The sequence below is a fragment of the Cnephaeus nilssonii genome (genome assembly GCF_951640355.1).
Source record: "Cnephaeus nilssonii genome assembly, chromosome: 21".
In the NCBI taxonomy this organism is placed as follows: Eukaryota; Metazoa; Chordata; class Mammalia; order Chiroptera; family Vespertilionidae; genus Cnephaeus; species Cnephaeus nilssonii.
The window spans coordinates 31,020,808-31,265,514 of NC_137092.1; the positions used below are offsets into that span (position 1 = coordinate 31,020,808).

General features: G+C 40.8%; 4 protein-coding genes across 5 annotated transcripts; 1 reads left to right on the forward strand and 3 right to left on the reverse strand.

The window, feature by feature from the left end:
* Positions 1-5,286: 5,286 nt before the first annotated feature.
* SYT14 (synaptotagmin 14) lies at positions 5,287-149,030 on the reverse strand. 2 transcript variants are annotated; one of them, XM_079761946.1, is made up of 8 exons: positions 146,958-149,030; positions 131,330-131,377; positions 93,561-93,725; positions 85,897-86,112; positions 45,543-45,814; positions 41,323-41,772; positions 9,942-10,131; positions 5,287-5,894 (listed from the first exon to the last, which is right to left on the reverse strand). In XM_079761946.1, exons 1-8 carry the CDS (start codon positions 146,983-146,985, stop codon positions 5,581-5,583), a joined length of 1,683 nt encoding a protein of 560 aa, XP_079618072.1. In that variant the 5' UTR covers positions 146,986-149,030; the 3' UTR covers positions 5,287-5,580. The 2 variants fall into 2 exon arrangements, with proteins under 2 accessions (XP_079618072.1, XP_079618073.1); XM_079761947.1 differs by lacking the exon at positions 146,958-149,030 and adding an exon at positions 146,613-146,665.
* On the forward strand, positions 10,917-11,840 carry LOC307093713 (large ribosomal subunit protein uL23-like; the record flags this gene model as incomplete). The annotated part of the gene is made up of 2 exons (XM_079762007.1): positions 10,917-10,932; positions 11,314-11,840. 2 exons carry the CDS (start codon positions 10,917-10,919, stop codon positions 11,796-11,798), a joined length of 501 nt encoding a protein of 166 aa, XP_079618133.1. The 3' UTR covers positions 11,799-11,840.
* Positions 90,491-91,611, reverse strand: LOC307093714 (uncharacterized protein; the record flags this gene model as incomplete). The annotated part of the gene is made up of 1 exon (XM_079762008.1): positions 90,491-91,611. Exon 1 carries the CDS (start codon positions 91,442-91,444, stop codon positions 90,491-90,493), a length of 954 nt encoding a protein of 317 aa, XP_079618134.1. The 5' UTR covers positions 91,445-91,611.
* A 53,285-nt stretch (positions 149,031-202,315) lies between the features above and the next one.
* Positions 202,316-224,365, reverse strand: UTP25 (UTP25 small subunit processome component). The gene is made up of 12 exons (XM_079761137.1): positions 224,212-224,365; positions 223,438-223,477; positions 222,215-222,464; positions 220,465-220,641; positions 219,615-219,703; positions 218,354-218,764; positions 216,037-216,256; positions 213,993-214,195; positions 212,216-212,398; positions 211,979-212,091; positions 211,027-211,272; positions 202,316-203,113 (listed from the first exon to the last, which is right to left on the reverse strand). Exons 1-12 carry the CDS (start codon positions 224,316-224,318, stop codon positions 202,870-202,872), a joined length of 2,283 nt encoding a protein of 760 aa, XP_079617263.1. The 5' UTR covers positions 224,319-224,365; the 3' UTR covers positions 202,316-202,869.
* Between the last annotated feature and the right edge of the window lie 20,342 nt (positions 224,366-244,707).

Consider the following 244,707-nt stretch of genomic DNA (forward strand, 5'->3'; position numbering starts at 1 on the left):
TGAGACCCTCCCCTGAGGGTATAAGAAGTTTGGTTGTTACTGAAAACACCACCTGGAGATGAGCACACTCAGACACTGACAAAGGAAGTGTTGGGAAGAGGTTCATAGCCAGATGTGAAAGGCAAGAGAAACAGATCTCAGGGATAAGGGAAGATTCCTATTTTCTCATTACACAAAATAGTCATATTCAATATTAACTGCTTAGATTTAGGGAAATAGGCATTCTAGCAATATCTGCATATATAAACAAATTTCAGAAAGTTACATTTTTTTCAGTGTATAATGGAGTATTATATTTCATCCATTGGGTATTCATTTTAAACAGTAAATGTCAGGTGAGCAATCACATGTTAAAGGAATAAACAGGAAGGGATTTCCCCTCCCTTTTAGAGTAGTCCTGAATATTTAAAGGACAAACCCAAATATCAAACAGTAATCAGAATAATAAAGAAAAGGGTGAGCCCTTTTTCCCCCTTTGCGCTCCATGGCCCTAGCCTGTTTCTTCTATAGGGAATTTAGTTCAACTCAATATTTACCATGTGCCTATGTGAGTAAGGGCCACATAAAGATAGCAAGACAAGGCACTAACTACTATCAAGGGGAAAAGAGAAACATGTGCCATAAAATTAACTGTGATCCAGTTAAACCATAATGAAGGGTACAGGAGAAACACAAGTAAATTGCAATGAGAGCACCAGAGTCTCTCCTCTCACCATTGACATTGAGAGACGAATACAGGCTATCCCTCTATCCACTTCATAGGGTAGAAAGGTGCTCAGACATAATTCAACTGTCTTGGATTTCCAAAAGTATGCAATGAGTAGAATACATTGATTAATACATTTTCAGAATATAAGTATAGGCTAAACTGGCAACGTAAATTAAACCCCCAAGTCTTTGAAAATCAACTACAAATAGGACACACAAGTACCATTTGTGTCCTGAGAGGAGAAACGATCTAATTTTCTTTGTTTTGCATTTCCTTTCCCAAGCTCTGTTTCTTTTCTTCTTTTTTTTTTTTCTAGTTCTGCCATTCAACTGAGGTGGGTAGGGTTATTGATGAACATAATGTTGTCCTATTTTTTCTTGTAGCTAGTAAAGGGGGCTGCAGCTGCAAGATGCATAGTATGGGTTTAGAGCAATTTATGCCGGGGTTCTAACTCCAGTTCTGCTTATTGAATGACTTTGGGAAAGTCTGTTTAACCTCTATGCTGCAGTTTCTTCATCTATAAAAGGTTAATATTACTTACCTCATACTGTTGTGAGAATCAAACAAAATAACTTATTGTGCTAGATCTTAGTAAATTATAGCCATTACCATTATGATTATTATGTGTTTTGATGGACATAGATGATGATTTAAAGACAAATTTTTAAAAATGCTTCATAGCATGTTCAACTTTGTGCTCAATATTGAGTTTGGTCGGTGATGAGTGATACTGATGGCTCCCTCCAGTGTTGGCCATGGATGAACTGGGGACAGCGAATGGGAAAAAAAAGTCTGAATAATAATTATCAATGTGAAATAATGTAACTATCAATGAGAAAAATCTCTATGAATTGACTAGTTTATGTAGGAAAGTGGCAATTTTATGCGAGTGGATTTGTGTCATTTCTTCCTATCTGGATAAAGATCTTCAACAAAATTTGTTGGTGACTAGTATTCTTAATTCACCTAAAATTTACACCTTCAAATAGCCTGTCTCTCAGTTCACTGGAAAAACTATTATATCATTTGGTCTCCAACTTCATCTTGAAGAATACCCACAATTCTATGACCTCTTCCCCTACTGGTGCTATCTTACTTTGCAATCCCTGATTACGCTTTTTATTAGACTGAAAAGTGAAATGAAAATGATGATGGTATCAAGAAAATGATTTAACATATGGATGACACTGCCTTACCAGGCCCTACACTTCGACATATGTATATTAATCAGGGCAGTTTAGATATTTTCTCATTGGTTTTTCTTTTTTAAAATTACAGTCCAAATTATTATTTTTTTCACTAAATATCCTATTATTGAGAATTCACTGGATGCAAAGTAAGAAAATATACAAATGGATTTCACACAAAATGTGGATAGTGCAGAAGATACAAGACTCCAGAAGGAAGTTTCTGAAAGGTACAATGATAATATACTAAAATTCTTTACTGATTTGAAATACACTTTGTTTCCCGGGCAGTAATAAATAACTATGTTTTGCAGCTCATTTGGGAGACAAAAAGTCTGTAATTCCAGGCTCAGGAAATTATATGAGTGCCAGTCAATTGCCATATTTGGATTATCTCATGTTATTATAAAACTTGGGGGATTTTAAGAGAACAATAAGAAAGTGTGTTGCCTTTCTTGAGTTTCTGAGACAACACCTGCTGCCCACCAGTGGGCCCCTATTTGCTATAATTGCTGAGATATAAGATTTCGCCTTTAAGCCTTCATGCAAATTCAAGCACACAAAAGAGCAGTCGGACTGCCTGGTGCAGCAGATTCAGTAGAGTGAAGGGGGTCTCCTGAGCCATATGTAATCCTTTTTTAAAAGAATAGACCAACTTTTGGAAGTAATTACTCTAATTTGTGTCAGTCCACAGGAAAGAAGATACATACACTGAATGACCAGATTGTGATCTCTGAACACATAATAATCTGGCCACTCCGTGTGATATATATATATATATCACACACACACACACACACATATATATATATATATATATATTAGAGGCCTGGTGCATGAATTCGTGCATGGGTGGGGTCCGGCCAGCCTGGCCAGGGGGAGGGTACGTGGGCGGTTGGCCAGCCTGCCTGCTGGTTGAACTCCTGGTCGAGGGGACAATTTGCATATTAGCCTTTTATTATATAGGATATACACTGAGTGGCCAGATTATTATGCGTTCAGAGATCATAATAATCTGGCCACTCAGTGTATTTTGATGTGTGTGGAGGAGAATGGCAGCAAATAGCACCCAGAAACAAATATAATTTCTCGTAAATATATAGAGGAGAAAAAGAATGCATCAACTTGATAAATGTTTTTCTATTTCATTTTCTGAAAAAGCCAGGGCACCTTCACCTTTACATACATACATACATGCATGTGTGTGTGTGTGTGTGTGTGTGTGTGTGTGTATAAATGTGTGTATGTATACACACATATACATAGTGTGTATGTGTGCAGGTGTGTTTATACAGATACACATACACATAATCCATAATCTTTGAGGACTTGGCAGCTGGGATGGAGACAGGGTCCTTGTTGAAAGTTTTTAAAATGGTTAATTACTTTTTAGGCCACATTGGATTTGATACTTATCCCAGGCAAATCCCTAAGGATACATCAGAGCACACACGCAATTCTAGGCATAGGCTGAAGGACAGATTTACCAAGTAACAGCTAGTGAGGTCTTTCCTCACTGGAGGAAAAAGCACCGAGCTGGTTTTATAACGTGTGTGATTAGGCTTTGTTACAGCTACACATAAGACTGAATCGCTTTTTATTAGGAAGATCCCAGGTGTTAGCAATGCAGGCAGCTGTCTCAAAGCCAGGACAGATACCTCTGGCATCAAATGCCTAAATCTAATTTCTCAGGAAAATCTACCTCCCCTCTCCCCCTTAAAACCCTTTCCATACTGTTACATGATATATTGTGCAGTTTGATTCATGTTCTAACTTTATAACCTAACTCAATTACAAAAAAAACCCTGGGAAAGCTGAATAATATAACAATAAAAGAACGAATTTTTCCCTTTAATGCAACTCTATAATAGTCTTAAAACTCATGTCATATAGCATTTGCATTTTATCTTATAATTCATGTGCATGAATGCATAGAGCTGCCATTTTTATACTAAAATATACCAGGAGTTTATTGTTGTTGGTTGTTTTTGGATTTAAGGCCTTTCAATATAGCCATGTTGAAACAATAATATGTACGCATGGTTTTGTTACTGTGATAATAACAAGCCCTTGCTTAAAATAATATATATAGTGCTTAGTTGGGACTAGGAGCAATGATATACTTGCTTTTTAGTAATTGGCAAATATTTTGCTTTCGTCTAGTTTAACTAAAAATTAGAGAAAAATATTGTTCATATATACAAAACATTCTATTTAATAAAGTGTATGCATAAAATTATATATTGGTTAAGAAGCAAAATTAAAAAGAAAACAGCTTATAGTATTCCTGATTAATCAGTGTTCCTAAATATAAAAACAAACAAAAATGCCTTGCGAGTTAAGAAAAAAAAAAAGCACATTTTACAACTTTCACACACTTCAGGAGGAAACAGAGAGCTTGTGACACTGTTCTGAGGAATCTTCCATTTATAAAAATCGGAGGCCTAACTTTGCAAATACAACTTTCGAGCTGTATGAGCAAATTTAACTTACACAAAAGGCACAGGATGACATCACGTTGAAGAACGTATCTGTAAATTTCATAAAATCTAGTCACAAGTCACTAGGAACTTCATAAGGAATCCCAGAACCTTTTTGAACATGATGTTCTGGTTCAAACCGAGAAGTGGAGAGTCTTTATATCAGAAATACAAATTGAAGTGAGAGAGCAGAAGATTTAGAGAGAGAACAGTTTCTTAGGTGAATGCTACCTTGCTTTATGCAGTGCTTGCTACTAAACACTCAGAGCAGGTCATTAAAATGTTCTTTAGCTTAAGTTGTTTCCAATTTTCAACAGCTCATACCATATTTTTTAGTTTGTAGAAAATGTATTTGCACATTACTACAATTTTAAAGAGTCAATCATTGAAAGGAGCTTTAAAGTAAGGTCCTGTTCTATTAGCTTCCTACACTGGAATACGAGAACACAGGAAGTGCTTTCAACAGAAAGCTACAGAGTCCTACAGTACAGCCTGTCTACAGGACTTGCAGTGACTGGGTCTCTTTGGATCGGGCAAAAGCAGAGGCAAGTGAAGAAGTGAGTTTTGAAAATAACATTAAAAATGCCTTTATGACAATGAAACCTTGCTTGCACTCAGATTTAGTGCTACTGAGAACTGAGGGACCATGAAGCTAAGTGCATACAGGGAAAATATCTGAAAGAAAACAATTTCCAATGTGACTGAAACCCTTCAACATCAGATATGACTTACAATAGAGTTGGAGAACTACTTCCTCTTATCAAAGTACATTTCCAACAGCAGGGGCGAGCCAGTCAAAATATGCTTTATGGGTAGTATGTAGGGTGACCCTAAAATCGTGTTGCAACTAAAAATTGTAACCTAAAAAAAATCACTGACGATTTCGATTTTTCAGGAAATGACTGGCTCTTTTGCTAAAGAAAAATTAACTTCAACCCAAAAGCATGTTCTTAAAGCTCTGGAGGATCGGTAGCTTAACCGTGATGACAGAGTTCTTCATCGTCCCAAACAAGCTCTGCCAGACCTACAGCCGGTCTGCATTCATGTCAGGATGAGATGGTCTTTGCACAGAACTGAAAACGTTTTGGGAGAATGTGGAAGGTGATCCTTCAAAGAATAACTCTTCTAACGATGGCCAGGTAGAAAACGGCAGCGGTGTCGCTGGAAGCATCGCTGCCCGGGGTGCCAATGCCTGCTCTCCTCATCATGACTCCAGTAGCGCGTGCCATCTGCACACTTGCTGTCCTTTCGACTCTTTCATTTCGGTCCAGTGATTGAGTTCCTCCTCTCCAGAGCTGTTCAGACCTAGAGAAATCCAGCCTATCATCTCCTTTCTTTTCATGCTGCGCTTGTTATACACGGACAGGATCAGGGTCACGTCAGAGAGCTGAAACAGGGCCACTTGAAAAACAAAAGTTTCCTTGTACACGGGATTTGGCTGCCCTCTGCGGATGGATGTCTTGCATTTAGACATTTCTTGACCCATGGAATTTAGTAGAGTTAATTTAACATATGTATCTGTAGGAAAAAAAAAAACACACAGAACAACATACCACAAATATCATTGGAAACAAACTCAGAAAAACATCTTTCTTGTAACATTTGCTGAGAAAATTACTTGTGCTTTATAAGGATATGGTGTATACCATGTTTAATGGAAATTCAACTAATTCCATTTTGATGTAGATGCTTATAATATGTGACAGGTACAGAGAATGCTAAGGAGGCAGAAAATCTTTTGGGGACGCTAATATCTTAACCTCACTATTTCTACATTATAGTTAGAATTTAAAGGTATACCTCATAATCCTTCCTCCACCCTCCCAGCCATTCCTTGACCTCCCACGACCTCCCACAACCTCCCACGACCGCCCACCCCCCCGATCCCATCCCCATTTAGCTTCACTAAGCAGGACATCATAGCATTAATAAACACTTAGCAAGCTCAATTAGCCACAACACTGTAAAGCATTCCACTGTGTTTTCAGAGAATAAGAATAAACAAACAAATAAGACATGAAGGCAAATGATAAAGAGGAAAAGAGGAAGACAAGAATGCAAAGATGACATCAAAACAGCTTAGGATGAAATGTCAAAAAAATCTCTGCATGGATGTGGTTTTTAATTATATTTTAAAACTATTTAAGAGCCAAAACGAAGCCAAATGCATTAAGGGCTCATCAGCAAGTCAAGTAAAACGTTCTCCTGGTTTCATGCAAGAGTACATTTAATGTGCTTTCTGGACAGTCAAAATAGATAGATACTACAGGGTTCCTTCTTTGACACAATTCAACGTCCAATTGTAAGAATGAATCTGAACTATGTTCATGAATTAGAAAAAAAAACCTGATGTGATGTTTAGTGTACAAAGTGAAACGTAACAGTCCATTGCCTGATTATTTGGGAGATAAACCCTCTCTTCAAACAACTGTGTTTTCAAGGTCATTTGATTCATGCAGATGACCTTCAGCATGTTGATCCATCATGTGTACTTTTTATCAAAATTTCAATTAATTTTAATGAAAATTGCAGTATTTCTAATGAAGTAACTATTTCTGTTGTATGAGTCAAAATACAATGAATGAAAAAAAAGCCTTTAATTTAAAAAGTTTTGCTTACTTCATACTCTGAATACCATCATCCATAATCAGAGATAAATTCTAAGTTAGTTTTACTTAAAGTACCACAGATAATAAATGTGCATTTTTTGAAACCAACATGGTGGACAGCTTCACTGCTGGCAAGTTTTAGGGTATTTTTTTTTTTTTTGCATGAAAAGACAACATCCAATTAGCCTCTACAGGAACTCACCTCGGATTATATAAACCTGTCCACCTATCAAGTGTTTTAGACAACAGAACAGTCCATCTGACAACAGGGGGTGGAAAGCAGTAAAAGAAATAATGACCAGATGTCAATTGTTGGGTGAAAGAGGGTCAAAGGTTAGAATTAAAGAGGAAACACTGTTCACTGGAGTGGAAGAACACAAAAGTTTAGCATTTTAATTCAGGTAGAGGGTTGAACAAAAGGGTCGTTGGGCAAAACTCATGAAATGAGAATTGTTAAGGTCATTGTGTAATCTGAAACAAAAATTACAGTGTTTTAAAGGGGGACATCTTTATAATGATATCCTCTTGGACTAAAGCACATTGAACATAGAAGCATGCAAATTATCAGGCTATAAAAGACTGAATAAAAGTCATTATAGGATCACTGTTATTATTATCCTAAATTTTTAAGTTTATCCATGCAATACTTAGTATTTCAAATACTTTTATTACTCTCAATGTAATATAAAATTAAGTGATGAAAAATAAAATAGAATTACCAAAAATTTTTCCCTTTAATACTGCTATTGTTTTCTTTGGTTAAAAATTGGATTATTCAGTTTATAACACAGTTCAAAGCTTAGTACCTAGGTATATGTGAAGGGTCACAATCTTATATAATATATACAGAATAAGATGAACCGACAAAACTGTCTTATATTTCACTTTATTATTTTACATTTTACCCTGTATAACTAATTTTAATGTTGACTTATATTCAGTTCAGCTAAACATCCTGATACTGAAGATCTAACTCTAAAATAATGGAAATTGCTTTAACTTACTCTTTAAAACCGGAAAGATCGGCCTTATATTGTGGATTCTAATCTCTTAACCTCTTCTACTCTGCTCCCTTCATTTTGAGTCTGATTAGTGATTTTCTGTTTCTATCAAAGTGGGTAGAACAAGGACAGAAAGGCAAACATCACTTCATTCTGCTACTTTTTAGCATCTCAAGTTAAATATTTGTCAAAAAATGAAACTATTAGCTAAAGCAAGAATGAAGGTCAAACTGACAACTTGTGGCTAAACGGAACCCCAAAAGTATCTTATCTGTTGTGGTGCTAAAACTTCCAATCTGAATGTCTAAGCCAGTGATGGGCAACCTTTTGAGCTTGGTGTGTCAAACTTCGTAAAAAAACTGAGCATAACTCAGGTAGTGTGTCACTTTGAGGAAAAAAAACATTATTTCGCAAATGTTTCATCCTCAGGAGCAGCAAATGTTTCATCCTCGGCATGCAGCCGCCTCAGCGGCCGCGTGTCATCAGAAATGGCTACGCGTGTCAGTGCTGACACGCGTGTCATAGGTTCGCCATCACTGGTCTAAGTGCAGGGTGTGCTCTCCCCCATTTGTCACAGGCCTCACCATGCTCCTTATCTTTCATCCACAACCTTTGCTCATGTAAGTTACTTCCCAGGCCATTAGAGTTTGCATTCTAAGTGTGTATTAATGAAGACAACCAAGTAGCTGTTTATTCTAATAACTGTTTCTTTACACCCTCTGAAATTTTCGTTCTGAAAAGAGAAAGGGGACAATTATAAACCCATCCTTCTTTTATGCACCTTTGTCTGTTTGAGTCTCACAGTTACCCTGTGAGAAACACAACCTTAATTTTATGTATAAGGAAACAGACTTAAGGGGAGTTTGGGCACTTGTCCAAGGGTAGAAATGTGAACATAACTTTGGCCTTCTGACTTTGAATTCAGGGATAGATACAGTTCATGATGTATGTAAGAAGCAAGGTTTCCAAGACTACTTAGAGCAAATCAGATAAGTATTTATGACTTTTCAGTTTGATTGAAAAAAAATGTTAATTCAAGGGTAGAAAAAGTTTCTTCTCCTTCAAGAACTATTTGATAATTGGAGTAAAAGATTGCTTTAAGCAAGTCTGAAAGAAACCTTTAAACAAATTTAAAGTGACCATTATTTAAAATTTCCAAATTTTTAGTTTGGGGCATTAACAGCTTTAATTTGGAGAAGTATAAAAAAGCTGCTATTTCCCAGTTTGCGTCCATAGATTTCAACAAATAGTTTTGGGCATACACTGAGTGACAGTTCCTCTGTTCTCCCATAAACTTACCTTGAGCCGGAAGAGAAATTAGGAGTTGGAAGAGTGAGAGGCATAGAGACAGGGCAGAGGTATACTATCTAGTTTCCCTTCCTAGCACTTGGGGCAAATACAAAAATATTCCTTACTCTGTTGGTCCTGGTAAAGCCAAAGCACATTCCATTTAAGAAAAGACTCTGGTGACAGTACCGACTTATAATGTTAAAGAAGAAAAATGTGAAGAAAAAACCCAACAACACAGTTTCTTCTTAAATTGTTAAGGGAGAAAAGTGTGTAGTTCTGCATGCAGACAGAGAACACAGCATCAGTCTTCAAGTAACAGCAATAACTGCCCATATTCCTGATTCTCTTGGTGGACTATTGGTAACTTAAAACGACCCTGTAACTTTTTCTGGCATTAGAAGGTAATGGCTACCATGGGGAAAATTTATTCCACTGACATTAGAAAAATTAAGTCTCGACACCTTACAATTCATATTTTGAATTTCAAATTTTTCTACTTCCCAAATGACTGGAAATAGAAATCATGAAACAGATTAGCTGATGGTTATTACACCATTTCATTTTGATCAGTTAAGACTAAATGGTAGGACGAAAGCTCCTAACACTGAGATTCCCATAAGTGCAGAAAACATTAGAATTAAAAAAAACAAACATTTTCCACTCACTGGGTGGTCTGTTTGCTGCCAAGTTTTTGAAGTGGCTGCCTTTGATGACTTCTGCTGATAGTCTGCCAGTGGTGGCGTTATAAAGCAGGCCAATGAGAATTTCTGGAACTGAGCCATGCTCAAGAGACTGACAGGAGGATGTACTTCTACTACAGGACACTTCTGACATGCTCATTTGGGAGTCACAGCCCTGTAATCAAAAGTGAAATCTTTATAATACTTTGTAAAAAAAAAATAAAGATATATTGTTAATGCCATGTTTAGTGGAATTAGGCAAGTAAATCACAATAAAGATGAAATTTTAAAGATAAAATTTCCTTATACATTCCTTTGAAATGCAAGATCTAATGCAAACACTAGAGTAGAAATGTTGTTCTGAGCATATTTTAGTCTCTGCATCTTTTTTCATTATATAGCAGTCAAAGAAATGATAGATGAGGTTTTATAAATCCATGCATATTTATATACAAATCAGAGAAGCTAAATTTCTTAAACTCATAGATGTTAATAAACTGTCTATTTTCTGAATGTAAAATATTGTGTTGTTTAGAGACTTATTGACCTTAAAAGACTGACACAGATTTAGATTCAATTACATTAAATGTAAACGTTTTAACAATGTCTTTAAAGACAAAGATTAGCACACTTTCATTAAATAAATAAAACAATCTTCTATTTATAAATCAACATGTAAAACACAGAAATACAGAAAGTTGAAAAAAAAAGGATGGAAAAATTAACTATGCAAATAATAACCAAAGGAAAATTGATATAGCTACATTAGTCAAGGTTGGTTTTAAGGCAATAACCATTATTTAGAGATGAAGAGATACACTCAATAATGATACAGCTTTCAATTTACAAGGAAGATAAAGTAATTCCAAATTTACATGCACTAACAACACAGGGTCAAAACACATAAAGCAAAAACTGCCAGAACTAGAGAAACAAATTCACACCAGTAGAAACTGCAGTATGTACACTTGTTTCAGTAACTGACAGCACGCAGAGAAATAAACATAGTAAAAGAAAGAAGATTTGAGTATCACAATAAGAAAATTGACCTAATGGTAATACATAGAACACCATACCTTACAGAATATACATTTTCTCAAGCTCACAGTGGAATTTTTATAAATATTTACAAAAATAAAAGCAAATTAACAATGAATTTCAAATAATGGAAATCTTCAGAATGTTTTTTTAATCTAGAAATCTAAGCTATCTTCTTGTAAAGAAAAAATTCCTATATCACTGGAAATTAAGGAAACACTTTTAAATAACCCATAGGTAACAAAATGATAATGGAAATAAGTTACTTAAAAACATTAATAAAAATAGATAAATGTTGGAGAGTTTAATTAAGAAAAAGGCTTTTTTACGAAGATCGCGCCGAAAGCTAAGAAGGAAGCCCCTGCCCCTCCCAAAGCCGAAGCCAAAGCAAAGGCTTTGAAGGCAAAGAAAGCAGTGTTGAAAGGCGTCCACAGCCACACAAAAAAGAAGATCCGCACGTCACCCACCTTCCGACGGCCAAAGGCACTAAGGCTCCGGAGGCAGCCTAAATATCCCCGAAAGAGCGCACCCAGGAGGAACAAGCTTGACCACTATGCCATCATCAAGTTCCCCCTGACTACCGAGTCAGCCATGAAGAAGATAGAAGACAATAATACACTTGTGTTCATTGTGGATGTCAAGGCCAACAAGCACCAGATCAAACAGGCTGTGAAGAAGCTCTATGACATTGATGTGGCCAAGGTCAACACCCTGATCAGGCCTGATGGCGAGAAGAAGGCATATGTTCGACTGGCTCCTGACTATGATGCTTTGGATGTTGCCAACAAAATTGGAATCATCTAAACTGAGTCCAGCTGCCTAATTCTAAATATAAAAATTTTACACTGTATAAAAAAAAGAAAAAAGAAAAAGAAAAAAGGAAGGTACAAATGCCAAATATCAGTAACAAGAAAGGAGACATCACTACATAGCCTGTAGACCATAAAAAGGCAAAAGGATAGTATGAAGAGCTCTCTTCCAATAAATTGGAAAATTTTAAAAAATATATATTTTATTGATTTTTTACAGAGAGGAAGGGAGAGGGATAGAGAGTTAGAAACATCGATGAGACGGAAACATCGATCAGCTGCCTCCTGCAAGGTACATGCCCTTGACTGGAACCGAACCTGGGACCCTTGAGTCCACAGGCCGACGCTCCATCCACTGAGCCAAACCGGTTAGGGCTAAATTGGAAATTTTGATAAAATAGACATATTCATAGAAAACGATAAATAAAACAGACACAAGAAGAAACAGAGTAAACAGTGTTACTGAAAAAGTTGAATTTGCAATTAAAAACTTAAAAAAACACACACACACAAAAACTAAAAACTAGCTATATGGCTTCACCAGCGAATTCTAATTAATAATGCTAGTCTTACCCACATTCTTCCAGACAGAAGTAGGAAAGAAGAAACACTCCCTAGCTTCCTTTAAAAATCTAGCAAAAGCACCAAACAAAAATCAGACAAGGACATTATAAAAAAGTTACAGGATTTTCTCATTCATGAACGTAGATTCAAAACCCTAACTAAACAGTTAGCAAACCAAACCTAACAACCTCTAACATCATAGTTAATAGAGAAAAAATTTAACGTTTCCCCTTTGAAACTGGGGATGTGACAATGACGTCAACTATTACCACTTCTAGTAACAGTGCAGTGGAGATCCCAGCCAGTGGAGGCCTAGCCTCACAAAAACAATAAAATGAAATGAAAGGTATAATGATTTGGAAGAGGAGGTTAAACAGTCCTATGGGCAGATTATGTAATTATGTACACACGAAATCTAAACAAGTCCACAGATGAGTTACGGCGGCATACAAAGGTAAAAATTTAAATCTATACATTGCTGAATGCCAGCAACAACTTTGAAAATAAAATTTATCTTAAAATAGGATTTATTAGAGCATGAAATACAAAATACTTAGGAATAAATAAATGATATGCAAGGCCGCTCTATAGAAAACTACAAATATTACTGAGAGAAATTTAAGTGTTTCGTAGGTGTTAATATATGAAAAGGCTCAATTTTATAACATTCTCTCTAAATTGCTTAACGGTAATCACAATAAAAATCTCAACAGATTTCTTTGTGGAACTCATAAGCTAATTCTAAAATATATGTGGAATATACATAAAATGGAATATTATTCAGCCACATATGACAACATGGATGAGCCTGGAGGACATTATATTAAGTGAAACAAGCCAGTCATAGGCATTTACTGCATGATTCCACTTATATGAGGTCTTTAACCCTTTGCACTCGCTTGCTTTTTTCTCGAGCTGCTACCGATGCTAACCGTGTCGAGTCACACTCGACATCCGAGTGCAAAAGGCTAAGACAGTCACACTCAATAGAAGCAGAGAGTAGAATGATGGCTGCCAAGCGCTGGGTGGAGGGAGAAATGAAAGTTGCGTTCAACGGGTACGAAGTTCCAATTATGCAAGATGAGTAAGTTCCAGAGATCTGCTGTACAACATAGTACCTCTAGTTAACAAGACTGTATAATACACTTAAGCATTTGTTAAATGACATATGTTAAAATATTCTTACCACAATAAAAATAATATACAAGACAGGAGGCCCTGCTCTAGTATCAAAATTTATTATCAAGCTATATTATTTAAGACAATGACAAAAAACACAACGTAAAACAGACCAATAGAATAGAAAGCCCACAAATTAATCTGTGCATATAGAGACACTTAATTTACAACAAATATGGAACCACCAAGTAGTGGGGAAAGGATAATCTTTTTAACAAATAGTGGTAGGACAATTGGTTATCCACATAGAAATAAATGAAAATTAACCCCTCCTTCAAAACATACCAAAAATTCAATTCTGGATTTAAATGAAAAAAGGAAAAATAATAAATCTATACATTAACATAGGGGACTATATTTATGATTTCAGGGTAGGGAAAGAATTCCTAAAGAGGACACAAAAGCATTAATCATAAGGAAAAAGTTTGGCCCTAGTTGGTTTGGCTCAGTGGATAGAGCCAAACTGAAAGGTCCCAGGTTTGATTCCAGCCAAGGTCACATGCTCGGGTTGTGGGCTCGCCCATCCCCCCCAGTAAGGGACATGCAGGAGGCAGCCAATCAATGATTCTCTCTCATCATTGGTTTTTCTATCTATCCTCTCCCTTCCCCTCTGAAGTCAATAAAAAATATATTTAAAGAAAAGTTTGGTCAGGCTGTAACATTAAAATTAAGAATTTTTGAGCTTCAACAGAGACTTTTAGGATGGCGAAAAAGCAAACAACCAAGGGGGAGAAGATCTGTAATACATATAGTTCCATAATTAGCTCAAATCCAGGATATGTAAAGAACACCTATAAGTCAGTTAAAAAAGATAGCACAATATAAAAACAGCCAGACACTTGAACCAGCAATTTTATGAAAGAATGGCCAATAGCCTGGCCGGTGTGGCTCAGTGGTTGAGTGCTGACCCAAGAACCAGGAGGTCATGGTTTAAGCCTACCAGACCACTGTACCAATTTTTCAGTAATTTCCGAATCTGCCGCTATACCGCTGTATCTAATTTTCGGTACTTTGCCTAGTACGTGAAAAAAATGCGTTACAAACTAAAAATAACGAACCAATCGTGGTCAAACCTCATGGTTAGCCATTGCAAATGTCTGCCCCCATGTGTTTGAATTGACTTTGTGTGGTTTGACGTGAAAAAATTCTGAAAATTCACAATGAAACGAGCAGCTGATGAACCAAGCACTTCAACAGGAAAGTGAAGTAGGTCTAGGCTTATCACAGTCCAACAGGTGATCGATACTTTGGTTGATTCAGACTCTGAGCTGGAATATTGGCACTAGATGAAAGGTAGACCTATTTTCTACAATGTCTCCAAGTTCCATCTTATTCTAACCACTTGTTTGCATGTAACTAACATTTTTCTATATCATGTTGATTTTTTTCTCTTTAATGCTCAGGAGCCCAGGTATAGGGGACAGTTAGGTTCAGGGCCTCAGGTCTGGTAGGGTTAATTCCCAGTCAGGACACATGCCCAAGTTGCAAGCTCGATCCTCAGTAGGGGGCATGCAGGAGGCAGCTGATGGATGATTCTTATTATTGATGTTTCTCTCTCTCTCCCTCTCCCTTCCTCTCTGAAATCAATAAAAAACATACTAAAAAGTAATAAGCAATAACTAGAGGCCCGGTGCACAAAATTTGTGCACTTGCGGGGGGGTGTGTGTCCCTCAGCCCAGCCTGCGCCCTCTCGCAGTCTGGGAGCCCTTGGGGGATGTCCGACTGATGGCTTAGGCCCGCTTCCCACGGGGAGTGGGCCTAAGCCGGCAGTTAGACATCCTTAGCGCTGCTGCAGAGGCAGGAGAGGTTCTCACCACTGCCACTGCGCTTGCCAGCCATGAGCCCAGCTTCTGGCTGAGCGGCGCTCCCCCTGTGGGAGCGCACTGACCACCAGGGGGCAACTCCTGTGTTGAGCATCTGCCCCCTGGTGGTCAGTGTGCATCATAGTGACCAGTCATTCCACCTTTTGGTCAATTTGCATATTAGCCTTTTATTATATAGGATAGAGGCCTGGTGCACAGGTGGGGGCCGGCTGGCCTGCCCTGATTGGGGCCCCTGATTGGGGTGGGAGTCCCTGCTGGGGTGTGGGGCCTGCAGGGGCAAGGGGCCATGGTCGTTCTGGTCATACTGGTCGTAAAGGTCGTTCCGCCGTTTCGGTCACTGGGCTGTTATTATATAGGATGGCCCCAAACAGTAGAATGGATAACTTGTGGTGAGTTCATACAATAAAGTAACTATACTTTATAATATACACTATACAGCAAAAATAACTACCGTATTTTCTGGCGTATAAGACAACTGGGCGTATAGAAGATTTCCCTGGGTTAAAAAGTCGTCTTATACGCCGGAAAATACGGTAATTATAACTACATCTACAAACATAACTTTGAGTGAAAAATGCTGAATCTAAAAGGATACTTAGCTGTATAATTCAATTTATGTAAATTTCAACAACAGCAACAACGACAAAACCAAACCTTACTTCCCTTAGGCGTGCATCTCCTAACCTCTAAGGTCCCCAGGAGACTTGCAACCAGGGAGCAATGGGCAGCAGCAGGTCCTCTCGGTCTACGCCCCTGAACCTGTCTCCATGGCCCCCTTTTCTCCGACTTACCAGTGAGTCAATAGCAGCCCCACCTAGGCCCATTTCTTCCCTCTACATTTCTAGAGAGCCAGGCAGCCCCGCCTAGGCTCTCCTGTTGCTGCTTCTATCCGAAGCCCGCCCTTGTTCCACTGCCCCGAGCTTTAATAAACGTGCCCTCAAAATAAAAAACAAACACACCAAAACCAAAGGCCAGGCCAAACCAAATCATAGTATTTCAGAGCCATGAATAGGTGGTAAAACTATAAAAAAATCACAAAAGTGATCACTATAAGTCAAAACTGTGGTTAACTCTAGCGGGGGGAAGAGAAGGACTAGTGATTGGGAAGGGCAGGCGGAGGGCTTCTGGGTTACTGACACTTATTTCTTGACCTGGATGTAGTTCCATGGGTAGTAAATTTTTGTTTTCAACATTAATGTGTGTTGGGTTTCATAAGAAAAAAGGTTTCATGAAAGAATTACATGCTATAAGGATATAATATATCAAAACTAACATACATGGATAAAAATACATATTTAGGATTTTCATGGAAGATCCCTAAAGGGATCCACTCCATGAGTTAAATAAAAAGACTATAACATGTTTTTTTGTAACAGATTTTTAAATTTAACAAGCTTTAGATTAAAAAAAAATCTGAAAATGCCTTAAATGAATCTTCAAGTTTGAATCTACTGCTGGCTATGTAAGTGAAGAAGAATTAATACATACTGGGACTGAATGAACTCACTAGACTAATATTCAGAGGGATAAAATCTCGTATTTTCACATTTAACTCTAAACCAGTGGAGAAAGCCAAAGGAATATGCAGCTTACACTTGTAAATCATGGGTCTACAAAGCACATAACTTGGTATGTTTTCATGACAGTTGGAGGAGAAAACAATTTTAGTAAGTTTCAATTAGCCTGTATCATCACTTAGGAAAACAGTGTCAAAAACACGCTCGTGCACATTTGGTGCACTTGCTACATTGGGCTATTATCCTCGCAGCATCTGTTAGATGCTGTGAAATACATTCTTCATAATATAGTATTTTTCACATTAACCTACCGTCAGATAATAAGATGTGACTCTAATATTTTCTTATCAACACAGACGTCATAGTGCCAATTTTGAGCAACAACGTGAGGTCCCAGGAAATCCTGGAAACGGCCTTCCTGGTCTTCAAGCACAAGAAAAGAGCAAGAGTGATGCGATCCTTGGTGACCACATTCTATTTTAGGGAGCCCCGCTGAAGTATAATAGTGTTTAGCAGAAGAAACTAGGGTCTGGATTTACACCTTGGGAAGAGTGCTAATCGCGTGGCCTTCCCACTGCCATCCCTGCACCCGCCTGTCCCAGGAGATCAGCGAGCACCGCCACGCAGTGCAGAGCAGCTACATAAATAAAGTAGCTGCAGCGAAGACAAATTAACTGCAGACACGATATACTCCAGCGGCACCTCTCCAATGACTGTTCCTCAGGGCGGGCTGCTCCATCGGTGTGCACTCGGGAGGCCCCGTCTAGTCTCTCTGCAGACCCCAGCGCTAATTTACCACTGGGGCTCGCCTCGGTGGCAGCAACTGCAGGTGATTAACCCAAAGTCAAACAAATCCCAGCCATAATTAGGTCTACTTCAAGGAACAGTCCCACAGGCTCCCCAAAGTGAAACTTCCTCCCATCTCACATAGTATTTTTTTTTTTTAAATATTTCCTCTCCTTCCCCCTGAGTCCTCTGTCTTAGGGTGAAGGAGTATTGTGTGAAAGTAGAAAAAAAAAAACACTAGTTTTTCAGAGAAATGAATAAGCTCTATGTAATGTTTACCATAAGGAGAATTATTATGGTGCTAATAGGTTAAAATTGGGTGGGAACTTCTAACTATAGAGAGAAAAACAGAAGATTAAAAAGACAGCAGCACTTTTATTAAGTAAATGTCTGGACTTTTATTAATACTAAACTGATTCCATCTTAGACTCCGTATTTTTAAGGTAAAACTGAACTGTACAATGATAATTACTATCCATTTGAATAGTTTCTGTTGACTTTATTTTCACTGTGGCTGGGAGATATTCTCCGTTTTTTTGTTTTGTTTGTTTGTTTAATTTATGCATGAGATGCTTCCATCAGACTTTTCTGAAAATGGGGCGATGAGGACACAGAGGGTGCTGAAGAGTCGCAAGGGGCGGGGGACAGTACTCATGGGAGTTCCGTCTCCATCAGCAGAGCCCCTCCTCGGGGCCTTTCCCAGCCCCAAGGCACTGAACCCTCACCAGCCCAGGTCAGGACAGAGAAAGCAAGAACAGCCGAACTGCTCCAAATCTTGTCCCCCTCCAGCCCACTCCCTCCCCAATCTAGTGTAGTCTGTAAGATAAAAACACCAACAGACTCGACAGGATAACTTAATAGGGTGAGCAGGGGATGGCCAAAGCGTTTAAATTGCAGAGTGCTGCTGGATTCAGGAAACATGTGGCTGCAAACGATAGGATAACCAACTTTACCTGCCACAAGCAACACAGGGGAATTCAATGGCTTATGGAACACGACAGTTGGTACAGAGGTACTACGTCAGGTACTCACTGACCCAGGCCTCAACCTGTGTCCCTAGGAACCAGTTCTCCTGTTCCATTTTCTGAGTTTGTTTCCCAAACGTGGCTTTATTCTCAGGTAGACTTTTCCCTCCTAGTTGCCACCCTGTTTTCAGCAGCTCTGAGTGTGGTGGGAAAGAGGAGGACAGCATCCTGATTGCTCTAACCAAAACCCCAGCAATGGCTAGCTAGGGCTCATGAGATCTCTCATTCCAGGGCTTTGGAATAAAGTCACTTCATCAGAGGTGCACAGGCAGATTGGCTCTCAAGCATAATGTGGATACTGTGGCCACAAGAAGAAATGGATGCTAGGCAGAAAAAAACAGGTGTTCACTACAAAAACTGAGTTGTTTGTTGCTGCATTTTCCCCCTTGGCCTTCAGTGGGACTGTTACCCATGTTACCAAGGAGCCGACAGTGTCACTGCCATTGCTCCCATTGTGACTACTTCCCTCCTGCTCTTGGCGGGTTTGGTCTACAGTCATCAGCCTTGCAAGAGCCAAGGAAGAGGAAAAGGCGGTCCAGGGAACAGAGCTCTGACATTCAGGTCAGGTAACAGAGAGTGGGGAAAAAAGTTTCGTAAGAAAAGCTTTTTTCATATTCACACCGAGAACTTAACATATTAATAAGATTTAAGATATAAAAAATTATAAAACAAATAAAAACAAAATGTTTTATATTACCAGTGTTTGACTACAGCATCATGTAGAAATGGTCATGAGGAAGTCCTGTTCTGATCAAAATTTGCATTGGATATACATAGGTCTATACACTTATGTATATACTAGAGGCCTGGTGCACGAATTTGTGCACCAGTGGGGTCCCTTCGGCCTGGCCTGCAGGATCTTGGCAGAAACCAGCTCTCCAATATCCCCCGAGGGGTCCCGGACTGCAAGAGGGTGCAGGCCAGGCCGAGGGACCCACCAGTGCACAATCGGGGCTGGGGAGGGACGCGGGAGGTTGGCCAGCTGGGGAGGGACCACGGGAAGGCTCCAGAGTGTGTCTGGCCCATCTTGCTCAGTTCTGATTGGCCAGACCCCAGCAGCAAGCTAACCTACCCAGCGGAGCGTCTGCCCCCTGGTGGTCAGTGCACGTCATAGTGACTGGTAGACCATCTGCCCCCTGGTGGTCAGTGCATGTCATAGCAAGCAGCTGAGCGGCATTAGCATATTACGCTTTGATTGGTTGAACAGACAACCAGACACTTAGCATATTAGGCTTTTATTATATAGGATGTGCACAAATGATTTTTTTACTGTATTCAATATGAACATACTTAATGTGTTTCTGCATATATGCTTGTGACATTAGTTTATAAAGTTTATGATTTTTTCCCCACACTCTCAACTCCTATGCTATATAAACTATTTAAGAGGATGAAAAGCAAAAGTAGATAACTTTTAGAATTGTGTAATTTTGATACCAATTAGACAAGAACATAAAAAAATTATAAACCAATCTTACTTATAAGCATATATGCAGAAATTCCAAATTAAGCGCTGTTAAATTGAATTCAGCAAAAATACATACATATATACACATATACTAATACTTATATATATAATCATACATACTTTTTTTTTCATCAAATATGCATTATTCTAGAGAGTTATATGCTCATTGAAGTTGGGTACAACTTTCCCTTGAAACTCAACCATCTTCCTTTTATGAAAATTGTTTGGACTACTGATTGACCTTTAATGGTAATAAGTCTTTTTAAGTTTTCATTATTGCTAAATCACTTTTTAGAAATTTACATTTTAAAAAATGTTCATCTGTTTTCCTAGAGTTATTCTCTTTATGATTTTGAAATTTCCTCTTAATTGGTGGTAACATGTTGTTTCTTTTCCTTTCCTGATCATTATCTCCAGGGGTTTACCTATTTTATTAGTAATTTAAAAAAACAACCAGCTCTTGCTTTTGTTAAACCTTTTGACTATTTTTTTCTTTCATTAACTTCTCTTTATTTTCCTTTTCTAACTTCTTGAGTTGAAGAATGTTTACCTCACCAATTTGCACTCTTTCTTACCTTCCTACAAATATATTTAAGGCTATACATTTCACTATAATACTGTGATACCTGCACCCCACAAATTTAATAGTGCTTTCATTTTGTTTGGTTCTAAATATTTTTAATTTCCATTATGTTTTCTTTTCTGACTGTGGGTTAATTGAGAATGTTTGTTTGTTTGTTTGAGTAGCTAAATGTATAGATTCAGGTGATGGGAGTGGTAGGTGCACTGTCTCTTTTACCTCACCTCCTACTATTCTACTCCCCGGTCATGGAGTTCTAGCTAAAAGGGCCTCCTGGGTATTCCTTGAAGACAACACGTACACACTCTGGGCTCTCAGGCTTGTCTGTTCCATCTGCTTGCAATGTTCTTTCTCCAGATATGCCCATGGCTAACTCCTTGTCTCTTCCAAGTCTTTGTTTGCATGCTACATTCCCAATGAGCTCTTAACTCTTATTTAAAATTACATCTCCTTTCCCCCTAGCATTCTTGATCCTGTTCACCCTGTTTCTCCTCCCACCCTTAATACTCATAACCTTCTCATATACCGTTTACTTATATTTATTATGTGTAAGGTACCTCTCTCCCTCCCCTCTAATGAATTATATTTTATGCAGGTCCAAATCTATTTGTTTTCTATTAATGTACACCAATTAACTAGAACAATGTCTGGTATGCAGTATGTGTGCAACAGGTGTTTGTTGAATGAATTTCTAATTTCATTGCAATGTGGTCAAAGAATGAAATTTACATGATATTGATTCTTTGATATTTGTGGAGACTTCCTTTGTGGCGTAGCATATGGTTGACATTTGTGACAGTTCTACCTGTATTACATGTATTAAATAGAGGTCCCACATATATTCATAAAATAAAACTTAAGTGTTACTTAAATCTTCCATATCCTTACTAGCATTTTCTTTTTTTTTGGCTTGGTCTATCTCTGCTTATTTAGATTTTCTACATGTTTAACAAGCTCTTGGTTCATCATCATGTCTTCTATCTCTCCCTTCTTTTGAATGCAATGTTCTTCTTATAAAAGTATATGCTTTAGTAATTATTCCAGCAATGAACTATGTGTGGTAAACTCTCTTGGTCTTGGCCTGAAAATATCTGGAGTTCACTTTTTCCCTTAAAAGATAATATTCTAAGTTGGTAGTTCATCTGCCTCGACACCTCAGATATTATACCACTGCCTTCTGTTCTCTAAGGCTAAGAAGCCTTCTGCTAGACAAATTGTTGTTCCCTTATATTTTCCCTACGGTTATGTCTATCATTTTCCTTTGGTGCTTCATCCTTATGCTGTAATTTTTATAGGTGTGGATTCATTTTCTATAATCCTGCTTAGGGCTTGTGCTTTCTCAATCTGATGACTTACTATGTATTTCAAATACTACCCCTCATTTTCTCTAGTCTCTCATTCTGGAGTTCTTATAAGAAAATATACTTCGCATTCTCATTCTACCCTCCATTCTCCTTACCCTCTTACTCATATTTTTCATTGATTCTATTTTTAAGAACTCAATTTTTCATTCTTGAAGTTCCATATGGTCATTATTTAAATCTGCCTCTTTCCCCATATTGTCATGTGTTGTTGTTTTTTTTCTGTGTGGTTTCTATTACTTCTTTCAGCTCTTTATTCATTTAAAGCATACTTATTTTATAATCTCTTTCACAATGTGCTATTAATTCATGTCCTAGAGATGCCAATATACTTATCTTTTGGGTCTGCTGATTGTCATTCACAGTGGATCACTTCTTTCTGCTTATACTTTCTTTATTTAATGTGAATTCAGCTTCAAGGGGGAGTCTTTTTTTTTTTCTGTGGGGATTCCTTATACTCTAAGTTTGGCTATCTGAACAAAGCAGGATGTCATTTAAGGTGAAAAGTAATGGGGTTGGTATCCTGGTAGAAAACGAACAGTGTCCATTACACCCTTGGAGCTAATATTTATATTCTCAGTTTCATGATTTTTAGAAACACTCCTATTCTTCTCACAATAGGGTTTTAATTTCATTTCTGACCAGAGTTCAGTGCACTGTAACCTTTACTTGGTCTGTGTTTCCTTCTTGAGGGCAGAACCGTTGGTGTATATATCTTTGTATGTCCCAAAATTAGTACAGTGCCTATCATTTAGCAGGTACTTAGTCAGTATTATTGAATGAAAATCATAAATTGTAAAAGACGTGAAATGTGGTGGTAAGAAAAACTGGACCTACTCTCTAAGCCAGGGGTGGGAATGTCCGGCCCCCAGGCTGTATAAGGTCCACGAAATCATTTGGTCTGGCCCTGCCAAGGCATTAGGGGTGAGTTAATGAAATGTTTGAACACATACAGCAGGCTAATTTTTAAGTTGATAATTTTGTATGGCCCACGAATGATGCTATAGATATCCAAATGGCCCTCGACAGAAAAAAGGTTTCCCACCCCTGCTAAGCAGTGGAAAGCAATGTGGCCCTTTGAACTGGGGGGCCCCATGCTTAGATCTACGCCTGAGAAAAATAACGTAAGGCCAAACATGTGACGTCACCGAGCTTGGGCACAGGCCACAATTACTTTGCTGTGTTCATGATAGATGTGTCTTTCTGAGATATTACTTGTAGTCTGTCTTGGTTGCATATTTTACATTTTACTCAAAAAAATTGCAATTTTTTACCCTGTAGCAAAACACAGACTTTAAAAATATCAGATTTATTCCAATCAATCTTGGAGATCTGGAAACATGTTATAGCAGAAGTAATTGTGTACGGTTTCTGTAACCTAACTGCTTTCACAAATATTAAGAACTATGACTTTTATTTCAAAATTAATGTAGCTGACTTCCCTGTCTTCTCACTGATCACAGTTCTGAAAATTGCAAAAACTTTCCTTCTCTGAAATATCTGAGTCACTGGCAACACATACTCGATTACTAAGGTAGTAAAGACACTGCACCCCAGAAATGCCCTTACATTTACATCTGGGGGAGGTGAGAGCTTTTAAAAATTGGTCATTAAGCTTGTAGAGTGCTGGAATCAGAGTTATCCCTAAGCTTACAGTATCTTAGTAAGTTAGGGTAGTATTCCAAATGTCTTAAAGGTTCCCTTTAATTTGTTTTAAATGAGATGATTGGATTCTGTCTTTTAAAATATATGTATATATATTTTACTATTGGAAAACTAAGTAGAGTGACGATTAGAAAAATCATTGCCCAAATTTATTTTTAAGTGCCTTCTGAGTTTTGGATTATATTTCAGTGTCCACAGGATACTGGTTTTCCACCTGCAGTTAGTAGAACCCATTAAATTCAGTTTTTAAATATACTTTTAACTACCGTATTTTCTGTCGTATAAGACGACTGGGCGTATAAGATTTTCCTGGGTTAAAAAGTCGTCTTACACGCCAGAAAATACGGTATTAAGCTTAACACTGAGGGGGCATTTAGCTTGATTCTTATAGCCCCAATTACCGTATTTTCCGGCATATAAGACAACTTTTTAACCCAGGAAAATCTTACACGCCGAAAAATATGGTATTTAAAAGCTAAAATAATAGATGCAGAGAGATGAGTATTAAAACAGAGGCAGTACAATATGCTGGGAAGGAAAGCCAACTCTGGAGCCAGGTCTGTCAGTCATGGGAATGTGACTTTGGGCAAGATCGTTAGCACCTCTATGCTGTATCTTAAATGTGGAATAACTGTCTGCTGCCTTAGCACTTACACTGCTTGCTAACATGTTAGAGAACACTAGTGAATTTACTATTTGTATGGTAGGTTTAATCCATTACTGTTTACATTTTTTACTAAAGATTCATCTGCCATTTCTATCTAATTGAGAACGATTTGGAGATTGCAGGGCAAGCTGTTTAAAGAAGAGTCACCATTTGTTAACTCCTTATCTGTGTGAACCAGCATTTCCTATGTATTGTATAATTAAAGACATAAATTGAGTTGCATTTCAAAGCTGAAGACTAAAACCTATGATCAGCAATTGTGTAATTGTAGGTACCTGTGCTTTGGAGTAAGACAGTTGGGTTTATATGTAAGCTCTGACAGTTTGCCATCTGTATAACCTTGGACATATTTCAAAATTCCCTTGAGACTCAATTTCCTTATCTGTAAAAGGAAGATAGAAATAGTACTATCTCCAAAATTTTATTCTAAATTTTTTGTTCGTCAAAACAGCTCCATATATTTTCAGTGTTTGACATGATAAGTCAATATTATAAAATTAGATTTCTTAGTAAAATATCACTTTTATTTACTTTACACATTTGGGTTACAAATAATAGTTCATTTGAAATAAAGGGTGTGAATGCTGAAAAACTTGAAAAACCATGTACCATATTCTTTATATACTGTTTCTGAATAGTCCCTTCAAATGACCAAAATTTAAACATTGTAAGGCTGTGCTGCCCCCTGCTGACCTAGTTTCTCCAACATATTTTGAGTCTTCTAAGAAGTCAAAACTTACACTTCAGTATTGCAATTAAGAAACGCTATAGTAGGCTGGAAGACAATAATAATGTAGATGGCAAATACTGCATACACCTCTAAATAATATATGAAATTTGTCAAAATACTGAAGTTCAAAAAAAAATGATGGTGGAACAAATAAACATAATACACTCCCAAATGTGTAATACTTAACAAATTTAGATATCCCATTCCAAATAAGTGCTGCAATTGCTATTATTTAAAGTGCTACTGACACCTTGTGGAAAATTAGCAAAATATATACTTTTTTTTTTCTTAAATTAAATCTTTGGTAATTATTTCCCTGATATTTTTATTTAACTAACAGCCGCTTGATCTTTATTTTCCCACATTAGAATAGCATTTGTATTTTGGCTGGTCACAATGTACTAAAATTATACTTTTAATGCTAGAAATCTTGGGCATCTTCCCCCTCTTAATCTCACACATACAACTGGTGACTTTCCTCCAGAAATCATCTCAAAATTGGCTCATCCTTACTACAAAAACTCCTCAAAAGCATCTCATCAGCTAGTAGTGCAAGGTGTACTTAACAAGAAATAGGAGAGCTCAGAGAAACAGTGCCTATTTCTAGCCCTAAGTCTTTGGGTAACTTACATATTGAGAGGCTCATTGTTCATGTAATGTCCAGTTATAAGAGTACATGAACTAACATATAAGTGCTTTGAAAACATCATTATAAGACAACTTTATTTCTATAATGCAATAGCATGTTAACTTTTCTCTATTCTGATGCTTCCTATATACCACTATCTATGCACTCTGCCACCGATGTATGGAGAGGAAAATGAGGGATGGGACGGGTGGGGAGAGAGCTACACACAAGTCTCCTGTGTTCAATTAGGGCATCCTCCTCATTGTTCACTTGTTACTTAACAAATTATATACTTTTTTTGAACCTTTAGCCTTGTAGCTTTCTTCTGATAATATTCTTAGGTCTTACTTCATTGGATGACCATTTGAATCAGCTTACCACACCTTGTGTGACCAATCTCTATGCTAAAGAAAAGACATGAAGCACTGGTAAACTAGACTTCTATAAAATTGGCTTTGATGGTGACATGCCTCTATTAAAAAATATTTAAGAACAGAATGGTGAAAGAACCGAACTCCAGAAAAATAACTAAATAATATGGAGACAAGCAATCTAATATACCAGATGGCAGAGCTCAAAAAACTGGTTATAAAGATGCTCAATGAACTTAGGAACAGGTAGATGAACTTAGAACATCAATAAAGATATAAGAAACATAAAATCAGAATTAGAAAACATAAAAAAGAACCAGTCAGAAGTGAAGAATACATGAACTGAAATGAAGAATACATTATAAGGAATCAATAGTGAGTAGATGAAGCAGAGGATCAAACCAGAAATTTGAAAGATATGGAAGCAGAAACACCCAATCAGAACAGCAAAAAGAAAAAAGAACCCTAATAAGGATAATATAAGGAGTCTCTGGGACAACTTTAAGTGTACCACATTTATGTCATGGGGGTGCCGGAAGGAGGAGAGAGAGAGAAAGGAATTGAAAACCTATATGAAAAAATGACAGGAAATTCCCTAACCTGGTGAAGGAAATAGACATGTAAGTCCCAGAAGCACAGAGAGTCCCAAACAAGATGAACCCCAAGAGGCCCATATCAAGACACATGATAAAAATGCCAAAGATTAAAGACAAAGAGGAAATCCTAAGCAAGAGAAAAGCAGTTGGTTACTTACATGGGAGCTCCCATAAGACTATCAGCTGATTTCTCAACAGAAACTTTGTAGAGCAGAAGGGACTGACAAATTTTCAAAGTGATAAAAAGCAAGGACCTACAACCAAGATTACTCTATCCAGCAAACAGTCATAGTTTTTAAAATATTTAGAATTCAAGGACATGTAAATAGCTTTCCAGAAAAGAAAAAGCTAAAGGAGTTCATCACCACCAAACCAGTATAACAATAAATGTTAAATGGTCTTCTTTAACATGGGAGGGAGCCTAGGGGATGGGTGAAAAGGTGAAGGAATTAAGAAGTACAAATTGGTAGTTACATAATAGTCACATGGATATAAAGTACAGCATAGGTAATATAGTCAATATTGTAATAACTATGTATGGCATTGATGGGTACTAGATTTATTGGGTGCTAATTTAGTAAGTTAAATAATGTCTAATCACTGGGTTGTATACCTGAAACCAATACAGTATGTCAACTGTAATAAAAAAAATATATTTAAAGTAAAAAAAACACAAAGAGAGCCTCAAAGACCTGTGAGATACCATCAAGCACCATCAGGCACTTGAAATGATGCTCAACATCATTAGACATCAGAGAGATGCAAATCAAAACCACCTTACACTCATTAGGATAGCTAAAAACAAAACAAAAACACCAGACAATAGCAAGCATTGAACAGGATGTGGAGAAATTGGAACTCTCATACATTGCTGCTCGTGGGATAGTAAAATAGTGCAGCCACTTTAAAACACTGTTTGGCGGTTTCTAAAATGATAAGCGTAGAGTTACCATCAATTCCAGAACTAGGTGTACACTCAGGAGAAAAGAAAGCATACGTCCGCACAACAACTTTACACAAATATTCGCAGCACCATTATTCATAATAGTCAAGAATGTAAACAACCCAAATGTCTATCAACAGATGAGTGGATAAACAAAATGCTGTATGTCCATACAATGGAATATCATTAACCCTAAAAAAGCAATGAAGTGTGGATACATGCCAAAACATGGATGAACCTTGAAAACATCACTTTAAGTAAAAGAAGCCAGATACCAAAAAAATACAAATGGTATGACTCCATTCATATAAAATGTCCAGATGAGGCAAAGCCAGAGAGACAGAAAGCACATTAGTGGTTGCCAGGGGCTGAGATTTAATGGGTGTAGGATTTTCTTTTTGGGTGATAAAAATGTTCTGGAATTAGCAGAGATGATGGTTGCACAACTCTGTGAATATTTCAAAAACCATGACTGTACACTTTAAAAGGGTAAAATATTTCATGGTATGGGATGAAATTCTATTTCATTGTATTTCAACTAGAGGCCTGATGCACGAAATTCGTGCAAGGGGCTCGGCCCTCACAGCCCCGGCTGCCTCGGCCAGCCCTTGCAGCCCCTCATAGCCTTGGCCAGCCCTCGCAGCACCGACAACTTCATCTGGAAGGTCGTCCGGACGGTTGTTCTGCTGTTCGGTCTACACTGAGTGGCCAGATTATTATGATCTCTGAACACATAATAATCTGGCCACTCAGTGTATATCCTATATAATAAAAGGCTAATATGAAAATTGTCCCCTCAACCAGGAGTTCGACCAGCAGGCAGGCCGGCCAACCGCCCATGTCCCCTCTCCCTGACCAGGCTGGCTGGACCCCACCCATGCATGAATTCATGCACCGGGCCTACACACACACACACACACACACACACACACACACACACACATATATTGAGTGGCCAGATTATTATGCATTCAGAAATCATAATAATCTGGCCACTCAGTGTAATGAGCATATTAACTCTTTATTATACAGGATAAGTTATCAAAAATTATTTAAGGGCTCCCTATTTCAGAATAATATGATTTTAGAAAGTACCTCAAAGAGAATTCAGCTAGTGGTTTTCACAAAGCTTTAGTAACAGTACCCTTTGAAAAAAATTAAATCTTATTCTAGCTCTGCCAGTGTGGCTTAGTGGTTGACTGTCAACCTATGAACCAGGAGGTCATAGTTTGATTCCCGGTCAGGGCACAGGCCCAGATTGCAGGCTCTGTCCCCAGTGGGGTATGTGCAGGAGGCAGCTGATCAATAATTCTCTCTCATCATGGATGTTTCTATCTCTCTTTCCTCCTCCCTTCCTCTCTGAAATCAATAAAAAAATATTTTTTAAAAATCTTATTGCAAGCTCAAACACATAAAACAGATAAGTGTAGTATTATATTGGTAAATAGTTATTATTGAGTTCTAACTTACCACAGTCTATTTTGATAAAAAGTAAGTTTGATATTAAGGTTGTAGGTGACAGTAGTAGTCAATATTAGTTTGGCATCCAGTGTTAAGTGTTTTGCTTTATGTAAATATTATAAAGTCCTGATAAATTGTGGGTTATCTTGCCTTCCAGTGTCAGAATATTAATCCATTTAACTGACTGAGAAAAGTGAAAGATAAAGTTATGGAAAATAAAAAAAAACTTAAGTTAAATCACTTAAATTTAATTAACAATTATTAGTATTTTTGTATCTAAGTATTACTTACATTTTAAAGACTGTATCACCCTGAATTTACACAAATCATTAAAACGACCTAACTAGCGCCAGCCAGTGTGGCTCAGTGGTTGAGTATCAACCTATGAACCAGAAGGTCTGGGTTTGATTCCTGGTCAGGGCACATGCCGAGATTGTGGGCTTGATCCCCAGTAGGGGGCATGCAGGAGGCAGCCAATCTATGGTTCTCTCTCATCATTGGTGTTTCTATCTCCCTTTCTCTTTGAAATCAATAAAATGTAAAAACAAAACAAAACACACCACTAATTAGTATTGACTGTGATGCATCAACTCAGTAAAATGTTATGGGCAGACATAGATAAGACCTAATTAAGCAATGAATCAACACCAAGTTATACTATGCCTAAGCAAGGACATAATGTAAGAATTTTAAGTATAGAGAGAGAGAGATGGCAGAAGCAGCCTTGTTAGTAACTCTACAGGAAAAAAAAAAAAATATATATATATGTGATGTGAATTAGCATATAGTTTCCAATGAATTAAAATTTTGTACCTCGTATGTGTTTATACTGATGTTTACAATCCTGAATTACACTCTAATTTTGAAAAGAAATTTGAAGCAAACGTTTGCAGAACCCCAGAAGCATTTCTGTAGAACATGGTTCAAGCCCACCTATTGGACCTCATGTGCTTAGAGATGGGAGAAGTCAGGCCTGGAGAGGCTATTTTTCTCCAAGTTCCATATCTAGTTATCACACAGGAAACAGACTGGGCCTCGGACTCTGCTCAGGATTCTCAGTCCCACAGTCGTTTCTTACAAGTCTAAACCTCTTCTGGTTTTCAAGGACCTCTATTATACTGGCTTTATTCAAATACTCAATCTTATACTTTTTTCCTCCATAATTTGGAAGAGTAGTGAGATCCCAAATTTTCTACTGAGAAAGAATGGGGGAAGCAATCGTTGGAAGAGCACTGGTGGGATGATGAGGGGGACGCTGGTGGGGAAGTTTCAACAGCTCATCGGGAAATGAACACAGGAATGGGGGCTGTGCCTTGTGCATTTCCCTCCCAAACGAGGGGGCCACACCCTCTTCCTCTTGAGAGTCCCCATTCTTACTTGGGAGGGCTTTCAGAGGGCTCTGACAAAAATTATGGGTAGGATCAAGTCCCCTCAAACCTGCCTATAATACTGACACAAATCTATTTGTATGAAAGTTTGAAGCATATGCTTCCATAATCCCAAAACATTTCTGCCATCTGACTGTACCACCTCTTTCCCCCAGCAATGTTTCAACTGCTAGTCACCTATAAAGCCCGCTCATTTGCTGAAGATTTCCAGTGGCTCACTGCCTTCCTCTTTTCCCCATCAGTTTTGCCTCTATGAAAAAGTGGTGTAAGCCATAAAGGATATTTAGTATGGTCTATACTGTATTCATGTAAAATTAAGACTTCAAAAATTTACATTTTTTATATTTTATTTTTTTGTAATATATTTTTATTGATTTCAGAGACGGAGAGAGACAGAAATATCAATGATGAGAAAGTATCATTGATTGGGTTCCTCCTATATGCCCCACCCCGGGGATCGAGCCCGTAACCCAGGTATGTGCCCTGACTGGGAATCTTGACCTTCTGGTTCATAGGTCGACACAACCATTGAGCCACACACTGGCCAGGCTTGTTTTATATTTTAGAGTAAGTTCTACCTCTATATTAATAAGACTATCCATATCAAAAGTGAGAAATATTTTTTTGAAAAAATTATCCATCTATAATGTTAATAAGGACAAACGGATTGTGAAGATAATGAATTATCGATTCCCACCAAAAAGAAACCAAATTAGACTATTCTTTTGGAAGAAGTAGGTAAAAGGTGAAAGTAATAATGGTGATGGTAGTAGGAATGTAGTGATGATATTAGTAAAACTGATATTTATTGAGTGCTTACTAAGTCCCAGGTGCTGTAACCACTTTACACTGTTGATAATCTTAAAACACTCTAAGACAGTGGTCGGCAAACTCATTAGTCAACAGAGCCAAATATCAACAGTACAATGATTGAAATTTCTTTTGAGAGCCAAATTTTTTAAACTTCTTCTAACGCCACTTCTTCAAAACAGACTCGCCCAGGCCGTGGCATTTTGTGGAAGAACCACACTCTAGGGGCCAAAGAGCTGCATGTGGCTCGCGAGCCACAGTTTGCCAACCACTGCTCTAAGACATTAGGACAATGATGGTTTTAGTTTAAATTTATGAACACCTTGAGTTTCAAATTTCATTTCTGGAAACTTCAAAATGGCAATTCTCTTATGCCACAAAACACATATTTGAAGATTAGTTCTGAGTCACATTTTTAATGTTATGAATAATTTAATGACAAATGAAACAGCAAAATATGATTTACATGTTCATTAAAATATGAGTATAGAAGGATAATTCTGAGAGTCTTAATGCAACTCGTAGTGAATTCCCTAGCTCTCTGAGTTATTCCACACGATGGTATCACTCCTGTTTTGTACATATCCTCACAGAGCACTCAAAGCATTCCCAGGAAATGAAATGTTAACAGCTAGAGAAACAGCGATGCTTCTTATTTCACTTTATCACGATGTGTACTATTTTGGAACAAATTTTTAGATGCTATTTTCATTCCCTACCTGTCATTTTACAGGAAAGTCCAGGTGGGCCTATATTCTAAAGACGGCCTTGAGGACTGTTAATGGGCCACTTGGCATGTTTCCCCAAATCTGTGTTCCTGATGAGGCCCAGGAAACGCTGAATTTGTCAATTTATGAAAAGTTAGTTCTAATGTCTTGGTGCTATAATAAACTTTGTTCAAATAAACTGAATCCAAAGGAAATCTATAATATTCTAGGTTACATATAATAAATATTTTTTTTGGTAAAACATTTTTCTTATAGCCATAAGGGCTTAAACCCCTTTAAACTGTTATCAGAATATTTCTGTTATCAGAATATTTCAAGTTTCTCATGAATCAAAGAGATAATCTTAATATTTTATAATATATATGAAATATTAAGTTTTGAAAGAAGCCAAGGACAATGAAATGTAACACTAATGCACATAACCATTTCAAAATAACTTATAAAAATTCAATTCTCATTACAATATTTAAATAAAACAATTTGTATTAGAGGTGATTATTATAGTTTACATGGTTGTAATTTGAGCAGATAATTTTGGGGAAAGATTTTATTCTATTAACAAGTCTGAGAGTTGAGTTTTCTGAATGTTATAGTATCATGTTGAATATTGTGGTCAGCTGCAACAGATGTTTAACGTGGCAATTACTCATTTTAGTCCTCTGACTTTCCAGGAAATAGTGGAGATATGATTCCATAGAGCAAACAATCAAGGATGTTCAGTCTTTAGTGGCTCCTGTAAGAGCTTTTTAAAGATAGATACTCTGGTCCAATTCCTTCAAGTTTTTGACTCAGCAGTTCTAACTGGGGGCCTATTCATCTTTACTTTAAAAACTCCCCGAGTCATACTAGTGTGATCAGGACTAAGAAGCACAATTTTCAGGATTTAGCTCATAGCCAATTAAGACACTAATTGCATTGCAGCACAGAATTCAAGATTCCTAAAGTGATGTGCAAAAAAAGTATGTTTGATTCTGAGCTATTTTCAAGTTGATTAAAATAGAATTTCACCCATGGTATGTCCAATCACTAACGTTTCAACGTTTTTTCTTTGTAAGAAATTTAAATAAATAATATATTACTATTAGTTGGTTGTCTCCTTAGCATCCAATCACCACTTCCTCCCAGTAGTAAAGGTACTCCTTTCTGTCTCTTATCTAATGTCCTTTGGGGGGTGACCCTGTTCTAGGGCCGAAGCTCATCAGTACATTAGTTCACTTGAAACTAATAGAATCTTAACTGATGCAAATATTTACTCAGTGTAATCTCTGGCTCTTCATGGATGTGTAATTTTCTTAAAGGAAACTTGTCTTCATATTTTTGCTATCATTTCACTAACACTTCTTTATAATTCTACTCCCCTTTAACTACTTTATGAATGCCCAAAGAACATATAATGCTAAATATTTGAAAAGGAAACCAAGACAATAAAGGATGGAAAGATCAATGAAATACAGAAAATAGACAAAGTTATATTCTCTGAACTTACCCCAAGGTATAGCATCCCGCAGCTCACTCAGATCTGCAATGTTCTTTGGGAAAACACTTTTTATACCAATGGTCTTATAAGTTTAGTGTATTTAATGATCACCTGGGGAATTTATTTAAAAGAAAGATTTCTAGGCTGCTTCCTAGTGATTCTGATTCACTAAATCTGGTTAAAAAAGTATTCTAGATTCTGATGCAATTGGTGGGAGAGTTCACTGAGAAATTCTGCTTTAAGTATCATCTCTTTTTTTTTTTCCTTGATTTGATTACATATGTGTCCTTATCCCCCCATTGCCCCCCGCCCTCACCCCCCTGGTGTCTGCGTCCATTGGTTAGGCTTATATGCATGCATACAAGTCCTTTGGTTGATCTCTCCTCCTTACCCCCACCCTCTCCTACCTTCCCTCTGAGAAATTCTGCTTTTAAACTGCAGGAGAGAAGAGGGTTGGGTAGTAGGTCTGTTTAGCTTTTAACTTTACATTTTAAATATTCACTTTTTTGATGGGTATTTCTAATATGTATGTAAAAGTAGAATACAAATAAACCCATAGGTAACAAAAAGTTCTTACTAGTTCTTAGAAACGTAGATAAAGTCCAAAAATAGCTAACGGCACAGGCTGTGGAGGCAGATGGATTTAAATCCCTACTATGCAACTAAGTGTGTGACCCTGGGCAATTCAGTTAACCTTTCTATGCCTGCTTTCTCAGCTACAAATTAAGGCTAAAAGTAACTATTATTAGAAGTAACTGTGAGGATTAAATGAGTTTATACAACAAATGCTAAAAATTGCACCCAGCATAAGGAAGCACCATCACAACTGAAGAAAGTAACTTTTATCTTTTTCCTTTTACTAATGAAATTATTCTCAGGAATTATGTTAAAAATTATTTGTTAGAATCAAACCCTAGTTATAATTGACAGTGTCCTTGTATAGCATGAACTGCCTTGATATAAATTCAAAAATCTTATTCCAGGGTTAACACTCAACCTTTACTGTGAACTTTTGTCAGTCAGGGTTCAGGAACAGAATCAGAAATCACTTTAGGTAGAAGCAAGAGATCGGATTCACAAACTAGGTGCTTACAAAAGTGTTGGGAGAGTTGGAGGAAGAGTGTTTGGCTGGGCCTGCAGGAATGACTCCTAGAACATTGAAAAACTGACCCACGAAAGGAGCTACTACATTCACCAAGAAGGTGGTAGATATGGGTTAAAAACACAATTATTTTAGTTTGATCAAGGGATCAGGAAGTCATCACTGCCATTGCAATCACCTCTTCGAATCCATGAAGCTGTAAACTAGCTATTAGAACGTTGCTGGAGGGAGAAAAACATCTTTCCTTCAACTTGCCTGCCCTGAAGCAGAAGGAAAGCGGCTTTCCTTTCACTTTGCATATCATGCAGGAACAAATTTAATTGGTGGAACCTAATTAGCATTCGGAACTCTAGGGAGTCTGGGAAATGCACTCTTCAGAGGTAGAGGAAAGAAACTGGAATGGTTTGGGAATACTGATAGATTGCCAATCCATCGAATATTACATAGTGACTTGAGATAGGCACTAGAAGATATTTTTCTCATCTATAAAATGGGGGAAAACAATGAGGATTTAAGGAGGCAATAAATATAAAACACTTACTATAGTGGAAATAACTTTACCCTTGCAATTTTGAGGCCTTCAGCTTCATGGTCTTCCAGCATCGAGCTCTGTAGTGGGGAATTCTGATGCCATTCTAAACTTCGTTCGTTTTTATGTTACTTGGGACCTTTTAGGACTTTCTCTTTACCATGGGATTCTGAAACTTCGCAATGATGTGTCGAAGCCTGGATTTTTTTGTTCAGGTCCTTTATTTGGAGACTCAAGCCCTTTAGCTTTGGCAAATCATTTTTTTTTTCAATTACAGTTTACATTCAATATTATTGTTAGTTTCAGATACGGCAAAGTGGTTAGAAAATCATGTACTTTACAGACTGGTCATCCTGCTGCTTCAAGTACCCACTTGGCCCCATATATTTATTACGATATTGACTAGAGTCCCTATGCTGTAATCTACATCTCTGTTCTCTAACTACCAATTTGTACAGTTTAACCCTTCACCTTTTTCACTCAGCCCCATTTGTCCCTATTCCCTCTGACAACTGTCTGTTCTCTGAATCTATGAGTCTGTTTCTGTTTTCTTTTGTTCATCAGCTTGTTGCATTTTTATAAAAAACATTTTTATTGATTTCAGAGAGGAAGGAAGAGGGAGAGATAGAAACATCAATGATGAGAGAGGTTCATTGATTGGCTGCTTCCTGCACCCTCCCACAACTGGGGATCGAGCCATCAATCTGGACATGTGCCCTTGACGGGACTCAAACCTAGGACCCTTCAGTCCGCAGGCTGACACTCTATCCACTGAGCCAAACTAGCTAGGGCAAGATTGTTGCATTTTAATACAACTTCCTTCCCTCTGTTTTCTTTATGAATCACCTCTGAGGCATATGTTATAAATCCTCCTAGGTTGTCTAAGTCTCTAACATTTATTTATTTATTGTATTTTCATTTTTTTCTACTCTTTTCATTTTCTATTTCTGGAGATTTTTTCATTTCTATCTTGTAACTAAGGGTCAGCAAACTTTTTCTGTAAATATTTTTGGATTCATGAGCCATATGATCTCATCATACCCCACTCTTTTTTGTAGTACAAAAGACAATATGTTAACAAAAGGACATGTCTGTGTTGCAATAAAACTTTATTTAGAAAAACAGGTGGTGAGCTGGATCAGGGCTTTTGTTTGCTGCAAGTTTTTTTTTTTTTTTAAATTACTGCTTCAATTCATCAGTAGTTATTGGCCTATTCATTTTTTTTTATTCTGATTGAATTTTGGAAGATTATATTTTTCTAGGAATGTCCATTTCATCTAGGTTGCCCAGTTTGTTGGAGTAGAGTTGTTTGTGGTATTTTTATATAATCTTTTGTATGTCTATGGGGTCAGTTGTTACTTCATCTCTTTCATTTCTGATTTTATTTGGGTCCTCTCTGTGTTTCTTGGTGAGCCTGGCTAGAGGTTCATCAATCTTGTTTATCCTTTCAAAGAACCAGCTCTTGGTTTTATTGATCTTTTGTATTTTTATTGTCTCTGTCATTTATTTCCACTCTGATCTTTATTATTTCCTTCCTTCTGCTTACTCTGGGTTTTTCTTGTTGCTCTCTAAGTTGTAGGGTTAGATAATTTATTACCATTGTTTATTTTTTGAGGCAGGCCTGTAGAGCTATGAACTTCCCTCTCAGGACTGTTTCACTGTGTCCCATAGATTTTGGAATGTTGTGTTTTCGTTGTCATTTGTTTAGTAATCCAATCATTGTTTAATAGCATGCTATTTAGCCTCCAAGTGTTTGATTTTTTTAATTGTTTTTATTGTAGTTGATTTCTAATTTTATGCCATTGTGAAAATTCTAAGATTTTTAATAGACTAATTAGGATTGGAATTGACATTTGAATACCCACTCTCACCACTATTATTCAATATAGTATTTGAAGTCCTAGCCATAGTAGCAATCAGACAAGAAAAAAAAAATACAAGGCATCCAAATCGAAAAGGAAGAAGTAAAACTGTCGCTATTTGCAGATGACATACTATATAGGAAACCTTAAAAAATCTATAAATATTAATACATTTCAGTACAGTAGCAAAAGAAAAATTAATATAAATAAATCCATCATATTCCTATACACTAGTAATTAATCAGAAGAAGAAATTAAGAATACAATTCCATTTACAATTGCATCAAAACAATAATCTAGTAATAAATTTAAGGAGGTGAAATACCTATACTCTGAAAAGTACAAGACACTGAAAAAAGAAATTGAAGAGGATACACATAAATGGAACAATATATCATGCTCATGGATTGTTAAGGATTAATATAGTTAAAATGCCCATACTACCAAAAGCAATCTGTAGATTCAATGTAATCCCTATCAAACTACCAATGACATTTTGGTATAATGTAAATGAGGGCAAATCCCTGATACTGGCCATCTCTTTTACTTTAATATCCATTCTGTAATTCTCTGTACTTCTTCACTAACACAAACTTCCATTATGCTCCTCTTCTCAGGATGCCTTTTGGTATTTCTGACCTATGATAAAACTCCTCCAGAACTTTAGTATCTTCTCTAAACCCCCACCCAACACCTTGTTTCACTTGAAATCCCATTCTTCCCTGAGGACACATCATCCTCTTCAGACTTTTTATCCTGGTTATTTCCTCATACCCAAAAGGTGTTAGGGTCAGGAAGCAAAGTTCTCTGCTGCTGTGTCAAACATCACTCCTCGAAAATTGTGGAAAAGAATAACTATTTTCCTTTAAGGCTCATGTCATCCTGTCTACATAAACATTCTGTCCTGGACATTTTATCTTCATTCCTTGAGAACAATGACCCTTGATTCAACCTTCTTTTACATTTCAATTTCTACCACCATCTTTTGTGACTTCAATATCCACGTGGATAACCCACTCAAGAACCTGGCCTCTCTTGACCAACTTGTCCATTTCCAGTGATTTTACTTTCTATTTCATCTCTGATGCTCATTTCCACCACCACACTTTGGACCCTTGTTATCCCATCACATTAAATGAAAAAATTCTCCTTTCTAACCACAGTTGCCTAACTTTCTATATTTCTTCCTCAACTATTCCTCTCATATCTGTTCCTTGATATATTTGGGACTTTCAGTCCACTAACTTTCCTTACTCCCCCCTGCCTATCAGTCCCTTTGTAGCTTCACTTCTCTCTTTATTACACTTAGATTTCATGGTCCACAATTTAAATAAATCTCTTGAAAATATTTTTGCTTCTCTCTGTTCATCCCAGACACATCAATTAATATCTTTCTTCAGCCCTAGCTGGTTTGGCTTAATGGATAGAGTGTCAGCCTGCGGACTAAAGGGTCCCGGATCAATTCTGGTCAAGGGCACATGCCCAGTTGCAGGCTTGATCCCCGGGGGGGGGGGGGGGCGTGCAGGAGGCAGCCAATCAATTAATCTCTCTCATCATTGATGTTTCTATCTCTCTCCCTTCCTCTCTGAAATCAATAAAAGTATATTTTTAAAAACATGTTATATTTCTTCAATTAGCTCTCCTATATCTTATACTCCATCTTTTTATTATATCACTTGCAGAGTATTTAAGCATGCCCAAATCTCTTCTAACCTCAAAAACATCTTTCTAACCTCCGCCCCCCCCTTTCCAAATACTGTCCTCTCCCTTTTTTTCACAGCCAAATTTGGTAGACAAGTTGTCTACATGATTGCCAATCTAGTTGGACTCTGGCCCCTGTACCTCACCAAAACTGGTCCTTCTAAGGCAGTGGTTCCCAACCTTTCTAATGCCGCGACCCTTTGACATAGTTCCTCATGTTGTGGTGACCCCCAACCATAAAATTATTTTCGTTGCTACTTCATAACTGTAATTTTGCTACTGTTATGAATCGTAATGTAAATATCTGTGTTTTCCGATGGTCTTAGGCGACTCTGCTCGCGGTTCTCAACCTGTGGGTCACAAGTAAGTTACTTCAAACTTTGTATGTTTAAAAATATCCACTTATTATCTCACTGTTTCTGTAGGTCAGAGTCTGGGTGGGTTCAACTGGGTTCTCTATAAAGGATCTTACAAGGCTTTGATCAAGGTGTTGGCTCAGCTGGGGTCTTATCTGGAGGCTCCGGGGGAAGAACATTCTTCCAAGTTTAATCAGGTGTTGGCCAAATTTAGTTCCTTGCAGTTGTAGAACTGAGGTCCCTACATTCTTGCTGGTGGTTGGCTAGAGGCTGCTCCTCGGTCCTTCTACCATGACCCACTCATCTCAGCAACAGAGAACTTTGTGTTGAATCTCACTAATGCTTTAAATCTAGTTTTTCTGCTACCAATCATAGAAAACTCTTTGCTTTTCAAGGGTTCAAGTAATTGAGTTAGGCACACCCAGATAATACATTATCTTAATGTCAACTAATTAGCAACTTTAATTACATTTTCAAAATAATACCAGGGAATGAAGGTCATGAAGACCATCTTAGAACTATGCCTACCACAGTCTGCCTTCTGGCCTCCATGATTCAAATACATCCCACCTGTAAAATGTATTCCCCCAGTACAAGGTTCCTAAAAGTCTCATCCTATTACATTATCAGTTCAAAGTAATAAGTCCCTATACTTGAATCTAAACCTCATTATCTCAAAGTCCAAAATCTTATCCAAATTACAGCTCTTGATGTAATCCATTATGCACAGCTTCTTCCTATTTATGAACCTATGTAACTAAAGAAGTTATCTGCCACAAACACTTCCAACATTTAAAAACCAAAAGGTGACAATAAATATAGTTGTATCCATATGGGTTTGTAGGATAACACTTAAGTCTTTATAACAAATTATCAATTTAGTTTTAAATTTCAGAATTGATAATTTCAGAAAATGCCTTTTAAAAAATTAAATCAGGAATTTATTAGAGGAGAGAAAAAAATGAAGGTGAAATAAATATTCTCCCACTTTTTTTAAAAAAATATTTTTTATTGATTTCAGAGAGGGAGAGATAGAAACATCAATGATGAGAATCATTGACCGGCTGCCTCCTATACGCCCTCCACTGGGGACCGAGCCCGCAACCCAGGCATGTGCCCTTGACCGGAATCGAACCCGGGACCCTTCAGTCCACAGGCCGATGCTCTATCCACTGAGCCAAACCTGCCAGGGCTATTCTCCCACTCTTAATGAAAAAATTTAAAAATCACATTATTTGGTCTGCATGGCTAGTAGGTAAAATGGTATGGGGTTCTACTGTGAATGACATTCTGATATGATCAAAAGCTGCATGGTACAAATTCAATGAGACTCTAATCTTGGACTTATGCTTTTTCAAAGCTTAACAACAACTCTAAAGTATTATATTTTAAAATAATGTATCTCTTCTGAAATCTATATTATAAAAAGGTTTTTAATTAGTATAACAGATGAGCAAATATCATTCATAATTTAATTTATAGCATATCACAGATTTTCTCATAATCTAAGTAACTATGTGGCATAATGCACCTCCCTGATTTAAATAAACAGTGCAACTCTCTGGTGATCTGCAATGGCTTGTAGGAATTTAGTTTAAAAATATGAAGAGAGGGAGGCTTGTGATTAGAACCTGGAGGAAAATAGAGAAAAGGGAGAACAGATGATGGTACTAAATTTAAGTATTTTTCCAGAAACACTACAAAAATCTTTGTATAAAAAGGTGGAAAACATAATGAGGCCATGCTTTTGAAGCTTTAAAAATTATTTCATAGCAATTCTGTAATTATAATCAGTCCTGACCTAGTCAGCAGTACATATTCTATACGAGCAAATAATATCAAACATATGGAGCTAGATCGTTCTTAACGTATCACATAGTTTTAACCTGGAAAGAAAACAATGTTTTCTATAAGGAGTTCAGATGATGTCGGAATCAACCGTCTAATAAATGTTTAAGACACTGGGCTAGACCCTGTGAAGGATAAAATACATAAGATAAATCATATATAATCTTCAAGGGCAACTTATAGATGAGAAAAAAATTATACCTACCTATTCAGGGCTTAGAAATTTTGTAAAGGTATGGCTACCTTTACATGTGGAAATTAGAATTAAAGGTTGTTGGGCTTATCATATTAAAATTGTGCATATCATAGACCTTGAACTCAAACTGTATTTGGGCTATTTGATCAGATACTCACAGAATGATTGTAAGAAGGTTCCAATATCACAGGTAATGACATTTTCCCTTGAAGATTCAATTTTGTTAAATAAAAAATCTTTTCCCCCACAATCTTTTCTTTTTTCATGCGATGTACACCATACAGTCTAAATCGAACTGCATAATTTCCAATCATCTCAGATTCAACATGGTTAAATTTGAATGTTTCTGTGAAGACAGGGCATGGTCCTCTCTGGATGCTGGTTTTTGCTCTCTGTTTCTTTATAGGTAGAAGAACAAGGTGTACTTGCCATGAGTTGCCACCTGTCCTGTTATATGTTGGGATATCTGTGACAGCTGTCACCGTTACCAGGAGCTTCTGTTCTTGTGAGTCATAGTCAAAAGTCACATCCAGTGTGCCATACTTAGCTTCTGGCTCAGGATCAAAGGGTTTGGGAAGCTGTGAAGATGATCCTTGAGCTGACATGTCCTAAGAAAAGCAAATTTAAATGTTTTCAGTTTTAACTCTGTTATTTAATCTGGCATGTAATTAAATACCTGGTCTGTCTCAGGAAGAGGGTGTGAGAACTGGTTGGTTGGCTACCACAAAGAACGTGATAACAATCAACAGTTTAATACAACCAGAAGCTACTCTACAGGGCCACAGTCGTATAGGTGGTAAGCTAACCTCAAAAACTTATCAAAAAAGAGAATTTTGTATTCACCATTACAATTTTGAGAAAGTTGAGATATGTTTTTATAATGAGAACTGAAAATATATACTTCAATGGGTATCTCTGATCCTGTTGTAGGAACCTATTAAATTTTCTTCCAACATTATAAACAATGCAACTGACAGGTCAACATTAGGCTGGAGAGAAAGAGAACATAAAAAAAAGTATAATGCTATTGGAAAAAATTGGTCCCATTTTCAGAGTTTGTTCTAAAATGCTCCCATTTATGATAGAATGTAAACACATTTAAGCTTGAAAATCACTGGAAATGTGAAATTATAAACACAAGGGCCTCAAAATATTTGTAACCAAATACTTTTCTGTAACATAATTTTAATCAGAATTTAAAACTTATTTCTAATACTAATTACTGTTGAAAATGGCCGAATAATACATACTTCAGAAGTTCAAGAAGGACCAAATCTGTTCATTTTAATTATGTGATTAAAAGAAATTGGAATTGTCTCAAAATTCCTGCCAGTGTTAACTACCTGGAATGTGAACAGAGTTTCAGCTAGTTATTGACTGACCTTTCAACTCTACCACTTGTTCCTTCAAGTATTTTAATAAATGTTAAATGTTTTTCATTTTAAAATGTGGACTAAATTTTTCTGAACTTTTACTTAGTAGTCCCTACTATTGACTGCCAGTCTTCTCTTTTTTGCACTTCTCAAAGGAACTACGTGAGTTTTAGCCAGTGACACACAGTCTAGTAAAAGACCGTAATTCTAAATTTTCCTCATGGCTGATATGTCCATGAGGCTCAGCTTTGACCAATGGGCGGCAAATAGAGGTTATGTATGAAACATCCAGATCAGGTTTATAGAAGAAATGCCTTGCCCTTCACTTCCGTTCTCTCCGCAGACACTGAGATAGGATGTGTGGGTCAGTATGGACCACGGGGACTAAGACAGCACCCTACAGATGACAGTGACAAAAAAGAAGGAACTGGGCCCCTGAGCAAAGCCACCTACTCACCCTGGACATTCGTAAGTGAAAGACAATCTTCTGTGAGTTTTACTCACGGCATTTGACTCTTTGTTATAACAGCTTAATACAGATCCTAACTATTAGACCTACTATGTGCAGATCCTAACTATTAAACCTACTATGTGCCAAGCTCTAGTTTAGGTGGGAGGGATGCAGTAGTGAACCAAATACATACACGTTTTTGACCTTATAAATATTATATGTCCATGTACTATGACACCCTTGGTAACATGTATGGAAAAGAAGATGAAAAATTAAGAACAATACTTGGTGGGGAGGGACAAAGTCTCCTACAACAGTGGTCGGCAAACTGCGGCTTTCGAGCCATATGCGGCTCTTTGGACCCTTGAGTTTTTAGCAAATGCCAGCTTAGGAGTACCCTAATTAAGTTAATAACAATGTACCTACCTATATAGTTTAAGTTTAAAAAATTTGACTCTCAAAGGAATTTCAATCGTTGTACTGTTGATATTTGGCTCTGTTGACTAATGAGTTTGCCGACCACTGGCCTAGAAGAACTGTTTTTTATACAATATAATTCAATCAGAATAAACATATTCTTGCTCTGTAAAAAAAAATTAGAGCAAAATGTTTTAATGCATGCCATTTCATAATGGTAAAGATAATTAACTGCATGGCTTTGAAATTTCAATTATTTTTTAAACCAGTGTCATGACAGCTATTTTCAGGGCAATAAAAAATTTTTTTAAGGTTCTAGATAGCTATTTCTGAATTTTGTTTCTCTTGGTCCATTCTAACAATTCTCATGACCTTAGAGTAAGCTCATAGGTGTATTCAGCAAATCAGAAAATAACCCTCCCTCTCAAGGTATCTTAGAGTTGTGAACAGTGCCCACCAGCAGGAAGTCATCAGCGGAGTCTGAGCTCCTTGCCAGGGCTCTTCTGAACCCTCACTCCTTTCCCAGCTCAGCAGTGTGTGTGGAGAGGCTCTAAGGTAGCCACATCCTGAATTAAGCCAAGAGGAAAGTCAAGATTTTGTATTTCTTACTACGTATGAAAGGGATGGGAAGTAAAATAAACTTAAAAAATACGGGAGTGAGCTTCATATTACCAGAGGTTATTGGCATGTAAATATTTGCTCTACTTGAATATAGTCAATTCTACGAGAGGAGACTGGTCAGAAGTGTTAACACAGATAGTAAGTTAGTAGCTTCTGAAATATGGGCAGAACTCACCAGCTGTATTAACTACAGATATTAAATAATGAAGCAGCTTTAGAGAGACAGGCAGAATTCTGAAGATGTAGTAAATACAGGCACTAAGTAAGTAACGTGTAAGATAGACAGAAAAATAGAAAATAGGATATTCACTTGTTCGATTACTTATTAAAAGGGATGGGAAGCCCAGGCCATGATCATGCCACTTCTGGGCTGGCAGCTCTGTCACCCACGTGTTCTAGTCAAGAAATGCAGGTCAAACCTACGCCTGTTGGGTAGGCTAACGGGCAAGTTTCACTGGTGACCAGGACTACTTGCCCCCGCACTGCTCCCATAAAATAAGGTATGTGTTTCTGGCCCTTGGCACCTCTGCTCCTAGTTCAACTCTTGTCCTTGCTGCCACACCGTAACTGGGGGATACGGATGGAGCAGAGTGAGTGAGACGGGACAAATGGGCATTACATACGCCAGGATTCACATGGTGTGGCCCTGCCACTGTGTCTGCTGGCATCCTGTCCTAAGTGTGGAGCCTACCTCACCTGGATCCTCTTACTTCTTGTCTTATATCTGAACACTTGGCAGTGGAGGCAAATTCAGCTAGTAAGAACAGTGACACACTACAGTTCTACAAAATGTTGTCTAGGACAGAAGTTGTAAAAACTGGCAAATCTAAAAGAAAGAAATTTAAAAGTAAATACTACCTTATAAAACCCTCTAGATGACCTTTATAATTTTTATCTTTACAGAAATATTTTTATAAACTTTCTAGAACATGGAAAGACTTCAAATGTGTAACACCCCTATTTTTGGTGTTAATTTTCACATTTTTGCTCCAAAAGAAGAAATAACTTAAAACACAACCAACTGACACCACGAGTTCAAATTTCGTTAGTGAAACTGAGCATGACTTATCTCTTCCATATTCTATGATAGGAAAATGCAAAACCGTTATTTTTTAAAATATTAATGGGCAGCCTCCCAATATAAAAATATCCCAAATAAAATAAATTTTTAAAAGACACAAACATAAATAGAAACCTCACTCATTATGAAACCGACAACTACTTGCAGAATGTTTTTTAAAAAAGATCTATCTTGAGGTTGAAACTTGGGGGAAGTTAATTTTTCAATATTTTATGTATTGCTCTCATTTTCAGCTATCCATCTTCCTGGGAGGGGGCGCTGCAAAATGGTTGAGACACCCTCAGTAAGTCCGCTGGTTAAAGATTAGATCGAGGACAGAAACTGGCACAATAAGCCACAAAGTGCTAAGACCTTCTCCTTACCAAGAGGAGGAGCACAGGATTGTTAGTCTTCCAGACAACATTCACTCTAAAAACTCTATGTGCTTTTACTTACTTCAGGGCTCAGGACCGCCGTGCTGTCACTGGGAACATCTTCTTCATATCCTTTATTATGGAAACTTTCTATTTCGTGACCCGTGCTTCCTTCACTCGGGCACTTGTTATATGAGCGTCTTGGGCTGTTGCTGCAGTGGGAAAATTCACATTTACTGTCCCCAATTTCTGAGGGTGTACATGAGAGGTGGGGAGACCCGCTGTCATCCTGATACGGCGGGGGCTGCAGTTCGTCCAGTGGGGGTGTTCTTCTCATTCTCTGAATGCAGTTTCCTGATAATGAGTAAGAATCTGGTCACTGTTTCCAAGTAGCCTCAACACGCAGCACAGTCCACAATCATTGCAAATAACTTTTTTAAAAAGACTGATTGAAAATGTTATGCTTCACTAGTTCAGATGCAGAAGTAAGCTAATCGGATTTCCCACTCTCTCCTCCTGCACAGTGGTATTAGGAAAAAATAAAATATACTCTCAAATACTAGAGAGAGCCAGTTATATAGCATAAAAATGGGAATGATAAATATTCGTGAAATAGCTTACCTAGTTCGTTCTTTCAGAACAAACCTGAAGCATCAGACTTCCTTATGATCTGTGTTCTCTCTAGCCATAGTAGGTAAAAATATTGTAGGTAAAACACACATAAAAACTTCATTTATTTTCCTCAATTACTGAAATGAACTTAGTAAACTAGCATTCAGTTCAACAGCATCAGAAACCATTCTTATCACGTCTACCCGAGATCCGAATCCTGACAGAGGTGCCCTGGAGTCAAGGCCCCATCCATCAGCAAAGGCGGACGAAGGCTGCATTCCCTCCCATTCCACCTCCATCGTCAACATCGGAGACCACCCCCTGCCCCATGCAGCCTGGGGCTGTACTCCATCTAACGGTGGCTCCACCTTGTCCTCAGCAGGCATCTCTGCCTCCATCAGTTAATGTGCAACCGCTTTTCCTTCACTCTTAAACGATCCTTTGAGTTTTTACCTCCACGCTGTATCTCAATGACTGAGGACATGCCTGTGAACAGGATATACGTGGGAGCAGGAGGTGGGCATAAGGAGACAGGGTTCAGTTTACAATTTCAGAACAGCTAAGTCTGTGTAGATAAACCCTGAATGCAACATCAGGTATTACATGTAAATACTGCTCAGTTTTTCTCCTAATGGACTATGGATCTCCTCCTCAACAGGGACCCTGAAAAAAAAAGATAGTTTGTACTAGTCTTTTTTCCTCACTAGCTGCTGCACTATAATAATCCTCTGAAATTCCTTTTGATGTGAGCGGCACAACATAATTTCTGTCTGTTAATACTGTTACACCTTACTTCCTTTGGTTTATTTATGTTTGTTTATGTTTGATATCAGGTAGCTCTCTAGCTGCCTGCCAGCCAGGGTATGTCTACAGCTGAGCCCCGTCACCTGGCTCTTGTCTAGATTTAGTGTACCTGTGCTCCAGACAGGTTACCCAAAGGAGGGTCAGTGGTATTTAAAGATGCTAAGTAGGCTCCACGGGTAGACCTCACCACTGTTTGTGGATTTGAGAGAGACGATTTTAAAGCTGTGAACTGGAATATGCAAAATGTTTTGGAATATACAAATGACATACTACATATATTGGAATGTATAAATATAAATTATTATAAAAATCCTCAACGTGTTGAAAATACCTCCCTTTACTCTTTACTTTTCAAGTAAAAAATGCCCAAATGTATGTAGAATAGGAATTTCATTAAAAAAATAGTTATATGAGGATTTCTCCTTTTTTAAAACTTTTGCAGTAAGGCCTTTTTCTCAAATAGACAACCATGTCATATTGTCCACACAGTGTAATATAATATAATAACTAAGAGTTGGCTTAAACTTAATTGGTATTGGAAAACTTTAAAACAATTGTTGGACAAAATAACATAATGTACGTTACAGTTGTTATATCACACTGTGAACATCCAACCTTAAGAAGAAATTCCTGGTGGGACGATGAAACACCAAAATGATGCTGCCCTATATTACTTTATCCCTCGTTTCATACCTAATTTCATGCACTGTTTTGTGGAAATAACATATCCATATAAGGGTTCATGCATGGGTACATGTTAAGCATTTAAATTTGCTACCTACGGATGGTACAGCACCTACGAAATAAGACAAGGTATCCTCCAACCCTCGAGAAAAACACTGCATGCATGTCCACAGTGACCCGTGGTTCCTAACTGCAGCTCTGGGAGAGGGGGGCCATCCAACACCTGGAGAATTCCCTTTGCAAACGTCTCTGGAAACTTGCCAAAGTTGATTACAGATAGTGGGTCATAAATTAAGGCTCAACACATTTCACAGGACTGGAACATAAACAGGATGTTTTCTGACCACAGTAGAATTAAACTAGAAAAAGAAATAGAACTTTAAAAATTGATAGACATGTAGACAAAATAACTACAAGTCAAAACATACTGTTAAATAACCCATGGATCACAGAAATCACAAAAGAAAGTAGAAAAAATGAAGTAATATGCAGCAGAAGTCAAATAGAAAACATGCTTTTGATAGAAAGCATCAGCAAACCACAAAAGAATTCTTTGAGAACACTCATAAAACTGACAAACTACTGGAAGAGCCTGATCAGGAAGAAAAAGAGAGATGGCATAAATTACTAGTATCTAGAATAAAAATAGGACATCATTTCAAATGCCGTGTCAAAGCTCAAATAGGATACAGAGGGCGTGCACACCAAGGTAGTCCTACCCAGTGCAGCACATGGAGCCTGGGCTGGGTGAGGAAGCCCAGCGCAGAAGCCAGACCTCAGCAGGGAAAGAAGGTTCCCCACTGAGGAGGGCAGCCAGCCTGGGGCAACAAGCTCAACCAGGGGGAGGAGTGTGTCTACCCTGAGCGAAGGAAGCAACCCTACGAGTGGAGTCACTGCCCAAGTAGGATCAGAACCCTGGAGAAGAGACTGGTGTGGGTTGTCAAAGCCCAGGAAGAGGCATCTACACAGGCGTACGTCCCTGGGGAAGGAGGCAGGCATCCATGCAGACAGGCGGCCTGATGTGGGAAAACCAGAGGTAAGTGGGAGGAGGAGGGTGTCCGTGTGTGGTGGTGGCCTGGATTGTGGTGTGAGGGCCCAGGTGGGGTGAGGAAGGCAGCTGTGTGAGGAGAAGGGGGAGTCCTGGAGCTTGGTGTCAGACCTCAAACAGGAAGTTAGAGCTTAGGTGGAGTGATGAGAACATCCCCTGTGGGGCAAACCCACCTGGGTGTCAGGACACGTCCCGAGGACATGCACCAAGGACATGCACAAGTGGGGAAGTCTGCACGGGATATCAGAACCCAAATGACGTGAGGGGACGTGCATACAGAGAGGGGAATTAGCCGTATATATTTTGGTTTCCATTATTAGAGAAGGGAGTTACAAATATGGAAAGGGAGAAAAAACTAGAACAAACTCCATGGTGTTGAATTAGAATTGAAGACATCAGTGTGAACTCAGCTTCTAAATAATAGGCAGAAGCAAATATAGTGTAAATATTCACATAATTTGTATGTATACACACACACATTTCAGAGTACCCTAGCTCTGTCCACTGTGGGGATTGAAGAACAGTATTTCAACAGCAGTGAGCATACCTAGTGCCAAGATCTTGGCTTCTAAATCTATTCTTTACTAAAAGGAACCAGAACTCCAGGAAGAAACGGCTAATTCCGGGGCTGAGAAAGGGAAAGCATGAGACAGACTTAGAAAAGCTCATTGTTTAGGGTAGGGGCACACTCAGAGAATGATGGGGACACGTTCACAGGACAAAGAAGCCAGCTTGCAGGGGTTAGCACTGACCAAATCCCACTAACAATCTGAGTTTCAAAATAAATAATTTTAGTAACTACTTACAACCCATTGAGGGAAGGAGGAAAGCCATGAGTCCATCTAGATATAAATATTTGAAAGAACTTTAAGGAACAGGTAATGGACATAGTGTCAAAGTACCTTCTGACCAAGTACTTAATTAATGAGAGCAACTTTACAATGAGAGGCCTAGTAGATACACCTCCCTCACGGAGAAATCAACGTGAACATTATGAGGAATGGGACAAATCAAAATTGTGCATCACCTCGTATGATGCAGTGAGAGGCATACAGCGCCACTCTGTGGCATTCCAGCTCAGGATGCACAACCCGAATCTAACCATGAAAAATGTCAGAGAAACCTAGACATTCTAAAAAGGAAATGCCTGCCATCTTCAAAAACCAGTGACTGAGGAACTGTTCTAGATGAAGGAGGCGTGACGACTAAAGGCAAAGTATGGTTTTGAACAAGACCCTTTTGCTATAATGGACATTATTTGGAGAGCTGTTGACCATGAATGGGTTCTGAGGATAAGATATAATAATACATCAATGTTAGTAACTTAATTTTGATGGTTGTATAGTGGGTATTTAGGAGAATACTCTTGTTTGTAGAAAATATACACTAAAGTACCTGGGGGTGATAAAGCAGCCGGTCAGTGGGCCACTTATTGTCAAATGGTTCAAGGGCATAAAAGGGACTCTAATATTTTTCCAACTTTTGTTAATTTTGTGAATGTTTTTTTAAAATCTCCATAAAAAAGACACCTTCATACTTTCTGAAAATAAATGTGAAAATCAGATGATATAGACAAATTCCTAGGGAAACACAACCTATCAAAACAAACTCATGAAGCAGCAGGAAAATTATATATTATTATATCTCTTACAGAAATTGAATGCATACTTTAAAACCTTTCTAACAAAGACAACTCCAGACCCAGATGGCTTCACTGGTGAATTTACCATTTAAGGAAGTAAAAAACACGAATCTTATACAAAACATTTCAGATAATATGAAAAAGAGAAAATATTTCTGAAATTAACCTTACCACCAGCATAACCTTGATACCAGGGCCTGATAAAGTATCTTATAAAAAACTAGAGGCCCGGTGCACGAAATTCGTACACGGAGGGTGGTTGTACCTCAGCCCAGCCTGTACCCTCTCCAATATGGGATCCCTCTCACAATCCAGGACTGCTGGCTCCCAACTACGTGCCTGCCTGCCTTCCTGATTGCCCCTAACCGCTTCTGCCTGCCAGCCTTATCACCCCCTAACCACTCTGCTGCCAGCCTGTTTGCCCCTAACTGCCCTCCTCTGCCAGCCTGGTCACTACTAACTGCCCTCTCCTGCAGGGTTGATCACCTCCAACTGCCCTCCCTTGCAGGCCTGGTCCTTCTCAACTGCCCTCCCTTGCAGGCTGGGTGCCTCCCAACTGCCCTCTCCTGCTGGCCATCTTGTGGTGGCCATCTTGTGTCCACATGGGGGCAGGATCTTTGACCACATGGGGGCAGCTATATTGTATGTTGCAGTGATGATCAATCTGTATATTACTCTTTTATTAGATAGGATAGAGGCCTGGTACAGGGGTGGGGGCCAGCTGGTTTGCCCTGAAGGGCATCCCGGATCAGGTGGGGATTCCCTTGGGGCATGGGACGGCCTGAGCGAGGGGCCTGTGGTGGTTTGCAGGCTGGCCACACCCCCTGGCAACCCAAGCGGAGGCCCTGGTATCTGGAATTTATTTTCCTTCTAAAATTGAAACTTTGTAGCCTGGAGCGGAGCCAAGCCTGGGGCTCCCTCCGAGGCTGGCAGCCATTTGTGTTGGGGTTATAATTGAAACTTTGTTGCCTTAAGTGGGTGGGCCTGGCCAGGGTGTGCGGAAAGCTTTGCTTCCCCTGTTGCCAGCAGCAACCCTGGCCTGCTCTCTCAAGCTCCATTCTGCCGCCATTTGTTTGAATTTGTTTACCTTCTATAATTGAAACTTTGTAGTTTGAGTGGAGGCTTAGGCCTGGCAAGGGCAGGCAGAAAGCTGGCTTCCTCTGTTACCTAGGAAACCTTGCTCTCTGTGGCTGTAGCCACCTTGGTTTGGGTTAATTTGCATGCTCACTCTGATTGGATGGTGGGCGTGGCTTGTGGGTGTGTCGGAGGTATGGTCAATTTGCGTATTTGTCTACTATTAGGTAGGATAAGCCAATCTATCTTGTAAACACAGATACAAAAATTCTATACAAAGTATTAACAAACTAAACCTAGAGTCATATAAACAGGGTACCACATACCAACCAACTTGGTTTATACTAAGAATGTAGAGTTATTCTATAAATGTAAGGTGGAATTAACATTAGAATATTTAATTAATTGCATTAAAAGAATAAAGGTAAAAATTATTAAATGCTCTTTTAATCGTACTGAATAAAAGAGCACTTGATAAAAGTTATTATCCATTCATGACAAAAATATCTGCACAACTGGGAATAGAAGCCAATTTCCTCTAACTCAGAAAAGGTATCTTTGAAAGTCCTATAGCAAACATCACTTTTAATGCTGAAATAAATGCTGAAAGCTGTACCTCTAAGGTAGGGACTAAGACAACAATGCCTGTTATCAACACTTCAACTTAACAATGTACTGGAGGTGCTAGCCAGTGCACTAAGGTGAGAAAAAGATGATGCAAAAGAATCGGAAAGAAATAAAACCCATTACTCTCAGATGATAATTGTGATATAGAAACACCAAAATAATTTTAGAGATAAATTAGAGTTAGAAGCAAATTGAGCAAGGTCACTAGATATGAGAGCAATATCAAACATACACACACACACACACCATGAGCAATTAGAAAGTGAAATTTAAAAACAATCCCACATATCATCGCATCAGATAACATCCAATACCTAAGAAGAAATCTAAAATATCACCGTGCATTATTTTCCCAGTTCTTGGGTTTACAATTAGAATGTACACTCTTAGCAACTGGCAGAAGCCACACGTTGGTTTTCTACGCAGTGGCTATTTGGTAGAGGAAGGGACAGCTGGAGACCACTGGGGCTTCCTTTCTCTAGCAACAGGACACTCCCAGGGAAGAGCAGAGACTAGTCTACCATCACAGACTTGAGAACTGCTGATCTCATAAATGTCTTCACTAGCTTGGCCACTGCAAAAATTAACAGGCCTGACAAATGATCATAAGCTTCATTAGAAGATGGCTGCAACTGGAGATGTTCAGCGAATTAAGGCGCCTTGGTATTTGATAGGCAGCTTTAATTTAGCAAATGATTTTTCCTTCAGAACAATCCACAGAGAACAAAGGTAACAGGTTTTCATGGGGCAAAGAGAGCAATACGCCTACTGTCCTGCTATGGGGATTCTTGGGATATATTGCCAGAAGTGGGATTGCTGGGTCAAAAAGCAATTCCACTTGCCGAAACCGGTTTGGCTCAGTGGATAGAGCGTCGGTCTGCGGACTGAAAGGTCCCAGGTTCGATTCTGGTCAAGGGAATGTACATTGGTTGCGGGCACATCCCCGGTAGGGGGTGTGCAAGAGGCAGCTGGTCGATGTTTCTCTCTCATCGATGTTTCTAGCTCTCTGTCCCTCTCCTTTCCTCTCTGTAAAAAATCAATAAAATATATTTTTTTTAAAAAAGCAATTCCACTTTTAATTTTTTTGAGGAAATCATGAAGACAGTTGTTTCTTATCATTTTTCCCAGTGTTCTAATTATTTATCAGAAAAGCAAGTCCTACAGTAGTAATTTCCTCATAGGTTGAAGTGGAAATTCCAAGTCTTCTAATTTTAAATACAATTGGAATAAGCTAGATCACATATTCTTAATGAGAGTAATATTATACCCAAGGGGGTTAAAATAAGCGCTGGAGTGGGGGACAAAAATTGTAGGTATTACAAATTTTGACCAATCAAAGCTTAAACCTACCAAACAAAATCTTACTTAGTAATTTTATTTAGAAGTTAAATTCAAATTAAGTTGATTTATATAAATTAAAATGATCTCTGTAGGGAAGCAACAATGGGAAAAGGTTGAGAAACACTGATCTACTTAGTTTGACAAGTCATTCTACTGAGCTCTAAAAAACATCAGTGACTAAAAAATATATAATAATAAAAGCATAATATGCTAATTAGACCCGACAGCTGAACAACCTTCTGGACGAAGCTGGGGCTGTGAGGGCTGAGGCAAGCTGCCGTGGTTGCAAGCCCCTTGCACGATTTTCATGCATCGGGCCTCTAGTATTGTTATAATCCTAGAGCAGTGGTCGGCAAACCGCGGCTTGCGAGCCACATGTGGCTCTTTGGCCCCTTGAGTGTGGCTCTTCCACAAAAGACCATGTGTGGGCACGCACGTACAGTGCCATTGAAGGAGTACCCTAATTAAGTTAATAACAATGTACCTACCTATATAGTTCAAGTTTTAAAAATTTGGCTCTCAAAAGAAATTTCCATCGTTGTACTGTTGATATTTGGCTCTGTTGACTAATGAGTATGCCGACCACTGGGCTAGAGCTTTAAGCATTCACATCTGTGTCTCACACTACACAAATAGTCAATGAAAAGTCTCCTGACATTCTATTCAACTACTTGACAATTCTAGTGTACACACTCTAAAGAAACATTTTCACATCTTTTTGTTTTAAACCACAGGAACTAAGTAATGTTTATCCTTACTATGTACAAAAATTATATTTTATGGTCAACATAATTTCATTTTTTAAAATGTTTTTCAAGATCCATAGAATTGATTTCATGATCTATCTGCAATTTGAAAATCACTGTACCAGCTTTGCCAGACTACTCATATTTTTTAAAATTGATGGGTATTATCATGCCTCACTAATGTTGGACATGGCTCAATACATTGTTCTTTGTTTTCGATGTCAACCTACAGATGTCCTTTGTTTCCAAGATCCAAGACTCCATATTTCTAGCGTAAAACGTTTCCTGTTCTGTTTTAACAATTCCATCCTTTGTGCCAACATTCCATACCTTTGCACTATATGTAATTCTTTAACAACTATTTCCCCAAATCACAGAAAAATACAACATCTAATAAAAGTGTTTACAACATGTGAAGAAACTGGAACCTTCATACACTTCTGATGGGCATGTACAATGGTACGACCACTTTGAAAAGTAATTTGGCAGTTTCTCAAAATGTTATACATGGAGTTATGATATGACCCAGCATATTCCACTCCTACATTGCATGTACCTAAGAAAAATGAAAACATACATTTCATAATGATTTATACATGAATGCTCATGGCAACATTACTCATAATAAAGAACCCAAATATTCATCAAGTGATGAATGAATAAATAAAATGCGTTTATCTATGCAATGAGATACCAAAATAATATAGTTCTGATACATGTTACAATATGGAAAACCAGTGCAATCATTATGCAAAGTGACAGAAATCAGTCACAAATAGCCACATATTACATTATTCCATTTACATGAAAAGTGTGTGGAACAGGCAAACATTACATATAGACAGAAAATAGATTAGTAGTTGCCTTGGCTGGAGAGTGGTATTGAACAATGACTGCTAATGGGGACAGGATTTATTTTTAAAGTGATGAGAATGTTCTAAAATTAGATTATGGTGATGGCTGCACAGCTCTGTAAATACACTAAAAACCACTGAATTGTACACAAGTGGTTTTTATGGTATGTGATTTACATCTCAATAAAGCTCTTAAAAACATGTATTTCTCCTACTTGTTCTGAGATTCTGAGTAGAGAAACTGACTCTTAACATCCCCCAGGTCTGCAATGTAAGGTCTCAATAGATAAATGAATATTTATGATTACCAAAGATATGCTAGTTGTCGGCAACATAAAAGAAAAAAGATGAAGGCCTACTATCAAAATGCTTAATGTTGCTGAAGGAATGAACCTATGGGAAAGAAAGTTACATAAAATATAACATTTGCAATATTTAAAAATAAATATGTCATGTAGGTACTGCTATCCACAAATTAAGTCCCAGGTTAACATCAAAGACATACTGTTGGTGTCATAAAATCTATGCAATAGAAACATTATGGAGAATTAGAAAAGATATATTGCTTTCTGGAGGGCATTTTCTTTTGATAGAAAAGAATTTATAAAATCTGGACCCAAGTCATCTGTAAACAATCTAACAGAAATTTTTGAAAGAGTGTAGCATGCTTCCTCTAACATTATTAATAAACAATGTGAATGATAGAGCCGGGGTTGCAGGCTGACAAAGAGATGCCTATGTTTGTGTCAACGCCTTATGCTCATACACTAATTTATGGTCTATTTGATGCTTTACAATACTTCACTGTGTAAGAGTGTAGGGTTTGGCCTGGCCAGTGTTGCTCAGTGGTTGAGCACTGACCTATGAACTAGGAGGTCACAATTCAATTCCCATTCAGGACACATGCAGGCTTGATCCCCCAGTAGGGGGCATGCAGGAGGCAGCCCATGGATGTTTCTCTCCCCCTCTCCCTTCTCAAAAATCAATTTTAAAAAGCATATTAAAAAAAAAAAAAAGAATGTGGGGTTTGGTATTAGACAGCCTGGTTCTAACTCCACTTCTGCCATTTACTAGATGTGTGACCTCCTGGTTCATAGGTCCATGCTCAATCACTGAGCCACACCAGCCAGGCCAAACCAAATCCTACACTCTCATACAGTGGAACTTAGAAAGAATAAGTGAATTAGAGCCAGATATTTTTCATTATTTAGTGTTCCTGAGAAAAAGCAACAGAATTTCTAAGTTAGTTTATAGATTAATTTTGCAAGAATTCTGCCCTGTTAAAACTGTACAGAATGCTATGTCACCTTGTTCCAACTGTACAAGAGGCCACAACAAAAAGTAATCAAACAAGGATTTTTCAAAAAGCAAAGTACAGGATTACTTCCCATATCAGAGTCATTTAGCAATATGCTCCATGCCATCTACATTAGCATGAGCATCTTAATTTACAACTTTTACTTTGGTTCTGTCTAGTAGTCAATATTAATCATGACCCTAAATTGTTACTAAAGATCTAATTAAGCTAAGCATAAGAAACAAATCAGAAAGATTTCCATTAAAATATTAAAGAATTCTCATGCATAAGGAATAAATTCCTAGTTATCTTTGAGGGATATAGATAACCACGGGTTTATAATACTCAAATTCCATCAGAGATGTAAAGAATCTAATAAAATAGAGCTGATTTATTTACAAGTACAAATTTTAAATAATATGGTACCTTCTCAAGTCCGCAAGATTTTATATGCTCCTAGATTTTCATGCTCCTGTCAATCAGCATATGCTCATCAGTAAATGAAAGTAAAAAATTAACACAGAAATTAAATCATATCTGCTACCTTTCCCATTGTGTTTCATTTCATCTTTATAACAGACAACAAATAGCCTTTTTTACAAGTCTGAGTTATAACTTAAATCAATCAATATGAAATTATAAATTTCAGCTTTTATTGCCTTATTTGATATACCAAATCAGAAAATAAAATTGGTAAGTGCTGTATATGCAATAATATATACTATAACATACCAAAGATTTCATTTTAGAATTAGTTTAGGCCTTCTGGAGTTCATATATTACATTTTTTGCTATTAATAATTTGGTGAGAAGTTTTTATATTTGTTTTATGAAATGGAAAAGAACCCATGCTCTTAGAAAGACAAAATATATAATTCAGTTCTGGCCTGTAATGTAAACATAGATTTACATTAGATGATGCTAACAGTATAGATTGGTAAGGTGGTGGTTATATATTAATAAAGACAAGAATGAGAACTAATTAGCTTTTTCTTATGACATAATCTGGAAATGTGATCTCAATTCCTGGAGGATAAAAGAGGAAGGCTGTTCTCGTTCCCATTTTGTTTTAAAACACTTCAGGCATTCTGAGGACTTTTTATTTTTTCATTTTTATAATACCAGCAACCAGACACTTCAAAAATAGATGGTTGAAATTGTAGCAATTTAGAATTATGAAGCAGTTAAGTGCTTCATAATGTTGATGTAACACAGCAATTATAGACCTTTGTAATTCAGTAAAAAGGCTTTGTTTTGTTGTTCATATTGAAACTATACAATAAGAGCACCTCTCTATTTTCACTGGAAAGGGCTCAAATTTTTAAAAAATCTTTGCATTAATGTTTGACCACTGTTATCGGCTCACCATTGAAATTTATTATTTTGTAACTAAAAATAAAATGAAGCACTAAGGAGGAAAAGGTTGTATAATGTTAGAATTTTGATTAGCAATCACAGCTGCACCAGAATTAGTTTCTATAGCAACAGGAAGAAATAATGAGTTGAATTGCAATGCAATACAAGATTATTCTTTACAGATTGCAATTCAAAAAGAAATCTTTAAAGAATTTTGTCTCAAAAGAGTTATTAATCTTTCATCCATAATAATTCTCTCACAGAAAATACTTAATTATTATAGTCTACTTTCCCTGAATCCTGTTTCAACCCACTCAAAGTTAATATGTTCCCAAAAAGGTGGAAAATTTAATATGAATGAACAATAAGAATTTCGGCTATTGTCTTACTTGCATTTTAAAACAAAAACCCATGGGCTCATTCCTGCACATTGTATAGACAGAGGATGTTTCCTAATAAGTACATTAGACTCAACAAGGAAAAGCCTAAAAGGTGCTGTTAGGAATAAGCGATGTAGAGGGGTAAGAATTAAAAAGGGTAAGCGAATTCTACATTTCTATCAATATGAAACTAAGTGTCCCTTTTATTCTGTGTGCACTCCCTTGTTTAAATTATGATTGAGAAACTACACTACTATGAGTATTCAAAGTGTACATCTCTCGTCCTTTAGTAAAAGATAATCATTAAATTTCAAATGCTGCCCATACCATTTCTAATAGTGAAAAATATTATTTCACTGCATCCTCTCCGATTTCTAGCTATTTTTGGAAACTTAATTAAAAACATATGCCTGAACCTTTTATGTATTTTGCCCTTATAATGAGACCTATTACTGTGGCTTACTCTCTACCCATTTGAGTTCCATATCTTTGGAGTCACCATGGATACCAGTGACAAGCATTCTCCCACAACTGCTTTATGTGTCTCATCAAACACGAGGAAACTGACATGGCAGGAATCAAGCCATCTAGACACCCTGAATTTCTAATTGTTTGTACTACTATTCATGCTTTTTACAAAAAGGTGTGTGTGTGTGTGTGTGTGTGTGTGTGTGTGTGTGTGTGTAGGTGTGTAGGAATTTTTAAATTAAACAAGCCAGGGGAATGGAATGTTATTTTAAAAATCTGAGTAGACATCAAATCACGAGGTAAGAAATGAAGAGGGATTAAAAAAGAAAGGTATAAGCATTAAAATAAACTAATATGTAACAGTCCATCAGTGAGTACAGGGTCCAAAGTGAAACCTGAAGCCCAAAATAAACTGGTTTTCAGATCTCCAGTAATGAAAACTAATTATATTAAAGACAATATCTCATAGCAACATTCATATCTATATAGTCCATAATAAAAATTTTCAGAACAACTCATTTATGAGAACATATAGACTGTCCAAGGTTAACTGCTGGCTTATAACAAAAACATTGCAAAATGGAACAGCATTTTAAAAAATTATCAGGCAAAATTACCAATAAAAATTATTTGGACTATGTCAGAAATCCTCTCATTTTATCTTTACCTTTTTTTCCCTTACTGTAGCATATTTTCTTAATAAAACCTTCTACTACAACACATTTTTTTAAAAATCAGAATTGAATATCAGATGTGACTTCTAACAAGAAATATTTTCAGCATCTCCTTTTGTGACTTACAGTTTTAAAAACAGTATAAGTATGTAAATGGTGCTGAGGTCACTTCCTATCAGAGATATAGTTTTACTTTTTAAGACAAATATGCATATAAATCTTAAGTTTCAGTCTCTTCACATGACATAACAATTCACAAGACATCTATTAAATGTGGTATGTCCCTTTAATCAATGTTTAATTATTCTAATTTTTCTAATGAAGAAACATCAACCTAGTAATATTATTATTCCTACAAGGACTTGTGACCTAAAGATCATATTGGCTGGGTAAACACAAATATTTTTATTACCTAAAATGCAAAAGCTGATTTACTAAAAGAAAGCTCTTGAATTTATAAGCAGCACATACAATGTACAAAAATTCAGTTTGATAAAGTAAGTTCCATGAAGAGGTTCTAGGTCAGTGATGGGCAACCTTTTGAGCTTGGTGTGTCAAACTTCGCCAAGAAACTGAGCATAACTCGGGTAGTGTGTCACTTTGAGGAAAAAACTAACTCCAAGACTCTAGTCGCAAATGTTTCATCCTCAGGAGCAGCAAATGTTTCATCCTCGGCATGTGGCCGCTTCAGCGGCTGCGTGTCATCAGAAATGGCAACGCGTGTCAGTGCTGACATGCGTGTCATAGGTTCGCCATCACTGTTCTAGGTTAAACCTCATAATGCCTCAATTTCTTCATTTGTAGAGAAGGAAAGCATCTTTTGTAGCCATTAAAAGACTGAAAATTTTCTAAGTAGAAAATATAAAAACTGTTCAAGGAAATGGGAATACTCTGTTTAAATAAGAGTTAGCTGAGGGGAAAATAATACATCTCTGAAAGTCTAAACGTTTAGTATCTGTTTTCCTTACCATTAAGAACTATAGCGAAAGTCGGTAGAAATTACATTCAAAACTATCCTTGCTGAATGGAGTTGAACAGCAGGGAAATTTATCCACCTAAACCAGCTTCTCTCATGAGTGCCACAGAGGCCCAATGCCATGTTCTGTTAAAAATGGTTTGGGAAAATAGCGTGTGGGTGGACCTACACTAAAAGCACCCACCTGACTTCAACGTGCCTCTTCTGTGCCCCCCCTATAACAAAGCGCAAACCACTTGACACAGAGCAATTCCAAGTTTAACTGTCTTTTTCTCCCAGGAATTGTTAAACAAGATGCATCTGCTTTAGTACCTATTTTGCTAGGCACAGAATTTGTGAAGGTTACATGTCAGGAACAAGGAGACTAAGAAACATCAAACAGGGAGGGAGCAAACTTGGGTTTGAATCTATGGTCTGCTACTAAGAAACTAAATTAGCCTGTCAACTGGTTCTGTGCACAGAAAGTGAAGAAAATGAGCTAGATCACTAAGATCCTTGCAATTGAAAAAACATCTTTGCAATTCTAACTACTATAATTCCATAACATTTAACAGTTCCATTTGGGGCTGGTTTAAAATAAGAGATTAATTTTCTTAAAGTGGAAATTGCTAATGATGCATTGGTTTATAAAAGGAAACTAGAGAATCTCCTTTCTTGAACAAAAAACCCCAAAACTTGATTCGCTTAAGCCAAGTTTTATGTTTTGATATTTGAGGTGTAGACTTTTCTGCATAATGACATGTAACTTTCAAGAGCCCATCTAGCTTTGTGATTCTACAACTAAATGACTGTACAATGCAAAAGGAGATAGAAAGCTGGCCAAAAAGATTGCATATAAAGGTTAAAGGAGGAAAGGAAAAAACACACATTTCCCTTCTGAGAACAAGAGGTTTATATCACGTAATGGAAGTGACCACTACATTATGCAGACATTTTATAAATAGTTATCATTAATAATATTAATATGTAATTAATATTATGCTAAATCTTATAAGTAATTTCAACTTGAATGCAAACAATGTTTTCTCTCAGTGTTTCTAAATTTCTAAAGCTGTTTAGAATCATCCCCTTTTCTATGGCTATTTCTAGATACAAATACCATCAAATTTGGAGACCATCAAAAATTTTTGCACACTACATTATGGCCCTAAAAATTACATCAGGCCAATATGGTATTAAAAAAGACCCCGAATACCGCAGCAATCCTGAGAAAGAAGAACAAAGTTGGAGGGAATCACAATACCAGATATCAAGCTATATTACAAAGCCACTGTTCTCAAAACTGCCTGGTACTGCCATAAGAAAAGACATATAGACCAATGGAACAGAACAGAGAACCCAGAAATAGACCCAAGCCATTATGCTCAATTAATATTTGACAAAGGAGGCAAGAGCATACAATGGAGTCAAGACAGTCTCTTCAATAAATGGTGCTGGGAAATTTGGTCAGATACATGAAAAAAAAAAAAAAAAGAAACTAGAACACTAACTTACACCATACACAAAAATAAACTCCAAGTGGATAAAGGATTTAAACGTAAGATGGGAAACCATAAAAATCCTAGAAGAATCCATAGGCAGCAAAATATCAGACATACGTCGTAGTAATATATTTACCGATACAGCTCCTAGGGCAATGGAAACTAAGGAGAAAATAAACAAATGGGACATCAAAATAAAAAGCTTCTGCACAGCAAAAGAAACCATTAGCAAAACAACAAGAAAGCCCACTTCATGGGAGAACATATTTGCCAACGCTATCTCCGATAAGGGTCTATTCTCCAAAATTTATAGGGAACTCATACATCGTAACAAAAGGAAAATAAACAATCCAATAAAAAAATGGGCAAAAGACTTAAATAGACACTTTTCGAAAGTGGATATACAGAAGGCCAAAGAGACATAGGAAAACATGCTCAAAGTCACTAATCATCCGAGAGATGCAAATCAAAACAATAATGAGGTAGCATCTCACACCTGTCAGAATGGCTATCATCAACAAATCGACAAAAGACAACTGCTGGCGAGGATGTGGAGAAAAAGGAACCCTTGTGCACTGCTGGTGGGCATGCAGACTGGTGCAGCCACTGTGGAGAACAGTATAGAGTTTCTTCAAAAAACTAAAAATGGAACTCCCATTTGACCCAGTAATCCCACTTCTAGGAATATATCCCAAGAAACCAGAAACACCAATCAGAAAGGACATATGTTCATAGCAGCACAATTTACAATAGCCAAGATTTGAAAAAAACCTAAGTCAGTGGTCGGCAAACTCATTAGTCAACAGAGCCAAATATCAACAGTACAACGATTGAAATTTCTTTTGAGAGCCAAATTTTTTAAACTTAAACTTCTTCTAACGCCACTTCTTCAAAATAGACTTGCCCAGGCTGTGGTATTTGTGGAAGAGCCACACTCAAGGAGCCAAAGAGCCGAATGTGGCTCGCAAGCTGCAGTTTGCCGACCACGGACCTAAGTGACCATCAGCAGATGAGTGGATTAAAAACCTGTGGTACATCTGCACAATGGAATACTACACTGCTGTAAAAAAGAAAGAACTCTCACCATTTGCAACAGCGTGGATGGACATGGAGAGCATTATGCTAAGCGAAATAAGCCAGTCAGAGAAAGAAAAATATCACATGGTCTCACTCAATTGTGGAATATAATGAACAACATAAACTGATGAACAAAAATAGATCCAGAGACATAGAAGCATCAAACAGTCCGTCAATCATCAGAGGGAAGGCAGGGGAAGGTGGGGGTGGGGGTAAGAGATCAAGCAAAGGATTTGTATGCATGCATATAAGCGTAACCAATGGACACAGACAGTAAGGGGATAGGGGCATGTGCTGGGGGGTAGGGATGGCCAATGGGGAAAAAATAAGACATATGTAATACTTTAAACAATAAAGAATTTTAAAAAATTTTACTCAGGCCAAAGACAAAAATGGGAAGAAAAAGCAGCATGGAAAAAGTGGAGTGAATAAAATAAAATAATATGGCAGAAATAAATTCAAACACATGATTATAATATGTTGCAATAAACATAGGGGAGCTAAAGTATTAAGAGCTATACTTAGAATTAAGAATATAGAAAGGTTGAATGTTACAGCATTAAAAAATATATGTATACTTGATAAATATCAATAGGAAAAAGCTGTATTGGTATAATATGTCAAATGAAATAGAAATTTTGGTCCCTCCTACAAAAGGCATAAAAGTAAAAGAATAAAGAGGGTTATTACCATGTAATTATAAATGGGATGATTTAACAGAAATATATAAGCCTTAAACATGTTGAGTCCTTAAAACATAACTTTAAAATATTTAAAGAAAAGTCAACGAAATTCCAAAAGTCTTGCAAATCCACAATCATACTGAAAGACTTAAATCTTGCCTAATAAGGTAAAGCAGAAAAATATTTAGGAAGGATACAGCAGATTTGAACACAATAAGTTTGACTAAAGGACATTCTTAGAACCTTGCAATCAAGAATTTAAGAATACATATTCTTTTGATGGACACATTAAGTATTGACAACTTGCCCCTCCCCCCAAACAAATACATTAGCTATAAAAAGCAGGGTTTGTTCGTTTTTTAACAAATGGGAAGAGCTAATATCACATATATTGTTATCTGATCACAGCATAATTACTTAGAACTCAGAAACCAGAAGAGATTTTTTAAAAAACTCAATACATTTAAAATTTTTCTATAGATTTGGAAATTTTCTAAACTTCAAATTAACTTATGATCTAGAAAAAAATTATAGGAATCAGGGAAGACATAAAAGTAGATGTAAGATAAAATATTATAAACTAAAATCTGTGACAGTTAAAAAAAAAGAGAAATACATATCCTTAAGTGTATATGTCAGAAAACAGAAAAACCCTGAAAGATAATAAAGTATTCAGCTCAAGAAATTAAAGGAAGGTTAACTCCAAAGAAAGAAAATATTAAAGAATACAAAATTAATAATATTTTAAAAAATATATTCAATAGAGAGGATTCATATAAACCCAAACCAGGTTCCTTGAAAAAAAGATACCCCCCCCAAAAAAAACCCCACACAAACCATAACAAGGTTAAACAAAGAGTACTATTAATACCTTTTAACCATAATTCTAAAACTTATAGAAAATTCCTGGGAAAATAAAATTCACCAGAAACCAATTATACATACAACATTTAGGTACTGAATAAATAAAAATCTACCCACAAAAAAGAAAAAAAGGTAATGTAAGGTGATTTTACAGATTGATTCTACTGAACATTTCGAGAACAAATACACTTGATTTTATATAATGTTCTAGAAAAATTAGAAAGAGGAAATAATCCAAGACTTATTTATCTCATTTTTATGATTTTGTGAAACTCAATTCTAAAACTCAAACAAGGAGTGTACGAGAAGGGAAAAGTTTACAGTAAGCTCCTTTAGAGCTTAAACGTACAGAAATAAGAGTCAACAAATTTGATTCAGGAAAATCTCAGGAATGTAAAGTTGGTTGAACACAGAAATATCTTTTAATATAATTTAAAACAGATGAAAGTATAAAAATGTGTGATTTCATAGGAAACAGCAATGATAACATTAAACATTAATTAATAAACCAAAACAAAATAATTTTAGTGAGGAACAGAAGGGAATTTCATTACCTCAATAAATATCTTCCAAATACCTAGAGCAAACTTCACAAACAAAAAACATGAGAAGCATTCCCTGTAAAACAGGAACAAGCAGCATTCACTAGTATTCAACACTGTGCAGGAGTTCCTAGCCAGAGCTAGAGGCAAAGTATTACACATATTAGAAATAATGAGCAAAGCTGCTGGATAAAATATTTCCTAATAATTTGCCTATACAGTCTGCTTCCCCTTCTAGGCAGACAATCATAACATTTCCATATAATGCCTAGTTTAGTTCTTCTTTTCAAATCTTCACAAATTTTATTTTTTGTCTTATCTGTTGTACCTAGAAACTCCATCACAATATTTAATACCATTTAGTAGATTGCCAAAAATGCATAAGTCTGGCAACTATAAGTGTTGATGAATATATAAAAGATTAGTAAAAACTGCTTGCACACTGTTAAAGCAGCAGCTTTAAAAATTTGGTTTTTATAAAATATATTTTTATTGATTTCAGAGAGGAAGGGAGAGGGAGATAGAAACATCAATGATGAAGGAGAATCATTGATTGACTGCCTCCTGCACACCCCCTACTGTTGATCAAGCCTGCAACCCAGGCATGTGCCCTTGACCAGAATCGAACTCGAGACCCTTCAACCCGCAGACCGACATTCTATCCACTGAGACAAACCGGCTAGGGCAAAAAATTTTAACACAAAAAATGCATGGGAATGATATACACCTTATGAGAGATCTTCAAGTGTTTCATTTATTAAAATTCTTGGGATACAGTACAAGTTACAATCTTAAAAAGCTAGAGAATACATGCATCATTATGACATTATCCTGCACCTATCTGTACGCTGAAAGCATACAATTTAAAAAACAAATTAATAGAAGACCAACTTCCAGCATGACAGCATGAAGAGCTTTATTGAGCCACTCCCCAGTGAAATTGATGGAAACTATTTTTTAAAAATAAAGACCACTTAGAGTGTCTAGAAATGAACAACAAATGAAGAAAGGATCTATTCAATATTATCCATGAAAATTCACTAAGATGACAGTCTATGGTATTTGACCCAAGACCATTCTCTCCTTCCCAGCTTAGCAATGTGGAGACTACTCCATTCTGCTGCAACCCATAACAAGGGTCTCCATATCTCATCACCCACACAGAGAACTTTTTCCTGGGGGGAAGTAAAATGTCACCATTTTTCATCCTGTCCTCAGCTACCTGTTGCCGAGGCTAAGTCCCAGGCCAGTGTAATTGAGAGACGGGGCTCCCTTCTCCTGCCCAGCCCTCAATGAGGAACAGAGAACTCTAACTTTGGGCTGAGAATAATGCAGCTTTGATTACCTTTACCCAGGTCAATGTGATTCCAATCAAAACAGCACAATAATTACTCTAAAGTTCACCTGGAAGAATTAATGTACAAGAATAATCAGAAAAACATGAACAAAAATAATATAATGCTACAATATATCATTAGACACTGTAAATGAGGAAGTAATTGGAACAGAATAAAGTTCAGAAATAGACAAAAGCCCAAAAAGAAATTTGGTATGTGAGAAAAGTAGTACTTCATATCAGTGATTAAAATACAGTAAATAAAATAGTGATGAATGGTTAATAACTCGGGGAAAAAAGAAAGCTAGAGATCCACATCAGTCCTTGCATCAAAATAAATCCCTGCTGGATCAAAGATTTACATGTAAAATATGAAACCATAAAAATCCTAGAAGAAAACCTCAAAATATGAAAGGTCTTTCTAAATGTAACATAAAATCCAGAAGCCATTAATTGAAAAGGCTGAAAAATCTTAATATAATATTAAATTTCTGAGTTGGAAAATCACTATTAATAATATTAAAAAATCAACTACAAAAATATTTTTAACATACAATAACCAACTCCATGAGCCCTTATGAATCAATAAGAAAAATAACATAAATGCAAAGAAAAAAATGGGTCAAATTTACCAATAGTTACAAATATACATATATGTATCAGATATAATACAAGCACATAAACTTTAGCAACTAAAACACTTCATATCAAATTCTACAACTAGCGATTATTTTCACAATGAAATAACAATCATGGATTTATAGGAAATTTATATTTAGAAATGTAAAGTAAAATAGAGGTGTCAAAGATATGGACTGTGCTTCAGATTGACTTATTTCCCAATTTCTGTGGGAGTGAAAGGTACAGATTTTTATGAGACTAGAATGTCAAATTTCATTTGTGAACTACAATGTTTAGTTGTAGCCATTCGCAATTCTAGAATTCAAAATGGACATGCTGAGGGTAGGGTGCTATAACTAGCAATGAAAAGCTTCCTGCCTATTTATTTTAAAAAATGTATTAGAAATGGCAGGCCTGAACAATTACCTCATAATCTGTGACAGGTGATTCTTATCAGTATTCGCTTGCCCATTACCGTGTTTTTGTTTTCTACTGTCAAAAGTTCAACAAATTAGAAAAAAAATCACTGACTTAGTACACTTATTAAACAGCATCTTTTATATTTGTAAAATACAAGAGAAGTTATTATATTGGCAGTCAACCATTTGCACAGATCATCCCTGTATAGTTTTACACTGTAAAAATCAAATTTCCAACTATGCACTTAGTTATTAGTTCTATTTTTAACCTGCCACTCATCTACTGTCATGTACTTAAAATTCAGAACATGTTTACATTATCCATCCAGCAGGCTAATGCAACTGCACACCAGACAGTCATGCATAATTCAAATCAATATCCTCAGGCTTGCAACTCTAAGTCAAAGCTGCCTTTAAAAAGGCTAGGGTGTGACTTTAACATGAATAAAGTATATCTAATTTTTCTTTTTATGTGACAAATTGATACTTTCTGCAATGAAATGCCAAAAATGCAAAGCCACTGTATAATAGATCTTTGCACTATTGAAAAAAAAAGAGATAATTGAAAAAATAAATAAGGCAACAACCTTCGTCTATGAAAATTAATTATAAATAGTGAAACAGATACAGCTGAACAAGACTCAAAGAGCAAGGCTCACAATATAACAACATATCATATGAAGTTTTCCAATAACCAGAATGTACAAATATTATAAAATCAAGGATCCCACTATGAACTGGGAGCTATTTTTACAATTAAATTCAAATTATGGTTTTAATATCAGTAAAGTCAGTTTCATTTAAATTCCTTAAATAAAAACTCCTTTACTGGCCCTAACTGGTTTGGCTCAGTGGATAGAGCACCGGCCTATGGACTGAAGAGTCCTGGGTTCGATTCTAGTCAAGGGCACATATCTGGGTTGTAGACTCGATCCCCAGTGGGGGGCATGCAGGAAGCAGCCGATCAAAGATTCTCTCTCAACACTGATGTTTCTCTCTCTCTCTCTCCCTCTCCCTTCCTCTCTGAAATCAATAAAAATATATTTTTTAAAAACCAACCCCCCCCCCAAAAAAAAAACACCCCTCCTTTACTGAATTTCTTTAACCAGTAATATGTCTAGAAATGGCCCAGGTCTAGAAAAGCTTGAGTCTATCAAATTTAAATTGAGGTTTACCAGCTAAATATGTCAAGATACAGCCCTGAATAATTACCACACCACATTCTAATCCCTGTCATCTTCCCAGTGGTATTTGCTTTTCAAAAAAAGTAAGATTAAGAAAGATAACTGAGTCCTACTTTACAAAGGTCTATTTTTGAGGCTACTAAAAAATAAACATTTACCAAAAACATGAAATGTGACACATAATTGATTAGCCTGTGGATTAAAATTCTCATAAGCAAGAATAAATGTATATATTTTGATAATTTTTCATCCCAGAAGCTTCAAATTTGGTTCGTCATTTAAAGAAACCTTCCAGATATGGGCGACATCATTGCTCGGGCAACTCAACTCAATTATGAAAATTTCATGTTAGTCCTATTCAATATTACAGACATACCAAACATAATATCCTCTACAATGACAGTCCATTAATGTCAAGGTGCAGTGATATGAAGGATGAAATTAATGGGATAGCGAGAAAGGATTCAATGGTATCTGAGATAATGAAAAAAGATTAAATGGCAGGCCTTTGGGAAATACCGTCAAGGCATGGAAGTCCTTTCAAAGAGGACAGAGAATTTAGTTCAGGTGAATAAAATATTTCTTTTCAGTTTTCTTGTAGAGATGGAAAATTTAAACAAAAGTGCAAATGACAGAGTAGATAAATCAAAGACGTCTTCATTGATTAAGACCTGAATTTAATTAGGAGCTTATAGATAACTGTTAGCCACATCTGTCCAATAACTATTCTGTAAGGAAGTAGCATAAAAAAGTCTTTTAGCAATTCAACTACTGATTGTTTTGATGCACAAAAATTCAAAATTATAATAGCAACAGCAAATTTTAAAAATACCCTAAAAAAAGAAGCTCAATCTCACCTAGCAGTAATAGTGGCATGGACCATAATTTTTTTTTCTTTTCTTTAGAGAATATTTCCCTTTAAATTTCCATATTTCTTGCCCACAATTACAACCAAGTAGTATTTTTAATGATCTCCAAGGATAAGTAAACTATTAGCCCAGAGTTTTACCTTCATTTACAAACCTACTTTGGAGAATATTTGTAGTATAGCTTCAAAGTTCAAAGAGCAGAGTATATCATATTAATTTTAACAAAGACTAATAAAAAGTTTTAGATAAATAGCCAACACAAAAGAACTAACAGAATTATTACAGACTATAAACTGCATACATACATGATTTATTTTTCATAACTAATTTAAATATGACACTGAAAATTATAAAGGCAATAAAATGAAATTTTAGTAGTTGTAGTTTGAAACACAGAAGCTCAGAATGAGAGAACTGGAATGAACTTTATTAGATCACTAGAGGCCTGGTGCACAAAATTTGTGCACTGGGGGTGGGGGGAGTCCCTCAGCCCAGCCTGCATCCTCTCGCAGTCTGGGACCCCTCGGCGGATGTCCCCCCGGGGATCGGGCCTAAGCCAGCAGTCAGACAACCCTCTCGCAGTCCAGGGGTCAGACATCCTTCTCGCAGTCCAGGGGTCAGAAATCCCTCTCGCAGTCCAGGGCTCTCACAGTCTGGGACCCCTCACTCCTTACTGCCCGCTTGCATGGAGGCAGGGGAGGCTCCCGCCACCGCCGCTGCTGTGCTTGCCAGCCATGAGCACGGCTTCTGGCTGGGTTGTGTTCCCCTGTGGGAGCACACTGACCACCAGGGGGCAGCTCCTGCATTGAACGTCTGCCCCCTGGTGGCCAGTGTGCATTACAGCGAACGGTCATTCCACCGTTCAGTTGATTTGCATATTAGGCTTTTATTATATAGGATATTGCCCAACCCCATCATTTCTGCAAGAGAGACTGTGACGTGCCCAAAGTAACAGATTAAAGGAAGGGCAAGATTAGAAGTCAGGTGTGTCACTTATGGGACTGCTGAGCACCAACCTGTCCAACCACATGATGGCTCGAACCTTTTATCTTAAGTTTAATCAAAAGAAATAATGAAATTCCATATAACTTTTTTAAAAATATGTTTTTACTGACTTTTAGAGACAGAGGAAGGGAGAGAGAGAGAGAGAGAGAAACATCTATGAAAGAGAATCACTGATCAGCTGCCTCCTGCCCACAATCCCAGCATGTGCCCTGACCGGGAATCGAACCAGTGACCTCAACCACGAGCCACACCAGCTGAGCTCCATATAAAGATTGAATGGTAATACAGATACAGCAGGGGCCAAAGCTAGACTAGAGCTGAGATTCAGGTACAGCTCATAGGTAGATTGGAGGAACCCTTATCCCCCCAACTTCCAACCTCTCAATCTCTACCCCTTGTGGATCTACCTGCACCCACTGATTTTACAGGGTGAGAAGCCTCCCAGGAAAACACCTTCACTAAGACTATATGGAAACATGTCTGGCTTATTGGAGGGTGGAATGAAGGAGACCATCCCAATTTCTGACAGGAGCACTGACACTCGACAGTCATAACAAGGGAAGGCGACATCTGTCACAGAAAAAAAGCCATTCTAAGTAATAGTGTCTGGAGCCAGAGTAGAGTCTCTCATGCAAGGTGGTGCCTAGTAAACGAACCCACCTTTGTCAAACCGCTGTGGCTATGGATTCACACTCCGTGCAGAAAACATGCTGTGGATGAACTAGAAGAACAGCCTCTCTAAACTCCGTTAATACTTTGGAGCCCACGACTCTGACAGGGGACTAAGCACTGCACAGAAGGAGAATTCCGTTTCTCACTTGCAAAAGAAAGCTGAACTGTCATGTCCCTGGGACAACCGGGAGCCATGCTGGTAGAGGCCAGCTGGACAGCTAAGAGCAGTGCTGACAATGTCTGGGTGCAGACCTGGCCGGAGAAGAACAGTTCAGAGCAACAGGCCCAAAAGGAAGCAGCAGTCTGGGCTAATCTGCGAGCTACCGAATGGCACCCCTTAGGGGCTCCCTACAACAGTTGAAGGAATGGGAAATGCAAGAGATTGAAATCTCCATGTGAATGAGTATGTGAAGATGGTACTAATAAGATTTGAGCATTAATGTTATTGTGATTCTATTCATGTCCATATTCAGAGAAACTTGACAATATTTTTGTTTCATCTATGTATACACACACATACACAAACATGCTCTCATTCAGATTAGCAGGGAATTTATCAAATCTTAACCGCCAAATTCATTCCCAAATTAATAAATATTACATGCTGTATATAACTCTAATGTTGGCCCTAGCCAGTTTGGCTCAGTGTATAACTCTAATGTATTTCATTAACTACAGATTAATATAACTGGTTTTTGTGATATACTATATACATTTATATTTATTACATGTATGTTAAATATACTAAAGCTGAGCTCAATTAATATTAGATAAGTAAGCAGCTTATTAAACAGTCTCAAGTGGAATATAACATGAAGCAGCTTAATTTTCACTCTAATTTCTATGTTTTAATTGTATGATATGGAATTTCCCCATCCTGCCCTTAATTTGACCTTAGGGCAGAGTTCATACATTCCCAGTCACTTTCTGTGAGTCAAGAATCTCCAACTAGTAGAATTTAAAGACTCCATTCCCAAGTCTAACTCAAATCTCATTTCCACACCTAAATTTCTAATGTAAAACAGAGTGAGTAACAGTCCACAGCACACAGACCTGTTAGAAGATTAAATGAAGTAATATACAAGCTTCAAACAGTGCTGGTCACATAGTAAGCACTTTAGGTGTTAGCTTTCATTACTCCCTCCCACGGATGGCAACTAACCTTTTGCTCCTGGAACTCTGAGTGGCTGACAAAGTGAGGTCGGCAGTCCTCCTACTCCAGAACCTTGGCAATTTAGGTTGGAATCCTTTTCCCCTTTCTCTCTTGCTAGTCTAATTACTCTGACGTACAGGGAAAAGAAATGGCAGGAATTGCTAGGATTGCCTTCCTGGCTGCCCGCAGGCAGCAGGAAGGTACCCTCACCTCATTCTAGCTTTAGTCCGCTGGGATAGCTTTTGCTGATGGGATGGTTAAGTCACAAGTGATGCAGGGACTTCATCTCAGCCTCCCCAGGAGAGGGCAGCCAAGCCTTCCTTCCCCTGCCTTCAGCAGTCCATGCTCCCATCCCCTTAAAAGGTCGGGCGTCCCCTGGCCGGCTGGCTGCCCGCTATGCCTGACCCCCACAGCTCCCATTTCCTCCCCTGCTGCCCAGGCTCCTTCTCAGGAAGCCTCAAAACATCCCCATGCCCTCCCGGAATTCCAAGTGCCCACTGCGAAGTGAGATGGGGGAAGAGAGCTGTTAATTTCCCCCAACTTTCAAACTCCGACTCTCTTTTACTTCTCAGTGTATTTATTTGCTAAGGGATAGGACTGGAGATGGGGGGATGGAATGACATTTGGGACTAACAGAACCATTTGGGGCTGTAAATACTTAGGGAAGTGTTTGACTCAGACTGTCAGTGGGTGCTAGTTAGCTATAGATTTGGGATAGGGTGTGGGGAATTCAGTAATATCACCTCTTTATTCCATCTTTGGGCCCCTCGTCACCAATAACAAATGTCCCCAAGAAAAGTCCCACTAAATCATCCTGAAATAGGGATCAACTATCCTCTCCAAACATCACTCTAACCTATTGTAGGTACAGGTCCTGATGCACAAACTAAAACGATCACATGCCTAGGTGAGGGCAGACAGGGACAGAAAGTGGGTGTATTCTATATATTTTGAAGGATGATCCTCTTTGCCCCTAAATACTTATAAGAAATGTATATAGTAAAAGAGGATGCTGTTGTAGCAGGAATATAGCTGCCAAACATGAACGATTTATTTATCCCATTCTGTGGGCAAATCAAGATGAATATAAAAGAAGAAAGAGCATAAAACATGTTAAAGAATCAGACTCAAGAAGTCCAAAATAGCCCTGACTGGTTTGGCTCAGTGGATAGAGCGTCGGCCTGCGGACTGAGAGGTCCCAGGTTCGATTCTGGTCAAGTGCATGTACCTCGGTTGCAGGCATATCCCCAGTAGGAGGTGTGCAGGAGGCAGCTGGTCGATGTTTCTCTCTCATCAATGTTTCTAACTCTCTATCCCTCTCTCTTCCTCTCTGTAAAAAAATCAATAAAATGTATTTTAAAAAAAAGAAGTCCAAAATATAAGTTATTAACAACACTAATCCTTCATGATAATGAGGGAAAGAGCTTGTAACTAAGGAAGTCAGATTCATGACTTCATTTCAATTAAATATAAAAACCGAGTTATTAAGTTTGTAAGGGAACACTATGTGAGAAAGTGAAAATTCACACAGAAGTGAAGTGAAATAAATGATTGAATGCAACAAAAGAACAACCCAAAGCAATTTAATTGAGAGCTACAGAAATTCTGAAAACGGAAAGATCAATGTGTGTGCGTATAAATGAGAACTTTCATGGCACAAGATGGCCCTAACTTTCGCCTTGAAATACAGAGCTAAATAGGCAGAGACTCTGATGTGCCACATTAGGGTACAATATCAAGGAAGGTACAAAGTCAGGAGTAACCATGACGACCATAGGGAACAATGAAGAGACTAGCTAACTGGAGAAGGTGTTAAAACAACAATAGAACAAGGAAAGCTTAACTTAGATATTTATATACTTCATGCTCAAGCTTGTCTTCAATATTTGGATTTCAACTATCAATACTATTAACTAACGGCTTTCAATAAAAAAACTTTCTAGTGACAGGACTTTTTGTTCAAATAAAATCTAAATTATTTAAACCAGTATAAGAATAGATAAGAAGCTACATCTGTATTCTCCTTGTTTGTTTTATTTTTTTATTTAAATTCTTTACTGTTGAAAGTATTACGTAAGTCTCTTCCCCTCATTGACCTCTGCCTGCCTGCTCCCACCCCCCAGCACATGCCCTCATCCCCCTACTGTCTGTGTCCATTGGTTATGCTTATATGCATGCATACAAGTCCTTTGGTTGATCTCTTACCCCCTGTGTTCTCATTCTTATTCCCCAGCCCTCATTTTATCTTATTCCCAGAGCAAACTGCTACCCACAAGCCACAGGATTCGTTCTTGGAGCACAGGTTTAAAAATACTGTGGGATGTTTTTGGGGTCTGAACTAACTTTTAGTTGGTCCCATTCTCATCTAATTTCATACCCTATAGGTTCCTCCACTCATGGTTTCACTGCAAGCTCTAGGGAGGCATATGCTCCACGAGGCTTAATGTTGGGAATGTTTAAGTCAGTACAACGTTTGTAATATAATGTCGTCAAGTGTACTTTAAAGAACATAAACTGCCCTCGCTGGCTTGGCTCAGTGGATAGAGCATCGGCCTATAGACTGAAGGGTCCTGGGTTCGATTCCAATCAAGGGCACATGCCTGGGTTGCGGGCTCCATCCCTAGTGGGGGGCATGCAGGAGGCAGCCGATCGATGATTCCCTCTCTTCACTGGTGTTTCTATAGCTCTCTCACTTCCTCTCTGATATCAATAAAAAATATTTTTAAATAACATAAACTTATGAAAATAAGGCTTTGGTTTAATTTATGTCAATATTTTAAAATAAGCAAGTGTTGTATAATTATAGAACTTTTATCAAAATCCAGCTTAGTCTTAGGCAAAAGAGCAAAATACTTTGTAAGTATAGCATAAAAAAAAACGTATTTATATGGTGTTCATACATGTCCTACAAGAAGAGAGACAACCAGTTTAGAAACAGCTTCTAAAAGGTTTGTCGAGGTGAAGTGACAAGGGTAACTGGGAACTCAATTTAAATTTTTAAGAGTAACATTCTGATAGGGGGGAGGAAAGAGTTACTTTGCCTTCTTGACTAATAAAATTATCAGTAAAAAGACAGATGTTTCCATTTTTTTTAAAGATAATTCCAAGTTTATAAACTCTTTTCTCAATAAATTAGACTCAGAAAAGTTAGTTATGTCACAGATAATAACGATCAAAGATAAATTTGAAATAAATTCGTCCACAGTGTGTTCATTTCCTGACTTGCATGACTAAGTCAGAATATGATGAGAAACAAGCCCATGCACTCCCCGGAGCTCACCTGGGTGGGGTCTGTGCTAAAAACAAGAAAAGGTGAATGAGAGCCTGCACAATCAGCAATGAACAACACCCCTACCCCAACTGTGTCCTCCATACTAAGCACCCCAGCATCCCACTGAGGGACAGCGGACAGGGGAGGAAGAGAGGAGAGGAACTCTACTGACAACAGACCATTAAGTGCAAATCAGTGCGATGAGTGGCGGGATGCTCAGCCACCCTTTATGACCAATTCCAAGGGTACTCGCAGTCAAGCATACACCACACGCCACAAAAAGGAAGGATAATGGAGGATCCTTCTAAAACACAGTATGGCCTCACAGGCTATACTTATAATAAGTTGTGCCCAAGGCACATCATTACAACATTTTATAATATAGGGGAGGAAAATATTCTGAAATTTCCAGGGAAAATAAAACATCTAAAAATGCCGAACTAAAATGAAACAGGCTTCTTCCAGCAACACTCCGGTGAGAAGACAATGGCCAAGTGACTAATCAATTAGGAAGTTAGAATAGGGAGACTTCCGTAAGCGCAGCACTTCACGGAGCTCAATACTTCTCTGGAAACTACTGGAAGATATATTCCACACCAGAAGGAGGAAGTAAGCCTAATAAGGCTGTTGACTTCTTATGTACTTTTATTTACACGAATTACTTTCATAAGAACTAAAAGTTGTTCGTAAGACCAGGGTTAGAAAGATGGTTAAGGGCTTTAGGTTTTAATGAGATTGGTAGAAACTGAACATTTAGGCACTCACTCTACAGACACAATCCACAGAATTGCCGAACGAGTGCTAGGAACTGTTACATTTAGCTACTTAACAAGACTCCTATTATTGCTAAACTAAACTATAACAATTTTTGCCTGAACAGTTAACTTATCTCCTAATTTCTCACATCTCCAATCCATTACAGACTTACAGTGTTACCTTCCTCCAACAAATGTCAGGTCATGTAATGCTCCCATTTAAAAACCTTCTAATGGCTCTTCATTGCCAAAGAGTGCAAACTGCTTATCCCAGCAGCTTAGACCTAAATGATCACCACCAAGTTAACTTTTCCGTCTCATGTTTTACTCTTCCAGCCACACACGACCACCTGCTGCTTCTCAGACTCAGCAGAAAGAAGTTAATTTTCTCTAAAAAGCTAGTCTCCTATCTCTGTGCAGAGCAGGGCAGACATTTCAGAAAATACTAGGGCATGAGTTAGTGATTCACTGTAAAGCGTTCCCTACAATATGCTCATATCTTGTATATATAACCATAAAAAGTTGAAGTTACGTAAAAATATTTTTGTCTATAAGTATAGATATCAAATTTCCATGTTTTGGTGTAATTTGGCCTTCATTAATCAAGGCTATGTATTTACATGTAAATAAATGAAAGTAGAAAATTTGTAGTCATGTAGCAGATATCATATCCTATATAATAAAGAGGTAATATGCAAATTGACCCTCACACCCTCACACAAGATGGCCACCCCCACGTAGTCAAAGATGGCTGCCACAAGATGGCTGGCAGGGGAGAGTAGTTGTGGATGATCAGGCCAGCAGTGGAGGGCAGTTAGGGGCAACTGGGCCTGCAGGGGAGGGAGGGTAGTTGGGGCAACCAGGCCAGCAGGGGAGGGCAGTTAGGGGTGACTGAGCCAGCAGGGGAGGGCAGTTGGGGGCAATCAGGCCGGCAGGGGTGCAGTTAGGCGTTGATCAGGCTAGCAGGGGAGTGGTTAGGGGGTGATCAGGCTGGCAGGCAGGAGAGCAGTTGGAAGCCAGCAGTCCTGGATTGTGAGAGGGATGTCCGACTGCCGGTTTAGGGCCTAAACCAGCAGTCAGACATCTCCTGAGGGGTCCCTGATTGGAGAGGGTGCAGGCTGGGCTGAGGCACCCCCCCCCCCCCGTGCACAAATTTCATGCACCGGGCCTCTAGTAAAACTATAATACTGGAAATCATAAGAAAATGTAGAGAATGACCTTGACATTCAATAACACACCTAAAACTTCAAGAAAACACAATAGGTTAAATTTTATAAAAAGGGAAAAACTTTTGACAGACAAGTGAAATTATTTAATTAATTAACATACCTTGTTAATTTGCCAATAATCTGTTGAATGGATCCCTAACCATTTACAATGCTTCCTGCCTGCCAACTCTATTATTTATTAAATCCCTAAAAATGCCACTGTTTCTGTGCATAGAGAGCTAAAATTGGTCCCAAACAGTTTACCACGGTGGGGGCCCAAATATACTAAAAATTCTGTAATTAAGAGTTTTAAAAAAATTACTCTTTACGAGTAACTTAACAGACAAGAGCTTGAAAAAAATTCAGTAAGTCATCGTTAGTAATTTGTTTGAAAGCAAGATGCTCCAGATGGATTTCGCTTCAGAACACAATCCAAGAAATTTGACTATATATACACAAAAGAGTCCAAAAGTTAACATACAGAGCAGACAACAAGAAAGTTCAATAACCTGCTGAAAACAATGAAGATACAGTTAACAATCTCAATTCTATCTTCTATAATAATAAAAGCACAATATGCTAATTAGACTAGACGTCCTTCCAGACGACCTTACGGATGAAGCCACGGTGGGCAGGGGCCGATGCAGAGACCCACGGTGGCGGGGCGGGAGTGGGGGGAGCAAGCCCCTTGCACGATTTCGTGCATTGGGCCTCTAGTTAAGTATAAAGTAAACAAAATAACAGATATAAGGCTAGTCTTTCAAAGAAATTTGATATTAATATTCTACTGAAAGTAGTCTGAGAGGTATTTCCTCTATATGTAGGAGCTTGGTTGAATAAGCTACGTACTTACTCAAGAGTGTAAACTGAAGATTAAAAAAAGGAAGATTGCTATGACCTCATATGGAGTGATTTCCAAGATACCTAAGTTCAAAAGAAAGATGAAAAAGAATATATATATATATATATATATATATATATATATATATATGTGTGTGTGTGTGTGTGTGTGTATACACATTTATACATAAACACATACATAGTATACTACCTTTTTATATAACAACAAAGGGGAAATAATAAAATGCATTCTTAGTTTTGCAAAACAAAACACAGGAAGGATAAACCAGAAACGAATGAAAGTGGTTACCTACACAGATAAGAGGGAATGAAGTGGAGAAAATAAAAAAGGAAATGGAATTTATCCGACTATACCTTTTACTTAGCTTTTACTTTTAAACGACATTAATGCTTTATAAATTGAAAAGATGGAAAACAAACCCAACACTGGATGAAACAAAAATATGAACTGAACTATATTTATCCCAAATAAATAACTACAATGAAGAAAATAAAAAGAATTAATCAGGTAACTTTTGGACACATTACTTATACACCCTTACTGGGATGTATTCTAAGGCTAATAGAAGCAAACAATTCTTGAAATTTATTTAAGAGGTTTGTGTGGCACTTCCCGAACTGTTTTGTGGTAATGTGGACTGAGCAAATAAATAAGTACGGGAATGTTGTTGGGAGCCACAGCTCTTCCTGCGGGTGAAAGGAGGTATAAACTCAGAACAGCGGAAGGAGAGGAAGAGCCCGGTGAGCCTGGATTCGAAGCAGTGGTTCCAGAATGGACTGTGTCCGCTGAGAGAGCCCAGCAGCAATGACAGCCAGTGGAAACAAGCACTTCCAGAGCTACGTGTCTAAATACCATTCCTCACCTACAGAAAGCAGGGCTACTTTAAAGAATGATCGATTCTGGAATAAGCCAGTCACAGAAAGACACATACCATAGGATTTCACTTATATGTGGAATTTAATGAATGAAATAGACAAAATAGAAACAGACTCATGGATACAGAGAACAGACTGATACTGTCAGAGGGGTGGGGGTTAGGGGCTGGGAAAAAAGGTTGCGGGATTAAGCAAACACACACACACACACACAACAACAATAACTCATAGACACAGACAAGAGTACATTGATTATCAGACACAGACAAGAGTATATTGATTATCAGAGGGAACTGGGGTTGGGAGAGGTAGGAAAGGGTAAAGGGGGTTTAAATGGTGATGGAAGGAAACTTGACTTTGTGTGGTGAACACACAATAAAATATACAGATGATGTATTATAGAATTGTACAGCTGAAACCTATACAATTTTATTAAACAAGGAAGGCCATCCCAATTAATTCAATGAAAAATCCAACTAGGATAACGAGTTAAATTTTAAGACAATTACCAATGTCATTTTATTCAACTGAATATGCACCAATTTTAAATTAGGGTGGTTTTTTTTTTTTAAGGAACACAACAATCTATTCACTCAGGTATTCGACATTTACTCCTACAGAAAAGCAGATTTCTTATTCAAAATGCTATTTCTCACTATTAGCAGTTTTGCATGTATAAATTATGTTTGACATTTGATACTGAAGTTAGCAGAAAACAAAACATAATAGCATAATAACTTTAATGAGTCTGTAAGGGGGGAAATGTATTAAAGTTACTTAGATGGGCATCATCCACACATTTTAAAATATCAAGGAACTCCTTTTCATGTTCGTACAAAGCTTTAGTATTGATCAACCACTTCAATCATGTCAAAAGGAACAAAATGTACCAAAAGAGAGCAACATTTTGATGTAGAGAATAACTACAAACTGTACGTTTTTGATAAGGTATAAAATGTAGCCATTGTAATTTTACTGAACATTTTCTGTTTGCCTTTATTTACTGTAACCACTTAGTAATTAAATTGTAAGGTCAGAAACATTACTAATGTCAACCATCTGTATATGTTCCAGCAGTTTCCAAGGCATTATCAGCAACACAAATGAATGATGTGCTTTCTCACACTTTCTTTCTACATCTCAACAGTCATCACAGCAAACTGCCAAAGAAATGATTCGTGAAATAATCATCACTTTAAATACCTAATTGTTACTTTAATCTTTTCAGAGAAGTCTGTTAGTTACTAGTCAGATGAAATTATCATGCTAGTGATTAAGATTCTTCCTAAGCAATATCTCCAGTGTATCCTATTCTCAAAATGCTAATTTGTAATATTTCATACTGCTGTTATTCATCGTGCTCATTTATAAACACAGCGCAAAAAAAAAAAAAAGGCACCTATCTCTCTTGTTATCTTATCCCTGGGGCTTAGAGATGTACAGAATTTTCCTAAACAATAATTTCTAATCTCCCAGAACCCGTCACATTAGGGAAAAAGTGCTATTTAACATACATGGTGCATGCTGGTATTTTTTTCCTAATTTTTAAATTTTGTCATACATCTCATACAAACATAATCTATATGAAACATAAACATAATGAGATTATGTAGAGATTTTATTTATTTTGTTTAGCTTCTCTGCACTCTTTCATTCCTCTTATTTAAATCTCTCCTCTCTTCCTCATTACTCCCCACATCAATATCTGCACGGTGTATTCCATAATAACAACCCAGTATATTTCTAGGTCTTCTGCCAAGCTCACAGAATCATACACAAACATGAGCAAGAATGCACACACCAGTGTGGGGTTTGGCGGCACACTACCAGTGTCCCCCGATATCTACTTCCCTCTTCCTTCTTTGGGGCCCAACAGCCACCACCAAATATGGGCAGGGCACATGCTGTGGCATAAGGAGGCTGCATGACCATGTGACTAGGTCTGGTCAAGGGGGATGATGAAATAGGAATGATTCAGGCAACGTAGACTGGACATTTTCAAAACGAAAGTGGCTTTCCCCCTGGGCTCCTTTCCTTCTGAAGGATGGCACTGAACGATAAGGTACTGGCGAGCCACCGACACCTCAGACCCAGAGACTGACGCCACCTGCCGAGGACGGTGGGACTTCCCCACTGGCCCGGGTCCCCGATGACATCACTGAGCGCAGGACTCCCTGCACACCCTGGATTGCTCAGGAGAGCTCACAAATTCTCTTCTTCAAAGCACTACACCCTTAGCAACACATAATTTTATTAGGAATGTTTCACATGCAAACAATAATTTTTGCATCTCGCTTTTCTCTCCTCAAACAATACCTGCTATAGTTTTATTCATTCTTTTTTAATGCTACCCATTATTTCTTAGTGAGGAAAAAACAAAATGTGTTCAACCATTCCCCTTAATAATTATTCACTTTATAGTCAGTGCTTTTAAGCCACAAAAAATACTGTCAGAATGCATCCTGCACACTGGGCTTTGATTTCTCCAGGATGGATTCTCAGAAGACCTGCAGGTGAGTCAATGGTGGATATACTACCTTCAGAGAGTTTGCCCTCTATTAACGGTAGGTTCACGTTTCTACCAGAAGAGGATGGAGGCCCCGTTTTATTTTCTCCAGGTAAATGACAGGTTCCACCAGCATCATTTATAGTCTGTTCTCAGTGTATTGATAATAACCTTTGTTACTAAAAAAATTTGGGGGGCTGGGCAGGGAAACATAACCTGCTCTGCCCAAAGCATTTAAAGTAAGGAAGTGTTCAAGATCCGACAGGGACATGTCCAAAAGATACCGGAGCCAGCTTGAATGAGCAACAAAGAGCCAAATCTGGAGCAATTTGAACATCCAAATGGAAAAATGACAGGAATGGATTATAACATTGAATGCAAAAGATGAGTACTAATGCTAAAAGATAGTAATAAGTGATTTAGGCAAGACTCATCAATAAATGCTAAAAACCACTGAGTATGGGGGAATGGGATAGTCACACAGTCTCAATGTACCAGCTCATTAAAAAGTGTGTGGGGGGAAACCTTTCAAATGGAGCAATCTAGTGGAGAGCACACCACTTAAATCAAGCAAATTCAGTAGCAACAATAATGTGACCAATTGAGATCATGTGGTCCCTACTGTGACACTGAGGACACTTCCCGCATGCAAAAAATATCACCCGCAAGAAAGGCAAGCATTTTTATTATTCATATTTTGCATAACATAAAACTTGCATTCCCAAGTCTTGAGCTATAGTCAATCTATGTTTACCAACCTATGTTTGTATTTTAAAACATCTGTAATATTCTCAGGATATTTAATCAGACATCTATTGAAACCATGATCTACATTAAATTCTTCAAATTAGGATATATAGAAAAAAGGTAAATAAGTAATGAAGGTGGAAAAACACTATATGACATTAATTCAATAAACATATACAGGCTACTTTTCTATGTGCTATACTATTTGACAGGTGCTAGGCAAACAAGCATGAATCTGGCAAAGTAAATGCCACCTTTATTCTTTTCATAAAACTTTCTAATCATAATAAATCCAATGGGGAAAAAAAACAGTATTAACCTAAATTCTGGTTTTAAAGGACTCTGTAATGGTGGATCTAAATTAGTTAGAATCCTCATTTAACTATATTAATCAATATAATAGAAATACTGTAATATAAAATAAGTGTTATATTAATTGATTCGTTACAGAAGTAGAAAATATAGTGATTAAAAACAGGGGATTTAGAATCAGACTGGCTGTTTGCATCCTGGGCCCACTGTAATTTTACAGTTCCTCTATCTGTAAAATGGAGCTGATAATATGATGTTATGGAGATTAAATATATCAGTGCACACGAAGATCTTAGCATACTTAGTGGCAACAACACAAACACCATATATGAATGTTCATAGCAGCATTATTTGTAATAGTCAAAAACTGAAAATGCGCTAAATGTTCATCAATGAATGAATGGACAGAGACTATGTGGTACATCTACCACAATGAAATACAGCTCAGTAATAAAAAGGAACAAACTACTGCTCTAGCCAGTTTGGCTCAGTGGACAGAGCATCGGACGCAGACCATAGGGTCCCGAGTTTGATTCCGGTCAAGGACATGTACCTTGGCTACAGGCTCCTCCCTGGCCTGGGCCCTGGTCAGGGCTCGTGCAGAAGGCAACCAATCGATGTGTTTCTCTCACATCTATGTTTCCCCCTGTCTTTTCCTCTCTCTTCCACTCTCTCTAAAAATCAATGGAAAATTATCCTTGGGTGAGGATTAAAAACAAAACAAAACAAAAGAAACAAAGTACTGACACATCTACATCAAGAAATGAACCTGCTAAGAGAAAAGAAACCAGACAAGAGACTACAGATTACATGGTTCCATTTATATGAAATATCTACAATAGGCAGATTTATAGAAAGTAGGTTAGTGACTGCCTGAGACTGAGGGTGAGAATGAAGATTAACGGTAAGTGAGCATTCTTATTAGGAAACGAAAATGTTCTAGAGATAAATTATGGTGATACCTGTACCACTCAGTAAAATTACTAAAAAATCAATGAATCATACACTTGAAATGAGTCAATTTTACATGTAAAATAATCTCAATAAAGTTGTTTTAAAAAAATAGTTACTACATGATCTCACGCATATGTGGAATCTAATGAACAAAATAAACTAATAAAATAGATCCAGAGACATAGCACACTGTCCAGCTTAAAAACCTCCCAGGACTCTCTATTTCCTATGGGACAATGTCCAATCTCCTGAGCATTCAATCCTATTACCTGCCCATTCTCTAAACACAGACCCTAAATTAGACCCCGAAGTGCACTCTCTTCTGCTTTCACTCCATCGCTATTCCCTGGTGCTGAAACAGCTTTCTCTCAAGTCCAGGTCACCTATCCCGTGAAGACTGCATTAGACATCCCCACATGCCCACCTCCCAAATGAAGTCTGAGTCACCTCCTGCTCTGTGTTTCCACCGGTACTTGGTTCATGAAACCAGAAGACCTCTCATCACATTACAGTACACATGTACTCACGGTGTTCCTCCCCCAGTCCCTGGCTCTTTGAAAGAAGCTCGTTTTATTCCTATTTCACCCATAGTCCCTAGAGTGGCACATAAAAAGACTTCAACAAGTGTTTATGAAATAAATAAATCTCATTTCAGAATGCCTAAAATCCATCTACCCTGGATGTTTTATCAAATAATTGAGGGCAGTGGTGGTAGACAAGTACAGATGGGTCCTACATATTGAGGTAGAATATTCGCCAGCTCCAGCGGTTTCGGCAAGAACAGAAGAGCCACTGAGGTTTACGCTCCTCTCCTCACTGCGCTGCCCCAGACACAGAGCCACGCTAGGATAACAGGACAGCAGAGACGTGTAGGGAACGCGGGAGAAGGAGAAATAAATAGGGAAAAATCCCAAACTGAAGCTACAAAAAGAGACGTGTTGAGGGTCACAGGTTACAAACTCGGGGCTCGCTCATGACTACTATCATCTCCATCACTGCTCTCACCACTCCCCCTGACAACAACCATTTACGGATCGCTTCCCTGTTAGCTGTGGACACTCTGCTGACAACGACCACACATGTCATTCAGCGTTCATAACAGCCCTATCACAGAGGTATTATCCACATTTCAGAGACAATAAAACAAACCTATCAACAATGAACTGCACTGCCCAAGGTTTCATAGTTAATATGTTAAGTCATAGAGCCAGGATGTGAAAAAGGGTCAGGCTTCAAACTTCTCTTTCGGCTCTGCTATCCACGTGCCAGGGGTGTGAACAAGTTGAGGACTGGCTTGACTGCTTTGCATTATTTGGTTACCTTTGTGAACACAAGTCTTATTTTCGTCATCGCTAGAAAGGTATCTATGAGGGCACAGTCCATGTCTAATATGCTTTATTTCTTCTCTAGCACCTCAAAATGATCTTTCTATATAGTAATTCCTCAGTACTTGATTAGTTTCTATTAGAAATATTGGTTACTAGTAGAAATAAAAAGAGGTTTCAATCTTTAGTTAGCATTAAGCCAAATACAAAAAAAGATGATGTAGCTCCTTTGACTACAGTATGTGCTGGGGTAAGACTTTAAGCCATCGATTGGAATAGGCCCTAAAACACCAACCACAGCTATAAAATTAAGGATGGTTTGGTATAATAATACACTAAGATATACTGCTCTTTTCTTTAGATCTGGGTATAAAGATCATAATTATATATGAGTAGTCATATATTATAACAAGCACATGAACAACTTACTTAAATGTGGAAATAAATAAGCTTTAATTGTTAAAACCTATTTCTCTTGTAGAAAGATGTAAAAACATGTGAGAGAGGACTTATGACTTCTATATAATTTTAAAGTCAATGTCAGTACATGAGGCAAAAATCAATTAGAGACAAAATAATCTTTGAAAGTCTTTAAATCATCCTTAAAGCACAGTATAATACAGTACCAGCTCTCAATGAGCCCATCTCGACAGTTTTTCCTCCTGCGCGGAACAAACATCACCATTTCCTCTGCTGTGTGCCACATGGAGTATTTGGCTCATGCTCGGAGGCCACATTGAAGGAAAGCGCACACATTTACACTCAGGCACCATAGTCAACACTCTGAGGTACTTAGACCGTATCAGTTCCTGGAACAGGTATTCAGGAGCTGATTCCATCTGAGAGAACAGCATATCCCCGTCTTTCGCGTCATGCTTGCTAGGCATATGCTCATGGTGGAAAAAGAGCTAGAATTACTACTGTATTTAAATTATTTAGTGTTTTGTTTTGGGTGTTTTGGTTTTCAGCTTGAGCCCAAAGATATAAATTTGAATAAGTTATATTCCCAGAAATGTGACTCTCCTGTACCTGCTGTTGTTGATTGTACAGCCACAACACAGATGCCTAGAATTTTCGGCACAAATTATCTAACACTATAGTGTGTCATCTAAAAAAATAAAACTGATCTTACCTTCATCTATTGATGCTTCACTACTATATCCATCATACTCTGCAGACAGAGGACTGTATTTTTGTCTTGTTTCCCAAGTATAGTTCTTTTGTCTAGAATCAGCCAATGGTAGTCTGGAATTGTGTGTTCGGGATAAGGCCTCATGGTATTTACCCAGTGCTTCATCTTCACTTTCAGAGGATGAACCATGCTCATCTCTGTCCATGTAGGAATTATCTATTTGCAACAACAAGGAGAGCAAATCAAAATTTTAATGCAATAAAGAATGATGAATTTGTTATAGTTTTATATATATATATATGTATATATATATATATATACACACACACACGTGTATATGTATATGTATGATATACACATGTATATATGTCATATATATCCATACACACACAAATATATAAATACATATAAACAAATACACAAGCTAAATTTTCAGTTTTAGAGAAGTATAAACTTTTCACTTAAAAAGCCCAAGACTTTTTTTTAAAGCTCAAGATTTAGATTTTATGGGGTTTTTAAAAATATTTTTATTGATTTCAGAGGGGAAGAGAGAGGGAGAGAGAGATAGAAACATCAATGGAGAGACTCATTGATGGGCTGCCTCCTGCATGCCCCGTACTGGGAATCGCGCCCGCAACCCAGGCATGTGCCCTTGACTGGAATCAAACCCCAAGACCTTTCAGTCCGCAGGCCGACACTCTATCCACTGAGCCAAACTGGCTAGGGCTAGATTTTATGTTTTAATAGAAAAAGATTCATTTGTATACTCCAATTACATAAATAATGTTAGTCACAGGGATTTTCCTACAATGTTACACATAAAGAAAATAATAAGGCCCGTCATTTTACACAATTTTTCTAAAGGATCAGTAGTATACAAAGGATGTTATAGGTATTGCCAAAACATACGGACATGATTCAAATAATTCATGTTACAAAAGATATTATGATCTTAGCTGAAATTTTCAAAATTGATAGTTCTTATACTAGAATTGAAACAGACAAATGGGCAAACATATACATGAGTGGGCAAAAGTAGGTTTATAGTTGTGTATACGTGAAACAGACATCTAAAGAAACAGAGTTTATTTATTTTTAGTTCTCACCTGAGAATATGTTTTTTTATTGACTTTAGAGAGTGGGAGGGAAAGAGAGGGAGAGGGAGAGAGAGATAGGGGAGGGGGCAGAGGGGCAGAGTGGCAGAGGGGGAGAGAGATATGCATCGATCAGTTGCCTCCTGTACACTCCCTGATGGGGTTCAAACCCGCAACCTTTTGGTGTATGGGACAACACCCCAACCAACTGAGCCACAAGGGCAGAGTATTACTTATTACTATTGTATTATTTGTATTACAACTGTAAGCCTACTTTTGCCCACACTGTATTATTAGTGAAATTATAGTTGGTAAAACTTTTCTAGAGAGCAATTTGGTAATGCATATTAAGCTTTTAAATCTGTACAGTATTTGATCCATTTCTAAGAATTTATCAATTCCATTTCTAAGAATTCAGCCTAAGAGAGTAATAGGTGAGCAAACATATATATTTAAGACAATTCAGTGCATTGTGTTCAATAGCGGAAAAAAAACAAAAAATAAAGTAAAACCTAAACATCCGTCACTGGGCCTTGGTTAAGCAAATTATGATATATCGATGCAATGATATACTACGCAGTGAATGAAAATGAAGTCAACTTATAAGAACTCACAGGGAAAAAATAACTAAGGTCATAAAATAGAAGGTATATTCATAATCTCATTTTAAGTATATATATATATACACACACACACACACGAACACTCGCCTACATGCAGTAGATACACACATACATGCAGTATATATTTATATACACATACAAAAATGTGTGGAAAGATATACAAAAACTTAACACTTATTATCTGCAAATGGTGAAATTACTAGGAAAAGTTTTTCTTACATATACCTATATTTAATATAAAAATTTTAGGTGTCATAAATTCTTTATTATCTTTAAAAGCACTAGTGGTTACCTTTTAAAAAGGTAAAACTTTTAAAACTGCAGCATGCTAAGATGCATTTAAACTAAGATGCAACCTCCTTAGAATTATAAATCAACTCTAGAAAGATGAAGTGACCACAGAAGGTAGAATTTGTGAGGTCTAGATATTTTTTTCTTTATATTCAGTTGAGATGATCTGTACTAAAGAAATCAAGGTTTGAAATCCAAGTGGGGAGTCGCAGGATAAGTAATTTTACAATATGGGACAGGAATTGAATGTTTAGAGTTAGAGCTTAGGTGTCACCTGGTTTAAGTCCCACCTTTTAATCCAATAAAACCAAATCACAATAGGGTAAAACTATGACCAACATTTCTGCGTTGCCAAACTTTTCACTAGCCACGTGCAGCTATTTAAACAATTAAAAGTAAAATTTTAAATCCAGTTCGACAGTGCTACTAACTACATTTCAATTGTTCAGTAGGCATGTGAGACAGTGGTTCTTATACCAAGTAATATGGATAAGCAAAACTCGTCCATCCTTGCAGGAAGTTCTATTGGGCGGTGACAAGATAATGGCAGATCTGGTCCAGAACCTAGGCGTTGTGACTTCCAGTTCAGAGCTTTCAGACTTTTGGGGATACCATGGGGGTGATCTTAAGGCACTGAGGACAATAACTAGAAATTCCACAGTCACACTTCATATATTATAAAATACTGCCTAAAGTAGCCCTGCATTCAGAAATAGAGAAGGAAACTCTCCCTCTCTTTTTGTACCTGATAAGCTTTATGTCAGAACCAAGTACACGGGAACTAGTAATATCACAGTTTGGCTACATAAAGAGATAATCTATGAGTCAAATAAGTTTTAAAAGGATTTTTAGAATATAACCTGTTTTAGTGCTGATTATAATCTGGAATATTTGAAAGCTATTTGGTTTCTTTAGGTACCAGAATGCTTCTTAATGAAAACAAATCAAGACAAAATTTAAAACTCTGTACTGCTACTTGTCAAGTATTTATTTCCAGAGTGCACCCTACTCATATTTTATGAACAAAATAATATGTAAACTATTCTACTTAATATTTATGTCTTTCTTTATTTCTGCTACTTCATGTAATAATAGGTTACCAAAAACCTCCGAGCCTAACATTCAAAAGGCTACTAGAAGAGTAGATTAAAAATGGACATAAAGTTGACCTTTGGCATTCACAGAGGATTGGTTCTAGTACTTTCTGCAGATAGCAAAATCCAAGGATGCTCAGGTCCCTTATGTACATCCTGCCACATACTTTAAATCATACCTTAATTAATAAAGAAAAAATTAAAAATAAAGGGATAATATGCTCAAAAATAAATAAACCATCTCTAGATTACTTATAATACCCAATACAATATAAATGCTATATAAATACTTGATATACTGTATTGTTTAGGGATTAATAAGAAAAAAAAGTGTATACATGTTCAGTACAGATACAACCATCACAGGCCTAACTACACAGTACATGTCAGCGACAAAGTAACATTTAATATGTGTGTGTGTGTGTGTGTGTGTGTGTGTGTGTATATATATATAATATATATTGAATATATATATTCAATCTTTAGTTGGCTAAATCCACAATTATGGAATCCATAGATGTGGAAGGCTAACAGTATTTCCGAAAACTGGTGTTCCCTTTTTAGTTAGCTCATTCATCCTGAGTCAGCCTCTATTATATCATTTAAAAAAACATTCATATAATTGATAAATAGCAGATCCTTATTCCATATAAATCCATGCAGAACTGAAAAAGTCTTCCTCATTTCTGCTATTACTCATATTTTGTTATTTTATGAGAATCTAAATTTATTGAAAAGTTCTAGGTACATATTTTATAAATAAAAGCCAGTATACTTTTGGCCTTGGGATCAGACCAGCAATAAATGGAAATTATGGTATTAACAGAAATAATTACTAGGATTCTGAAGCAATTCTGCAACCAAAACCAAATAACTATTGGTTGTTTTGAAAATTGTTATACATATTGTGGTGGAAAACTATAAATGTTTAATTGGAATCTTAATTCTGTAGAGAATTCATGAATAATAATAGATTGTTTATGTATATTCACTGTATGAACATGTATGGCTAACTGAACAGACACATATCCTGAAGCATGTTACTCAAAAAATAAAATCTATTGCTCCCAAAGGAAAATATAAAACAATTGATATAGGTACTGACTAGGATGGACTTGAAGAGCAACACTGTACAAAGGACTTTGGCGTTAGTTACAAAAATAAAAATTTAAATGCAACTAAAAATAAACTCCAACTAAAGGATTCACACTACTTAAGAAAGCCATGGAGTTTCTGGTTGTAAAAAAACAACAACAAACCAGACATTTAAAAAATTAAGGTTGTTGAAAATTGGCCAAATAATGCAGGGACCAGAGGCAATACTTAGTGTGTGTATTGCTCTTTGAAATGATTGTGAGAGAAAAAATGATTTTAAATATGTCTCCCAGTAAGAAGAATAAAGAAAGTCTCAAAACAGATATATAGGCATGTATAGGAAAGTTCAGAAATTTGGATGATATTTTCCTAATTTCAAAAATCAAGAGAAATTTTATCACTCAAATCCACAGTAGGAGACCTCACCTTTTCCTGGTATTATCTTAGAATATTTTTCATCTTTACTCTTTGCTTTTCCTTTCTTGGCAGAAATGGCTTCACTTTTCTTTGTTTGTATGTCTCCTTTCACTTTGTAGCCTTTTGTTGCATTTATATGTTCTTTGATTTTTCCATGTAATTTATCTTTAGAGCTAGTTGATGGTGCTAGATGTTTGTCTTCTTTCATAATGGATTTCCTTATCACATGTCTATTGCTCTCCAAAATATCTTTTGGAGAGTTCTCATTTCCTGAACACTCATTTCCTTTCGATCCTTTCCTTTTAATATGGTTTTCAGCTTTCTTTAAATGTTTTTCTCTCGTTTCTTGACACCTTACCTCCTTTAAATCATTCTTACCATTACTAGAAATTCCTAAGCCAATGTTTTTATACCTGTCTGTAGGTCCAAGTTCTTGGCAAATAGATCCAGCCCTTGCATTCTGCTCAACAACTGATATCCCACCGTCACTCACATGGCCTTCCACAGAATTACCAGCTTTATTGGTTTCTTGACATTTTGATAGCATCTGTTGCCTATCATTAATCTGTTTAAACGGTCTTTCTTCATTTGTTCCTTGATCTTGCCTTTGTGGAACTGAAGTAGTATAACAATTCCTTTGATTTGCTGTGTGCTCTAAATCGGATGGTGTTTCCTGACAATCGGTGTTCTTGGAGACTTCTGGTGACACGGCGTCTTCTTGTTTAGAAGTATCCACAGCTCCCGCTGCTGAAGACCTTTCCTCTTCTGTTTGAAAGCCATTCATCATACTTGTCACCTGTTCAGAAACCGCGTCACTTAAAGCATAGCTGACCTCCCCGACAGCAGTGGTCAGGTCTTCCACAGCGTTACTGATCGTGTCCACCAGGGAGGACACGGAGGGCAGACTCCGCTGCAATTTTCTGAAAAATGCCATTTTCTATTTCCTTGTCCCTACAGGGTACAAGAATGAAATTTTCTCTTCTCAAAATATCAACCACTTGGAATTTGAATTTAACATTTGCTTAAATGTTGCTATTTCTGAGCTCGATATTAGTATTTCGCATGGTGGCTTTTTAAATCTTTCTGTAAATGCATTATGCATTTGAAGAAGCATGTCGAAGCAAAGACTCTTCCAGAAAAAGAAAAATCAAACCACTTGCTTTTAAGTATAATATTTTTTCCCACTCCAAAGCTATCATAACAGCAGCAAGACAATTATTTTCCCCTCAAATACTACTGGTTTTTAATTCTATACCTGTAAGAAGAAGTATAAAAAGGATTTTTACTATTTACTTTTTGTTAATTTATTCATAGTCTATGCAGGGGAACTACCCTATCTTATAAACAAACTACCAATATCACTTCAAATTAAGAAAAACAGTAAGGGGAAAATATGTAAGCAATTGTGCACAGAGGTTAGAAAGGGGGGGGGGGGAGCAGAGGGTGAACATTTTCTCAGTAGCTATGACATGCAAAGCATTGTGATTTATAAATTTTACTTTATTTAATCTTATAATAACTCTAGGAGATAAACACTGTTATTCCTATTTAATAAGTGAAAGAAAAACCAGGCTCAGAAAAATTAAGTTCCCTGAGAACTTTCCAATGGATTCTCAAGGTCAAAACTATTTTTATAATAATAGTAAGGAGATATTTATCCTCTCATTTTTATTTGCTCACAAAAGAACACTGGAGTCTTCAGCGACTACATGACAGACTGAATGCAGAAGCAGATGTGAGAACCCAGCTGTCCCTTTCTTCTATGCCAGTCATCAGAGATGTTCCAAAAATGTAAAACAATGTCACTCTTCTCACCAAATTTGTTTTAATAAATATACTTTTTAATTAAAATGTTATTTATATTAACATGTCATAGACTTATTGTTGTTTTAATAAGTAAATTGAGAAATATATTTTAAACTCTCCTCCGCTTTAACTTCTAATATGATGCATATCAATAGATACAACTCATATAAACAAAAGTTCTTTGGGGACCTCAATAATTTTTAAGAAAGTAAGGGGTCATTGGACCAAGAAACATCACAAATGCTGATCCAGAGAATTACTGGAGGCCGCCTAGAGATAGCTTTAGCCAGTTCATTTTATACAAATGATCAAAATGCAGGGTTGAATAACCAGAAACAAATCAAAACCGCATAAAGTACTACAGCTTCCTAATGCAAGTGACAGATGTAATTCAATAGCAAATAGATTTTTACAATGAGGCGATCACTTTTTAAGTTACCAGAAGAGAAAAACATCTCTCCAATACATGCACTTTGACCAGGAAAGCAAAGTTTCTCTGTGTGATGCCTCACAATTCTTCCACACTAACGCCCTGCCATGACAATGGTCAACTTGCTCCTGCTGTCATTTATACAACCCAGTCTTCGGAAACAGCAAATAAGGAACTCAATAACTTTAAAAAATAACTCCAAGGAAAATGTTTCCTTAAGAGAAAGAACAATATTACAGCCCTCCCTCGTCTTTCCTAATATTGAGTAACAGTAAGTGATACAATGCCTATACATGCCAAGGAAGGGAAAGGAACACTAATTTTTCTAACCAGACTTTATACACCAAGTTACTAAAGAAAACCTTCTCCAAACAATCCAATTATCTATCAGCTGAGAACCCAACAGCAGGTAAAGAAAAGAGTGAGTACTTCCAAAAGCTTTCTAGGGACATGGGGGGAAAGCTAATTCAAGAGTTATTTGGATAAGAGATTTAAGCTAGACAAAGCAACAAAAAATTCTCCCTTCTTCTTAAAGCATATCTATTAACTTTATAGTCTCAAAAGTCAACATTTTATCTTAAAAATAAGTTATTGTGTAGTAGTAGCAATTCATCTTTATGCAATAGATTAGCAATTTGTGGACAACAGAAAGATTACTAAACCTAATTTACTTAATAGATCTTTTATTCTCACAGAATAGTGGTTCAAATGTTCATTTATAGTATGTCAAAACCAATCTTTTTAGTATGTATTTTTAAAAATAATAGGATAGCACAGATACAAAGAACAAACGAGAAGCAGTGATGATACTTACAAATTTTATCTTGTGAATTCTTCCTTGTACTGTATCCTGAACCAAGATCTGGAAATGCGCCAACATTTTCAAAACAGAACTTCTTATTAATATAGAGAAAAAGGAGCAGCATCAAGATAATAAACACCCCAACCGCTGACAAAAATCCAACTGCCTCTGGAGATACTAGAGAGAGAAAAGTCACAGCTGTAAGCATTCACTCCTCTTTTAACTACAAATAAGGAAACCCCCATAGAAATGTTAGATTACTATCTTTTTAAAATTATATTTTAAAATTGTCATAGTTCACAAGAGTTTAGTTTATAAGACAAACGGCACAGTTTAACAAGTTATTCAATTCACTCAAGAAAATTTGTTCAACTCTTCTAAAAGTTTCCCTATAAATTACGTTAGAACAATCTTAAAAGACAAAGTCTTCAAACTTGGCAGTTTTACATTTAGTTCATTGAAGAGTATTACAAACATTTTAACACAAGAATTACAAAAAATATTTCCCATGCAAGAGCGTATTATTTAATCAAATTTGTGAGAATGTATATCATTACTCATATCTCTAAAAGCTTCAATGGCCCTTTTTTTATTAAATAAACTCTGGACTTAACCTGACATTCAAAGTTCCAGCCTCTCCCTTCAATATTTTACTCCAATCAAATGGTCCCACTCATTGTCTCAGAATCAGGTCCATAAATTACTATACACCTTGTTTTTGCTCTATCTCTTCCCACTGCTGTAATGAGCAAGTCTCTTCTCTACCATATCCCCCCTCTACCACATCCCACTCATCCATTCAACCAACCAATATTTTTGGAGCATCAGCCATACACCAAGCATGATCATATACACAGTTTCTGTCTTCCATGAACAGTCTGATGAAAGCAGTGACAACATGGCATAATAAAGGCTATGATGTGGGGGAGGGGAGAGAGGTAGGGACTATGAGACCCATAGAAAAACCTGATCCAGTGCTGAAAAATCAAGTAATCTTTTCTGAAAGTTATGACCTCAATGATTACATTTTAAGAATTAGTAAGAATTAGCTGAGTTAACACTATTCCAGGCAAAAGAAACAGCATGTGCAAAAGTGCAGAGACAGGAGATCATTGTATAGTCTAGAAACGCAGTAAAACTTTGTTGTGATGAACCCCCAGATTCTCAAGAAGATCTGATCTCAAAGGAACACATGAAATCATCCATGGAGATCTTGTAGCATAGAAAAACAGACAAAATCTTCTCCAACTTCACCAATCCTCAGCAACCCCTCTTTCCTTTCAACATCTGCATTATTTGTCACTATGCCAATCATTTGGAGGTAACAGGAACTCAAGTTTTGTATCCCCAGTGCCTTAAAGAGAATACTCAAGTATCAACTGAGAATAAATCCTAAGCCTCAAATACCCTCTACAACCTACAACCTGCTTTCTTCCTCCACAACTAAAATGTCATCTCCTCCAAGATTCTTTTCTTAGTCGGAAGAGCCTTGACAATTAGCATCCAACTCACTTGTTTAAAATGAAGTCACCAACCAGCCAATGAGGAGTGCTCTAATCTCCTGTGAAAGCCAGACATCCCAGGTGTAGAACGGATAGGACACTGCACCTGTTCACAGCGGGGCCAACGGTCTTGTGACAGAGGGTGGGAGCAGAGAGTGGTACTGCCAGGGAGGGCACTGAGAGTGAGTGCAGGAGGGGATAGGAATGGGAGGTGCTATGTGAGTATCAGGCTGATGCTGAGGAACAGCTCTTGCTACTAGAACTAAGAAGACAGCTATGTCCTGCCCCCCTCGCTTTCGGGCTGAAGAATAGTCAGGAAAGAAAATAATATTTTAATACAAAGACCTCAGGTAAATGACAAAAGCAGTGGTATGCACCAAGCCAAAAGGGTGCGATAACAATGAAAACAGAAGAATCATCATCAGGGTTTCTAAAAGCTAGGAAGTTCAGAAGCAAGACAGAATCTGGTATGAAAGGGCAAAATGCTTACTAGAGTTCACGAAGAAGCAAAATGCGCAATATCCTTATAGTCACTATTACACTGTAAATAGCAAATATGTATAGGAGCTCCGCTCTACCCCAGGCCCAAAACTCACTCAGAAATTTGATGCCTTAAAAGTGATAATATGTGGCCTGAAAATCTCCCATTTCTTAGAAAACGAAATGAGAGAGAAAACATAGCTCATGTCACTTAAGCTATTGCTAACAAAAACAGCAATAAACACACACAGCATGCACTGTTTTAAACACTTTACTAGTACATATATGAACTCTTTTAATCTTCACAATTATGCCATTATGATTCCCACTATAAACTGTGATACAAAGATATAAACAATGTGCCCAGCCAGTAAAGTCGAAGAGCCAGGATTCAAACCCTGTCTGGCTTCAGAGTCTGTTTTCAACTATTTCTCATCCTGCTTGTCCTGTTTTCCTTCTCTCCTTCCCTTCTTGCCTCAATCCTGATTTCTGTGTTCCTCTTTCATCTCCCTCCTTCCCATATTTAAATTTAACCTAGGGGGAAAGATCAACTATAGACAAGTATAACAGGGTAAGTACTAGAGGTATGAATATCAAGTATTACTGGAGCACAAAGAAGAAATACTACTTGAGGTAGTGACGAACACTTCAGAAAGGAAATGACACTTGAGCAGGGCATGAAAAATTAATAGAATGCTATTAAACACCAGAAGAGCAGATGAAAGAGCATGGTCAGAGACAATGTGCGCACATTCTCTACGCACTAATGGGGCACCCTCATGGCTCTCTTGGTTACCTCTGTCTTCTCAAAGCACCTAGCACAATGCCACGTAGCTGACATTAAATAAACAACTGCAAGTGAATGAATTGTTTGTTCAGGAGAGATAAAATATACCCGCCGAGCTGTGACTGCAGATGAAAGCAAGGTCTGAAACGTCCAAGAACCTTCAATGTCATCCTAAATCTTTGATACTTGTTGAACTGTTCTGCTTAAAACAATTAGAAAACTGAAATGCAGTAGAAAGTGAATGGCAGCAAAATATGAGGTTTTGGGTTCGTTTTTGTTTTTTTTTTTGCTTCCCCCCCCCAAAAAAAAAATGGAAGAGAGAGAGAGATAAAATGTGAGTCCTTACATCAAGTGGTAGCAGTGACACAGAGAAGCAAATTTCAGTCTTTGTTCCAGGAAACGGGTAATAACCCAACGTAGAGAGTGTGGGTGAAGGGGAGGTTAGGATAATTCTAACGTTTCCAGCTTAAGTGGATGGTAACACTATTAACCAAAGGAAAAAATGTAAGGAAGGCATGTGGTTTAGGGAATGGGGCTAAAGAGAGACGTAGACAAAGAAGTCAGTGCTTGACACGTTACATGGGAAAGGCCAGCAGGACGCTTCCGTGTGGATGCCTGGGAAAGAGGTAAGAGCCTAGTGCTCTGGCGAGGCGCAGGCCAGGTACAAACCCTCTGGGAGTGTTCCCTTTGCTCCCCCTGGTCCATGCGAAAGACTCCACTGACTCAACACAGCCCAAGTGGCGCACGACAGGCAACAGGCTTTATTAATGGTAAGTCTCTTACTTTACACATGTTTAGATAAATATATACTGTGACATGGGACAAATTAACAAAAAATCGTTCCCCACGAGGAAAAGAAGAAAGATCCTATCTAATAAAGAGGGAATATGCTAATTGACTGTCATGCCCTCAAAGATGGCAGCACCTATAGCCACAAGATGGTGGCTCTCAGTCCCCTTAGCCCCACCTTCGGGTGGGCCCAGCCACTCTGTGCGCCTACCTCTGGAGTCCCCCAGTCACCTTAGCCCCCAGCCACCAAGGGCTGGCCCCAGGTGCAGGCAAGTCTCGGATGGTGGCTACCCAGCCGCCCAGGGCCGCCTGAGGCTCAGGTAACCAGGGCTGACAGAGGCTTGCACTGCCAGCACTGGCAGCAGCAGAGGTGTGATGGAGTGTCACTTTCCCCTGATCGCTGGGTCACCTCCTGCCCCTGAGGGCTCCTGGACTGTGATAGGGGGCAGGCAGGGCTGAGGGACAACCCCCTCCTGTGCATGAATTTTCATGCCCCGGGCCTCTAGTGTCTAATATAAAGATACTACTCACAGAGCTCCCATTTTATCCATTGTCTGACCAAATGTCCATTTTCTACCTTCACTGAAAAAATCTTACACACTTAAAATTTTTAAATGATAACATGGCTGTAGATAATAAATAACATAGTTTCTAACAGAAAGTATTAAAAAGCTTCAGGCTTCTATTTTCACCCTTATCTCAGGATTAGAATAATATTTATTTCAAATGACATGATGTCACAAGTTGGCCAGTTACAGTTCTAAGTGTGAAAACATTGGATAAATGCCACCTGTGCATAAAACTGCAATAGAGATACACTAAAGTTAAACTAAAGACATAAATGCTATAACCCCATCAAAAAACTGAAATTATACTAACTCAGGTCTCACTAATATAAAATATATTTTCATCCAGAATAAGAGGGAAATTTACTGCCAACATTTTATTTCTATTATGAATCTGCTTCTGAAGCATAAATATTTCTAAGATTCTGGTTAATCTACCTACACATAAACCTACTTGTTTTCAAAACATTCTAGATCATCCACTGCAAACAAGTAAATGATATTTTAAAATGCATACATAATACCTCTTAAGGGGGATCTTCAAAAATCTCTAACAGCACACAGCCACAACCTCAATACAACCCAAGTGTATAGATATGGGCATTGAAGCTCAGAAAAAAAATACAATTTTTGAGTTCTTAAAATTATTATTTAGCGACGGAATCTTGATTTGAATGCAGGCACACTGACTTCTGAACCCCGAACGTTAGATATTAATCCCTATTGCTTCCTATTTGCCAGGCACTGTTATACTCTCTTCCAGTTTAAACTTTAATACTGAAAACTATTTTATGACAGTTAAGTGCCATACATTATCTTAGACTTTAGATTAGCAAACTGAGGCCCAGGGAGTAGTTAGCTCGTCTAAGGTCAGTCACAAATCTAGGAAATGGCAGAACCTGGATTTGACCCCAGTCATTCTGCCTTCAGAGCCCATGGTCCCAAACACCAAGCAACACGGCTTCCTTATCTGCCAACCTGCAATATAAAAAGGGAAAGCTATGTGATCCAAGTAATGTGGCTTACTACATATATTATGGAAACATATTTTGTGTTTTACCTTTTATATATGTTAAAAGATAGCAAATTATTTCAACTTTCTCAAAATAGCTATGTAAGTTATAAAACTGGAATCATAATTTTTATATTCAAGATACTTTTCAAAATTTCTAAAATTAATTTTAGCACTATGCTTAGAAACTAAATCAATGTCACATTAATATGTAATATAGCATGTTTGAAAAGTTTATAAAAGTTTAAAAACTAAAAGTATTCTATAGAACAGTAAGCAGATGTTCATTAGTAATGCTCAACAAAAATATAGATAAGGTTTCTGTGAGCTATATGATCCTGTATATGAAGACAATACTGCAAAGTGAAAAAAGTACAAGAGAGAATAATGTCACCAGAAAATAACAAAAAAGTTTAGCTTATCAAAGATTACTGATTATTTATGTTCTGTATACTTACTGGCTTTAGTTGTTATCTTTACTATATACTCACAAATATATATATACACACACAAATACACACACACACACACACACACACATATATATATATACACAAAAGATAAATTTATAAAAATATAATTTTTGTCAAAAATTCAAGCTTCAATAAAAACAATAAAATTCACTTGACCATGACAAAGAAAAAAAATGACAAAATAATAGTCTTACAAAATAAAAACCAGTGCAAATCCACTTTGACTTGAAAGTATTGCAGAATTCACCCAAATTCTAGTTGGCATTTTATCACGAAAGAACATTTTCTAGTAAAGTTTATTAAAAAAATACTAGGATATACATAAAAATAAGTATAAGGGAAATACTTATTAAGCCAACATATTTTCAATATTAATGTATATGTACAATACTCTTCTCTCAAGAAAACATTTTTATCCAAACAAATCATACATTGTAAAACAAATTTTACCAAACTATTCTGTCCATTATATTTTAAATGCAAATTTAAATAAAAAGTACCTATGCTTCTTATAGTTCTTTTAAAAAGAAGGATAAAAAGAAACAACTTACAATTTGCATTATAAGGTCTGTATTGCTGCTTTGTCCTTCTGGGCATGAAACACTAGTCCTCCAACTACATGTCATGGAGGCTTTAATAATTAATTTAATAGATGCAACTCTAGCTCTTCAACAAAATGTGAACTATGTAAGAAGTCAACTTTCATTTAAAAGAAAACAAAACACTTTCCATTTAACAAGCCCTAAATATTTTTTCTAATCAGAAAAATTCCACAATATGCTTTGCTCCGGTTTGAGCAGAAAATAGAGAAATTATCAGTATTTTTACAAAACAATGTAGAAAGATAAAAGATCAATTTAATGTGTTTAAACTTCCTTTTGTAACACCTCAGCTACTTGCATACATAAAATCTCTCTTGAAATTTTTATATATTATGATAGAAATGATGCAAAGCTGGAAAATGGCATATAATCAAGGAAAGGTATATAATAATATATAACTATTAACTTGATTTTATGTTTAAAAAGTCAGTGGAAAAAAAAGCAATTATTCAGAAGTGATATAATTCCCTGCTGAGTAACTTACAGGGACAACAGAGGGGAAGGCACAGATGGCAGTGAGACCTAGGATGTGAGAAGTAAAACTGGCCTCTGGGGAACGTGACCTGACAACGTTGACAAAATAAATTCTACCCAACTTGTTTGAAATGTCAAACCACATAGAATATTTCTTTTAAGCGCCGTGTAATAAATTAAAACTTCATTCAATATTGTAATAACAAAAAATCCTAAATCAATGTTAAAACTTTTGTTATTCAGTTGTAATATTTTAGATATTAACCACTTAGCAGATATATGGTCTGCAAATATTTTCTCCCCTGACATAGGTTACCTTTGCACTCGGATGATTGTTTCCTTTGCTGTGCAGAAGCTTTTTAGTTTAATGCAATCCCACTTGTTTATTTTTGCTTTCGTTATCTTGCTTTTGATGTCATATAAAAAAAATCCTCCCCCAGACCAATGTCAAGCTTCTTCCCTATGTTTTCTTCTAGTAGTTTTACAGTTTCGTGTCTTACATTTAAGTCTTTAATCCATTTTGAGTTGATTTGTTATATGGTTGTAAAATAAAGGCCCAGTTCATTTTTCTGCATGTAGATATCCAGTTTTCCCAACACCATTACTGAAAAGACTATCCTCCTCTCCCTCCTGTGTTCTTGGCACCCTTGTTGAACAGTTGACTGTAGATACATGGACTTAGTCTGGGCGCTCTATTTTTTCCACTGGTATATTATCTCTTTTTTAATGCCAGTATCATGATGTTTTGATTACTGCAGCTTTGTAATACAGTTTGAAATCAGTATGATGCTTCCAGCTTTGTTCTTCTAGCTCAAAATTTCTTTGGCTATTTGAGGTCTTTTGTGGTTTCATGCAAATTTTAGGATTGTTTTTTCTACTTCTGTAAAAAAATGCCATTGGGCTTTTGATAGGGATTCCACTGAATTTATAGGTCACTTTGGGTAGTATGGGCATTTTACCAATATTAATTCTTCTAATCCATAAACAGGGGATGTCTTTGTCATTTATAAAAAGAGATACTTCTTCCTTTCTAATTTGAATGCCTTTTATATCTTTTTCTTGTCTAATGGCTCTGGCTAGAGCTTCTATGCTAAAAAGGGGAATCCTTTGCTGTACCTTATACTGAATCTTAAAAGAAAAGCTTTCAGTTTTCCCCGTTGATTATGATGTTAACTGTGGACATATATAGACGGCCTTTATTGTAGTGAGGTTAAGTTCCTTCAATATCTTTTGAGAATTTTAATCATGAATGAGGATATTTTTTCCATTGCTTTTTCAGAAAAAGTAAAAGGGAGGGAGGGAGGGAAGGTAAGAGGAAGGGAGAGAAGGAGGGAGGGAGGAAGGGAGAGAAGAAGGGAGGGAGAAATATTGATGCGAGAGAGACACGTCAATCAGTTGCCTCCCACCTGCACCCGGACTGTGGCCAGTGATGGAACATGCAACCCAGGCACATGCCCTTGACTGGGAATCAAACCCATGACCCTTGGGTGCGAGGGCAGATGCTCTAACCACAGAGACACATGAGCCAGAGCTATTCTGTTCCCTTCTAAGGGGAGGTCATAGCCAAGGGAATCCCTTTGGGTGTCAAGCTCTGGAGGACTAGAGGTCAAGGTGATGCCAGTAAAATGCATCCTATGCTTTTCTATGGAGCTGTACTCAGTTGTTTTGTCCCACTGGATTGCAGCAGCTTCCTCACTATAGTGCACAGCTGTCCTGGAACTATTTTCATCTGTAGCTGTTTAGTCGTTTGTGTGGACGGAAAGTGTGGTGACCTCCTAGTCCATCATCTTGCTAATGTCACTCTCTATTTCTCTTCCTGAAGTGATTAAAATATCCTTTGCTCACCTTAAAAAGTCTTTCTCTTTTTTGTTTCTTTTTGCCCTAAACTTGGTCCATTTTGAGAAGACACCATCTTTACTAAAAACACTGCACAGTTCAAGGCATATGGATGTACTGTGTCTGACTACATATGTATGCAATCAAAAGTCCATCTACCTTAAAAGCATTATCATGTGTTCTTATTTCCACTAAACAGGTCCAGCACGTGAGAGTGGTGGTAAGAGCTCCACATCTTATTATGCTCCTACTTTCATACAGGAATTTGAATGTAAAGAACTATTTGCTTGAATTCTCAACGCAGTCTGAATAAAGAATGTGCAGCTCTATTTGCAAAGTGATGCCTTTCTACCTTTTTTGATGATATATATATATATACATACATACCCACGGATATCATGAAAGCAAAAATATTTTTAAAACAGCTGTAACCCACTCCAATTTCAGCTGCAGACAGAGTTTCTGAGCAATCAGTGAGCAAGCGCGGCAGTGCTGGAGCAGAATCAACTAGGAAGCGGCTGGAGGTTGGGTCTTTCAGAGGTTGTAAATACAAATTTTCAACCATTAAAGTAAGGGACTAATTTCAATTTAAATTGCTTTATAAGATAAGGAGTGGTGCTGCAGGTTAACCAAAGCAAATGTAACAAAACCAGCACTACTCCCAGGGCTGAACAGAAGCAGTGGCTGGGTAAGATTCGGTGGTGTCTACTTCAGTTGGAGATTTAGGAAAGTATTACACAGTTTAAGAAGGAAATGTCTTTTTATTTTAAGTTGACTTTAAAAATTCTCTTTTCTTTCAGTGGAAAAGTCTGAAAAGTACCAACTTGACGGTAATTTACTCCCTAAATTGCAAGCAATAGGAGTGAAGTCGGAACAAAACAAGTTGGTCCCTGAACTCACCGACGTAAATACGACAGGGGCACCTAGCCTTGACTTGGGAGACAGGAGAAGACTTCCTGGAGGAAGTGACTCCTACAGGAAAGAGGAAGATTCTAGAATGAGAAAGAGCAAGGTGCAAAGCAAAAAGGTAGGAGAGTATTTATAGCAAAAAGGCCCGGAGGCAAGAGGTAATGGCACGGTGAGGGGATAGAATAAAAGACAAAGTGTGGAGAGAAAAAGCTGGGTAGCAAGCAAGGACAAAACCATCAAAGTCCTTGGAAAAATGGACTTTGAACTTTATCCTGAGGGCAAAGAGGACTCAATAAAGTATTTTAAACATGGAAGTGATAAGTCACTCTAGTAGAAATAAGGTTGGGAATGGAGAACTAGACCTCAGGCTGTCTCCTATATACAGACTAGTAAAGGTATAAACACATATCCTGGATTAATCTTAAAAATGCTTTTTCTGTACTTGCTTCATTGATGCTTCTATTTCCAACAATAGAGACCTTCCAATCCATGGCATCCTATCACAATCACCTAACAACACATGAATGACTTAGTGATTTTGTGAACATATTTTAAAAGTTGCAGATTTAAAAAAAAAAATACCATGGCAGTTATATGAGAAAATATTAGTCCAAGTTATCAAAATACCAACGTTCAATTATCTAGAAAAACACGTGAAACCAAGGAGCAACCTTTACGTCTCAGAAAACTGTCAAGATAACTTAATTTCCTTCCATGAAAGAATGACTAATTATGTAGACAAGGAAAACATATGATGTCTAACTTTCCCAAATAAATACCACAATTTTCTCTAAAATGAAACTTCAGTTTAGTCAACAAATTTACAGATCAGATCTAGATTCTAAATTAAGATCTGAAAGCCCAAGTAAGTCAGGAGGCTTATGGCAGCCCTACCACATGGGATCTGATCTCTCTGAGACACATACTGGTACAGAACCGATTTTGTTGGGGTTTGTTTTTTTTTTTGCTTGTACAAACCTCGCTGCCCAGACCTTGCCCTTACTGGTGACTAGGTCTAATGCTAAAGGGGCCATTCAAGTCACTCCCTCCCCAGCTGAATATTCTTTTTCTGGCCCAGCAACTTGAGTCAGGAAACAGCAAATAGTTGTGTAGGTGACAGGGTGCTGAAATATATACATATATGGGACAGCATAGGAACCTGGGCCTGGGATCCCCAGGACACTGGATAAAAACCCCACAGAGCTGGAGCCACCCAGCACCCAGCAGCCCCTATCCTGATCCCAAGAAAGCCAGGTGGCTAGAAGAAACACTGATAAGTCAGCCACAAGAATGTCATCGCCCCTCTACTTCCTGTTCAAAAAAAAAAAAAAAGCAAAATTTTCTCTCTCTTTTAACTGCCTGCTTCTCCAACGGCACGTGGAAAATTCCACGTGTGAACCGGCTTTGTCCCCAGCTTATAAAAACAGCCCAGCAGAGCCAGCCCCCAAGCCAGTTCAGAGGCCCTTCCTTTCCTCCGTGCTGCCTCCCTTATGCTCGAGCATAAGCTTCATAAAATCTGTCTGGAAATTCCTCTGGGATTTCCTCTCGATTTCTGTCTTGGGGAACCCCAAATCCCCAAACACCAGTAACGGATAGATGATAGGTAGGTAGGTAGATAGAATGAATATATACAAAAGAATGTAGGATTACATCTAAAACGCAATGCCTCATAACCAGCTTAAAGAAAGTCACTCTACGTACTGTTACCTAATACCTTTACCAATGACCTGGATGAAGGAATTGAGAATATGTTATTAATTTTGTAAAAGGTCCTAGGAACACTAGGTTGAGCGTGGTTGCTAATTCATTAAAAGAAAGATGTATCCATGAGGGACCTCGATATATTAAAGGAATAATATATCAAAATAAAATTAAGTTCAATAGGGATAATTTCACGTTACTATCCCTCCAGGGCCCAAAATACTAATAAAGGTTAATGAAAATGTTGGCTTAGTAGAATGCGTCAGGAAAAAATAAAAAATAAATAATGGTATGACAAAAGTCAAGTAGAAATCAGCAGTGTAAAGTTTCTGACAGGTGAAAACTAAGCCTTCTTTTATGCTCTCAGATTCTTATTAAAGCAGTCTGGTCTCCAATTTCCAAATAAAACTGAGAACATTAAAAGACTCAGAGAGAAACAAAAACAAATTCACTAAACATATGTTAAAAGGCCTAATGTAAAGGTTGAAATTAATTTATACTATAGGAGAAATGACAAAAAGGTATTTATCTAAGGTTTAGTGTACACAGTTAGACCACATAATATAGAACTCTCAGATTAGAAATATAGAAAATGACCTGTAATGATATCCAAAATATCAGTTACAGAAATACTGTGGGGATTAAGAATGCAAACAGGCCATCAAGAAAGGCTGTAAGATGCCCTAGCTGGTTTGGCTCAGTGCAGAGAGTATCGGCCTGCGGACTGAAAGGTCCCAGGTTCGATTCTGGTCAAGGGCATGTACCTTGGCTGCAGGCACATCCCCAGTGGAGGGTGTACAGAAGGCAGTTGATGGATGTTTCTCTCTCATCGATGTTTCTAACTCTATTCCTCTCCCTTCCCCTCTGTAAAAAATCAATAAAATATATATTTTTTAAAAGGACAGACTGTAAGAGCATAAAATTTAGAGGACTGAATTAACAATTTGCTTGAGAGAAAGGCTAAGGGGTTCTATTTAAACAAGTCCCAAATGGCTAAAGTTACTGTCATGAAAATATTTAACAAGTTCATATTCATAAAGGAATTTTGAGAATTTTCAAATCAACAAATAAATTAATGGTAATCATTATAATTGCATAAAAACACTAAAGTACATCCAGTAATTCAGAAGGTTTTTTTATTAATTAAATGATGGATTAGGAGATTTCACAATAAGAAATAAAAGAAAAAAGCAAACAAAAAAAATTTGTCAATGAAACTGTATATAAAGGAAAAAAAGCATTAACAACATAAACAGATATTTGTAAAAATTTGGCAATCTATATACACTGAGTGGCCAGATTATTATGATCTCTGAACACATAATAATCTGGCCACTCAGTGTATATCCTATATAATAAAAGGCTAATATGCAAATTGTCCCCTTGACCGGGAGTTCGACCAGCAGGCAGGCCGGCCAACTGCCCATGTACCCTCCCCCTGGCCAGGCTTGCCAGGTCATGGTTCACGAATTCATGCATCAGGCCTCTAATGTATACACACACACACACACACACACACACACACACACACACACACACTCAGTGGCCAGATTATTATGCGTTCAGAGATCATAATAATCTGGCCACTCAGTGTATATAAAAGGCTAAGTGACTGACTGTCCGTCCGACCGGCTGGTACATATGACACGCAACACTGACTCATGCATGCTCTCGCTGGCGCCAATCGCGCGTGACTGACCGGCCCGTACATGTGAAGGGCACTGGCAATTTAAAAATAAATGTTTACTGCATGAATCTTTCTTCTAATTAATTTCCTTTCAATGTGCACAAATCCATGCACCGGGCCACTAGTATTTAATAGGTTTTAGAGGGAAACTGGTTTAGATGCCATAGTAAAACAGAAATAGGGTATAGATACAATATCATCCCCTTTAGAAAAACTTTTAGAATACTATTAAGCTTAATTTTTGTTTTGCAACTTGGAATAGGTGCTACTGGGAGCTTGATATTTTCTAAGTAAAGTTTGTCTTTGCTAGCACAAGCAAGACCTAAAGGCCAGGTCAGTCTATTACAACTCCGACTGCTAATTTATTTAAAGAGAAAATATCAACTCCTCCTGTCTCAGACTTTCTTCTTTAAGTCTCTCCTCCTCAGTTTTCTCTAAATTCAGGTGGTGGCAGCCAAACCTCTGTAAATCTTTTGAAAATTATTTCCATCTTTTTTGCTTCCTCTGGACACCCAGAGACATATATATTCTCCCACTTAGCCTCAACTTCAAAGCACTGCCACATTCCTAAAGGAAGAAAACATTTCTGAGAACTAGAGTTCAATTCATTGTGATGCTTATTAAAGCGACAAGTCACTCTCTTCTGGTTAAAATAGTGACTGAGGTGAAATACTAATGAAGTTTGGAACATTAGCCTTCTAGGTCATTTAGAGTGAAAAGACCAAAAGATGAAGGGATGGGGTGTACCTCTTGATGGGTGTGTGTCGCTTAACAACAGGAATATGTCCTGAGAAACGTCGCTAGGTGATTTCGTTGTTGTACGAACATCATAGAGTGCACTTATCCGAGCCGGGCTACAAGCCTGTACCGCGTGTTACATACAAAACAAGAGACTAAATCAAGCACAAGAGAAAATGGTGCGGTCAAGAGACATAGTAAATACAGGCTGTCTAAGACTGCTACCAGTGCAACATGGCATAGGGTGCTATAACAAACTTTTTTTAAGTACGAACTACTTTTACATAACAATAAAAAGTATAGCATAGTAAATACATATGTTACAGGATAATAAAGAAACTAGGGAAGTTCCAGGGCAAGTGGAATAGGGAAACTAAGACAAGAAAGCTAAAACAAGGCCAAACAGTGTGGGCAATTTGCAGCAGGCGTGTAAGTAACAAGCCATTATCTTCCCCAGCCAAGGACACGGAGCAAATGGCTAAAAGCCTCCCTAAGGAGAGCGTGCAGGAAACTAGGGTGGGGAGGGGAAAGGAAAAAAGGGCAGTTTTATTCCCTATACAGAGAAGCCAGCAGCCTCAAGGCTTGGCAAGATAAAATTGCCAGGTGCTTCCCATGAATTCTGGGAAGGCCACAACAAAGTGAAAGGGGGCCTTGAGAATGCATCGGTACCGAAAGTTTCAGCAGAGGAATTCTGAAACCTACAGGCAAGAGGACGTGTAACGCCTCACCCTCCCACCCAACCTGCTCTTCAGATTAGCCGAGAGCCCGTCTGCCCTGCATAAGCCAGCTGTATAGATTTGCTTGCCTCACTTCTTCAATAAACTCGCTTGCTTTCGTTGCTTTAATAGAATTGGCTTCATCACAATGCAATCCTCTGGAATTTTCTCATTTAAATTCATTTACACGAAAGACAAGAATTTGATCAGGTCAAACAGGGAAGGCAACCAATTAATGTTTCTCTCCCTCTCTCTCAAATCAACAGAAGCATGACCTTAGGTGAGAATTTAAAAAAAAAAAAAAAAAAAGCTTTTACAACTGTCCAAGATAAATTGCTGAGTACTTCCTACGAATTGGGAATGAAAATTTCTAAGACAGAGTTTCTGATTTATAAAAAGTACTAGAGGCCCGGTGCACGAAATTCATGCATGGAGGGGGGGTGTCCCTCAGCCCAATCTGTACCCTCTCCAATCTGGGACCCCTCGAGGGATGTCGAACTGCCCGTTTAGGCCGGATCCCACTGGGATCGGGCCTAAACGGGAAGTTGGTTATCCCTCTCACAATCCAGGACTGCTGGCTCCCAACTGCTCACCTGCCTGCCTTCCTGATTGCCCCTAACTGCTTCTGCCTGCCAGCCTGATCACCCCCTAACCACTCTGCTGCCAGCCTGATTGATGCCTAACTGCTCCCCTGCCAGCCTGTTTGCCCCCAACTTCCCTCCTCTGCCGGCCCGGTCACCCCTACCTGCCCTCCCCTGCAGGGTTGATCACCTCCAACTGCCCTCCCTTGCAGGCCAGGTGTCTCCCAACTGCCCTCCCCTGCTGGCCATTTTGTGGTGGCCATCTTGTGTCCACATGGGGGCAGGATCTTTGACTACATGGGGGTAGCCATATTGTGTGTTGGAGTGATGGTCAATCTGCATATTACTCTTTTATTAGATAGGACAGAGGCCTGGTGCAGGAGTGGGGGCCAGCTGGTTTGCCCTGAAGGGTGTCCCGAATCAGGGTGGGGGTTCCCTTGGGGCATAGGGCGGCCTGAGCAAGGGGCCTATGGTGGTTTGCAGGCCGGCCACGCCCCCTGGCGACCCAAGCGGAGGCCCTGGTTATCTGGAATTTATTTACCTTCTACAATTGAAACTTTGTAGCCTGGAGCGGAGCCAAGCCTCCTGCATGCTCCACGGCTGGCAGCCATTTCTGTTTGGGTTAATTCACCTTCTATAATTGAAACTTTGTAGCCTTAAGCGGAGGCCTGGGCCCGGCCAGGGTATGCGGAAAGCTTTGCTTTCTCCGTTGCCGCGGGCAACCCTGGCCTGGTCTCTCCAGCTCCGTGGCTGCCGCCATTCTGTTCGAATTTGTTTACCTTCTATAATTGAAACTTTGTAGCTTGAGTGGAGGCTTAGGCCTGGCAAGGGCAGGCGGAAAGCTTGGCTTCCTCTGTTGCCTGGGAAACTTTGCTCTCTGTGGCTGTAGCCATCTTGGTTGGGTTAATTTGCATACTCGCTCCTGATTGGCTGGTGGGCGTGGCTTGGGCTGGTGGGCATGGTTTGGGCGTAGCGAAGGTGCGGTCAATTTGCATATTACCATTTTATTAGGTAGGATTATGTTTCCAGTGTGTCCCAGGCTCTTTGCAAAGAAGAAACTCCAGGTTTCCCCATATAGTAACTGAACTGCCCTTCTCTGCCTTCTTTCTCTCGTCACTTGATCTTGCCAATTCGAATCTCTTACCTTTTGGGATCCTGATCAAGTGTAGATTCCTCCAGAAAGCCTTCTCGGACTTGATTGGATGAGTAAGACACCTTAACTGTATTCCCGCATGGTGCCCTGAGCATGCCTCTTTCACAGGACTCATCACAGTGGATCAAAACTGCCAGTGTACTTATCCGTCTCCTTCACAAGACAGCTCCATGAAAGCAAGGCCTCTGGTTCCCTTCCTAATACCTAGCACAGGGCCTAGAATATGCTGATACTCAGTATTTGTTTTAGGGACAGGAATCACTTGTTTCATAAAAAAAATCATAATCTATGCTCAAAAATTTCATATTCAGGCACTTACAAATCCTAACTGCTGAGAAGGATCATGTAATGGTCTAAAGGGAGCTAGTTGTCTGTTTAATTTTTATTGATTGATTGGTTTTAGAGAGGAAGGCAGGGAGAGAGGGAGAATGGGAAGAGGGAGGGAGGGAGGGAGGGGGAGAAAGAGAGAGACATCGATTTGTTGCTCCACTCATTTATGCATTCATTGGTTGGTTCGAAAGTCAAAAACGTATCAAAGTCTACAGGACCTACATGAGAAAATGAATTTAGGCACAGAGGTATTAGTCAGATTCAAATGGGGAGATATTAGGAACAACTTTTTTTAAAACTTACACTGGAGAAATCCCTTAAAATTGCGGAAATGTTAACAGCATGTGAAATCGGGACATTCATCTTCCTGGTATTAGGGCACCTAAAAAGCTAAAACAGTAATTAAAACGTTGCTTGGTGAGCACAAAAATAACAACCTGTCTGGTGATGCTGTATGAGACATCAAGAATTATTTTAAAACTGGAATTAAAAAGAGGGAGTGTTGGCGCAGGATACACAATAGACCAATTGCACAGATTAGAGGTCAGAAACAGACACATGCACATGTGGATTCTGATATGACAACGAGGGCTGCAGAGCACTGGAGAGAAACCATCTTTTCAATAGACTGTGTTGGGAAAATCAGGAAGATGAGGGGGGGAATGAATCTACATACAAATCAACTCCAGGTGTCCAAAAAGTCGTAATGAGGTTTCACTAAACCAAGTATTAAAGAATATATTAACAAATTGTAATTAAGTAGTACAATATTTAAAGGATAGAACAAAGAAACAATATAAAAATAATCAGCTATACAGAGTAAATTGGTATAGGATAAATAAATTTCAAATCTATAGAAAAAATAAAATTTGCTGGCTATTCAATAAATAGTGCTGCCATCCTGGGTAGAAGGATAACACATGCTATTTTTCTTTTCTTTTTTTAAAAAAATATATTTTTATTGATTTCAGAGAGGAAGGAAGAGGGAGAGAGAGATGGAAACATCAATGATGAGAGGATCATTGATTGGCTGCCTGTCACTGGGGATCGAGCCCACAATCCAGGCATGTGCCCTGACTGGAACCTGAACCATGACCTCCTGGCTCATAGGTTGATGCTCAACCACTGAGCCATGCTGCCTGGGCACACATGCTGTTTTTAATGTTTCCCAAATGTTTACTAGTGAATTTATAGTCCTTAAATAATCAGGAAAATATGTATTAACTATTTGAAAAAATTAAGTTCAATAAATTTTTATTTTAGGTAAAATTTATAAGCATGAAATAAAATAAAGAATCCATAAATAAAATTATCATTATATTATCCCTACATACAAACATGAAAATCTTATGTATCAAAATATGCCAAACCAAAATTCAAAGCTAAACAATAAAGAGGAGGGCAAAAATTAACATATAGCCAAAAAAGGGGAAAATGTTATCACTCTAAATACATCCTTAATATTTTAAATAAAAAATTAATAATCTACAAGAGTAATTGCCAAGGTAGTCACCAAAGAATTTTAAGTCATCATCAAACATGAAAAATTACCTTACATTAATCAGAGAAATGTAACATAAAAGATTAATATACCAATTTGACAAAGTTTTAACCAAGAAATTAAAAAAGTTCTTTATGATATTATTATCAATGTAAACTGCTAAAAATTTCATAAATGACTTTAAAATGAGAATATTCTTGGACTTAGTCAAAGGAATTTTTTTGTCAATATAAAAGATTTTTCCCTAAGGAAATAATCAGAGCCATTACAAAATTATAAAATATTGTACTCACTAAAGCAGTATTAGTAACAGTATAAGACTATATACATTCAAAATCCAGAAATAGTAAATTGGTTATTAAATAATAGTATGCCTATATAATAAAATAACATGTGATCATTAAAAGTCAGATAAACAATCCTATCTAATAAAAGAGTAATATGCAAATTGACCGTACCTCCACTACATCCACAAGCCATGCCCACCAGCCAATCAGGAGTGAATATGCAAATAAACCCAACCAAGATGGCTGCGGCCACGGAGAACAGGAGGGAGGCTTGGGTTTCCCCGGCAATGGAGGAAGCCAAGCTTTCCGCCTGCCCTTGCTGGCCTTGGCCAGGGGCGGAGCCGGGCGATCGGAGCCAGCTGGGGGTCCCTGCCCAGGGCCCAAGCCTTGGCCAGAGGCTTGCAGCCTTGGCTGGGGCGGCGCCGGGCGATCAGAGCCAGCTGGGGGTCCCCTGCCCAGGGCCGGAGGCTTTAGGCCTTGGCAGGGGGCGGAGCCAGCGATTGGAGGGAACTGGGGGGGGGGCGGTCCTGCCCAGTCCTCGAGGCTTTAGGCCTTGGCAGGGGTGAAGCCGGAGATTGGAGGAGATAGGTGTGAACTACAGAGGAAACACCTTTTCTGACCGCTCATTGGCTAAGCTCCCTGTATGCCACTGGTAATATTCTTAGTAACTTGGGTATAAGAATCCAAAAAGGTGATCTAGGGCTTTTCCACCACACTCCTGGAGAAAAAAATGAAGGTCCACTGCTGGCGGGCTAAGAAATGTCATACCCTGCCCTAGGCGGTTTGGCTCAGTGGATAATGCCTAGGTTTGCCAACCGCAGGGTCCGGGTTAGATTCTGATCAAGGGCATGTACCTAAGTTGCAGGCTCCTCCCTGGCTGGGGCCCAGGTCAGGGCTCATGCAGGAGGCAACCAATCAAAGTGTTCCTCTCACTTTGATGCTTCTCTCTGTCTTTCCCTTTCTCTTCCACATTCTCTAAAAATCAATGGAAACATATCCTCAAGTGAGGATAAAAAAAAAAAGAAGAAAGAAAGAAAGAAATGTCATATCCTATGAAAGACACATCTTCAAAATGCCTAAAGAAAGTTGCCATTTTTCCATGGTGAAGGGACTGGAGTCAGTGTTGATGAAAACACCTTGGTGGCTGCAGTGACTGGCAGTGGCTGCAGCAGTGGGGTGATGGGGCTGGTGCCTTTCCCTGATCAGCCTGGTCGTCTCCCACAAAGGGAGGCCAGTAGGACATCCCCTGAGGGCTCCCAGTATGTGAGAGGGGACAGGCTGGGCTGAGTGGGGACCCCCCCCCCCAGTGCACGAATTTCGTGCACTGGGCCCCTAGTAAGAAAATAAAATGAAAAATGGCCAATAAGATAGGTAAATACCCATAATATTAGGTAAGTGAAAACTCTGGACACAACAATTTACAGAATATTATATCCATTTTGTTTAAATAGTGTATATAAAAAGGCTATATAGTAACATTTACGATAGTAGTAATCATCGGTGCCATTATCATATGACCAGATAAAAAAACAAAATATTTTATTCCATTAAAACAAATAATATATATATTCTTTTATTCTTTTTTTTTTTTAATCCTCACCCTAGGATATGTTTTTCATTGATTTCAGAGACAGGAAGCAGGGGGAGAGAGGGAGAGCAAGAGAGCGAGAGCGAGAGCGAGAGAGAGAGAGAGAGAGAGAGAGAGAGAATGCACAATTTTGATGTGAGAGAGAGAAACATCAATCCACTGAGTCCTGTACATTGCCCTGACCTGGGATCAAACCCGCAACCTGAGTATGTGCCCTGACTGGGAATCGAACCTGCCACCTTCCAGTATACAGGACGACACTAACTAACCCAGCCACACCAGCCAAGGCTATTCATTTATTCTTAAAAGGGAAATACAGAACACTTCCCAAAGTAAGGCCTAAAGAGCACCAGATCAACAGAATTTTAACGTGTTATTTTTTTAAAACAAAGGTAAACAAGGGTTCCATGATGAGATGCATTTAGGAAACACCAGGCTGAACGGGGTTGAACAGTCTTCTTTTTCACTGCAGGGCTTATAGAGTCTATTTTTAAAAAAATAGGTTTTTATTTATTTCAGAGAGGAAGGGAGAGGTAGAGAGAGACAAAACATCAATGATGAGGGAGAATCATCACTAGGCTTGCCTCCTGCATGCACCCTACTGGGGATCGAGCCCAAAACCTGGGCATGTGCCCTGACCATGACCTCCTGGTTCATGGGTCCATGCTCAACCACTGTGCCACACCAGCCAGGCCTGACAGAGTCTTTAAACTGCCAATTTTTCTAACCTGAGTCACCTCCATGATAGCCTCTGGAATTGCTCCACAGAAATCCAAGAATCTGAAGAACCACTTAAAAACTGCCAGTCTAATCATTATCATGCTCTGGACACATTTTATAAAAAATACAAAGAGGGAGAGGGAGGGGGAGAGGAAAAATAAATTCTCTGTTTACAACAGAAGTGATGTTCCACATACCATTAATTTATAAGTACATACTGGAACCAGGAAGAGGAAACAAGAACTAAAAAGGATAGCCGTTTGCAAGGTTTGCAAACTTGACACGCTTCTTATAACTGGTTTTCCATGCAAAATTTGTTTTGAATATAACTTAAAATATGCTAATTGCATACATATGACTTTATATGTAATGAAAATCAGACACTGATAGAGCATCATATATATGTGTATATATGTATGTATGTGTGTGTGTGTGTGTGTGTATGAAACCTTAGTGTTGGAATAAAATTGTATCTTGGGCATTTAAAGCAAAGATTTCAACATTAAATTTAATCAGCATATAAACAAACTGCTAAGCATTTTGGCACTTACTAAAGAGATTTTTATATTAGCCATTAGATGGCACCATATACCTACTAGTTAAGAAAACTGTGCACTAATTTCCCCAATGTGCTTAGAAAGTATAACATTTAACTTTTAAGTAAATATGATATGCATTATCTGTTATCATTGTTAAAACTTAAGTTTTAAAGTGAAGAAAAAGATATAAGCAACTATATTTGTGTCACATTTCTGGAACATGACAATTTAAAATAAATAATCCCTTTCAGAAATCAAACTGTAATGTTCTAAGCCAACTACTCAGAAGTTGAATGTCAGCTGGCTAAAAAATGTCTTCCCTTAAACTAACTCTGAGCCAAAAACTAATTGTCTACCTTCACAAATTTTTTAAACTTCTTTTCATTCATAAACCTACACTGACCTATCAATTCCTATCAACTTAAAGTGTAATTTCCCCATCTCTATCTTAAAATCCTCTGCTCCAGATTTTTGTATGGGCTCTTTACATACCAAAAATGACCCCATTCTGATAATCACTTTATCCAGTTAAGATAGAGTAACAAGGATAAGATTTACCCTACCACCTGAAAACACTGAGGCAATATATAAAACAATGGCATAAAAAAACTAAGCATCAGGAAAGAAAAAAATGAGATTATTCTTTTCCAAGCTTACTGCCTGGAGGAAGTTTCCAAGCAACGGCACAGAGAGAAGGAGCCACCCAGGCTCCCTGCGCTGAGGATATGAAGACCTGAGCACAGCTAAGTCACATGGCTGAGCACCGGAGGACAAGGAGCTGGAGCTGCACACAGTGAGAACTCTGAACATCGGCACCGAGTAGTCTGAGAGCTGAGGACTGCTTGGGCCATTTATGAGGGAACTCTCAGAGGCTGGGAAAAGAACCCCTCAAAAGAATTAGAGGGAAGAGTGATCTAAACTCACACAGGACAAGAAACAGGGCCTAATCTCAAGATCCAAAATGAAAAAACCTCAAGGCTTATGGGGCACTGAGTACTGAGAAAGATCTTGTTCACAACAGAGAAAAATTTACTCCAGAGTAAATGTAGGTATGGTCCCACCTAACGTTTCAAAAGACCAAAAACAACAACAAAATCTGATCCCAAGTAACAAGCTATTACACAGGTCCCAGTGGGCAATCTTCCCAAGACTGTTGTGGCCTCTGACCTCAGGGGCCTTGCTAATGCCACACCTCTCCCATGGGTTCTATTCTGAGACCTCAGTCCCAGAAGTGGGACTTGGCAACCCTCCGGCATGGCCCCTTCCCACCTGAGCCCCAGGACTGTTTCTGAGGACCTGGAGATTCGACCAGAGAAGCTCTGGACGAGCTCCTCGGCCCTGCTGGAGTTCTGGGCCTTCACTCTGGGCTCTGGAGATGACCCGTCAGTCTAGATCTTTCCAGTCCTGCTATGGAGCTGTCAGCCACAAGAGTGAGGATGCTTGGGTTTCCTGGGGGTCCTGAGGGGAAGCCCATCATGCACACAAGCCCCCCATCCTGACTGCAAGCTGCTGTGCCGTGATCGGACCCCCTGTGCTGTTCCCCCCAAGACTGCAGCCCACACCAGGTTTCTAAATGAGATTCCTGCTGGTTAAGACTTTTGGTTCCACTTGTTTCCTTGGAGATGTTTGTACATTAAAGAGCGTAATGTACATTCAAGTATTTGAGTTGGGACTAAAAATAAAATAAAAATAATTATAACAGTAAATTTTACATTTTGTATATTTTACCACAAAAATGGGGGGGGGGATAATCAATGCTTTAAACCCAAAATAATAATAATGAAAAATTATATGTAGAAATAAAACATATGATAACAACAGCACAAAGGCTGGGATGGGAGGAATAGAAATATATACAGTGTTAAGGTTTTTGTACTACATATGAGGTAGCAAAATTTCACATTAATTTTAAACTGATAAGAATATGTATACCATAAATCATAAAGCCACTAAAATAATACAAAAAATTATAAAAAGCTAAAAGTTAGATACAGTGGAAGAATAAAAAATACTTAACCCACAAGAAGCAAATAAAAACAAAATGGGGAAAAATGAGGCAAACAGAAAACAAATAGCAAGGTGCTAGATCTTTAAAATCAACCATTAAAAAAAGCACATTAAGTATAACTATCACAACATTTCAATTAAAAAGGAGAAACTGTGAGGCAATGAAAATGCCAGACCTAGCGCTGGCCAGGTAGGTCAGTAGGTTAGAGCACAGTCTCAATACACCAAGGATGTAGGTTTGATCCCTGATCAGGGCACATACAAGACTCAACCAATAAATGAATGCATAAGTAAGTGGAACAACAAACTGATATTTCCCTCCTTCCTTCTAAAATCAATTTTTTAAAAAAATTTAAACACCAGATCTAACTACAAGAAATCTAATTTAAATATAAAGTTAACAAATAGGTTAAAAAGTAAAATGACAGAAAAAATATACCATGATAATAAAAGAAAACTGAAACAGCTATACTTTATTGATATCAAATAAAGTACATTTCAAAGCAAAAACATCACCAGAGATAAAAAGGTCATTTTGTTATGATAAAGGGATAAATTAATCAGAAGGACATAACAATTCTAAATGTTTATAACACAGTTCCAATATAGGTGAAACAACATAGTTTCAATATAGGTGAAACAATAAACTTCTAAGAAGCAGACAAATCCACAATTATCATTGGGACATTCAGCACCCCTCTCAATAATTGATAGACCAAAGAGACAATCATTAAGGATACAAAAGAATGGAACACTATTAATCAACTTGACATATTGACATTTATAAAACACTCCACCCAACAGCAGAATAAACTTTCTATTCCAGTGCACACAAATACTTATCAAGACACACCAGATTCTAAGTCATAAAAAATTCTCAATAAATTTAAAAGAATTCAGGTCATTTACGTATATTTTCTAACCATGATGAAATTTAAGTAGACATCAAACTCACAAATATAACTGGAAAATAACCAAGTATTTAGAAAGTAAAAATACATTTCTAAATAACCCACAAGTCAAAGAAGGAAGAAAATGATAACATAAGAGATTTTGTGTGATGCAGCCAAAACAGTGCCTCAAGGAAATTTTATAGCACTGAATATTTAAGAAAACAAGGTTTCAAATGATCCATCTTAAGAAACCAGAAAAAGCATACGCAAACAAAACTCAAAGTAAATAGGAGAGGAAATAAAGATTACAGAAGAAATCATAACCAACAAAGCAGACATATATTAGAGAAAAATCAATGAACCCCTACCTAGCTCTTTGAGAACACCAAGAAAATGGATAAATCTGTAGCTGGAATCATCAGGGGGAAAAGAGAGAAGACAGAAATTACCAATAACAGGAATGAAAAGATTACATTACTACCAATATTAGTAGGATAAGATAAATATTGTGAACAACTTCATGTCAATAAATCCTTAGATGAAATCCCTTTAAAGACAAACAATAAGAGCTCACTCAAGAAGAAATAGATAACCTGAATAGTCCTATTAAAAAACCAAATGTGTGCCCTGGCTGGTGTGGCTCAGTTGTTTGGGTGTGATCCCATGCACTGAGAGATCACTGGTTCAATTCCCAGTCAGGGCACACGCCCAGGTTGTGGGCTTGATTGCCAGTAGGGAATGTGCAGGAGGCAGCTGATTAATGTTTCTCTCTCTCCCTTGCCCTTCTTCTCTCTCTAAAATCAATAAAAACATATATTTTTTTTAAAAAACTAAATGTGGCCCTAACCGGTTTGACTCAGTGGATAGAGCGTCGGCCTGCGGACTCAAGGGTCCCAGGTTGATTCCGGTCAAGGGCATATACCTTGGTTGCAGGCACATCCCCAGTAGGGGGTGTGCAGGAGGCAGCTGATTGATGTTTCTCTCTCATCGATGATTCTAACTCCCTCTCCCTTCCTCTCTGTAAAAAATCAATAAAATATATTTAAATAAATAAATAAAAATAAAAAACTAAATGTGTAAATGTGTACTTCAAAACCTTCCCACCAAGAAAACTCCAGATTTCTGTAACCTGGTGCAGCATACTATGAAAAACAGTATGGAGGTTCCTCAAAAAATTAAAAATAGAACTACCATATGATCCAGCAATTTCACTTCTGGCTATTTATCTGAAGTAAACAAAAACACTAATTTGAAAAGATACATGCACCCCATATTCACTGCATCATTATTTACAATAACCAAAACATGGAAACAACCTAAGTGTCAATCTTAGGATGAATGAATGGATAAAATGTGGTGTAAATACACACACACACACACACACACACACACACACAGAGGAATATTACTCAGCCATAAAAAGAATGAACTCTTGCCATTTGCAACAACATGGATGAACCTTGAGGGCATTATGCTAACTGAAAATTCAGACAGAAAGACAAATATCATATGTTGTCATTCATATACTCATATGTGGAATCTAACAGAGCCAAACTCACAGAAACAGGAAATAGGATGGTGGTTGCCAGGATATGAGGAGCGGTAAAATGGGAAAATGTTAGTCAAAGGGTACAAACTTCCAACCTATAAGATGAATAAGTTCTGGGGATCCAATAAACAACTTGATGACCATATGTAGAAACTCAAAAACAAAACATGAAACCAATCTCATAGATACAGAGAACATATTGGTGGTTTCAGGGGCAGTAATAGGGGTGTGCAAAATGGGTAAAGGTAGTCAACAAACTTCCAGTTATGAAATAAGTACCTCCTAGGGATGTAAAATGCAGCACAGTGACTATAATTAATACTATTTGAAAGTTACTAAGAGAGTAAATCTTAAACGTTCTTATAAAAAAATATGTGTACTATGTGTAGTAATGGACGTTACCTACACATACACACATACACAGGAATATTGTTGTGGTGACCACTTCACAACATATTCACATATTCAATCATAAAGTTGTAACTAATATGATGTCATAATCTCTTATGTCTCAATTTACAATGAGATTGCTGAGAAAGCTACAGTAATCAAAACTGTTTAGTACTGGTAACAAGGGGCAAACAGATCAATGGTGCAGAACGGTGTACAAAAACAGACCCATAAATATATGATCTACTGATTTCCTACAAAGGGGCGAAGACATTCCAATGGAGAAAGAATAACCCTTTCAAAAAACAATGCTGAAAACAACTGGATATCCATATGCAAAAACGGTGATCTTTGATCCATATGTCACATCATATATAAAAATTAATTCAAAAAGGCTGCCTTCAAAACACGGCCTTTGTCATTAACCTTTGGTATAGAAAAGAGTTAGCACAGCAGGCCTAAGATTTACCCTTAGAAAAGCCGGCTTACAAGGTTGGCCCTTGGCTGGCTGGCACCTGGGAACACGGCTCTCAAAGTGTTCCCCAGTCAATAATCCACTAGTAAGAGTGGGTCCCTGTGCCAAGACCTATGGTTTATGCAGAACCTCTGCTGCCCTTCAGAGAGTCTGGAATTTTGTTACAAGCTAGATAGAAGGTGTCTGTGTGATCAGTCCCATAAAATAACCTTAGGCTGAGGCTTTCATGGGGTTCCTAACAGACAAAAAGAACCATTGCCTATGTGTCACTACATTTTTTTTCTTGTTGTTGCTTTGGGAAGTATGTCCTCTGTGTGACCTCATGTGAGGGAGAGAGCATAAGGAAGCTTACATGTGAAGTCCCTCAGATTCTACCCATGTCTTTTTCCCTTATGATCCAACTGTATATCTTTATTACATCACTGTAATAAATCTTGGCCATGAGTAAAAGCATAGTTGAACAATACAGGGGTAAGTGATGCCAACACCCCCATGCAGTCAAAAATCTACATATGACTTTTGAATTGCCCAAAACTTAACTACTGTTATCTCTCAGTATTGGCAGGGGATTGTTTCCAACCCGCCCCCCTCCGCCATATCAAAATCCACAGATGCTCAGTCCCTTACATAAAACTAGAGGCTCGGTGCACAAATTTGTGCATGGGTGGGGTCCGGCCAGCCTGCCTCTGATTGGGGTGGAGGGTCCAGCTGGAGGGAGGGGCCATGGGCGGTTGGCTAACCAACCCCGCCCCCTGGTTGAACTCCCGGTCGAACTCCCGGTAGAGGGAACAATTTGCATATTAGCCTTTTATTATATAGGATGGCATAGAGCAGTGCACACAGTCAGCCCTCCACATCAATGGGTTCTCAACCACAGACTGAAAACAGTGGTTTCAATCCTCAGCTGGTTGAATCTGTGAATGCAAAATCCAGGGGTATGAAGGGCCAACTGTATACTTATTGAAAAAATTTTGCATGTAAGTGAACCTACACAGTTCAAATCCGTGTGGTTCAAGAGTCAACTGTATATACGAAGTCCTAGCAAATCACCAAACACAGGAGTTGCTCCTGGGGACCCTCAACACCTTTGAACACAAAATACATTAAATCAATACTATAGCATGCTGTTTCCCCTAACTAAACCATGCCTTCATTCATAGCCCTGGTTGGTTACGAAATATATATATAAATCAGTAACTTCTTAATATGCAAAAAATAACTAGACATAAATAAAAAGTCCCATTCACAACAAAACAAATAAGATGCAATAAAAATAACAATAAGAAATATGCATGCCTATAAAATTCTACTGGGAGACATAAGAGGAAATGGAGGAAGCTGCATGTTTCTGAATGAAAAAATAAATGTATTTAAGAATTTAAGTTGATCCCATTAGGATTATTTTAGGGAAAGGAAGTGTAACATAAATTGCAGGAGGGGATACTTGACAAGGTGATTCCATAGTTCATCTGGAAAAATAAGCATAAGAGAATAACCAGGAAATTTTTTAAATAAACATTCATCAAGAAGCCCTTTTCTACCAGATAATAAAAGCCACAAATATAAAAGCAATGTGCTGGTGGTGCCAAAAGAGACGATCAGTAAAGAAAAAATACAGAAACTGACCCACATACGCATAACAACTTAGTACATGATACAGTGGCATTTTAAATTATCAAGGAAAGAATGAATTATTCAATAACTGATATTTGTATAACTGTCTAATCAGTTAAGATAAACATAAGGCTGGATCCTTCCTTCACAACGTAGACTGAAATACATTCCAAGTGGATGAAAGACTTAAACGTTTAACGATGCCCACATTTTACAGTAATTAGAGATTCACTGAGCTGAACTACCAGTTCTTTTGGGAAATCATCTGCAAACCTAAGCCACATCAACCAGACACATCGCTTTAACTTTGTGGATATATTTCTTTTCTTTTTTTTTCTCTTTGTGGATAAATTTCTTAAAGGTTTGTTTTGTTATCTAACTTTGGGGGTTGGAAGGTAGAAAAAATGAAGCATATTACAGCTGATACACAGAAACTGTCCTCTGCAAATATTTTCCCTCCTCTTGAAAATGGTCATAGGCCAGCAGAAATAGCCAGAAAATTAAATTTATTTATTTTTTTAAAAAACCCTAGCATATATTTTTATATATGATATTCATTTAAGTAAAAGGCAGTATTAATCAGCATATATTCCACTCTTCTGTTTGGGTCTTAGGATGAAACAGGTCCATAGGAAAGAAATTCTCCCTTCTCCCCTACCCTGCTTCTAATGGAAAAAAAAGTTAGGAGAGAAAAACCAACTAAATTGGTAACAGGAGTGAGTATTCTGTAGAATGCTTAGACTCTTATCATTGAAAGGGGCTGTAGGGATTGGTATGTGAATCATCCATTCTCTCAGGATAGTATCAGGAATCCATCCCTAATACTCTTCTCTCAAGTTTTTTTTTAAAAAAAGAAAGAAAAAGAAAAGAATAGGTAGATACATCCTGGGCATCTCAGCTTCAGATCTATCCTGAGCAAAAGTATGCATGGACACCTCTCTTGGACCAAGGGCTGGGCAGTTAAGAACATTCTGGTCCTCTGTCCTAGTACCAATCAATGAACCTCCTTTTTCAGGTTAGTTATCAGAGCACATAATACAGCTGAACAATGCACATGGGCTAGAAAATACTGAAACATGCTTTAGCGTTCTGAAGTTGTTCCCCAGACATCATGCTGCAAAACACCATAGTTTTATACTCACAAAATTCCAACTAACAACAGGCTTTTAGAAAAAGAAATAAGTGGAGAAGAGAGAAAATGGTACTTTTAGACATAAGTATTTCAGAGGAAGGCAAACTTGGTAAGGTCAGGACTGGCTCTCACCGCGTCTTCATCATGACTTTGCTCTCCGTTTTTATGACTTTTCCAGATGTCACCTTCTGTCACCTTCACATTATACTCTTTCCCCTCATCTCCAGAACTTCACCCACTCGCTCCCCTTCAGATGCCAAGGGTCTGCCTTTCTTAATGCTGATATGAACTTACAGCAGCCTCAGTTTGGAATATAAAACTAAAAATAACAAGCATGAGTCAATGTGGAAGGCTCTTTTCCCTCCGGGTGCACATAAACCTCTCATTAAGAAGTTCAAGGAAGCTGAGAATGAATCAAAGAAAACGGAGCTCCATGATAGCCACCTTCTATTAAATTGTAAATGAAAGTGTCATTTTAATTATAGTAGTAAAAGTCGTGTTCTCTGTTACCATCAAGCAAGGCTCTATAAATTCACAATCAAAATGAAAATTCTTGGGCCAGAAAAAGAAGCTTAAAATGCACTCCACCAGAGCAGCTGCAAAAATATATCAGTCCCCTCAATTCAAGGAAATCTCTTATTAGCACTGTCTAGAAGTCACTGAACTATACCAAAGGGAAAGATATCTATCCTAAGAACCAGAAAAAGTGAAGATAGTATAGATGGGGAGAACTATATTACCACTTTATTTTTTTTAATAAATTAAATAAATTATATGCTGAGAAAAAGAGCTCATTCTATATAATAAAAGGCTAATATGCAAATAGACCGAATGGCAGAAAAACTGAACTGGTCGCTATGACGTGCACTGACCGCCAGGGGGCATGTGCAGAACAGGGCGGGCGTTGGCCACGGCAGGATGGTGGAGCAGGTGAGGGGGGGTGCCAGACCAAGGCAGGGAGACAGTCGCTGTCATCGGGGTGAGCCTCTGGTGTTTACTAAAAATTCTTTGCTCCCCCACACCGTAGTCCCTCCTGGCGCTTGCACCCACTGCTGGTGCCAGCCCCACTCGCACCCGCAGCCAGCACCAGAGCCATTGCTCGCACCCGCTGCCCGGTGCTGGTCACGATCACTCAGCGCCATCAGCGGGTGTGAGCGGCGGCTGCTGGCCCTGATCGCCCCTGAGGACTTCTCCATCTCCCCCTGCTCTTGAGGGGCGATCGAGGCAGCACCCTCCACTCGCACCTGCTGCTGGCACCGGCCCCAATTGCTCCATGCCGTCAGCGGGTGCAAGCGGGACCGGCACCATCAGTGCGTGGGAGTGGCAGCGGTGGGAGTGGGGCTGCTGGCAGACAGGGGACAGGGGCAGGAGCTTAGATTAGGGTTGATGGGCCAAGACCTGCCCCTGTGCCTACCTCAGCCTTGCGGCCCACAGTTCCTTTCAAGGTGCACAAATTCGTGCACTGGGCCCCTAGTTATATATAATATACTATTTAGTCAGAATAAAGAAATAAAGCAGAGGAATAAGACAGAATTACAAATTTTACATAATTTTTAGAATTTCACATTTGAGTGCTGTTCAAACCATAGAAGAAAGATTTTACTGGATTTGCATTGAAACTGAATATGAAGGTCTGCTTATATGCCAAGATCCAAAAAATAGTGGTCAGAATTTTTCATACTAGGAGCTACTTCCTTGTTCAGAGATCAGCAATGTGGTTCCTATATACATATTCCATCATTTAAATAAATTACTGAAACATGTTTGAAAGATTCAAGTTACCAAATCACTATTAATTTTCATACATTCAAAATCCTGAATGCCAAACCACTAAAAGAATGAGCAATAGAAAGAATCAGAGCATACCTTCCAGCTTTATATATAAAAAATGCATCTGATTGATCCCTAAGATTCTACAAATATCAAGAGTGTCCCTGCCCTGGCCGGATGGCTTAGTGGTTGGAGGGTTGTTCGTACCCCAAAAGGTTGCGGGTTTGATTCCCGGTCAGGGCAGTTATATGGGTTGTGGGTTTGATCCCCAGTTGCAGCGTGAAGGGGAGGCAACCAATCGATGTTTCTCTCTCACATTGATGTCTCTCTCTCTCTCTCTCTCTCACACACACACACATACACACACACACACACACACACACACACACACACACACATACACACACACCCCCCCACTGGGTTCTTTTCTTCATAGCACTTATGGTTATCTAGAATTATTATATTTGTTTACTGTCTGTTTCTCAACATCCCCAAGAATATAAGCTATATAAAAAGTTGTGCCAGGCCAGTGTGGCTCAGCGGTTGAGTGCAGACCCAGGAACCAAGAGGTCACCAATTTGATTCCTGGTCAGAGCACACGCTTGATCTCCAATAGGGGGCATGCAGGAGGCAGCAGATCGATGATGTTTCTGTCTCATCGATGTTTCTCTCTATCCCTCTCCCTTCCTCTCTCTAAAAAAATCAATAAAGGAAATAAAAAGAAGGTAAGTTGTCGTATCACTACAATGTCTCCAATACCTAGAACAGTGACTAGCACTTAACCATTTGCTGAATAAATTAAATATATAAGAATACAGACAATAGAAAGGTAAAACAAGAAATTCATTCTCTTATCTGCATAACCAGAAGGCATTCTACAGGCTTTGGTTTCCACTAACTATACAAGGAGATAGCTGAAAAACTCTAAAACTGGCTCCCTGCCACTCTTTCCTGGCACTGCCACCCCTAAACCCCTCCACCCCTTCCACCCAAGAGTAAAATATTACAGGATGGTAGAAGACCCAATAAAATGCCATAGAAGCCAACTTTGGAAAGGAAAGCAAGAAAGAAAGCAAACAAGCAAGCAAGAAAGCCAACGCCTGTCTGCACTTCTAGGGCCTGAGATTGAGAGGTTGTTGAGAAGGGGGTGGGGAAGTTACAGTATCACAGACCCAGTAGGACCACATTACTAATATGGCCTTTCCCTTCAGCCTTCAGACTTCAGACTCCCTTATTCACCCCTCGTTAAGAGAAGGTCGCGAATACCCAGGGAGCTTTGGTCTCCTTCATACTTTGAAAAAAGAGGCAATGCCAGGGAACTCCAGGAGAGATGCAATTGTCTTCAGTGTCCTCTATTTAGAATGCCCGTGGCATCTGACAACTTCCCATTCTGGACATTATCCTAGACTGTCCCACTTCTGCTTTTCACCCACCAACCCAACCCCTTCTCCATACTGTCCTGGTTACCACGCCTTCACATATATAATTTCCCACTTTCCACAATGAAAGTAAAATAATCTGATATACTGTGCTAATATATTTAGATGAAAAACTCCCCACCTTCTCAATCCACAGAATACATTTTGAATTGAATTTCTGAAGATTTGATAGATCCTAACTCTAGTGAATGTCAGGGGATGAGAAACCATGGAACACTGATGGGAAAGACATTTCAGAAGAAGTATTTGTCCTTCAAATCATTCCATGCATACATTTGTATGCTCTATAAACAGAAGTTAATGAGATAGTCAACCTTACTTATAAAAGAAATAAAAATTTGAATCATGCTGAACTACATTTTTTTTATTTACTAGATTAACAATAACAATAAGCCCTAGCTGGTTTGGCTCAGTGGATAGAGCGTCGGCCTGAGGACTGAAGGTCCTGGGTTCGATTCAGGTCAAGGGTACATGCTTGGGTTGCGGGCTCAATCCCCAGTAGGGGGCATGCAAGAGGCAGCCGATCAATGATTCTCTCACATCATTGATGTTTCTATCTCTCTCTCCCTTCCTCTCTGAAATAAAAATATATTTAAAACAAACAAACAAAAACAATAAAAAATCCAAAAGCCGCCCTACCCAGTTTGGCTCAGTGGATACAGCGTTGGACCGCGGACTGAAGGGTCCCAGGTTCAATTCCGGTCAAGGGCATGTACCTTGGTTGCAGGATCCTCCCCAGCCTGGGCCCTGGTTCAGGTTCATGCAGGAAGCAACCAATTGATGTATTTCTTTCACATCGATGTTTCTCTGTCTTTCCCTCTCTCTTCCACTCTCTCTAAAAATCAATGGAAAAATATCCTCGAGTGAGGATTAAAAAAAAAAAAAATCCAAAAGTTTTATGACACATTCTGCAGGCAGAGCTGTGAATTCATATATTTCTAGTGGGAATGCAAAATGGTACAATGCATAAGAACGAGAATTTTGCCATTTCGAATATAATGGATTGTTCTTTAACTCAGCAACCCCACTTTCAGAATCTACCTAAATAATCACAAGAACACATGCCCAAAGGTCTTCATTGTGGCATTATTTTAGTAGCAAAACGTTTAAAACAAAGCAATTTCCATTGGTAAGAAATTAGTTGAATAGCAGAAGCGAGATGACAAAGAGAACATCCTCATTGGAAAGTGTCGCAATTAAGATGCACACGTTGAGCAGCCACTGTGGCTCTAAGGCCTACCACCTTCAGAAGTCTACCTGGGCCAATGGGGCTACCCTGCCAAGTGAAGGAAAAGGTATAACTGGAGTGCCAAGGCTAAAAGACGAAAGGCCACTGGGACTGATGGAATGAGGCACCTGAAAATGGAGGCACTTGGAATGGATTCCAAGGAGAACACCGGAACCCCAGAGGACAGCTGTGGCAGCACCCAGTTCATCTGAAGGATTTCGATGACTAGTCATGCAACAAATGTTCTGGGTTTGTTTTTTGTTTTTTTGTTTTTTTAAAAATATATTTTATTGATTTCTTTACAGAGAGGAAGAGAGAGGGATAGAGAGTTAGAAACATCAATCAGCTGCCTCTTGCACACCCCCTACTGGGGATGTGCCCGCAACCAAGGTACATGCCCTTGACCAGAATCGAACCTGGGACCCTTGAGTCCGCAGGCCGACACTCTATCCACTGAGCCAAACCGGTTTCGGCAAATGTTCTGGTTTTAAAACACAAAAAAAGAAAAGGGAAAGAAAGTAGTTGAATAAATTATGGTATGTATTTTCACATCACGGAGTGAAAATACATACCATAATTTTCTGTCACACAATGCAGTCAGAAAAAAGATGGAGAGAGATCGTTATCTACTGATTTGAATGTAACTCTATGGTTAGGGGGTGTTTTAAATAAAAAGCAAAATACAAAGTAATATATATAGCAGCTCATCTTTTGTAGGAAGGAGGAGAAATAATAATATATATCATTCTTACTTGTATATGTTATATATATTTCTTACATATATATATCTTATTTATATTTCTATAAACAAATATATTATGTATAAACAAAATCCAGAACATGGGACATTCTAAACTCTGCTAAGTTGGTGGCTAGACAACCTTTTCCAAGTGCCTCCAAATGAACAAAAGGTCACAATGCCCAGTGACACAGAGGGCTCTCAGAAGAGATGAGATAAGTGACTCATGGATTCCCCTCAGCCATCTGAGCAGAAGCCAAAAGCAGAGATGGACTTATTTAGGAGAGACCTGTGAAGGAACATCTTGTCTAACGGACTGAATCGCCAGGACATACTGAGAAGACTCACCAGACTCTTTTTTGAGAATATTGTAGCAGCAGAAACACCACCAGCTTGAAATGAAGAGTGAGAGAAGACAAGATGAAAGAAGACCGACAGACTACCAAACTTTTACAGGCAAAAATAGGCTGGAAAACAACTTAGTGCAAACATACACTTCCTTTTGTGACAAAGGAAGGATGGCTCCAAAGGCAGAGCCTTAAGCCCAGAGAGCAGAGCCTCAGACCTCAGGAATAAGCACCAGGAAGTATTAGTTCCAAGCCTTGAAACCTGAAAGGTTCTTCCCAGTTGAATTTCAAAAGTGCTTGGGACCAGTGACTCCTTCCTTGACTCCTTCCTTGACTCCTTCCTTGACTCCTTCCTTCCTTCCTTCCTTCCTTCCTTCCTTCCTTCCTTCCTTCCTTCCTTCCTTCCTTCCTTCCTTCCTTCCTTTTATCACTTTGGGGATGGAAATGTCTATAACTATTAACCTATGCCTGTTCCATCATTGTATTCTGAGAACAGGTAAATTGTTTCCTAGTCTCTCGTCTTCAGAAGGAGAAATTTTGAACCAGGATGGATCGTATGAATTTCGCCCATACCTGATGGAAATGATTTAGACGATGAGACTTCTACGTGACATGACAGATGACATTTTGGACTTTGAGTTGATGTTATAATGTAAGGCTTTGTAGATCAGGGTAAAGCACTTTAATCTTATCCCATGTATAGTGGGAATCCACAAGACAATTCCAACTGGCAAAGTGACACCACCTAATTTACATTTAAAAAGATCTTTGGTTTGTAATGGAAGGAAGTTAAGAACGGAAGCAGGGAAACCAGTGAGAAAACGATTCCAGCAGTGTAGGCGCGAGAAGGTAAGGACCCAGCCTACAATAACAGCAGGATGGAAAAGAGGATAGATTAAAAATATATTTTGAAGGTAGAACTGACAAAATTTGCCAATAAATTAAATGTGGAAGAGAATCAGAGAAATATAGAATAATTCTTAAGTTAGACCTTGAGGAACCCAGTAGACTGTTCTGTTTATTAGCTGAGATGGAGGAGACTAAAGAAGGGAGATGCTCACGTGAAGAAATCAAGACTTGCATTTTAGACAGGTCAGGTTGTTCTTCTAACAGACATCCAGACAATAATATTAAGAAAGTAGGTGAATTAAGAGCAGGGAGCTCAAGCACAGCTCAGACCTGGATTTATAAACTTGTGTGGCATTTAAAACAGAACCAGATAAAATCAAACGAGAAAAAAAGACAGAAAAATGACGCGAACCCCGTACCAAACTCTGGTACATTCCAGTATGTGGAGGTCTGACTGAGAGAAGCCAGCAAAGAGAAGGAAGGAACAGCCAGACAGATAGAAAGAAATGGAGTATCATGTCAGAGATGCCATTTTACCAGAATCACTGAGACCAACTACAATTATTCTATTTTATGTAACCTTCATATACTCTACTCTATAAAAGTCCATCTTAAAATGCAACAGCTTTAGCATTCATTTTGAAAAGACTCAAATCCTATGCAACCTCCACTAGGATAAGACACTGTACTGAATGCTGAGGGGATATCGAGCAGTTTTCCATGGCATGACTACAGCGGGATAAATTTTTCAAAATTTTAATCACCGATTTAACATTCTATAGAAAAATGGGAGAGAGACGTCGGGGCAAGGCGTGGCCTGAGAACTACCTGGAGAGGAATGGAGATAGCAATAAAGAATAGCAAGAGGAGCCATAATGAAAAGGTGTGCTCATCACCTAGCCCTATCCAGGCTGTTTTCTCCACCGCAGCTTTCTGTTCCCACTGTAGCTACAAAGGGCCTTCACCCATTTCATTGTCCTCCCTCCTCGCTCTCTATTCTTGTCTTGATTCTCTCTTCACCTCACCACCGTTTTGATAGCGTTTGATTCCAAGTGACCTGTGCAGTGCCTTTTGCTTCCCAAATAAATTCTGTGTTTTAGAAGTTTTAGTAAGACAGGTAATAAACTATAAAATTACTTAAAACTTTTTTATTAATTCTGGATTAACGTATTCTAAAAGACTAAAAATGTTTGCGTGGAGGAAGAAAACAATGTATGAATGTGTTCCCTCTGTCCCCCATTTTAGATAAGAAGCACTATTAACAGTGTGGAAATCATAATCCTAAATTTGACATTGCAGGGAACTTATTTCAATTTTCTCCTTTGTGGTAGCAGAGAAGCATGTAGATAAGCTACACTTTATTATACAGAAAAGAGAATGTTTTTAAATGAACAGCAATTGCAAGCAGTGACACACAGATAAGCTAGTATGACCATGTCAAATTCACCTAGAAAGGACTTTTTCCCAACACTGAAGCAGCTGAGGCTTTTCAGACCTGTTGAAGACTTACTGAAAATACGCGGACATCTCCCTGACATGCCAACCTAACTCATGTATCACATGTACCCACCGCCACCGCCACAAACCTTTTTAGGGGAAATATTAGGGAGGGGAGTGCATCTAGTTGGCCAGACTCAGGAGGGCCAACTCAGTGTTCAAGAAAGATGCAAGAAAAAGGAAGTCTCCCAAGTTTAAAAAGAGGAAAGAATAGTAAATTTATGATGATTCACCCTGTGACCTCCCCGGGGATATCTTTTCCTTTTTTTCATACCATTTCACAGATCTGTTATCACTTGTAAGTGTGGAGACTCCCACGTTCCTCCTGATCCATCCAAACACAGAGAATACCTGGTTCCTTGCCTCCCGCCTAGTAACTGAATGACCTTGCCTGGGGCCACCTTGTTGAACCCCCCAGTTGCCAGGTGGTCCCTTCTAAGGAAGCACGGACAGATGTTGGTTTCAAGAGATGTTGTGGTCTTTGGACATGTTCCCGATTTGAATGTCAACAACTCCTCACACCTCTCTGATGGGGTACAGTAACAGAACAGAAGTCAATGGGAGATCAGCCTGCACTCAGACTCCAGACTCTGAAAGGGAGCAAACGTCACACCCTCCATTCTCTGCCTCTTCACCACGTCCAACAACTAACATGCTAGGAACCAGGCTTTCACAAACCCTCAAAACTAACTATAAAGCAACAACTCCCAATAGCCACATAATAAGCAATTGCACTTTATGGGTGCCCACGTCTGTAATACAAATAACGAACATTAATATTTATTCAATTTTATAATTTGTAAGTCTAACTTACCCGCCATATGTCATACACTGTGAAATGTTCATTTTGCATTTAAATATCCATGCAGAGCATTACTCACCTTTTCTAATACAGATAAGTTCATGTACTCCACAGGTTCTTTCTCCACCTTAAAAAAAAAGAAATTGTTAGGCGTTAACAAAACAACCTGACTTTGACTATCACAAAGAACCGTTTCAAATTAGCTTCTAGACATTAACTCAGGAAAAGAGTTTGCTAATTCTTCTCTTTAAACTTCACTATATGAATATGATAACCTAATACCGAGAATTTTCCTGAAGCCATAAATTAAGATTTTATAAAGTCTTATAATTCATGGGGAAAATAAGACTTTTTGGGGGGGGGGGCGGGGGGGGGCTTAGCAGTCTGAATCTGTGCCAGTAACCTGCCTTCTAACGCACATTCTTGCTTGCCGATAATAAACTCCATTTGTGAAAGAATGTAGGAGGCTAGCAGCCTGACTCTGTACCTAGTTCATCAATATCCCTAATGCACATTCTTGTTAGCCTATAATCAAGTCATTACCCATTCCTTAATTATCTGGTCTTGCAAGACCTATTTACCTAAATACTCCCATTTCACAGAGGCCATAAACCATGAACCATACACACACCCCGGAGGGGTTTATCAGCGCTGGCACCAGGCCAGGCCTTTAGGTGTGGTCTCACTGCCTCCATCCCAACACACGGGGCTTTTTGCAGATCCTGTGAAAGGTCCGGAAGTCTGATCATCATATTTGGGGGACAAAGAAACCAAAGGGTATAAAGGGAAAGCTTCCTCCATATTGGGGGACTCAGGATTTGAGAACTAACCCCTTGAGTCACTGAACTAGTACACGTGAAACTTCTGAAAAGAAATGGGTTTATCCTGAATCTCCGAGTACTCCTGTGTATTTTTCGGTCACCTGGTAAATCCTGTAACAGAATGAAGAGTTTCGCTCAAGTATTTCTTTTAAATGGCAAGCTTCCCAAGAGCAGAAACATATCACCATTTCCCCAGCACCTCTTCACGTCATCTAGATTACAGTGGTTCTCAACCTTCCTAATGCCGCGACCCTTTAATACAGTTCCTCACGTTGTGGTGACCCCCAACCATAAAATTATTTTCGTTGCTACTTCATAACTGTAATTTTGCTGCTGTTATGAATCGTAATGTAAATATCTGTGTTCTCCGATTGTCTTAGGCGACCCTGCTCGCGGTTCTCAACCTGTGGGTCGCGACAGGGTCACCTAAGACCATCGGAAAACACAGATATTTACATTACGATTCATAACAGTAGCAAAATTACAGTTATGAAGTAGCAACGAAAATAATTTTATGGTCGGGGGTCACCACAACATGAGGAACTGTATTAAAGGGTCGCGGCATTAGGAAGGTTGAGAACCACTGATCTAGAAGGAAGCGCTGCAAGGCAAGACCCACTTTTGTGTCTGGGCCTTGATATATACAGGTAAGCTATTGCGGAAGGGTCAGCCCTGTAAAACACTATTTATACTTTATCACACAGACTCATTGTAAAATGAAATGTGATCCTTTCCCCATTCTCCAGCTACCCGCTCTTATAAATCTATAATGATAAGACAAAGTTTATAAAGAAATACGATGATGATAAAAACTAACAAATTTAACCCAAAACTTATTTTATCATAAGTATTATCTAAAATTACTTTATCCTAAGAGTAATATTATTAGTTACTATAGAAATAGTATTTATTTCATTCTGAAACATAGTGCCACTACTTTATTTGTTAAATATATTTTTACTGATTTCACAGAGAGGAAATGAGAGATAGAAACATCAGTGATGAATCATCAATCGACTGCCTCCTGCACGCCCCCTACTGGGGATCAAGCTTGAAACCCAAGGAGGTGACCTGACCAGGAATCAAACCACGACCTCTGGTTCATGTTGTGACCCTTAATCACTGAGCCATACCGGCCAGGCTAGTGCCACCACTTTAAATGAATGTAAGCTAGCCCTAGCTGGTTTGGCTCAGTGGATAGAGTGTCGACCTGCAGACTGAAGGGTCCCAAGTTCAATTCCGGTCAAGGGCATATGCCTGGGTTGCAGGCTTGATCCCCAGTATGGGGCGTGCAGGAGGCAGCCGATTCATGATTCTCTATCATCATTGATGTTTCTATCTCTCTTCCCCCCTCTCCCTCCCTCTCTGAAATCAATAAAAATATATAAAAATAAATGAATGTAAGCTGAACAAAATTTTGTAGTGTCCTATATAATCATGACCTTATAATTATGCTGTAAATTATGTTTAAACTTTGCATAGTATAAATAATTTAATCATCTTAGTTCATTATAAAGCTCATTATCAACAGTTAAGTTATAAGAAAAATAAATCTCTTATAGCAATAAGATGGGAAATAAAAACCATAATTGTCCACTAAAAAAAAAAAAGTAGGTCATCCAGAAACCAAGCTAAAAAACTAGAAAACAGTATTCCTATCACCAAAGTAGGTTAGATCTACATTCTAACTTGGTTGTAACAATGCCATTGCTTCTTTATGATCAATACCACAGACTAATCACTGGTTATCAGGAAGAAAAAGCACCTCATGTAGCTATGATACTAAAAGAATTATTATTCAGTAAACCTCAGTGTAAATACAGTGAGACCTTATGAACTGATTATTACCACTGAGCAACCAATGATCACTTGCTGAAGGGCTACAGTGACTATACTTATACAGCCCATATCTTTAAAATGGAGAAAGACACTAGTCAAATTACTGGAAGGAGAATATTTACCAAATTATAAGAAACAAGCCTCAAGAAATTAAAAAGAATCATGTAATAACAACATTGAATCATGTAATAACAACATAACTAAAATGTACACTGACGCCATCACTAATGTTTGCGTGCGCTTAGAAATATTCTTATGTAATCATTAAGGCCGTTCTCTAGAAGGTAACACTTATAGCTTAGTTTGAATTACGTACTTAATTCATGTAACAAGGCTACACTTTTTAAAACTTGTAATTACAACTAGACTTTCCCCAATATTTAATATAAATTGGTTAGGTTTTACTATACACATCTAACCTTAAATGTAACTACATAGGTTTTTTTTTTAAGACTTAGTATTAGCAGTAACAATAAAAACTGTTATATTCTACGACTTTTCTCCACATGCAGAATGACAATAAACACTAACTTGCACTTTTAAAAGTATTCCATTTACCTACACATGAAAGAATTGCATAAATAAAAAGCTAGGTCAATAATTAGTATATTTTAAATTTAGAATTGGTAATTGTCAAATCTGGCAATGTGTGCACAAAAATCACATAACTAGAGAAAGAAAAAGCTCTACTCCTCTTGCTATTTGTTCTGAAAATTCTAAACAAGTGAGAATCCACTGATGTACACGTGGGACTCAAGAGCAATCTCTATTATTACTGAAATGGAAAGGAATATTAACGACAAGCAAATGCCAAAAATTAAAGTAAAATTTTGGGGAAAACTTACTTTGAAAAGTACAAAAAAAAAAAAAGCCCTCAAAAAGTTAAATAAGCTTTATTATAGTATCAGACACTTTTCAACAGTCCTTTTTTCCTCAATCCTTCCTAAGACCAGGAAGGCTGTAAGGGAAAAAAATATGCATTCTATACGGTAAATGCATGTTTTAATATATACACGTTTGGAAGTGAAAAGGCAACAAATTTTATGCCTTTTTAAAAAATCTCTAAAAGTAGATCTGAAAAATGTCCAATTTGTAGGAAAAAGGCAAGTCGTACCTTAACTGTGATATGGTGGTAATCCAAAAAGGAGTTCTCTGATTTTAAGAATATAATTCATAACAGGAACAATTAATTTTTTTAATTTCAGCTTTATTGAGGCATAATCACCCTATAATATTGTAAGATATTTAAACTGTATATTGTGGTGATTGGATACACTTGTAATCAAATATATATATATATATATCTCCAATATATAGGGGAATGATTATTTTTATTGAAATATATTTGACACATAACATTGTGTAAGTTTAAGATGCACAACCTGTTGATTTATACATTTATTACTGCACTATGATTACCACATTAGCATTAGATAACACCTCTATCATGTCATATAATTACCTTTTTGTATGTGGTAGAAACAATTGAGATCTAGTCTCTTAGTATCTCTGAAGTTTACAATACAATCTTATTGTCTATAATCATTATACTGTGCATTAATCTCCAGGACTTATTTATCTACTGGTTGCAAGTCTATATCCTTAAAAAAACAGCTCAATTCCTGCATCTCTGAGTCCATGGTAACCACCATTCTACTGTTTTTATGAATTAGGCTTTTTAAATTTCACATATAAGTGATATCATACAGTATTTGTCTTTCTCTGTCTGATTTATCTCACTTAGCATAATGTCCTCAAGGTCAATTCATGTTATTGCAAATGGTAGAATTTCCTTCTTTCCCATGTCCGAATAATATTCCATTGTATACATATATATACCACATCTTTATCTACTGATAGGAGACACTTAGGTTGTTTCCATATCTTGGCTATTATGAATAAGATTGCAATAAACATGAGTGTATATATCTTCTTCAATATATTTTCATTACCTTTGGATACATTATACCCAGGAGTGAGATTGCTAGGTCATATGGTAGTTCTTTTAATTTTTTGAGGAACCTCCAAAATTCAAGACGTGGTTAAAACACTTTGAGAGAATGATTACTTAAAATAACCAATCGCTTTAGAAAGAAATGAATCTTCCGCTAAAATAAATAATCATCCCCCAAATGAACTCTTATACAATTTTTCACTGGAGACCATAATAGAATGACAGAATGTAAGACTCTTGAAATCAGAAAAAAAAGCTGTCCAGCTCATTATAGATAAACAAACCAAGGCACTAAAAGTTAAGTAAAGTTGCCCAGGGTCACTAGTTAATTGTCAGAAAAAATAATTACAATACTAGGTTTAACAGAGTCAGAAAATAAAAATTGATTTTTCAATTGTTTTCTAACCCTTTAAGGTAAATAAAGTAAATTTCTCAAAACTATTCTTGGAGATAATAGTAACAATGCTCTTGAAATAATCATCTCAGCAACATGGAAATGAGAAATAGGCAGAAAATGACAAGTTTAGTCACAGTTACCATCTTTTTCCCTCAGGCAAACCCATGTAGGACCCTAATGTAAACTGGCATAATCCTTTACAATTGGCATAAGTAATAGGTGTAAGAGGAAATAGATGTGTGTGGATGCACACACATGTGCTGTGAATGCGTGCATGTGTGTGTTTGTGTCTGAACATGCACATACTTGAGACTATGCCTGGGAACTGGGGATTGATAAGGGGTTGGGGGGCTTATAAAGTATGTGCTTTTCCACATGTCTACACAAAGAAAATAGGTGGTGATGTTGCATTCCTATCAAAATACACCTGGAGATACAAAAATGGAATTAAACCCAAAGACTGAGCTCCTTCAAACTGGATCTAGGAGTCCTTTTTAAAACTGACTTTATTTTTTTACTACCATGTTTATTTTGACCATTAGCCTAAATCACTACAATTTACAGATTTTATTAATTTCTTCTCAAACACTGCAAGGCTACTTTATAAATTTCATCTCATCTAAAGTTTTACCTCCAAAACACATGCATTAATGTAGTCGCAGCCTTTAAATTAATGGCTAGCTTTTACTTGTAAGCTGTTATAGCTAACTAGAGGCCCAGTGCACAACATTTGCGCAATCCAGGAGCCCTCGGGGGATGTCCAATGGGGGATGCCCATGGGGAGTGGGCCTAAGCTGGCAGTAGGACATCCTTAGCGCTGCAGTGGAGGCAGGAGAGGCTCCCGCCATCACCTCTGCACTCACCAGCTGTCAGCCCAGCTTCTGGCTGAGTGGCGCTCCCCCTGTGGGAGCGCACTGACCACCAGGGGGCAGCTCCTTCGTTGAGCGCCTGCCCCCTGGTGGTCAGTGCACGTCATAGTGACCGGTCGTTCCATCGTTCAGTCAATTTGCATATTACCCTTTTATTATATAGGATTCTTAAGCAGAATTACTGTATGTAACAAGCATGAAACTTTAACTATGTCCTGTTAATACTGCCAAGTCCCCTAACCAACTTAACCCATTTAGACCAGATAATAATCACTAGACACTTTCTAGTTTTGTCCCTAATTAAGTCCTTCAAAGAATAACACCAACTTTAGTCCCTAACTGAAAACAAGGTGTTCGATTTTGAAGTCAGCATCACCTAGTATTATATATGTCTTTGTAAACCACATACTTGTTAATCTTGGGAGTAAGAAAAAGAGTAAAAGTAACTAAAGTCATTTGTAAAGTAGTAATAATAACCACCCCAGGAAAGAAAATAGTTTTTATCCTATATACCAATTCTATAAAAGTAGCTGCTAGAGTGGGGACAGAGGGCAATGCTGAGAATGATTCTGAAGCCAAGTCCACAACTGGTGGGGGCAGGGAGGGGGCAGGAGGAAATGCTTTAACAAAACAGATGTCTGCTACAGTCGAGAGAGGGAAAAGTAGTGTCATGCATCCAGCCTCAACGGAGATGATGGATGGATGGATGGATGGATGGATGGATGGATGATGCCTGGCCCATGGTGAGCACCAAAATATGTTAATGCCCTTAGGAAGAATACAAAATTCAGAGAAAACTTTTATTTACCCTGGAAACAGAGGAGACTATGTTTTCTTCTTTCCACAGTATCAATTATTTCATTTCTAACAACCACCTGTGTAAATATTCCAAAATAAATGCTACTCTTCTCATGCTTAACCTGTCCTGTTTTTAGATTTTTTTCTCTAAAAAACAAACAAAAAAACAACCTTTCAGGCTTCCAACTCTCTGAGAATTATCCTCCCTAACTGCAATTCCTATACTTCTTTATTACTAAGCAATTACTGTAGTTAAAATAGTCTGAATTAGTCTTTGCTATATTTACTTTTACGAGCTCCTTTAATCTATATTCCTATCCAAAAACAGTCTAAATTTTGAGACTACATACCACTAAGTCAGTATCACATAGAATAACCAACTATCCCTTTTCAAAACAATATCTTAGAGCACTTTATGATTTGCAAAGCATGCTAAATATTTTGATCCATAAGTATCTCTTTTAATTCATATGTGCTTCTATGAATTTATTTGATAATTTTTTCTAAGAGGTATAAGTTTTATCGTATATAAGTAAATTTACTGTTCACAAATGTAATCAACCTTTCCCACTTTTGAGTCACTTTTTAATTCAATATTTTAATTATGTTTGTGAGTGTTAGAAGCTCATTAAGATACCATAAAGCCCTGAATAACATAGGCTCACAGAAAGGCATTCTACTTAATCTTCTAGTTCACTGAGAATGCCTTTTGGTTTTACCTACTGCACCAGATCATTTTGTAAAGCTACTAGCATGCATTTTGCATAGTAATAAGTTCAGAATCCAGAAGATAATTTAATATTTCATTAAAATCCTCATCCTCTACCTCTTGATGACTCACATTACTGTAAATGAGAATTCTAATACAGCCCACGAGAATTCTAATACAGCCCTCAAAGTGTGAAAATAAGAAACTCTTTTGAATGTACATACAGATTCTAGTTTATTTTTAAATAAATTCCATATAACAGCTTGCTGTGCTGTCACTATGTTCTCTTTCTAAAAAATGGCAAATCAATGGTTCCAATTTCTTAGGTTTCAATTAAGATTTAACTACATATACAAAATATGCATACCAAGATTTTACTGCATATATAACATATGCATGTAATCATTTTACTCAAAAGCTTGTAGTGTTTTATTTATAGTAGTTTGTCCAATCCTCTATAGACATTTTCATGTTAGGTAGTAACTGGCGAGGATTTGTGGCAGAAAGAATAAAGTCAGCAAAATGGAAATCAAATCCATGAAGACAATCTACTACACTACTAACATAGGCTATGTGCAAACACTGTATTCGATTTAAAGAAAGCAATAATGCAGATAATATTACTCAACAGATTACATAAATCAATCTCTCTGCTTTCCACACTGGCATACGCTGTTGCATTCTAATACCACCTAAAACAACAAAAAATGAAATACAACTGTTTCTATAGTGTTCCCTATTTTTTTCTAATTTTGTTTAGTGAATCAGAAATGAAATCTTAAATTGTCAATTACTAAAAAGTACTTACAGAGGTCTCTGAATAAATCTACCTAATATCCAACATGTCTTAAATCTCTGTAAAACATCAGAAATTTTATTGCTACCTAAAGTCCAAGTACTTGTTGTAGGAACATCATTGATTAAACTATAAATCCCCCCAAAATAAAACTGTTCAAAAAATTGCCTCACTCTGCCCGAATGTGGATAGGTGTTAAATTAGAATTATACTGTTCCCTATTACATTGTAATGATATCTCTCTAATAATAACATGAAAAGCAAAGAAGAAATGTGATATTTTATCTCAAGACTAATAATATAATATGTATGCTTTTTTTTTTTAATTCAGTATTTCAAATGGCTTTTGGAAGTCCAAATTCTTCCTTGGAAATTAACTTGGGTGTAACAACAAATCTTCAAGAGCATCTCAGAACTGTACTGATGATTTTAAAAATATGTGTGAAAGTGTGTGGTTAACTATAAGGTGCATTATGAATACAAATATATACATACATACACAAATTTATCTTTCTTTTACAATTTAAAAAAATGCTACCCAGAAAGGTTAAGTAGCCAAGGTTAAAATATAGCAAGTTAACAATAAAAATTATTATTTTTACTTCACCAAAACATTTTCAAAAGGAGTCTTCTGATATTCTTATGTAAGAGACAGAAGAATATGGAATGGATGAAAAAAGGACATTGGCCAGATCATTAAAGACCAGTTTTTAAGACTGGCGCTAATAAGACAAGTTAGTAAACTAATACAAGTCTCTTAATGAGAGAAAGGAAATAAAAGGAAAAATAAGCAATAAGTCAAAAATTAATTTGAGATGTAGAATTGGTAGAACTTAGTGATTAACAAATGTAGGGGGGGGGGTGAATTATATCATAATTATAATCTATCTGGATAGATTGCCAGATTTGTAACTCGGATGTCTGGTTACTTAAAATGCCACTCAGATAAATTTGCATGGACTGGGGAGTATGGAAGCTGGATTTGGTGGCTGGGATGACAACTTTAGTTCAGGACATTCTGAATGTCCCAAGTTAAACACTGTGGACTGCTATGGGACATCCAAAATATCTAACTACTATCTGGAAATATAAACTAGAAAATTTCTGTGTATTTTTAATTAATTATGAACTTTTAATTTATTGCTTCAGAAAGCATAGGAGGATGAGTAGGTAGAAGTTACTAGTACTGAATAGCAGATTTTTGTCCAAATATCTTGGCAATGGATGCAATCAATGTAAACCCTATATACTAAAAGGGTAATATGCAAATTGACCCTAACGGCAGAACGACCAGAACGACCGCTTGACCAGTCACTATGAGGCACACTGACCACCTCTCAGTCCCTTTCCCTGGCCGGCAGGCTCTGATCACCCAATGGCGAACGGGGAACTGGGGGTGGGTGGCGGGAGACACCGGTGATGCCAGGCCAAGGCCCCTGCCCCACCAGTCACCCCCCACACAGAGGGCAACCTTCGGCAGGGGCGGGGCTGGCGAGCGGGTGGGAACGGCCAACCTCTCAGTCCCTACCCCCAGACGTCAGGCTCTGATCACCTGATGGTGAACAGGGAACCGGGGTGGGTGGTGGCGTGGGGGGGCGGGGCCAGTAGCAGGCAGCAGGGGAAGATGGCCCTGATCGCAGGCCAGGCCTAGGGACCGTACCAGTGCATGAATTTCATGTGCCAGGCCTCTAGTAATGTATTAAATTCCATCATAGCAATTCAAAAACCATATGTTGAGTACATACTATATTCAGATAAGTGAAAAATCTAAGGACTATAAAAACAAATAGTTATACTCTAGAAATCTACAATCAGAACTGAGGATACAAATTTAAAAACACGTGTTTAGAAAATTATTCAATGTGTGCAATCCTAGCAGTGGGTATAAAATACAAAGACCATTAGATAGACTGAGAAGTAACTAATCAAAAGAGGAAGGGGAAACTTCAAAAAACAGAAGATAATCAACAATGTCAGATTGACAGAAGCCAACTCTAGAAGATTTAAAACACTGGATAACAATTACAGGTCTTGATAGGCTAGGCCAGCAATTTTCAACCGGTGTGTCTTGAGAATTTTTTTTAAATGCAATACCTGACTATTTAATCAGGGGCGCTGACCTCTTTTCCCTTAGATTGTCAAAAAAAAAAAGAAGAAGAAGAAAAAAGACGCCCAACAGCCAACACAACAATAGCCTTCTGGTGTAAATGCCCTGTCTTGAAAAATAAATATATAGATCATATAATAGAATTGCATCTTACTGATCACATCACATGATAAGGCTGCATCAGATTGGTTAATTCTTGGTACCAGAAATCCTTATATACAAGTATAGGCACCTGATTTTCTAAAAAGTCACTTTGGAGCAAAAAGGGTAGGTAATTAGTAGTAGTAGTAGTAGTAGTAGTAGTAGTAGTAGCAAACCAGTCAAATTATAACTATTTTTTGTCAGATTGGCAAAAAAATATATATTTTTTTGGAGTACCACAGAATTTTAGTAATTACTTTATGTGTGCCATGCGATAAAAAAAGGTTGAAAATCACTGGGTAAGACTAAACCAATGATTCACAATCTGGTATCACCAGACCTTCAGGGCAGTGGTCGGCAAACTGAGGCTTGTGAGCCACATGCGGCTCTTTGGTCCCTTGAGTGTGGCTCTTCCACAAAATACCACGGCCTGAGCGAGTCTATTTTGAAGAAGTGGCGTTAGAAAAAGTTTAAGTTTAAAAAAAAATTGGCTCTCAAAAGAAATTTTAATCGTTGTACTGTTGATATTTGGCTCTGTTGACTAATGAGTTTGCTGACCACTGCTTTAGGGTAACAATAAGGATCTGTAAACTACTCTTAATATTTCAAAGTACCTTTTAAAACTTGTATCTTTACCGAGGGTAGGACTAAATTCTTCACCTTTGACTGAAATTATGTTAGCTCAGTGTGGTAACACCATCACCTTATATTTGTCTGAAGTACTGATGAGCAGTTACCTGATTGCTAAAAGAAAATGAATAACTACTTGGTATTGTAAAATGAGAATTTTACATACATGAGGAAATAAAAGTGACCCTTAATACTTAAAAGTCTAAACTCATGACTAAAATGTTAGGCCAGAGCTAATTAAGAGTATGCTTAACAGATATAAATGATGTTTTTCAATTAAAAATACTAGTCAGCTAGGCAAGAAATTGAAGATACATGACTTGAAAGTAGTCCAGGTAAAAGAGATTCTTTCTGTGGTTTTGGTTGCTACTTCATCCTAAGCCAACATGAAGTTTCAAAAAGGCTATTCTAATATTAAGCTACATTAATAATATTAGCCACAAGTCAGGGAGTGGTATAAGTTCTAACGTACGCTATTCAACAGTGCATCTGGAATAGAATATCATGTTCCGAACTTTAAAACATACAACTGTAGACCATCCAGAGGAAGAATTAGATATTTTGTCTAGAAAAGAGAATGCTTAAGAGATGTCTTCAAATGAGAGAAGGGATGTTTGAAGAACATAAGAACGGTGGGCTTGTAATTTATTACTCCAATAGTAGAACTAGAATGACTACATAGACAGACATTACTGAATGTCATATTTTTGGTCAAATACAAAGGCTTTATGGACTATAAGAATTATAATTCCACACTGACAGACTGTTCAATAATGTTCATCTGCATATGAATTCAATGAACTCAACATCATTGAATGTTTTTACACGAAAGGAGAATGACCCATCTCTTGGAGCTCACGCTATACTGTAATTGCATGGTTACGATTACCTGTCTCCCTCATTAGAATACGTGCTCCTTGAGGGCAGGAATGTGTCTTATTCATCTTTATAGTCCCAGTGTCTAGCACAGAACACCGAGTACAACTAGTGCTCAAGAAGTCTACTGACTTAAATGAATGAAGTAACTGGATGTTTTAAGAACCATTTCATTGGGAAGAATGTTGGATGAGACGCCCTCTTGGGACACTAAAATTCTAAGATGCCTCCAGTACGAAGTCCTCATCAGAGCTCATTTTACTTTGTAACACAGCATTAAAAATATGCTTTAGGCCCTGGCCAGTGTGCTAAGTGGTTAGAGCACTGGCCTAAGCTCGGAGGGTCTCAGGTTCCATTCCCGATCAAGGGCACGTACCTGGGTTGCAGGTTCGATCCCCAGTCTGGTTGGGGTGCATGCAGGAGGCAACCAATCTGATGTGTCTCTCACATCCATGTTTGTGTGTGTGTCTCTCTCTTTCTCTCTCCCCCTTCCCTCCTGTTACTCTCTCTAAAAATCAATGGGAAAAATAACTTAAGTTATAGATTAACAAAACAACAAAATCTGCTTTAGTATGTGAAAATTAGCATTTAAACTAAACTAACCTGACATCTTTATTTGAAATGTTAGTATTAACTATAGTTTCTTTGCCAAACTGGAAAAGACATAATTCCTGATCTTTATATAATAAAACCTCACACAAATGCTTAAGTATGAAATTACTTATAAGAGTATTTCACACACAGAAGAATTTCTAGAATATGAGACTTTAACAATCTTGTTCTTTAAACATAGAAGCACTAGTAGGCAGAGCAAAATGTCATCATCTTGATATGAAAAAGGAATCCTATCTAATAAAAGAGTAATATGCAAATTGACCATCACTCCAACACAAGATGGCTGCCCCCATATGGTCAAAGATGGCTGCCCCCATGTGGACACAAGGTGGCCGCCACAGGATGGCCAGCAGGGGAGGGCAGTTGGGAGGGACCAGTCCTGCAAGGAAGGAGAGTTGGGGGCGATCAGGCCAGCAGGGGATGGCAGTTGGGAAGGATCAGACCTGCAAGGGAGGGCAGTTGTGGGCGATCAAGCCTGCAGGGGAGGACAGTTAGGGGTGACCAGGCCAGCAGAGGAGGGAAGTTGGGGGATACTGGGCCTGCAGCAAGGGGCAGTTGGGGGGGACCCAGGCCTGCAGGGGAGAGCAGTTGGGGTACAACAGGCCTGCAGGGGAGGGCAGTTAGGTGCAAACAGGCTGGCAGGGGAGCAGTTAGGCATCAATCAGGCTGGCAGGGGAGTGGTTAGGGGGTGATCAGGCTGGCAGGCAGAAGCAGTTAAGGGCAATCACGAAGGCAGGCAGGCGAGCAGTTGGGAACCAGCAGTTCTGGATTTTGAGGACAGTCGGACATCCCTTGAGGGGTCCCAGATTGGAGAGGGTGCAGGCTGGGATAAGGGACACCCCCCCCCATGCACAAATTTCGTGCACCGGGCCTCTAGTCAATTATAATTAACCACGGTAGAGGGTGGGGAGAGAAGGGAAGTACTGGGAAAAACGGCAAAATATTTAAGAAATTATAAATTATAGTCGAACTGGTGTGGCCTAGTGGTTGAGCATCAACCTATGAACCAGGAGGTCACGGTTCAATTACCAGTCAGGGCACATGCCCAGGTTGCAGGCTCATGGGACATCCTAGAGCAGGGATCCTCAAACTTTTTAAACAGGGGGCCAGTTCACTGTCCCTCAGACCATTGGAGGGCCGGACTATAGTTTAAAAAAAACTATGAACAAATTCCTATGCACACTGCACATATCTTATTTTGAAGTAAAAAAACAAAACGGTAAAAACACCCGCATGTGGCCCGAGGGCTGTAATTTGAGGACGCCTGTCCTAGAGGCAGCCAATCAATGAGTCTCTCTCATCATTGATGCTTCTATCTCCCTCTCCCTCTCTCTTCCTTTCTGAAATCAATAAAAAAATATACTTAAAAAAGAAATTACAAGTTATAGAATCAAATCTGGATACTATTTGGCTAATTCCCCCTCACCTTCTGCATACTAATAGTCCTTTTTAGCTTTATCACCTGGGAAGAAATCCTACCACAAAATGGTTGGGGAAACAAAGTACAAAACGTAAATCAGTGGATCTGGCTTCTTGATTTTTAACTCTAGTAAAAAGTACAGTGAGGGGGAAAGGTTGAAATGACTGACCTGGATAACAAGAATATCAAGGATTACAGGTAAATCTTATTCCCGGCGCTCTCCAACATTTTAACTAAAGTAGATATTTAAAACTGTCTGAATGACCAATCTCTTACCTAAATAAGATAAATGTAAACACACAGCAAATTTGGAATCCACAGGCTCTGACAAAAAAAAAAAAAAAAAAGCCCCCAACATGTGTACTACTAGCGATTAGTCACCTAGAGGGAAAGTTTTACTTAAAGGATCACATAAATTTAGGCTAATAACGATAGAGCTATGGGCGCATCTGTACTGATGAACACACACGGGGAAATTTTACCAACTACTTTCATTGAGCTGGAAGAGGCTACAGCCTTTCACCAAGTATCCTAGCCACGTGATGGTAATTTTCACAAGACGCTCCTTAAACACAAAGCAAAATGTAGGCACTTCATTCCAGGTACATGTTTTTGAAACAAGAGAAAAATACCCTCTGATGTCAACTACCTCATCCAGGAAATTAATTAATTTTCGAAACCAGGAGAACTGCTGGCACTGTAACACTGAATGGACTGAAATATACACAGGCTTCTAAGAGTGTGTACTTGTTGTAAAGACGTATTTACCTCTCGTTGTCGTAGAGGAAAAAAGCAGTTTGAGTGTTAAGAAAAGAAAAAAAAAACCACTTGGGGAGGAAATTAACCTCCATGCCAATTCCCTGGCCCCTCCAACAGCAAACAGAAGGGGAAGGGGCGAAGGGTGCTGCGTGCAGTCCAGCACCAGCTCCAGAGCCAGGACCGAGGAGGGCTGGCTGGGGCTGGGACAGCAAAACTGGACTCCCACTTCGGTGAGAAGGCGGGTATTGCGGGAGGACGGTTTGCGGGAGCGAGGTCAATGGAAAGGGGTACCCCCCGCGGTCCGAGCTCCCCAGCCCGTCCCGCGGGGTCTGCAACACCGCACGGGAGCCCCGTTGGGCACCGCCAGGAGGAAGCGGCGGCCCGCCCTGTACCGGCCAGCCCGACCCGCTCGGGGACACGGGCCGAGGCCGCCGGATCTGCGCGGGCCGAGCGCGAGCGAGAGTCCAGCGCACCCACGGCGCCGCTCCGCCCACTCGCCTCCCGGGACGCGGCCGGGACCCCGGCGCCTCCTCTGCCCGCTCCCCGCCCTCCGGACACGGCCCCCGGGATGCCCCGAGCCCCCGCTCCCGGGGCGTCCCCCTCCTCCCACCCGCGGCCGGCCTCCACTTACCTTCAATCGCCATGATGTGCTCGCCATGGACCGCACCAACTGGATGGCGGGGACGCGGGCGGGCGGGCGTGAGCGCGGAGGACGCGCCGAGGCCGCCAGCGGGAGGGGCGGGCCCGGCCCCGCGATCCGCGGGCTGCGCGGCCGGGAGGGGAGCCGCGGGCGGGGCGGGGCGCGGGGTGGGAGCCCCGAGACACGCGAGCGCGGGCCGGGCTGCGGAGGAAATGGAACCTTCCCGGGCCGCCGCTGGCACGTGATGCTGCCCCGCCCCCGCCCCCGCCGCCCCCGCAGCGCCTCGCGCCGTGATTCAAAACAGGTGCCCAGTCCTGAGAGCCCGAGCATCCGCACCTGAGACCGGCCGAGCCGCACTGAGCATGTGCAGGCGGCTTGACCGGTTTGGTCCCGGGCTTCCCGGGGCCTGGACCACCTCGCAGGGGCTGGCTCCTCCGGCGCGTGCAGCTTCTATAGCCAGGAGGCAGTGGGAAGGATGCGGTCAGCACCATGGACAGGTCTTCCTGGTTGAAGACGAGGCTCAAGGATTCCCACTGATTCTGTAATCTGAAGGTCTGTTTTGTTGTTTACTCGCCTCAGATCTCTGCTGTGGGGTGGAGAGACAGCATGTAGGCGAACAGCAAACCGGAGAGAGGGATCCTGAGGACAGCAGCTCCTCTCTCCCTCTCACTCTGCCTTCCTCTCCTCTTTCTCCTCCTCTTTGTCACACACACACACACACAGGCGCCCGCACACTTCACCCCTTAGCCTCGCTCCTGATAAACCTTGATACTACCCTGAGCTTGGTTTTCCCCTTGGAAATAGGAGTTAGCATTTGTCTGCACATTCTAAACACGCATGTAAGGCCATGCAAAAGTAGGGATCAGACAAACGTTTTAACAAAGGGCCTGAAAAGCATGCCACGCACCGGATTTTAAACTTCACAAACCTGTGAGCATTATGAACAATCACAGGCCAAGTCTGAACACAGCAACAACTGGCCCCTTAATTTTCACCTGAGGTGCTTGAACCACAGCCAGGTACCCCACTCTCAACTTCACTTGATACTCTGAGGACTTACACAATCAAGAGCAGAAGCAACATTGGGGAATAAGGAGTTAGTGATTGTTCCTTGTGAAGAAAATGCTAACTCCCAGTACAAAATCGCTATATTGGGGCGTAACACAAAGAAGAAAATATGTTGCACTTATGTAAGTGAGGTTGGACTGTAAATCTAGAGCAGAAACTTTCTTGCCTTTATATAATCTCTCCCTTTGTCAGTTTGTGTTCAATTGAAATTCATTCTTTACCATTTTCGTTAGTTCAGTGAATATGTATTGAATCGGGCACTGTGCGAAAAGCTGACTATAAGCAAGAATGAAATGAAATACCATTCCTCTCAGAAAATATTACCTGTATTTTAGGAAAGCTCTGTGTATGTGTTTACCATTGGTATCTGTGAGGTTCAAGAAAAATATGTATAATGCCAAAGATGTTTTCTCCAGGCAACCTCCCTTAAAACAATCTTGAGCCCTAGCCAGTGTGGCTCAGTTACTTAGTTGGTCATGATCTATTGCAGTGTTCGGCAAACCGCGGCTCGCAAGCCACGTGTGGCCCTTTGGCCCCTTGAGTGTGGCTCTTCCACAAAATACCACAGCCTGGGCGAATCTATTTTGAAGAAGTGGTGTTAGAAGTAGTTTAAGTTTAAAAAATTTGGCTCTCAAAAGAAATTTCAATCGTTGTACTGTTGATATTTGGCTCTGTTGACTAATGAGTTTGCCGACCACTGGTCTATTGGATTCCTGGTCAGGGCATATGTCTGGGTTACCAGTTTTAGGCTCGGTCTCCAGTAGGGGGCATGCATGAGGCAGCCTGATAATGTTTCTCTCCCTCTCCCTTCCTCACTCTCTAAAAAAAAATCAATTAAAATTTTGTTTAATTAGCCTTGGCCAGGGTGGCTTCATGGGTTGGGTGTCGTCCTGTGTTCCGAAAGGTCATTGGTTTGATTCCCTGTCAGGACACATGCCCAGGTTTCGGTTTCGATCCCTAACCGGTGTGCATATGTGATGCAACCAATGTGAAAGATTGATGTTTCTCTCCTTTCCCTACCCCCCTCTTCTTTTTTCTCCAAAATCAATAAAAACATATTTTTTTAATTTATATTAAAACGGAATTGAACTCCAAGGCATTGGTTTCCACTTGAAACCACAGTTCTGGTTTGTGGTTTCTGACTGGCTCTGAGTAATTTGATTGTTCAACCTTTAAAATTTTTCATATTGAAAGCCAGAAGAACTTAATGGTCATTTCATTACCAGCTACATAAGTTACTATGTATATGACCAAGTTATATGAGCATCCATAACCCAGGTTCATATCACGATAGTGTGCTCAGAAAATTAGTGTGTGTGTGTTTTATAAACTTGAGCTTCAAACTTGTCAAATCTGGGAATTTAGGCCAAGGCTATTCAATATTGATGGCATTCCCCCCCCCCCCGCCCCCCCCACACACACAGATTATAATGCAGACTTCTTCCTGCTAACATTGCCTTTTAAAAAACACAAAACTGTGCTCTCCAAATACTAGTTGGAAAATTTCTATGAGACTAGTGTTGGACAATATCATGTGGCTTGCCTTAACTTTCCAATGTTTCGTATAGCTTCTGAGTTTGCTTAGCAGCCACTTGGAATTAAGATTTAGCTTCTTACACATCTCTACTTCTAAAGTATGTTATTGGTTTGATACTTTTAATTTGGGGGAATGTCAATTATTTATAATTTAAATGTTTTATATCTTATTCACTATGTACATCCTATGTAATGACACAATTATTTTCTAATTTTGACCTTATACTTCTAAACTATCTTTAGTCTATACTGTTTTATGCACTAGGGCAGTGGTAGGCAAACCGCGGCTCGCGAGCCACATGCAGCTCTTTGGCCCCTTGAGTGTGGCTCCACCACAAAATACCACGGCCTGGGCAAGTCTATTTTGAAGAAATGGCGTTAGAAGAAGTTTAAGTTTAAAAAATTTGGCTCTCAAAAGAAATTTCAATCATTGTACTGTTGATATTTGGCTCTGTTGACTAATGAGTTTGCCGACCACTGCAGTAGGGGATGTTAAAGAACTGCTTCATTTGTAGTTCTCTATTAATTAATTATTTTTCAAAAACAGCTTTCATGCATACAGCTCAAGCAATTACCTAATTTGCCCATCATGTGTTGTGGAGGTAGTTAAGGGCTGAAATGGGGGAAAATTTTTTAAAGTCAAAGTAATTCCCTTCCCTGAGACTAGGAAATGGAAATGTGTTTTTGGTATTTTAAGTTTCAACTCAACATTTCATAGAAATATTATTTAAAAGGATAGTTTGACTTCCAGGAGGACCACAAAACTTCATTTATTAAGTGGTATTGCTGAAATATCAATGGAAAAAGGAAAGGCTGACGGTGAATGATGTGGAAAGTGGTAATTTCACCTACATTAGTTAAGTAATTTTCATGTGCCAACCAAAATAACCCAGCACCATTAATAGCAACACTATACTAGTATTGATGGGAAAGTATGTTCCAAGTTACAAAAGTTTCCAATGTACTTTTAAGAAAGAAATGATTTTTAAAGTTGGAATCTTCCTTTATTTAAGCTATTCAATTGAAAAAGACCAAAATCACTAAAAGGAAGAAAATAATATCTAGCAATATATAGTCGCATACATAAAAATGAAGATTTAACAAGTACCCATACCAAAAAACTACATTTTGAAAAATTTAGTAGATGTTAAATTATATTATTCAAGGATTTTGAGTTTTTTAGTAAGGGAGACAATTTAAACTGTAAGATTTGTCAGCAATTGCAATTATTTGAGAAGATGTAGCTGGGTATACAGATCTAATGAAAAATCTAGTAAAAACTACTAATATTACATTTCTTTCATGAATCATGTCATGGAAATGGTTATAATATTAGTTATTTATTTTGGTAACTTTGTCAATGAGAGCAACTCAACTTGAACTAGCTGAAGAAAAAAACTACACACAGAGCATTCTAGAATTGTTTTTATTCACTTAAGTCAAATGGTAGTTTTCCTTCTTGCCACCTAAAGCTTTAGAGATAGAACAAGCTCTAACAAAAGAAAAGAAAAAAAAGAGCAAATAGCACAGTCACTAATTTACTACCCTACACTCACTTTCCTTTATATTTCCTGAGTCTTCTATGCAGACTGAAGGGCCACCTACATTTTTCCTTTCCTCTCTAAATATGATGTGTTCCTGTATAATTTGCTATAATTTCTTATTGATCAATAACGTTATTTCTATTGGCTAAATGCATAGAGGAGTACATTGTGGTTTGTTGACACAATTACAACACACCATGATACTGGCCTGTCAGTGTGGAAGAGTGAACAGAACTTCCAAATATATAGACCAATTTAACACAAAGTGTTCAACAAATATATGCTTAGTAGGATACAAGCTAGAATAACTAGCCTTCTTATTCACAACAAAGAAGTATACAATTTTGTTCTACATAGGAGTGTTTGATTATACGTAAAGCTTTTTTTCATAGCTGGATAGTCCCATGATAATGACAAGTGATAGTTATATAATAATTTTCACTCACAGGTCAAAAAATATGCCACATACCTTTTAAATGGCATAAATATGTCACACACCAGTAAATGCAGCCAACCATCATGTACAAAGCAGGAAGCAACCTGTGGAAGGCCTCAAGAATGTACATACACAGGAAGGAAGTTGAATTCTACATTTAAGAAAATACATTAATAATCTGAGGTAGATGAGAAAATCATCTTATGCAAAAAAGCCATTCAAATCTCCTTCGTTTATATAACTGCTTATAATAATCAAATATAAGAATGTCAAACACAATCCTATATAATAAAAGGCTAATATGCAAATAGACCGAACCGTGGAACAACTGGTTGCTATGATGCACACTGACCACCAGGGGGCAGATGCTCAACAGGAGCTGCCTCCTGGTGGTCAATGCGCTCCCACAGAGGGAGCAGCGCTCAGCCAGAAGCCCTGAGCCAGGCTCACAGCTGGCGAGCACAGCGGTGGTGGCTCACAGCCTCTGCAGCAGCTCTAAGGATGTCCAACTGTTGGCTCCATGGGGAGTGTGCCTAAGCCGTCAGTCAGACATCCCACGAGGGCTCCCAGACTGCAAGAGGGCACAGGCCAGGCTGAGGGATCCCCCAACCCGCCAAGTGTGCAAATTTCATGCACTGGGCCTCTAGTTCTTTATATAAAAGTAGATAACTCCAATTTTGATTAAATGAATAAATAAATCATAATAGGCATAGTTTCATGGAACCTTTATATTAGTAGTTCTTAAATTCTGATATGTTAAACTACACAACAGATAACATAACCATTGATGTTTGTGATAAAGAGAAAGTTAAAAGAACTCTATCTAGAATCATATCTCTCATTGTCATCTTTCCAATGATTTCTTCTCAATATGGAATTTCTTTTTGCTTAACTACATATTGTTACGAATTAAAGGGAAATTTTTCATGGAGTTTAATATGATATGATATTCTCTGGGATTTCAAAAGTTTATCTGTGCTTTTACTTTAAAGTGAGGCAATTTATTAAAGAAATTGTGGAACATCTGTTGAGGAATCAGAAAGATGGGCCCCAATAATCAATTATAGGAAAATGATTTGTAAGAGTATAATTTCTTAGTTTTACATGATACGTTAAGGTTTGAAAAAAAAAGATTCTAAGCATATGTTTCTATCGCTATGATGTTGTTTTCATTTCATAAAGATGCTCACTGGATTTCAAAAACACTACAAAATTTGATTTAAATATACTTTATTAACTTCCTAAGCAATCTAATTTCTCTCCTATAACAATATGCACAATATTTTAACTTTCAACAGAAGAGATGACATAAAAATAATAGATGTGCTATTAGGGTACCTGCTAATTCTACCACTTTGTCCACTACATCTTATTGTTATCAATTTACATGGGGAGGGGTGTACTTTTTCACATGCTAAGCCCTGCCTTTTTCCTTCTCCACTCAGACTCCTCCCCTAACCCAAATATACTTTGTTAAAATTATCCCTATATTGCTAAATATTCATCCAACTTCACTCCAGAGGTGGAATTTGTACCTGGGATAAAATCATAGGACTCTAAAGATAGCCTCCAAGAGCTAAGTAAGATGAATGAATTAAAAATCACATCTAGATACATCCCATCAAATTTCAGAATATCAAGGATAATGAAGATTCTGAAAAATTCCAGAGATGGAAAAAAAAGTCAACTCTCTCTCAAAAATGAGATTCAAATTGGCATCAGCAACCTCAACAACAAAGTGGGTGTTAGAAAAGAATGGAGCAATGCCTATGTATTACTGAGGAAAAAATTATTGTCAGACTACAACTCCCTGTCCAATAAAACTCAATCAAGAATCACAAAATTAAATTATTCAAGAAATGTATTAATGCCCAAAATCAACTTTCATGCACATTTAACTTTTTTAAAATTTAACTTGATGATATAGCCCAAAAAATGAGAACAGAATCCAAGGAAGAGGAAGCTATGGATCCAAGAAGCAGAAAAACTAACCTATGAGTACAGTGAAAAGAAATCATAGACGACAGTTGGGCTGCAGGCCTAGAAGGTGACAAATTCAAATTAGAACAGAAAGTCTGAAGGACATGTTCGGGAAGAAAATTCTTTCCATTTAACAACTAATCTACTACAAAGCTAGATGATCTTATTATCATAAAAAGGCATATATTTCTTCTCTCAATAGAAAAAAAAAGGAAATTAGATACTGTGAAGGGAGACGGTCATTTGGTCCACATATGAAGGAAATTAAAGTTGGCATGATTCTGAGTAGTTGTCAGTTAATAGTTGGAATATTCTCTTTGGGGCAGCACTGATTTTGCAATATAGTGTTACATTTTCCAATTTAGGATGCTACACTACAACTTGGGTCATAGTAAATAATTTTTATTTAATCATAATATTATAAATGCTATCTATTTGTTCTAAGGTGTTTGAGAAAGTATGAAATATTTACTGTACAGAACAAAATGTAAATGTTATCATCCTGACAATGCCAAAGTAAGGATAGATAATGAAAGCAAAGTGATGAGAAATGAATAACAGTTTATGGATGGTAACTTCTCTCATCTTACATAATGGAGAATTAGACATTACTTTTAAAAATTGAAGGACATTAAGTAGAAGTTGTATATATTTTTATTGATATAAATGAGCAATAGAAGACTCTATGTATATTTTTCTATTAGTAGAGGACCAATGAAGAAGAGGTAGGAAATAATATATATGAACCAAATTTCTCCTTTTATAATCTGGAGTCAATAGTTGTTGAAAGTTATAAATCAAAAAATATAATTATAAGTATATTCTTTAGAATTATGGTGATAATTTCAAGAACCAAAAACAGAATCATCTAAAAGAAACTTACCTCTTGAGAATATGTGAGGTGTATGGGGTCTCAATTGGAAAATGTTTATTTTTATTTTGTTTTATACCATTCTATACCTGTATATGTTTTACTTTTATTAAAAACAAAAAACAAAAACATGCTCCAGCCGGGTGGCTCAGTTGGTTGGAGCATCATCCCATGCACCGAAAGGTTTCTGATTCCATTCCTGGTCAGGGCACATACTAGGTTTTGGGTTGATCCCTAGTCAGGGTGTGCTTGGAAGACAACCAATTGACGTTAATCTCACACCGATCTCTCTCTCTCTCTCTCTCTCTCTCTCTCTCTCTCTCTCTCCTTCCCTCCCTCCCTCCATCTCTTTTTCTCTTTTCCTGTCTCTCTCTCTCTCCCCTTCCCTCCCTCCCTCCATCTCTTTTTCTCTTTCCCTGTCTCTCTCTCTCTCTCTTTCTCTCTCTCTCTCAAAAATAAAAAAAAATCAATAGAAACACAGCCTTGGGTTAGGATTAAAAAAAACAACGACGACGAAAGTTAAGTGGCTCCCACTTCCACTGTCCTCAGGATAAAAATCCATACATACAAGATTATTGAAAATCTAGTTCCAAATGACCTTTTCAAGCTTGTCTTCCAGAATTCCTGCATCTGATCATTTCACTTATTCCTGAATGTGTCCTGCTTTTCACTCCTTCCTGAAGTATTTTGCCCACGATCGTCGTTCTATCTTAAGATGGAAGATAGGGATCTTGTTTGCTGGGGAAATTTCTATTCTTCATTTAAGAATAAGATCAGCAAGAAATCATTTAAAAAGGATAAGTGTGAGCCTGGATGGTTTTGCTCAGTGGATAGAGCGTTGGCCTGCAGACTAAAGGGCCCCAGGTTCGATTCCAGTCAAAGGCACGTGCCTGGGGTGTGGGCTCGATCCCCAGTAGGGGGCATGCAGGAGGCGGCCAATCAATGATTCTGATCATTGATGTTTCTATCTCTCCCTCTCCCTTTCTCTCTGAAATCAATAAAAATATCCTTTTTAAAAGGATAAGTGTGACTACATAAAAATGTAAAACTTCTGTGTAGAAGAGACTCACTATACACAAATATACATACAAATTGGGAAAAGAAAAAGTTGCAGCATATATGACCAAGGGTTGGAAGGCAGTAGAGAGAGTGGGTAGAGCATGAACTCCTAACTACTCCATGAATCAAAATGCCTATTAACAACTGTTCTACCACTTACCAGCTGCAAGATCTTCGGCAAGTTATTTAACATGCATGTGTCTCAGTTTCTTCACCTGTAAAATGGGAATAATAATTATACCAATTTTATAGGATATTTTTGAGGAATAAATTAGAACATGTGAAGTATTTAGAACAGCACATGACATATACTAAGTCCCATGTAAGTTTTAGATATTATTATATTATTGAGAATTTTAAAGAGCACTTAAAACCAATAAGAAAACAACATGTTAGCATTCACTAGAAAAGGGATTGCTGATATGAAGAGTCAAAGACGTACAAATGGGCAATATGTATGTGAAATTGCTCAAGTTTACTACTTATAAAAGCAATGGAAATTAAAACAAATGAGACTTACTTTAAGTATCAGATTGCAAATATTTAAATGATTGATAGCGCTTAGTTTTGGCAAGCATATGGGTCAATGGGCATACTCCCAAATGTGGGGCTGTGGGAGGAGAATGGCAGGGAAAAATTGCTATAACATTTATGGAGACCAATGTGGCAATATAAATCAAAATTAAAAATATATAGTATATTTTTGACGCATCCATTCTAATTTTATGAATTTCTCTTAAATAAATAAGTTGGCAAAACTATCTCTCTCTATTTTTTTTGTTTAGGACAGTAAACAATTAGAAATAACCCTAAGTGTTCCTCAATAGGAATCCGTTAAATAAACGAGGCTTCATCTCTACAATAGAATGATATGCATTTATAAAAAATGCATGAAGTAGAGCCACATTTATTGACATACAAAGGCATTCAGAATATATTGGGATATTTTAAGTCTAGCATTTGAAGGGCTTATTCTCCACTAGGTAATTTAATTGCAACATTTCATTTAATTTTCCCCACAACTCCGTAAATCATACCATGTTATTAGACCGGTATTACAAATAAGAAAAACGAAGGTTCAGAGCCATTTGGTGACTTAGGTCACAACTCAATCCCTGGTCCAGCGATGCTGAAGCACATGTTCTTATTATCAATGCCATAATGCATATAGGTTATAGGTCAGTTCACATGTTTATATGTTTCACTATTATGTATCAACTTACTGAGCCAGAGGGTGCCAAGATATTTGGTAATAATCTATTGTGGGTGTGTCTGTGAGGGTGTTTCTGGATGAGATTAACATTGGAATCGTTAGACGGAGTAAAACAGGTTGCTGTCCCCAATGCCTCATCTAATCAGTTGAAGACTTGAACAGAACAAAAGACTTAGTAAGAGCCTTGAGCTGGGACACCAGTCTTCTTGCCTTAGGATTCAACCTGAAATACCAGCTCTCCTTTGGACTCCAGCCGCCCAGCTTCTGGACTGGAACTATACCATTGGCCCTCCTGAATCTCCAGCTTGCCAACTGCAGGTCTTGGAACTTATAAAAATGTGAGTTAATTCTCTCTCTCTCTCTCTTTCTCTCTGTGTGTGTGTGTGCGTGCATATATATACATATATATACATATATGTGTGTGTATATATATGTATATATGTATGTGTGTATATATATGTATGTGTATATGTGTGTATATGTATATATGTGTGTGTGTGTGTGTGTGTGTATATATATATATATATATATATATATATATATATATATATATTCTTGGTTTTTTTCCAGAACCCTAACTAATGCATAAGAAATAAAAACATGTTTGTCCTAGCCGGTTTGGCTCAGTAGACAGAGTGTTGGCTCGTGAACTGAAGGGTCCCACGTTTGATTCCAGTCAAGGACACGTACCTCATACTTTGGTTGCAGGCTTGATCCCCAGCCCTTGTTGGGGTGCATGTGGGGGCAACCAATTGATGTGTCTCACATTGATGTTTCTCTCTGTGTGTCTCTCCCTCTCCCTTCCACCCTCTAAAAATCAATGGAAAAATATTCTCAGGTGAGGATTAACAACAACAAATAATAAATAAATAAATAAATAAATAAATAAATAAATAAATAAATAAAACATGTTGAAGGTGCAGGAGTGTTGGATGGATATATACCAAACTGATAACAGGTGTTTCCTCTGGAGCCAGAAGCATGGAATAAACTCACACTTTATATTTTATCATTCCTGCCCAGCCGGCAAGGCTCAGTGGTTGAACATCAACCTATAAACCAGGAGGTCGTGGTTCGATTCCCAGTCAGGGCACATGCCTGGGTTGTGTGCTCAGTTCTCAGTGTGGGGCATGCAGGAGGAAGCCAATCAATGATTCTCTCTCATCATTAATGTTTCTCTCTCTCTCTCTCTCTCTCTCTCTCTCTCTCTCTCTGAAATCAATAAAAGTATATTTTAAATATATATGTACATATATATTTCTTATCATTCTGTGATCTTTGAATTTTTCACAACTAGCAAACATAGCATTTAAAGTTAAAAGCATATAGTTATATTCTGAAAATAAAGTTTCAAATGGTTCCTCCCCTCTCTCTAATACTTCCTAACCCTTTCCCTCTTTCCCGCAGCCAATCAGAGGTAAGAACTCTCCTGACATTTTGCACTTACATATATTATAAAATTTAGAGACGCTTCATAATTGAAAGGGCCCTCGACTAAGTCCTAAATGAGTAACCCCATTTCATTTGGCTTCCTGTTCCCCTTTCATGAAGGAGGCTAAAATGGGGGAGTTCCTCACATAGGTTTGATTTGAGCTACACAGGGCAACCTGACCTGAGGGAGGAGGCATGTATTCAATTCACCTTTGCCTGTTCTCTCTTCCTTGTCTTCCCAGAAAGGGTTTTACTGCTCTGTTAGGGAACATTTTCTTTTGATGTAGCCTCCTTTTATGTCTGGGACTTAGTTATATAACCACGGCCAAAGCTCTTTCTTTTCTCCACACTTCCCATGCAGGGCCTTTCTGTCTGTGCTGGTCACAGGAAGTCGTTTAATGTTCTGAGCTATCTCTCTGCAGAATGGGAGAATCTGGATCCAGGGGATAATTTGAAAGAAAAATTTGGACAATAATATCAAAGATCCACAGCCCTAAGGAAACACCTGAGTATAAACGCCTCCAAATTGGGGACAAAAGTTGGATTGGTAGGTTTCTTCTCTCTCTCTTTACTGTATGGGAAGGTCTAGGAAAAAGCCCAATCTTGTATTCTGAACTCCCTCACTCTGACATATACCAAATAATGACTAACATTTCACCAGTCTATATTAAATACGAGTTTATGCTTCGGTGGTTGTTTGTGCAGAATATAAAAGTACTAACTCTAAAACTTTGCTCTAGAGTTAAAATGGCCAATACCTAAACTAATCTATATTCTCAGAGTATCCAAAGCAATAAGCTGGGGAGGAACCTGGTTAAGAACTCTGAGCAGAATACGTTTGCACAAACCTGAGAGTGAGCGCTTCTGTAAGTTTTGCACCTTAGGGCCTAGACGTCTTGCTTGGCTCACCCCTAGTCTGTATCCTGCCACCTCTAGCTTCCCTGGGTTACAGCAATGGAGGGGGTCCCAGTGGTGATAAATCATTCCCGCTCCCAGTGGCCAACCCACAGTGGTTCCTCATTAGTCACAATGTATTGAACGAATGAGAAGTCTCCAGGAAATGAATGAATACACAATAGAGAAGACCTAGGCCAGAAGCAGCACCTACTGTTCATTGAGGGTGCATTTAATTTTCATATAGAGGGACTTACTAAAAGTATTAATGTGATTTTTAGGCTGAAATTTAGATGCTTATTACCGATCACAAAGAAATCAGTAATCTCACTCTTCTCTGCACTGGTAAGAAAATACCTGGAGGCCCAGCCAGCCTGGCTCAGTGGTTGGGTGTTGACCTATGAAACAGGAGGTCACGGCTCGATTCCCCATCAGGGCATATGCCTGGGTTGTGGGCTCGATTCCCAGTGTGTGGCGTGTAGGAAGCAGCTAATCAATGATTCTCTCTCATCATTGATGTTTCTATCTCTCTCTCCCTCTCCCTCTCCCTCTCCCTTCTTCTCTGAAATCAATAAAAAAATATATTTAAAAAAAATAGCCAGGCCAGTGTGGCTCATTGGTTGAGCATCGACCTATGAACCAGGAGGTCATGGTTTGATTCCTGGTCAGGGCACATGCCCAGGTTGCAGGCTCAATCCCCAGTGTGGGGCTTGCAGGAGGCAGCCAATCAATGATTCTCATCATTGATGTTTCTATCTCTCTCCCTCTCCCTTCCTTTCTGAAATCAATTAAAAAAATATTTTTAAAAAATAAAGAAAGAAAATACCTGGAGTGAATTCAGCAACAAGATATTTTAAATTGTGTTCCATGAGAAAAGGTTAAAAAGCTGATAATGTTTTGTCTGAAAAAGAAATGACTCAGGAAGTCCATGATAATTGTTTTCAAATATATGAGTGGTTGCCAGATGAAAAGGAATCAGGCTTATTCTGTGTAATCACAAGGGGTAGAGCCAAGGCCAGTGGGCGGCAGCTGCACAGAAACGGATCTTGGCTTGTTATAAGCCCTGGAGCCCAGATTATTATTGTCATGGATAATCCCTCTTGGTTTAGTGTGTAAAATAATTGGATTTTCCAACCAGGGTAAACCAGACTGTAATCATACCCCACATGTAGCTCTATTGGAACAGAATTATGCCAACAGGCCTAGTCAACAAACACATTTAGATGGATGGCAGATTTGGGAAACTTCCATCCCTCCTTCCTTCCATCCCTTTCCCCGCTTACTCACTTGTCTCTCTCTCTCTTTTTTTTTTAACCTTTTTTTACTCTGTATTGGTGGAGGCATTTGGGATCATTGAAGATGATGTTTTCTCAGATGGGCTTTTTTCTTACTATAAGACTTTCCTGAAACCCATCCCATACTTTCTCCATCCCTCCATCTTCCACAGTCCAGGTCTCTAGTGGCTTCATTTTATCCTAGCCACCTGGTCTCTACATCCTAAGGACCTCATGCTGGTTTTGTCTCAGAGACCAGACTTTAGATTTTGTACCCTTTCCCTCATCTATTCCTATCTCTCTCTCTTTCTCTCATCTCCCTCCTCTCTGTCTATGCTTTTGTTGTAAGCTGCAGAGATTCACCTCTAACCTCCCTAAGATCAAGAAGTTAAAGTGGAGAGCAAATGATGTTCACATAGAGACTTTCCACCACTGAGATCCTATGATTCTAAAACAAGTTGGGGATGGAAATATCATAGTGTGCCTGAAGGACAGTGATATTTTCAAGATACAAACATTGCATTAGGGAATAGTAAGAGTCATGTTAGAAGCTTCTGAATGCCATACTGAGAATTTGAGACTCCCCCAAAATTTTGTAGGGCTTTTAGTAAGAAAGTGATACATTGCCCAGGTGGCGTGGCTTAGTGGTTGAGCATCAACCTATGAACCAGGAGGTCATGGCTCAATTCCCTGTGGGGGCACATGCCCGGGTTACAGGCTCAATCCCCAGTAGGGGGCGTGTAGGAGGCAGCCGATCAATGATTCTCTCTCATCATTGATGTTTCTATCTCTCTCTCCCTCTCCCTTCCTCTCTGAAATCAATTAAAAAATTTTTATAAAGAACTACTTGTTAGCCTTCCTAAACTTTCCACAGACTAGACAGTAATCAAAATCCAACCCAATCTCTCTCTCCTTCCCTCAGGGTCAGACTGCATCTGATAGCTTCCCAGCTCTCTCCCTTTCACATAAGCATTTCCCCAAATAAAATCCTTATACATTTCATCCTGTTTTGTCAGCTGCTTCTCAGAGGGCAGGATTAACACAACTTGCCATTCACAAACCTAGTTCAACATCTCACTAGCCACAGTGATTCATGCAAGGAATAGGCACATGGCCCAAGCTGGACCAATGAGAATACCTCCCTGAACTGGCTGAATTTAAACTGGAGGCCAAGTCAGTTTTCCTTTATACACATTGAGCTGTAGGCACAGGATATCAAGTCTTCTACTGGCATCCAAGGCTGTGGGAAATACTTAGGAAGTCTATCATCCAGACAGAAAGAGCACATTCCGGTGGCCCAGTTTGCTGGTTCCAGTTCCAGAGGTTTCTAGACCTGTTCTACTTCCTGCAGCTCTTTCTTTGATTCTGTGAACTACCCCTGGAGGCTTCCAGCAAATCCCCCCTTTTCCTTAAGCTAAATGGAGTTTCACTTCATTGCTTGCAACCTAAAGAGTCCTAACTAATGCGTATAGTGACAAAACAGATATAATTTTCCAAGTATTAAAAAATACTGAAGCCCAGTTGGTCAGGACACATGCCCGGGCTGTGGGCTCGATATTCAGTAGGGGGTGTGTAGGAGGCAACTGATCAATGATTCTCTCTCATCGTTGATGTTTCTATCTCTCTCTTCCTCTCCCTTCCTCTCTGAAAATCAATAAAAATGTATTTTTAAGGATTAAGTATAGGAAAAAAACAAGACTAATTCTAATGTTATCAATGTAAGAAACCAAAATATGGTGCTATTCACAAGAATATGGGGATTAGAACCATTTTATGGAAGACGATTGAGTCTCAATAGGAAACCCAAATTAAAATGCGCTGTAGCTTATGGCGGTAAATAAAAGATGGAAGCCTAGTGAGAGGTCTCAGGAATAAGATACAGATACAGCATGACTTCCTACTTGAAACTAGAATGTGGAATTAATTTACCAAGGTAGTACATTGGGCGTGTACAGTGTAATGAGATGATTATTTCCTCTATCTTCCTTTTGTATCCTTGTATATAACATCTATGAAATTGTTACTGACATGCATATCCTTCATTAATGTAATTTGGTAATTAGTTCAAGTTAACTATATTTTTATTTGTCAAAGGTTTAAAAAGGTTAAAGCCAAAATAATGGTTGAACAACACAAACAACAGTATGCACTATAAATGTTTTCAGGGGGGTGGAGGCAAAGCAAAATTATAATTACTTTAACAATCTCATACATCTAAAGGAATGTGAATGAAGAGTGAAAAGAAAATATTCTACTGATGTGTCATTCTATATGTTTGTTTTTTTAAAAAAAACTAAGAAAAGGAGGAAATTATATGCTAACTCATCATAAAGCTAAATCAACAATGGATTACGTTTTTTAAAATTTACCTCAGTGAATCCCATTTCTGAATTACATAATAGCATAGCTTGCACTTGCCTTAAAAAATGTAAGTCCAGCCCAGCTGACATGGCTCAGAGGTTGAGCATCAACCTATGAACCAGGAAGTCATGGTTTGATTCCCGGGCAGGGCACAGGCCCAGGTTGTAGGCTCGATCCCCAGTGTGGGGCGTGCAGGAGGCAACCAATCAATGATTCTCATCACTGATGTTTCTATCTCTCTCCCTCTCCCTTCCTCTCTGAAATCAATAAAAATATATTTTAAAAATGCAAGTCCAATGTCACAGTGATACATTTAGGGACACAGAATTTTAAAAAATATATGACTTTTAATAAGAGATAAGAAGCTTCTTTCCCATAAAATTAATTAAGTGATGAGGTGGCTGTGCGAATTACGATAATGTGTCATGCCCTCATTGATCTGAATTTTTCACTAAGAACTTTTGGCAGCAACCTCATAACTCTTGCCAAGAAGAGTTTGCCCTGGTGGCCATCCAAACTAGTTAAGCAAAATATCCCCCAAAAGGTTTTAAATAACTGGCTTTCTTTTAAATACCTATAATAAAATCAGATGTTTTAAAAATATATTTTTATTGATTTCAGAGAGGAAGGAAGAGGGAGAGAGAAATAGAAACATCAATGATGAGAGAGAAACATTGATTGGCTGCCTCCTGCATGCCCCACACTAGGGATTGAGCTCACAACCAGGCATGTGCCCTGACCAGGAATTGAACCCGTGACCTCCTGGTTCATAGGTTGATGCTCAACTACTGAACCATGCCAGCTGGGCAATAAAATCAGATTTTTATTTGTAGCATAGGATAAAAAAGAGCTCTACAGGTGTTTCTCAAAGTGTGGCCCTTAATACTGCCTTAGTACAATCTAAGATTTGATAAAAACACAAATTCCCATACATCCATCAAATGAATCAGAACTTTTGTAGGTAAGGCCTGAGGATCCACATTTTAAAAAGCACCCCCTCCAAGTGATTCTCATGTATGCAAAGCATTACTCTATAAAGACTGATTTTAAATGCAGAATATTTCCTCCTCCATAGAAGATTTTAAGTTAAGAAATCGAACACACAATGGAATTTTTCAAGTATTAAAAAATACTGAAGCCCAGCTGGTCAGGACACATGCCCGGGCTGTGGGCTCGATATTCAGTAGGGGGTGTGTAGGAGGCAACTGATCAATGATTCTCTTTCATCGTTGATGTTTCTATCTCTCTCTTCCTCTCCCTTCCTCTCTGAAATCAATAAAAATGTATTTTTAAAAATATTAAGAAAATATTGAAGAAGAGTTTCTCAGTATCTTCCTATTTCAAGACACATCTCGCTGATCTAAGAACAGTTCTGCCAGCTACCAATGGTGAGACCCAGGGCGTCATGTTTGTGTAGTCTTTGGATTATCGAAAAACTTGGGGCTCAGGTTTTAAAACTGCCTATATCCATACCCGTGAATAGGAGAATGCTATTCATTGTTACAGGAGAGATGACATAGCCCATGGACTAATGAATCCGGACCTGTAGTGGGTTCAGTTTTCACAGTCACATGGGGGAGTGGTGTACAACCAAACAAAAAAACGGTCATGGCAGGAGGAGGGAAGTGGGCACCAGTTGCCATGTAGCCAGCACAACCTACACAATACAACTTTCCTATTTCCTTTTATATATGATTCTGGAAAGTCTCCTTGAATCCACTCTAGACTGAGGAGCAGTATAATAAATACCCACATACACGAATACACACACACATAAATGTTATCGGAGGGTGTGAAACACAGTTCAAGGAATCAACATAGTTCAAACAAGTTACTGATACGTTCTACTTAGCCGCTAGGCCTCGTCACTATGTAATATATTAACAATAGTCATATTCATTCAACAAATCATATTAATTTAATTAAGTTAATATGGAGCCTATTAATAAATAATCATCCTAACCCTGTGTTTTGTATATAAACTTAGTTTTCAGTTGGTTAAACTACACTAACAGGTGCTTAGCCTTTTCAGCTTGTGACTCTTGCAGAATAGCTGCCTCTCGACACCTTTCTCAGCGCTGGAAAAGACGCCAGGTGACAGGAATACTCCACTGCCCACTGTGCCTCTGCCTGGGCTCCTCGCATCCCTTCCTCCCTCCCCTGTTCAGTGTGTCTTTCCTGTCCTGTCCGTGAAGGGAAAAAAAAAGGGGGGTTATTGTGAAGAGAAAATGTGGAGGAACGGAAAAGAGAAAAACCCAGAAACTACTACTTGGAGGATATTTATAATCAAATTTGAACTGGAAACCTGCAGGGTGTATAACCCATTGTAAATTTGCTTATATAAAATATTTCCTTAAAAAAATCAGACTATATTAAAAATACGGATTAGACTGTTTCATCGCACTATTTCAAGGCCTTAAGAATGACTCAAGTGGGGGAGGAGAGGGGGACATATGTAATACTTTCAACAATAAAGATTTAAAAAAAAAAAGAACAACTCAAGTAATATATCAGGTTAAAGCATGAGAATTTATCATTATAGCTATGATTTAATTGAGACTTTTTCACATTAAGTCATTCATTTTAAGTGACATATTAAATACCATTTTAATAGCCAGATATTTAGTTGCTATAAACTTTTATCTCCCTGAAACAAAATGTAGTTATAATTTAAAATGATATTGAAAATAAACCAAAAATAGTAAATTATCTTGGACTTTTAAAAAAATGTCTCAAGGACATTTATTATACCTCATTGCTGGAAGTATAAGCTATGCTATTAGTTGAAGAATATTTTATCCTGTGTATAAATTCCCTTTCATTAAAAAACTAATTGAATATTGTTTTAAAACTGCAGGATATAATTTTAATGGCATTTCTAAACGCAGTTATTTGCAGACTAAGAAAATTAGTCCATGAATAAGCCAGTGAAAAGACTCAAGTAGCAACTTTTTAGAATACATAGTGTTATGGGAGATGACTATTTTGTTCATTAGCATTTTTAGGGTTTTAATAGTTTAAAATTATTCCTTCTCACCCAAAGTTAATGGTTTTCCACATAATGTGAGTTGAAGATAAATAGCAATTTCACCCATTGTTTTCCCTTCTGTTTATGGAATTATTGTGTGGAAACGAGGAATAAGATGCGCTGTTCTGTGGGGCCCACTTGGCCTAGGCATTCTGGACGGTCCCCAGGGAGCAAGGCAATTTGACTTGTTAGAGCTAAAAAGTAAGTGAAAACAGAACAACAGAAATATCCTGAGTGTCACTGGAGTGCAACCACCCACACCTTCTCGGCGTTAAACTATTTTTTAGGAATTATAATCCTGCCCTTTGTTTTTATTTTGTTTGGGGTTTATGGCACAGCAGTTACAAAAGTCCCTGTAGCTATAGTTTTTTTTTTTTCTTATTATGTGCCTCCACCACTCCAAGCTCCATCATGGTGCCCACCTGAATCTCTGCAGTCCCTGGAGCCAGGCACCATTAGTTTAGGGTGGCATACGAGTTGAGCATCGACCTATGAACCAGGAGGTCTGGGTGGGTGAGGGGGGGAACAACCTGAATGGACAGGTGCCTCCAGAAGGTTTATTGGGAGTCGTGTAGAGGGACAATCCAGGGGAAACTGAGGAAAGCAGGGCTGGGCAGAGGGAGAAAATGACCCACAATGAGGAGCCTGAGGCCTCAGTTGATCCTGCAGGGAACCTGGAGCCCAGTTAAGCCAAGGTGGGGGTGGTCTTTGTGTCCCCTCGTTCAGCCGGTCATTGGCCACCAGCCATCTCTGGCAAGTGATGGAGCCTTGGGTGAGGGAGTCCCCTGCAGCTGGGGACACAGCTCTGAGGCATCGAGCTGATATTCCCAGCAGCTAAAAGGGGGTTGCTTTGACCCTGAAGAGGGTACCTGGGTGGAGTGACATAGCATCCAAGACGTTTCACTCCTTGCTTCCCTCAGGTTCACTTGTTTCCTAGACAACGTTCTCCCTGACAACAGCTTCTCCAGAATGAACGAGGTGTAGGGTTGTTCACTAGGTGCCTGGAAGGGTAGAAGAGAACTCCAAGCTATTAGGAAGTGAGCGGTAGCAGGAAGTACCACCCCCAGGGCTTAGGGAACAAATGGAAGAGGTCGAATTGTTAATTCTTAGAAACTAGAGGAGCAGCTCTGAGGAGCGAGAAACTCAGGCCTTGGGGAGGAGACACTGCTTGGCCAGTGTGGGAGGGGTAAGGAGGGGGTTCCGGGCAGAGGGGAGTCTCCGAGTCAGGAGGAGAGACTCTGAGGGGCTGGGACACAAACCCCAGAAAAGGTGCACTTGCTGGCTGATGCTGGAGTCTGAGGCGGATGTGATGAAACATATTCTGCAATTGTTAGGTAACCGCAGAGCAAATGTAACCGCTGTCATGGGAAGGACCTGCTGGTGCCAGGGCAAAGCTCGCAGGACTTAAGTCTGAAAGATTTGAACTATACTGATGGTCGTGGGAATAAAAGTAATGGGTACATAGCTGTCCGATTCCTTTGAAAGAAAGAAGAACTTCAGGACTGAATGTGTTGATTCTAATTGAAGGAAAGGGAGAGGACCCGTTGAAAAGCACCAGATTCAAATGGAAATGCCCGAGTCTCCTCCCAGGAGCCTTTTAGTGACCTTGTGCCAGCCTAAAGAGATCACTCCAGTGATCAAAGAAATGCACCTTAAACCAAGGTTGAGGTCCTGTTTTCCATGTGCTTAACCATAATTATTCACTCACAGCTTTCGCGAATGCAGCCGAGACTGTGGTGAGCCTGGTGTGCATGGACACTGCTGGTGGCTGGTCAGTGAATACAGCCCTTTGAAAAGCAATATGGGATCGTTGTCAAAAATGGTTTAAATGCTCATTTTTAATAAGTAATTTAAAAACTGAAATGCACAGAGAGATGTTAGAAAGGTACAGGGTACCTCAGTGACCTTAGACAATCACTTCAGGGGCAGCTACTACTGATGCAAGGTGTCCTTTGGCAACAAAATTGGTTTGACCCAGAAAGCCGTGCTCTTGTTCTCACTTTTCACCCTGAGTTCTATAAATGAACCAATGGGCATTTTGTTAAATAGAGTTACATAGCCAATCTCAAAGAGCAGGCACCTTCCTTCTTCCTTGTCTGTGTGGTTAATAATTTACAGGTATATGGATGGGTTCTCTCGGTTAAATTATATGCTCTTGCAGAAATAGCATGATGCATCGGGTTTTTAAAAACACACACACAATGGCTCAGGCTCCAGCCCCAATCCTCTGTAGCATTAGGGCAGCTCTGGGCTCCTTTCTCCTGTTGTCCCCCTGCCCCCCTTCAAAATTCCATCCTGATATATCGCAGCCATTCCTGTCGCTGCTGCTTGCAAACTTCTGTTTCTTGCTGGTGGAAATCATGTTCTTTCACGGGATCCCAAGGAAAACATTTCAGGAGACCCACGTATGGGAGGTTATGGTGTGGTAAGGTTTATTTGGGTGGAACTAGAAGACTGTCCCCAGGTTCCCAATGTCTCCATCTATCTCGCTGTGGAAAAAGTCCAGCCTTGTCTTTATCAAGCCCAGAACAAAGACCAGGGTCCAGAGGGTCTGTGCCAAATGAACGCTCAATCCTTTGGAGCCTGTTCAGTCTGCCCCAGGCCCCAGGCAGCTGCTCGACCAGCCTGGCTGCTACAAAATGCACAAGGGCATGGGCGAGCATGTGTTACTGAGTGAAAGTGAGAGAGAGAGAGAGAGAGAGAGAGAGAGAGAGAGAGAGAGAGAGAGAGAGAGAGTTTTGTTCAGCTTGGATTATATTATATATTATCTTTGGCTAGGTAGGGAAGGATCAGGTACCCTTTCAAACTAACCAATCAACTTCCCAAGCTTTCCTAGCTGGTGCTGGATTCTCCCCCTAACCAATCCATTTCCTAGATCTTCCCAGGTTCTGTGTCCCTTATCCAATCAGATCCTTTTCCCCCCACTCCCCATTATGGTCCTCATCTTGGCTCCCACTGCACATGCCTCAATGTGGAAGCACCTCCCCCTGCACTATGTTGGCCTCTATTGGGCATGCACCCAGCAGAGGAATCCCTCCTGCTGTTTTTATTTCTCCCTTCTTGGTTGGTTAATGATCTTCCTGCCTGTGCTTCAGGGACTTGGAGGTCCCCTGGGGAGTGTGTGAAGCTGTAGCTTCCTAGTGAAGCAGTAGAGTCGGTTTCCCACTCAGCTCCCAAGCCCATTAGGCTCAACAATGTGCCATTCCCCTTGTTCCCTCCCTTTACTAATAGTTAGCTACCTACCCCCACATGTTGACACTTCGGTCAAAGGAGTAGAAAGGCATCATCATTCATTATGACCAAAGTAATGCACTAAAAATTTTGTTCTGTCATGAAGTTTGAAAATATTACTCAAATTATATTGATTAGATGGCTGAAATCTAGAAAATCCACTTCCCTCTCTAGCCTTGCCTCAAAGTCATACCTTTCATGTCCTGGACCTCCTCCATGAAGCCCTCCTCGTCCTCTTCAGCCTATGAGAGACACTGTCTATTTCCTCAATGTGCCTAATATTGCACAGACCTTCATTACAGAGGTTCTTCTTTTGAAGTAATGACATTTACATGTTTTTATTCCCCTCTATACTATGAGCTTCTCAAAGTGGCTTAGGAGAGGCAACACGTTACCTGTACCCTCTTAGGGCAACTGGGCCTAAGAATTAAGTTGATACAAAACAGATTAAGAGGAGAAAAGCATAAAAATTGTATTTAATATTTGTATTTAATGTTTCTATATGAACATGGGAGCCTTCGCAGAAAAATGAGGACCCAAAGAGAATTTAGGCCTAAGTGTTTATACACTAGGTTGAACGAAGAGTAGTAATTGTGGGAAAGTAACTAAAATATAGGGGGAGGCTAAAGGAAGGTAAGTGTTGTTCGGACAAGGTCTGTTTGCACAGATTTCTCTCAGCCTCAACTCCCCATCTCTGGTGATGAAACGTTCTTTTCCTTCTGGGATAAGGATGGCATCTTTCACAGGGGAGTCTCATCTCTTGCTTTTAGAAAGAAAAGGGGAGGTCAGAGAGCCCTTCTTGCATCTGCTGTTTTTTAAGTGCCTTCAGCTCAATATAATCAATATAGCAAAGTGGCATATTTGGGAGGGCATATTCAGTGGCATATATTAGGTACTTAGCAAGTGTTTGCTGAATGTCTGTTGAAATAATTTAGCTCCTGTGCAACTCTAACACTCAGTCCGCTTCCAGGTATCCCTGCTAATGAAGGGGAGGGGAGACTGAGGCTGATGTAAAATGACTGACAATTCTGAAACCCCAAACCCTCGGTTGGAAAGGCTTATTGTACTCAGTAATGCAGTCACACACCCACACACAAACAGCTAGACCATTAGGAAGGGTTTAGAGGAAGAAGTCAATGGATTCAGACTCTCTGCAGGATGGCGTAGCTAGTCGAGGAAAACAGTAAAACGGATGTGGCGGAATTTGCTCTGCCAGACGCCTTTGCGCCAGATTCCCTGCCATCAGAGGTTTTTACTGTCACCGCTGCAGGCCAAACGCTTCACTCCATTAAAATCGCAGGTGATTAGTAATATCCTACACGGTGAGACACCAGCTTAAGCCTAGGAGGCAGAAGAAATGCAGTTGAAGAGGTAAGCTGGCCTTGCCCACTAGCAGGGCCTTGCCCGCCACACTCAGAAATTTGGGTATGAGGGGATGGTGAGGTATTACAGCAAGAGAGTACGTGGGGAGATGTGCCTTAATGAGCATTGGTGGACGGCAATGTGAAGGAGGAGGGGGAGGGGAGGGGCAAGGTCACCTTGGAAGGGTGAAGAGAACAAGGGAAGAGGAAAATCTTTGAGTGGAAGTGGAGCACACACCTTTAAGGCAGAAAGAGAACAGGAAGAGGAAAAGGAAAAAAATGAAGAGTTGGTGATAAAAGGCCGCAAAAATCCCCTCAAATTGAACTCCTTAGTTTATTAATCTGCAGAGCTTTGCATCCTTTTTCTGTTCAGGGCCATCTAGTAAATACTTTGGGCTTTGTAGGTCACATGAGTATGTGTCACAGCTACTCAAGCCTGCTACTGCAGTGTGGAAGCAGCATGATCAGGTGTCCTTAATGACCAGAGCCGTGTTCCAATAACACAAGAGTCAATGAAGGAGACGGAAAACTGAAGTGAGGCCAGGGAAGCCGAGGGAGTTCATTTTAGCTGGTCTTCAACTTCTCAGGCGGGAGGGAGCCAGGAGAGGAGCATAAGGTTTCGTCCCTGGGAGGACAGTTGCGTGAGAAACTAGCATCTGGGGAATTGGAGGAATCAGCTAAAGTCAGTACTAATAGGGCTTCTCACCCAATAAGAACTGTTACCCCTGCAGTGCAACCCAGAGGCCTCTGCTTGGGAGAAAAGGACAAAGAGCATGTCTCAGACCAGATGTGCTGGCTGTAGCCACCTCTGCCATACATGCCCTAAGAGCGTGTCTCTTTGTTTCTCTCCATCTCTTTTCCCCTTTCAATCGCTGGCAAGGGCGTACTGAGATCTTTACTCAACATTCATTCATTCTGTTCATACTTAGAGGGTGTCTGATACGCACTAGACACTGTTCAAGGTGCTGGAGTTCAAGTGAATAAATCACATGAGTTCACAAATCCTGCTTACATTCCAGTTGGAAAAACAAACAACAGATAAGTAGAAAATTAATGACCCTACTTACTGGTAAATGCTTCAAAAAAAAGTAAATTTGGGTAATAGGACTGGTTTGGAGAAGGCATCATTTGGAGCTGGTGGTCAGGGAAGACCACAGATGAGCTGAGATCTGAGACAAAAAACTCCAGCATGTGAAAACCGGAGGCGAGACCCTTCTGGGCAGAGGGGACAAGGGCAATGGCTCTGAGGTAGGAATGGACTTGGAGTGCCTGAAGAACAGCAGGAGAGCCAGTGTGGTTGGAATACAGTAGCTTCCGGGAGAGGGTAGGAGATGAGTGTGGAGAACTAGGAAGCAGGAAGACGTAGCCTGGGCACGGCCTGGGGCACTGGGAGACTGCATTCTCCTCCAGGCTTTGCCACAGATGTCCTGTGTGACCGGAGGACAGTCACCCTGGATCTCAGTGTCCTTGTTGCAAGAACAAGATGACGTGAAGTCTAGCCTGCCACTTAATGATGTGTGTTTAAAAGGAGAATCTTTAAGGTTCTTTGCAGCAGCCTATGTTCTATGCCCAGTGCCGCTCAAGGCCTATCAGGGCTCCCTGCTCCTTTTCTAATAGCGTTTCCCTAACTTTTAGGACTCTTTAGCGGGGCTGTTCTCCCTGTAACCAGAACAGAACACTCTCTGCCTGCCTCCCCAGGTCTGCGCATGTGCAACACTCTCCTTTCTTTGTTCTGTCCATCTCTCATCCGTTCTTTAAGCTCCAGATTAAATCCCACTTTGCTCATAAAGCCTTCCTTGACCACTTATCCTCCTAACTCCAAGATACTTTATTCCCACCCATTTATTCAATCTGCCCAATGTCATTCTAACCTTCTCAGGGTGCTATATTAGTTCAGCGTTCTCCAGAGAAACAGAATCAATAGGATGTTTATACATGTGTATACACGTAGGGAAAGAGATAGATTTTAAGGGCTTGGCCCACACAATTTTGGGGTCCGAAATCTGCAGAGGAGGTTGGCAGGCTAGAGACCTAGGGAAGAATGGATGTTGCAGTCTTGAGTCTGAAGGCCTGGAGATGGGATTCTCTCTTCCTTGGGGGACCTCAGTCTTTTAAGGCCTTCAACTGATTGGATAAGGTCCACCCACATTCTGGAGGGCAATCTGCATTACTCAATGTCTACTGGCTTATTTACTCATTTTTCCAGTTTTGTTGAGATATCGTTGACATACAATGTTATGGAAATTTAAGGTGTTCAACATGTTGATTTGATACACTTACATGTTGCAAAATGATTGCTACCATAGCTGTTAGCTAACATCTGCATCATGTCACATAATTAATTACCACTTCTTTTTTGTGGTGAGAGCATTTCAGCTCTAGTCTCCCAGCAACTTTCAAGCATAGAATACTGTATTATTAACTGTAATCACTATGCCGTACATTAAATCCCTAGAACTTACTCATTTTATCTTTGGAAGTTTATACTCTTTGACGACATCAACCCTTTGCTCCAATCCTCAGCCCCTGGCAGAACACCATTCTGGTCTGGTCTCTTGACATTTTTTAATGTCTACTGATTTAAATGTTAATCACATCTAAAAAAAATACCTTCGCAGCAACATTTAGTCTAGTGTTGGGCCAAACAACTAGACACCACAGCCTAGCCAAGTTGACACATAAAATTAACTATCACAGATGAGGATGGAGCCTTATGAATATTCATATTCTTCACTGGACTCAGCACAAATGCATTTTGTGTAGCCAGCACTTGATAAAGAGTTAACTAAAGGATTCTAATTAGTGCTATATATTCCTTCATTCAGGTACTGTCATAAGGGCTAGGCAAACAGCCATGAGTAAAACTGATAATAATTAAATCTGACTCTTTTTCATTCATGTTTTGACATCTTGTAGACCCAGTCGGAGAGGTTGTTGTTTGCTTTTAGTTTTAATTTTGTTTTATTTTTAATTAGCTGGTGCTGTAAAATTATAATAAGTGTGTAAACCCTTTGAAGATGTAGTCATCAAATCCATCAGAGTAGGACTCTAAACCACCCGAGGCTTGTAGAGGTTAGATCATTTGCTTAATTGTGTTAGAGTAAGCGGTAGACAGAATTCTAAATATGGTTGCTCAAGATTCTTGTCCCCTGGTTATTCAGTCAAACACTAATGTAGGTAACGCTGAGAAGGGATTTTGCAGATATAATTAAAGTCCTAAGTAGGTTGATCTTGAGATAGACAGATTGTCCAGGCAGTAGATTGTCAGGTAATCCAGAGATTGCCTGACGCAATAGATGAACCCTTTAAAAGCAGACAATTTTCTCCAGCTAACAGAGCTTCAAAGCATGAAGGGGATGCGACTCACCATCGCTGGCTTGAAGAAGGGGTTACGAATCAAGGAGGTGAACAATCTTAGGAACTAAGGGTTGCTTCCCGTCAATACCCAGCAAGGAAATGGGACCTCAGTCCTACATTCTGCCAGCAAGTGAAATGAACTTAGAAGCAGATTCTTCCCCAGGTCCTCCAGGCAAGAGTCAGATGGCCAACACCTGGATTTTGGCCTGGTCAGACTCTATGCAGAAAATCCCATAATGCTCACACAGACCTCTGACCTATTGACATGGGAGCTAATAAAAAGTTGCTGTAAGCATCAAAAGTTTGAGGTAATATGCAGCGAAAGAAAACTAATGGAGAATGTACAGCTAAATAGTGATATGACTCGTTTTAAATTCTTATTTTTTAAAGTGCTTAGAAAGTAAAATACTTTCTCATATGAATAATCTTTAACAAACATTTGCATTAAAAAGTATGTTTTTTGTTATGTGGCCAGTGGTACTTATCTATAAAAATACTGCAAGTCTGAGACATGTCAGTTATGCTTTGGGTTGGGGAAAAAACCTCTACAGTCTATGGTAAAATATTAAGCTATTATGCTAAAAGCAAAATAAATTAATGAAGATCCATAAGCCATATCCACTGTCATTGGTGTAAAATATTTAGTATCATCTTTATCACATGTTATGAGAATAACTAATAATATGGGCAAACTCCTGGTGTTCAATACCCCAAGGACTAAAGAACTTATGAAGGAAATGAATAATTTGTTACTGCTTTGGAAATGAAGGCTTTAGGCAAGCAGAGCTGAGCTTCCTGTTCTTAATAAATGTAGATAGATGTGTTTCATGATAATTTAATATGCCTGGAATTAACTCCCACTTTGCATCTGGCAAGTTTCTCCCTTTATATTTATTACATTTTCCCTCTAGACTCACTCATCTCCCAAAACCTCTAAGAACCACCAACACACCCTGAAGGAATCTGGCCCAAATACTAACTTCTGCATATAAATAAAATATGAGGGAAGGACAAGGGTCATTGATGGTCTGAATCAAACACCCATTGTTCATATGAGGAAAGTGAGGCCCAGAAAAAGGCCTTGTGAAAGTCACAAGAATTTAGTGTGAGGTTGGAACTAAAACTTTATTTATTTTTAATTATATATATATATATATATATATATATATATATATATATATATATATACTAGTGGACAGGTGCACGAAATTCATGCACGGGGGGGCGGGGGGGGGTGTCCTTCAGCCCAGCCTGCACCCTCTCCAATCGGACATCCCTCTCACAATCTGGGACCGCTGGCTCCTAACCGCTCACCTGCCTGCCTGCCTGATCACCCCTAACTGCCTCTGCCTGCCTGCCTGATTGCCCCTAACCCCTCTGCCTGCCTGATCATCCCTAACCTCTCTGCCTGCCTGCCTGATCGCCCCTAACTGCCCTCCCCTGCCAGCCTGATCTCGCCCCCAACTGCCCTCCCCTACTGGCTTGATCTCGCCCCCAACTGCCCTCCCCTGCCAACCTGATCACCCCTAACGGCCTCTGCCTCAGCCCCCACCACCATGGCTTTGTCCAGAAGGAAGTCGGACATCCAGAAGATGGCTGGTCGACCCAGTCTAATTAGCATATTACCCTTTTATTAGTATAGATACAAATTTATTTCAGAGAGGAAGGGAGAGGGAGAGAGAGATAGAAACATCAATGATGAAAGAGAATCATCCATCGGCTGCCTCCTGCATGCCCCGCACTGGGGACCGAGCCCAAAACCTGGGCATGTGCCCTGACTGGGAATCGAACCGTGACCTGCAGATGAGCTGATATGTGAAAATAAAGTTGGCTTTGCTATAGAACAGACAAAGCAGCATAGAGCTGTGCATAGAGCTGTGCACAGAGCCGTGCAGAAAGACTCTGACCCAGTCATGGAGCCAGGAGTCCTGGCCTTACAATGACCCTCTTTCTCCCTCTACATTCTAACTGATAGATAATAGATATAAGATCCATTGGCCAAAAAAGGACAAAAATATCAGGTTTATCAATGGCTTGGCAAGTGCCCTATAATCTCCACAGAGTGGGGATCCATGGTACAACTTGCAATGGATAAAGCTGCTGAGAACTGGAGCACAGGGGTGGACTTTCACCTCCACACTGAAATCTGGGCCTTGGGATCAGCCTGAGGATCTGGGAGGCAGGAGACACATGGTGAAAGGTCGGCTCTGTGCCAGCTCACAACAACCCTATGAGGCCCACTGTGTTATCCCCCTCTTGCAATCCAGGAAACGAGACTCACAGTAATAATCTCCCCAAGGCCACACCCTAGACCTCTGGGGGCTTCAGTTTCCTCATCTATGAAATGGGAGGGATGGACTAGGCCTGAGGTCCCTCTTGGCACTCACATCAGGTGTGTGCGAGACTCTTGGACTCTGAGGGAGATAACAGAAGTAGCATCCCCAAACCTAATAACTAAGCACTGGAGGGCTGGTTGGAGGTATCCTTCGAAGAGGATACCCAGGTGGTTGCGTGGATGGTGAGGTCAGTAACAGAAACTGACACGACAAAGAAGGAGCATGTTTAGGGGGAAACCTGCTGAGTTCCAATCTGAACGCTTGGACTCTGAAGTGCTGGCAGGATATGCAGGTGCAGATGCACTCGCGGGAGATCACACACCTGTTCAGCCCTCCCCTCCTTTCTTCATCTCTGGGTACACTTTGCATCCTCTCCTTCCCTCCCTCTCTCCCTCCTTCCTGCCCTCTTTCTTTTCTCCTTTTAATCCTTTTCATCCTTTCCTTCTTTTTCTTTTTCCCAACTGAGTTAAAACAGGCAGAAGCCTTTTTGAACCGAAAAGCTACAAAAATATGAGACTATTATTAATATTCTTTTTTCTCTGTAACATTTGGCAATGGCTGAAGACTTTTTTTTTTTTTTTTTGGTTGCCACAACCAGAGCGGATGATACTGGCATCTCGTAAATAGAAGCCAAGAATGCTGCTGTCCTACAAAGCACACAACACCCTCTCTTTATAAAGTTAGTTGAGTGCTCAAGGATCTAATTTGGCCTCATTAGCAAAATAACTGCATTGTGTGTCCGTTTTCTCATCTGTGGAATGGAGACATGAACCACATCGTAGGATTTTTTTATGAGGGCTGAATGAACTAATGTGACTCTTCAACACATGTGCTCATGGGAAGGTTTGTTATTAGTCCTTGGGGAGATAAGCAATGAAGAATAAGCTTTTAGAAACTTCTATAGCAACTTGCCAGAGAAATTTTATGTCAGTTAAATCTTATAGTAAAAAAAAAACAACCAAAACATAATTAAGCTTAACTTTTGCATTTTTTAAAAAATTCACTTTGTAGTAATTAATTTTTATTGAATTCTATGGAAGTATTTGTCCATGGCAGATAGGAAATTTAAAAAACAACAACACTGGTTTAGATAGTATGGCAAGCATGGAGTTAACGTGCAAATACTTAAAACAGCACCTGGCACCAAGTAAGTACTTCATAATTGTTAGTTAATAGTAATAATAGCAGGATACTCTAACCAAATGAGCCATCTATCCCCAATATATATGTTCCTGAGCTTTATCTTCCATGTCATTTTAAATTCATCCTCAATTCTGTTAAATCTTTTTCCTACAGTGTGAGCCATTAGGGAAGTGCTACTCTACTCCTGACTCATTTATCATATATTATCAGACACTAAATATTTTAACAGCCAGTGTCTGCCACTGGTCCCAAGGGGAGTATTACCAGCAGCGTACAAAGCTATTCTGGTTGTTACGTTGCCACAAACGGTGGCATAGTCTTACCCTGAGCCCCGCTGCCAAGAGATCAGTCCCCCTGACCCATCACCAGGTAGGTGTCAAAGAAAACCAGAGCCGGACAGTGAAGCGGCCCAAACAGATTTTATTCAGGACTATTGCAATGGGGGAAAAGAGACCTCAGTATAGAGCCAGGCTCTCTTCCAAGTACAGCGCAGGCCAGTGGGAATGTATGGGAGCAGGGTTTGGGTCGGTGGATGAAAAATTACTAAGAGGCCCAGCCGGCATGGCTCAGTGGTTGAGTGTCGACCTATGAACCAGGAGGTCACGGTCCCCAGTGTGGGGTGTGCAGGAGGCACCCGGTCAATGATTTTCTCTCTCTCTCTCTCATCATTGATGTTTCTACTGCCCTCTCCCTCTCCCTTCCTCTCTGAAATCAATAAAAAATATATCTTAAAAAATTACTAAGAGGAATAATCAGGGGGGAGGGGTGAACTGACCTCACCAGATTCTTGCTGACAACAGGGTAATCAGACATCACTTGGGGGATGGAGGGAGATGAGGAACCCGGTCAGATTTCAAGGGTCAGGGATTCTTGCTAAACTGACTTAGCAGGGTTCTTGCTGAAACTGGATTTTACAAGGCTAGAGCACAGATGGGCTGAGGGAGAAGGTCTGGCTGCCTGACTACAGTTTGGTCAGGCAAAGCATCCTTGTCAGAGGGAGACCACTTACTCACCCCACCCTCCTGTGGTCCAGCGGCCCTTCCTAAGGAAACAGGCTATTTCCTAGTCCAGGCTTCATGGGATCATCCCAGCTCGTCCTCGGTTCCCTTCACTGAGGCACCAGAGGCACATGTTTCAAACAAAACAAGTTCCTGGGTAGCAGGAATATTAGTACTGAAATGGTTCTACGTCTCCCTGGGGTTATGGACTACCTACCTATAAGTTTCACTTAGTGGATAGATGAAAGGGGTGGGAGACGTAGAAGAAAAAATCCATCACATGCAAGCAGTTCAGCACATCTGACTCCCCGGACCACACTTTTCCTCCCTCCCTCTGACCTACTCTGTGCAGCCTATTTTCTCTTTCCTCTCTTGAACCATTAGACTCTTATCACCTTCTCCTCTGACACCCAGCGGTTTTACAAGGTCAGTTCCTCCAGCTTAAGGCTGTCACTGTACCCTCTGAGTTAAGAATCTCTTGAGAATTTCTTGATGCCCTTTTAAGACAGCCAAAAGCACAATGAACTATTGCAATCACAACACAGAGCTCTGGAACAATTTTCCTCAAGACTCGCTTGGCTCACCAGGCCAGGTACCAAACTGAAAGTCCTTGTGGAGCGTGTTCCGTGTGTCCATTCCTCCAAGAACCCTTCATGGTGAATGGGAGAGCCGGGCACAGGCTCACACATTTCCTCCTTATTGAAGCTCCGAGGGAGGGCCCCTGGCCTGCTTAATCATTCACATCATAATAAAATCTCTTTGCCCCAGAGGAACACGACTAGATTTCTTTTGTTAAAATCTCATTAAAGCCTGCCTCGGCCTGTAATAATTTGTTAATGGATGGCAGTGTTATTTGGCTGCTCTTGGGCTTTCTTTCATTTCTTCTCAGGTCTCATCATTGTTGGCTTGTCTCCCAGGCATCTGGGTGCCACTGGAGTGTAAAAGCTGCTCTCGCCACTGCAGACCACTCTGCGAGGAGCCCCAGTACCTGTGAGGAAAGACATGTCTCACTTGTTTCCTTCCTTCCTCTATTCCCTGTTCAGATTCTTCCTATTCAGCTGAAACATATGGTTCTTCATATAAAGCCGAGCCAAATTCCCAGGTAGTTTCCCTGCCTGGGGGTTTGAGGTAAGCCTATTTGCCAAAGGTCCCTTTCCGTTGTGTCTCCACAAAACCACCAAAGCAAATATTTAGGTGTTTTCTGAATGACCATCCAAACAGCCGCAACTAAAGCATTTCCAAAGGCATGTGACAAAGTCTGTCTGTGGGTGGGGAGGTCACTCTGGGAATCACGGAAGATCATGGAGGTAGAAGCGACTTATAAATTGCAGCCTGCAGAGGTGTAGACCATGAAGCAATCTGAAGTATCCTGGGTTCGGGCTGAATTGCAGAAGACTCTGGTGGCCTTAAGCCTAAACAGGCGGGAAGTACTTGTTCCCAACACCATGTCTACCAGGCCATGAGTTCCCTTAATGAAATATAAAGTAGGGTGGGGTGGGGAGGAATGGGTTGTGTGTTTTCATCTGCATCGCTGCACCTGTCCATCAGTTTCTGCAAACAGAATGCAAACAGGACAGCAGACTCACCTAGGCATCCCATAATCTCTACAATAGTTATGGGGTAAATTCCTTCTGATGGTTTGATAGGTAAAATGGAGTTCTAGCAATATTACTACCACTACTACTGACAACATCAATAGCTAACATTTGCCAAGCACTTACTCTCTGCCAGGCACTGGTCTAAAATCCGGGATCTTCACTTGCATGATTAATTCATTTACTTTCACAATACCAGAAGAGATCGATATTATTGTTATTCCCATTTTAAAGGTGAGGAAATTAAGGGTGGAGCTTCAGAACCCGAGCATTCTGACTCCAGAGATGGCTTCCTTATCTATTTAAGCTCTTTACATTAGCTACGCCAAAGTGTGTTTCTAGTTATACTAGAAATAAAGGGTCAGCCCAACCTCATTATCCCAAACTACCACAATGGACCTGAGAATGGGAACGTAGTTGAATTTTCCTGAGCTATTGGCCAGCTACATCACAGCTATTGTTCTACCCTAAATCTAACGTCAGATCTACCTGCTAGAGAAGGAGGTTGCTTTGGGGAAAGTGACTTAGTTAGGTATACTGGGATCCGTGAGTAGCAGAAGACACAATAAACAAGGCATGGAGGTATAAAGAAGGGTGGATGGCCAGGGAACTGGGATGAGGGAGGGGGGTTATTCACCAGAGATAAAGTTGGAGAGACAGCAGAGACACTCGCAGGCTACCTCAAAGACCATCATCCCAAGAAGCTCGGATTATATGCTGAGGGTTTTAATCAGGAGGATAACATCAGCACATCTGCCTCGTGGAAACTGTTCTATAGTAGCATCGAAAAAGATGGAGCAGGGACAGCTTTTACTACTGAAGCAGTGAAAGGGAGAGATAGTGAGAGCCTGGGGTTGGAGAAAGTGGTAGAGAAGGGAGCGGTCAGGAACAGAGGTGGTGAGAAGGGGAAAGATTATGTAGGCAGATAAGACGGTACGAGGGGGAGGGGAGCTGGCGGGGGGGGGGGGGGGGGGCATGAAAGAAGTTGGCTGGGAAGGTTCCCAGGTCTGGGGCTTAAGTGATTGTGTGGATGCTGAAGCCAATAAAAAGAATCAGGTGGGCCCGGCCAGTGTGGCTCAGTGGCTGAGCATCGACCTATGAACCAAGCTGTCATTTTAACAAGCCAAATGACCCAATGTTGAGAGATGGCATCGATCCGCCATTGCCTGGGTGGTCCTCTCTGCAGACCTACAGCTCTTCCCCTCCATGGAGGTAAACTTTCCTGCAGAGTCTGTATATAAGGCAGAGTCATTTGTGCTCCCTGAGCCTGGGGGAGTCTTCTCCTTACGCGTTACTGCTTTTGGTGAAATAAAATCCAGATCTTTGGAATACAAATCCTTGGCTCGAGGTTGTTTGAGTGGAAATTTTTAATGAGCGGTTCCCTCAGCTACGGAGTTGGGCAAAATGCGATTCTCTTAATGTGTGTGTTCCCACAGAAGCTAATAAATGGGCATTACTCTGGTATGGACACATCCTATTACTCAGCGTGATCCTAGTAGCGCTGGCAAAAAAAACCATTAGCTGCACTGGCAAACAGCTGAATTCATTATGTCCGGCTACAGGAATAATCCCCAGACGATTCCTGTTGACACAGAGAGAACACCAGTCGCCAGTCTGGGGGGAAGAGAGGGGGGGGAGGGGGAGGCGATGACAGGGCTGCCAGCAGAGCAGCCAGGGTTGGCACGGCCCCTTCCGCGGCCCTGTGCTGTCCCACTAATCAGAAGTCACCACTGCTGCTGAGAGCATGATGAATGGCCGATGCATGACACTTCGTCATATTTGAGACAAAGAAAAACGGACACCAGGAAGGAGGGAATCTCTGGGTTTCGGTTGAGAGAGGGGAGGATGATGCAGCAGAAGATGAAGGGTTTAACCACTCCTGCCATCACTCAGGGAGCCGAAAAGTAGGTCATCAGCATGCAGCCAGTTGCACATGTAATGCTGGCATCGCGGGCTGAATGGGCTCACCGACAGACATTCCCTACCTTGAGGCTGAATCATCCCCACACCCATGCCAGCCTGGGCCAGGGAGACTTCCCTGAAAGGAGACAGCCTAGTCACCTCATCCCTCATTCTGGGACAGGCACAACCCCATAGAACAAATTTGGGAAGGGTTCCTGAATTCAAGGAGCGACAGCACCCGTCATCCTCTGTGAGAATTCCAGCGTTCCATGGAGCCCTCAGTGAGCGGCCTTGCCCTGGGGAGTGGGAAGCGACCCTCCAGGCGACCAGGCAGGCACCTTGGCAACCCCTTCTTGGCCTGAAGCTACTTCCATTGTCCTGATAATTGTCAGACTGTTCCATTGTATTCAGAAGAGTTAATTGCCAGAGTGCTCATGCTTTCAGACCCATTGTTTCAACTGGCTCTGTTCCCTATTGGTTCTCAGCAAAGTTATTTTCTTCCTCAACTGTCCCTGGCTCCAGGCAAATAGGCTGCTAACTCTTTATGGAGAAACCTCCTCCATGCAGCTCTTTCTAAACCAAACCCTGCAACCTCATGTAATTTCCCCCTCGTTTGTCCTCCTCTGTCAATGTGTATCCTACTGTCACTTCATTCATTCAACAAGAATCTACTGAGCACCTACAGTCTGTAGACCAGGCACTGTTCTAGGCAGTGAGGACCCAGCCATGAACAGGACAGGTAATGTCCTGATCTCCTTATGCTTCCAGTCTAGTGAGGGAAGATTTTCAGTAAACAAGTTTTACCTATTGATGCTGAGAATAAAGTCACAGTTTTACAGCTGAAGAAAGGACAATTTTAAGCTCTTCAAATTCTCTGATTCAGGCTTGGTTCAAATGATAACCACAGGTCACAGAGGTGTTTGACAAGCCTTAGGCGGATAGAATCGCTAGTGAACAGTGCCCTTTTGCTGTTCAAAGTGTTTTCCTGAGGCTGCCAACCTCCAAAATGGTTTTCTGATACCATTTTCTCTCCTCCTCCTCCTCCAACCAGAATCTTTCTTTTTACAGGGCAGCTGCTTACCTCGGTATGAGAGAGAAAGCAATCTTATGGAATTAATTCACACTGATGTGTGAATGAATGACTGATTCACACATAATCCTCAAAGAGTTTTATGGTGTGCTTTTTAAAATATATTTTTTATTGATTTCAGAGAGGAAGGGAGAGGAAGAGATAGAAACATCAATGATGAGAGGGAATCATTGATTGGCTGCCTTCTGCACGTTGGACTGAGCCTGCAACCCAGGCTTGTGCCCTTGATTGGAATCCAACCTGGGACCCTCTGGTCGGCAGGCCAACACTCTATCCACTGAGCCAAACCAGCGAGGGCAAGTTTTAGTTTTTGGAAGAAAATTTTTACTAACCCTAAATGATATCTAGATATCTCCGTCCTCAATATAAATTGGAAAAAAGGTGTTATAGGAAAAGTTTCCACTAGGTTGTCAGCTATGGGTTTCTTGAGAGCAGATACCATATCACTTTGGGTACTCAGTCATCTAGCCCAACCAATTGGATACCTAATCAACACGTATGAATTGACAGGAACAGACAGAGGGAATAGGAAGGAGAAGGGAGAGAGAGGAAAGGAGAACCAGGGGAATGAAGGGAGAGAAAAGATAAGAGGGAGGAAGGGAAGGAGGAGTCAAGGAGAGGAAAGCAAGGAAATCAGAAGAGAGAGAAAAGAGAACAAAACACACTCCAAATGATGGCATAGCTTCTGTTTTCTTCCCACTACAGTGAGGAGGGACTTATTCCAATAGAAACGGTGGGAAATGCTGCCCTTTAAAGTTCCAACAAGAGAATGGAGCCAGAAGATGCCGAGCCCTAAGGAAAGATATTGATCAGAGCCACACGTTTCTATTCCCCAGCACAGTAGAAATGACTCCAGACAGATGGCTGCCCACTATCGAGTAGCCTCCCAAGGGACCCCTGTCCCCGGAAGAATGGGTCCAAGATATCTAATGATCACAGGAACTCAGGCACTAACCCAGTTAGGGTTATAAAAATTGATCTCTGTAGATTCAATATGATTAGAGAGACTGCATTCATCTGTAGAAGGCCGCAGTGGGATTTTCCACTCAAACCAAATGCAAAGGGGAACTTGAGAGAGAAGTGGAGGTCAGAGGTGGGGAGCCAGGACCACCAATTTTCTTTTGGGTCTCAGGACAGAAGAGAAGAAATCTTTTTTAGATGCTAAAGAAGAAACGTGAAGCAGCAGATCCTGGCTACAGAGAACCAGCGACCAGATGTCCCGGAATTCAGAGAGAAATGGGCTCAGGCGCTCGGAACAATGGAATCCTTGAGCAAGGTCGGCCCAAAAACCAACGGGTATTCATTCTTTTTTTTCTTTTTTAATATTTTTGTATAATATGCTTATTAACATACCATTACTTTAATATATTTTATTGATTTTTTAACAGAGAGGAAGGGAGAGGGATAGTTAGAAACATCGATGAGAGAGAAACATTGATCAGCTGCCTCCTGCACACCCCCTACTGGGGATGTGCCCGCAACCAAGGTACATGCCCTTGACCGGAATCGAACCTGGGACCTTTCAGTCCGCAGACCAATGTTCTATCCACTGAGGCAAACCGGTTAGGGCAAAGGGTATTCATTCTTGCCAAGATATCGAGAGAGCATACTCTTTATCCTCTGGGATTAGCCTGCTTTAGATAAGTATATCAGAAAGAGCTCGGCTCAGCTCACAGCCAGTGAGATTGGATGTGTTTAAATGCTTGCTTCCATCTGTACCAGCAGGGAAACCATGGTGCCTGGATTTAGTTTCAAACAGAATCCTGACCCTACCACTCACTGGTTTTTATGACTTTGGTCAAGCCCCTTAATCCCACTAATCCTTCATTTCCTCGTCTGTAAAGTGGAAAAAACTTCCCCTTTCTCTGTACCATTTAATAAGCGTTTTTCTATTGCTAGACACTCCGCACTCACGAATGCAATCTCCTTTACTCATGACCACCACCCGACCGGGTAGCATCGTCTTTTGACAGATGGAGAACATGAGGCTCGGAGAGATTGCCGCAGTTCCAAGGTCACACAGCTGGGAAGTGCTGGACTGGAATTGACACTTGGTCTAACTTCAAAGTCCACAGCCTCAAACTGGGTGGCCTGCCCCCACCCCCCACCCCAAATGTCCTAAAACCACACTGCTGAACAAAGATAGAGGTTTTCCATGCTTCTGTTCAAATACAGCTGAGGGAGCATGCTCCTTCTCCCATCCCGATACCGTTGTGCTTAACCCAGTCATTAATAACAGGAAAGGCGCCAGGGGAGAAGACCACGTTAGTGGCATGTCATTTGGACAGCTTCCCCAGGAAGCCACATCTTGACACTCCCAGGGGCCCATCAAAGGGGAGACAGACATGCCCAGAAACGCTGGGATGACTAGAGAAGATGCTTGCCCTCAGCCACACCTGAGAACAAAGGTCATTGGCCAGAATGGGCGTGGCCACTGCAAAGGCACAAAATGTGGGATATGTAAGTCCCTGAACATAGGGGTTCGCGCTCTCGTGCTCTTGGGACTCCTTTTTTTTTTTTTTTTAATGTTTTTTGTTGATTTCAGAGAGAGGAAGGGAGATAGAAACATCAATGATGAAAGAGAATCATTGATTGGCTGCCCCCTGCACACCTCCTATTGGGAATCGAGGACACAACCTGGGCCTGTACCCTGATTGGGAATTGAACCGTGACCTCCAGGGCCAATGGGTTGACACTCAGCCACTGAGCCACACTGGCCAGGCTCTTGGGACTCTTCAGACTTGTGTGACTGGGTGTGTGGGGCTCTCATGCATTCGCCCACGTGGCCCTCGGCCATTCGAATCCCACACACAGTGGACTAGTGGACCAGTCTGATGCTGTGCTGGACCCGGCTCCAACCTGGAAAGGAAACTCTGGACACTGGCTTTGCTTCTAGCCTCACTGAAACCCCAGCCACACTTCTATGACTGGACAAAGGGACATGGGACGTTGGAAGCTCAGGGAGGTAATTCCACAGAAATACTAGTGAAGCTTTCTCCCGTATCGCATCCTCCCGTGTGGGCCTCCGGAAATGCTTACTCCAGTGGTCCCCCAAAACCCCCCTCCTTCTGATAACAATCCCAGCGAGGTCTTCAAAAGGGAAGCCCTGCCCGGCCGGCGTGGCTCAGTAGTTGAGCATCAACCTGTGAACCAGGAGGTCACGGGTTCGATTCCCGGTCAGGGCACATGCCCTGTTTTGGGTTCGATCCCCAGTACCGGGTGTGCAGGAGGCAGCCGATCCATGATTCTCACACAACATTGATGTTTCTCTCTCCCTCTCACTTCCTCTCTGAAATCAATAAGAATATATTTATAAAAAAAAAAAAAAAAAGGAAGCCCTCCCCTGTTTATCTTTCAGTTAGCAAAAGGCACAGGGGCTTTTCTGGTTTTTCTTTTATCTCAGTGGCACAGAAATATCCTCCACCTTCAGGCTGGGAAAGACAGAGCTCAGCCCCAGGTCCCCAGGGAACAGAATTATTGTAAGGAACTGCCGTTTGTCAGCTTTCCTCGGTCCCCTCACCAGGGCAAGGGCATTGCCAAACGTGGTCCCCGCCTCTGTCCACCCTCAGCGGCTGCAGCCTTGGCATTCAACCGCTCCAGCTTATTAGAGCAACAAATTATCAACGTGAGAACTGCGGAGGCACTCAGATGGAAAACGGTCTCTTTTTTATGAAGTGACTTCATTGGGAACCGTTTTCCCATCAGCTCAGGGGTCAGAGCTTGGCGGGGGCAGCCACTGAGGAGAGCGTTTGGCCTCTGCCTTCCTGGCTCCTTTTTCTGTTGCCGCCTCTTGAAGAAAGGAGGAGATCGAAGCCACTTTAGGAGAGACCTTTTCAGGCCTGAGGGTCTGTCCATTTGTAAGGTCTGCTGAGAGTCCACCGTCTCCGGCTGTGATTCTCCGATTCGTAGCCCGATTCTCCTGTGCAAGGATTTTTAAACCTTTTGCTTCTTGCACTTCTCCCTTCGGCTCCTCGCCCCTAGCCAAGACCTCCCGCAGCCCTGGTGGCTGAGAAAACAAAATGAATTTCAAAGGGATCCTTGCTGGACAGAACTCTGAAGCACGCTTGGGGTGGAGGATTGGAGAGAGGTTGAAACTAGTTGGGTTTCTGTTATTCAGATCCTGAAGTTTCTAAAATTGCATTGGAAATCTGCTTATCTTTTCAGAAGCCTGTGCTCCATTCTGGACCAGCTGGATTTTGACATTTTTGTTGCATTCCCATCACGTTTCCAGCACTCGAACACACAGAATTCTGATCTGTAGAGCTGACACGTGATCCTCCATCATACAGAGGAGCCTCCATTCCCCACGAATCCGGAATAAGCAGGGCGAGCCTCCTACACACCAATGGGATATTTCTCTCTCTCTCTCTCTCTCTCTCTCTCTCTCTCTCTCTCTCTCTCTCTCTCTCTCTCTTTTCTTTCTATTTTCCCAGAAGAAATGTGAAAAGGGTGAGGTTCAGGATTAAAAAACTGCCCATCAGTGTTGAAAGAGTCACTGCTCCATACGTTTAGTCTGGAAAGAATTCATGGAGAAAGTGAGTTTCGAACATGCTTTGAAAACACTTGACAGATTTGTGGCTCCTTATATGTCCATTTACACTTTTTTTGGTCCAAGAAAACCAAATAACCACACATTCTTTCTTCTCGCCTATGAAAATGGCACAGAAATGCAGTCTTTCAGAGGGAAAACTTGTTCACGCCGTTGTAAGAAAGCATACAGTCATGACGGCACGTGAGTAATTCTGTCATCTAGAGTTTCTAAAAATCGGAGCTGAGCTGAGACCTTTCAGGGGGCTGTGAAGTCAGTTGAGCGGATCATGACCAGCCCTTTTGAAAGGAAATAATCGAATAGGAAAGAACAGAAACCACGAGCGTAGGAGTGCAGGTGTGCTCTTGCACGGCACACAGGGTCACAGTGTAAAACCAACATGTCAAACTCGAAGGCTAACACGGGCCAAATAAACGAGGCATGCGGCCCGTGGGCCACGAGTTTGACATGCTTGGTGTAAAATGTAGTTCTTACTGCGGCTCATAGAGCTCTAAATGTGGCTTCAGAAGACCGAGGTTCTAAATTTGGTTCTTCTATTGAACTGTTACCTTAAGTAGATGCCTCTTCTCTAAGCTTTCCTTTCTTTCAGCACGTGTAAAATGAAGGGCTCTGGTAAAACAGGAAAAATTTGCCCTGGCCAGTGTGGCTCAGCTGGTTGAGCGTCATCCTGTGCACCAAAAGGTCGCCGGTTTGATTCATGGTCAGGGCTCATCCCCAGGTTGTAGGTTTGATCCCTGGTGAAGGCACGTGAGAGGCAGCCAATAAATGTTTCTCTCACGTCGGTGTTTCTCTTTCTCTCTCTCTCCTTTCCTCTCTCTCTAAAATCAATAAAAACATATTTTAAACATTGGAAAAATATAAATTTATTTCTGCCAAAGTATACTACATCCCAACGTCAGCTGGAAATGGATTGAGGGTTTTCTGAAGCGACTGCGTAACTGCTCCTCCGGTGACATCTCTGTGGCTACCCAAGACTTGACTAAGGTAAGCCTTTGGAGCCATCTAGCCCCACTGTCAAAGGAACTTGAAGTTTATTGCAGGTTTTATGGAAGGGCTATATTGAGTGATGATGACGTTTTAGAAGTGAAAATGTCAAAGACCAAATTCTTAGCACAATAACTCGCTTGTGGTCTAAGCATCTTCTCTATTGACACTTCATCTCCCTTTAAGAAAAGAAATATCACAAGAAATGCCAAGCCGTGTGGATCCTGCCTTGTGACTGTTACAGCGCAGCTCTGCCCGCCGTTTCCCATCCACATGGAACGCCAGGTGCCACACTGCAGAACCCGAGGTTCCCTTCACATGCTTTGCTCTATAAGCCACTCCTTTCTCTGCAGCTGAACCAACGTCTGACTTTTCCTGCATCTGAAGGGCAGTCTGTCGCGGCATTGCTCTGCGGACCAGTCTCAGTCTGCGTCAGGACTTCTCGGAGAAGGCACGACCATCCGTTCTCGCAGGAATGCACTGCAGAGGACCCGCCGATGTTCAGTAGATCCTGCACATGTTATGCTGCAATGTCCTTGAACCTGGTCCCTGCTAGCATCTGAAATTGGGATGTAATGGAACTTGATTTAAGTTTTGATAATTGATTACAGTATAATCATAGCAATAACTGTAATGTTTTGTGGTTATTACTTGTATGTCTTTTCATTACCTTGTGAATAATTTGAGGTGTGTGATTTAATCATGGGTATTGTTAGATTCCCCTCCAGCAAGACCATCAACTGGCACATTCCGGCTCATGATAAATGATGCTGAGATGCAATTTATTACTGGAGAAAAGAAAAGGTGTTATCTAAAAAAAGAACACAAGTAAACTGTTGGTGTTATTATATTTGGGATCTTACACTTAAGTGTGTCACATGTGTGGGATCAAAGTAATTCGCTTCTAACCTAAAGGAACCGCTGAAACTTCAAGGGACTTTGGAGACCACCGAGACCTGGGGCTGGCAAACTGGCCTAGGGGGGTCAAGTCCAGTCTACCGCCTGTGCCTGTTAGCCAGGTTTTCTTGGAACACGGGCACGTTTTTCTATGGGTACTTTCATGCCACAACTGCAGAGTTAAGTAGCTGTGACAGAGACCGGATAGCCCACAAAACCTCCAATATTTACTATCTAGCCCTTTACGCAAAACGTTTGGTGAGCCCCGATCTAGACAGAATCCTCTGGCTTTATACGTAAGGAAAGTGAGGCCAAAGAGAAGTGACTCGTCCAGACTCATTAACAGCACAGCTGAGATGATACTGGAGGCCTCCCTGTCCTGTCTCTCTGTTTGACTATCCCACTCTGTCTTCACCAGCCACGAAGCTGTGCCTGCGTCCCTCTGCTTCTCCAAGGCAGTGTCCGTGAGCCTCTCAGGGCTGATGGGTGACGTCTTGTTTTCCCACGCCTGTCCATTTGCAGGTGGAGTGACAGGGTCTCAACCTGAACCTAGACTTTGTTCACCCTGGATCCAGCCATCCTCGGGCACGTTTGGAGAGTCACGGCCTGGGCCTCCCAGGAAAGAGCTCATCTTCAGGAGCAAAGGGTAGAGTCGCACAAATCTGGGTCCGGGGGAGAGGAGCAGAGAAACTAGATGGTCCTCCCTCTAGGCACGCATGACACCTGCCTGAGCCCTCGGGAGAAAGGGCTGCAATAAGGAAAGAATTAAGACGAAGTGAGTTGTTCCACAGAAGCTGGCAGGGGTGTGGAGGGCATTAGGCAGTGCAGAGGACTGGTGGCCGTGGTGCCGGTGGCTGTGGCACACGAGAGGTGGAGAGTGGCTGACTCCAGGTGGCTTCACTGGCATACGTGATCTGTATAACAGAACTCAGCACAGCAAGCCAAGGCATGAGGAAAATGATGGATGCTGGCCATAGCCCAGAGGACTATTTTATGGACACACTAGAGGCCCAGTGCACGAATCCGTGTGGAGGGGGGAGGTCCAGGCCAGCTGATCAGGGCCAGGCCAGCTGGGGGAAGGGGCTGCGGGCGATTGGCCAGCCAGCCCTGCCCCCAATCGGGCTGGGTTCCCTGGCTGCAGTGAGGATCATATGGTCGTTCCAGTCATTACGGCATTATGGTCTCTGGCTTTTTATATATATAGATGTGATGTGCTTCTTGGGGTCCCCTAGAACCAGGAGGGAGAACTATGAGGAGGCTGGAGGATTCATAGTAGCAAATGGGACCGAACAAGAGAAATGCTATTTTTAAATCTCCAGCTGGTCCAGCGGGTAGCAATAACAGTTACAAGTGCCAATCAATCCTCTCACCTGCCTTTGCCAGGTTTAGAATGCCACAGAGGCGAGTTGGAGCTCTTCCCAAGCCATACCCTCAGAGATGGACAGTTATGCCTCCAAAGCTCCATTGCCGAGTTCATTAACCCTGGTTCAACAGGGCAGGGCTATCCTCCCAGCCATTCGACAAGCAATTCCCTCACTGTCAGGTACCGCGTGCCTATAAAGACTGTCATTGTAGTTGATGGTATTGGCATAGCCAACCTACACTTGAGTGGGATCCAGAGAAATGGCTTTCGGTCTATGAAGGGAAAAGCAAAAGAGAACAAATACATTTTTAACAACTACAATTCCCATTCATAACAGGAGATACTGGCTTATAAACCTAGGGCTTAAAGTAAGTCAGACAGAGAGAGGTAAGTCTATTCATTCCACGCGGATGGTTATTTCCAAGGAACATGGAGGAAGATGGGAAAATGGCAAAAGCGGGAGGGAGGTAAGTCAGCAGGGGCTGCAGTTTGGATCCCATAACTTCTGAACACCATTTTCTGGCCTTACGTGTGGTCATGTACGGTGACTTTAATAATAGGCAAATGGCCTGTGGATCTTATAAAGAGTGAAGTTGTGTGTTAAGAAAAATTATCTGAAGTTTAACATGTACCCTTTAGTGTCATGCCGTTGCATCGTCTAACAAGCCCACCCAAGGATCATGTGATGTCTGCCCTAGGGAGGTGATTTAGTTAGACTTACTAACTACTAATGGTTAGGGCCAGACTCTATAAAGTTAGGTGTTAAGAAGATTGCTATGTGGCAAATGACCTTTATCCGGTAGAAATGCAAATGAATTGTATCAAATAGAAAACATAACCCCAAGTCTGATCTTATCGTCATGTGGGATATTATCAACTTTTATGTAACTTTGCAAACCTACTTCCCACATCCTTTCTTTTAATGGTCATATGTAAAAGTCTCTTGTGTTTGCCTTTGATTTGGCTTTGTCGTCCTGCGGTTCCCTCCCTAATGAGGTACATAAATCTTCGACTATCTGAGCATCATGTTTTCAACATTTTATAGAACCTCTCTCCTCCAAAATTCACCAGGGGCCTCCCTGTTTATAATTATCCATCGTATTCCGTGCATCATAACAAGTTAAATTCATCTGGCTTCCATTTCTCAGCTGGCAGATTAGACAAAGTCTCTTTATTTTAAAAATGAAAGGAGAGCCCGGCCGACGAGGCTCGGTGGTTGAGCACTGCCTTATGAACCAGAAGGTCACAGTTCAATTCCCTGTGGTGTGGGCTTGATCCCCAGTGTAGGGTGTGTGGAAGGCAGCCGATCAATGATTCTCTCTCATCACTGATGTTTCTATCTCTCTCTCCCATCCCCTTCCTCTCTAAAATCAATAAAAACATATTTTTAAATGAAAGTTCAGAAAAAAATAAAATAAAAATAAGGAAAATAAAAAATGGAAGTTCATTTCCTCTTTGAAGTCAGTTCACTTTGGCAAGTTGCTCTGTGACCTTTTGGGTCCAGTGTTATACTGGCTACTCCAGGAATTACAGAAAAAAGGTCATAGCTCTGTCCTTACGTGTCTTACAGACCAAATGGGGAGATGAATCATATGCATTTGTTAGTTACAGTCATCTGCCTTGAGACACTGCTGTGGTATGCTCAGACCAGTGAGCCACCTTGAGCTCTGAGGCTAATCTCATTTTATTCCGGGATCCAGGGGGAAAAAACTTAGCAAGAAAGATGAGTGGAGCTGTAACAAGTTTCTGCCTCTCTTGGCTCCCACCCAAACTAATCGGCCCGGGAGACAGACTTCCCCTCCAGCCAGCATCTTGTTCAGCATTTCTGCTCATCACGCTTCTGGCACCGCTTCCTCCGAGGACCGTCCATCATTCCTAAACCATCGCCCGTCTTCTTGATAAATCAGCAGACAGATGCCGGGGGTGCAGGATGGAGATACAGAAAAGACACCTGATTCAGACTCACTCCTTCCTCCTCCTTGTTACCTTGGCTTCTCATATCAGAGAGAATCATAGGGCAGTCTGGTGGTGAACCAGGAGTGTGTGTGTGTGTGTGTGTGTGTGTGTGTGTGTGTGTGTGTGTGTTGGGGTGGAGCTGTTGGAGCATGTGTGTGTGTAGGGTTGGGGTGGGAGCTGTTGGAGCAAAAAGATTCCTGGGTCCAGCCAGCATGGCTCAGTGGTTGAGTGTTGACCTATGAACCAGGAGATCACGGTTCCATTCCTGGTCAGGGCACATGCCCAGGTGGCAGGCTTGATCCCCAATGTGGGGTGTGCAGCCGATCAATGATTCTCTCTCATCAATGATGTTTCTATCTCTCACTCCCTCTCCCTTGCTCTCTGAAATCAATAAAAATATATTTAAAAAAAAAAAAAAGATTCCTGGGGTAAGTTTGAGGGAAGAAAGCTTCTATATGGGGTGTCCGCTAACCCCTCTGAATTCTTATAGGCCCATCTTTGAGAAAGATTTTGGAGATTGATGCTGACTTTACAGTCTCTTCAAGGTCAGAAACAAAGGCCCGTGTGTTCAGTGTTAACACAAAGGGAGCGGAGGAACGAGCGGCTTTGGCACCACATGTTCATTTGGATAAGAGGCCAAGAACTGGCTGGGGGTGGAGTGGGGAGAAGGTGGAGACAAATCTGTCCATGCTTCTGTTAAACGATTCCATAAATGAACCCAGCTGGGGTCTCCCGGTCCCTTGAGATCCAGATAAGGTTTGTTTGAAGTGTCTGGATTATTCAAAAGCTAGAGCCTTCTTGCAAGTTTCTGTGAATTATTAAAGGAGCCATGATCTGCTTCAGCGCTGGCTCCAACTTTCTGCCCCTGCTGAGTTGTTGTTCTCTGCCCTACATCTTAGGGCTGTTCCTTTATTTTCACCCTGGTTTTAACTCAAAGATGAAAGAACTGGGCTCCCTTTCCGCAAACTAACCATTCACACATGGAGATGAAGGAAATTTATATGCAGCAACATAAACTATTTAAAATCGAGCAGCAGATATTCCTCTCCTTAAAAGTCCTTTGGCCACTCTGCCTGTTGTCCCCAATCCTCTTGCTCTTTATGCAAAGGCAACATGGTGGACTACTTAGGGGCATGAAAGCTGACTGAGAGCCCTAACCGGTTTGGCTCAATGGATAGAGGGTTGGCCAGTGGACTGAAGGGTCCCAGGTTCGATTCTGGTCAAGGTTGCGGCCATATCCCCAGTTGGGGGCGTGCAGGAGGCAGCTGATCAATGTTTCTCTCTCATTGATGTTTCTAACTCTCTATCCCTTTCCCTCTCTGTAAAAAAAAAAAAATCAATGAAATATATATTAAAAAACAAAAAAAAGAAAGCTGACTGATAAGAGTTCTTGGTTGCGGCCACATCCCCAGTTGGGGGGGGGGGAGGGGGGTGCAGGAGGCAGCTGATCAATGTTTCTCTCTCATTGATGTTTCTAACTCTCTATCCCTCTCCCTCTCTGTAAAAAAAAAAAAAAAATCAATAAAATATATATTAAAAAACAAAAAAAGAAAGCTGACTGATAGAGTTCTTGTCCTAGTCTAACCCTCACCCGCTGTGCACCTTAGGTAAGTCACTTCACCTCTCTGTGCCTCATTCTTCTCATCTATAAAATGGAGGTAATAATCCACCTACCTCATAAAGTAGTTGTGAGCATAAAACAAGATATATATACCAATAAAAAACATTGAAATTCAAATCAAAACCACTAATCATATATCACTTCACATCCAATAGGATGGCTAGAATAAACAATTCAGATAATAACAAGTGTTGGTGAGGATGCAGAGAAATCAGAACCCTCAGATGATATCAGAAATGTGAAAATAAGCACAGAGTCACCACGACTCTGCAATTCCCTTCCTAGGTATATGCCCCAGAGAAATAAAAGCATACGTATGTCCACACATAACCTTGTACCTGAATGTTTATAGCAGCAGTATTCATAATAGCCAAAAGGTAGAAACAATTCAAATTTCTATCAACTGATGAATAGATATTCAGCCACAAAAGGAATGAAGTACTGACAAGCTATAACATAGAAGCATCTTGAAAACAGTATGCTACGTGAAAGAAGCCAATCAGAAAAGACCACATACTACATGATTTTTTTTTTTCATTTCATAAGAAACATCCAGAACAAGGAAATCTACAGAAAGTAGATTAGTGACTGCTTAAAGCTAATGGTTGGGGTGTGGTACTAAAGGCATTAATAGCTAAAGGAGATGGGGTTTCTTTTTCTTTTTTTAATTATTTCAGAGAAGAAGGGAGAGGGAGAGAGACATAGAAACACCAATGATAAGAAAGAATCATTGATTGGCTGCCTCTTGCACACCCCTCACATTGGGGATGGAGCCCACAACCTGGGCATGTACCCTAATCAGGAATTGAACCATGACCTCCTGGTTTATACGTCAACGCTTAACCACTGAGCCAAGCTGGCTGGGCTGGGGTTTCTTTTTGAAATAATAAAAGTGTTCTAAAATTGGCATGGTTCAGGAAGCCTTGGGCTTTTTAGAAGAGAGGACCACTATTCTGCCTGCTAGGAAACAGGATTTTCCCTTCTATCAGCCTTCATCCCTGCCTCTGATGCACACACACACACACACACACACACACACACACACACTCTCACACACAGTGCGATGTTTCATTTGGTCCTTTGTTTGAAAGTCTGTTCCTTTGGCTCCTGCAGAGGTTTCAGGATACCTTTCCCTTTCTCTCCCCACCCTCAAGCCCACCCTGAGGATTTGCCTCTTGCGAACCAGTACATCAGGGCGTTGCTCGGGCTGATAGGATCAGCTTTTCTCTTTGGCCTATCTATCCAAGGAGCTTTTCTTGAGGGTGGACAGTGGTTTGGAGAATGTAACAAGGAATGAGATAGAGTAGGGTCCCCAGCCTCACAGACAGGTTTAGACAACCAACGGGAAAGTCTGGAGGCGGGCATGATTACATTTGATAATAAACTGATGACTCCACAGAGATGACCATGGGAAGGGGGCCTGGAAAGATGAGTGAGGGTTAACAGCTTGGACGTGGCGATGGGGCATTCCATGCAAAGGAAGCAGGATGGCCAAAGACCTCCATCCTCTGACCCTGCTTCATCTTCTTCCAGTATTTAGCTCCATCTGAAATTACATTTTTGCCTAGCTTCTGTTTATATTCTGTCTCCCCGTTCCAGCTACACCATCCTCTCTGAGGGCAGAAGCATGTCTGCCTCACCCATTGCTCAGGACATATTTGTAGAATGAACAAATCAATGGGTGTGCATGGGAAAAGAAGAGAATTCCTATGATCTCTACAAGTATGTATGTGGTTTCATGTCATTCTTAGCAATACCACTCTCCAAGAAAGACATCATTATCTCTACCTTGCAAATAAGCAAACTGAGGTAAGACAAAGGTCAGCAACTTTGCCCGCAGTCACACGCTCAGTAAAAGGTAAAGCTGGGATCAAAGCCTAGGCCACCAGGTTCCAAAGAGAGGACTGTACCAAGAAGAGCCTAATCAAGGCCTGAGCGCTGACCCAACTGACCAGACAAGAAAGGGAGAAACCCCCTCAACGATTCATCTCCATCCAAGCCGCCGGTCCTGACGCGTGGCCTTGGCCACTAGCTATTTAACTTTGGGAGAATTACCTAATTTCTCTGAGCATCTGTTTCTCCTGCAACATAACAATGGATGCTACATTTAAGGTGGTTGTGAGATGATGCAGGTAAAGCACCCAGGATGGTTCCAGGCCCATAGTAGGTGTTCAATAAATCTTTCCCCATGACCCCCTGCTGTCTTTTGGCCGGGCAAATGCTATTCTCCAGAGGAGGACCAAAGAGGCAGGAGGTGTTAGGACATCGGGCCCCAGCATAGGTGAAGGAGTGAACAGTCTCATGAAGGAAATAAGCCAACAAGCTAGGCCTGGGAGAGGTGGGTGGATAAGAAGCTAGGAAAGTCCCCAACCGAGAAAACTTCCGTCTCTGCAAGATAATCTCTGACTCCTCCAGAAGGAAGGTTCAGGAGAGCAACCAGAATTCTAAGTCACTGTGGCCAATCTCTTCTCTGCAGAAAAGGTGTCGCCACAGCGTGGTGACGGGGTGCCAGGGGGCCATTTGGCTTGGGCCTCATCTATACAAATGTGGTGGTGTCTCCAAAAGAAGTTATTCCAAGTTATAATTTTGGGGGTTTGTATTAGAAGTGTCTATTTTAGAAGTGATTTGTGAGTTTAATTATACACTGCACCTGCTTGAGACTTTCCATTTCTTAAAACACAGCGTTCACTGCTCTACAAAAATTGTTTCCTGAAATAAACGCACCATCTGTGGAATCATTTTTATAAGGTATTAACGTATAAATATAAACAATGAGTTATGCCACAAGTTTTTGTGCCTGTTTCTGAATGTCTGCGTTTGCTGTGTGTTGGCTACGGATCTCTGCAGCTCGGAGCCCAGGACAGCAGTAGCCCAGCGCAGCCAGAGGCGAGGGGAAGTGCCTGCTACTGTTCTTGTTCACAGCGCCACCTGGTGTTTGAAACTCATAAAATATCAAACTTCCTCATCCTTAAGAACTGGAATTTGCTGAATAAAATCCCCACAGCTACTTCCTGAAACTTTCTCTCTCCAAAATCTCATTTTTATTCACTTGAAAAGAATGTGGCTTATAAGCAAGAATGATCCAAAGTAAGAGTAGACGTGCCAGGACTTTCTGATGGGTGGAAGTTTTACAAAGTCTCTAAGGATAAGAGCTGATGAAAGGAGCCCAAGTGAGTAAGTACCTCATCCGTGAAAGCACTCACGCAGAGGCTGGCGACTGCCTGCACAGGTGGCACACGGGTCACGTGGCAGGTTGGATCACAAGACCATTTCCTAATTCTGCTCTGAAATATACCTGGAGAGATGAAAAACAGGTGGTCACTGGCTTTCAGGGTTGAAGTCTGTTTTCTTGCCACTTCTTTTTCTGCTCCTATCAGTTTCCATAAAGCCTAGGAGAGGACACTGGTCCTCCCCAATTTTCATGCATCCAGTATGGGCTGGACATGACAGAGGTGAATAGTGCAAAGTCACAGAGGCCTCAGCACTCCCTCCCCACCGTCCCCAGGTGGCCAGGCATTTACCCTCAAGTCCAGTCCTTCTGTTGGTTTCTGCAGAGGACAGAAGAAAGAACAGGCAGTTTTTGGACTTTAGGACTGCGTGATTCCATGTCTCGTCTGTATTGGTGAGGGGCTGCTAACAGCAGAGGCCTGGCCTCCGTGGCTTCAACAGATTAGGGGTTTAGATTTCACCTAAGAGGGCAAAGGGAGGCCGGTAGGACCGGCGTGGCTGCTCCAGAATGTGATCAGAGAGCAGGCTCCTGACTTTCTGCTCCACATCTTCTATGCACAGAGCTTCCGTCCTCAGGAGCCTTGGCGGCAAAAGGGAAGAAGAGGGAAGCGGGTGCTCCTCCGAGCTGGAGAGCTCCCCTGGAGGTCTGCCCAATGGTTAGTGCGCACTTCCCTGGCCACACCTTATTGCAAGGGGCCTGGGAAATGTGTTAGCTGCATATTGTGCCACCGCAATAAAATCCAGGGTTCTGTGAGGGAAGGAGGAGGTGAACACAGGCAAACTACATCTCTCTCTCTCTCTCTCTCTCTCTTTTTCTCTCTCATCCCTGTCAGCGGAGTGGGCATTACTCTCTACTTGAGAAAGATGAGGAAGCTGAGAAGTAGCCAGGAGCACCTGCAGTAGGTGGGTGGTGATGTGGGTCTACGCATTTCCACTACATCCCTCTTCCTGAAGCTCAGTGCCAGCTTTGAAAGATAATGAGCACAAAGTAGAAACCAATGACCATCTGGACAAACACCAGCTGTGAGCCCAGGGCCATCCCTCCGGGGGGGAGTCAAACTGACAGATGAAGGGGTTGCAGAGGGCAGTGAGGACAAGGGCTGCAGGACACTGGGCTCCGTGTCACTCCCTGGGTTGGCAGGAGGTAGCCAGCTGTGGCCGTGACTCAGCTGGGAGGACAGATTGGCAGGAAATCAGTGCAGCTTCCAAGTCAGCCAAGTGGCAGGCAAGTGAGCGAGGCTCCGGTTCCCACCGGTCACAGCCAGCTGCAGAGGCCCAAGACTGAAGAACGTGACAGCTGGGCCAGGAGCAGCCCAGGAATGTGTCACCCCTCCCGCTGAGGGGGGCCATCAAGAAGATGAGCAAGCGCAGATGTTTCTCCAGCAGAGGGTGACACCTGGGTGGAGCTGCCTACCAGGTGCAGGCTCCAATGTCCCTGTGCAGGGGAACGAGCCGTGTGGCAAGCAGACCAGTCAGGACCCCTCTGGAGACTGTCGAGACAGCCAGCCCATTGTTATGAGCACAGCCTGGAGCTGTTCCTTCTCATGCCCTCAACTCCCACAGGAGTTAAGGACAATGTGGCCAGAGGTGTAAGGGAAACCCTGGGATTACATGGGAACACACGCAATGCGAACAGAGGCCACTCCTTCCCACGGTGAAGAAAGGAAAGTCCTCATAGACGGGAAACACACGCAAGCAAACTTGGGAGAATAGGACCGTGTTCAGCTCCAGGAACAGGACAACTCTCGTTCGAGCACACGGTGTAGGAAGAAGAAATCGTGTTTAGAAAGAAACACACTTTCTCCTGTCAGCTGAACGTGGGGGAGTTCACTGGGGAGGGAATGTCAAGGCCCAGAAGAAAGAGGGAGCTCTCCTCTCTTTCACCTTCCAAAAACTATACCCATTATGGTTATCTGTGGAGCCTCGCCCGATGCCCTGGCTCTGTAATTAACAGCTGACTGAAGTTTGCTTAGAACTCCATGTAGCTAGGCTTCCAGAAAAGCTTTTTCAACGAGAAGTCTGGGGTAGACGTGGTAATGAAGATCCCTCCTCTAACGAGAGAGAAATTGGGAGAGACTGGAAGGAAACAGGTGGAGGAGAGGGTGGGCTGGCTGTGAAGGCCCGTCCTTGGAGGATGCTCCCTGACAGGCGAGGTCTATGCATTTCCACTACATCCCTCTTCTCGAAGCTCCTGGCACCTCGCAGCCACCTGCAGGCTGCCCAGTGAGGCTCTGCAGATGGTTATAAACAACTTGCAACTCGCTCCTTCACCCCAGGCCCGCTGCAATCTCGAGACCCTAAGCTCATCCAATCTAAACTCCGCTGTCCGAAGACCTGCTCCTGTGGCCTTGGAGAGGCTGTGCAGAAGGCGGCCTGCAGGCTCTCACACCTCCTGCCTCCCCTGCCCACCTCGGCAGCCTGGCTTCTTGCCCCCACGAGGGCACAATCAGCGCTGAGCCTTCCCGAGCCCGCCTTGGCCCTCTGGGGTTCGAGAAGTCAGCGGGGACACACTCCCCCATCCAACCCGGGCCATCTGCACTCAATTACAAGCCTTTGGGAGCCAGCAGAGGGCTGTTTAGCTGCTGCTGGTTCTGTGTGATTAGCTAGCTCTTGCTTTTTGAATGCTGCACATGGTGCAGCCAGCTGTAGGAAGCATTCATGATTCAAAGCTTTTTCCCCCGCAAAAAGAAAAGTGCTAAGCTAGTTATTACTATGGGGAAGAAAAAAGTTTAAAAGTCTTTACTTTCTGGGTAAGTTCCTCTTTCTGTCTAATAATTCCTCATCCTCCCAGGATTGGGACCGTTCCTTTGTCTATTTTCTATAGGCACCATCTCGCCACTTGCTGCAAAGAAGCTTGCTAAGAAATATCAAGACAGCGTGTACCCTAGCTGGTTTGGCTCAGTGTATAGAGCATTGGTCTGCTGACTGAAGGGTCCTGGGTTCGATTACAGTCAAGGGCATATGCCTTGGTTGTGGGCTCAATCTCCAGCAGGGGGTGTGCAGCAGGCAGCCAATCAATGATTCTCATCATTGATGTTTCTATCTCTCTCTCCCTATCCCTTCCTCTCTGAAATCAATAAAAATATTTTTAAAAAAAAAACCATAAAATGAAAAATAAAAGACATATAATTCTAGCTCAGGCATTATTACCCATGGTACAAAAGACCTGATGCTAAGGCATCCTTTTAATGAAACCATTCCAGAGACTCGAGTGGAATGTTGTGGAGCCAGGGCCAACTGCTGAGCTTACCTTCTTTCCCAGGTGCTGAGCCAGGAACAAAACCCAATACTTTGTTCACACTTGAAATCCTGTGTTCTCTGCAGGCAAGAAGCAGTTGCCTGGCTACAAGCTGGCACCAAAATCACCATGGATGCTTACTAAAACATGTATTCCCCAGGCTACACAGTGGACTTGAAATCGGGGCTCACAGATGAGCGAAGGAGCAGAGGAGCTGGAGATTTGGGAGTCTTGTGAATGCTGATAAGGAAAGCCAGATTAGCTACAATCCACAGGGAAAAGAAAATGAAATAGACGATGCAGGTGATCAGCATTCCTTCTTCCTCTTACCTCTGAACTAGACAAATAAACTCATTTCTTTTCTCACAATATACAAGCTCGATGGTAAACAACAGCACCAATATGCCAGTAAGCACAGGGCACTCTATAGATATAAAAAGTTCTTTGTTGCATAGGTTCGGTAAGCTTAAGACTGTCACCTAAATTTTTGCAACTTTGGGAACCCATCTATATATGGAATAAATAGTTCTCTATTTTCCATGTTAGGAAGAGAGAAATAGCCCGGCGGGCATGGCTCAGTGGTTGAGTGTTGACCTATGAACCAAGAAACCACGGTTCGATTCCTGGTCAGGGCACATGCCCGGGTTGCAGGCTCAATCCTCAGTCGGGGGTGTGTAGGCAGCAGCCGACCAATGGTTCTCTCTCATCATAGATGTTTCTATCTTTCTCTTCTTCTCCTTTCCTCTCTGAAATCAGTAAAAATATATTTTTTTAAAAGAGAAATAAAAATGCCTATTGAAATAGCAGGAAGACCCAAAAGTGCTTTTACTTTTTTTTAATAAGCAGTTTTAAGTGTGTCCAAGAAGAAATTTTGTACCAATTAAGGGTTGTTCCACTGAGGAAAATGGGAGCCACATATGCCCCTCTCTGAGGAGGGAGTTACAGATACGAAAAAGGAGAAAACTAAGAGGAACCCTGTGGTGTCAGACTGGTATCAGAGGAGGATATGAATTCATGATTTTCAATATATAGAAACAGAAATAAATGATGTCATGTAAACATGTGTGTGTATACATGTACACACATGTAAATAGTCCCAAGCTCTGACCACTGAGATGGCTTGGGACCAGTGGCTCCACAAGAGTGTTGAACACACTTAGCATTCAAATCCTAGCTTGAAAATAATTTTCTACTGTAGGGCTGGAGTAGGAAAAATACAAGACGAGCGTGGAATGTCTTACTGTGCCAGAAAGTAAAGCAATGTCCAAGTATACGGAGGGCGAGTCAAAAAGTCACAGGAGTCGGCTTGAAGGTGCTCCTGCTCGTCCTACCTGAGACACTGAAACATCTAAAGAAATAAGGATAGTAGCGGATCACAACCCAATGAATGATAGATGAAACTACAAGTCTGTACGGATACAAGTTAGTAAGGAAAGGGGGAAAGTGATTCTACAGCGGAAAACCTGCAAACGCTTCCGGAAACAAGCGGTCAGGCAGCGTCCGCAGGGATGGGACTCCCGAGAGAGCAGTGGGCACACAGCATTGCTCCTGAGCTGTTCCTGCCAAAGATGCGTAAGTTAACCCAATCACAAGGAAACACTCCAAATAACTGGCCTGTGATCTTCAAAAGGGTCAAGGTCAAGAAAGCCAGTGAAGAGCTGAGGTCCTATTCCAGAATGAAGGACATACAGAGACAGGGTAAGTAAAAGCAGCATGTAATTCTGACCGCACCCTTTCCCTATGAAGGTCATTATTGGGACATTTGGTAAAATCTGAATGGGTCCAAAGATTAGATGGCAAGATACTAATTGCAACTTCCTGATTTGATGGTTGTTTTGTGGTTCCATAGAAAAAATGTCCTTCGGTGGTTTTTAAGGAGTGAGAGGCCCATCAAGTCAACAACTTACTTTCAAATGGTTCTGGTTCTGTACTTTTAACTTTTGTTTAAAAATATTTCAAAAAGTACCACTTCCTTTTTATCTGTTATACAACTTAAAGAATGACTACAATAACGATGAAGATGATGAGGTTGAAGATGGATATTTCAACATCAAGAGTTTTATAAAATTATTTCTTGAAACAAAATAGAAATTATTTTATATAATATTTTTAGTGTATATTTTAACTAAAATATTTACTACTGTGACTTTAAAAAATCAGTGAATAAATGCACTCTTCTAGGTTGAATTAAAATAGAATATTTACAGTTTTTAAAGTTTGGTTGGGGAAAAATAACGTTCTACAAAACCTGTGCAATCCAAAATTAAGATGATATTCAGCAGCGAGAAGTCTTCCAATTTCTCATCACCAGTTCTCACAAGCAATGACACGTATGCCTTACTTTAAGAAAATACCAAACAGAAATAGGCAAATCTGAACAAATTTACCAAGTGTAATAAATTAGAGGTAAAATCACAATAAAAGAATTTATGGCTTAAAAAAATATTCACAAGTAGAAGTCTGCTTTATCAACTTCTAAGAGTCCCTCCCATTGGTTTCCTCCTGAAGATGGGAGTTACCAACATTTGGTTTACGTTGAACTTTTCGGGGACACGTGACCTGAAAAGAAGTGTCCGACATGATGCTGCTGGGTGCTCCTTCCTTACGGCAGTCCCTGTCCCATAGAAGTGATCAGAATCCGGTCCACGTGCACAGAATCAAGCCTAGGTGTCACGCCAAATACCATTTCCTGCCCAACCAATTCTCATCTTTCTCCAGTGATGAAGAGGTGGACGTTCTTCTTGGACTGCAGCATCTGCGCGGCCCGCTCCACGCCGACCACCGCAGCCAGCCGCTGGGCATCGTACTTGGAGTAGAGGACAGTGCAGGTCCAGGCGGCTTCCTCTCCTCTGGTGGCGGCTCTCAGCATGTTGCAGACTTCGCTGTAGAAGTGGGGATATGTTGGCAGCTCATAGAAAATCAGGTTCCTGATGCCTTTTATAGTGTACCTGTCAGAAGGGGAAAGAGAGGCCAGGTCTACTTGAGAAACGTACAGGAAAGCTACCTAAGAGATCTGCAGGGGCGCAGTTCACTCCGGCCGCTGCGTCTCGAGTGGGAAGACAAGGGCACCAATAACAGACCAAAGGTTACGCTCACTAGAGCTCGAAGGGATTATTTCTGTGACAACATATTTGAATTCCTAATATTTGGCTTAAGAGATGATAAAATAAATCACATTTCTTGAGTCTGCTCTGGGTAGACTTGTGTATACTCTGAGGTAGAGTAGAGAAGATAGTAGACTTGGGATTAGCAGTCTGTCATAGAAAGCTTAAAAGGCAGGCACTTACAATTTAACATTATCCTTATTATAATCAGGCAGCACAGACTGTTCTGTAATGAAGATGAGGTCAGAGCCAGCACATAAGATAAACTGCATAAACTGTAAATGCTTTCCCATTAGTCTTTTCTTGTCACTCTACAGACATGTTAACGCCATGGCAGATGTCCCAAGTTCATCCATTTACAAAATCCTGCCTGAGGACCCATTAGGCATTATGGGAAAGCAATTAGTTTAACAGCTCATGCAATTCTTTCCCTGCTGCACAGTGGTGGTGGGAGGGAGGAGGGAGTGGTGGACCCTAGGGACTCACCATATGGTTAGGGTCGAGGTCAATCATTCCCTCTGGGGTACCATAACAAAGATTTTGTATGTTGACAAGTTTCTGATTTTTCCTGTTAGTCTCGCTCACACATTGCTGACGTTATAGACTCCCCTGGGAATTTTATTTTGTTCACAGAGAACAAGCTCTCATTGCCTTTTTATCCCACGGCTCTTCCTGATCTCTCTGGAGACCCTCCTCTTTCAAACTGTAACTGCAACCCGTTCCTTGGTTCACGTTGCAACATCACCTTCCATAAAGGAATTCTAATGGCTAATGGACTTGAGTAAGCTGTTCTACCTCGCTAGTTATTAAAACAAAAACAAACATTGAGCTCCACTTCAGATGTAGGAAACTCAAAAGAACATTGCTCCCATACCAACAAGAAAACTCCAGATCATATACGAAAGCGTTTTTCTTGAGCCTAGACAGCTGATGTTACGAGGCAACCAGGTGAACTGATTGGATGGGGTGCTGGGAAGGGAGGGTACTGATTTGAAGCATTTGCCAATTTCTGTGGTGTAAATACTCCCACATGGTCTATTTCAAGCTACCAATGTCATGTTGCTGAACTTGGAGTTGGGAAGAGACATGTAATGAAATCTCAAGAGCCAGGATAGGCCAGCTTCAGGCCACTAATGACTATTCCAGAGTGACAAGCCCCTCTGAAAAGAGGACATGAGAACTATTTCCCCTCTGGCAGAGAGCAAGAGGAAAAAGAAGCTGCCAAGGAAGTGGGCAGGAAGAAAACAGCTACACTTTCAGCAATTTTTAAAGGACAAGTGTGGGCTTGGATGATAGCTTAGCTTTCCTGGGATTCCTAGACACTCCCTTAGTTCACATTCGCTCATGAGCTATATATATTATATATTGATTTCAGAAAGGAAGGGAAAGGTAGAGAGACAGAAACACCAATGATGAGAGAGAATCACTGATTGGCTGCCTCCTGCATGCCCCCTACTAGGGGATCGAGCCCACAACCTGAGCATGTGCCCTAACCGAGAATTGAACCATGACTTCCTGGTTCACAGGTCAATACCAACCCAGAGCCACACCAGCTGGGCACTCATGAGCTCTTTTCCACAGGCCTTCACTGGTGGTACAGACATGAACCCTTATACGAACTTTCCCAGACCCATACCTTACATGAAGCAAAAACCTGAAGCCAGTGGGAGAAGGCAAAGGTCAACTGCTGATGGGGGAGGGGAGGTGAAACAAAAGTCATCTGCCCTAAGAGAGGGGCAGTAACCATCCCCCAACTCCGTCCATCCCCACAACTTACACCAAGTAAAGAGCAACAGTGGCCTGTTCCTAGGGAAACAACATGAAACCCATTCGGCCAGAGATCCCACTGCCGTGAGCAAAGGTCTGCCACCACAGGGGAGAAGCAGGAACTCTTGCCATGAGGGTGTGCAAGAACCCAGAGAAAGTCCCACCTCCAAAACCCAGAATGAGCAAGGCCTGCCAAAAACCGAGCTGGACAGAGAGCCCCGTCTCCTGCCTTAAGCCTTGCAGTGGGTAAGCAGGGGCAGCCTGCTGCTGGGGGAGGGGCGGGAGTGTGGAGGCAGACCCTCCTCTGCCACTGGATACCAGCCTTGGTGAAAGCTGAGCGAGCAGGACACTGAAGAAAGGCCCTGCTCCACATGAAGCCATCATCTGGGCTGTATCCTAGGTTACTATAGTAACAACCAAAGCCTGACTAGATTCCCAACTCACACACTAGTGGCCTCACACAAAGAGGTATGACTGGACATAAGTACTACTGGCCTCAGCCTCTACATTTAACTGACAATTACAAAAAACAAACAAACAAAAAAACACAGAAAAGCAAGAAAAATACATTAAAACAATGAGGCTATCATTTTGACTACCAAGTCACTGGTAACAAGCGGGGTTTTGTAGAAATGGGCCAGTGTATAAATTATTGTGTATTTTGGATGGCAGGGGTGAGAGGGTAGGAGGGAAGATAAGGGGAACATGGGAGTGAGCCAATAAGTGGTAATGCAGAGCAAATTTTTAATTGTGTACAGCCTTTGAGGTACCAAGTTTTTCTTTTCAAATTTATCCTAAGGAATTAACTAGGCAACTATGTCATCAACTATGCATATGAAAATACCAACGGCATATTTCAAAGATCTAGAACAAACTATCCAAAAATTCATCTGGAATAAAAAAAACAAAAAAAAGACCACGAATACCCACAGCAATACTGAGAAAGAACAAAGTTGGAGGGATCACAATACCAGATATCAAGCTATATTACCAAGCCATGGTTCTCAAAACTGCCTGGTACTGGCACAAGAACAGACACATAGACAGACCAATGGAACAGAACAGAGAACCCAGAAATAGACCCAAGCCATTATGCTCAATTAATACTTGACAAAGGAGGCAAGAGCATACAATGGAGTCAAGACAGTCTCTTCAATAAATGGTGCTGGGAAATTTGGTTAGATACATGCAAAAAAAATGAAACTAGATCACCAACTTATACCATACACAAAAACAAACTCAAAATGGCTAAAGGACTTAAATGTAAGATGGGAAACCATAAAAATCCTACAAGACTCCATAGGCAGCAAAATAGCAGACATATGTCGTAGCATATCTTTACTGACACAGCTCTTAGGGCAATGGAGACTAAGGAGAAAATAAACAAATGGGACTACATCAAAATAAAAAGCTTCTGCACAGCAAAAGAAACCATCAACAAAACAAGAAAGCCCAGGGCATGGGAGAACATGTTTGCCAATGATATTTCAAATAAGGGTTTAATCTCCAAAATTTACAGAGAACTCACACAACTTAACAAAAGGAAGACAAATGATCCAATCAAAAAATGGGCAAAGGACCTAGACACTTTTCAAAAGAAGACATACAGAAGGCCAAGAGACATATGAAAACATGCTCAAAGTCACTAATCATCCAAGAGATGAAAATCAAAACAACAATGAGGTACCATCTCACACCTGTCAGAATGGCTATCATCAACAAACAACAACTGCTGGCGAGGATGTGCAGAAAAAGGAACCCTCGTGCACTGCTGGTGGGAATGCAGACTGGTGCAGCCACTGTGGAAGACAGTATGGAGTTTCCTCAACAAGTTAAAAATGGAACTCCCATTTGACCCAGTAATCCCACTTCTAGGACTTTATCCCAAGAAACCAGAAACACCAATCAGAAAGGATATATGCACCCCTATGTTCACAGCAGCACAATTCACCATAGCTAAGATCTGGAAACAACCTAAATGCCCATCAGCAGATGAGTGGATTAAAAAACTGTGGTACATCTACACAATGGAATACTACGCCGCTATAAAAAAGAAGGAACTTTACCATTTGCAACAGCATGGATGGAACTGGAGAGCATTATGCTAAGCAAAATAAGCCAGTAGGAGAAAGATAAATATCACATGATCTCACTCATATGTGGGATATAATGATCAACATAACTTTATGAACAAGAATAGATCCAGAGACAAATGGCAGGGAGCAACCAAAGGACTTGTATGCATGCATATTAGCATAACCAATGGACACAGACACTGGGGTGGTGGGGGCTTGCCCGGGGTGGGAATGGCAGGGTGGGTCAATTGGGGAAAAAGGAGACATATGTAAAACTTTAGACAATAAAAAAACCCCCACAAAAACTATGCATATGGATGTTCTTGGCATTATAATAAAAGGCTAATATGCAAATCATGCGGAATGACCAGTCACCATGAAGTGCACTGACCACCAGGGGGCAGACGCTCAACGCAGGAGCTGCCCCCTGGTGGTCAGTGTGCTCCTACAGGGGGAGTGCCGCTCAGCCAGAAGCCAGGCTTACCACTGGCGAGCGCAGCGGTGGTGGTGGGAGCCTCTCCCCCCTCCCCCTCCCCCCTCCCCCTTCCCCCTCCCCCTCCTCCTCCTCCTCCTCCTCCTCCTCCTCCTCCTCCTCCTCAACAGCACTAAGGATGTCCCCCGAAGGCTCCTGGATGCAGGCCAGGCTGAGGGGACCAACCCCCCCCCCGCCCCCGCCCACGCCTGAATGCACGAATTTCATGCACCAGGCCTTTAGTTGTACTATATAATAGCATAAAATAGAGGGGGAAACCTATAATCCTATTAAAAGAAAACTGGGTTAATTACATATCCATATAATATAATACTATGTAGCCATTAAAAGAAGCAATACACACCCCATAGATAACATTAATTACATAGGAAAGGTATTTTTACAATGGAGAGATGGATGAAGAACAGGTCAACTTTGATCAAGTGATTACACTTAGCATCACAAAGAATGGGATGAATAAGGTGCAGTGGGAAGTAGACAACATCCTCTAGGTAGAATTCTTACCAAAAAGTGTTTCACCTAAATCAGTAGTCCCCAAACTTTGTTGGATGTTGAATCACCTGTTTGTTTTTTAAAATATCTATGCTTGGTCCCAGCCCCAGGCACTGCGATTTAACTGGCATTGAGGTACGACCTGGCAAGGGAATTCTAATGTACAGCAAAGTTTGGGAACCACTGGTTTAAATAAGAAAACAATTAGACAAATTGAGACTGTGGGATTTTCTACAGGAAACTGGATTGGACTCTTCAAAAAATGTCAATGTCATAAAAAAAAAAAGAGAGAGAATTATTTTAGGTCACGATTTCTTCACCACGGCGCTACTGACATTTTGAGCCAGACAATTCACTGTCCTGTGCACTGTAGAACGTTTAGTAGCATCCAGGCCTCGACCCACTAGAACCATGAGGCCATCAGAATAACCCTTCAGTTATGACAACAAACATGTCTCCAGATATTGCCAAATGTCTTCTGGGAAGCAAAACTGTCCCTGCCTGTTAACTAAGACACATAAAAGAAACACGTTCACCAAATGCAATGTCTGAGCCTTAACTGAATCTGGGCTAAGGGGAAACAGCCACAATGGTCATTTTGGGGACAACCAGCAACATTTGAATAGACACTACATATTACATGATATTACTGTAGTAATGCCAACTGACATGATAATGGTGTTATGGTTAAATGAAAGAATGTTGTTTTAGAAGCTACATGCTTGCTGAGGGAGGTCATCAAAAAGACTTGACCACTGGTCAGGCCATCGGCTGGCTCATCCATTTGGTCTACAGAGAACAGGCCTACCACTTCTAGAACCGGGATTCTCATGTAGGAGCAGGGGATACTCAGAAATACCCCAGAAGCTCTTCCCAACTCCAGGAATCGCACTTCCAGAGTTTCTGACTTGCCCCCGGTTGGCAATCCTCCCTGTTGTGGAACCCACAGGTAAAGTTCAGAAAAGAACTTGCTCCCTCTCCCTGGAGGGCCATCCTGACAGAGTGCCCATCCAATCCTAAGATTCTACTGGTTTCATATCCCCCAAAGAAAATAAATCTTCAGATTGAATATTTTTTTACTGGCTCACAAATAAACTGTAATATTTCTAACACTGCCTACTTCCATAGAGAACATAAATACAGAATTTTATCCAGAGTTGGATAGTACAGTTCAAAACACATGTACTTTTTCCAAGGTCAAATAAAAAATCAAATCACAAAGGCATTGCTGATCAAAACACCCATCATCACCTTGGTGATCTCTCAAGCAAAAAACTCTATAGTTGGGAACCCAGAGATAATTAGCAGAACTCTGAAACACATTTTTTCCGTTCAACACAGGTACATCTATTAACCTTCCCAGGGTATAAAACAAATGGCACCTGCTAGGTCATGCTAGGTTTGTCTTCATGAGTTTGCAGGCAAACATGGTTTGGTAAATAAATGAACAGTGTAAGACAGGGGGCTGTCCTGTCTACTTAAGAGGAAGGGCTCCTTTCTCTTAAGTAGGACACCATGCCCTCTCCTTGAACAGCTGCTTTATGAGGACAGTCTTCATCCCAGCTTAAAGCACACTTGCTAAGACACACACCGGGAAGTTTTCCAGCCTACCCACATTACCGCAAGGGCTGGCTTTCATCTGTCAAGCTAATAGAAAACCAAGGGCTCTTAAGACCTGCTGAGTACAAGCTCCCCCCAAATATCACTCTCCAACATGAATGAAAAGAACCTTCTGGAACAAAGCAAATAATGTCAACAAGAGGCATTCATTAACACTTTGGCCAACAGCCTTGTCAGTTGGATGGAGCCCACGAAACACAATTATAGCCATTTCTCCACTCTCCACTCAGATCACCTTGTCAGCTGACTACCCAAAGAGGTCACGTCAGGGCAGCCCGCTCTGCCGGAGAGCTGCCGGGCTCCTCCCTCCCATCTTGGTAACAAGAGCGTGTCTGGGGAGCACCATCCTAGTATCAGCATATAGGCGATTCAATGTCAAGATGCATCATCCGATACGCTCCAAAGCCAGGAAGATTTCTCTGAGAAAATATGCCCCTTGTTGGCATATAGGACTGCGAGTGAATAAAACAGTACAGACCGAACTTACATTCATTGGACATTATTGTGAATCAGGAAGGAAAAGGAATCAGGACACGATTTCCTTCTCTTTTGGATGAGGGTTCAAACAAGGCTTTGTCATTTGCAGCAGAGAGAATTAGCCAAACAACTGGGGAAACAAAGGGCTGCAACTGTCCCAGACAGTAAGAGAAGGCTCAACATGCCAACACCCAACACAATTAGAACTGTTTTTTTAGAAAGGCCAATCTGGCTTATTTCCTCAAAGTCACATGGTGGGGGAGCTAAACAGAGGCTGAAACCCTTAAATAATCACCTCTAAGCTGCTCACCTTTTGCCTCTGCAAACATCAAGGGGCCCTGGCCCTGGTTCTCCTGGGTGAGGAAGTAAGTGCATGCCTACCTTCTCAGGACACAAACCTTTCTGAACACTGACACGGTGCTCGCCTCCATCTCGACACACAACAGCTTCTATGACAGGCCCCTCCCCTTCCTGTATTCACTGTGCTGTCCCAGTTAAGAGCTATTCAACTCTGTCTTTCCGAGGTGTACAAGCACAGCTAAGAAAGTACCTGGAGTATGGACCACTCCAGATCTATACACCGTTATGTTGCTGTCACTCATTTATCTCCTTTTTCAACAATGCCCATTTAGGGAGGAAACTAAGCAACCAAAAGAGTCTGTCCAAGCCTCCACACCCTGGCTTCCCTGCAGGAGGCAGAGTGAGGGCAGGTCCTGTAACGCCAAAAAGCCTAGCGTGAGCCGCCATGCTGTGTGCTCAGAGCAGCCCGTGATTTGCTCTGCATTCCCCCGCACACCCTCCGAAACAACACCTGGAGCCTCGCACCGCTGTACCTTTTGTAGAAGTGGAAGCGCTCTGTGAGGAGCAGAAACTGCTTCTCCCCGTGCAGGAAGAAGTGTCTGGCCCTGGAGATAGCGGACTTCTGGGTGTACTCGCAGATGTGCGTGAAGTTCAGGTCCTCCTTCTTGAAGTAATTTCGGAGACGCACAAAGTCAAAGTAGGAGGGGACATAGATGAGCGTGTGAGACATGACTGCATCACGATACTGAGGCAAAATCTTGTTCACGAAAAAGTTAAACCTGATTGGGAAAGGCAAAGGGCAAAGTCAGTGGTCTAGAGGTGAGCCTGTAGCGTCCCCACTAATTGAGTGACCTGGGCAAGTCGAAACCTCTCTCTACCTCCCCCAAGAGGCCAATATGGCTCACCTCATCGAAAAGCAATTACGTAAGATTAAACCTTGATAAGCACATTAAAAAAATAAGCCCTAATACCGTTTATCATAAAGAATAGATGCAGTGCTGGTTATCGCAGAAAATTATTCTAGGAATTATCCAACCATATCACATATTCATTCATTCACTCATTCATTCTGTCATCAGTCAGTCAACAAATACTTGCTGAACACCTACATGCTAAACACCATTCTGCTACCATGGTGCCCCTGACTAAACACAATGAGAAGGGAAAATACAGAGAGAATCAGAAAAATAGTTCTTGCCCTGAAGGGCTTACAATTAAGTTGTTGCCTTGGGATACTTTGCAGCATTAAGCAGTAATATAACTTAAAAATGCCACAGTCTAGGGGAAAGGACTGATTTACCTTATTAACCATGCCACTAACTATGGGAACTAGGTCAAGGCACCATTTCTCTTTGGGCTTCGGTTTCTTGTTCTAACAATGGCATGACTGGATTCAATTCTCTCATCTCATTTGGTAAGTGGTAATCTATAAAACCAGCATGGAACCCAGCTGTAAATTGGCATGCCACTGGGAGGGACAGGTACCTGGCGTCAATCACTGAAGCTAGGTTTTCAGCTTCCATCCTCTGGAAGACGTGCGGGAGCTGCACCAGCACATGACTAATGGAGCCTGTCAGCGGGACGTTCCTCACAGCCACCTGCCAGGAGTCAATGAGAGCATTAGGCGGCGAGCTGTCGCCATCATCTCCTCTCTCCTCTCCTTCCTCCTCATGACCCAAATGACACAAAAGGCTTCAGGAGACCCAGAGGGGGAGAACGCACCTGGCCTTGCACATTGACACAGTACTTGTTGAACACGGAGTTGATCTGGGCATCCTGCAGGGCCCCGAAGAGCAGTGTCTGGCGATAGTACTTGGACCAATTATTGAGGCTCCACATACGCACTCGAGAGAAGTCCACCCCATGTGAGTCCAAGGGCAGCAGGTTCATGTGGTTCATCAAATGCTTTCAACAGAAATCACACTACCATTAATATTTATTGAGCATTACCAACTGGGCACTGCTACGCATTTTACAAGTCTGTCATCCTATTTAACCCCATGGATAAAGTACGTACTGTCGCCGAAACCGGTTTGGCTCAGTGGATAGATCGTCAGCCTGCGGACTGAAAGGTCCCAGGTTCGATTCCGGTCAAGGGCATGTACCTTGGTTGCGGGCACGTCCCCAGTGGGGGGTGTGCAGGAGGCAGCTGATCGATGTTTCTCTATCATCGATGTTTCTAACTCTATCTCTCTCCCTTCCTCTCTGTAAAAAATCAATAAAATATATTTAAAAAAAAAAAAAAAAAAGTACGTACTGTCATCTCCCAAACTGCAAGAAAACTGAGGCTCAGATGAGTGAGTGATTTGTCCATAGTGAAGCGAACAACCCCAAGAAGATAAGCTGAAACTGGCCACCTCGGGGACCTTTTGAAGAGGATCAAATGGTACCTACAGAAACTTTCCTTTAAAAGGAAATGCCCCCTGGTTACTGAGGAAATGCTCCTCAGTCCCACACTTGGTCAAGAAGGAAAACGACATGGAAAACAGAGCCTCTGTCCTTCAATGACATGTTCTCAAAACATTACATTCCTAGAGCCACCACACATGCCTCTTCCTCAAATGAAAGACAATGAACCATTATCATGTCTTTTCTATTTAAACTTTTATCTTGTAACATTGTTGAAGGGTAATGAGTACTGTAAGTTATACTCTCCTTTATAAATAATTACTCCCTTTTGTCCCAAACTTCTTACAAGCCCTGGGCTTGTGGGAAAGGTAAGTTCTCATATGCCTTAAAAAAAAAACAAAAAACCACACCTATAGTGCCGTGATAAGGATTGTTCCAAAGCATAGGTTTTTAATCCTAAAACTGACAACACTGCAGAATATATGGAGAGGGAGAAATAAAAATTACAGCAAAAATTACAGTAGAGGAATAAAGACATCTGCACTTCTCTGCAAAACAAGATCTCACATTAAGAAATTGTGAACAGCCCTAGCTGGTTTGGCTCAGTGGATAGAGCGTCAGCCTGTGCACTGAAGGGTCCCAGGTTCGATTCCAGTCAAGGGCACATGCCCAGGTTGTGGGCTCGATCCCCAGTGTGGGGTGTGCAGGAGGCAGCCAATCAATGATTCTCTCTCATCACTGATGTTTCTAACTCTCTCTCTCCGTTCCTCTCTGAAATCAATAAAAATATATATTTTAAAAAAAGAAATTGTGAACAATGCTCTCCCATCTCCACTGAAGACCAAACCCAAAGAAACCATAAACCGTGAGAGGCATTATGTCGGATGAAGACACTTCTAGTCAGGATGAATAGGCCACACTAAAGGTCTATTAGCAGAAGTGACCTTTCAGGGGAAATCTTTTCTGGAGATTTGAAAATATTGACAAGAATTTCTGTCTCTTTGGACAGTTTACTGACCAATCTGTGGGTAATTAGAAAATGTGGACTATGTCCCTGTTTCCAAACTACCCCTGCATTTTAATCTAGACTCAATTAACCCCACAGGACAAACCAGAGCTTCCTGCCCTCTAATGTAATGACCAGCATTACCAGGACATGCTCCCAATTCTGCATCAGGTAAATGTCAGCTTGATCAATGATGAGAAGCTCAATAGAAGACAAAAAGTCGAAATCCCTCTTCTTCTCCCCTTCTGCGCCAATGATGGTCCTCAAGCCCAGAGGGGAGGCAATGAGGATGTCCGAGGAGTAAAAGGGGGCATAGAGCCGGATGCTTCTCTGAAGTATTGCCACTCCTGCACAAAACAGCCAAGTACACATCAGTTCATTCATCCCTACCCCGCCATTAGCTCCCACCCTCTCCAAGCACCCCAACCTTGTACCTTCCCAACCTTTCCCCTTAGCATAGACCAGTGATGGCGAACCTATGACACGCTTGTCAGCACTGACACGCATAACCATTTCTGATGACACGCGGCCGCGTGCCGAGGATGAAACATTTGCTGCTCCTAAGATGAAACATTTGCGACTAGAGTCTTGGAGTTAGTTTTTTCCTCAAAATGACACACTACCCGAGTTATGCTCAGTTTTTTGGCGAAGTCTGACACACCAAGCTCAAAAGGTTGTCCATCACTGGCATAGACCATGCTCAAACTGACTTATTAAAATCATCATCCCTCCCTTGCACCTGTGGTCCCTGCTGGCTCCCACTCTCTTCCTTTCCTTTACCGTCAAACTTCTCCAGAAAACTGCCTCTACTTTGACATCTCAATGCACCGCAACCGGGCCTCTGATGCTCGGGAGTCACTGAAATGGCTCTTGCTAAGGTCGCCAATAACTCTTAGTCACAATTCAATGGCACTTTAGTGTTTCTTGTCATGAATGCATAAGCAGCACTTTGAACACACCCTCCCTGAAATGTCCTTTTCCTCACTGGTGCTTTCGAACGCTGACTTCCATTTCTATCATTACTGATCTTTCCAGATCCAAAGAGCTCTTCCACAAATCCCTGATTCACCCTCAGGTGCGACTTTCACTCTACATAAAGCTCTGGGTAAATTTATTCACTAACCAGGGTTTTAACATCACCTCTCCACCAATTTCTAGCCCACGTCTCTTTTCTGAGCTGCAGACTCATCACGCACTCAGGCGCGTGTTTAGAACTGCACTTCAGCTCTTGTCCCCATGCACCCCGCTGAAGCCTGAGTGCATTTTAGGTCGTGCCCGGCTTATTCACCCTGAGGTCTCTGCACATGCAGTTTCTTGTCCCAAATCTTTTCCTCCACTCTGACCATGCCCATTTGTAACTGGCTAAATCCTACTCAGGTTTCAACTTAATACAGATGGCACCTCCACCGGGAGGCCTTCCCTAACCACTCTGTGCCCACGCTGGGTAAGGAGATCGTTTTAAATGCTCCCAGGACTCCCACTGCGACCTCTGATCATAACAGTTATTCTGTATTGCCTGTTCCCCCATGAGGCTGGACTTCCTTACCAGTAGGCATCGTAACTTTTATTCCTGTATCCCCAGCTTCTTAACAGTGCCTGGAGCACAGCAGATGCTTAATAAGTGTTTGATGAATGAGCATATTTGACTAATGAATATTTTCCAAGAACTTCTATCTAATATACAACCAACCAAGTACTTGGGAGCTCAATGAGAGACAAGAAAAAGTGTGAATGGTTGAGTGGGAGTCAGGAAGTCTTGTGTGGCGATAGTTGGGGAGAGGAGGGGTGCGGGGGGGAGGGTGGTAGGCAGGAGGAAGGTCCACCACTGTGCAGATGCTGTTTATTCAGCCTCCCCAGACTGACCCCTCAGCCCATCACCTCCAGCTCCCCAAGAACTCCTGCAGCACCGGCTACGCACTGCAGCTATGCGTGTGCTGAGACATTTCTGTCATAACGTGCATGTGCCTTTTATCTGTGCCTTCAGAGATGCTGCACCCCATTAGCCAAGTGTCTGCCCCATCAGCTTCAGCAAGACTCTCTGCCCTGGCCAACAACATGTCTCGAATGCACGCTGGTTCTGTCAGGAGGCTGAGCCAGTGACCCCTGAAAGATGCCTAATTCCAGGCTCCAGCCTCCAGCTATGAGACCCCCACACCTCAGGGTCTCAGTTTTGAGGAGGAGGAATTACCGATCCTAAAGTGGTCATCGATGTTGCCAACAAATACGGCTTCGTAATCCTCAGGCCTCTTCAGGTTGGGTGGTCTCTCCTCGGGATCGGAGCCGTACTCTCCGTTAAACCTCTTCTTGTTGCTCACAATTATTTTCTTCTTGCTGTCGCCCTCAAGGAGGCTGATGAAGAGCTGGACCACCCGCAAAGCAGCTTCCCGGAACGGCACCACTATCAGCACCTGTGGGGGGAGCAACGGCAGCCGTGGTGGGAAAGCGGAAAGGGCAGCTCAAGGTGAGCCTGCTGAGGCTGTGCTGCTGACGAGCCCTCTGTACAGCAGGGGCCCCAGCCCCTTTGCACAGAACCTGACTCAGTACCAGAAGCTGAGCAACTTGCAGATCCACAGCACCACGTCCTGTGGACTTCAATCTCATGGCTCCAGGAGAGGCAATTCTCAAGCAGAACTGGGAAATACCTTTTAGGCTAAGTCAATGCCTTTAACAGAGGAGTCCACTAGCAAAAACCCAAGGACATAAAAGCTCTTTGAGGGCGAGGAATGTGACTCACTTCTGTCTCCCACGAAACTTAGTATTTTTACACATTAAGACCCAAGGAAAGGGACAAATGCATCACTACTTTTCTAGACATTCTGTAGTACATTTTTCAGAAATTATGATAAAACATTTGTGAAATAAGATCCTATTTTAATGGGAAATATAGGCCTTAGTTTTCCAAACATTTCCTAAGCAGGTTAAAGTTACAACTATTGAGGGGAAAAACAAAAATGCTTAAAAAATAAATAATTTCTAACCACCCTTTTGTAAACAATACCGTCAGTGGAAATAATCCCAATTAGATCATGTAATTCACCATATGCTCAATGTGCTTCCTGGGTAATCTGTCTCTTATTCTTTTTTGCGATTCTAAATGGAGAGACATAATCTCATAATCCTGATGTTCAGGACTCTGAAGTAGTTTCTCCAGAAGGCAACCAGCATGGCCAGAGGGGGACAGAGATTCAATGCAGCGACGATGAATCGAGGGTGAAGAGGGGCGAGTACTGTCCCGACTGTGACACTAAGTGTCTAGGCTTCAATTTCCCAGTAATCAAACAAGGAAGTTGGACTAACAAACCTCTAAGAGCCCCAGCTGGTTTGGCTCAGTGGATAGAGCGTCGGCCTGCAGACTGAAGGGTCCCGGGCTCGATTCCGGTCAAGGGCATATGCAGGTATTGCAGGCTCAATCCCCAGTAGTGGGTGTGCAGGAGGCAGCCAATCAATGATTCCCTCTCATCACTGATGTTTCTCTCTCTACCTTCCTCTTATACCAGTTAGAGCCATCCTAACTGGTATGGCTCTGATTGGTATGGCTCAGTGGATAGAGTGTCAGCCTGTGGACTGAAGGGTCCCAGGTTCAATTCTGTTCAATTCATGTATCTTGGACACAGGCTCCTGGCCCTGGTTGGAAGACAATCAATTGATGTGTCTCTCTCACATCAATGTTTCTCTCTGTCTCTCCCTCTCCCTTCCACTCTAAAAATCAATGGAAAAATATCCTTAGGTGAGGATTATAAAAAATATTAAAATAAAAATATATATATTAAAAGAAAAAAGAAACTCCACGAGCCACACCAGTATTAAAACTGGGGAGCTCATTAAGCTCAATGGGAACAATCTAAAAAGGCTGGGGGGGCGGGGGGGGGGGGGTCAGCCGACATAAGATCTAGCTCCGTAACAGCAAGGACAGTTAACAGAATTAAAGGTGTTTTCTATCACAGCCCTAAATCCACCTGCAGCTTGGGTTTGAGCCCAAATAAATATAATCACTTTAAGCAGCAATAACTATACAATGGAAAATGGGGATTTTCCCTTTTCCAAGGTTTCTGTATTTCTGTGGCTTAGTGAAGAGAATCTCTGGTTCTCGCCCCACCTCTGCTACTCCCCTCCTGGCTCTCTTTAGCAAGGCCCCTACGAATCTGGGTCTCAGTCCAGTGTCACATGTGGGGATTAAACAAGAGGCTCAGTAAGGTCCCATCCAGCTCCACAATCACAGAGGAGAGATGGATAATAGAGCGTTATTTATGTACGTTCAGGATTTATCTCAAAGGAGAATTATCATGGAGGGACCGCCTACTCACAAGGTCCCAGTTAGAGCCGCTGTTAGAAACAGCCCACAGAGCACTGCTCTGACACTACCTGGCCATCCGATGTGCTCCCTGTTGGCCTCATTCATTACTCTAATCACTAAAATTCCTGAGTGCCTAGTAAGTGCCAGGCACCTCTATGGCAGTGCCCTGCAGCCTCCTTCTTGAGGGCAAAGCTCTCCTGCTGCCACTCACCTTGGGCCTCGTCAGCCCCTGGTCCCTGAAGTCGTCATCGTCGCCCACCCCAAGTTTCTGGCTCCGGCGCCTGCTGTTGTTGCCAAGCACCTGGGCGTTGGCTTTGAGGACGTGATTTATTGCGTGCAGGCAGTACACGTGGCGGATCTCCTCCCCATTCTTCAGGGCGGTCCTTTCTGGGTAGAACAAGTCCTGGTAAGAATTCATAATCAAGAAGAGCTCTTTCTGGAGCGGTGTGAAGGGGCTACTTGATTTCTGGGGACCAGAGAGAAATTGGCTGTTGGTCTTGGTCCAAGTGGATTCCAGGGGCTTCTGGAGATAAAGTGCCTTTAGGTCAAGGTCCTTTGGGGGTTTAAATGTTTCCAACTTCTGAAACTTGGATGAAAAGACAAGCTGACCCAGAGTGGGCCACTAGGAGAGAGAGAGCAAGAGCTATGTTAGAAATGAATTATAATACCTCATATTCACATAGTACTTTATAATTTACCAAGATCTTTCGTGATCTACAGTAATCTCAATCTCAACCACAAGCCTGAATGCTCTTCTTACAGAGTAGGAAATGCTGAGGTTATATGATTCAGACAAACTTTTTCAAACAGTGTTATAGGAATTATAGCAATGGAGAAGATTAGTGGTTACCAAGGATTGGGAATGGGGCAAGGGGAAACAGGAGGGATCTGTATGGTGCTGGGAATGTTCTGCATCCTGATTGAGGTGGAGGGTAGGGGAACCTACTCATGCGACAAAACAGTACAGAACTAAACACACACACAACTGAGCAGGAGCAAAACTGAGGAAATGGCCCTGGCCAGTTTGGCTCAGTGGATAGGGTGTCGGCCTGCGAACCAAAGGGTCTCGGGTTTGATTCCGGTCAAGGGCACATGCCTGGGTTGCAGGCTCGATCCCCACTAGGTGGCATGCAGGAGGCGGCTGGACATGATTCTCTCATCGATGATGTTTCTATCTCTCTCCCTCCCTCTCCCTTCCACTCTGAAATCAATAAAATATATATATATTTAAAAACGAAAAAGAAAACGAGGAAATGTAAGACAGGTAGACTGGCTCCCACACTCCAGCTTCTCAGTCCCTTTCTAGCTACACCTGTGCCCTTCGAGGCTCCTGCAGCCTCCCTGTGTCCTGCTCCCCATCAAGCCATCCACCGCTGGTGTATGTCCTGTGTTCGGGGAGACCGCAAAACCCAAGACCACTGCTTTACTTCTAGCTTTCCTCCCCCGTGCTGAGCTGACCCAGCGACACTTACTTTTAGCTCGTGGGTAGTTTTGGGATTTGTGGCAACGGCCTGAATTTCCTTTTCTTTCAGCTCCGTGTTTACATGTTGTAGAAACGGATCTAATTGAGGAACAGAGACTGTCAGAACACTTGGAGGAAATGGCAGGCATGTTTTGGTCTTCCCCTGCGAATGACATGCTGCTCTTCATGTTAACTCACCCTTTTCCCATTACTTTCCCCAAACCCTCTCCCAGTCCAGAGCGTGAAAGTTTCTGACAGGTTCATTTTTCTAAAGCACTTTTCTAATCACACTACTTCCCAGCTCAAAAACCTTCAAAAAAACTTCCTATTCTGAAATTTGGGGTATTACAGGATGTACCTTCAATCTACCTCTTCAAAATGTAAATTTTGAATTACACGGCCCTCAAATTCTTCTGCCTCTGTGGCTTTCTTTCCTTTATTTTCTTCTTATTATTATTTTGTTGTTAATCATCACCTGAAGATATTTTCCCAATGGTTTTTAGAGAGAGTGGGGGTGGTGGGAGGGGTGCGGGAGAGACAGAGAAGAGCAAGTGAAGGTAGAGAGGAAAATGCACAGTACTTCTCCCCTTTCTCTTCCTTCCCTACATGGGAAGAAAGTCAGACGTCTCCAATTGTGGAAACGGAGGCCTGGGGAACTGGCCGCCCTTCCTACCAGTCTTAAGCTGTCTGCTTTCCTCAGCAGCTCCCCCACCTCACTCCCGACTCCCCATGCTGCCTAACCATTGAAAAGCACAATCTGGCTGCTAAAGTATCTGTTTTTATTGCTACTCATTCCAGTAACAAGAGATTAGTGTGTGTGAACCCACACCCTCTGTGCTAAGCACCTGATGAATTCTGACCTTGTGATGCTTTCAGAGGACAGTGGCCTCCACTTTCCTCTTCGAGAAAATTGGTTTCCAGGCTGAAAAGTGACTCGTGTTTTGTATCTGTAAACTCCTCCGGCGACTCTTGCTGTGATGTGCCAGGTGGCTCGTCGTCCCCATCTTTTTCCTTGGGGTCAGCAGGTAAGACGTTACCTCCAATTTTGAGAAACATTTTGTAAATACAATGATACGTCTGTTGACAAATAAAATCTAATTCCTTAGCTTTTTTCAACACTGATGTCCATTGCCATCATTTACTTCTAAGCAAATTCAGGTGGAAAACAAATTTCAAGATTAAGCTTGACTGTTGACCCAGTTCCACTTCTAGGAACTTATTCCAAGATGATAACTAGACAAAGCACATTAAACTCTACATGTAACACAGTCAACAAAGCACTGGGTTTTACAAGAAATTACTGGAAAAAATGATTCCATCACTGTCTATCAATGGGGTAATTAAGTTACCACATATCATTTACAATGGAATACCATCCGGTTAAGAAGCTAATGTGAGTCCAGTTACACACATGGAAAAAAGTCCATGTTATATTACTAAAGAAAAAATTAAGTAACAGAAATGTATGAGATCATTATACACATACACCCAAATATATGTACATACTCATACTTATATGCATATCTATAAAAAAAGTAGCCTGGCAGATTATATAAAATGCTAAACATGTTTATCTCTAGGTGGTGGGGATATAGGTTAACTATACTACGTTCTTGGATTTTTACAGTAAATATACATGTTACTTTTATAATTAAAAAAACAACAACTTGATTTTGAAAAATCCAAAACAGAAAAGAAAAATGGAAAAAAAAAACACCTCTACGTCTGAGACAATGAATTTTTATCCTATTAAAACTAATGAATTAGAATACTATGGATGAATCACAAAAGGAGGAGCTACAGGAGCCAGACACAAAAGGCTACATACTATATGCTTCCACTTATATAAACGTCCAGAACAGGCAAAACTAATCTCTAGTGAAAGAAAGCAGGTCAGTGGTTGCCTGGTGCCTGGGATGGGAAAGTGACTGTAAAAGGACGAGAAGGAACTTTTTGGAGCTATTGGAAATGTTCTGTAGCTTCATTGTGATGGTAATAACACAGGTGTATACATTTGTCAAAATCCATTGAACTATATACTTAAAATGGGTCCACTTTATTGCATGTAAATCAGACCTCAATAAAGTTGATTTTAAAGTTAAAGAAAAAAGAAACCTAGGACTCTTAGTGAGAGAGGGTGCCTTTAAGCTTTCAATCCCAGCCCTTCTGATGCTTTCCCTTGTTAAATTACCCTGGCTCGGCAGCTCTTCACCACCTTAAATCCAGCTGTTCCATGAAAACCTGCTTCTTGAGAAATTTTGTATATTTGTGTCTCTTTTCCATTAAACTAGGTTTCTCTGAGGAACAGAAATCCCTTTAATAAATTGAGACCATCGCAAAAGCAAAATTACGTTCTCTTTCCTCTATTAAGAGAAACTTTGGTGAAGTCCTGGAAATCCTAAGCAAAAATGCTACCTCTGCATTTTTCTCGCGAGAAGGTCCTAGGTTTTTCATCAGACTCTCAAAGGTATTACTAAGGCCAACAAGTTTAGGAATCTCTGCTTTGGATCCACATGCTTTCACCAAACTCACACAGTACAGGGCACTGTGCCCAGGGGGCAACCTGTCTATGGTCCTGGCACTGAGGATGAACCCACGGAAGACACTTACTTTCCTGCATCCCAGCAGACTCTGCTGCTGTCTCCTCCTCCACACTGACATCACTGTCGCTGTTCATTTCTGCCTCAGCTAGAGCGTCATCTTCGTCTTCTTCTTCCTCCTCCTCTTCCTCTTCCTCCTCCTCCTCCTCATCTTCCTCAGAAACATTCTTTAATGTGGCGAGTAGTTTGTGGTACCCAGAAACTTGTTCTGGTTCACTCTCTGCTTCACTTTCAGAGTTGGAAGTATCTGAGCTCTCCGACTAAAAGGAAAATGGGAATTTTAAAAACACAATTATATTGTTCTCGTTGCTACCTTATGCCTATCATCAGGCCAATAGCATAACAGGCTCAGACTTTCCTAAATAAAAATGAGCTTTTCTGCAAATACGCAATCCTATCGATTCAAGCAAGCGCAGCACCACATATACTTAAAATAGTTAATCTAGCTAAGACCCTAAAAAACTCGAGGCTGGCAGGCCACATGCCTTGTTTAAATAAAGGCACCGCACCTAAATAAGTGAAGCATGCTTGCCAGCTCTTAATCCTCTTTGAACTGCTAATGTTCCACCCGGGAAGAAAGCTAACATAAAGCTTTAGGTTATGGAGATCTAACCTATTTGTCAGACATTTGGCCCATTTAAAGGAGCAACAGGAAAATTACAATACAAAAAAAGAATGCAGGCTGGTAAGCATCCCTAGCAGGTTCTGATAGATTGATCCCTCAGAGCAGTTCAAATTCTGGTTACTGTTGAAGTTACCACATGGCACTTTAATGACACCTGCATTTAAAATGAAGCAACATCACTAAAATAACAGCTTACATCTAGAATTGAAAAGAATGGAAATGTAGCCAAACTTTATTACTACAAACTAGAGGCCCGGTGCATGACATTCATGCACTGGGAGGGGGGGAGGGGGATGTTCCTCAGCCTGGCCTGTGCCCTCTAGCAGTCTGGGACCCCTCGGGAACGCCACCACAGCTACGCTAGCCAGCCATGAGCCATGAGCCGGGCTTCTGGCTGAGCGGCACTCCCGCTGTGGGAGCGCACTGACCACCAGAAAGCAGCTCCTGCGTTGAGCGTCTGCCCCCTGGTGGTCAGTGCACATCACAGCGACCAATCGTTCAGCGGTTCAGTGGATTTGCATATTAGCCTTTTATTATATAGGAGGATAGGATAATTTTAAAAGTAACAACCCAGAACCAACTATGATAAAGAAGGTAGAAAGCATTACCAGTTGACAAATCTGCGGTTTTGCTTCCTTGCTGGAAACCCTGAGAAGAAACAGGTAACGTTTAACTGTAAGTATGTTGCAATTAGGAAAACGTCTGATGACACACCTATCAATGACAAAGGCAGAATATACACCATTCTAAACACATTATAACTATAGTCATGTAAAAACAACACGTGCACTGGGACTACCATGGTAAGAAGATAGCAAATAGGTAACAGCTGACAAATGAAAAGTTTCACGAGGTCCCATGACAAGCACTAGCGTCACACAACAACTGGCCCTCCTCCAAAAGATGGCTCAATTTGGCAAATACAAGGCCTCAGATTCACCGTTCCTAGCCAGTGTCTTCATTAGAACATCCCTCTCGGTCACGGATAAAGCGGCCCAGGGGTGGGAGCAGCCTGGCACTCAGAGGAACCCACAACTGCCCACGCATCGGTGCGAAGGTCCCAAGCAAGTCTTCAAAGAAAAGAAAAAGCAAACCAATGTGGACAATCTTTCTCCGCACAAACACCAGCCGACGCCGCGGGAGCGTGGTCCGGCATAAAGCCACGGGCTCAACAAGAGGTAGGAAGACCCGTCTCCGGCGGCTGGCCGCCAGCATCCTGCCCAGCGCAGCACCGCGGGGCGCACCCCGAGCACTCGGGCGCCGGGGAGGCGTGGGGACGGGCGGGAGCTGCCCCTCGCCATCCCCGGGAGACCGGCGGGCCCGGCCCGGGGAGCGGCTCCCCGCCGCCTCCCGCCCCGGAAAAGACGCTGGCCCCTCCGTACCTGTCATAGAAGGGATGCTCCTCGCCGAAATCCCGAAGATGCTTCTTCTGCTTCTTGGTCAGGGTGCTGAGCAGCTGGCTCTGGCTGCGGCTGCTGCGTTTACCCATCGCGAGAAAGCCCGCCTTCCAAAGCCGCGTTACCCACCGGGAAGTTGGTTCCTTCCACCCACCGGCGTGGGCTCGCCGGCGGCGCTTTACGGCGGAAGCAAGTTGCCATAAAGCAGACCCGCTTTACGTCGCGCTTTTACGACAGGCGTTAGAAAGTCCTAGTTCCGACTCTGCCCCCTAGCGAGGTTCGCTGGAAGCACAGGCACGCGTGCCCTTGTGTTCTAGTCCTAGAAGTGGGCTGGTAGGCTTGGGGCTGCCAGGCCTGAATAAAACGGGGGGGGCCTGCTTTGTGCTTCTGTTTGGGCTGTGGGAGTCAGCCTGCATAAACATGTAGTAGCGGAGATGGTTATATTATAACATGATAAAAAGACCAACCAATATGTAAGGGTGCCCGCACAGCTCACTTCATCTTTACCACACGGTAGAACTAAATTACCTGTCTCAACTCTTAACAAAGGGGAATGGAAAACATTTTAAGGTGGAGTAATATATATAATTTATATATATATAAATTATATCAATATATTATATTAATATATTAATTATATTAATATATAATATATATTAATTATCTATAATATACTATTATATTAACATATATTAATTATATATTATATATATTAATTATATATAATATATGACATATATTAATTATATATGATATATTAATTATATATAATATATATATAATTAATTTCAGAGAGAGGACGAGAGGGATAGAAACATCAATGATGAGAGAGAATCATTGATCAGCTGCCTCCTGCTCACCCCTACTGGGGATCAAGCCTGCAATCCAGGTACATGCCCTGACCAGGAATCGAACCTGTGATCTCCTGGTTCATGAGTTGATGCTCAACCACTGAGCTACAACAGCTGGGCTATTTTATGTCTTGATCGTGGTGGTAGTTAACTTTGAATACAATTACTCAAAGTAATCACACTGTACATTTAAAATTGTTGGATTTTGATGTATGGAAATAACAACCTCAATAAACAACGAGGAAAAAGCATAAAACAAAACTGGACTAGTACTCCAGGGACATGCAGAGTGTGCAGGCTACTTGAGACCACAAGAGAAACACAATGACACGTTTCTCCTCATGATCCTTATATAAGATCACGTCCTATAAAAACAAACCTGAATTTTTAAGGTGAAACAGGAGCCTGTTCACTTGGCTCTGCTACGGGAGTGGGGGGAGGTTGCTTCTGTGGGAAAATGTGAGCTTTGCCCAGTACCATGTCACACCTGCAGAAGTTGTACTGGCACTACGAGGATCCTAGTCATGTCAGTTCTGCTGGCCATCTGCTCCTCCTAATTGTTTCTGGGAGGCTGGGGTGGGGTAGGGAGGGCAGATAAGGGAGTACCAAGGAAATATGCAAACCGCGGGTGGTGCCAACAGCTGGCCCAGCTAAGGAAACCACAAACAAACAGACATCTGTCTTCTGTCTAATGTCAAGATAAAAGGTACACAGTCACTTATGTGAACAAAAGGCTGTGTGCAGAATGTCATCATATGTTTTAAGGCACTCACCACAGTCTAACCTGGCTGAAACAATAAAGACGCAGTCTTTTTTGTCTTCCTCTCACCCTATGCCCAGTGCCCCAGCTTCTCTCCCCAGAGGCAACCAGTTTCTTGGTATTCTTCCAGAAATCTATAAAAAGCCATGCTCTTGAGCAATTGAGGTGACTCCTTACCCTCCTGGTTCCCACATCCTTGTGGTCCTGTGGACAGGTCTAGACTGTTCCCAGGTTCAGGCAAAAATGTGCCCAGCTCCACCCAACGGGCCTCCTCATGGGTTCACCGAGCGAGGGAAAAGGGGCCCCTCTTCTCCTGAAAATATTTACATTAGCCTTTGACGGCGTAAAAGGGGACCCTTTGTGACATTCTAACCCGAGACTCCAGAATTTGAACTTTTTTTTTTCACGTCTGAAGTCAAAGTTCTCTTAGGAAAAGTCACACAGAGAAGATGTATGTGCCAACTAGTGGAGGCCCTGGGGAAAGTGCGATGAAGGCGACATTTGTTCGTCACTTTCTGCTTCCCAGGTAGCCTTTCTTTTCCTTCCTCCAAGGGTTTTCTTTCACCTTTACCCTCAGGCACACAGCATTTCCAGGGCTAAAGGCACTCCAGGAAATAATCTTTTGTGCAAGTTCGCATAGAGGTTTCTGAATTAACGTTACTTTTCCCAGGCTATTTGCAATTCCCAGGAGACTTCCCAGGATAATGTCCTAGGCATCTCTTAGGACAAGAATTTCAGAATGTTCAGAAAGGTGCTAATACATTTTTTATTTTTATTTTATTTTTTAAATATATTTTATTGATTTTACAGAGAGGAAGGGAGACGGATAGAGAGTTAGTTAGAAACATCCATGAGAGAGAAACATCAATCAGTTGCCTCCTGCACGGCCCCCACTGGGGATGCGCCCCCAACCAAGGTACATGCCCTTGACCAGAATCGAACCTGGGACCCGTCAATCCACAGGCAGGCGCTCTATCCACTGAGCAAAACCGGCTAGGGCAATTTTTAAAATTAAAAACCTTTTTATGTGGAAAATTTCAGGTATATACAAAAGTAGACAGAATTATATAATGCACTCCCATGTCCCCATTGTTCAGCTTCACCAATGATCAGCACAAGGCTATCTTGTTTCATATATGTGCCCACCACTGCCCCTGACACTCTTCTTCATTATTTTTTAAGTAAATCCCAGACATCAGATTATTTCATCAGTAAATATATTAGCCTGCATTTCTAAAGACAAGGGTTCTTTTTTAACATAGCCACATCAGCGTTATTTCACCTAAAAAAGTTATAATTATTTAATATCGTCATATATCAAGGTCAGTGTTCCGATTCTGATTGTCTCATAAACATTTTTTTAACACTTTGCTGGTTTTTTTTTGTGTTCTAATGCTCTCTGTATTTCTCGTGAATAGGTTGTTGGACCTAGGATTTTGTTTTCCCAGAAACTGAGTTTTTCTTTTGAGAGAGAGAGAGAGAGAGAGAGAGAGAGAGAGAGAGATCGATTTGTTGTTCCACTTTCTTATGCATTCTTTGGTTGATTCTTGTACGTGCCCTGACCAGGGATGGAACCAGCAACGTAGGCGTATCCGGACGACGCTCTAACCAACTGAGCTACCTGGCCAGGGCAGACCTAGAACTTGGATCAGACTTCCTTGTAGTTGGCATTTTACATTTCCACCAGGAGGCATATAATGTCTGGTTGCCTTTCACTTTGTGCTGTTAGCAGCCACTGGTGCTTAATGTCTAAATGTGTTCATTCATCCGAGATTGCATTCTACTTCTATCATAGGGGGAGATACTCTAATTCTTACTTTTTTTTTTCTTCACTAACTTGCTGGACTCTTTCCATAGTGACAGACTTGTTCCTTATCTAAATTTCGATTACCCAATGATACAGTTTATATAGGGAAGGCAGAACGAATGCTTGATTCTCTCCCTCCGCTGACGAATTCTCAACACCAGGCGTCAATTCACTCGATCTTCTAATGGTGATTCATGCAGTTTTTGTTTTTATTTTTAGTGTCAGTATTAATTCACGGAGTCATACAAATTGATGTGTTTTAATTCCTTGCAAACATGACGGTGTATGTGGCTTGAGACAGCTTATTTAATATTTAGCTCTGTATTCGAAAAGACATACGCAAGCCTTTCTATTGCAGATTACAGGAAGTAAGCTGAGATTCTTAAGGGCGGGGGGGTGGGCGGGTAGGGAGGTCAAAACTTGAGGATATGAATCGAGATACTGGGGGATGTTTGCATTTTGAAATTTATGTGATAACAGGGCACACAGATTCAAGACATGTTGACAGGGAACCATATATAAGCCAAAGGTATGACTCTCTAACGATGTAAATTCAGACATCTCAGCCACTGATTTGGGAAGATTCTAGGGAAGGGGTGTGTGTGTGTGAGTGAGTGAGTGTGTGTGCGTGTCCAGGCATCTGAGTTTACTAAGCACATGCATGTGTCTATATACACCCCAGAGCAGTCTAGCCTCTCCCTGCGTGTGCTGGCAGAAACCAGTCTTTGGGTGCCCTTATAGTGAAATGAGCTTATTTATTTATTCAAAAAATATTTCGTAAACACTGTGTGCCAGATGCTACGCCAGCAGCCGAGGCGAGGAGAAAGAGGAAGACCCATGCCGGCCTCCTCAAGGAGTTCGCAGTCTTGTCCAGATGGGAATAAGTACACAGATTATCACAGTACACTGGGATACGTGCTGAACCCATACACCCTGGGTACCAAGGACGCAGGGAGGACAGTGTTTGGGGCTGGGGGCCCGGAGGCGGGGGAGGGGGGGTAATCTGCTGCCTTTGGACATTTGTCAGCCAGTCACATTCGTTGAACATTAGTACTGAACTCGAAGTTGCTCTAGATTCTATATCTCAGGCTGTACGAGTTGTTTCAGCTGACTTTACAAACAGCGTGTGTGCGTTCAAGACAGGATATGAGGGATACGGAACAGGAAATTGGAAAGCTGTGTAGACATCAGGTTCCACAGCATGGATGGAGCAATAAGCTTTCTAGGTGGAGAATATTTTAGAAAACGAGATTATGTCTGGGAAAAGGAAAGCTTTGTCCTGCACTTAAACGCACTCTACAGACGCCCTCTACAAATGCAAAATGTCATGTACGGTTCCTACCCTTTCTGTTCATCTGCGCCCTTAAGAAGTTACCCATTGTCAAGCCTGGTGAATAGTGACCCTTAATACATATGTTTCCTCAGGTCTGTCAGAGGTTGATTTACATTAGGTCTAACCTAAAACTGAAATGTTTCATCAGATTATATTAATCTAAGAACGAGCGTAAAACTGTGCTAGAGGGGAAAGGTGTATATTCCTCCCTCTAGCGGAGTATTGGTGTAACTACACTCTATTTTTTTGTATTTTCTGGCAAAGGCACAGCATGCATATGTTCATTCATTTCTCAAACATTTATTAAACTGACACCGTATTCCAGGCCTGAGGCATCCGGGATTTAAAAAGCTCAGAGCTGCCCTAGCTCTCATCGGCCTGCTGATTGAAGGATCTAGGGTTCGATTCCAGTCAAGGGCAGGTACCTGTACCTTGGTTGCAGGCTTGATCCCCCCTGGCCAGGGTGGTGTGGGAGGCAACCAATCAATGTTTCTCTCTCTCTCTCAGTCTCTCCCCCTTCCTTCCACTCTCCCTGAAAATCAATGGAAAAAAGTCCTCAGGTGAGGATTAACAACAAATAAAAAATAAAATCAATTAAATAAAAAGCTCAGACCTCAGATCTTCAGACCTTGAAGATCTCATAATCTAGTTAAGGAAACAAAGCAATTAACTCATTACATTGTCATGGGCTAAGTGCTGTATTAGAAGGAGGTGCAATGGCTTATAGGAACCCAGAGGATAAAGAAATACTCTGGCCCAACGGGTATGGCTCAGTGGTTGAGCAGTGACCTATGAACCAGGAGGTCACGGTTCAATTCCCAGCCAGGGCACATGCCTGGGTTATGGGCTCGATCCCCATTGGAGGATGTGCAAGAGGCAGCCAATCAATAATTATTCCTCATCATTGATATTTCTATCTCTCCCTCTCCCTTTCTCTCTGAAATCAATAAAAATATATAGAGATATTTTTAAATGCTCTGCTGGGAGGCAGAGGGAGGGAGGTAATGGGGAAGTACACAGAGGGTGTGCCCAGTCAGGGTTTCCTGGGTCAACATGCAAAGGAAGGCATGTTCCTGAGAGAAGGGATAGCATGAGCAAAGCTGTCAGGATGTGTTTGGAGAACTGCATATGGTCTGTGTTGGATGGAGGAGAGGGGAGAGGTCACAGGGGCAGGCAGGTGAGGGTCAGTCCGGTAAAGGCCTTTCTCGCCTCGCTGGGGGGTTAGGCCCAATCCCATATAAGGTGAGGGGCCATTAAAGGATTTCAAGCAAGGGAGTCATGTGATCAGATTTGGACCTTAGAGAAATCACAGTGCTGTCTGGTATGAGTGACAAGGCTGTTCAATCTTCCTTGCCAGTGCCTCCCCTGAGCAGTGAGCTTGTTATTGATGCCGCCCACCAACACTTGGGAGACTTTTTCATATTCTTACCAAATGCTTCCTCCCACTTCTCAACATCTCTTGAAATTGGTATCTCAAGATTCTCCTGCTATAATCAGCCTTAGCTGTGGCTGTCGTGAATTCAGTTTTTGAAATCCATGCCATCCATGCTAGTCCCTGTGTGGGACATGGTTATAAGAAGAGGGGATCTCAGGGGTCTGCTCCCCAAAGCTGTTAACTTCTGTCTCACCCCCCACCCCACCCCGCTTTGTCCTTGTGGCCTCAGAGCCCCTGCATCATCGTCCAACAAATGTCAAGATCATCATTTGATTTGCATGTGAAGCCTGAGATTTTTACTATAGACGGCCAATGGGGAAGTCCGGAAGGTAGCCAGATGTGAGTGCACAGCTGGGGTTCAGAGGAGAGAGATGCAGGGTGCGGGATGCCCAGGCACTATGGGAGTGGTCAGCGTGTGAATGACACCAGGTGAGATCACCTATCATAAATACAGAGAAGAGGCCTGAGCTGAGCCCTGGGGCCCTGCACACTTAGGAGCCCAGAGATGGGGGTGGGAGGGGGGGAAGGTGGGGAAGAACCAGCCAGGCTACTGAGAAGGAGCCACCTGGGGGAGCAGGAAAGCTGGTGTTGCCTCTCATTGACGACTGACCCTTCTCAGGAACGGCAGGTTCACCGAGTGGTTACAACCCAGCACTGGCCTCCGATGGATCTGGATTCGCATCTCAGTCACATATTAAGTACTAAACGTGTCTGCACTTCATATGTGGCACTGGGCCCAGTATAGGATCTGGAGGACATCTCCTGAGTCATCATTGATTGCACACTGGACATATGGTGAGCGCCAGGGAATTTATAGGAAAAGCAAACACAGGCCCTGGTCTCGGGCTGCCCACAGTCCAGGAGGAGAGAGCTGCTCTAGAAGCAGATGATCCTCCATGACGTCACAAGCTGACACATTCTTTAATGCAAGCGTGAGTCATGCACTAAGAGAACAGCGAGGAGGAGTCATTCATCCAACCTGCGATGCTGGCTCAGAAGTGATGCATTTTTTCTCGTTTGTCTTTTCTATGCCATCCAGCCCAAGAAAACCTCCACCCTCCTGAGCACCGCCAGTCAATCTGTGTGACAGTATGTGATTTGTTTTTTTCTTTTGGAGAAAAGAAGTAAAATAAAATAAAATAAAATAAAATAAATCCTCAGGGTAGAATTGTGGTCCTTACTTTTTCAAAAATGAAGTGAAGAATTAGCATCCTGCATGAAATCAAGTCTCTAATCGCCTATTTGCCCCAATCAACAGCTGCTGCTGAAATGCTCTCCCACTTTGGACTGTTACCAGATCACTCCCCACTGCGGCCCTCACATCGCAGCTTAACCACCAAAGGAGCCTGTTGCATCTGGAGGGTTGGGCCCCCGCGATCTGATATTCTTTTTCCTGGGGCGATGACTTACCTGCCACTTGGGGGTGGGGGCAGCTTTTCCTTTAGTTTTGATCGTGAAACCCCAGGACTATCAGCCCTGCATTTAACAACCATCCATTTCTCATGAACAAGATTTTCTGGCGTCCTCTTGTGCTTTTTATTTCTCCTTGTTTTCTTCTCTATGTGTTCATGGGGAGAACTAAGAATTTTATGTTTTTCAAAACTAAATCTTTATTGTTGCAAGTGCTACGTATGTCCTCTTCTTTTCCCCATTGACCCTTTCTATTCCCTGCCCCCTCAGGCCTTTACCACCCTATTGTCTGTGTCCAAGGCTTATGCATACATGCATACAAGTTCTTTGGTGGATCTCTTCCCACCCACCCACCCACCCACCCACCCACCCCCACCTTTGCTCTGAGATTCCACAGTCTGTTCCATGCTTCTATGTCTCTGGATCAATTTTGGAGAAGGAAGAATTTCAGAAATAAAATTCGCAACTAAAGAGGTCCTTCCTGAGTGTATGATAAACTCTTGCACTGAAAGCTCCACAGAGGCAGGTTGCAAAGCTGTTTGGAACTCGGTCGAGCGCAGACATGCTAACCTGACTCTGCAGACTTAGAGCGCCTGCAGCTCTGCCCAGAGACACGATGAGGGATTGGGGGCCAGACGAATATTTGGATCAGGGTGTCCTCCAATCCTAAAGCAACTGGAACCACAGTCCCTCTGATGGCTGGCAGGGATGATGGTGAATGTATTTGGGGACAGGGCAGTTCTAGTGGAGAGAGAGATGAGGGTAGCGTAGGCAAGGCTTGAGCATGGTTAGCTGGGTCCAAGGAGAAAACTTTTTATTTTTTTAAATGTTATTATTATTATTATTTTATTTCAGAGAGGAAGGGAGAGGGAGAGAGAGAAATATCAATGATGAAAGAATCATCAATCGGCTGCCTCCTACACGCCTCCCACTGGCACTGAGTCCAAAACCCGAGCATGTGCCCTTGACTGGAATCGAACCTGGGACCCTTCAGTCCACAGGTTGACGCTCTATTCTCTGAGCCGAACCAGCTAGGGCAGGAGGAAACTTTTTCAACCATACACGTATATACCCTGAAATCAGTGTTTTCTCTTCAGAAAACAAAACAAACATCTTGAAAAATCTTTCAAAGGAAAGTAACTTGAGGAAATGCATATTCCTGTTTTTAAAATGAAGAAAGCAAAAGAAAAACAAAATGAAGAAAACACTTGGCTTTTCTCTTGAAAAATATACTAAAGGTTTATTTTCTAAGAAGGGTATATAGTGCCCTGGCCAGTGTTCTCAGTGGTTATAGCATTGGCCTGCCCACCAAAGGGTTACAGGTTTGATTCCTGCTCAAGGGTACTTCCTGGGTTGCAGGTTCACTCCCTGCCACTGGTTGGGGTGAGTACAGGAGGCAACCAGTAGATGTGTCTTTCTCACCTCTCTCTCTCTCTCTCTCTCTCTCTCTCTCTCTCTCTCTCTCTCTCCTTCTCCGTCTCTCCCTTTCTCCTTCCTTCCACTCTCTCTGAAAAAGGAATGGAAACATATCCTCCGATGAGGATTAACAAACAAAATAACAAAGGACATATATTATTTAAAGAATAATCATCCTTCAAAGTTGTCCCTGTGCTTTAACCTTTAACTAAAAGGACTGAGTGTCTTTTAATGTGGGAATCCCAGTGACATTTTGAGTATAATGGACTGAAGAGAAAAATGCACATGTTGAAATCCGGACAACCAATGGGCTGGCATCAGTAGGTGTGGCCATGAGAGGTGAATAGGTCCTGAGGGTGGAGCCCTCCTGAGTGGGATTCGTGCCCTTATCAACGCGACTATAGAGAGCGGCCTCGCCCCTTCCTCGAGTGAGGACGCAGCGAGAAGACGGCTCTCTAAGAACCAGGAAGGGCCCTCTCACCAGACACCGCATCATCTTGGACTTCCCAGCCTCCGTAATTGTGGAAGATAAATGTCTGCTGTCTGTAAGCCATCCAGTCTGTGGTACTCTGTTCTAGCAGCCCAGGCAAACTAAGACATGGAGCTTCTACGTGAGTAGATTAGCAAGAAGTCCTGTCTCCCCCCTGGTTTGGCCAAGTCTTTCAACGATGGGGACCCAATCCCCAAGGGTTGGTCCTGGTTACATGCTTCTTGAGCAGTCCCTGCTGAAGCCTGGCTGTGCTCCCCCACATTCCCTCCCCTCCCCCTAGATCCCGCCAGCTCATTACACCCAGCCTCAGGGGTGCCATGCCAGAGCTAGCTCCCAATGGGACAGTTCTTTAGGGTCCTTTCCCCAGGCACTCCCACAGTGCCGGTCGGGATGGGGTGGAAGGAAGCTTCAGGATCAGCCTCCCATGTTCCCATAGCCAGTTCTCCCCTCTGATGGGCTCTAGGCCCCAGTGCACTGGTCCAGATTCTCCCGTCTTATGGTAAAGTTCACATCAGCGGCCTGGTCACAACTGCCTGTCTTTGGGCCTCAGTCAGCCCCCCCCCTCCCCCCCCCCCCCCGGTTCATCTGACACATTCTGGTAACTGAATCTCAAAGAGACTAGATCAATACTGTTCAATATGAACTGTTCTTGTGGGGCATTATTTGCTGTTGAAGCACAAGTTCCTATTAAACTGAGTGAAATAGGAGGGGTGGGCAGGAGTTGGCTCTCTGCTTTCAAGTGTGTGTGTGTGTGTGTGTGTAGGTTGTGGGGAGATGAGCCAGCTATAAAGACCAGGCCCTGAGAGCGTATGCTTCTTTCTTATCATTTATTAAGAGCATCTAGAGTAGGGCCAATATAAGTGTATTAAAGACAGATTCTGGGTGACAGGGACATTTTATAACCTCTTGCTAATTTGCCATCAACAGAGTCTACCATCTGAAATTCGTGAACTTATGGCCAGTTTGAGCAGAGGCTTTGCACTGCCAATGGTACCCGCATAGATCATTTCTGTAAGTGGAATCAACAGAGGAGAGAGAGAGAGAGAGAGAGAGAGAGAGAGAGAGAGAGAGGTGCTAATTTGGCACAACCCACTTAGTAATGTTGAGGAGGCCATACCTTTAGGGAATAAAATGCTGTGGCTCTTTCTGTGGAAGAGTTGATCACCTTCTTGGGAAAAGCAAGTGAACACATTCCTAGAAATAATTAAAACAGATCTCACTCATTTGTGGAATATAATGAACAACATAAACTGATGAACAAAAATAGAACCAGAGACATAGAAGTATTGAACAGACTGTCCAAGCTATGAGGGAAGGTGGGAGGTGGGGAGGGAGGAGCGGGGAGCGGGGAGGGAATAAGAGATCAACCAAAGGACTTGTATGCATGCATATGAGCATAGCCGGTGGACACAGAGAGTAGGGGGATGAGGACATGTGTTGGGGGGTAGGGGCAGCCGGGGAGAGGTCAATGGGGGGAAAAGGAGACTCATACAATACTTTAAACAATAAAGAATTAAAAAAATTTTTAAAAAAGAAAGAATGAAGACAACAAAGTCCGTTCAGGGCCTCTGGGCATGACCTTCAGCTGCCTGGTGACTAGTGTATGACCAACCTTTGGAGGGAAATACATGCCCTCCCAGATGGTCTCTCTCACAAGAACAACCTGATTTTTGGAATCAAGGAAGAGTTTGCACTAAGTGGTCTGGGCATTTGGGCTGAGAGATGAGATGGCAGCAGCTGACACCCCTTCTGTCTGGTCCAGAGCTGGGGTGGAAACAGTAGCCCCAGGCTTTACCATTGACCAGGTGCTATTGACCCAGGAAAGGAGGCACAGCTGTGTCCCAGGAGAGCGTGGCTACTGAGCCTGGAGAGATGGGTGCCTTGTTGTGGTGAAGAATCCCCTGAAAAAGGTAAAAACAAGTTTAAGTCAGGGTGGGTGGGCACAGGGACTGGGCTTCTAACCCAACCCCAGCATTGGGTTAGAAGAGGTTGGCCATCTCCTGAAAGAGCAAGGTAGGTAGTTTTTGCAAGAAGCGAATGCCTGGCCGGATGGCTCAGTGGTTGAGCATCGACCTATAACCAAGAAGTTATGGTTTGATTCTGGGTCAGGGCACATTCCCGGGTGGTGGGCTCGATCCCCAGTAGGGGCCGTGCAGGATTCTTTCTCATCACTGATATTTCTCTCTCTCTTTCTCCCTCTCCCTTCCTCTCTAAAATCAATAAAAATATATTTAAAAAAAAAGAAGTGAAGTCCCCCAGGTTTCTACAGGGCTATGAGAAAAGTCACTTTTAATGATGTTAATTACAACAACAGAGACTTCATTCCTGGGGAGAGCTTTCATCTTCAAAGGGGCTCCAGGATGGAGCATTAACCCGACATGAAAGTCTGCCGTTTCAGAGCTGCAGGGAGAGGGGCCCTGGCTGTGGGCTGCGGGGCCTGGAAAGACAGTGCCCAAGGAGCAGGTGGGGAGCAGGTCAAGGCCAGGCTGTGTGCCCGAAACTGGCCCTTGCCTCGCTGATATTGAAGAGGTGGTGGTGGTGGGCGGGGGGGGGGGGCGTGTGGAGTCTCAGCCTCAGTCCAGTTCTCCGGAGCCCTGACCCCCTATATCAGGGTTGCCAGATAAATACAGGACACCCTGTTACATTTGAATCTCAGATAAAGAATAAACACTGCATGTCTGCACCTCTCTCTCTCTCTCTCTCTCTCTCTCTCTCTCTCTCTCTCTCTCTCAGTGCATGTGCTCCTACCTGATAGACTCCTACCTGAGAGGTCAGCAAGCCAGGGCGTGTTCCCCCAGGGCCACGGGGAGCCAGCCCTCTCCACACCTGCCCAGACCCGGCCTCTTTCCCACCCTCCCGTGGGAATCAGGGAAAGGCCTCCTCACAGCTGTCCAGGGGCGGGGACTCACCGTGTCCATCCTTCTCCCCTCCTTCGTTGGCCTTGGATTCGGGGATGAAACAGCTCCAGGAATGGAATGCCTAACGTTTCCCTTCCCTTCCTTTCCTTCCCATCTTTTCTCCTTCACACCCTGACCTCCACCCGCCCCCCCCCCCCCCCGGGCCCACCTACCCCCACCGCTCCGCTCTGAACTGCTGGAATAAAAATTCCTCTGTGACAAAACCCAGAAAGAAAGGGTAAGAAAGGGTCGCTGGGCCGAGAGGCGCTTCCTGCCTGGGCGGTGGAATCCTGGGCGGCCGGGACGGGTCTGGGCCTGAACGAGAAATGCGGCTGGTTTCCTGGCTGGGCGGGAAGGGGAGACAAGCTGGCACTTGCCACTGCACAGAATAGTAACTGGGAGGTGGGGACCCAGCTCCGAACCAGAGCGAAACTCCCGGGGCCTCCAGCCATTGACTCACTCGCCCAGTTTCCCAGGCCCCTGAAGCTTCAGATCCAGCCCCCGGCTCAGTCAGGGTCAAGGACAGAGCTGTTACTTTCTTCACGCCCCCAGGACAGACAGATGGTCACACACATCCGGGGCTATGACTGTCAATCGGGCTGTGAGCAAGATGAACATTCCGGAGCACGAAGCTCGAGTTCCCCTCATGACCTAAGAGAAAGGGCAGGAGTGAGACCCATGGGGCGGGGTTCTGTCAACTGAGTGGATCTTAGAAATCTTGACTCATTTTAGAAGCCTCGTGGCTGGTGTTCTGTTTCCCCAAATCCCCCCCTCACTGGCTCTACTATTTTCCCACGTCCTTCCATTTCCAGTTCTGCAGCAGCCTCGCGGGATTCTGCTAATAATGTTTTGTAAATAATGAACGGAAAGAGCTCTGAAGCCGCCAGCCTGCCCCAGGGGACTCAGTGGGCCAGGCGGCTGGCCAGCCTGGAGGGTCCTTCTTTGGATTTGAAAGGCTGCCGCCAGCAGCTCAACGTTCAGCAGATGTCGCTGTGCCAGGGGAGGGACAGGTGGTGTGTGGGCTGCCCCAGTCTCTGATTCCTAGGTCTGGACAAAATAAAGAGTCCCAGAGAGTGGGATCAGAAGTTTCCCAGGGGGGGGTTAAAAACAGGTGGGGCCTCACCCAGGATGCTGGAAACAGGTGGGGACAGCTCGGGGGTGGAAGGTGGTGGAAGGCTCCGAGGCAGCCCTGTTTCCACTCTGAGTCCATCTTTCTTGCCAGTCATTTGGTCTATTTCAAAGTTCAGAGATTTGAACTTGAACCTGAGCGTTGCCACTTCCCACGTGACCTGCATCCTCCACAAGATTGTTTCCTCAAGTGCAAAATACACATACTAATAATGAACCTATGTATAAATGTATTCAGTCAATACGTGTTGAACACCGTGTCCCAGGCCCTGTGTGCAGCAAGTACAGGGAACACAGAGGAACCATGATGATGTCCCCATCCTCCAGGACAGCAGCTCCTGTGGGATGTTTCATATGGCACATGTCAATCAGAAAAATTTTTAAATATTGTTGCAAGCATATATAAAGTTGGGAGATTTCCCAGCGGCAAAACTGGGCCTGTGTTGCCGAAACCGGTTTGGCTCAGTGGATAGAGCGTCGGCCTGCGGACTGAAAGGTCCCAGGTTCGATTCCGGTCAAGGGCATGTACCTTGGTTGCGGGCACATCCCCAGTGGGGGGTGTGCAGAAGGCAGCTGATCGATGTTTCTCTCTCATCGATGTTTCTAACTCTCTATCCCTCTCCCTTCCTCTCTGTAAAAAAATCAATAAAATATATTAAAAAAACCAAAAAAAAACTGGGCCTGTGTTTCTGTATAGCAACCATCAGCCAGAGCTTAGAGGCTGCTTCCTTTAAAGGAAAGCATGCTGCCCAGCCAGCCTGGCTCAGTGGTTGGGCAGGCGTTGACCTATGAACCAGGAGGTCACAGTTCGATTCATGGTCAGGGCACATGCCCGGGGTTGTGGGCTTAATCCCCAATAGGGGGCATGCAGGAGGCAGCCGATCAATTACTCTCTCTCATCTTTGATGGTTTTCCTCTCTCTCCCTCTCCCTTCCTCACTGAAATCAATGGAAATATATTTTTAAATTAAAAAAAAAGAAGCCAATATGTTTTATGAGGGCAGGGATATTGTTTGGCATATACTAAGTGTGCAAAAAATATTTACTAAATGATGAATGAAGGATTGATGCTTGTGTCTCATGCAAGATGGACCCGGTGCTGGGTCTGAGCCTGTCTTAGAAAAGACCTAAACCCGTTTAGCTCTTGACTCTGGGGTTCTGCCTGCCAGGGGTCACATGAGGTCAACACTGAACTCCTACATCTGTATGTACATCTTCCCTTCCTTCCTTGATTGGGGTAGCCCTCCATGGCATTTAGGTTTCAGCTTGTGCAGATTAATTGTGGTTCAGGCTGAGGAATCTGGGTGTGGTTTGGGCAGGGATGACTTTTGAATGACTTTTTAATGCTATTCAGCTCAAGTTTTAGGCGATGTGGAGAAATTAGTGTGGGAGTCTGTCGTGTGAAAATGAGTGTGCCAGACCCGAGCCACTTCATAGCCTTCCTGCCCCAAGAGTAAATATACAGGAACTCATATCTGAATTCTTCAAGTTTTTCTTAAGTGAATGCTGGGTGCCCAGAACTGTGTCAGATCCCTGCCTGAAGATGGGAGGACATGCCCTGACCGGTTCGGCTCAGTGGATAGAGTGTCGGCCTGAGGATTGAAGGGTCCCAGGTTCGATTCCGGTCAAGGGCATGTACCTTGGTTGTGGGCACATCCCCAGTAGGGGGTGTGCAAGAGGCAGCTGATCGATGTTTCTCTCTCATCGATGTTTCTAACTCTCTATCCCTCTCCCGTCCTCTCTATAAAAAATCAATAAAATATATATTTTTAAAAATGAGAGGACACAGCACTGAAGAAAAAGAACTTTTGCTGAGCCTGTTACTGTCGTATTTATTTCATTTAATTATCTTGACAGTCCTGTGAGATAGGCAGTATCCTCAAGCATGAGCTGAGGAAACTGAGGTCCAGCTAGCTCATTCATACAACTAGCAACTGAAAAAAGGATAATTTGAGACAAGTTTTTTTTAAAAAATATGTTTTTATTAACTTTTAGAGAGAGAGAGAGGAAGGAAGAAGGATAGAGAGATAGAAGCATTGAGGAGAGAGGGACATCATTGATCAGCTGACTCCTGCACACCCCCTTCTGGGGATCGAACTTACAACCCCAGCATGTGCCCTGACTGGGAATCAAACCAATGACCTTTAAAATATATATATATATATATATATATAAAATTGATTTTTTACAGAGAGGAAGAGAGAGGGATAGAGAGTTAGAAATATCGATGAGAGAGAAACAAAGATCAGCTGCCTCCTGCACACCTCCCACTGGAGATGTGCCTGCAACCAAGGTACATGCCCTTGCTCGGAACTGAACCTGGGACCCTTCAGTCCACAGGCTGACGCTCTATCCACTGAGCCGAACCAGTCAGGGATGAACCAATGACCTTTCGGTTTCTGTGTCGACACTCAACTGCTGATCCACACCAGCCGGGCTTAAGACAAGTTGAGATTCATTCCAAAGCGGAGGTTGTTTGGGGAAGACATCAGTGCTGCCTCTAGAATTTAGTCGTAAATCTAGGACTGGTTACAATTAGGAGGAATTTGTTCAGCTCCTTGGGCTCAGATAACTACAGGGCCAAGCTGTGCTGACACGGACACTCAGGTCTCTTTCTTAAAAAAAAAAAAAAGTAATGATAACATTTTTCTGACATATTATGCATATCTGCTTTAAAAATCAAATAGTACTGAAAGCTTTATAACCAAAACATTGTCCCTCTCCACGCCCTATATCTGTTGAAATATGCCATTTCTTAATGGTTTTGTTGAAATATCTCATCCCTTTTTAACTCCCTTCCCATGCTTTTTCTCCTGTCTTAACTTTGTGAGTCAAGGTTATCTTTCGACAATTCCTTCATTATTATTATACTGGAATGGGCTAGGGAAGGAGAAGAGATAAAACACTTTGTCAATCAGCCTTATGGAACAGAAGCGCAGTTTCTTACCACACTGCCCTTCCCCACCCCCGCCCAAAATTCTATATGTCCAGATAACTCATTTTTCTGAAGGCAGCTCATGGTCCCGTGCTCACGGACCTTACCCTGAGCCTAGCCCTGTGCCAGGAACTCCTGGCTTACAAGATCCTGGCTGGCCCATGCCTTGCTGCCTTAAGGACTTGACGGGAGGCCTGGAGAGAAGAATTTACATGAGGAAACAAAGAGCAGATAACACTAGGGATGATCTCCCCAGTCGGCAAAGCACTTGACCAATGTCAGAGAGCTTTCATATCCACAACCCCACTTCACAGCAGCATGCAATCACTGGGTAGGTGAGTTGGTGCTGACCATGAAGTCAGAATCAGGGCACTGGTCTGTCCCAACAGGGCAGCAGAGTTGACATCAGAGTTGTGAAGTCCCACATGCATGACAGTTGTAGTTTCTTAGTGGGCTCCTTTGTCTGTAGGGCCAATGGAAGCTTCCTTTGCCAGGGGAGATGGAAGTGGAGCCTCAGATTGACACTGAAGGAAAGAAAGAATAGAGGGAGGGTGCCCCGGGAGTAAGGGTGAGGAGGGGTGGGCGGCTTCCTTCCAAGTGATTTACTGGGTCTAGTTCTTCCTCTTCCTCCTCCCACCTAGATCCAAGTTTGGAATAAAGAAAGCTGCTTCTTTGAGAACATTTGCCAGTGCGAAGCTTGGCTTAAAAATAGAGGCTGAGCCCTAGCTGGTTTGGTTCAGTGGATAGAGCGTCGGCCTTCGGACTGAAGGGTCCGGGTTCGATTCCAGTCAAGGGCACATGCCCAGGTTGCAGGCTCAATCACCAGTAGGGGGCGTGCAGGAGGCAGCTGATCAATGATTCTCATCATTGATGTTTCTCTCTCTCCCTGTCCCTTCCTCTCTGAAATAAATAAAAAATATATATATTTTTCAATAGAGGCTGAACACTTAGTGGGGAATTCTCCTAAAGTGCCGAACCGAAGTCTATTGCATTGACTGAGTTGGAAAGTGAAATTTATTTATGAATTTATTTCTGGTGCAGCTTCTGCTGCAGAATTAGTGATAATTCAAGGTTTTGGATTGTATTCTGGGATAGAATCTATGGAGGGTATGGGGGCAGAGGAAGGGGCAATAACCAATGTGCGTTAAAGTTTAGCCTAGGCAATGTGTTGGGCTCATCTGTACTGTGGCACTTTAAAGCAGTTGGATGGAGCCAGAGAGAAACCAAGACGGAGAGAGGATTTGGGGTAGACCAGTTGGGCTCCAGAATGCCTCGCAGAAGGCTGGCTGGGGTCTGAGTGCCCCTGAGTGCACAGAATTGGGTTGTTTAGCTGGAGGTCCCCACTGCATCTTCAGCAGCCCCAGCAGCCCGCAGCCCCGCCTCAGAGAGTAGTTGCTATCACTGACTCCAGCGACCTTAAGCTCTCCACTGTACCGAGCCACCGAGAGCCTCCCCAGTTGCCATGCCCTCTGCTCTACTAAGAAGAGTGGGATTTGGGCCACATGACCTTACTGTCACAGGATTGATATTGTAGAGGCTAAAGCCTCTGAGTGATGAAAGAGACCCCTCCTCACCAAGTCAGAACTGCCTGGGAGCAGGAGAGGGGAATTCCCCATTCCATGTAGTTGTGAATCAGAGCCCCATGTGCTGAAACATACATCCCACTGCCTGAAACTCACACTCAGGAGTGAGTCAGCATTGCCCCATCTGATGGACGGACAATGGGGACATCCCAGGCCCAAGCCACACCGGGGACGTCTGAATCCTAAGAGAGTCCTTCAAGAGCATCAAAGAACTGATTTCTCCAGAGCCTTGGAGAAGTTCATTCCCTAGACCAAGCCAGATCTCACCATTCAAAGAGTCAGGAAGTTCCTTCTGATCTCTACCTTACTTCCTCCTGCTTCATCCCTTTTCATTGGCTCTTCAGTAGAGTGACACAAATCTTGGGACTTAGTTTTGTTCCATATAGCATCAAAAATGCCTACATACCCTGGTGATTAAAAAAAATTAACAACCAGTGCAGTTCTAATCAGAATAGACTCTGGCTGGGGTGCTGAGCCAGGTCCAAGTGGAAACAGCCCTGGGCTTGGGTTCTAGTCTTGGCTTTGTAGCTAATTTGCTATCTGACCTTGAGCAAATCACTTGACCTCTCTGGGCCTCAGTTTTCTCACCTATAAAAAGGGGGGGTTTGGACTAGAGGTTGCAACCTCATATGCCTACAGGGTCAGGCAATTAAAGTAAATGCGTGAACCCAAGAGGGTGGGGTTGTGCCAACTGTAATGAGTAGGCCCCTCTACATGGGCAGCCATTGCCAGGTAGAACTGCGGGGCCCAGGGTGTTGAGAGCGTTTGATTCTTCAAGAGCTGCCGAGAATCTAGACGTTTCTGTGAAGTCTCCTGGTGTGTAAAATACTGTGTGGGTCAAACAAATATCTCTAAGCCAGTTTCACCCTCAGACTAGAGGATTGGCAGGGCTCTCCCAGCTTGAATTTTCTGATTCTAAAATACGAGTCTTCTAAAGATCTTTAAGAAATCACCTTTGTTGTGGAGATCTCAGCTAGTGCAAAAGTGAATGCCTGCATGTGGGCTTATACTTTTACTAGCGGACCGGTGCACAAAATTCATGCAAGAGTAGGCCTTCCTTTCCCTGGCTGCCGGCACCGGCTTCCCTCTGGCACCCGGGACCCGGGCTTCCCTCGCAGCCCTGGCTTCGTCCCAAAGGTTGGGAAGGACGTCCGGTCTAATTAGCATATCACACTTTTATTATACTTTTATGCCATTGGGCTTTTTAATTTATTTTGTTTTCCCATTGATTTTTAGAGATAGTGGAAGGGAGGGGGAGAGAAAAAAGAGCTGATAGAGACACATTTATTGGTTGCCTCCTGCACACACCCTAACCAGGGCCGGGGATTGAGCTTGCAACTGAGGTATGTGCTCTTGACCGGAATAGAACTGGGACCCTTCAGTCCACAGGCTGACGCTCCATCCACTGAGCCAAACGGGCTAGGGTGTGACTGGGCATTTATCTCCCCTTAAATGACACCCTCCTGGTGGCCGTCTCTGATCCTAACACACACCTGCAGTGGACTGTTTGCTCGGTCTCTGGAGCCTAGCCTTGGGCTATAAGGAAGATGCTGCTTGTCCAGTGAGCTCATCCGTCATAAAGATCTGGCTGTGCTGATGAGATAGCCCTTCCCCTGCATGAAGGCAGAGCTGGTCACACGCAGCGGCTGAGACAGCAGCTGGCTGAGTCAGGCTTGGGCCTTGCTGCCTTCCTAGGCTTTTGTTGGCTGTGTCCCTAAGCTTAATTGGGACTGAGGATCAAGTCCACATGATTACGAATCTGGAGCTCTCCAGCCTACCTGCATTAGGCCGCTAGGTCTACTGAACCAACGTACCAGAGACTGGGTGGCTTAAACAACAGAAACTTACTGTCTCCTAGTTCCTGAGGCTAGAAGTTCAAAATCAAAGCGTCTGTAAGCTTGGTTCCTTCGGAGGGCTTTGAGGGAAGGATCTGTTCCAGGCCTCCCCTTGGCTTGTAGACGCCATCTTCTCCCTGTGCCTGTCTCTAAATTTCCCTTTTTAAATAAGGATCAGTCATGTTTGAGCAGAATCCACCCTAAGGACCCCATTTTCACTTGATTAGCTCTGTAAGGACCCTATCTCCAAGTAAGGTCACATTCTGAGATACTGGAGGTTACGGGACTTCAACATTTGAATTTAGGGGGACACTGTTCAACCATAATACTCCACCTCCATGGTCTCTCACTCAGTGCTTTAACCTCCAACACCTAAGTACTCTGCTTATGCCCATTCTTACTGATGACAGCCCAGTGCAGTCGGGTCTCGTGCACAGCTCACTGTAAGCACGTATTCTGTCTGGACTGGGGTTCTCTCATCAAGTGCCTGTTATGGGATCTACAGGCCTTGAATTTCAGGCAATAACTGGAGATTTCACCTTGTTCTGCGAAAGATTTCATCTTGCTTTGCCTGTATGGTACTTTTTATCCTTATACACTCA

Coding starts and splice junctions, on each gene's coding strand:
- SYT14 (XM_079761946.1), bottom strand. CDS start 146,985: ATGCTCAGTGCGGCTCGGCCGGTCTCAG. Junction 45,815..85,896: donor TGAAGCATCAATAGATGAAG/GTAAGATCAGTT, acceptor ACTCATTATCAG/GAAACTGCATTCAGAGAATG. Junction 10,132..41,322: donor AACCTTCTTACAATCATTCT/GTGAGTATCTGA, acceptor TTTTGATTACAG/GGCTGTGACTCCCAAATGAG.
- UTP25 (XM_079761137.1), bottom strand. CDS start 224,318: ATGGGTAAACGCAGCAGCCGCAGCCAGAGCCAGCTGCTCAGCACCCTG. Junction 223,478..224,211: donor GAGCATCCCTTCTATGACAG/GTACGGAGGGGC, acceptor GTTTCTTCTCAG/GGTTTCCAGCAAGGAAGCAA. Junction 214,196..216,036: donor CGATGACCACTTTAGGATCG/GTAATTCCTCCT, acceptor TGTTTTGTGCAG/GAGTGGCAATACTTCAGAGA.